Here is a 288,358-nt window from a genome sequence, read left to right as displayed (position 1 = left end):
ACTCAGAGGTGAGGAACAAGATAGAGGGAGCATGAGTTTCTGACTTCAGCTGTTTATGAGGTGCATGACATCCCTCTGTCTTGCATTCTGCTTTGAGGTCTCCGCTACAAGTGTCAAGCTGTATTCCAGCTAATACTGATAGATTATCATTAATGTCATTGCACAGATAAGGAAACTAAAGCTCAAATAAAGAGAATGACTTACAGGGAGTCGCAACTGCAGGTGGACCAGCTCTGCCTGGTTCCACATCTGCGTTCTTTCCATTAGACCATCTTCCTTCAATGTTTAAGTGAGATATATGCATATGGGCGTGTGTGCACCTGGGGGCACACACATGTATATGGGTGTACATGAATTTAGATTGTTTCACTGACTTAATCTTTCTGAAAAAAAAAATTTAAAAATTACAAATTAAATTATATTTTAATTGTACGGGGGCACTTAGGATTTGAAAATATTTGTTTAATTTTTTTTTTATTTGACAAAGACACAGTGAGAGAGGGAACACAAGCAGGGGGAGGGGGAGAGGGAGAAGCAGGCTTCCCACTCAGCAGGGAGCCTGATGTGGGGCTCCCTCCCTGGACCCTGGGATCATGACCTGAGCCAACTGGCAGACGCTTAATGCCTGAGCCACCCAGGTGCCCCTGAAAATATTTTTTGAAGATATTTTTAAAAGAATCCTTTTATAAGGTGAAGTTTACATCTCCAGTTTTGTTTTGTTTTGTTATGCAAGTCCAGGTTTTCCTATCCAGTGGGTGTAAACAGAAGTGGTCTGTACTACATTTCCTATACTACATTTAGTTTACTTAACACAAAGTATACACACACACACACACACGAATAGATAAGTATGTCTCAATTGCCTTAATAGCCTATGATATTTGTTTTCAAGCTTCATTTGTCCTATTGGAGGAGGGAGAAATCTAGAAGAGGGGAGGAACAAGATAGGCAATTCACACTCAAATTTTCAAATAAAATTTCTATGGACTTATCACATTTGCAATTTAAATTGTTTTTCCATAGCATGAGTGGTTTAAAAACTAAAAAACAGAAGGAAGACAATGGAGCAAACTGAATCATTGGTTTATAACTTACAATGACCACGAGTTTAAGTGGGAGTGTATGACTGTACTTCCTTAATTCTGCCATCTGGCAAGGTTTTCCATGTGATTAATGAGAGACCATTGCACAACATTACCAGGAGGGAAACAATTCCAATTACGCATAAAGCTAAACCATAATTACTATGCAAATGATTTCAGTAATGCAATAGAATGGGATATCTGGTCATTACAGGGCAGACAATTCACAATGCTAATTGGGGTTAGTCTGTTTTTAGAAGGTAAATAATATTAACAGTAAAATAAATCCAAACTAATATTAGGTTTGATTTTGCCTATAATCAAGGGGCATGGTTTGCTTCGGAAATTACATTTACATAAAAAAAGATAAACGATACTTGCTGTGGTCTCTATCAAATGTAAAATGATTTTGGATTGAAAACACTGGGAACGAAATGATACTGAGATGAGATTTAGGATTTGAGAGGAGGGGTCAGCAGTTGAGAGTCTTCAGGCCAGAAAATCCACGTGGAAGTAGACAAGCTGTAACTCTCAGAGTTGCCCAGATGGACCTGGGGCGGGAGGTGATGCTCAGAACCTGAAGAACAGGGGAGAACAAAGAAAAAGAAAACTCCTGTTATGTCATCCTCCTAAACCTTGCCTTTTTTTCCCCAGGCTCTCTTCCATTAACCAAGTTTAAGTCTTATACTACCACCTACTTGTTCTCTTGTGATTATTTTCAAGTCAGTTTCTTCTGACTCCCTCTTCTTCCCCATTCACGCTCACCTCTCTCCCATTCTGTGCTGTGGTAGCTCATGAGGTCCTTCCCTTCCCCTGCAAGTTCCACACTTTTTCTCTCCAGTGGAAGACCCAAAGCCTCCTTCAGCAAACCTTTCACTCCCCTTTCTGTACAGCCACTGGGAGGACACAGGACTTGAACTTGGAAAATCAGATTTATGCTCCCAAGACTCATACAGAATGGAACCTGTTATCCCAGCAACCCGTGCCTGAATTTTGAGCCATGCCAGCAGCTTCCCCATCCCTTTCCCCCAGTAGACAGGATATCTGTCTGTTGGAATCCCTCCAACGAAATCCCCTTCTAGATGATCATCACCAGCATTTGTTTCTGTGGCTTTCCGAAAAGGAACCCTAACTGATACATTTCTCCTGAGAAATGGAAGATCTACATGGCATTCAGTGGAGGCAAGGTGAAGAGAAGCTCATGGTCCTCACCTAAATTGGAGCTGTTTCTAAAGATTGCTTGTATCAGTTTGAATTTGGAACTATCCTGTGAGTACATGACATCATCAGAAGCAGTGTAAGTAGTTGGTTCAGAACCAAGCTCCCAAAACAGACCATGTGGGTTTGAACCTTACTTTCTCCACTTGGATAGCTATATGGCATTGGGCAAGTTGCTTACAAGGAAAATGGAGAGAGCAAGAATACATTCCTCCTAGGATTGCTAGGAGAATGAATGTGTTGTATGTGTGGATGTCTTAGAGCAGATCCTGATATCGGCAAGCGTTATAAGTAGGTAAAATGTGATTATTAAGATTTCTGAAAAAATAGCCTATGTGGGTAGGCTATTTTAAATAAGATTTAAAACATAATAACTTAATACACTTTCTTGGCATCTGTGTACAAGGTTTTATGTAGCATCCAAAGTAGTTCCCCTGGGTCTACAAATATCCCCATGATATTGCCATTATTCAAGTTTGGTAGGATTTTTTTGTTTATTTTTGGTTTTGTTTTATTTGTTTGTTCCAGAATTGTTCCTTTAGAACTTTATTTGAAGCCTACTGTACATAGGTTGCAGCATCCTTTTTCCAGTTGGAAAGGGATTCAGTTACAAAAATACCAAAGGTAAGTGACTATCAGAGCTGGAAGACAATGTGGGACCACTGTTCCCAAGGTCACCCAAACCTTGCCAAAAAATAAAATTGCAGAAGGGAGGTCATATGGGTCTTTGCTCCCATAGGTCCCAGTGGCACAGGAAACCCAAGCCCTATGGCAAAACTGCAGGTGCTTGTTTGTCTGACAGCAAAGTCTCCAATCCATGACCTTAAGTACCCTCAGCCCCTTACAGGGTTTCAGATGACCTCCAAGGAAGCCCAGCCCTGGGACACATTCCTGCCTTCCCCCTTCCTAGAAGGAATCTATCAGGACCTGTTTCTGCTGCTGCTGCCTCTTGGTCTTTCAGTCCCAGCCCTGACCAGAGTGCTTATTAGGCTCTCAAAAGGTGGCCAGAGTTTGATGCATATTACCTTGAACCACATTCCAAGAGCCAGATCCGTGGGATGTTTGAGAGCCCACTGGTGTCTTAGTAAATTTAATCCTCTGCACAGTCCTGGATTTGAAGATGATGGCAATTACAGTAGGAAATGAGTCCACGGGTCTCCCTTCCAGGCTCCAACACACACTGTGTTTTGCATTCAAGACTCCCCAGTGTCCTCAGATGTCTTGGGTCAGGTGTGGCAATGGTGGATATAGTCAAGGCACTGGCATATTTCAATGCATGTCTGATTAAGAGAAACAGTGGTGGTTGAAGAGAAGCTTGCCCGGTCATGTTCTGATCCCAAAAGGTGGTCCAGTCACCAAGTCCTGTGTAGGACACAAGGGGTGGTATCATCTTCTACAATAAGTCATCTTAAGTGGTGGGCAGCTCTCCTTATCTTTGGCACTACCCTCCTCTCTTGCTTTGGGTTTATTCTGCCACTCTTTTTCTAGCTTGTTGAATTAAATAGCTTTATTTGTAATTTTCCTTTCTTCCTCTGTCTAATAAATGTATTAATTACATAAATTAAAGTATTACAATCACTAAACCCTATTATCTTTTATTTGTAGCATTTTTATTGTTATTCAACCCTAAATATTTTACTATAATTTGTTCTTGAGGTATACATCATTAATTATTATTTTTTTCATTTTTAAAACTATAGAGATTATTATAGTATTGATTGCTAACATGACTGCATTTAGTGGAACAACAAAGTCTACAATGTATTTGTTTCAGGTATTTGCTGAGACCAGGTATTTGTGGCTTTGTATATATTTATTCTTTAACTGATGGTATAAGGGTTTTTTTATTGCCTACTTATTGTATTCTCCAAATCTCCTTAATCCTTAAAAAAAATCTATCTGCCTTATTTATCAGATTCTAAAAAGAGATATGTCAAACTCTTCCAAGATTAGTAAGAATATTGCCATTTTGCCCTGAAATTCTTTCAATGTTGGCTTAAATATATTGGAAATGATGCTGGTTGTTGCAAATGATTTCAGAACTATTTTAGTTTCCCAGTGAATTGCTTGATTTGTTGGTCTGTGATGACCTTCTGTGATTTTACTGCTGTGAAAAGGCTAATATCAATTATTAATCTATTTTAAGCATATATTAACTATCCATAATTACTAGTAATGATTAGGCTAATATTAAATTGCTTTTAACTACTTTTAAAAATTTTTTGATTTGTATAGAAAAGGGCTTTTCAGGAGTCCATGAGGGTAGTTTGGGCCCAACCCCATTCAAGCAAGCTGTCAGTCTGTGAGCTCAACATCCCTGCTGAGGCCAACCCCACTTGTGAGCTATAGCAGATGCATGCCCTATAATTTCAGTCATTTCTCTCTTTGTTTTGCATGCCCTGGGTGGAGATGAGGATGGGGACCCTCAAGGCTAAGTGAATAAGATGCTGCTAATACACACTTCTTCATAGGCCACAGACTATCCCAGATGCTGCAGTGCTGAGGTCTCCTCTCTGACCAGGGTCATCTCGCTCCTGCTACTACACTGCATCTCTTTCTCATCCCAGCCCAGCCTTATCAAGCTCTCTTCTCCAGAACAAGGAATACATCCTAGTGTCTAGGAGGCTCAGTGGCCATCAAGATATTTCAGCTTAGCTCAGCTCAGCTGTGAAGAAGCCTGGAGGACCAGGGGAAACCACATGGCCCATTTGGGTGTATGTTTATCCTATAAACCGAGAGAGGTACATTTTGTAAAAGTCTGAGGTCATTTCTTCTAACTGAGGGAAATGCTAGGAGTCTATGAATCTTATTGCATAGGTGACCTGCTTTTCATGTTGCGAACTTCAAATCCTAAGTACTTTGCTGAGAAATTAAACAAAAAAATCCCCAGAACTGAGCACAGGAATGATGGCAAGGGTATGAATATTAGAAAATTCTAGGGTGGAGCCTGGTGGAACTGGAACGCTTTTCTTCAAATAAATACTCAAACTAATGAAGACTTTTTTTCCAAAAACGTCCTCTTTTTTTCAGAACTTCCACATCTCTAACAAATGAAACATAACAGTTTCCAAGACAAAGCAAGCTATGTGTAAGTATAAGACTTTTAAAAATATATAACATGCTTTGAATTTTATTTTAGTCCTCCAAAAATCTAACAAAGTAACTTTCTGTCTGTTAAAAAAAAAAAGACTTTAAAATGTCTATTATATAGACTCTCTATTTATAGGAAATCTTTCCTATACCAATGTTTATAGACTGAAGTTTTCTGTAATTTGGGACAATCATAATACTTAACCGAAATTCAGATGCAAAAAGCACAAAATCTGAAATCCCCAGCACAGCCATTCTGCTCTTTCACTAGAGGGCAGCATGTAATAAGAAATAATAGTACAAGGTGATGAGTAAAAAGCTATTTTAATAACAAATGTCAACCTCACAAAGACTCTGAAACAACATAAAGAACTTAAGAGATTTTCAGCTTAACTTTAAAGAGCCGTGGATATATTAGAGGCATTATTTTACTCCACACATGCACACATTCTATTTTAAGCACAAATTCTTGAGACTGCAGGATAATTCGGGTAGAAGTGTTGGATTCTCTGAGACATCGTTTCTTCATATACATTTAAACCAAAGGAAAGGAAAACCAACTTCCCAGCCAAGAAAGTGTTCAACAGATATTAAGAACCAGTTATAATAAAGCCTCTCCCATGTCAGACCTTGAATTTTATTTGGCAATTAACAATCTAGAAAAGAAACTCGAAACTTTAGGGAAACATACCCACACACCACTGAGAAATTTACCTAGCAAACTGTCATTCTGCAAATTCAGGGCATGCATGTGTTTTGCTTGGCCTCAGTGTGTGTGGCTGTGTGTGTGTGTGTGTGTGTGTGTGTGTGTGTGTGCGCGCGCGCGCGCGCTTTCAGAACTGCCTGTATTCACATTCATGCTTTTCCCTACAAGAATCCAGATCCCTGGGTTATCTGGAGCATACAGAAAGTCTGCCAACATGGAGTCCATATTTTCACATACAACGTGGGACTGGGATCAAATGGTGGCTACTCCTTTTGGACCAAGCAAGAGCCCTTCAGTGTTTCTCCTTTCCTCTGACTCTGCTGTCTAGATTTCCTAGCTACATTTGATTTCTATTGTCATGAAACAAATCACCACAAATTTATAAGCTTAAAACAACACCCACATGTTAGCTCACAGTTCTGTGGGTCAGAAGTCCAGTCCGGGCATGACTGCATTTTCTGCTCAGGGTCTTACAAAACCAACATCAATATGTCAGCCAGGCTGCATTCCCATTTGGAACTTAGAATCCTCTTCCAAGCATATGTGGCCGAATCATTTCTTTGTGGTTTTGGGCCTGAGCTCTCCATTTTCTTCCTTGTTCTAAGCAGGGTTTCTCTCAGTTCTTACTGGCTTTCTGAACCTCTCACCACGTGATCTCCTACCTCTTCAAAGCCAGAAAAGGAGAACTTACCGCACACTAAATCCCACTCATGCCTCTGATCTCCCTCCAAAGCAGTTCAGTCCCCTTTAAGAACTCACCTCGTTAGTTCATCCCCACCCAGGTTACTTTCCCTTCCTTAAAGTCAAGTGTGCTATATGACATAACCTAATCATGAGAGTGATGCCCCATCACAATCACAGTCCCAGAGATGATCCAGATGGCGTAATACAAGGCAGAAACCAGAATCCTGTCCAGTGCACTTGGCTGAGAGTCAGTTTGTAATTTATTATCAAGCATAACACCCTACTTTTTCAGAAGAGAGTTTAAAGGAAATTGAACTATTTCTATGTAATTATTTCCATTAAAAATTGAGAAAACAATTGGAGGAAAGGCCACATAGTTGGAGAAAAACAAGAAAAATATTCCTACACATTTCAAATGAAAATAAAGATGACTATTTTTAGACACATTTATGCATTTTTGTTACCCATCTGGCTGCTTAGAGGGTTTTAGTCTGTGACCTGGGATTTAAAGCATCTCCTGACATCTACCTCCATTGAAAACCTCTGAGGGCCTTTCAAAATTCATCCCATGCTCCTCTTGGCTCTTCACTCCTACTTCTCCCTTTTCTCTTGACTTTGGTAGCTTAAATCTTAGGGATCCCCTAAGATGAAAGAGTTTTCCTACACCAGTGTTTCCCAGACTATCCTGTGGAAGAGGAAATTTCTTTCCCCAGTCTACCACAGGCTGATACTTCTGTAAATCAAAATGATACAATTGAAATAAAATGAGCTCCCTGATTATGTTGTTGGATGTTGGAGCAATATTAAATTGATAAAAAAAAGTTTCAAAATTTTATCTTGTTCAAGACTGGTGACCAACATCATGAACAGCCACCATTCCACTGACCACACAATGCTAACAATGACCTTTCATCAAACAAATTTTCAATGCAAATCTTATGTGGTATGAAATGACATCTATTACTATGGCTATAATAGCTAACTTTTTTGTGGAATTATTAAGTGCTGCTATCAATTAATTTTCTAGTACTTTATACACGTGAGCCCTTAGTCCCCCAAATCTACTCATTAAATGGATTCTGTTATCTTATAGGTATGCAAACGAGGCACAGATAATGCAAATAACTTGCCCACATTCACACAAATAGTCTGTGTTCTCAAATCCCACACTCAGCAGCCATTCCTGTGGTCACAAGGAGTGTTAGAAATCATACCCAATTTGGTGTCAGGAAGCAGGGCTCAAACTACAAGTCCTCTACCTCCCGGATACATGACATGGGTTGAATTACTGAACTTCTCTGCGGCTCATTGTCTTCAGTGAAGGGCAGCACTCCAATATACAGCTCCCTCAGATAAATAGGGAGAGATCATTACGTGCTATAATTTGTACTAGCACTTTGCAAATTGTAAAACTCTCTTCAAGCATAAATTATATACCCACATCAGGTTTTTTTTCCCCCCCAAAGGTTTTATTTATTTATTTGAAAGAGAGAGAGCTAGCACGGGTGAAGAGGGAGAGGCAAAGGAAGAGCGAGAAGCAGATTCCCCGCTGAGCAGGGAGCCGGACTTGGGGCCCAGCACCCGGAGATATGACCAGAGTTGAAGGTTTAACCAACTGAGCTACCCAGGTGCTCCACCCCCCTCAATTTTTTAAAGCAATATCAGCATAGACACTAACCAATGTCCTTCAAAAAGTTTCTTTCAAATGTGCTGTACCAATGAGGGCTCAGCAGGGGAAGAAAACCCACTCTTCCATAAGAAGGAATTGAATACAGGGAACCAATTACAGAGTTGATGGAAGAGCTGAAAATCCAGAGGGTGGAGAAATATTAGTGAGGGTTCGGCCAGAGAAAAAGAAACAGAATATATATATATGAATATATGATAAAATACCTATGATCTATATAGATTCAATACAAATAGCAAAGAATTCTCAGTCTCTCCACCTACAAAGGCTTCACATTTTAATCTTTTGTTCTCAGCTTTGTTCATCTGTTTTTCTTTCTGTCATTCTAATAGCTGCCCTAGTCCGAACATACCAATGTAGCTTTCATACATACATAGATATCAATCATCCGAATTACATAAAAGTCCTGTCAGCCATAAACTTAGCAGAGCAGACCCTGGGACCAAAAAGCCTAATTGCCATAAAATAGTAAATGCAGAAAACATCATGTATTTATTTTCACCAAATGAGCAAGGACCTGGAGAAGGTAGCAAACTTAGGATCGGGCATCTAAGCAGGGAAACTGGCCAGGGAAAAATCCAGGAAACTAATTCATAGAAAAGAGGGAAGAAAAAGGTCTGAACCTAGAGGTGTTTTGAGGGGGTGTTACAGAGTTAGTGGTCTTTTGTCTCTGCATAGCCAGGTAAGGTGGACGGGGCTGGATTGTGGCTCCAAGAAAAAGCTTACAATGGGTGCTGTGAGGAGCTGAAAGCAAGCTCACTAGAGATGCTGACCAATCAGAAGAGAGGCCAGCACTAACTCCAAAGTAGGGCTCTGAGGACCTCCACTCTACTGAAACATTATTGTGGGAAGGCCTCAGAGCAGCCCCAAGTAGGGACTAGAGAAGAGGAAGAGATGGTATGGGGTGGCAGGATTCTCATCAGGTAACAGGTGTTTTCCAGCAAGCCCAAAGCAATTTTGCTATTTTAAAATCTGGGTTGACAGGTGCCTATGATCTGAAGCAGCTCTGTCCCCAAACTAAGCCCTACATAAACTAGACTTGAAAGGAGAGAAAGAATACTGCCAACATGTACTGTTCTCCTATTCACTTCTCATCCTAACCAAGGGTTGTTTGCCTGAGAGTAATGCTGTCTGTGAACTGGGTCAAAGAGAAGACCCAGAGAGTTCCACATCAGGAGGGTGATAGTATTACATCACGGATCTAAACAAGGCAGTCTGTTTTTGGAAATACGTGGGTGACTTGCCAATTGCATCAGCCTTAGCTGTTGCTGCTCTTGATAATACATTATTAGTCATCTTTATTCCAACAGAATCCTCACCATTCTCTGCAGATTTGATGCTGAATTTCAGATCCACTTTAGTAATAATATTTATAACTGGTAGGTTAGAAAGCCTGCATTATTTGAACAAAGCAACTTATTTGAAGATCAGAGAGAAAGTTGGGGAATAAATAAGTTCCTGGTCACTAATTATTTTTTTACAGGTGCTATTAATGAATTAAGTCTTAGCATATCTTTGTGTAACTCTTTTAAGATCTGTATTGACATATCAGATATCAGGAAAATCAGTGGCTGCTGTGGGGTTTGGAGTTTGGAAATTAATGAAGAGAAGTGGAGGAGGGATCACAAATGCTTATTTCCTTTCCAGGTGTTCAAAGAAGTTTGGAAAGCATGTATGAGTTGATTGGCACAAAAGACTTTTATAATCCACCTACTGCATAGCCTATATGAAAGTGCTTTTCATAAAATATGTTAGCCAAGGCTTTCTGGAGAAATAGAACCAATAGGCCGTCTGTCTCTGTCTCAGTCTCTGTCTCTGACTCTATTATCTGTCTCTCTCTAATCATCATAATCTATCTTTAAATCTACTTATCTACTCATCCATCTATTGCTGTATTTTAAGGAGTTGACTCATATAATGGTGGAGGCTTGGTGAGCCCAAAATTTGATGGGAAGGCCAACAGTCTGGAAACCTAGGGAAGAGTTACAGCTCAAAGCCAAAGATGATCTGTTGGCAGAATCCCTTCTTGCATGGGTAAGGTCAATCTTTTTCTATTAAAGCCATCAACTGATTGGATGTGGGCTACCCACATTAAAGAAAGCAATCTGCTTTACTCAGAGTCCACTATTTCCATGTTAATCTTTTCCAAGAAAAATACCTCCTAGAAACATTGAGAATAATGTTTGACCAAATATCTGGGCACTGTGGCCCAGCCAGGTTGACACATAAAATTAACCATCACATATGGTAACATGAAGGAGTACCAGTTCTTGTTATCTATTTCCAAGGAAAACCTTCAAAGGTGGCAAAATGACTGCCAGCTGAGGAGTAACTGTAGGTTGAGATGTTAAACTAGAAAGGAGAAGACTTAGCAACAAATAGTAACACAAAGATAGTAACAACTCTGTGTTCTCACCACGTGTGGATATATAATGTGTGTGTAAAATACATATTTTCAAAACACTCAATGCCTGTCCTGGGAAAGGTAGGGGGCAGAGCCAGGACTCTCAGAGGAGACAAATTTTGCCTCAAGACTGATCTGAAACATCAGGAACAGATGACTTCTGGCCATACCTGGTTCTGAGCAAACCTGGACCCTACTGATTAGTAAATATGCTAAATATCATACCTGGTTGGTAGGAAAGTTTTGAGCATCCTTTTTATTTTTTCATACAAATATTTTATTTATTTTTGTTGAAAAATAATAAAGTAAGAATCAAAAGTATTTTTACATCAATCCACACTTTGTAGCTTTTCCAATACATTAGCTTATCCACAACTCTTGACAGACTCTTACTGTTCCAAACACCACAGTAGATATTCACACATATACACAGACAAACATTAATCACTCCTCATGACAACCTTGTGATGTCGATGGTACTGTAATTTCCCCCCAGTCATTTCAACATTAGCTAACATTATTCTGTGTGCTAGATGGCAGGCACTATGCTAAACATTTTATATGGATTAGCTAATTTACTCTACAACGTCATGAGATATACACTTTTTTTAAATCCCCAATATCTAGATGAGTCAACTGGCCCTGAAAAGGTTAAGTAACATCCACAAGGCTAATGAGTTAGTAGGAACAGAATAAGGGCACTCATCAAGGTTTTCCAACCACACTGTACTCTCCATTCTTGAATGTCCCCTCGCTTTACAAGTTGATATTGGCAGAAGTATTGCGTAACAGGGCTGTTATCATTTCTAGATGGCTATGTGTATTAAGCTCTAACATTTAGCCTTAACACTGGCAACTTAGACATTTCACGTGAGGAAAGTTAGCATCCCAACAGCTACGTGATCTCTAGCTGAAACTCTGCTCCAATTTCTCATTGTTAATTCTTATCTTTAAAGAATGGGAATTTTGCTATGCCCCAAAGACTCTTTTTATGCTTTTCTTATGCATTTTATTTAAGGTGGAAAAAAAAAAACAACAGGGCATCTTGTAGATATTTTAGAGCAGAGAGGTTACTGAAGATTTGCTCCAATCCTACCCCCACCCCAATTATCTTTACTCCTGTCCAGAGAGGAATGCTTCACCAGTTTTGGAACAGGAAATGTGCCTATTTCATTTTATCCCCAGCCAGTAACCTAGTGCCTAAAACATGAGAAAATAGAAAACATTTCTTGAATATAGGAACAAGGATGGGTACCTTTTAGGTATCTCCAAAAGTGGCAGTCCGCTTAGTTATGATAACTATCATACTTTTCACAGTATACTTTCCAAACTTCTCTGGTTAAAAAGTCACTATATCCAGGATATGACATCTGACACCTGGTTCTCTCTTTATTCTTTCATATAACAAGCATTTACTGAAATATTAATTCATTTATTTAACAAATATTTGCTGAGCACCTTTTATATACTAGGCAATGTGCTCAATTCTGGGAATACAGTGATGCACAAGAAGGTAAGTAAGGTCCCTTCCTCAGTCAACTTATGTTCTAGTTGGGGGAAGGAAGTGGAAATGAATGCATCCAAAAAACAACTCAAAAAATAATATACAAGATATTTACAATTGTTTGAAGGGCTATGAAAAAAAGGCAACAAGGGAAGAGATGAAGAAACTAAGAATAGCAATGAGAAGGTGACCTTGAGCAGAGATCTAAAGGATGAAGATGATGTCTCCATGCAAAATGGTGGGAAAGAGAATTCTAGGCAGAGAGAAAAGTAAGGGCTAGGGCTCCTGAGGAACAGAAAGGAGGCTGGCACTGCTCACGACCAGTGAGAAATGGGGGGAGACATGGGAGGGGAGGAGAAAGCAGACCTTGCAAGGCTTCATGGTATGGAGTTTGCCTTTTATTCTCAGAGAAATGTAAGACAAATGGAGGGGGATGAAAAGAATTTTATATCTACTGCAGAGAGGACTAAAGAGGGAAGAATAAAAGCAAGGAGGTAAAGGTGCCATGAACAAAGAAGTTATCAGTAGAAATTCAAAAAAGTGAGTGGGTTCAAGGCCTACATGAACTGGGTGTATGGGATAGGGACAATCTGGATTAAGTACAGGGAGGACAGAAATGGGAATAGTTTAATATCAAGAACCTTCAATTCCTATATATTAGCTTTCCATTGTCTTTTAAAGACCCAGATGTGGATATCAAGTAAGGAGCTGGATATACAAGACTTGAGTCCAAGAGAGTGTGGGGAGAGCAGAGCTGAAAGTAATAAATTTGTGTATTGCCAATAGGTACATGGTGTTGAAGCCAAAGAAGTATATACAAGGATTTGCCTCCTTAAACACTAGTTATAAACAGTGCTAATCCTATGATCTTGGGCAAATAAAAAGATTCTTCATGCCTCTATTTTCTCATCTGTAAAATGGGAATGAAAGTACCACTTTTAGGATCATTGGGAAGATGAGTAAAATAATCCATGTACCCTCCCTGGTCCTGGACAAGCACTCCATGAGTATTAATGTAATTTTTCTCCCACAAGTGCCTTCACATCCACTCTAAGTATGATTGTATTAAGACCACTCAAGTCTGAGTGCCTTCATTGGGGTCACTTGGATTTGCTTGCTCTATCAAATTCTAGAAGTCCTGGCCAGTCCCCCTATTACCCTAAGTCCTCATCTGCCATCTCAGGCAGCTTTGGCCACCCTCACATGTTCACAATTCTTTAGGTAAGAAGAAGACACCAATCTCGGGGGCGGGGGGGGAGTCAATACCCTCCTGGCAGACAGTACCCCTCACGAGGTTTGCTTTGAGGACCATCCTAACTGGGCTTCAGGGAAGAAGCCGTTCCGCCTTTCTCCAGAGTTGGGAAGAGCAGGAAAATGCCATGATGCTCTTATACCTGTGAATCCCATTTTAAGCATCTTCCTTATATAGTTGAAGGTGGTCAATGGAACTGATAGTCAGAGGACCCTTTTGTTCATCTCAAAGTAAGTCCCCCAGAAATGTGTCCAGTGTTGCTCTTTACAGTGGAAGGAATTTGTCATAAAATATAATTTGTCATTACAGCTAGCTTTCATCATCAGCCAAAATTCCAACAGCAAACTGCCCATTTCTCATCATTTATACTTTATTTTTTTAGTATCAAATTTATTACCTCATTATGACGTCCTTCAAATAAATTCTGGTCTATGAATCTGAAGTCAAAAGAGATTTAGGAAGAATAACAGTATGTGATATTGTCTTTCTTTCCATATGCTTATGGTATTGGGTAACAAATCAGAATAAGACATAAATATCTGTACTATAAAGGAGTTCATAAATACCTGTACTGAAAAGGGTCATGTGGGTGATGTTTGAATTTAAGGGAGGGTGATAATTAATTGCTTCTTCTCCTCAGAGTTCAGAGCTAATTAAGAAGTACAGTCAGATACATGGAGACCAAAACATAAGCCTTATAATTCAGAAAGGCTAGATAGGAGAATGTCATTTATCCTGTAGCAAATGTAGGCTTTCCGAGCCTCTCCTCACCCCTGCCAACTCAGAAAGGCAAGATGACAACCTGTCTTCAGAACCCTACCATATGCAACAGGAGCCATGAGCTATTGTTGGCAGGCAGATTCCCTAAGAAGGAATCATATGGCCTGTTTTTAAAGGAAGGAACAAACAGTCAGAAAAGCTTGGACAAATGGAGATCAGACCCTCCCTGCCTTCCAAATCAGGCTGGTAAAAGAGGAGAGAGATGCCACAAGTGTTCCTTACATCATTTTCCTTCCTTCCTCCTTTAAGGTAAAGTAGGAAGAAGGATAAGAATGGCCCCTTCAGAGGTAAATGAAAAAGGTAAATGCTGTGAACATGCAGATAGTGGAGAAAGATTACCCTGAAAGTGGAAAATCCCAAGGAGGGCAGCATCATGATGTTCTTTTGCTCTAGGGCTGCCACAGGTGAATTTTTCAGGGGAAGGTATGCAGGCAGCTTTCCTTTCCAATGGAAGGAGAGTGTGAGTGGAGAAGAGAGGAAAGCCAAGTCATCCGAGGAAAGGTGAGTGGTCTAGAGGGACTTGAAAACCAAAGCTTCACTGGGGACTGGAGGCAGACAGTGAAGAGGCCGTCTGGTGCCAGGTTGTGGAGGATCTTGATTACAAGCCAAAGAGTTTCTCTTTTATTTGGTCAGGAATTGGAAAGCAGTCAAAGTTTTTGAGTAAGAGAAGAACATAATTATAGCAATGCTTTAAGAAGATTAAGTGGGCAGCAGGGTTCAGAATATATTATCTAGGGAGTGTTGGGAAGAAGGAAGATCAGTCAGATGCTCCTGTACGGGTTGGAAATGGAAGTAACATTAATTAGTATCATGGCAGTGCGACTGGAAGGCAAATGGCTTGTGTCATGCTTTAGAGTTTACAACGTTCTTAGTACATTAATTACCTCATGTGATCCAGCAACTGTGAAAAATAAGTAGCTCAATGATAGGCATACTCTAAGAGAGACACTTCACATCATCAATAAATATTAATTGAATAAGTTCAAGGAAAACTCTAAAGGCCTTGGTGACTACAAACAGGAAGGAAGGCAAGTGGACAGTTAAAGATGACCTGAAGTCCTCAAGAACAACGACGATTAATTTATTCAATAAATATTTACTGAGGTTCTACTATAATGCCAGGAATTGCTCCAGATGCTGGGCTGTAGCACAGAACCTAATAAACAAATAGTTTATCCTCGGGGAGCATATATAGTAGGGAAAAGAAATCATCAATAGATATTTGAAGAAACATAAAGTTTCAGGGAGGAAAGGGAAAAAATCAGGTTAAGAGGATAGAGGGTCAAGCAGGTGTTTTTATAGATAATGCTATCAGAGAAGTCCTTTCTCTGAAAGTGACTTCTCAGCAAAGATCAGACAGGAGTGAATAGGAGACCCACACAAAGTTCTGGAAGAAGAGTATTTGAGGAAGAAAGAATGGTACAGGAAAATCCTCAAAGCAGACACCTACTTTGAGGTGTTCAAGAAGCAGCAAGGAGGCCTGTGCAGGCAAAGCAGAGACCACAAGGTAGGAGTGGTAGGAAATGAGTATAGAGAGAGAGAGCCAAAGGCCAAATCCCAAAGGATTTTGTAAGCCAGGCTAAGGGCCTCTGGTCTTTGTCGAGAATCATTTAGACAAAGGAGCAAGCATGAACTTGTAGAGGAGCAAGCATGAACTTGCAGGAGTCCAGGCACGAGATGATAGTCACTTGAACTAATGTAATATTGTTAGAAAAGATAAAAAATAGCCAGAATCTGTTTATGGTAACATAAACCTTAGAGGACTTTTCATTGGATTTGATGTGGAGTGGGAAAAAAAAATTAAGGATGCTTCCAAGGTCTGTGCCCTGAGCATTTGGGTAAATAGCGGTGTCCTTACTAAGATGGGGAATGGTAGACAAAGGAAACAAGAACTTTGCTTAGAGCTTGTTGTCTTTGATAAACCTGGAGATGTTGCAAAGGAGAGATATAATCCTGTACTTTGGGAGAGGAGTCAACATTAGAGACATAAATTTGAGAAGGCTTTACCATCATCAAAAATAGAAAAGTCAGGCAAGAGAAACTAGTTCTTCTATATATCCACTATTTAATTAGTATGCAGTATCTGTGAAACACTTTTTTAAGTCCTATGGGTGCAGAGCTCAAAGGTCTCACTGTTTAGAAGCAAGGAGAAAATGAAATAGAGTGTAGTGGGATAAGGACTATAGCAACAGATTCTGGGGTGGATTATGGGAGACAGAAATGAGGCACTGGATCCAAGAATTCAAGCAAGTCTTCCTAAAGAAGGTGACAGCTGAGAGAAGTTTGGAGGATTAAAGAAGGGTTGTTTGGGAGAAAAATTCAGGCCCAGGGAAAGGGCATTTCAGGTGGAGGAAGCATAGTTATCAGCATAGAGGCATTTGGTAGCATGACATCTGAGCAATGGCAGTTCTGTAGGTAGGACTGGGAAGGGGTGGGCTTGTGCGGGAGCGGCAGGAGATGGAACTGGAAAGGTAAGCAGGGACAGACCATGAAGGACCCTTTGAACCACACTAAGGGGGTGGGGGTGGGGTGAGAAGACGACAAGTTCCATTTTGGAGACATGAGTTTGAGATATAAATGGCACATGTCTAGAAGGTGACAGAAAACAGAAGATCAGAACTCCAAGGAAGGTCAAGACCAGATTCATATTCTTATATCTCTCTGTATCTATAATATCTCAGAGTGTGCCTCATAAGGGTGATCATTGAAGCCACGGATGCAGATTCATGATTCATGACAGAGAAATTACAGAGAAAGGAAAAGCAGGAAAATAACAGAGTTGTAGGGGGAGCCCACAGTTCAAGAACTAGAAGAGGAGGCATCAGACCTAGAAGACGAGGACGTCAGGGACATTGAAGAACTGGAAGAATACATTGTCACTGTTGCCAAGGAAAGGGGATGATTTGTGAAGGCCACTGTGGTTGGCAGTGTCAAACACTGAGCGAGGTTGAGGAGGGTGAAAGTGGAGGAAAGGTCATCAAACGTGGTGACCAAAGGATCCCTTGGCAACCTTTGGGTGAATAAATAAAAGGCAGGGGGTAAACTCAGCAGCTGGGGTGAGGGTGACGAGGAGTCCCGCAAGAGTGAAGGCTGAACAAGTGGACCTCCAAGCCTCCCTTCCAAAGCCTGTCCTATTTTCATGCCTGGCGTCTGCCTTTTGTACTCAACCTTCACGTGACCCTTTTCTCCTGGCTCTCTGTCATGTCTCCTTTATTCTCACTGACAACTGTCCCAATGTGACGGCTTCTCTTGCCAACAGCTATTCTAGCATTCAGCCCTGGAGTAAGCTAGGACCTGAATCATCAAGGACACTTATCAGAAAAGGAAATAGGTCAAGATTTACCTTGATGAAGGATGTGCTGCTGTCTTAGATTCTGTGAAATGAACAGAATCTCTCATCTCATTTTGCTTTGCCTGTTCACAGATTCTGAATGCAGAATTAGTAAGATTTTACCCATTGATTTTTTTCTGAACCCATTGAAATCACTGTGTGTGTTTTCCTTAATTTTGTCAATTTAAATGTTTGGTTTTTATTTATTTAAAATGTTTTTAAATTGAAATGTAATTGACCTATAACATTATATTAATGCCAGGTGTACAACATAATGATTCCGTATTTCTATATATTGTGAAATGAGTATAATAAGTTTAGTTAACATTCATCACTGTATATAGTTATCAAAACTTTTTTCTTGGGATGGGGTCTTTTAAGATCTATTCTTTTAGCAACTTTCAAACATGTAATACAACATTATTAACTATAGTCACCATGCTGTACATTCATCCCTAGAACTTCTTTTATAATGGTAAATCTTTAACTTTGACCATTTTCATCCTTTTTGTCCACCCCCTGCTCCCACCCTCTGGCAACCACCAATCTTTTCTCTGTATCTATGAGGTTGGGGTTTTGTTGTTGTTGTTTAATTCCACATATAAATGAGACTGTATGGTGTTTGTCTTTCTCCTTCTGACTTATTTCACTGAGGGTGAAGCCCTTAAGGTCCATTCATGCTGTTGCAAATGGCATGATTTCAATCTTTTTTATAGCTGAATAGTATTCCAGTGTGTGTGTGTGTCTGTGTGTGTGTGTGTCACACACGCATGTGCATGTGCATCACATCTTTTTTTATCCATTCATCCATTGACAGACACTTAGGTTGTTTCCATAACTTGGCTATTGTAAATAATGCTAATATGAACATGAAGTGCATATATCTTTTCAAATTAATGTTTTAATTTTCTTTGAAGAAATACTCAGAAGTAGAATTGTTGGATCATATGATAGTTCTATTTTTAGTTGTTTGAGAAACCTCCATAGTGTTTTCCATAAGTAAGTGGCTGCACCAATTTACATTCCCACTGGCAGTGCATGAGTTTCCCATCTCCATGTTCTTATCAGCTCTTATTATCTCTTATCTTCTTGATAACAATGTTCACAGGTGTGAGGTGACATCTCATTGTTTTTAATCTGTATTTCCCTGATGATGAGTGATGCTGAGCAAATTTTCATGTACCTGTTGGCCATCTATATGTCCTCTTTGGAAAAATGCCTATTCAGATCCTCTGCCCATTTTTTAATTGAATTGTTTGGGCTTTTGCTATTGAATTGTATGAGTTTTTTTAAAAAAAAATACATTTTGGATATTGACCCCTATCATATATATGATATTTGCACATATTTTCTCCCATTCAGTAGGTTACCTTTTCATTGTGTTGGTGACCTCCTTTGCTGCACAGAAGGTTTTTAGCTGGATGTTTATTTTTGCCTTTGTTTCCTTTGTCTTTGAAGTCAGACCCAAAAAATCATCGCCAAGACTAATGGTCAAGAGCTTACCCCCTGTGTGATCTTCTAAGAGTTTTATGGTTTCAGGTCTTCATTTTCATCTTTAATCCACTTTGAGATTTTATGTGTCGTATAAGGTAGTAGCCTAATTTCATTCTTTTGCATGTGGCTGTCCAGTTTTCCCAACACCATTTATTAAAGAGATAGTCCTTTCCCTGTTGTATACTCTTGGCTCCAGAATCTCTTTAAGAACACTTTCTGTTAGGAAGAATACCCACCTACCTGTTAACAGTAGTTATCCACCCAGGTCCTGGCTGGTTGTGTTGAAGGATACCTTTTAGTTTTTACAATATACATCATTTTAATGTTTTAGCTTATTGTTGTTGTTATTATTTTATAACAAAAAAAACTTGTTGGTTATCTAATTTTAAGCACTTTGTTAAAAACAAAACAACAACAACAAAAAAGATATACCCTTTCTTCTTCTAATCTGTATAGGTACCATTTGGCTAAGACCATCTATACTTTTCTTTGTGTCTCCCTTCCATCAATCTTTGGCAGCCGGGATGAACTCAATGGAAATGTTGGCAGACTCCTGAGTCAGACATTCGTTCCCTTTAATGTCATGGCCATATCTAGATAATTGTTCTCTTACATCAATTGATACCTGGCTTTTAATGTAATTGGATTTTTGCATATCCAAAGGCCACTTATGCAAATTAAAACAATGACTCCATTCAAAAAGCTGGAAATGATAACCATAGTCATTATGAAAGTAAGTGGAACTAATCAAAGCCCCATCTTCATAATTTTCTTTTTAGAGAACAACAACTGAAACAAATGATCAGGAAGGGAATAATTGGCCATTTATTCCAATCCCTGCTTTTTCTAATAGTAATAAAGAGCACAAATAGCAAACAAATTAAGCACTGCTCCCCTTGAGCCAATCAATTACCAAGTCAAGACAGCTTTACATCCTCCTACTTGAATCTTTTCCTTTTATCACTGGCTAATCCAAACCCTCTTCTTTTCCTTTGAACCATGCATGTCAACAGCCTCCCAGATTCTACTCCTGCTTTTCTTAAATACAGCCTCCACATCGATCTCTGAAATAAGCTCTCTACTGCAAAAATTAAGCCACTGTCTTGCTTAAAACTCTTCGGTGGCCTTGGCACAACATGGAATGTTTAAACTCTTTGTCATGGCATGCAAGTTCTCTGGTTTGCTGGCTCTTACCTGTGAATCTTCTGAACTCACTTTCTTAATATGCCAGATGGAGCTCTTCCCCATGACTTGGGGGTGCCATGTGGAGCTCACTTCATTGCCAGACCCCACTTTTCTTGTGGTACATTTCCCTTGGGGGTAACTCCATGCTCTTTTGTCACCACAGCTTGGTCAGGATGACCACAGTCCACTATGGCAGGTTTTCCTAATTTTAACATTTGGTCGAATGGGTGGTTGACTTCCTTTCTACACTTTTAGGATCCTAGGCACAGATATCTCTTTCTTTCCTAAACCTCTTTAAACCAAAAAGTCTTTTGCAACATATGTTTTTTAAGTTTATTGTGTATCATTTTCCAAAGTCAAGACATGCCTCAATTCTTACATTTGTGTGAAAGATGCAGCTCCAAATTGACTTTCAATGTTCACTTTTAAATAAAAAATTTCCACCACACCAGGTACCCTATCACACATATATAACTGATTTATATAAAGTTCAGCTCACTGTAGTTATAAGTGCATACATATGTATATTACATCATTATATCTGCTTTAAAAATTACTTCTCTGATGATATTTTTAAATAATACTATTCTTGTTTCATGGGTGGTCTAGAAGATCATTTCCTGGGGTCCATAACATTAAGATTAGAACCTTCTGACTTTAACCAGAACCCAAATTAACAAACCTTCTCAATTAACTGTTTATTCTTTCTTCTGTACCAGACTACTAAAAGAAGAGAAGCTAATAATTACAGATTTGTCAAAGACTATTTTAAGGAGCTGTTGAAGCTTCTGAATCTATAGACTTCAATCATACATGCACACATAAAATATAATACCTTGTTCTTAAGACCTAAAGACTCTTTAGAGTGAAAAGTGTTCAAGCTTGGCCCATGCAAGCCCTTTTACCATGTATAACGCTATTCTTGGAAGATCTTACTCAGACATTCAGGAAATGATGACCGCAGAGATAGGAATTTCCACTGATGCCCAGATAGGAGAACACTTTAGAAACATAATACTGGGCCCTCCGGTGGCAATAAATATATCTACAGGACCCATAAATATCCAGTCAACTAACAAGTCATGGTCTTTTAAAAACCCTTAAATACATAAAAATACAAAGTTGGCCATATGTACATCTTCAAGTCCTCCAACTTTCTGGGGCCATCTGTTCTTAAAAGGAACTTACTTAAGGAGCTCTAGAATCTCTGGGAGGGCCAAGGAGTCATGTTTGGAGATTTCTAATTAAGTACACCACTCAAGTTATGCAAGGAGTCCCATCCACGTAGCTTGAGATTAATGGGAGAGATTATTAAAACTTTGTGTCATTCTTCAAATTGTAGTTCTCTTTTTTCTTTTTCAAATAAGAATATGAACTTTCTAGCCCAACACTCACCCCATTTTTGTCTAGCTCACAGGGAAGACAGCACTCAATTCAGAGCTTCTTGTAGTAACTCCCCTCTTCCCTTTGGGAATAGCCTAATTTATATGTGTTAAACTTAATAAAACCAGGGTGGAAATTCTAAATAAAATAATTAAGTTAGGTAGAAAGCATAATATGCAGCCACAGCCAATTACTGCTAGATCCAGATATGAACATAGGCCTTTAAATAATCCCTACATTATCAAAAATAAGTATCTTCTGCTTCATTTCTGCTAAGTCCTTGTGTCTTCTGAGGTCACCATCCCTTAAATACCCTTATAACACTGTCTAGGCCCCAATACCATATACTTTGGGAAACTCTGTGGCCACCCTCCCCTGACACAGGCGTACTTAGACAGACACAACATGCACACACACTTTCCTCATCCTTGTGTCACTCTTTCCAGGGTACTCCAGTGAAGTCATTTCTGGTGCTCAGCACATCCTCTGAACTGTCCTCTGTCCAAGATTGTTGGCATCATGGGTGCTGTTGGTGCTCAACCAAAAGGGAACTACTTCATCCAGGAGATTAAGCTTCTACCATCCCTCCTTCAGAGAAGACAGAAGGCAATCACTCACAGACACAAGGGCTTAGAAAACCACAATCCTTGTCTCAAAAGGGGACCAGCTCTATAGGGCAATTCAGGCTCCAGATCTCCCCAGGGAATCAGTCCCAAATTAGTCCCTGGCAAGGCCATCTCCACACAGGACTTTCTTCTCTCACTCCCCTCTCCCGAGGGCACTCCTTCAATATATCACATTTCCAGCAATCGCTGTCTGAGACTCTGTTTCTGGAGAACCCAACCTGACACAGTTCAGTTTAGTAGATTTCCTCCTGAAGGCGAATGATGACCCAACATAGAACAGCAGTGATTTCGATTTGAATTCAGTGCTGTGTTGCTAAAACAAGCAGCATCAGAGTGGTCAACTGCAGGACATGTTGCCCTCTTCTCTATACAGGACAGAATAAAAATGTATCTATTTAGTGGTTTTATAATATTTCATCCTGTCCTCTCTTCACTGCTTCCCAGGGAAGGAAATAAGCACTAAAGGAAAAAGACAGCAAATCCTGGGTGCAGGAACCTCCTAGAGTTTGACAGTTGGATTATTTAAAATGTTTCTGAAAACTCTTAAAGCAAAGACAAAGCACAGGAACAAGATAATTCAACTCTTGAAAATCTGCCCTTCTCCAGACTCATTTCTTTCATTTTCTTTCTTAAGCACATTTGTTTTTAAAGATTTTAGTTTTATTTATTTGAGAGAGAGAGACAGTGAGAGAGAGAATGAGAGGGGAGAAGGTCAGAGGGAGAAGCAGACTCCCCGTGGAGCCAGGAGCCCAGTGTGGGACTCGATCACAGGACTCAGGGATCATGACCTGAGCAAAAGGCAGTGACTTAACCAACTGAGCCATCCAGGTGCCCTCCGAAGCACTTTTATCCATAAACAAAGAACTTTTCCCTCAATTCTTTTAGGGACCAGAACAAATGCTGCACACAGGAAAGTGTGATGCCATGAGGGAAGGCATGTTAAAAAACAAAATGTAACGGAGTAAATTTGAAGATCAAATTGGCATTATTCAGCAATTCATGTATCATATGGCATCCCATCCAGGGAGCAAAAGGAACTCCAATAAAGTGTCCAAAATGGAAGACTTTTACGGGCAGAACAGGGTAGAAAAAGAAGTTTTAATGGATTGGACCATTTGGGGCAAGCTTCCTTTGGGGGAAGGGCAGGGATCTATCATGTGGATCACCTCACTAAGGCTGACCAGGTAATTCCAGGTTGACTAAGGATCACATTCCTGGGAGAAGCTGAAACTGCAGTTAGGGTAGGTATTAAGCCTTGATTTGCTGACATTGGCAAATATCAAGTAACTCCATTTTGGGCCTATTGTCTCTTTTTCTCTAACAGGTTAACAGATATCCCATCATGAGGAAAATCCTGTGAAAACCAAGGTATGCGGGATGGGATGACTTCTCCTTCATGGGGCACAGGTGGCATGGGGTGCACATTCACACTGAGAGTGCAGCTGGGTTAAGTTGGAGGGATGTGCAAATTGCCATGGGACTACAGAAGGTGAAGCAACCAACATGACTTGGTGCTGAGGAGGGGGAAGTCGGGAAAGTTTTCACAGTGTATATGACATCATACCTGTGTCTGGAAGGATGGCAGATGGGTTACCAAGGAGGAAAAGAGAAAGAATGAAATCCCAGGGGAAGAGCCCCCAAGACACAGAGATGGGGACCTAGATGGCCATGCAAGGACCAGGTGAGCAGAGTGCTGCAGAGACATGGCAGAAGGTGACACTGGGCAGATAACATGGAGTCTTGAGGAGGTCCAAAGCATCATGAAGAGTGTTCTGGGGGGAAGTGCCTTGTTCGTACGTATTATAGAGAGCAATCTGCCCAGCATGTGGAGAATAGTGAAATTGAGAGAGAAAGGGAAAGAGAGAGAAATGAGAAGGTAGTGAAACCAGTTAGGAGGCTTTTGAAATTTCTCTAAGGCTTATTGTGTATTTGTGACACGCTAGGCACTGTTCCAAGCATTTTCCATGTTTGATTTCACTTAATCCTCACTATGACTAAAGGTCACAAATGCTATTGTACATCTCAAGTGGCAGGAGGAGACGGAAGCTCAGGGGGTTAAGGCACTTGCCAGGGGGTCAAAGCTAGTAAGTACAGAGTGAGGAAAAAAACCCAGGGAGTCTGACTCCAGAGTCCACAGGCCTTTCCGCCCCCCTCTGCTGAAATCTTCCAGAAGGGACACATGGAAGGACTCTCCTAGGGCGATGGTAGTTGGGATAGCTGGGGTACAAAACAAAGGATGTCTTCAGGGTCAGTACAGGTGAGGCAAAGAGATAAGGACAACTAACCATGGTTTGTAGTGTCAGTGAACCGAGGAGAAGGTGCAACAGCTTCAGGGGTGAAGGTATGCCACATTTGTTTAGAGAGCTCGGAAGACATCTGGTGAACCACTGGGAAATGTGCGACAAACTCTCAGTCTCTCTTTCCTCCCTCCCACATTAAGATACCCTCTCCATCTTCTGCAACTGGGTATCATCACTCTTGCACTGTCCTCTGTTCTATCGAAGTGTCTTCTCCAGGAAGATGTGCAACATTGTGATTCCATTAAAAAAAAAATAGAAATGTGGTCTTCATCCTGGTTCTTGGCACAGAGTTCCTAAAACTGTTGGAATTTCCTAAGTGATGAGAATATTAAACGTGTCTTTTTATATATGAATTAGGTGTCTTTTGGAAAGTGTCTAAGGATGGGGGCTGGTTAGGAGGGGGAAAAAATATGATTAGAGCGTTGGGACTTTCAGTCCTACTCCCCACCCCTGACTGCCAGGGAAGGGAGAGGGTCTAAAGGTGAGTCAGTCACCAGTGGCCAATGAATTAATCAACTACGCCTATGTAATGAAGCAGCCATAAAAACCCAAAAGGAGTCAGGTGGCTCAGTCAGTTGACTGTCAAGCATCTCTCTCTCTCTCTCTTTTCATCTCTCCCTTTTACCCTCTCTCCCTGCCCTTCTGCCTGCACTATTTGTTTTTATTAAAACAAAGTCAGCGACAGATAAAGAAGACTATTCATTGTGCCATTATTTATAACAGCAGGATAGAAACAATCCAAATGTTTATCAATAAGAGACTTATGAACTATGATATGTTCCCATGATTCTGTATATTCAGCCTTTAAGACATGAGGAAGTTTCCTATGCACCTATCTACAGATACAAAGATGAATTGTTATTTGAAAAAGCGAGGTACAAACTGCGAAGTCATATGCCACCTTTCATATATGTATTCTTATATTTACAAAAAGAAGTGCTAGAAGAGTAAACCAGAAACAAAATTAATTCCATGTAGACAGCTGAGGCGAGCAGGGTGGACACGAGAGTGCCCCGCGTATAACGCTATAATTCTGACTTTAGAATCACATAAATGTTATACATATTCAAAGCATAAAATTACATGTAAAAAAAAAAAAGCAATGAAAATATTTCATACAGAAATTAGGAGGAGCTATATTCCAGAAGCAATCCCCCAGGAGAAATCAAACCACAGTGGCCCTCTGAATAAACTCCCAAAGTCGGGGAACCTATGAGTGCCTGGTCAAGCCTCTAACTGGCTTTCCCACAGGATGGGCGTCAGATGGGAGGGAAGGACAGCAGCAGGGAAAAGATGGAGAATGCACAGAGAAGGAGACACAGTTTGACTCAGGGTGAGAATGGCCAAGAGGAAGGCCCACGAGGACAGGAAGGGAGGAACCCTGTAGACAAGACACTGCTTCCCCAAACCACCCCTCCCCCAACCTGCAAAATCTTCTCCCTCAGTCTTGCCTGAAACCTTTGTTATTCACTGATACTTTCTTCAGCTAAAAATATTTTTTCTAAATATGTGGAAGAGGCTATTTAGCAGTTTTGCTTCTGTGGCAGGATGCTGTTTTATCACACTGAACGGTGTCTTTTCCCTCTGGGTGTGGGTGTGCTCCTCCCTCTCACCCCACTCCCCGCCCCCACTGGAACAGGAGGCAGCTGTTTGTTCACTGGGGAGCAGATGTGGAGGGGTAGATGATAAGAGCCTGTCTAGCTAACGTTCACCACCCCACACCCACCCCACCCTAGGAAAGGGTGAGGAAGCAGAAGGAAATGACATCTGGGGTCCTGAGAATGAGAAGAATCCAGCTATCCTTCCAGGCAGGGACAGGAAGACTTGTGCCAGGAATGGTTAAATGGCTGGGACCCTCTGGGAAGGGGGGACAGGAGCAGCCCAGCCCGAGTCCTGTGCTCCAGACAAGATACAGAAACAGAGTGTGACCTACTATGTGTAAGCACTGTGCAGAAGGAACTTCAGGGGCAGTGAACAAAGATTAAATGAGCGCCCACACGTTCTTTGGTACAGGACAAGATCCAGGAACTACAACACACATCACAGAGAGAAAGAGAAGGGTGGCGGTGGGGCGGGGGGTGAGGGGAGTAGGCAGAGTAAGGGATTCCTCCCCTTTTCTTTTTCCAACACTCTGCCATAATGTGATGTAAACTAGTCTTATATTGCCTTACAGATCATTTTACTGTACTGTTTACTTCACACTTCAGTTTGGGAGATGAAATGTATACCCAGTACCTCTGATTCTTTCTCCACCTAATTAGACATGCTTAGACCCCCATGGGAATAGCAGCTTGGTGCACAGAAACAAAAGCAAGGTATCTCTGGCTTTCCCAGGGCTCCCCCAGACCCTGGCTGACCCACTTCAGTGTCCCATCACAACCAGGGTGCCGGTGCTGGGACCCAAAGGCAGCAAGCAGCCTGTCAGTGGGTCAGAAAACAGCAAAGCAAGCCAAGTCAGAAGCTTGGAGAACTTGTCAGGGAGGGATGCAGACCATGACCACTCAGTCCACCTTTATTTAATTCATGTACCCAGAACTAAATTCCACAGAGGTCAGACAAATACACTTTACTCAAGAACGGCCAACAAAATTGTCCTGCACTTTGTCCTGAAGGCAAACAATAAAGTAGGGGTCAGCACGGGAAGATGGGGACAGGGTGGAAGGGGATATTAGCTAAAAATAGAAAAAGATTCCAAGAGAATGCGCTTTCTTTAATGTCCTGCAAATTAAGGAGCTGGTCTTGGTTGCTATATAAGGAGACAGTTTTGTTTTATGGTAATCACAGACTTGGAACCTAACCACCTTCATAAACAAAGTTAACCTTCAGAGCTGTGTGACTTGGCAGGCAAAACAACTGCACTGGGATAAGAAGTGCACTTTTCATATGTTGAATACCTCATAAGATTGCTATAGATTCTAAAAAATAATTAATTAACTAATTAATTAATTAAGGCACTCTACCAGTCCCTGCTTACCTAGATGAACTGGTTCTTTACCTTGCCCACCTTTCACACAGTATTACAACAACAACTAACTCACCTGCTGGATTGTGAGCTCTGAGGGTGCTGGGACATTGTCTTTTCATATTGTAACCTTACTGCTTACCATAGTCCCTGGTGCTAATAAGTGCCCAACAAATTCAAAGGGAAGAGGTGGATGAATGGCTAGATGGGAGCTCAATAGATGGAAAGAGGGTGTGTGCATTGACTACTGCCCCATTATTTGGGAGGTAACCCAAGTTTTGCCATAATACGTGCTGACAAATAAAAGGAGCAGGGAATGGGTGGGGTCATTGTAGAGCGTCATTTTTTCTGTTTTATCTGCCCTTATCTACTTACAGATGTAAGTAGATGTGGTAAAAACCGCCACCTCATAACTGTAGAGCAAGGGTATCACAACATCTCTTATGTCGTGGGCCATATGCAGCAGCAGAACATTCTCAAAAGTAGTAGTATTTGCTGCAGAACATTCTCAAAAGTAGTAGTATTCAAGAGTCAGGGCAGGTGATCTTATTGTGGATTTAGAAATACTTAAGATCCTCCTGACTAAGAACTATAAGTGGTAAATAAGTATTTAAAATAGTTCATGGTAGAGCTCCGAATCCAGTCAGAAATCAGGATTAATTAGGACACCAAAGTAGAAGCCCAGTTGGATGGGCCGATTTATGATGGCTACGTCTTGTGGGGCACATGGCTGATGACTCACTGGATATCAGATCCTATCCCCAGAGGACACGACAGGTGCTAAGATGTTCTTTGGGGATCCCATTCCCATTCTCATGTATGTTCATCCTCTTCCTTCAACAATCAGTGCTTAACCATGCTTGAAGCTCTTTTCTATTAAAAGGAAGTAAATAAACCGGTCAATGAATAAGCAAACAAACTTCCCTTCCTACAGCCAATGTTGGCTGACAATTGTCTCCACTTCTTCATCTCTTCTCACTCCTCTGTGAGTACATCTAGCTGGGTATTTCTCCACTCATGAGGTGGCTATCACTGAGGACAGTGATGATGTTGTTGATGCTAAATCCAAAGAACATGTTTCAGTATGTATCCTACATGCCCTCTGCTGCATTCATCATCAACTACTCTTATTGCCTGACTTGACTTCCAGGACAATGCCTCCTGCAAGCTTCTTCCTACCTCCTACTTCTCCTTTGCGGACTCCCCCTCTGGCCATTTCTTTCCCAAATGTTGGTGTTCCGCCAAATTTTCCTGAGTGCCCTTCTCTCACCCTTCTCTCTCTCTACAACCCTCTGGTGAGATGTTATCTATTCCTTTGGCCTCAACATCCAGATGAAAATAACTCTCAAATTTATATTTGTCCCCTGATTTCTTTCCACATTAGCAAAGCTGTATGGGTATATCCCATTTCCCAGACATCTCTACTTGGCTGTTGATGGGCTGAAGTATGCCATTTTGATCCTGTCATTTTGAGGCAACTCAATCTTAAGGATCAAAATGAAACTGACAAGGGCCAAACTGATACACAGTAAAATTTGTTACAGATGAAAAGCTGACTTGAGAATCACACATTATTGGTAAACTTAAAAACGGCAAAATTTACTTCAGGAAAATTTTACCTTGATAAAAAGAAACATAAATTATAGCTGACAAGAGCAAAACCAAAAAAATTGTAGAAATTATTGCTCACAAATTAATGAAAAATTTAAAAAGAATTGATAAAAGTTTTACATGTATGTGTACAATCTGACATGGTTAAAACAGTAGAGATAAAAGAAAAACATACCATGGAAAAGCTATAATCAGTACAAATTTCACAATGATTATGAAAAAGAAGTTGAAAAATCAACACACTTCCTTGTAAATTGTACACAAGAAAGATTTTATCCTGATGAAATTAATGTTGATAACATAAACATCAGAGTGGAAACAACTGGAAACAGTTTAAATATGCTATTTAGAACATGAACCAAGGAATTAAATTGCCTTAATGGAATTCACCCTGGAATAAATGTTTGCCACAAAATTCATCCGTATTGGTATCATCCTAACAGAAATGTTTATGTTCAAGAATAAAAACCCAGCAGGGGCAAAAATATATAAGAGCCCCAAATGATGAAGTCAAAATGTCCCATACTCCCCATGGGTCCTTAAAACTCGTTTCCAAACTGGACTCACTTTTCCTTCCTCATACACCACACACCTCTCTTCTGTTTCCTCTCCCTGACTCCTCTCCCTCTTACCACCTTTGATCTAACACATCTGACCACATCCTGCCTTTTCTTGCTCCTAAGGATCTCTCAATGTATTCTATCTCCCCATTCCCACTCTTAATTCCTGCTCTGGAGGCCATCATCACTGCTAAGCAACAGCCTCTTAATGGTCATACTGATTGCCTTGACTAACTCAAACCACTCCACAGGCTGCCTAGGAAGAAGGTCTTTCAGAAAGGCAAATCTGATCCTATGTTCTTTATAGGCTCCCTCCACCCCGTGCCTGGCTAGCAAGCCTCCTTGTGGTATATAAATTTCCTGCCTCAACCCCATAGCTGCTACTATATTCAGCCTCTCTCTGTGTCTTGACTTGCCAGACTTTCTCTGGCTTAAACACAATGTATATCCCCTCCCTTCCACACCAGATCCTGCTACCTTCATCCCCAACCCCTAGAAGCCCTGTGCTAATAAATTTCTGTTCATCCCTCAAGAATTAACCTGCAATTGTCTGTTTTCTCATCTGTCTCTTCCACTAAATTATGAAGTTGTCAGGGCAGGGTCATGTCTCATTCATTATTATATTCTTAGTACCAAGTACAGTGGCTCACATGTAATAGAATCTCTCTATCTGCTAAACTGATGAATGGATCTTATTTAAGCTGCACAACAATCCTGCACAGGTATTGCTACCCTTATTTAAAGAAGCTCCAAGAAGTTAAATAACTTGTCCAAGTTCCTACAGCAAGTACAAAGCAGTCAAGATTTAACCCATGAATTTAACTCTAAAGTATGTGTTCTTTTTATTCCACAATGAGTTGCTTTTTAATTGCTTGCAACCAAAATGCAGATATGGGGAAACAGTTCCTACAAATATGGCATTGATAGCCAACAGGTGAGAATAATGTGTTAAAAAATCATTGGAACAGAGTGTTGGACTATGGGTATATAAAGAAAAAGAGAACAGCCATGGGGGAAATGGAGGAGTAGATTAGGAAAGACTGTGAGGGGGTATTAGAACTGGGGTTTAAAGGATGAGTCAGAGCTTGACTGGCAAAGCTGGGAAGTGAATTCTGGGCAGATGCAGAAAATGAGTTCAGTTTTCTTATACATCAGTTGCTGCATCGAATAAGCTTAAGAAATTAATATTCTCTTTGCGTGTAGGATAGATGGCAAAGCTGCCAATGTCAATTTTTCAACATTTCAAAACACTGAAGTGATTAAATATATAAGAGTTTAAGTGCCAGTGAGATGATTTCTCAGAAGCGGGGAGCATGATGCTGCGTCTCTCCTGGGCTCTGCCAGAGTCCTAGGGCAGGCCCTTAGGAACGTACTTCTCCATGTCTTGTACCTCACCAACCTATTCCGCCGTGTTCCAAGTGCTAATTAAAATTGTATGCTTTCTGCCAAAGCAAAAGCGCTTACATTAAAATAATAAGTGTCTAAATTAAATGGCTCAAAACACAGTCTGATTCCAAGTTGACACACAGTTCTTACCCCACCCTGTAATTGTGGGGGGAGAGGGATGAGACTCAGACATAAGATTTAATAAATAGTGCTTTCTTTCTGACATTTATAATTATTCAAACAACCTACCGTGTAAAGTTTCTGAGAAGCAGCTTCCAACTCATCATCCCAGTTTATGCCTTCAATATACTGAAATGACTTAATCTGGAATTTTGAGGTGAAATGGGATATTGTACATGGTGGAGAATACCTTGAGTATCATTACAATATATCTGTAATTCCCTGTCAAAAAAAGAAAGATTTCTTTGCCTTATAGCCAAACCAAACAAATTAAACACACACACACACACACACACACACACACACACACACACAAATGCTTGTTCTGCGAGTTGTCAGTTAAGCATCCAGGTCTTGGTTTTGGCTCAGGTTCTAATCTCAGGGTCAGCCCCATGACAGCTCCCTGCTCAGGGGGGAGTTTGCTTGAGTTTCTCTCTCTCCCTCTCTTTCTGCCCCTCCCACCCCTGCTCATGTGCGCTCGCGCGCTCTCTCTCTCTCTCAAATAAATAAATAAAATCTTTTAAAAAAATGTTCTGCAAATGTTATATTTAAGATACATTTTCAGAAAAAAACAATGTCGATAATTCTTCTTAACTAGATATTGTAATTGGACATTGGGAAAAAGACAATACATAATACATGCCCAATAGATACAGACTAACGTTCTTATTGTTCTACTCAATAATTATAAATAGTAGTGCAAGCAAATCTCACTATATATGAGGCTCAAAAAAAAATTTGGGGGGGGTTATTCTTCAACTTGTGAACATGGCCCAGAGGTACTGATATCAACTTTTTCATCCCCTAATTCCTCATTCCACTTCAACCATTCTTGCACATTCTTCCATCTATTCAATGCCCTGCCTCCCCCATTTGTTCCCTATGATACAACCCTGGAATCTGAATCCGTCTGGAAGTTCCACTCAAACACTATGGATCCTCCTCCCTCTTCACTCTATATATGCTCCTCCATCTGTCTGGGAGGCCCTTTCGTTACCTCCCTCAGCCCCATTTCTCACCCGGCAAACACATCTTCCGAGACCCATTCAATACCACTTCTTTCTAAGCTCTCCTGGTTGCCCCCAAAGCAGGATTGCCCAGTCTCTTCTTTGAAAGACTATGGCACCTCATTCATTTGTTTACTGCGGTCTTTCCCACACTGCGGTATTGTTACTTGTGTACGGGAAACACATCTCATTTATCTTCGTTGCTCTAGGGCTTTGCACGGTACCTGGCTCATAAAAAAAAAAAAAAAAAAAAAAAAATTCAACAAATATTTGTTGAATAAGCAGTAAGAAAGTATGTTGATGAAAGGTAAGCGACTTAGGGTAAACATTGCAATTTAGAACAGGATGCTGGGATTCATCCAAAGAAAAATATTACAAACTTAAAGCCAAGTCCACATTCAACTTTAGCCTAAAATAATGAAGTACCTAAAATCTCATCATCTTAGAAGTGAAAGGAAACTTCGAGACAGTCTAGCCCGCTGTCTGCTGTATGGATCAAGAAACTAAGACCTGGATCTCATCTCAGGTTTCACACTCTTGAGCAGCAGCACAGAATCCTAACTCCAGCCTCTGGGCTCCAAATTTACAGCTTTCTCCATTTTACTCTGCCGTCTTTCTACAGAAGACTTTTGCTAGTCTATTGGCATCATTTGAGACTAAATTCTAAGGTCTAGACCCAGACGAAAATTTTACCTACTTTGATGCAGACACGCAAAAACAGATTATTTTGAGAAAACCATCCGTTAGCTAGAAACAAATGTTTGCATGGGTGAATCCACCTGTGTGTTTCTATAGGTCCCTGAAGGATTAACAGACACTGCCTATCTGGATATTTGGTTTAAAAAATTACAGACTCAGAAGAAAACTCTTTGTTGATACGTTATTTAAAAAATATATACTTTTAATACAAAGAAAATTATTAGCTTTCAAGAAAGAACCCATTTATACTCTCCATAAAACAGAACACTGTCTATAAAATATCCGTGAAGAGACTGCATCACACCAATTAGGCTTTCTCTGTAAAACATGATTAGAATGTTAGAAGTAAACAAATAGCAGAAGATTCAGAATGAACATTAAGTTTCCCAAAGTCAATGACATCAATTTATTTTTGTACCTTTAATTACTTAATATGAGATTGATTTTATTGTCCATGTTGATAAACTAGAAACTGTGAAATAGCATATAAAGCTTGTAAAAATAAAATAAAATAAAATTGCATGAAACTTCGTATTGTTTAGAAAAAGGATATCTAACCATGTCAGACCATAAGTTCCAGCATAATGAACAATAAAATTGAATATTTAAAAATTGTTCATAGCACTAGAGAAGAATTTTTATACAATCGATGTGTTGACATATTTAAGTATATGGATGAAAGATCAGAGTGAAAATAAAGAGAGGATTTGGGGCACCTTGGTGGCTCAGTCGTTGGGCGTGTCTGCCTGGTCATGATCCTGGGGTCCTAGGATCGAGCCCTGCTTGGTGGGAAGACTGCTTTTCTCTCTCCTACTTCCCCTGCTTGTGTTCCCGCTGTCTGTCTGTCTCTCTCTCTCTCTGTCGAATAAATAAACAAAATCTTATTTAAAAATCTTTAAAAAAGAAAATAAAGAAATGATAAATAATGATCAGTGCCTGAATTAGTCTCACTTTTCTTAGCAATCAAATATTTCTGTATGAATTATACATGTCAGATTTTTAACTGCAGCATATATCTGTCATCAGTGGACACATGCTCAGGGGAATGTGAATTAATGTTAGTACCAGCCTCGACAAAGCATAATTAGGAGGACAGAACTGTCCCAAGAAAATAATGTTTGCTAAAGCCAAAATATATGTTTTCTTTTTATTGCTATTTTGAAAAATTAGCCATATTATTGTTCGCCTTCACAAAACTGTACACCTAAGTTATAGCAACCATATTGAAGGTAAGAGGTAAAAGTTGTTCATTATTTGAAATTGATACTAAATTAGAAAATGTCAGAAACAACAGAAGGATTTTGCATATAAACATAAACTTAGAATATTGAAAAGGTTATAGTAGATATATATAAAAGAGCAATCTGAAAACCCAAGGCTCTGAACTCAGATAAACACATTTCAAAAACCTAGAAACCAGAAACCCTTGAGGATAATTTTGAGAACCTGAAAATCTATTATGCATTTGTAATACATTTTGGTAACAAAGATGAAACAGAGAGAAATACTTAGGTTTGCATAAGAAACAATAAAATTTAAAAAAACAGATGTTTAGTGGTGCCTGGGTGGCTCAGTCAGTTAAGCATCTGCTTTCAGCTCAGGTCATGATCCCAGGATTCTGAGATTGAGTCCCTTCTGGGGCTACTTGCTCAGTGGGGGAGTCTCCTTCTCCCTCTCCTTTTGCCTCTCTCCTTGTTTGTCCTCCCTGCCCACCACCCCCCACATCAATCAACCTTAAAAAAGATATATATATGTTTATGAGACTCAGAGAGTCCATTTACTTTTAAATATCTTAGAAACAGAAAGGAGAAAGGAGTAGACAAAATATTAGGATGGAAACACTGATGAATGAGCAGAACGAAAGCACATTGCAAGAGCAGGAATGAATGATCACAGCCCAAAGGAACTTAACGGACATCCAAGTAAAGAGAAAAACTTACCCTTATCTTGATCCATGAGAATTCAACCAGAAACACTATAAAAAAGTAAAAATGTATCCTAAATATTTTGTAAAATCTTCTGATTACCAAAAACTATTTGATAAGTGGCCAAAAGAAGCAATTAATAACTCACCACTAGGGAACAATGAAAACAGGACAATAAAAATTCTGAAAGGGAAAATCCAACATGAACCCAGTGATAAAATCACCTTTACTGGGTGAATTCTAAAAATAAAGGCTTTGCCAGCCAGAATTATAAAGAAAAATTTTAACAGTTATCAAAAAAATTTCTGGAAAGTCCAAGTTCACTCTACAAATAGATTTTGTCAATTAACTAACTAATGATTTTAAAAAATTCTAAACACAGCATGTCTAGTTTTTTATGGGTATAATGAAAAATGAACAATGTGCTTTCTCTTCAAAGAGAAAAATATGGAATGGAAAGTTTGCCAAGTCATCACTATGGTCCTTTCAGCAGTATTTTGGGATTTTCCAGAAATTTAAAATCTAATCCTTTTATCTGATCATGAATAAATAAAATAAATCCCATTAGCCAATATAGTATGGATTTGTGTTCACACAATTTTATTACATAAATATAATCTACTTTTAGGTCTCCAGGACAGAATATTTTTTATAAAACATGCCTCTTACCAAAATAACACTTTTGAAGAGGGTCTATTTCAAATGGTTTCAGTCCTGTATTCTCCTGCCACATAAATGCTTTCAGAAATAAGGTTTTGCTCATGACTGTTTTAGTTATCTTCTAACAGGTACATTAGAATCAAAGGTATATTATTTAATTTGTGCTACATCTTCCAGAAACAAACCGCATTGGTGTCCTTTAGAAATGCATGGAATAAATCCCAGACAGGATAAAATTTAATGAATAGTATTCCAAAAGTGACTGCTGAAGATAGGAAATCTTAGTACTCAAACTCAGAGATTCAATAAACTGACATAAATTTGTTGCAAGCCTTGCGCTGGGCCCAGCACTCTATTTTATTTCTTTAGAATATCAGTTGTAAAGCTGCTCTGATTTAAAAAAAAAAAAAAACAACTCTTTCTTTTCTCTTTGAATAAAAAATGATGAATTAAATTCAGCAAGACATTTTGCAAATTTGACACGAGACATTTATGATTTAGAAAAAGTCATGTACTACTGAAATACATTTTTGACTGAGAAATACAAAATTAATTTAAACTGTTATCTACCCAATAGTTAAATCCATACTATCAAAATTAACTATGACAGTAATCATCTCAAATACCATTTTGGTTGCTGTTAAGTGCCACCTTAAAGCAGTGTTCTTAGACTGAGGTATGCATGGGTACAATATGGGAAACTTGTGGGTTTCTACTCTGAGGCCTGTAGTGAGGACTGGAAAGGCCAGTGAGAACTATGGGTTCTCATAAATGTATGCAGAACTAATGCATGGATCATAAAGAAGGTACATGAAAGACTTATATGTCTTTGATGTGTTATCAGTAAAATTATCGCATTTTTAATTCCCTGCATTCAGATTTTAGGCCAAAATATAAAGTCATTCTGTAAATAAGGGTTTCATACTTCCCTATAAATCTTCATAATATAGGTATATCAAGCTATTTTTAACCCAAGAGTCCAAGAGTCTGAAAAAGGGTTTGCAAGGATGTTATCCCAACATTTTGGAAGAGGCCATCAGGGTATTCTAGTTCAGTACGCTGTAGTGGGGAAAATGAAGTATAGAGAGGTCATTTGTGTTACCTTAGGTCAAAAGACTCTTTAACTGGAGAGTCAGAGAGAGTATAGGCCTTCTCTTGATTCAGGATCCTTGTAAGTCATCAAAATATGTGATGTTTTTGGTACTCAGAAAAAGTATATAGAACTAATTTCAAGCATATTCATGGGGATATATATAATGTGCTATTGAAATGAAATGCTTTATAGTTGAAAAGTAAAGCCTACTAAGTTTAAATGAAAGGAAACATTCAAAGTTAGCACTGAGGAGAAAGAAAAGGGAAAATTGCTTGTTTGTTTGATTTTCTCTTACTATAGAACAGGTAGGTATTGCCCCATTTACCAATAAAAGGCACTGAGAACCAGTTTATAGACTTCATAAGATAGTTTTCTGGAGCTGGAATCCCATGGCTCGTGAACAATGGGTTCAATTTACTTTGCTTAGTCACAAAATCAAAATTATTCTCTTTAAGTACTAAAATATGGAGTAATGCAATTTATTTTTTTAAACTGTGCATATTGGGGGGCCTGGGTGGCTCAGTGGGTTAAAGCCTCTGCTTTCGGCTCAGGTCATGATCTCAGGGTCCTGGGATCTAGCCCCACACAGAACTCACTGCTCAGCAGGGAGCCTGCTTCCTCCTTTCCCTCTGCCTTCCTCTCTGCCTACTTGTGATCTCTGTTTGTCAAATAAATAAATAAAATCTTAAAAAAAACAAAACAAAACAAAACTGTGTATACTGGGGCACCCCGGTGGCTCAGTTGCTTGAGCCTCTGACTCTTGGTCTCTGCTCAGGTCATGATCTCATGGGTTGTGGGATTGAGCTGACACCCCCCACGCCCCCTTCCACATGCACACTCAGGCACTCTGCCTGAGTTTCTGCCTTCCTCTCCCTCTGCCCCTCCCATCTCGTAAATAAATCTTTAAAAAATAGAATAAAATTGTGCATACTCCTCACCAAATTTCCATTCTTTTTAAAAAATGGTATTTTGTGCTTGGCTATCTTTAAAACACAATAGCCACATGATAGATATTACACCCAGAAAGTACAAGAATACACACTTAAATAAAAATGTGCAGCAATTTTACAAGCTCTTAATTAACTTTATATTATCAATTATGTATACATATTAAAATGTAACTTTAAATACATAAATTCCTTTCTTAAGAAAGTTATCTTAGCTTATTGAATTTTTCCCTTCTCTTTTACATGTTAAGAATCTTCCTAACTTCGTGTTCTTGCTCCTCACTTTCCTCCATTCAAAGTATTTCCCACGAGTAAAGTTATTTATTTGAGCATTAGCTGGGACACTGACATGTGAACAGCACACCAGCTGTTTGCTGAATGGTTTAAATTACTGTACCTCATTGTCATCCAAATCCTGTTTTTCCCTTGTACCTTGATTCAGAATGTAATTGGATGTCTCTTTAAGGGTGAGAGTTGTCAGGTTTAAAAATATTCCAATTGCTTTCTAAAGGTGGTATTATAAATCTAGGCCTTTTTACAACTGATGTAAAAAAACATGATAGCTCAACTCCTATTTACTTTCCCTGGAGAACTGGTTCTTCTGTGCTGTGTAACCGTCTCTTATGTGAGATTATTTTAAGTTAGTACCTTGAAGATTTAGAATACCCATATGAAAACACCCTTTCCTGAATACTGAATTAAGTTGCAGAATGTTGAATTAACCCAAAGAAAATAAATTTTTGTAGTACAGTGACTTATCTAATCATCAAAACCGATACAAGGGAAGAATAGTGTTAAGTGAAAAAAATTTTAATATTGTTTTCAAAATGCTTTGTACAATGTTGACTTCATAATGGGTTTGAAATTATGCTGAATCACAAAGTATTAGATCAAACAATACAGCTCCAGCAGAAAGATCCAACTGATCAGAGCCACAAGTCCCTCAGTCTTCCCATCTTCATTTTGCTCCTCAGTGTGTGACACCTTCACACCTAGACCTTACACAGAGGCTCCCTTCCTCTTTGCTGACTACTTTAAAAAAACGGTTTTTCCTTTGGCCTGATATAGAAAATCCATTCCTACAACTGGCTGCCTTAGGAAACAGAATTTCAGATTCCTTCCTTTCCAGCTCCTGTTGAGTTAAATGCAGGGGCAATAAGCCAATCAATACAGTGAGGCAGTAAATGACAACTGACCATAAACAAGCAATAAAAGTCTCTTTTCTTCTTGAAATCAGTAAGCAATGGAATGGAGATGGTATCATACTATAAAAAATCAGAGACTAACAGAATTTGAGCTATAAGGAATCTTAAAGGCCATAAAATTTTCAGTACCTTTTGATTTTCAAAATGATTCTGAAGATTTGTCCAGAGCATTTGTTTTTGATAGATTAAGGCTCAGTTTTTACTATAACACAACAGCATTACAGGGACGACGGTCACAGGAAATGTTTGGAATTGTATTCCTGTGAACTGCTTTTATGAAGGGAAGTAAAGATGTTCCAAAGACTGATTCCTCCTTTTCCAGGGCGGGTGAGGGGTCAGATCCCACCTCTGGGACCTTTTATTCCATCTTGGTCCCTTATCTGGGCTCTTACCCTGCTGTCAGACTGACAGGTGGCTGCTTTCCGCATGCTGCCCACAACGGCCCTACTGTTAAATTTGCTGATTCTTCAAATTTAGGTACTCAACTAGTGACAGCAGAACCCTCAAAGTTCTCTGATGAATCAACAAGGACTCAATTTTGCTGCATTCATACCTGTTTATACCTGGCTGTCAAGTCTAGGTCTAGGGGAAATTCGGAGGGTTTAATGTTAGAGGAAGAATCACAACTCCCCTTTTGCTAATCAAGAGGGTAACAGGTACAGGTTGGTTCTGAAGTTGGCAAATCGGCCTGCCAGTCACCCTAAATAAAGCATGCAGCAACCACGTGGGAAGCAGGTGGCAAAGGCCCTTGGCCCCTTCACTCAGCATCTTCACTTGCACCATTCCTGTCGCGGGTGGTCTTGACACCGCGCTTCGTGCGCAGTTAACTCCCCAGAGAGCCGCAAAGGACCGGCCAAGAAAAGCGGCCGCCCAGGTGATGGAGCAGGGACACCGGGGCGGCCAAGGGCCGTACCCCAACCCTAATTCCGAAAAACAGCCCACTACGTCCGGGGGTGCCTGAAGCGCATGAGGCACTTCCCCTCCGCGCCCCCACCTGTAGGGCGGCATCCCCAAAGCTCCTTGCCCGAGTGTTTTGGAAACTGTCAACGGAAACTCAGAGGCCAGGGAATGTGACGGGCGATCATAAATATGCAGAAGAGATGGAGCCCAAATAGCGGATGCATGGAACCAGGGCTCGCGGGGGTCGGGGATCTGGAGCCGGGCTCTCGCTGCCGCGCGGGCGGTGCCAAGACCAAGCAGGCGGCGCCGGCGCACTTCGGGCACCGAGCCTGCAAAAGAGGCCCCGGGCGTGCGGCCGGACACCTCGCAGACGGCGGGCAGCGGGTGGAGCGACCGCCGCCCCGGGGCTCCTCTGCCGACCCTCTGTCCGCCTCCGCGCCCAGCCCGCTACCTCCCGGCCCCCGACCCCAGCCCCGGAGGCGGCCGCTGTTCCCGGACGCGCGGCCTGGCTGCATGGAGCCTGGCGCGGTGTCCCGGACAGCAGAGCCCGCCGGGGCGCGGGAAGTTACCGCGCGCCACGCTGAGGGCAGGAAAAAGATGGCGGCGGCCGTGGCGACGGCGGCGGCGGCCTCCCACGCGCCGCTGACGCCAATGGTGCGCGCCGGCCGGCGAGCCGCGGATGGCGGCGGCGGCGGTAGCGGCAGCGGCCCGGGCTCCGGCGAGGGGCGGGGCGAGGCTGGGAGGGGGCCGGCCGGAGGCGGAGGCCGGGTCGGAGGCTGGAGGGAGGCGGCGGGGACAGTTTGTTGTGCTCGGAACATGGCGGGCGTCGGCGATACGGCCGCCCCGGGAGAAGGGAGCGGTGGCGGCGGCGCGGACGGCCCGGAGCGGGACGGCCGCGGTGAGGCGGAGCAGCCGGGAGGCGGCGGCGGCGGCCACGGGCCCCCGCCGGCGCCTCAGCACACGGAGACGCTGGGCTTTTATGAGAGCGACCGGCGGCGGGAGCGGCGCCGCAGTCGCGCAGGTGAGGCGAGCGGGCGGGCGGCGCTAGGCCGCGCAGAGGGCGCCGAGGGCGGTGGGGAGCGTCGTGCGATCCCGTGCCCCTGCCCCGCGGCCGCAGCTGCCTCCGGGGCCAACCCGGGCTGTGGGTGCGCGAGCCGCGGCGGCTCCTGGAGCCCCATGGCTCGGCAGCCGCTGACAGCTCGTCGGGCGGGGTCGGCGCGCGGCACCGGGGTCCCCGCGGCACACGCCGGGCCAGGTGTGTCCGAGGGACGCGCGGCGGTCCGGGAAGTTCGTCCCGGGTCGGCTGACCGCTCTTGAAAGGTCCTTCAGAAAGACCCCCGCGCTCTGCTCACGCCCGGTATCGTTGGCGAGCACCTCCTACGTCGCAGGGAGCCCCAGACTGAGAAGCTCAAGGCTGATTTCTTAATTACTTTTGTGCCAAGGTGACTTTTTCATTGTGTGTTTTAAGCGAACTTGAGCCATAGAAACCTGTTAACTTGCCCTCCAAATATGTGTTCCTCAGCCGCAGCTATCAATGTGCTAATGACCGTGAAGTTCAGTACTTTGCCCAGAACAGAAACACGTAGAAACATCACTTCAAAACATTACCTGTGAACTTTTCCTAAACGGAAACGTAAGCCTCTTAAAAAAGAAAATAAATAAATAAATAAATAAATAAAAACTGGTTGTCTAGGAAAAGATGCCTTTGTGAATCCTACTCTCAACGACCAATTTTAAGCATGTTGGTAGAATATTATTTTTTTTACATGTGGGATCCCCTTTTTAAAATTTAAGTTGCATTTGTATTCGTCCTGTAGTTGTATATAAGGCTTAAAAAGATTTTGAGATACACGTTTCATTGAGTATAGTGATCACATTTACATTTTTATGTAATTTTGTTTTAAACGGCAGCTGAGCTATAACTCCATTAAATTTCTTCCCCCAAAATTGCTTCTGGTGGGCAGTAGGGGCTCCATTAGCTGTTATTTCCTTCAGTTCCTGCAAATGAATGTTAACTCCTAAGGCTTACGGTATCATTGATTGTACTTGAATATTGAAAATGTAGGAGTACCTAAACACCAGAAGGTTGATCATGTGAGATCCTGTGACTTGCTAATTCTCAGAAATAGACACAGGTTAGATTTTGAAGAGGTCTGTATCTTTGAAAAATTAAGTACGGACTGTGCCTTGTTCAGTCTGTTTCAGTTAACCACTTAAAAATGCTCAACTCTCTTTGGTTTACTTGTCAGTTAAATACTTGCTTTCAAGAGTATTTACTTTCTTAACTGGCAGGATCTAAGTAAGACAGTATTAAATCTCTCAGCCGACTGTTTACTGACTTAGACTTCAACCTTAAAGACACTCTGATGCAAATGGAAACAAGGGTGGCCCGGTTTCATTACAATGGCTTTAAAATATTTCTGAGTTTCAGGAAAGCTGATATTATAAAAGCCTTTTTGGTTGTTGTTTGCATACACAGAAAATGAAGTAGTCAGGAGCCTTTTGATGAGCACAAATGTTAGGATTTTGGAATAACCCCAGCACCCCTTGCCCGGCCCTTCCCGAGATGGGTCTGAGTATCTGGTACCCTGGACCTCCTCAGACTTCACACCATGCATGCATTCTTCATCAGCATGAGTTTGTGAGCGTGGTTTACCTAAGCTGTTGGAAGTTGGACTTTTATTCTAGTTGCAGAAAGTTTGTATCCGGGAGACACTTCTAGCTTTAGTTGTTGGGGTGGCTCTCATTGTTTCCCTGATTCCATCAGTCTTGTGTGAGGAGAGATGACCGTGGCAGCTCTTGGGTATCAAGACTTAGGTAAGAATCCCAGGAATATTTCAGCTGGGGTTACCAGCCAGTGTTGTACCATGTGGGCCCCAGGTGTGTCTGCTCTGCTAGTCACATAGCTCTTGCCCCTGCTGGTATCCACCCTCTAACTCTGATGCCACATTGGTTGGAGATTAGAACTCTTTCAGCCATTCTTAAACACACAAGCTGCTAAGCGGCTGTGCTTCACCTTGCTGTTCTAGCATTTCCCCTTTATACTGCTCTGTAACCTTTTCCTCCTCCCTAGAGCAGAGTTTAGAAAACTGTTCCCTAGGGGCTGGCCTGGGCAGGAGGGCCTTTGAGTGGCACCACCTAGTGTCATGTGGGAAGCATTTCTCCCTGAATCAAATGTCTTCCAAGGCTCTGTGCTTATACTTAAGGTATTAATTGTCCATTAAAAAAATTCTTTGTATGTGTAGTTGACACACAGTGTTGCATTAGTTTCAGGTGTACAGCAGAGTGATTCAACATCTCTAGGTTATGCTGTGCTCACCAAAGTGTGGCTACCATCATCACCATACATACCTGTACATTTTTTTTAATTCTCGTGCCGCCTCTGATACTTTAGTCCTCCTCTCCAGTTTAGGGCAACCTTTGCTTTTCCCTTTGAAAGTCATAATCTTAGCATCTTGGTGACCTAACCAAGATGTTCAAAAGTCCTGTTATCCTTTCTCCTGAGGAATTTAGGGTCTTATAGATGTTTGTTTGCCTGTCCCGACAACCTAGGATTCCATGAATGAATATACAAACCAGGTGCTTCTCCACACCTTCCCCATCTAAGTAAAATAATTCAAAACATAGTATTTGAGGTTAATATTTTTGTTTTATACTTATTTTTGTCCATTTATATGTTTAGAAGATACATATAAATATTCATTTGTGTATGAGCCATTACGTATACCATGTACGTGTATCTACATCAAGTGTAAGCTTTCGTTTTGTTTCTCATTTCAAACTCTTTAAATCACTTGCTTCTCTAAACTCTGACTTTGACTTACATGTAGCCTGGCGGTGGGTTGAAACTGTGGTACTAGTACTTACACCTTAACATAGTGCGAACTGGATACACCACTCATCATACCTCTTTTCTTCCTCAGAGTGTTCGTTGTATATTCCACTGTTGCCTTATGTGGTCAGTGTTCTTGGACTTTGGGTAGAGTGCAGAACTACAGATCCATCTCTTCTTTTTTTGTTACTACTTTTAAATATACTACCATAAAATCTTAAAAAAAAAAAAAAAATAGGGTGCCTGAGTGGCTCAGTTGGTTAAGCAACTGCTTTTGGCTCAGGTCATGATCCCGGAGTCCCAGGATCAAGTCCCGCATCGGGCTCCCAGCTCCACGGGGAGTCTGCTTCTCCCTCTGACCTTTTCCCCTCTCATGCACTCTCTCTCACTCTTTCTTTCTCTCTCTCAAATAAATAAATAAAATCTTTAAAAAAAAATACTACCAACTTTTATTGTCCTTTTTAACGTAAGCTCAGATCACAAGTATGTATTACCATAGTTTTGTACTCGTTCCCTACTTTATTTATCTGTAAAAGTTCTAAGGGGGAGAGTTCCTCTATAACTGTGTTCCCATTTAGGAATCTACATCTAGCAGGTCAACTTTGAACTAAGAATTAGGCAATCTGTTCTTGGCTTGGTTTGGTTGTTAAATTGCTCTTAGACTCTGTGCTTGCTTAGACCACTTGCCTAATTCCTTTGGCTCTGTTGTGTCTCCACTACTAAATGGTTCAGTATCTGAGTACCTAAGTTGACTCTAGTACCCGTGAAGACTTAACAGTAGAAGAATTGGTGTAAAATAAGCATCGTACCTACCAGTGAGGATAAAACAATACCTATATGTAGGTGTTGGAATATACATAGGGATAGGTGTTGCTTGTGAAACAAAAGAGCTTAAAGTGAGGTTGTGGGTGAACAGTATTGTGTCTGATTTCATCAGTGCTGTGGGGCCTGTGCTTATCCTTTTGTTTAAATGGTGACTCTCCACTTCTAGAGCTTACACCTGTTATCCATCTCTTTTGCTGCTTTTCTCTTTCTTTACCCATTTTAGACGCCTTGCTTTACCTCTGTGAGGAAATGAGCAGAGGCAGGAGGAAAGCCTAAACCCCCAAAAGCCAACTGAGCTCCTTTTTATAGTTCCCACAAAAGACTTCGAGCAGGACAAAGGTTTTAACTGTTCATATTGTCTACACCCTATTTTTTGTGTAATTGAAATTTTAAGTTCTTAGTACAATTAATTTATTTTTATTAGAATACTTTTTCATTTAATTGGTCCTTATCCTCCATAGAATATGTTACCTGGTTAGCCCTGTGGCCCCAAACTTATCCTATGGATGATTAAAGGCTGCTATTCTGAAATTATACTTTAGTCAATTAATTTCTCACTTACAGTGGGAAGTAACAACTGTAAAACTGACTGGGAAGTTACATGGAGTAACCACAACCCTGAGATAGGTAAGGTAAAACCACCTATTCTTTGACACACTATTACTCTACACTTAAAACTCTCACTTGCTTTATTTAACTAGTACATGTAAATTAAACAAGCGGTGAATTATTCATTTTGGTCTTTGACCAGGCAGTATTCTGGCTTTTTAAAATGTTGAACTTCATCCTAGTTTACCCTCCAAAATTCATCCCTTGCTGCTCTTTTGCTGCCCAGTTTGAAGAATGCTTGGGTGAAACAGGTCTTTGGAAAGGCTATAGCAGTGACTGTCAGATTATTGACATTCTGATCCCATTTTTAATCCTTAACCCTGTAACCCTGCGACCTTGGAAAGAGTCGCTACTCCTTGTGTCCCTGTTTTCCATCTATAAATGTATAAATCCGTGAATATTATACCTACCTACATGAGACTATTTAGAAGCATTTTGAGGGTGTTAAAACCTTGAGTGGTACCTTTACCATTATTTGACTTAGGAGGATAGAATCACTATTGTATTGATTTCTAATTTGCCTTGTACAGAGATGTACCTCTGTGTTTGTGTAACAAACTTACATATTTTTACATAATGTTAGTAAAGTTTATTACCATTTTACATTATTTAAGAGTGGAGATTTACATGTTTTATAATATTTTCCTAACAGTTAACCAGTATTACTTTCCAATTTTTTAATGATCAGTGCTATCTAAAGAAAGATATATTTAGACATATTACTTAACATTTAAACATATTTATGGTTACTTATTACTTTTAATTAATACTTTTATATCCTGGCTTCTTATTTCTAAACCAAGCTGTCCCAGAAGATAATTAAACATAATCCCCTTTTAGGGTTGAGAAGGAAGCAATTTATACTGTACTTTTCTCAATTTAAGATACTGAACACAGAGCATTTCTGCAGTAAAAGATGAATATTGATTAAAAATACTCTGGAGGAGGGGCGCCTGGGTGGCTCAGTGGGTTAAAGCCTCTGCCTTCGGCTCTGGTCATGATCTCAGGGTCCTGGGATCAAGCCCCACATCGGGCTCTCTGCTCCAAGGGGAGCCTGCTTTCTCCTTTCTGTCTGCCGGCCCTCTGCCTGCTTGTGATCTCTGTCTGTCAAATAAATAAATAAAATCTTTAAAAAAAAAAAAAACAACTCTAGAGGAACTGATTTGGATGTATGATTGGTATTATTTTCCTTATGTGAAATATTCACAGGTAGCAAAACTTAGTTCTTCTAATGTAGAAGCACTTGTTTGTGTTATAAGTATTTTTAAAAAACATGCTGACATTTCTTCTTGGTAAGAACTAGATAAATGAGCTAAAATTGGTTGACATCTGAAAAGTTAAGTCAGTGTTTGGAAAATAAACATTTGGATTATTTTATTTGGAAAATAGTTTGCTTTTAAAATATAAGGACAGATGTTTGGCATAACAAACATAGAGCCACTTTTACAAAGAAGGAATAAAATGCCACCACAGTATGGAAGAAGTTGAAGTGGACTTAGCAGAATGCTTGAGGGGTGGCATCCACAGGTAAAAGAACAATATATCCTTCTTAGGTAATTAGCCAGGCAGCTATACCCAAATATCACAGGACAAGTAAGTTCAGACAAACCTGTAGAATGTTAGAGAACAATGTCTAAAACAACAAGAACAAAAACAGTGAACCACAGCTATACTTTGGAACAGAAGATTAAGTAGCATCCTACAAAGTGTATCTATGGCTAGGGAAGGTGGGAGCAGCCGACAGAACAGCAAGGCTAACTTACTAGCTCAGGTTGCAGGGCAATATAAGCCCCTTCACCTTTAGTCTGAGTCAAAGGGTTCTTTCTGGTCTGCTGAAGTCAGATTAGGGCTAGGTTATCTCCTCTTGTGTGATTGTTGGGTAGATGCATACTAATTATGGTGTAGGGGAGAAAGAACTCTGGACTTGGAGGTCAGAGATCCAGATTCTGTTCCCAATTTGCATCTTGACCTTTCAGTGACTTTGGACAAGTGTCTTAACCTCCACGATCCTCGGTTTCTTCATTTGTAAAACATGAACGCCATTATCTGCTTTCTTTAGCTCTCAGAATTGTTGTGAGAATTTTATGAGCTACTATGTGCAAGACCTTTTTAAGTTGCCTCTTGGAATAAAGTGGAAGTATCCTAATCCTTTAAGCAGGGCCAGTTTTACAGGAGCGGGGAGAAGGTAAGATAAAGTTTTCAAAATACTTTGTCCCCTGAAGCTTGGTTCTTTTGTAAATATTGCTTTAATGTATCTTTAAAAAAAACCCATTCCCTAGCCCATCAGTATGGTGTTAATTGTATGCAGGCACTTCTCTCAGATTCAGGCCTCACTGGGGGCTGGACATTGTGAAGATCAGGATTTGTGGTGCCTGCTTTCAAACAGCTCATGAGCTGGTACGGGAGCCAACCAGTTAACAATGTTAACTTCATAGAAGTAAACCCAGGGTGCTATATGTGAAACACAGAGAAAGAGGAGGATGGGGGGTGGTGATCCTAGTTTTCTAGAAAGTACATAGTGACCTGTTTACAAAAGCAGTTGAGACAATGATAGGCAAAATAATCTAGTGCCACGTATACCCCAGTGTTGATAGCAGCAGTGTCCACAGTAGCCAAAGTATGGAAGGAGCCCAGATGTCCATTGACAGGTGAATAGATAAAGAGGTGTGTGTGTGTGTGTGTGTGAATGTAAGAGAGAGAGAGATGGAATATTGCTCAGCCACCAAAAAGGGCAAAATCTCGCCATTTGCCATGATGTAGATGAAACTAAGAGGGTATTATGCTAATTGAAATAAATCAGAGATAGACAAATACCATATGATTTCACTCATATGTGGAACTTAAGAAACAAACAGGTGAACACAGGGGAAGGGAAGGAAAAATAAAACAAGATAAAAACAAGAGAGAGAGGCAAACCATAAGAGACTCTTAACTCTAGGAAACAAACAGGGTTGCTGGAGGGGAGGTGGTGGGAGGATGGGTAATTGGGTGATGGGGCTGTAAGGAGGACAAGTGATGTAATGAGCACTGGGTTTTATATGCAACTGATGAATCACTGAATTCTGGCCCTGAGACTAATAATACAATGTATGTTAACTAACTTGAATTTAATTGAAAGAATAATCCAGTGCCAGATCCAGTGCCTTGAGGATAGACTGCTTGATTTTGAATCATGGCTCTACTGCTTTCTTCCTGTGTGACCTTGGTAACCTCCTTAGCCTCTCTGTCCCTTGGTTTTTTCATCTGCAAAGTAGACCTAACAGTAGAATATGCCTCATAGTTGTGAGAGCTGTGCACAAAAAACATGTCTTTATCATTTTGATTTTTTAAGGGCATACTTCTAAATTTTCCATTGCGGGATTTAAATGGGCGTTTATAACTAAAATTCTTGCATTTCTAGAAGTGGAATCCTCACATACCACGTTCTATATTTGTATTATAGTTAAGAAACTTTTGTAGGTTTGTATTATATGACTTGTTTACAGAAAATTAGTTATTAGGTTAGTTTGTTGATTATACTTATTTGCAACATTACTGTTTATTTTTGAAAACAGAATTGCAGAAGCAACATCAGTAAACCCTAGGGAACCCCCAAAGTAGAATTAGTACCTCAGAGCCTCTGAAATTACTAGTAAGGAGTTAAGACCTTGTGTCCTGCTTTGCAGTTGTCTTGTGCTTTCATACAAATTCTCTCCTTTGGCCATCCTTCGTGGACCCTGGGCAGCTTTTTAAAACTGCTCCAAGCCTCCGTTTTCTCTCCCGTGAAACTGAGATCTATGACTTGAGCAGGATCACAGGACTCATGTATGATAGAGAGGATGCCAGAACCCCATTCTTCTGATTACTAATCCCTGCTTTTCTGATAGATTATAACAAAACTCTTATTATGGTAAAACTCAGTCAACTGCGTCATCAGGGAAGATGCCAATGTGAAGGATAATTTTCTAAATAAACAGGGTATAGCTGTCTCAATCTTTTGATTTAATTTGCTGCTTTAAGTTTAAAATTCTATAAAAATCTGTTTCTGAATTTCCTTCACACAGCTGACATACTAGCAGGCTGCCCAGCGTCCTCCCTGCCCTTCCTGTGGATCGCACCGGCATCCTTGTACCATACCCCAGGGCACTCACTGGCTGTGCCTGTCAGCATGGCACGCCTCCACCCCGTGCTTTTAGTGTGGACCTTCGGATACCTGTTGCGTGACCCTTTACCGTCACTTAGACATGCACACAGCCCAGAGGCTCCTTTTCTTAGGGAGGAGCTGCATCCGTTGAGGCGCTATAGTTTGTCACTCGTTTGCTACTCACTCCCAGTCTCAGTCGCAGGCTGTTTTCTCAAGAATCTGATGTTCTCTCTGCTTTTGCCACTTCTGATTTCTGATCCTGTTTTTGTCTCTGCCGTTCTCCTCTCTGTGACTTTTTCCTCCTTCTCTGATGCATATAGTCTTTTAGCAAGCGTTGGTTGAACACATATGACGTGCTGTACCCTGAGGATGCAAAGTAAAGGACAAAACCAGGCCCAAAAAAGTGTGGCGGGTAGAAGTGCCAGAACAGGCAGACGCTATGCCAACCGAGTTGGGGAGAGGCTGCCTTCTGTCCGGAAGACCTTGGGATGGCTTCACAGAGCAGGCATCTGTGTGTGGTCTCCTAAGGGAAACTGGAAGGAAATTCTTAGGCCAGTGAACCGTGTCAACCAACTGTCCTGTTTGCAAGAAATGTAAAGTAGTGTAACTAGAGAATTGTGACCTAAAGATTCAGCGGAGGCAGGTGTGAGGCATGACTGAAAACATAGCCAGGGGCCAAGTTGTAAGGGATCTGGTGTCACCACCAGGAAGGTGTAGGGCCTGGCCTGCAGGTGGCAGAGAGCATTGAAGGGGGCCCGCAGCTGTTCTGTGAGCATGTTGGTTCTGGCTGCCTGGCAGGGTTAGGACTGAAGGGAGGAAAGACTGGAAAAAAGGGCATGAGTCAGGAAGCTTAGGTGGGAACTAGAGGGGGATGAGAAGGACCAAACTAGGGTGACATATAGAGAGGGGGTAAGTGAATAAATGTCGCAGATGACAAGGCAGTGGGGCTTTGTGAGAGGAGGGTAGCCCCAAGCTTCTAAAATAGAGCTCTGTCACTGGTGGTGCACAAGCTAAATTCAGGGCTGCAGAGGGTAGATTGTGGGTGAAGACCCTGAGCTCCATTTGCCAATTCAGGGTAGGGGTAGGGGGCCAGGTGGAGTTGCCCAGGAGGCAGCTGGAAATATGGGTCCAGGTTCCCGGGATCAGATATGGTAACTTCAGGGTTCAGATGATGGCTTTAACCTTAGACTGTTGAAGGAGAATAGGAAAAAGAGAAGAGGACACACCAGCAGATAACAGCTTTCAAGGATGGCCAGGGTTTCACTGTAACTGGTGCTTTGTTAGGACACAGTGACTGGAACACCAAACCGGCAAACACTTACAGGTCCAGTGGAGGTGGAGGAGCTGCCAAAGACACCCAGGTCTGACAAGTCGGGCAGTTAGAGAGAGGAGCGCCTGTGCTGGAGGGTGGAACAGCAATCATGGTGAAGTGACCTTTGGGGCTCGCTGGTGTCGGTGAGAAGTAGTGTAAGTCAGTCAGTGAAAAGTAGTGTGAGCATGTAAGTAAGAAGTCTCTCCTGCCCTCAGAGGCACCTGCTACTTCTTAATTTTTACATGAAAGGATTGATATTTATTTTATATATATATATATATATATATATATATATATATATATATATATATATAAACTAATCAGAACTTCCTTTGCTTTCTGGGGTACCTATGTGGCTCAGTCAGTTAAGCTTCTGCCTTTGACTCTGGTCATGATCCCAGGGTCCTGGGATGGAGCCCCCCCATACTGGCTTCCCTGCTCAGCAGGGAGTCTGCTTCTCCCTTTGCCTCTGTGCTCATGCACTCATGCTCTGGCTTGTGTAAATAAACAAAATCTTAAACACACACACACACACACACACACCCTTTGCTTTCTAATTAGAAGACTAAACTGAGTAAGAGTGTGTGTGTGTGTGTGTGTGTGTGTGTGTGTGATATATACACACATTTTTTTAAAAAATTTTATTTATTTGCGAAAGAGAGAACACAAGCAGGGACATGGGCAGAGGGGGAGGAAGAGGGACAAGTGACTCCGTGCTGAGCAGGGAGCTCTGTGTGGAACTCCATCCCAGGACCCCGAGATCATGACCTGACCCGAGGTCAGACACAACCAACTGAGCCACCCAGGTGCCCCAAGAGTATGATTTTTGTCTTTCATTGGTTTGGCTCTTCTTGTTTGCAGCTCAGAAGGCTTTCTTTTTCTTCCCTTCATACAGCAGATCATGTTCTGGATCTAGTCAACTATAATATATTAGAAATTTCCCAATCAAAAATTGTACTCTGTATGGATTTGGTGATACTGAGGCCTTCTAATCGGAATATCTGTTAATATGTAAACAATACAGTTTACCTCTGGTGTCCATGGCTTCAACTATAAATGCACCGAGAAGGTGCCTCATTAGCGCAGTAGGTAGCGCGTCAGTCTCATATAAATGCACCGAGAGCATGATGCTTTCAGTGCATTTGATAATTCGGCCTGCCCAGCATGAGGCTGGAGTGGGTGGAAGTCTGCTTTTCTCTCCGTCTGTTTCAATCCCTAGATAACTCTCATGGTATCACTAACTCTCCAGAGAGATGACAAATCTGGAATTTAAAGAAATGTATGCACGCATGTGTGTGTTTTTTTGTGTAATATAACCTCTCTACATGAGTAGACCATTTGGCCTGATGCTCAGAGAACTAGCCATCTGTTCAGTGCTGGAGGAAGTAAGCTGTTTTAGGCCCACCAGGAGGTAGTAAGTCTCCTTCCAGGTCTCCCTGAGGGCTTTTCAAGGGTGTTTCTGACACTAGACTCTTCCCCATACCTGCAGACTTTAAATCCTGGTACTCACCTAAGATGCCCTCCATGAGTCAGTACTCATAAATGAAGTCCACTTTCCCTCTTGGTCATTTTTTGGAGGGAACACCAACACTGTATTTAGTAAAAGGACTGCAAGGGCCAGCAGAGCAGAGGACAAATTGAGACCTTTGGTATCCTGACTTCTGGAAGAGGGCTTGGCCTCCTGGGGAGTAAAAATAGGAAGGTAATGGGAATCAGGGCTCCAGAAAAGTCAGTTAGGTGATGGGCTCTCAGGGAAGTGTGACATTTTCGAAGGGGTTGGAGCTTCAGCTTCTTATCCCTAAGACTCCAGTTATAGCCAAGGGGAAAGTACTTAACCTCCTTTGGCCTTATTTTCATTTGAGACAAGATGATTCTGGGTGAATTTGTTTTGGAGAAACAGAGAAAAGAGGGGGATAAATCCAAGGAAAGGGAAGTCTTTCAGATCTTGTTGAGGTTCTACTTTGTATGATTTAGTATGATGATTATCCTGTTGGTAAGCCTTCACCTAGGGAACTGTCATTATTTAGATACTTATGCAGGATCTCTGAGGCTGAAGAAAGAAGTATATCAGTATAGTTCACCCAGGTTGGTTTTTGGACCTGAGCAATGCCTGTTCAGGTGACTTGTCTCTCTTTTAGCATATGTAGAATCATATATATAGGTACAGACATACACATTTATCCATTTTATATATACCTGATCTTTATTCCCTCATATCTACCAGTCCAGGTCCTATATCACCTATAAGACCCAAGACTGGGCTCTTGTACAGTTTTGTAACTATTCTGGCTCATGGTAATCATTCCTTTTATATTCCTGTGGCATTTTCCCTTTATACCACACAGAGTAGCTATTTTGTCAATAACATTTGCTGATCATTTGTATGTAGCTGTTTAGTGCTCGGCACAGAATTATAGATTGCTTTGTTTTATTCTCTTTTTGTTTTATATATGTGTTATCTACAGCCCCAGCTAGCATGTAAGTTTCTTGATAAATACTGTTCTTTTTGTTTTGTGTCATTTTCTTTTCCTGTAGAGCTTTCATTGTTGAGGTTCCTCAGTGCTGAACTAACAAGAGGGTACTTCCTTGAACATAATGAGGCCAAGTATACAGAAAGAAGAGAAAGAGTATACACTTGTATGCGAATACCAAGAGAATTGGAAAAGGTACTATTTTTTTTCTATTACCAGACATTATTTTGAAAGTTATGTTAACATGTTAATTATATGAAAGTAAATTGTCAACAGCTTGAGTTGAGTTTTTAAAATATTGGAAATAGGGGTGCCTGGGTAGCTCATCGGTTAAAGCCTCTGCCTTCGGCTCGGGTCTTGATCTTAGGGTCCTGGGATTGAGCCCTGCGTCGGGCTCTCTGCTCAGCAGGGAGCCTGCTTCCTCTCTCTCTCTCTGCCTGCCTCTCTGCCCACTTGTGATCTCTGTCTCTGTCAAATAAATAAATAAAATATTTTTAAAAAATTCAAAAGGGCACCTGGGTGGCTCAGTGGGTTAAGCCGCTGCCTTCGGCTCAGGTCATGATCTCAGGGTTCTGGGATCGAGTCCCGCATCTGGCTCTTTGCTCAGCAGGGAGCCTGCTTCCCTCTCTCTCTCTTTCTCTGCCTGCCTCTCTGTCTACTTGTGATCTCTCTCTGTCAAATAAATAAATCTTTAAAAAAAATTTCAAAAAAAATATTGGAAATAATATGATCATATGTAATTAAATATATTGGGAGTAGGAATTCCTATCCAGGAAGAGGCTTTAAAACTTGTATTTTAAGTGTAAGTAAGATCCAGTGTTTCTTAACTTTGCTGTGTGTTAAACTTACCATATTTCCACTTGTGTGCCAGCCAGGTCAGTTTTTCCAAGGAATTAATCTCTACCAACACCTTTAGTTCTCATCAGTTTTATTGTACTAGGAGCAGTATATTTTCCATTCAGCATGACAAATTATTTAATTTCAACCCTTTTAAAGCTTTTAATTTCTCAGAAAGCCCTCCTATTTAAAAACACAAATGACAGTCTATTCAAAGAAAAAGACAATTCATTGCATCTTTGCCACAGAAAACCTCACATCCTAGGGACAGCGTATCCACAGCGGCACTGGATCTAAGCACACTTCCCATGGTTGTCTCAGTCTGGCAAGACCAGTCAGATAGGGCAGGAGGCCACTCTTTTCCCTCTGCATTGCTGAAGTTGGTACATCACTAGAAAGGAAGAAATATTATTAAGAAATAATTCAGCTTTGGCTGAATTATCAGTATCAGAACACGGTTTTGTACTTTTATAGTAACATACAACTTTTAATAGTTTGATCAGTTCCTTAAAATCTTACTTTCTGTTGGAGTGGCTGTCAGAGGAGTTGCTGGTTATCTCAGTCAGAGTGTTCTATGGTAACAAGAGGGGCGGGAGACATTGAGGAGTGAGGACCCAGTGGGTCGGGCTCATGGTCTTTTACTTCCAACAGTCCATCTGTGTGGTACAGGGGAGGGAGGCAGCTATAGAGGGACAGTTTGAAAAGTGTTGCTTCACATGGGTTCTTGACGGCAGGTTACCTGCTGCAGTTTTAGGGCGTTCTGTGTTAAGGTAGGGAGGGATGAGAGCAAACACGGACTGGAGAGAGAGCAGTCATGGCCGTGAGACAACGGTTGCCTGTGGTCGGGATCATTACCGGTGCTTAGTTATGCTTGTGTGGCTGCTTCTCTAGGGAGGCTCTGGTTCCAGTGAAGAGTCAAGGCCTGGCTGGTGAGATGGCGGAGTGTGGGAGTGCTCTCAGCACCACTGCTCCCCCAGTGCAGCAGCACCTCAATTTTCTATGTTGGAATTTATTTGAGAATTTGGCCAGGGATGGGGGGTAATGTTTCTTTTGCTTGCCAGTAATAATAATAGTATTATTAATTCTTATGTCTTTCTTAAACACATTAACTTATTTTCTGAGCTCACTTTTTCTTTCCAGTGATAAGCCAAGTAGAGAAGTGTGAGGATACACTGCAGAAGGAATTGGAGGGAGGTTGGCTGGGGCCTGTATCTTTGTACAGGACAGTGCCAGCCACAGTCAGCTTTTACCTACCTGGTCTCTTTGAGGGAAGGTTTTTCTCTCACCTCTCTGGACAGTTGTGGATTCCCATTTTCCTCTGGAGAGTGCACAGAGATTTGCCTTCAGTCCTCAGCCAAACTGTGGACGCACCCAGGGGATTTCTTCAAAGCAAGAGGTGTGTGTCTGGCCCCTTTTATTACCCCTCATGTGGCAGAAATGATGAACAGCAGCCACAGCCCTCATGATGGTGAGCTCGTCAGAGGCTGGGTCAATACACACATCCTTCTCTTGTCTGTACCAACCACACTGACATGCCAAGCAGTTCCTTAGTAGATTTTTCAAAGAAACTTGTGAGCATTTCAAGTTTGTTACTGTGAGTGTTCTCTTCTAGGGAAGATGCCTGCAAGTCTTGATAAGACGTCAGTATAAACCAAACTGTTTTTCAAACCATGCTGTATTGGGTGCCTGGGTGGCTCAGTGGGTTGAAGCCTCTACCTTTGGCTCAGGTCATGATCCCAGGGTTCTAGGATCGAGCTCCGCATTGGGTTCTCTGCTCAGTGGGGAGCCTGCTTCCTCCTCTTTCTCTGCCTGCCTCTCTGCCTACTTGTGATTGCTGTCTGTCAAATAAAAAAAATCTTTAAAAAAAAAAAAAAACGGGGCACCTTGATGGCTTAGTGGGTTAAGCCTCTGCCTTCAGCCCAGGTCATGATCTCAGGGTCCTGGGATCGAGCCGCATCGGGCTCTCTACTTGGCAGGGAGCCTGCTTCTGCCTCTCTCTCTCTCTCTCTCTCTCTCTGCCTACTTGTGATCTCTTTTTCTGTGTCAAATAAATTAATAAAATCTTTAAAAAAAAAAATGCTGTATTAAGGGACCACTGATGGGATGAGTAACCAATGAGGTAGGTTGCTGTCAATTAGGAATTTTTTTTTTCCAAAGAAAAAAATGGAAAATTATCAGAGTGCATTGCTTGTACAAGAGGAAGCTTTTAGTCATAAAGCTTTGGTTTTATTTGTTTGTATTTAAGAGGTATAATGTCAGAAAAGTTGAATTAACAGTGCTCATGCATAATTGTAATAATTTTCTAATCCTGTTTCTTATTACAGAGGCTTTTGCTTTAGGCCTGTTTAGGGAAATTTAATTTATTCTCTTAGAACAACACTTCAGAAGCTTTATTGCTTAAAATGTACAGAAAGGTGGCGCATTTTTCAGTTTAGAGCGATTTCTTCTTACTGTCTCAGAGTAAGTGAAATGTAGAGGAAAGCAGAGTTTGATTTCAGTTTAATTACAGGTGTAAATATCTCCTAACAGGGTCAGTTCCCCCTGGTGTCTCCCAGACCTTTATGTGGTGAGTAGGGTTTCACTAGGCTTTTATTACAAGAGTTGGGGGGCTATCTAGATGTTCATGTCAGTAAATTTGCTGTCTGATTGATAATACCTAATATATTAATACCTTTCCCTGATGTAGAATATAACATACTTCTAATGTAAAATGCTGTATTCTTTTTTTTTCTTGTTTTTTGGTAAATGCTATGATATTTTCATGTAGCCTTTTCAGGAGGAGAAACTTGACGATTAAAGAGCACTTTGCTTCTACAAAGGTTGCACATGCTATAAAACACATAATTAGTGTTTATACTTTCAGGTCAAGAAAGTGGTCGTCTGAGTATCTTTTAATGTAAAAAAATTCCAGAATTTTTGTGTAATTTTCTCAGTGGTAAAACACATACTTGGCATTCAAAACAGGTAAATTGCTTATATATTCAAAATAGTATTTCCAGTACTACTAGTGCCAGAGGAAATACCATTATTTAGAGGAAATACTGTTATTTGGAGAAAATAATAGTATTTCCTCTGCCACTTTTTTCACATTTGAACTTCTCATTCTGATGTGAAGGGATAAAATTTTGGAGTGTTTTTTTGACCTTGGGGAGCATTTCTTTTTTTCCGTCACAAATCCCTTTCTGCCTGCACCCACATCCCCCTTGGGTTCTCTTCCTGGATCTGTTACTCACTGTGTGTGATCTGTGTGGGGGCTGTATTGTTTTCTTTGTACAGCAGAGGATTCTGAACTACACTTTCTCTGCAGTCTAAACAGAGACACAGGATAGTGCAGTGGTCAAGAGCATGAACTCTAAAGCCATTCTGCCCAGATTTGCACCTCCACTCCACCATTTATTAGCTGCAAGGCCTTGAGCCGTTCACTTCTTTCCATTTGCCTTAGTTTTTTCATCTGTATGTTAATTATGGGATGAGCCCTTTATAAATGTTTTAAAATATTTTAAATTTGGGGAATGCCCTGCCCTAGGAGAACAAGAGAAATTTGGAAAGGTTTCTTGTCTCCAGGTTGCACTCCAGAGGGTGTCTCCTCACAAGAGGTGTAGCTGTCATCTGAGGCATCCCTGTACAGCAAGGGATGACTGGGAGGGGTCTGGTTCCCATGGCTCCCCCATGTCCCACTTTGATCTAATGTTAGACTTGTAATTTTCCTGCTTCACTTGCTGCTAAATTTGACTTTTCCAACCTAGCAATGGATGTGCTTTTCTGACTCTCTGCCTTCTTGGGTTGTTGACCATAGGCATTTTGGGGGAGAACTCTTGTCTTCCCTCTGTCTTTGTAACCATGCTGTCTTAGAGTAAACTGTGTGTGTTTCATGAAGGATACACTGTTGGTCAAAAGAGAGCACAGCCTATCACGCTGACATTTTCTGTCAGGCCCTCTAGAGCCTGGTCTCAGCAGGCACATGACTTGGAACATATGATTAGGTCAGACAACAACAGTTTAGAAACTTTGTGAACTCAGGACAGGATCGCCAGTTTCTTAGAAAATTCCTGCTAAGTGCTCACTGGCCCCTACCCTGATTGGACTCGTCCATTTATATCCAGGCTATTTAAATATTTACATCACAGGCACTTTTAATGAGTTAGCATTCCATTTCCCTCCAAGCCTCATGCGATACCTGTTCTCGTTGAGGCCCATTTTTGCCATCTGCCCCGACATGGCAGTCATGTTGATGTTTGTGCTGCATTTTGACCCCATGGGAACAATTTATCCTGCACCCCATGGAAACAATACCCTTGTCAAGAGCTAATTTTGTCATCTGTATGAATCCCAAACTGCAGGAAATAGGAAGGAAATGCTTGCCAAAGTAGTCTTTAAAATTCCCTAATACACTCAAACACCAATTTGGAGAGCTACACATCACTTACTCGCTTATTTTTTATTTTTCTCAGTCAGTTTTGAGTACCAGTTTTGAGTACTCCAGGCACTTCGGCAGTGTGCAAGTGCAGAGCTTACCTCCAGACTTGCGAAGGTAATGCATTGCAAGGTAACGAGTAAAAGAGGTTGATTTTGCACCCGCATTTTTAAGGCTTGGGGATGTGCTAGGAAGATCCAGAGATGGGAAACTGTTAGGGACAGGAAAGGACAGGTACACTGCGAGGAGAGCCCGAGTCCAGGTAACTGTGAGTGGTCAGACTAAGCAGTGCAAACTAGCTTTGGGAGGATTTCTTAGGAATGCTTTTACCTGCATCTGTGACAGACTACCTAACAGTGGCTTAAACAGGTTTGAAAAGTTTTTTGACAAGTCTAGAGAAGGGAGATCACTTTTGTTCCAGCTGATTAATGAAGCCAGTCTGGACTCAGAGTCCTTTTTATGTTTCCATTTTGCCATCATTGATAAATTGGTTTTCAGTCCTCTTGCTTGTTGCCTTTTAATAGAAAGATGACAGCTGCGACCTCAGGCGATGCCTCTGCATTATTACCCAAAAGAAGAGGAGACAGTGCCACCACTTGAGTGTCCCTTTTATAAAGAATTAGAAGCTTTCCCAGATGTGCTCCTGCACACTTCCTTTTGTGTGTGTCTTATTGGCCAGAGTGAGTTCCACAGGCATCCCCAGCTGCCTAGGAGACTAAGAACAGTGGATGTAATACTTCTCCAATAAAGGAAGTGACAGATTGAGAATGGTGATTGGGTTAGTCACCCCTCACAGCTCTGCTTCTGAAAAATTCAAATAGCGATTATCAACATTGATTAGCAATAAGAGAAGCAAAAAAGGCTCAAGATCTTTCCATGTGCCTAATCTTTCTTTGGATTAAAATAAATTGATTTATTTATTTTACCTCTTAAGGAAAAAGTGTGTTAGATACATGTCAAGGGTAGGTTGTGATTATTAAGAAGACTTTTATAAAAATTCCTTCCTTTCCATTACTTCCATATGTTTATGTAACTGCTTGTCATAAAAGGTAGAACTAAAACATATATATATATATATATATATTTTTTTTTTTTTTAAGATTTTATTTATTTGAGAGACAGATCACAAGGGGCGGGGAACAGGCTCCCTGCTGAGCAGAGAGCCCGACAGAGGCCTTAACCCACTGAGCCACCCAAGCACCCCAAAACAAAAATATATTTTTAACTTCTCCTTACCTTGTAATTTTCTACTTTTTGGCATTTTTTTCATTTCGTTATTACCATAGTTATTTAATACTTTATTTTTTTTCAAAAATGAAACTCAACCTCTTAGTCTTCAGTGGAACTGCTTTGTTGTCTTAAGAATCTAGTAAATTTTGGGATGCCTGGGTGGTTCAGTTGGTTGGGCATCTGCCTTCAGCTCAGGTCATGATCCCAGGGTTCTGGGATCGAGTCCCACATTGGACTCCCTGCTTGGCAGGGACCTGCTTCTCCTTCTGCGTGCTGCTCCTCCTGTTTGTGTGCGCGCGCGTACATGCTTGCTCTCTCTCTCTCTGACAAATAAAATGAATAAAATCTTAAAAAATCTAGTAAATTTTCCTAAGCTTTAAATTTGTGGGTGTTAAGTATTGCTGTGGGTATAGACTGTTGTTATTTTTCCACATAGACTATTGCTGTTATTGAAATGGACAAAGTTTACCATGATACAGGAAATTGGGGGTCAAGATTCAGTAATGTTAACTTTTCTTCTCAGCTCTGCAGGTGATAGGCTAGTGGCCCAATCAAGGCATTGAACTTCCCTGGGCTTTGACTTTCTTTGTCAGAGCCTATGTGGTTGGACTGGGACATCTTGAGAGAGCTGATAGTCCGTGACTCTGAATGAGTTTGCATGTGAGGAGCAGAGGAAACAGGAGCAAATGGAAAGCTTCACAAAAAGGGAAATTGTACTTACCTAGGGGAGGAACTTAGAGTTGCTTTCTTGAGGGTTCAGGGTCGGGGGTAGGGGAGGTAGTATTTGGAAAAAATAATTCACAAGTCATTTTCAAAACAATGAATTTATTCAAAATATCACAGAAAGCCTTTTCATTGTTTCTCAGTGTGAGTGTGTGTTAACAAAAGATAGTCACAGCCATCATTTCACCTTTATTTCAGGAAAAACAGTCCTGGGATTTCATGGTGAAACTGTATTGAGAACTTACCCAGACCCACGTGTATGGCAGCAATTTCTTGGGCATCCTGCTCAGTTGCTAATTTCAAGGAAGTGAGTTTGGGGAATCATTCCCCTCAGTTCTTCTTATGATGCAACTCTTGTCTGTGACAATCCCTGACTCAAAAGTCCTACCACAAGCCTGCTCAGAAGTCAGAAAATCATGGGGATCTGCATTTCTCAGAATCTAGCATCTGGGCAGCCTAGGCTGATATTCCTCCGGTTCTGAGGCTTATTTCCCCCTGCTTGGAGTCAGAGGCCTGACTCTGCAACAGTCTTAGCCTTTCTTAACTCTCTTGGAGGACAGGGCCCGTTTAACAACAGCACCAGCAGCCCTCTCCAGAAGTGGGGCTTGGAGGTGATGGGGGAGCAGCCCGGCATCCAGGGCCTCATGGTCTGGGACCCTGCTACCTCCTGGACATATAGGACCCATGCAACAGTTCTAGGACAACCAGCCGAAGACTTTAGGCTCTACCCCATTCACTGATGTAGTTAAAACATAGCTTGTGAAGTTGGCACCATGGGCTTGTGTTTATCTTTTTGAATCAGTAACTTACTTCTCTTGTGTTAGCGTTGGAAAGAGTTTTAAATCTCTTTTCTTCCCTCTTTCCGTTGTGCTGTAGCAGACCATTATCCTTCTTCTCTGTCTCGCTGCTTACTCAGCCTGCTGTAGTGTGCTGATCACTCCCTAAAAAAGGAGGTTTGAGCTGAGAAGTGGTGTGGTGGTGTGATCATGGCCGGCAGCAGCTGCCACACCTCTGTTCCTCAGCAGGACTCTCAGATGTGCCTTAGGTCCTCAGGGCATGCCCAGCCCACTGCAGCGCTGTTTGCTTTTTGCAAATGTCAAGTAATGGTCCCTGCCTCAAGGTTTGGTGGGAGTATTCAAGAAATTAATGTTGGCCAAGTGCTTACAGTATAACGGTATTTGACATGACTGTAAAAGAAGCAAGAAAAATCCAAGGATTTCCATGTATATAGTCTTTCTACAAATTAAAATCTTTAATTTATTTCTTTATTTGCCTCTTAAGAAATTTATTCCTTATGTTAAAATACATGTCAGGTGTAGATTGTGATTATTATGAAGGCTTTCATCAATATTACTTTGTTTTCTGCGGTTACATAATTATACGCAATGTTGCTTGTTATAAAGGCCCCTGGGTCCCGGTAATCATTGTTTGCCTCTTCCTGGAGTACAGACTTCTTGAGGGTATGAATTTTTGAATTCAGGTGAATAAAACTTATTATAGGGATGACCTTGAAGCAGTAATTGCTTTCAAAGTCAGTCATTTGTAAACTTTAAATTTATAAAGTATTCTCCTAAGAATGTTAATCCTTTCTTCTAATAATGGATCTCTGCATGTGGGTTTGTTAAGAACTCCTGGAACACGGGATAAAGGTATATGTTCCTTAGTAATTACTGAAGATGGTTTTTGTCCCTCTTCTATGTAATGATCACATTCTGGCCACACAGCCTCCCGCTCACGCTGCACCTGAGCATGCTCTTCTCTTTGTTTGAATTTCTGTTCCTTCTTACTGCCTGCCAAAATCTAGTGCCCCTCTTACCTCCTCTGTGGGAGAGCCTTGCTAACTCTGTTCCTCCTCCCCTGGGTGCACGGTCCCCAGTTTCACCCCTATTCCTGCCCACCCTGCCCAGACTTCCTTTCTTCTCCAGTGTCTCTGGAGCACATCATTCACCAGCGCGTACTACATGGTCTGTCCAGCTCACTAGATTATAAATTCTTGGGGGACGATGTCCTTCCTAATGACCTTTAATCCCCAGTGTAGAATTGAGCCAGATGTGGTCTCTGCTCTTTCAGGAGACCTGAGCTTTGTAAATTGTGAGACCGGATTAAGAAAGGGAAACACTGCTTCCTCCTTTGCTCCAGGTCAGCCAGCCCCCACCAGTGGGTGCTGTGTGGTGGTCATGGTGGAGGAGATGGTATTCAGAATTGCCAGGAGATGGTTTGTGTAATTCATAGAGGCATATTCCACAATTGTGCTATTTTAATTTTAGCCATAAAATTTTATTCATTTTGAAATCTCAAAAGGAAGACAGGGTATTTTGTTAAAAAGGGACAGATTTTTAAAAGGTTAAGAAACCCTGCTTCATTCTCCAGGGAGAGAGGTTGGTGTTTTTATTTATTTCTTTTGAGGTGAGTCACTTTCAAATGATGAAGAGTCATAGTACTAGATCCAAAATGAATGTGGGAAGAGTTGGTTGTGGAAATGTTCACTAGCCTGTGATGTTTCGTGGACCAACGTAATAGAATCAGTGCCATTTTGTAGTTTTCTTAACATTGAAGTTCAGATGTTTAAACCTATGTTAAATCTTTTTTTTTCCTTTTCTTTCTTTCTTTATTTTTTATTTATTTATTTATTTATTTAAATATGTATAAGGGGCATCTGGGTGACTCAGTGGTTTAAGCCTCTGCCTTCGGCTCAGGTCATGATCCCGGATCCTGGGAACGAGCCCCACATTGGGCTCTCTGCTCAGCGGGGAGCCTGCTTCCCCCTCCTCTGTCTGCCTCTCTGCCTACTTGTGATCTCTCACTCTGTCAAATAAATAAATAAAATCTTTAAAAATATATATGTATAAGGCCAAATCCAGTAGCAGGGTTGAGGCTGGAAGGATGAGTAACAGGTGTCATAATAGAAACAGTGCTTCCATTTTCAGAGTTGTGTCTTCTGCAGGCTGAAGTCTGGCCCTGCCTCTGCTGCTCACAAACCAGGCAGGCTCTTGAATCTCACTGCAGAGCAGGGGTGAGAGGGTGCTTCTTGCCTCTCAGAGTGGAGGGGAGGATAGACTGAGGCCGTGGGCACAGTGCCCAGGTGCACTGCGCAGTACCTGTACAACTTGCGAAGTCCTTCCGGATGAGAGCTCCTGCAAGACAGAAAGGCCAGCTGACATTTCTGTCCTTTTGGTGTTTCTAATTACAGGTTTTTTATTCTAAAGAGTCACAAGAGCTATCTTATTAATTAAGCAGATTATTTTGAAATAATTATTTGCCCATGTAAATTTTAAGAAATCCCTACTCTGAGAATGAATTTTAAGAGAAATATTCTCAAATTGAATATCTGCAATTTGTGTCTCAATGTTTTTCGTTCATTTTTGTACAAAGAGCTTCCTAGTGTGCTCTTACTCTGAAATTCTCCGCAAAGCTCCCTGTAGTCATTTTGAACTGTCTTCACTGCCCATGTGGCTGCCCATGAAGGGAACTGAGTTCCAACCAGTCTGCCTCTCCAGGAACCTGTTTTTTCAGACAGTGAGTTACCACCCTACATTGGGTTGAGAATTTAGTGAGACCGGCATTGTTTTATAAAGGGGAAGTAGAAAATAATCAACCTGTATTCCACAGACTAAAAGTTAATCTTACTTTGGTGAAATCTTTCTTTTGGGTTTTTGCCTGTATATAAATGCTTTGAGCTTTTTGAAAACATAGAGTGTTTTTCTCTTGGTGAATCCTGGTTAGAGCTTGAATCCTCCTAATTGGGTAGTTTGCTTCTTTACAAGACTTTGACTTTTTTTTCTTTTCTAAGACTCTGGTTTTCTTAAAATAGTGGTCATACATTTTACTCAGCTATCATAGTCTGCCACATGAGAGCTGCACAATATTTAAGAGAAAAGGAGGAAGAACTCAAAGACGAGTGTTAGCCCTAGGAAGGTTTCCCACAGAAGGCTGTACAGCATTGTGTCTTCTTCCACCCTGCGAGAATGCACAGACTGGAGGAGCAAAAGCCATAAATTCCAGTGTTTGATTTTTCTTGAAATATTTTCATCATGCTTTGTCATGCAAAGTAACTGAAGGTGTGAAAGTACATATTATGCCCATAATATACACCCAAAGCTTTTAGTTCTTAGTAACTTATTTTCAAAGTTAGCAATAAATCTAAATATGTAAAATTTATTTGCCTTTTATAAGTTTGATTCATTAAATGTCTGTTTGCATTTTTTATGACACTAGGCAAATTAGCAAGCGTTAGCACAAAGATAATTGTGTTAACCCCCATGCCTGGTAAAAGTAGGGGTAAGATCTCTTTGCTCTGGGGAAACTGCTTTAGAGAGAGAGTGCAGGGCCTGGGGTCAGGCAGACTCGGGCTTGAACGCCAGCCAGTTCCTTTACTCTGACCCCCAGCCTTGGGCAGGCAGGCATTCAGCTTCAGAGCTGTGGTTTCCTCAGGTGTCAACTAAGGATAGTAATAACTGCCTCAAAGAGCTGTCAGGAAGGTTAAGTAGCAGGCTCTTCCACCGTGTTGGGAAGATGGAGCACAGAAGCCACTGCTGTCCGGCCCCTCCAAACTTGGGCGGTTTGGGGGTGGCGTGGGTTTCACATGAATTAACTGAGAGATGCCCATGCGGTGTCCTGCAGGCTGTCCGGCTCATCCTGCACCTGGCATGGTATCTTTACCTTTTTCAAGAATGAATGTTTTTATGGATCCATCTTGTTCACTTTATTAGAGATTTTCTTACTCTCATCTGTAACGAATTTACAGGATCTGGTGCCTTATGAGGAAGGACACCATCTGAGCAGCAGGCACTCAGTCAAGTCCACGCTTCCACATTTCCAAACCCTGAAAGACATTTCTGTTGCTTTTCTTGTGTGTTGTGTGTTCTCACTACACGAGTGCTTTCTCTCTACCCAGCTGCGGTGTCCACAGACCACAGCCACTTGCTTTCCCTCCGGTTTTATATGCCAGTCTATTACACTGATGGCTCCAGGCCATCCACGGTCAGCATCCCATGTGAGATTATTGCTTGCCCACTTAGTTTGCTGGGCTACTTTAAAGTGTGTGAAGAGGAGGGCCCTGTAGACTTCTGTTACCACTGTGCACCATGAACAATGAGAATATGAATTCTAAGCCAAAGAAAGATAGCTGTATTATTATTCTTTAAGGGAGAGATTTAGTTCTCATAATTTCTTTCCTCCTCTGTGCTCTTGCTCTGCTTCTTCCTCTGGAAGCCTCTTCCTTCTTCTGCCCAGTCTGCCCTCTCTCCATGTGGCAGTCGCCCTCATCTTCCCAGATGTCTTTATGGGTCTCCTCTGGAGCTTTTTCTAGATCTCCCCATTTTGGTTTGGCCATTCTCTCTCTAGGGCTCCCCTGTTCATTGAAAACTTAGTTCTGTCATAGCAGCAGTCTCTGTGTGGGTGGCTCTGTGCTAAAATGTGAATGAGCTTAGTGAGTGCGAAAACCCCATCCTGGTGTCCTGCCTGGCTTTTTGCCTGCTGGGCTGAGCATGTTACTTGGCCCATCTTAGCAGCTTTGTAGATGTTGGGTGAATGAGTAATGTGCTCATCCCTAGGGGAAGGTCAGGAGAAAGACAAAACCACTTACTCTCCTTCCCAGTATGCGATCTCTTATTGCATACACTCCGAGATACTTTCTGGGATGTGCAGAGTTCTATTAGTTTCTGCCTTAGTAGTGCAGCCAGCAGTCCACCAGAAACAGGGAAAGGCTTCTTGGTGACAGGGGAGTAACAAATATGGGCCACCAGCTTTCTGTGGACCATGCTGTCTTCTGCAACACTCCTTTGTATGTAGAACAAGGAATCAGATACAGGACTTTAGCTATGCTGGTGACAGACAGGATGCCTGACTGGCCAGCAGCCTTGGAGGGAAGACTAAAGTGGTTTGTAGCATATGACTTGGTACTTTTGTTGGTCTTTGTAGTGAATCCAAATTGTTTTTTAAAAAAACCTCTTAGGTTCAGGGCGCCTGGGTAGCTCAGTGGGTTAAGCCACTGCCTTCGCTTCGGGTCATGATCTCGGGGTCTTGGGATCGAGTCCCGCGTTGGGCTCTCTGCTCAGCAGGGAGCCTGCTTCCCTCTCTCTCTCTCTCTCTCTGCCTGCCTCTCTACTTGTGATCTCTCTAGGTCAAATAAATAAATCTTCTTAAAAAAAGCTCTTAGGTTCTCTATATTCTGATTGAGAAATCTGGCCCATACATGTACATACTCTTTTGAGACATTCTTGCAAAAAGTTAATAAAATGTGTACTTTCTTTTAAAGGTTTGCTGGGGCTGCTGTCACAAAGTGCTGCAGACCAGGCAGCTTAAACCACAGAAAATTTTCTCACAGTTCTGGAGGCTGGGAATCCAGATCATGATGCCAACAGTGTTGATTTCCTTCGAGGCCTCTTTCCTTGGGCTTATAGAAGGTGTCTTCTCCCTGTGTCTTTGTATCATCTTTCCTCTGTCCCTATCTGTGTCCAGATTTCCTCATCTAATAAGGACACAAGTCACATTCGGTTAGGACTCACTCTAATGACTTCATTTTAATTTAATTACCTCTTTCAAGAACCTGTATCCAAACATGGTCCACATTCTGAGGTACTGGTGGTTAGGACTTCAACATAGGAATTTTGGGTGGACATAATTCTGCCCATAACATTGTGGATTTTAACTACTTAATAAATTTGTGTAGGACACTGCATTGCCTGAGGTTACATGGAGTGTTTTGTGGGAGGGCATGTAGAACACACCATGTTTGTGTATCAGACATAGAGAAAGTCATTGCTCCTCCAGTAGCAGAGTGTGGTAGCATGGGTGTGGCAACTTGCCCAAGCCATCAAAAGACTCCACCCTCCTGTGAAATACAGTCCTGCATTTAATGGGACAAAGGTATAATTTTACAGGAAAATAGGAAGGACGGGACAAGTGCACAAAAAAGGGGAAGAGGTACAAACGCTAGCAGCTATTCCTCCAATTAATAATGCCTTCTGAGTACAGCAAATTTGAGTGCACATGAAATTATGTTAAAATTAGTAATCATTTTATACATCTGTGGCATAAAGACACTATTTTAAGCAGTCTTTCCTGTCCATGAAGCACTCTCATACATAGAGACAGCAAAGTCCTTGAGAGTCGTTAGAGTTAAAGGTTCTAGCTGAAAGATTTTCTACAGTATCTTTACAGTTTGAGGAAGTCCATATGAGGTGTTTCAGAGCTGTGGTTGAGGGCAGATTATCTCTTGAGTAATTGACTTTTCTGGGTGGTAAACCAAAGGCTCTGGGAGAAGAACTACAAACTTGCACTTTGAAGAGGACTTTTCATTAAATGTGGCACATGTACCCCGTCCAGTTACTAACTTGTTATTCACATAGCTAAGTTATGAGGAAAGAATCCCCAACATTGTTTAGAAATTCCTCTTTTGAAATCTTCATCAACAGTTATTTAGAGAATATTTATTTTACGTTTTGTTTTTTTGTTTTCTTCTCTTTTTTTAAAATCCAGCTCATGGTTTTTGGAATCTTTCTGTGCCTGGATGCATTTCTGTATGTGTTCACCCTGCTTCCTTTAAGAGTTTTCCTGGCACTATTCAGGCTCTTCACTCTGCCTTGCTATGGCTTAAGGTAAGTTTAAGATCGTGAGCATTTCAAATGTTTAAATTATTTTTGCTACTCATGAAAGTAGTATTTTACTACTTGTAGTTGTTAAAGTAAATAGTCACTTGGATAGATTTTGCAGAATAGGGGTAATTTATACAGTTTCATTCATACTTTGGCCTTAATGCATGAACTAATGCTGTTTATCTTTTTAATGAATATTATATAATGTACTTATATAATATTTGTACTTTTTCCATGCATACGTTTTTTCCAAATGGTTTTGAACTAGAACTTTGCTTTGGCCAGTACAGTAATATCAATAATGCAGGCGGCCACGTAGAAGAGTATGAAGGCATGGGGACTAAGAGCCAAGGACCCGGTAGCTACTATGCTACTCACCTAGTATATTTGTGTTCCTGAAGTCCCTTGACCTCCGAGGCATCGTCTTGGGTTCTGGGCTGGGAGTTCAGAATCTCCTAAGGAGCTCTTACTTGAGGAGCTCCTCTTACTCTCATTTAAGAATCACTGTCTTAGTGGCCTGGGGAGCCTTAGTTAAAGATTTCCGATGAGACTCCTTCTGATTTGTGAATGCAGAACACTCACGAAAACCATTGGCCTGGTGGGAAGGCTAAGACAGCCCAGCCTCGCATTGATTAGCTGGTGAGGTGTGGGCAGCTGCTTAACTTCTCTATTCTCTAAGCCTGTTTCCACATCACAGTAAAAAGGGGATGTTGAGAGCCTAGCCTAGTCTACCACAAAGATGGGAGGTGTAAAAAGAATACCCAGCGTGGTGCCTATTCACAGTAGACCAGAACAAATATTAGTTTCCTTCCTTTTTTTTATCAAAACTAGGAACAGGAAGATGAAAATGTTAAGCTTACATGAATCTTAATGCTTTATTGGTCTTGAGGTTAGAAGTTTGGGTTTTACAGTTTTCTTTTTTTGTACAGACATGTCAACATGTCTCCACTCTGTGGAGTCATTCTCTAGTATATTATTTTACAGTTCTTAGGGTAGTTGCCCAAATGACATTTCTCACATGGATCACTTTTCTAGACGCATTTCATTCTGAAAAAGTTTTAAAATGCTGAAGTGCACAATAATAAGTAACCTCATTTAACTATAAAGCAGGTGATTATTTTTTGGTATCTGAAAATATAATTAATGTAATTATCAATGACTTAACCATGGAAACTAAGGTAAAATATTGATGGTCAATATACAAAATTATGTGTTGAGTTTTTTAAATGACTAAAGTCTTGGAAGATTCTCTTTTAAAGTGGTAAATGGCATATACTTAATACTTACTAAGCAGTGAATAAGATACAGTCCCTTTAGAAGTAAACCTTAAACAGTTTCAATAGGGAAGAAATCCTTGCAATATAAATTGGAAGAATTTATGGTCGTGATGATCATATTATGAAAAGAGAAAAATTCTTTGCCGGATTACGTGGAGTAAAACAATGGTCATCAACCATGATCACATCACTGTTCTTTGTGATACTTGACATGCTGTAGCCCTGCCTACCAGAACGAGAGAATTATGTGGCATATTTTATTAATTACATGTTAGTCAAGTGGAAGACTTTTAGGGATATAATCATCAGCTTTAGGATAGTCAAGTATATATACCTTTGGGAGAATTTTTAATGCTTTATTCTTAGTAGCAAACCTTTTTTTTTTTTTTTAAGACATCTGTAGCATGATACTTTTAACATTAACAAAGCCAAATCTCATATATTTTTTTCTTTTATCACTGGGGGCTCAATAAAATTATGGTTATTTTAGTTTTGAGAAAACCAGAGAAAGTATCTAATAAGACATCACTAACTATAAATCTTCATGTGGACTGCATAGCCTAGATGGACACATAGAAATTTGGATAGAGCCATGTGAAGCTACCAGACATAAAATAACTAATGCCACATAGAGGTGTTCACGTCTGCACTGTGAGCTAAATTAACTTTTTAGTTATTCTTGGATCAACAGTGTGCTCCAGCCTATCTCTAAGTGAATGGCTTTCAAAGACAGAGGGTATTACATATGGCTGTTGGCATGATGAGATAAAACATTATAGGGAAATATATCCTAAGAACTCTCTTCTAAAGTGGGTCCTTCCCTGGGTATGTTAGTACACAGTGGCTGCTCATTGAATGAGGGACAGTGGTGATTTGTCAGTGTTTCCGAAGTTCCTTTTTAGGCTCTGTTTGAAGACCCATCTGGTTATTGTACAAGACATGTAGAACTGTGTCATTTCGAGTGTTCCTTGTCACTGGGGAGAAGCAGGGCACCCAAATCGCATGAGAGAAGTCTTTCAGTGTTTGTTCTGAAAACTAAAAGGGATGCTGCAGAGAACTGCCACACTTCAGGCCTCGCCTCCCATTTGCTTTGTTGTGAGTGTCCGATGGATCCTGGAGCCAACCTTTTCTAGATATTTTAAGATTTTTTTTTTTTTTTTTTTAGCTATAAAGTAGAGGTGGTTGCTTTTGTATATTACTTTAAAATACTTTCAGTCTAAATTGAGTAGCGTTTCAAAACAAAATTAAAATGTGTTCTATTGTCAGGGTTTTAGAGCTAAAATGACACCAGAGGGCAGTGTGTCACCCCACATGTAAGACTGTTCCCTTGTCCTATGAAAACCATTCGTGCTATTTCTGCAGTTTGGACCAACTGAACAATTACATTTTAGGCGGTCACTGATAAATATATGATGTGTATATATAATGTGGAATGCAGTTAAAATTACATAATAGAACTTTAGGAACTTTCTATATTCTGTGCAAGTGTAGGCCAGAATACACAGAATGTGAAAAGACTGCCTTACTGTCTTAGTAAGTATGCTTTATCAAAACTGAGTAATCTGTGCTTAGAGTAGTATGCATTGCAATTTATAGTTTCCTAGAGAGCAGTTTAGAAAATGGTGTCTTTTTGAGCATTATTTTTAAAACTACCAAATTTGAAGTGCTTAAAACTTGAACTATAACGAGAAATATTATAGTAATAAAGCTATTACTAATATTATGTCTGAGACCTTTTCAATATTTTAGGAATATAAAAATACATTTATTTTAACAAAATTATTATTTAGAAATAGCCAAAATCTGCCTTCTTATACCTTTTCTTTCAACATTCTCTACTTCCATTAAAGGTTGATTTGTCTCACCTATAGCTGTGCTATGTTCCATCTTTTTCAGCAAGCAAAAAGTGCTCTTTCCTTCAGTCTGACTTTTATTTTTTCAAAGGGATAGAAAGAAATTAAAAGAAAAATAAAGAAGTCGATTGTGGGTTTTTTTTTTTTTCTTCGAACTATTCCCTTATCCTTACATTCCTATATGTCTTTTTATAAGAAAGTCACTATGCTCCTACTCTCTTAGTTCTTTTTAATTATCCCCCCGAAATGGGGGGAAAGGTTTATCAGAGTAATCAAGATGCAAGATGAAAACCATGATCTTGCAGTGTCTGGTACTGTCCGTTTTCTTATGACATCAATAGTTGTGTCAGGTTGTAGCCTTCTTTCCATTATTTGTGAGTAGAGTGCTTGCCTCTTCTTGCAGAGTTGTGTCTGGTACAGCATGCGTGAGTGGCTTTGGAAAACTGACAGCCTCCCAGAATTTCTGCTTTAGAATTTATTCTTTGGACCTATTTCTAAATATCCTGTAAACTTGCCATGGTTTTTGGGTTTGGCCACTTTTGACAACTTAGTACACAAGAACTCGGCCTTTCACTAAAGCTAAGTGCCAGAGGAATCCTGCTCGCCCTTTTGAGAACCCAGCATTCATTGTGACTACCCCACTGGCTGGCACTTGGCCAGCTTTTGATCCTGTTAAAATATTGTTCATTTAAGAAGTTGGCAGGGTGATTGTTTTGACTTGGTAGGTGTGTTTGTGTTGCCTGCAAAGGGTCACTGCTTCCATAAAAAATTTAATAATCTCAGGAATACTTATTTGAAAACTTTTTACTAATGAATTAACAATCTTGAAAAGTCTTCGCTCCCAGCTATTTTGTTGGAGACTAAAGTAAAGAGAAAAATATATCCAGATTGTTTAAAAACAGATCTGTGTGTTTCTTCCCTCTTTTGCATTTAAGGTAGTATCATTTTCTTGGAAAGATATCCAAGAAACTTGAATACTTTCAATGACATGGAAATCGGAATTAAATTTTGATTCATTTGATTCATTGTATGAGGTACGAGTGTTTCTTGGAAGAATGAAAATATTTCATTGTTTAGAAGAGTAGACTGCTCTGTATTATGTTAAAGAGGTATCAGACCTCATTTTTCCAAGTTTGCTTATAGAATAAATAAAATAACTAATTGTGGAAGTATTTTTTATTTACCTGGCATTTTTATGAATCTTCTCTGCTCAAACCTGTGACTTCACTTTGTGTTTTAGAATTCTCCATAACATTTGAGTTAAAAGTTGAGGGAGATTGTAGAGAAAACAGTGCTATCTGGTGCCAAGAACTGAGTTACTTTTGAAAACTTTGCTCAGATATTTTAGATGGTAATAAGTGTAGAGTAGGCTTAGGTAATAGATTCAATGTTTTTCTTTTACTATCAGCAGATAAAATCTGTACAAACAAATTTTCTGATCGCACTTTGGTTTTAGGCTTGAGAATGCTTACTTGAGGTTTTGTGGACTTATTTGTGTTAAAGAGGCAATAGTGTCTTTTTCCTCTGAGAGTTTACCCCACAGAAAGACTTTTATCTCTCAGAAGAATAGTGAATTTCAAATGCTTGAGAGTTTCTTAACCTGTTGGACTTCCTCTGTATGCCTTACTTCCTTCAAGATTTTTCACCCAAAATTCACTTCACACACACACACACACACACACGATTTTTCTCTTCAACATAAGCCTCAATTGTGCCCTAAATGGTTTAATATCACCCTATAACACGTGAAGGGATAGCTCTTGGTGGCTTTCTTTGGGGAAACAAGTATGTTTGCAATTTCCTCTTACCAGGGTTGATCTGCGTGGGAGATATGTAGAGAGCAGTATATTTGTTTTATTAGAGAGTCTTCATAAATCAGGTTTTGTTGTCCCCTGTTTCCTCACCATGGCACTCTAAGTAGCGTAGCAACATTACAACCTTCTCTCTTTCTTTCTCTCTCGTGAATCAGACCGAAGGGAGGAGCACTTTCACTTCCTTTATAGAATGGAATGTGGTGTCACAGGGACTCCTTGTGGTGAGTAAACCCTGATTTTTCCTTCTCTACTCTTGGCCAAATTGACATCCATGCAAACAGATAATATAATGGAAACAACAAAAACAGCGTAGGCAGACATAACCATTTAAATGAGAACGGACACCTGAGGAAAACGTGGTCTCTATCCTTACTTAGTCCTAAAGCTTTGTCCACATTTTTGCAAGATTTGACCATGATCTTACCTAATACAGGAAAATCACTCAATCAAATGATCTTCAATTACTCTTGCTGCTCTAGACCTTGAGAGCAAGTACTTTTTCTCTAATGCTGTAGCAGTCAACTGAGCTTATAATAAGTTCCTTCCATGTAAGCAGTTTTTATTTTGCATTACTCCATAGCTTTATTAAACCAGTTGGGTTTTTTCCTAGTATAGTCTGAAATTATTTTAAAGCCCAAAGAAAGACTTTAATCATTCAGCCTCAGGACTTAGTAATTATTTTTCTACTATATGTTGGGGAAAATTAAGATTTAAAATACTGTTTTCTTTCTTTCTTTCTTTTTTTTAAAGATTTTATTTATTCATTTGACAGCACAAGCAAGGGGAGTGGGCAGATAGAGGAGAGGGAGAAGCAGGCTCCCCGCTGAGTAGGGAGCCAGATGCAGGGTTCAATCACAGGACCTTGGGCTCATGACCCAATCTGAAGACAGATGCTTAACCAACAGAGCTACCCAGGCACCCCAAAAATACCATTTTCTAATTAAGGAAAACATCTTAATCTCAATACTTTATTTGAATTTACTTCAAGATTATAAAAGGACTTCTTTTTTTAAAATGGGAACCATATTGAATATTTTACTTTTTCTTACTTTACATTCTTTCATGTATACAACAAATAGCTAAAAGTGTTAAAAGAGAAAGAAAAAAAGATTCAGTCTGTGTATTTTATAATGAACTATCTCATGCCGATAGCTTGACACATTTCTACACCAATTTGAAAATCAACCAGGCAGGGATTATCCCATTTTTCTTACACATCTATGTTGCCTTTTCTTTTTTCTTGATCTTTTTCTATGCTGCCAGTTTTTACTTTAATCTTAGCATGTTACCTTCTGCCACTGAGCAGGAGGAAACCTAGTAGATCATCTCTGCCCACTGCATTGTTCTGTTCCCATGAATCTCCAAGCCCTTTGAAACGAGCAGTGCTTTAATTGACAATTGCGCATATCCAGTGGAAGTATTTGAATGACTAAGAGATGAAACTTAGAAATGAGAAAATGTGGTTTCTGTCTGAGTGGCTTAACGTGAGAACTTAAAAAATAATTTAAGTTCCGCTGAATATCTTGTTTAATGTTAACTTGTCTTGCCATAACTCACAGCCAAACCTGTGAATTAGATTAGTGGGTTTTTCACTTTGTCCAGTAGTTTATTCCACTTATTTATGTGTTCATGTGAGATGTCCAGCATTTGCAAAATGAATTGCTAGTAACTACCGTTTAACAGATGTTTATAAGGAAGAACTTGAATGTGAAACTGTTGTTTGACAGCCAATTCCAAGTTCATTGGCAAGGCTGTAAATAAGCTTCTTATGGAGTTGGAAATGCTTATCAGATAGTCATCTAAAAATATCCTGACAGAGAAAACAAATACTGGGACTGGTTCAAGTTCTTTTAATCCTGCGAATTTATTTTGAGGTCAGGTCTTTTCTTACTCATAGATGCTACGAGAGATATAGATGTCTTCTAAGGTGCCACCTTGGAAATAGTTTTTTTTTTTTTTTTTTAAAGATTTTATTTATTTTATTTGACAGACAGAGATTACAAGTAGGCAGAGAGGCAGGCAGAGAAAGAGGGGAGGAAGCAGGCTCCCTGCTGAGCAGAGAGCCTGATGCGGGGCTCGATCCCAGGACCCTGGGATCATGACCTGAGCCGAAGGCAGAGGCTTTAACCCACTGAGCCACCCAGGCGCCCCGGAAATAGTTTTTATTTTTGCAACCTTTTTTTACAGGGACGTTTATAGGAAAACAAGAGTCTGTTTCTTAGGAGTTCTGCTGCTTTTATTCTTTATTTGAATAATATTCCTTAAAATCAGAGTCATCTCTGGAGCAACCACTTCGGATGTTAGCAAAGGAGATTTTTGCCAGAGCAGGAGCACACAGAGAGCCATGGATCCAGTGAAATATGGTCCTGTTTTTTTTTCTCTTTTTAGAAATGAAGAATAAAAATGAGCTGTCAGCACAGTGATGTTATATCATATTAAATTATACTGAAAGAGAAAGGGTACTGAGTTGTTTATTTAAAAGTTCTTTTAAAGAAAAGTCTCAAAAAACAAAAACAAACCAAAAAAAAAAAAAAAAAAAGGAAAGTCTCAAATGGTAGATGATAGTAATGAACATGCCTTCTAGAGCCAGACTGCCAAGGTTCAGATCCCTGCTCCTCCACCCCTTGACTTAATAACTGTCCAGCTGTGGGTACATTCCTGATTGCACCTTGCCTCATCTGTAAAACTGAGATGATCTATATAGTACCTTGCCCACAGGATTATTGTGAAAACTGAAATGAGTATATTCCAAGTGCCTAGAACCAGTGCCTGCCACATAGTAACCGAAAATTGTAGCATAAGGTGTTTGTAAAACTTTATTGTGGTTTTACAACCTAGTTTGATCCTAGGTGAGATAAAGCTAAATTAAAGTTGTTTCTGCTTGCTTGATTTAAAATTTTTATCATCTTAGTTCAAAATGTGTCATACTGTGTTATTTGGGTATATCTATTTCCAATGTTTGTTAGCTCTAATTTGCAGCGATGTCTTGTAATTGATACACCCTTCCTTCATAGACACACATTAACACATTGGCCCTTTGTTGTATATGTTTATGAAGACACACAATTGGATATGATATATATAAAAGCCCTTTGTCTCTTAAATAAAATTATTTTGGCTGAGATCACTTAACTAAATAGATGCCAGTCTGGTACCAAAAGCTCTAAGTATAGTTTTCTTTAATTAGTTATCAAAGTCACCTTAGTAATTAATGCAGATTAATTAATACTGCCCTACTTTGGGTACCTATCATTTTCTTTAATTCATAACGTGTGACCTATAGTTCCTAACTACAAAGGGCCACGCCTCTTGGTGATTTGTGGTATTTGGCATTTGCAGAGCTGCACCTGCACTTCAGAGGAAGAGTGGGCTGCTGTAGTCCATACTGATGCCAGCTTGTCCCTCTGCTGTCTCGGGACAGAGTCACACAGGCCAGCAGCCCAGAGTGTTCAGAATGCCTCCTCCTCTCATTGTTTGAATGAAAAACATGCTTCCCCCCACTCAACAAATGTACTACCTCTTCTGTTTTTAATTTTGTAGGGTGGGAGCAGAGAATTGCCTTGATGAGCGAATAACCCTAGGCAGAGATCTGTGTTCTGGGCTGGGTGTTTGGGAGACATAGGTGAAGATCCCTCTGGTTCCATGAGGAGAAACGGGCCAGCATCCACTTGGGTTGGGAGAGAGGAGCAGCACTGGAGAAGAGTCAGGGGGACAGGGAAATGGTGGAGATTGATCAGCTTTGTCCTTGATGCAATTTTCCCCAAAATTTCAGCTGCTAAGAATAATTTTACTTGGTTTATCAGTTTATATTGCTGGTGTCAAGACACAGGGTCTGACATAGACAAATTCTGACCTGTCTTCCCATATGAACTCACTGGATCAGCCCAGTGTTTTCCCATCTACTTATAACCCTTTGTGGACTTAATTCTCACAGAACTTACCTCTTCAGGATTTTTGCAGTATCCTGTATTTTTTCTGTGAACAGATCAATTTCATGTCTGACTAAAAACCATGTGTGGTGTGCACTGTGGAAAACAAGAATGAGGTTCTGTATCACCTGCTCACAGAGCTGCTATTGCAAGCCTCGTTTATAAACTAACATTTCACTGTTTTTGTAAAACAGTGTTTCAGGTAACAGTTTGGAAGACCTATCCTTGTTGAACCCTGCAAGGCTCTCTCGAAGAGAAGAGCCTTGATCTGAATGTGGACAGTGGTTAGGGAATAGAGAAGATGTGAAGACCTCAGAATGTCGAGATTCAGCTGGAAAATGAGCTCACCCCCTTAGGTAGTTGCTAGAACATTGTCACGATGGTGAGAATGAAGAGATTCTGTAACTCCTGAAGAAAGTGCTGGAGGCTTTTTATTGATTACATAAAAGTTCCCAAACAGGAGATGGAGCATTTCCTGTCTTGAGGAATTCGCCTGCAGTAGAGCAAGCTGCTTTCCATTCCAGCCACAGGAGTTTCATATCTACTGAAAGAAATCATAAATTTCTGCTCTTCTTTGTAGTTTTTCTGTGTCTTAGTCAGATGTTTCCATGCACAATTTAGGTTTTGCTCTTCACACTCTGACCTTGAAGTGTAAGGGTGGAAACTTCTCCTTTTTCCCATCTAGTTTCTTCTGCTGGTCCAATAATTAGATTGTCATAAAACAGATTCACAGGGGAAAAATACAATTTCATACATACAGGAACTCATAAAAATAGGCAACTCAAAGAAGTGAGTAGGCAGGACACTTTTATACCTTTAAAACAAAGAGATAGTAAATTTATGAAGAATTAACAAGATGGAGAAGTTTAGGGTTGGGATAGCAAATTAATAAAGAAGTGACAAGTGTTGTTTGTACAGCCTTCTCAGCCCTGAATTTCTTCTCTCTGGTGGTAAGGATGCCTTCTCTGCCCAGGGGAGGGTGCCATTCCCTAGGGAATTTAGCTCCCACTTTGAAGGGGACAGAAGAGGTCAGAGTGTCCTTCTTACACCAGCTGTTTCTTACATAGTTTTAATTCAAAATAAGATGCCATAGTAGCATATTTTGAGGTGGACTGCCTTGAACCCTATCCTGAAGTAAGCAGTGGTTCTCCTAGTAGTAATTAGGAAAAAACTAGTTTCAGCTCCTGTCAAGCAAGAAAAAGATAGGAGGGGAGAATTCACAGGAAATATAAATAACTTAAATATATAGAGAAATGTACTTTCCTAAAGGGAAGAATTAACTGAAACTATGCTAGATGCCATTTCAACAGTGGAATTGGCAGATAGCCAGCAGCCAATCAACCTGGATTGCAGCATGTCCACTGCAGCCTTCCCCAGGAGCTGCTAGTGGATGTGGACATTGGCACAGCCATTGCAGAGGGTAGTTCACTGCTTCTCTTGAGGGAACATACCCTCCGACTATAGGAATTTATTCTACGGGTACATTTTCACATACAAGGCATGACATGCACATGACATCATGGTTCATAGTTGCAGAATACTGGCCATCTGCCAGGGTGTTCCATGAATTACCACACATCCACACAGTGGACCCCGATGCCATCATAGAAATAGGTACTCCTCGTGCAGTGACATGGAGAAACCTGCTCCGCTAGTAAATAAAAAGTGCAGGGTGCTACCTGTGTGTGGAAAGGGCTGAGCCAGTGGGCTGCCGGGCTTCAAGATGAGGTTAGAAGGAACTCCATTGCTTCAAAGCACATTGTCGGCAGGTGCCCGCCCTCTGTGTTTCCTTGTTAAGAGGACCCACTTCTGCTAGTAATTCTGGTTTAACATTTTTGTTGTTGTTTTTGGGCAGAAAACTTCACATGGTTGAGTAGTCAGTATAACTTGTTAGTTCCTAGAAGAGTGACTGAATTCTCATTATTATCTCTGTATGCTTGTATATGTCCAGTAAAGATGATTTCAAGAGCATGTAAAGTAAAACTCATGCTTTTACTACATCTTATGTATTTCAGGGACAGACGTTTGCTTCAGCCTGCTCAGGTGTGTGACATTCTGAAGGGTGTCATTTTGGTGATCTGCTATTTTATGATGCACTACGTTGACTACTCCATGATGTATCACCTGATAAGGGGGCAGTCAGTCATCAAGCTCTACATCATCTACAATATGCTCGAGGTGAGTGAAGGCCCTCCTGTACCCGCACAGTCAGCCTAGCCTCCCAACCGCACAGGCTTGGTCAAGGTGCAGACTTTGAACCCAATGATACAGAATATTCACCCGACGACTCTAGTATTGGGACAGAATCTAATGCAGATTCTGATTAGGTAGTTCTGGGCTGAGACTGGACAATCTTGTTCTCACGAGATGGTACCTACTGCTGGTCCTTGGTCCCCAGGGCATGATGCATCCTCAAGTAGGAGAGAAAGGTACCTGCTGTCTAGAGACTTTTTAGTTAGTACCCCCTTGAGAATGTAAGTTATCATATGGTGGGGTAATTTGTTTGCATATTCATTGGAATATTCATTGGAAACCCATGTATACATCTTACTAAAACTTTAAAAATTATGAAAAACATGTTAGGATTGTATATACATTTGCTATAATAGATTTACATTTAAAATGCTTTGGAATTTTTACATAGAGCGAGTAAACATAAGTTTCTCAGTTTCTCCAAGTACTTAGTATTTTTTTTAAATGATTTTATTTATTTGAGAGAGAGACAGAGATAGCGAGAGAGAGCATGAGTGGGGAGGAGGAGTAGAAGAAGCAGGCTCAATCCCAGGACCCTGGGATTATGACCTGAGCCAAAGGCAGATGCTTAACCAATTGAGCCACCAGGTACCCCAGTATTTTTAATGCAGTGTATTTCACTTTAAAGCAGTCAACATGTGAGAACCTGCTGTCATGCAAAAAATAAGCAGCTACACAAAGAAAAAAAAAACATGCTTTGCTATATAGGCAGAATTTTAATCAGTTCTTAAAATAGTTACTCTAGGGGCACCTGGGTGGCTCAGTGGGTTGGGGCCTCTGCCTTCGGTTCAGGTTATGATCCCAGGGTCCTGGGATCAAGCCCCGCTCGGGCTCTCTACTCAGCAGGGAGCCTGCTTTCCCTTCCTTTCTCTCTGCCTGCCTCTCTGCCTACTTATGATCTCTATCTGTCAAATAAATAAATAAATAAATCTTTTAAAAAAAAAAAAAGTTACTCTAGGTTATATAATAAAACTTTTGAGATTCACATGCATTTTTCTCTATTACTTTTTAGGGATACAAATAAGGTCTACTTATCTTTTAATTTAGCTGGGAAAGCATTTTTCCTAATGAGTGGGCAGAAGGAGGGATGTCGGGGGCTGCTGGCCTTTCTGCTCTGAGGCTGTATTGCTATGGTAGATGAGGGCTTTCCATCTCTTCACAGAAGCCATAGAACTCTGGCCATCCCAGTTACTCCTCAGTTCATTGACCAACATGTTTTAAAACCACACCCCAGCTTCCTGATTCTACACTCATTGCTTTTGCTCCTGCTCTGCCCCTCCACCCTCCCCAAGTAGGATGCACCACATAGGATGCAGACAGTGTGGGTGAAGTGTGAAAGGCGGAGTAGTCATCCTCTCACAGAAAAGCCTGGGCTCATCTCGCTCCTTCTGTAGCCTACCAGTCTCCTTCACTGCCTTTCCTTTTAAGGTATTGCAGGTGATGCAAGCTTCTCCCTACCCCCACACGTAATGCATGTGCCCCTAGTTTACAAAACCCTCTACAGGGTGGCCTCAACACTGTTATTAGAGAATAGGCCTCAAGGAAAAGGGTCCACAAATTGCTGATCAGAATGGCTGAAATGCATATTCGCTTTGCAGACTATACTCGTTGATGTAGTTTTGGCATAGTGGAGATAAACCATCTCTGACCAAACCCCACTTCTTCCACTTACTGACTCACTGCCCTGGACATGGGTACTAGTTGCTGAGTGTCTCTAACTCTTCCTGTTTCATCTGTGAATGCAAGTGCTAGGGGAATTGTGAGTGTGTGGTGAAGCAGTGTATAGGCAGGGCTTAGCACAGTACCAGACATGTGTTGGGTGCCCCCTAAACAGTGGGTCACTATTATGCCTGCATTTGACAATTGAATTGAATTGAATTGAATCGAAATTTACTGTGTGCCAAGCACTGCCTTAGGCCCTGAAGATCCAGAGGTGAGCAAAGCCTGTTCTTAAGGAGCTTATGTTTTGCAGGTGGAAAAGAGACTATAAACCAGGAGGTATTTGGAAGTGATAAATACCATAATGCAAAAGAACAGGGTGATGGATTAGAGACTGAGGGAGCCAGAGATCGACGGCCTGGGTGTGATTGTAACATTCTAGCCAAAGCCTGTATAATATATACTCTCCTTTCTTTTTTATGTGCTGCTTTTTTTCATCATACTCTATTCATGGAGATCAATACCTAAAAATGTCTTTTGGAAGTAAATCTGCATATTATATACTCTGTGATTAATCTAAAACAAATTAGAGTTACAGCTGTCTACAAATTTTAGGTGCAAATACAGTGGGTCAAATGATGTATTTGTCTTAAAAGACTTAAGTTCGAATCCTGAATCTGAATTTAAAGAATTAAAATCAGAAAGACTATGATTTTGATGTGCTTCTCCCTTTTATTTTTGCCACTATGTAATACTCTTCTTGTTATAAATATATAGCTAATTAGACAAAGTCTAATTCAAATAATGCAAGATTTCAAGCACTCACTTTTTAAAAAGTCATAGCTCCAATATTTTTGAGTTGCATCTGAGTTTGAGTAACATATTTAGGTGGAATGTTAAAAAACACTTTTCAGAAAAAGAAAAAAATTTTTCCAATAATTTTTCTCTTTAGGTAGCAGATCGTCTGTTTTCATCATTTGGACAAGATATATTAGATGCTCTCTATTGGACAGCAACAGAACCTAAAGAAAGAAAAAGAGCCCATATCGGAGTGATTCCTCACTTTTTCATGGCTGTTCTCTATGTCTGTATCCTTTAGAATTACTGGAAATTTCAAGTCAGTACATATTCTACATTATTTTATTCGGCTAGCTATTTCTCAAATTTAAAGGTGTATGTGAACGTGTGTGTGTGCGTGTGTGTGTCCTGAAGATTAATGTGAAATGTCTGCTTTCTTTTAATAAATTGGTTATAGTAGTTATTGTGAATTAAAGAGCCTCATGTATGTTTGATCCCTTTAACTGGTAGAAAACAGTTCTAGTCTCAATGTGACTGATTATATGGAAGAACTTGAGAAGGCTAGGTTTGTATTTATACATACTCTATAGAGATCCACATAACTTTCATGCCCATACTGAAATTGTTTGGAAGTTATCTTTAAGCCTATGAATGTTTTGTTAAAATCTAGGACTTAAAATGTATGTGGTTCATCTAGAGGTAAAATTTGAAATTGTTTGGGGAGGAATTTTGGAATTTTTATCTCCTCTGCTCCCCACACCACTTCTTAAAACTTTTCTTTTGAAAAGTTAAAGGCTTTACTATATAAACTGTTTGTGTGCATGTATGTAGCCATCTGTGTATTTGTACACACACATGCATAGTTAAACTTAAGTTCCATATGGGGTCCAGATTCATTCACAGGAATGTGTACTGTCCCTGAATTTGTCATGCCTGAAAATATTGGGTTAATACTTGGAAAGTTAAGGGGCTCAGTGGGAAGATTTCTATAAGCATAAAAGTTTGTTCTAAGTATGTGGAGTAAAACAGTGTTCTCATTTAAATAAACTATTCTATGTGCAATATGAATATAATTCTGCAACTTGTGAATATCTTCAAAAATGACATCTAAAGAAGAATCTCAATTATCAGACATTTCTTGTCATCTTACATCCCCACGCCAACGCCCTGCAGAACTGTAGAAGCCAGTTGCTTCCAGACTTCTACTTTGTGTTCTTTTCTATTCTAGAATGTAAATCAGCTAAGTCTCTTTTTTCAGTATTTACCATAGTTGATTCCACTTATTAGAAACTTTTTTGAGGGCCTGTTTCCCACATCTTTTGCCAAATGCCAGAAGTCCAGAAAGAACAAGATAACCATCTTCCAGGACTCACAGTCTAAGTGAATAGATGCCCAGAGGCTCATTTCTGCTTTTGTTTCAGGTGGGTCCTGTACATCATAGCTGGCAGATTTGTATCAACTATAGCTAACAAGGTAATAAAACACTAACGCAAGACTGGATTTAGAAAGCATAATCATCCCTCCCATTGTTCACTTTCTAAATTGTATAGTTTCATATACTAATATGAAAACAGACTGGCTTTTTCCTTGACATCATTCACTGCTAGTTTTGCATGCAATTCTTATCATGGTTCAAGCAACAACTCTCAACGTGGCTTTTAACTCGCACAACAAGTCGCTGCTTACCATCATGATGTCTAATAATGTAAGTATGAGATTTTATTTTATATTTTTGAGGTTATATGGGCACCTTAATGGCAATATTGTGGATGACTAAATTATTTTTTAAATGTTATTTACTGTCCAGAAAGTTTTATATGTATCTTGTCCATTTTTAAACTGTTACAGTGATAAAGGTGATATTTTTGTTTACTATTTCAGTTTGTTGAAATTAAAGGAAGTGTTTTCAAGAAGTTTGAAAAGAACAATCTTTTTCAGATGTCGAATAGTGGTACGTACACTTAGCTTCTACATGCACCTTTATGCAGTATGATTTTGCAATTTATTTTGAATCTCTCTGTCACATTTCCTCTGGGCTACTGCTTCTTTGACTTAGCTGTGCTTTCTCTTACTCCCTTAACATCTTTACCAGGTTTTCTTATTATCATGGTTATTGTAATCTCCAAATATTTCAATGTGACAGTTGTATAGCACCATACCATTCTTCCAGAGCTTGTTATTAATCCAAAAATTTCTTCATAGCAGATGATATTCCATTTCGTAGATGTAGAAACTAACACGCAGAGAACATAATTTGACTTCCCCAAGGTCACCCACACAAATGTCAAGAACAGAGTTATGACTGTAAACCTCAGATTGCCTATCTGTGCTCAGCTTTTTCATTTATGCCTTACTGGCTCCTTACTAACCCTAAGAAGAGTGAAGGCACATCTGTCCCTGGAAACATTATCTTTTATATCATAGTTACAAAAATCAAAGCAGCATAATGTCTTTGTTTTCAAAGTATAGCCTGTGGAACCCTGGAAGGGCATCCCTGAGACCCTGCAGTGAAGTTCACAAAGTCAAGAACATTTCACGAGAATATGAAGACATAATTTATCTCTCACCATGTTGATAATGATGAGATACCAGTACCCACCCCCCAGAGTGGCTGCTCCCATAGTCTACCACTGACAAACACTAGCAGGGGTACCAACTGACTGGTGTTCTCATACTTTGATGGGAAATACTGCATTTGCCCTGGTAGGTTCTTATACAGTTAAATGTTTGCCTGTTCTGTAACTTAGCAGTGAGAACACATTTTCACAAAAGACTTGTACAAGAAATACAGGAGCTTTATTCATAGCAGCCAAAAACTGGAAATAACCCAGTGTCTTTCAGTAAGAAAGCAGATAAACGAATGGTATAGCCATGCTGTGAAACACTACTCGGCTATTTAAACAGAAAAAAACACTGATATGTCAACCATATACAAAACTGGGATTTCCATACCTGAATTGAGACATAAATGCCTTACCAATGTAACACCATCTTATATATAAAATAGTATATTTATTTTGCAGACATTTATATATAATTAGACTTTCGTCACGTTCTAAAAGTTGTACGTGAGCTATAGTATATTATTTATATATAGTACAGTATGTTTTAATTTTTTTTCAGATATTAAGGAACGATTCACGAATTACGTGCTTTTGCTAATAGTGTGTCTAAGAAACATGGAGCAGTTTTCTTGGAATCCAGGTATGTAACTGTTAGTAGATACAGTGCCTTCTAATTTCACTCTTTTTTTTTTTTTTTTAAGATTTTATTTATTTATTTGACAGACAGAGATCACAAGTAGGCAGAGAGGCAGGCAGAGAGAGAGGAGGAAGCAGGTTCCCTGCTGAGTAGAGAGCCCGATGCGGGGCTCGATCCCAGGATCCTAGGATCATGACCTGAGCCGAAGGCAGAGGCTTTAACCAACTGAGCCACCCAGGCGCCCCTAATTTTACTCTTGAACCAAAAATCATTCTTTTACATGACTAAAGTGAATATTGCAGAGAACTTCAAAAACTTGAGCTGCTCCACTCCTAGGGTGTTGGAGATATCTGTTTGGGTAGAAGGGATTGAGCATGTTCCCCGTGGTGTGGTGGGTGGTGGGTGGAATGCGTCACCATGTGAAGTAGTCTTTGGCCCATCATTTCCTGTAAACCTCACAGTGTCTCTAGAGCTGTGTACTCCATGGGTGAGTGGATGCTGCTGAGCACTGCAGCCTATTTGTTTCTTTTCTTAACTGTGGTGCCCTGGGGTTATCTAAATGCAGTTGGCTTTTTTTCATTGTCATGGTTCGCCAGAAAAACTTTTGTTCTTTCTTAACATTTGTCTTTTACTCATTCACTGCCTCTTATTTAGCATTTTGAATAAGGATAAATTGAAAAAAAAAAGATACAAGACAGTACATTTTGTTACTTACACATTTTTAAATCAAGGCTGATAGGAAGTTGTTAAGATTCTATGAATTTTCATTATCCAATCACGTACTAGGCATTTCCATAAAGCCAGGCACTATAGCACACGTACAGAGTCCTAAGATAGACATAGGACTCCCAGGCTGATAGTGGAAATCTGCAGGTAATTATAGAGTCTGGCAGTGCTGAGTGAGGTTGGTGGGAAATGGATGGCCATGTCTTGTGTAATTGAGAGTTTTTTCATGTCTGTCATTTTTATGCAGCCTCATTCTTTAGGACCGAGATTATACTTTGCATTTTATTTATTACCCTCAATGCCGTGCACATCCCAGGCTTTTAATAACTTCTTCATTTATTTTGATTCATTGCTAGTTTTCAGATACCTGTGAAAAACCAGAAGCAGATGTTAAATGAGATATGTGATCTTGGAAATATATTTCTAGAAGTTTTTTCGCAGTATCTTTAATTCATAGTGATAAAGAGGGGAGGAGATTTTTCAGTTGACTTCAGCACATGTCCCTACTAGCTATTTACTGTCACAATAGGCAGCTATCAAATTAAAGGATTTTATGACAAGCCTGGTTAATTAGCCATCCTACCAGTGTGCCGGCCCCATGAAGGAGTTTGGAGGCTCCGTTCACCTTTTTGTCCTGCCCCTCAAGGGTTTAGCACAGAGGAAATACAGAATAAAGAGCTGTTGATTGAATTATCCTTTAATTTGATAAAATATAGCTCTTGTGATAATTGAATGCTAGTTTTGTCTCTTATCGTTTATTAACAACATTATAGTTAAGCTCTGGAGATTTCAGATTTCTATGGCAGCCTGTGATATTATGGTTTAAGATGTTCTATTCATATTAAGAGATTTAATTGTCTCTTTTTCCCTGTCCTTTCTAGATCACCTCTGGGTGTTGTTTCCAGATGTCTGTATGGTGATTGCATCAGAAACTGCTGTGGATATTGTAAAACATGCCTTTATCACCAAGTTCAATGACATTACTGCAGATGTATGTATTTTAATAAGCAAGCAATTCAGTGTTTAATGTTGACTTCAGTGAAAATTGTTACAGCCACCCTAGAAAACAGTGTGGAGGTTCCTCAAAAGGTTGAAAATAGAACTACCCTATGACCCAGCAATTGCACTACTGGGTATTTATCCAGAGGATACAAAAATACTGATTTGAAGGGGCACATGCACCCCAATGTTCACAGCAGCTTTATCATTAATAGCCAGATTAGGGAAAGAGCCACAAATGTCCATCGACTGATAAATGGTTAAAGAAAGATGCGCACACACATGCACACATCAAAAAGAATGAAATCTTTCAGTGACAATGGATGGAACCTAGAGTGTGTTATGCTAAGCAAGACAAGTCAGAGGAAGACAAATACCATATGATTTCACCCATATGTGGAAATTAAGAAACAAAGCAGTTGAACATAGGGAAAGGGAAGGAAAAATAAGATAGAAACCAAGAGGAAGGTAAACTGAGGGTTGCTAGAGGGGATGTCGGTGGAGGATGGGATAAGTGAGTGATGGGTATTAAAGAGGGCACTGTTGGGATGAGCATTGGGTGTTATATGTAAGTGACGAATCACTAAATTCTGCTCCTGAAACTAATACAAGAGTATGTGTTAACTAACTTAAATTTAAATTAAAAGAAAACAAAAAATAGTAATTATGAAAAGTAATATTCATGTAAAAAGTAATATTAAGTAATGTTCTTAATATTATAAAGATATAAATATTATAAAATATTATAAAGATGTAAAATAAAGCTAGGTTTATTCCATTTATTAAGACAAGAGTACTACTTTGAAGTTAGAATTATAATTTTAAATTTTGAAAAATTGTTATTCTACAGAAAGTATGTTATTTAAATACTGAACAGTCCTGGTTCCATACAGTTTTGTGGAAGTAAAGTTTGGGTAATAGTTCAGGTCAGAGTAGAGTGTCACTAACTCAGAATCATGATAAATTGTTAATACTATCATAGTCTGTGTACTTAAAAAACTTCTAAAAATCACATTGTTTCTTTTTAAGCATAGACTATCAAACCTTTTCTCTCTGGCTAGATTTTTTTTAAGTATTTTGTATTTAAAAATTGATTTTTTTTCTGTGATTATAGATTTCTCTGTAGTTGTAGAATACAAGAGCCTTATATTTTTTGGTGAAAGCACTTAGGAGATTTGCTTTATGTTTCAACCAGCGTTCTGTGGAGTTTCCACAAATAGATGTGTGCTGTAGGCCCATTGTACACTAAGCATGGAAGTTCTCAGTGCCTTCCCTATTCCTACCTCAGCCCCAAAATGAATATTCATTTGGACAGTTTCCTAGTTTTTATTTGGGTTGTACTTTGTCTTACTGTGGTACTATTTCAAAAAGCAGAGATTTGAAATCTAATGTGGTTGCAATTGCTAGAATATGATTTGATTAAGAGTTTCTGAATGCTTTAATAAACTTAAATAAGATTTTGTACTCTTTTGTAAAGCACTGATCAAGTAATTTCACTGTTGACTTTCTTGGTTTCCTCAGTACAAAATAGTTGGCTTCCATGGGATCATTCTCTCATTATCTGAAGGCAAAATTAATAAACTTGATTCAAGTACTTAGTGCAGTTTTAGTGAAATAACAGTTTCCAGTGGCTTTGTAAATGTTACCTCTTCGAACTCAGTTTTACATCTTGCTTAGCACCCATTGTTTGAATGATATATCATTATCGTAATAATAATTTTTTAAACTGTGCATTTAAAATTTAAAAATTATTTTATATGTATTATACTACTTAAATAACCACTCTTCCCCAGATTCTATAAACTCTCAGGATCATAATCATTGACTGTTTATCCCTCTTTGAAAAAAAATCTTCAAAAAGCTTGTGAACATAATAGTTGGGACTGAGGCTGTTTTACCTTTACTGTAGGAAAACAGAGAAGCACTGTCCAGATGTCTGTTTGGCCATAAGCACTTTTTCCCTGGTTAATTATTAAATGTTTTCATCTACAAAGTCAATTAAGTCTTTGTACATTATACATTGCATTATATCACTTAATATTTCACTTTTATTTGTCTTTAGGTCTACAGTGAATATAGAGCCAGCCTTGCTTTTGACCTTGTTAGCAGTCGACAGAAAAATGTGAGCATTATATTGAATACAGAGTCCAAAATTACCTGAACAATGGTTTAATTTAGCGTGGAATATTGGTTAAGGGAAAGTTGCATAAACTGCAACTTCCTACTTATCTCTATTCTCGACACTATGTTTGTAACTTAGTAAAATAATGACAGTACTTAATATTAAATAAGGTGTGATTTCTGTAGCATATTAACTGTTATACAACTTTGGATTTAGAACTTCTTAATGAACATTTAGATTTCCACATTTTACTCAATTATATAATAGTTGTCGGGATCTCTTTTTGTGCATAGCCTCACCCATTGAGAACATCTGCCAGTGGTAAGTGGAAGTGAACTTTTTCGAAGCCATAAATCCTTCTTTCCTTTCTCTGTGCAGGCATATACTGATTACAGTGACTCTGTGGCACGGAGGATGGGGTTCATCCCTCTCCCATTGGCTGTTCTAGTAAGTTCATACTTTTTTTTGCTTTTCTACAGTGAGATAGCTGTTATGATAAAGTATTAACAAATGGATTATCGAGAAGTTTATTTCAGACAGACCTGATACAAAAACTAAAGGTAAATGACTTGGAAGGAAATTTTAAGTTATGGTATTATTCTTTTGGATTTTGAGCTGTGCAACAGATGAGTAATTTTAACAGATATTTTATGTAATGGCTTTCCTAGTAATGAGAGTACTCATTTTTGCTTATTCATTTGGCAGAGATTTTTCTTTTTGAATGGAAATGTCTAGTGTAGGCATTGGTGCGACCACTGTAGCATGTGTTAGCGGAAGTATAAGAAGTCTATCCAACATTTCTAAAAGGCAGTGTGACAGTATTATGCTTTGATGCAGTACTTGGAGTTCTAGGGATTTATTCTAAGAAAATAGTTATAAAAAGCACATGATAATTTATAGGCAAGATTATGCATCGCAGTGGCATTTATAATAATAGAAATTTGAAAGTCATGAAATAGGTTAAATAAATTTTGGTATACTCAAATGAAGACATAGTTTCTATCCCTTATAGTCACTTTTTACAATTTTTGCAGAGGTTTTACAATGAAAATTTTTCCTGTTATACTCAGAAAAAATATGTATACATATTAAATATTAGCACTGAAATGTATTAAATCAATCCAAAAAATAGTCACCAACTTTGAATATTTAAATGAATTGCTCAGAACAGCCTTGCAAAAAGTTACTAGCCACATCAGGCCATAATAATGTTTGTTAATTAAGATTTGCTGGCCATACCTGTATTTGATTATGTTCCTCATTGGCTACCTAGTCTCACATCAAAACAAATGCAATCGTCTTTTTGCCAAAGGACATCTAGAGTTCTCATGTAGATGCAGTGTCATGGAAGCCAACTAACATGTATAAAGAAGTTGTAAGTGATACCAACTGTATTTAGCCCAGCTTGCCTGACCTTTTTTAAAGGCTGGGAGATTAGTAGATTTAATGTTACGAAAATTTCATTGTGACTCTCCAGAAAACCACATCCTAAATGTTTTCAATTCTATTAATAACTTATTTGTTATATAATAATATAGCTTTCTTTTTCTGGTAAAAGGAGCTTCTAGAATTTTGGAAAAATAGAATATTTTAAAGAGTAAAATTGTTAAAACAATTGATAAAATGTTAAATCTTTCTACATTTGTTACCTACAACTGGAAACATGATACATATACTATAAGGATAAACCTAGGTTGCCTGACTGAGTTTTTATTTTTAAAGGATTGGTTAAATGATTGGATTTAAATGTGGCCCTGCTTTGCCAAGTAGTAGTAATTTATTTGCCAGAAAACTCTATTCATAATTAGTATGGATTTTCTAATTTAGTATTTTTTAAATTTTTCTCTGGCCTTTGTTTTATTCCTTAAATGAGTTTTTATGATTGATGTACCAAAAGATTTAAGTTTAGCTAATAATTGATTAGTGAAATGCTTTTGGAGAACCTCCCGCATTTTCAGAGGGGATCATGCAGTTAGGCAGTGATCCAGCAGGTCTGCTTCTGTTGCAGTTTTCTCGCAGAGCTCCAAAGTGACCCCGTAGCTTTGGCAGCCATCTGGGAACCTTGAAGAATACTCCGAGGCCTCTTTAAGGCCCACAAGTGGCAGTATTTCTCCCTTCGATGAAATCATATCCAGGAAGAGTAAAAGAAATGATATATTAAGGTCTCATGGAAATTAAGCTTTGGACTTATGTACCTTAAAATTACTTAATAACATATTAGATAAAAATGAAATCATTTAAGCCTTGAATGCAGCAGTTGGCTTGCCTTTCGTATTCATCAGTAATATCCTAGAGCCACATTAACTTCCATCACAAATACTTGTACAACAGGTCTTCTCTGCATTAGAGCCTGTGACAGAGACAAGGACTTCCATATCAGTCTTCTTGTAGTGGACCTGTAGTGAACATGTGATAGTTTCCTTGATCTCTACCCAGTTGTTCTTTTACTAAAAGCATTTGTAAAATATGGTTTAAAATGTGTCTTATGATATTTATTTAAGACATTCTAGTGGAGTTCCACTTGATAATAGCAACATTGCTGGATAAGGCCCATTATTTTTCCAGACTTTCCATTTCCATGCGGCAGCCTCCCTAGACCCTGAGATGCAGACACATTATTGAGCCAAACCTGTAATGTATAAATATTTTCCAGTGACAGACCCACAAGATTTATTCAGCACACTTCCAAGGACAATGCTGTGATATTACTCATTTTTTAACAGTACAAAGCTCCTAAGGCTCCCTTTTCTCTCTCTTTCCCATAAGTCACTGTGGGTTCCTAAAAAGAGTCAAGGAAAGACAAAGCAAGAATAAAGGAAGTGCTCACTATGTGGTTTTAGCTCTGATGGGCACATATGCAGCAAGATGGATTTATTTGTATTTTCCAGAGTGATTTTCATTTTAAAAAATCAGCTGATTTGCATCTCTGTGGGGTACAACTAAATGTGTCATTCATGAACCTAGATATAGAGCTTGACTTCAGAGAGTCAGCAAGCAGCTGAATGTGACATTCACCACAGGAATCCTAAATTTGCCTGAACAAGTCTACCTCAGATGTTTTCATAAGCAGCCAGATGTTCATACAAATTGAAAAACCTAGGACTACCTGCTTGGATTTAGACAAAGTCCACAGGAGTATAACTAAAATGTTGAAATCAGCATGGAGAAGTCTTTATTTAAATATTAACTAATAACTCTGTGGTTGTTTGTTTTGTTTTGATTTGTTTCTATCTAGCTCATCAGAGTTGTAACAAGCTCAATTAAAGTGCAAGGAATCCTGTCTTATGCCTGTGTCATACTCTTCTATTTGGGGTAAGATTAACTATTCTGGAGTATGGTTTTGGTTGTACAATAAAGTATATATGCAAGATATAATGGAAGTTAATTGCAACCAGATCACCCTCCACCTATTCTCACTGACCCAGGGCTCCCTTAACAACACATACCTCCAGATTTGTTCGTGACTTGGTGAGAGTCAAAGAAATATGCTGCTGTTTGGTAATAGTATTAATAGCACTTTAGATTTTATTTTAATTTTCAGCAAAATCAGTTAAAGCTCTTTCTGCTTAGGATTTCAGTTGTACTCCTATTTCCTTTCACAATAAAATCTGCCATTACAACCAGACATTTTCCTATGTTTAAAAACATCTTTAACTCAGTGAATCCATGGGGCTCTCCCCAACAAGGTTTTGCTCAGGTTCTAGGAGTCAGGTTGCCCCCCTTGCCATCAGGCCTCTGTCCCAGCATTGTCTCCCAAGCCACGTCATCAGTCCCTTGATTGGTGGCTGTGGTTTGACATTGAGCACTTGGGAAATTGTGTTGAGGCAGGAAGTCCAGGGCCTTGATTTCTCCTAGAGCCTGCCCCTTCTTCATACTACAGGGACTGACTCACAGATTCTAAAGCTCAAGGAACCACACACCTCTCTCAGTTCGACATTTAAAACCATGAGATCCTGCTTCTCTGGTGCAGATGCTCACATAGCGCTCCAAAGTTCTTGGCTTTGTGCCTTGCTCATCAAGGGCTGTTGCCATAATTGCTCTCATCTTTATTTAACAAAATATTCTTGTGTTTTTCTTTTGACCTAAACTAGGAAGTAAAGCATGTGTATGCAACATTGAAAAACTTTTTTTTAGTTACAGTTGTGTGTGTGTAATTCACCAAAGTGGACATGCTTTAATCTGAATGACTGAAAATTTACATCCCCTCCCCCCACACCTCATCACTGTTCCCCTTGATAGTCCACGGAGGCCCAGCTGCTCACCGACCTTTCTACTCCACTCATTTCTCCTTAATACTTTATATCAAGGTAGTGCCCAAATTATCTTCCCCTCCTTCAAAATCTTTCCCAGACTGCCTTTTCCCTGAAACCTCCTTTATTCTCTGACCTCACCATCCCAGGACTCTCTCTTGAGTGTGGGCAAGTCAGATTTCAGTTGGGCTTTCTGGCACACAGTGCTGGACTGTCTCCCCACTGCTCCGGGTTCCACTTTTTTCCCCTCAGACTTGCCATGGCCGACCTGCCCTCCTGCGGCCAACATGCCTCAGTGAGCACTTGCTAGGCACCAGGTACTGGTCCCAAGGCCATGCCTTTGTGGCACTGAAATTTTAGTGGAAAAATAGGCAACAACTAGAAAAGCAAATCTCTGTAAGGTGACAGTTTGTAGTAATTATCAGGAAGAAAAATAGGGTAGTGTAAGGAGATGAATAGCTGAAATACTTGCCTCCCAGCAACCGTTACAGAAGGGACTCGGCAGCCCTCAGAAGGGCTCAGTTCTGGCTGAGGGAAGGAGGAAACCCTGGAGGCTTCCAAGCAGAAGAGGGCTAGGTCCAGCTGGCTTCCGGCCAGGACCACTCTGGCGGCTGTGTGGAGAATGGCCTGGAGTGTGGCAAGAGAAGAAGCAGACCTCAGGCCAAGTCAAGAAGCGGTCACGGGTCTCCTGGGGACAGGGGACTATGGCAGCCACTCCAGTAGTAGCAGTTGGAGTGCTAACACTTTGTCAGCTGGTGCATATGCTGAAAGTAGAGCCAGACAGGACTTGCGGGTGAATGATGGGATGTGAGGTGTAAGGGAACCAAAGGAATCAAGTGTGATTGCAGGGTTTGGAGCCCAGGGAATGAGGGTAACGGAATTGCCATTCTGCTGTAGGGAAGCCTGTGAGAAATACAGGCAGGTGTGGTTTTGTCGGATTTTCTTTCTTGTTTTGGAAGGTTGGGTTGGAATCAAGAGTTCAGGCTTGACTTTAGTAAGTTTGAAATCCTTTTAGATATCCCCAAGGTAGGATGAGGAAAGCAAGGAAGGTATAAGAAAGGAGTTCCGAGCATAGTTGGGTCTGAGGGTAAATTGGGGAGTGTTTTGCACACGCAAATCCTTAGGGTCATGGATCCATGTGAGGTCCTCCCTGGATATTTGCTTTCTTCGCTCCTGGAGGGGAGAATCTAGGGGCAGTGAAGGACCCTCTTTGCTTCTTTCTTTGACCTCCCTGCCAGGCCCCTCCTTAGCCTCGCCCCCACTGATTCGCAGTTTCCTGTCATTGCCAGGATCTCACCTCAGCCATAGAGATAGCAGCCGCCTCTTCATTCACAGTAATACTGTTAGTGGGGTCTGGGGTGTCATTTAAGGTCCCCCATACATGGGAAGGTACCAACATGAAGGATTGAAGGATATTTTTTCAGAATTTTTTTGCCAGATTTGTATCAGATACCTTAAAATGTCATATACATTTTGGCCCCAGAAATTCCAATTCTGTCATAGCTATCTACACAGTTATCTTAAGGAAATACAGATTCAACCTAAGTTTTCCTGATTAGAAACTTTTAAATAGAAACAAAATACTGGAAATAACCCAAATATGCAGAAATTTAGGGCATTAGTGGGCTTTGTTATATGATAACTCAAACAGTGAAATATTATATTAAAATAATGTCCCTGAGGAACATTAACTGGTAGGGAAAATATTCATAATAATATATTGTTATGTAAAACAATAACATTTAATAAATTAGCAAAATTGGTTGACATTGCTGTATGCCAGGTACTATTCTGAGCACTGACTGGAATCATCTCTGGATTTGTGGCCAAGAAGTGCACCCAGGTCCACACAGGGTCTAAGCAGTGAGTCAGGATTTGAGTTCGAACACTTGGGCATCCAGAATCTGCCCTGGCCCCAAATTCCGGCCTCTACTGACTAGTAAAATAGACCCCATTCCTAAATAGTGGAAAAAGTACAGATTAGTATAAACTCATCATAAAAATGACCAAAACATAGTATATCAAATGTCACAGTGAGTAACGCTGGACTCTGGGATTAGAAGTTATTTTTTATTCATCTGCATTTACAAAATACATTTGTTTTACAGTGAAAGAATAAATGTTAAATAACTTGGTACCAGGTAAAACTTCTGAGTGGTACAATTTCTTGTTGTAATGAGAACAAAGGAATTGATCAGGCATTTTCCCTTGATGTAAAGAATCCTCACTTGAAACTGGCCCATCCCAGACTTTGGCCTCCGGCTTCCAGGCCCACGCTCCTCACCTGGCCCAGTGCCCTCTCGTTAGCAGTGGTAGGAGATGGCGTTCACGGTGATTGAGATGAATTCCAACTGTGGTTTGTTTTTTTCTGGTTTTAGGTTGATATCCCTGAAAGTACTTAACAGCATCGTGCTGTTGGGGAAATCATGCCAGTATGTGAAGGAGGCCAAGATGGAAGAAAAGTTGTTTAATCCCCCTCCAGCCAGCGCACCAGGCAAACCACCTAATAAATCACAGAACAAATGTAAACCCTCTCAAGGTACATTTGGTTCCTTCCATCACTTGTATGAATCATTTTCCAAAGAGTTAATGATCTGAATTCTCTTAGTAAATCATCATTTGGTCAGTTTCACAACGCTTTCAAGAATTGATTTCACTTTGCTGAGTTGTTTTTAACGTTTATATTTTAGATCTCCTCACAGATACACCTAATGCAGTGCTCTGAGTTTTTACATTTATTCCTTGTCTAGGAGTTGATCCTTGAGCGCCTGCTACACGGCAGGCCCAGGGGATACAGCAGCTGGAAAGAAAGGCAGCACTGATTCTGACTTGTTGGGGAGACAGGGAGGAAGTGAGGGGGCAGTCATGCTGTAGAGAAAACTAAAGCCAGGTCTGGAAAGGGAATGTGACTGGGAGTCTGGAGCTCCCCTGGCCAAGGAAAGGGCACCTTCCCAGGCAGACCACCAGCAGCATGTGCCAAGGCCCAGGGTGGAAACCAGCATGTGCTGGGCATGCCGAAGGACCACAAAGGCCAGGTGGCTGGTGTGGACCCACCCCATGGGAGAGGGACTAGAGAAGGAGTCAGAGAGGCCCCCTTACTGCCATGCAGACTGTGACTTTTACTGTGTGGGAAGGATCTGTTTCACGGGTGGGAAGTGCATTTGAGACAAGGGTCTCAATGTCCGTATAGGGTGTTTTGGAGAGCAGACCACAGTCCAGACACCATTCAGGAAGGTGTTGCAGAACGAGTAACTTGAACCAGCTGATGTTTTAAAAGGATCACTCTCCAGCTTTGTGGAAAGGAGACTCAAGGAGAGTGAGCTCAGAGACGGAGACCAGCCGGGAGGTTGCCTGGCTCAGAATGGGGCTTATGATGAGGTGTCACAACGGGAGAGACAGAGTGAGGGGTGATTCTAGGGCTGCTGGCCTGGAAGATTTGGAGGAAGAAGTGGGACACTGATGTAGTTTTTGTCATTTGGTGGCAGTTCCTTGTCTGTTCCATATCTGTTCTTGTGACTTTTCATTTAAATGGCTTATTTTTAAGTACGCGGAGCCTCTGTGTGCCAGGTAATATACACAATGCTGGAGATACAGAGATAAGAAATCATGCCTGCAGGGCCTCACAGACTGACCAGGGAGATGGCAAAAGTGAATAATGCAGAGGGGAGGGGGTTGTTGACAGGCATGGACAGGCCAGGAGAGGCTCCCTTCCTGGAGGTGGTGATGCCTGAACTAAATCTCAAGGGGTAGAAGAATTGGGTCCAGGTGAAAGGACCTCTGCTTTGGACTTCCCGTAGGTAGAATGCTCAGGGTCTGCTAAGGCTTCTACACAGAAGAGGTTGGATGTCCTAGGGTCTGCCTCACCTTGACGTCCTGATTGTAGCAGCCAGTGCTGACTTTTCGGGCTACAGTCATATTAGGACTTGGTCATGTAGGAGGGAGTTTGTTGTATGGGAGTTCTCATCTTCCCAAAATCAGGTAGTGGTGTTAGTTGTGTGATAGGATCCCCGTAATAGCCTTTCTGTAAAAGTTTAATCAAACAAATGGCGTAGCCTCACAGTTTCATTATAAACTATGACTGCTTTATATGCCCCAGGCTATTTGGTGATCACTTGCTTTACCTAAAAGTATGGATGATGGACACTTCTTTCCATTACCACTCTCTTGGTAAGTTTGTGTATAAGTTGGGGGGAAAATCCTTTTCTAATTAGTTGGATCTGTTTTTCCACAGAAGAAAACCTGTCCGCTTCAGTCACGAGCCAGCCTGTTCATCCAAAGGAAAATGTCATCCCATTACTTGTGGCAAGCAGTTCTGATCAGTTTCTGACCACTCCAGATGGCGATGAGAAGGACATAACGCAGGAAAGCTCTGAATTAAAGCACAGATCCTCAAAGAAAGATTTGTTAGAGGTAGACAGGTTCACAATCTGTGGAAACCGAATCGACTGAACTCTGCGACCTCTTGTGCCCAAGATGCAGAGTCCCGGGGCAGGAGATGCTCTGCTCCCAGGATGGACAGATGCAAAAAATGGCACTTAAATATTTATTTAAAAACTTAAATTATTAATGGAAAGCGAATCTTAATATCTTTCTTCCAGTAATGGGGTTTGGCTGCCACTCACGCCACAGAAAAGTAGCGACCTCCAGCCTGGACTCTGGAAACCTGACTGGTTGGAGGAGCCCCTCCTGCTCGGCAGGGAGCAGTCACCCCCGGGCCTCACGGGCGAAACGTCAGAATCACTCTGCTTTGTCAGTCCGCGCTTCCAGAACATCGAATTTTGCCTCAAGGCCTCTTCAGTACAAGGATATACCTGGAAAACTGTGAAGCTTTTCCCATGACATTACCTTTCTAGTCCCGTACTATTTTCACAAACAGTTTTCAAACTGTATTTCATCTGCCAAAGCATTAAAAAAAAGTAATTAAACTTAAGTCAAGATAAATGTTCTTACCACCAGAATAATCCTTGAAGATGTATCTGAATTAATCAGAATAAAAAGCTACCTAAAATAATTCATGATGAATAGTAGCATTTTATAGGAAAAAAACCCTAAGCCAGTTTATTTAAAAAATATTCATTACTGAAGGTCGCATCACGGAGAAAAATGTTTCATAATTTTTCAATTTACTCTTTAAAGCAAAATGTGAGCTGTGTATTATTCCATTGCAATGGATAAAATAGAAATACCCTTACAAAAAGGCACTTTTTTATACTGTAAAAGCAGAGCAGTGTTAACTTTAATGTATAGTTAACTGGTTTCGCTTTAAAACTAATTGCTTCATAAATTGTTTCGGTTAAAAGAATTTGGTGTTGAATGGGCTGAAGAACTGTCAGTGTACAAAATCCAAAGGTGTCAACTTTAACAGAGTTTTTTAAAGTGACAGCTTTAAAGTGAATACTCTAAATGGTTTGGGCAGCGTCTTGCTTAGACTTAATAAAACACGGGAGTCCTGCTGATTGGAGCGTCCGTGGGGGTGCCTGTGCTGGGGGCCGCGTGTTTGGGCTGCGGGCGCGGCTGTTGGGGTTGGGGGGAATGAGGTGTGTGTGTTTGGACGCTGGGAACAGCAACCAAAAGGTGCTTTTTGGTTTTGTTTGAGATCAAGATTTCCGTTTCTGCTTGATTACTAGTTTGTGGCCCACATCATGGGCCAAGTCATTTCCCACCACAGTTTTATCTTGGGAAACCTTTCTGCATTTTCATAAAAATGTTATAGCGTCTCATTTCAAAATGTGCAGATGTTACTGTTAACTGTCATTTCCTTTGATGCTTTCATGTTGAAGTTCAGCTCTTGTGCTGACACTTCAGGCATATGATATGCAGAAGGTAAATTTTAGGGGTTCCATCTCTTTCCTGGGTGAAATACAAAGCACGCTTGAATGTTTTGGCTTCTTTGGCTTCTGTATAAATACAGAAGTGAATCTTAATGTTTTGCATTAACTAACGAAATAGGAAGATTAATGTTCACGTAGGGTAAAAGAGGATATCGTACCGAAATGCTTTTGTGAAACCAGGAAGTATTTTGAGTTAAAAATGAAAAGACTCGTGTTTCGTGTGTGTTTCAACAAAGTCCCATTTTAGAATTCTTGCATCCATCTCCTCTTCACCACCAAAAGGAACAGTGTCCACATGCATGGACTAGTTTGGGGGAAACTTTGCCAAATATAGCCCTGATCAGAGCAAGAATATGATTTGGGTATATCTGTCAATTCAGCTTGAATTATCCTGTTACTATTGTGCTGTCATTTTCGGAAGATTTCATTTCCTTTGCAGAATCTGTTGGGAGTTTGGAATGATGTTCATTTCTTCTGTTAAAATGGCATTCAGTACTAATTTTATAAGTGCATCTTGTGTGAAACTCAATAAATTCAATTTTGTAATCTTTTTTAAAAAGGTCACTGAATTTATTTTAATAATGTTATATTTGCTAAAGTAAATTTCCCACTCTGTAATAAGAATTTACTTCTAATTTACACCTGACAAGTCTGTCTAATTTGAATTCTTCTCTCAGTCTTAATGATGGCAAAATGTTGGATTTTTGTCCTGGTGAGGGGAAGGCTGGTACTTGATCAAAGACCATTTCCTATCTCTCAGCCAATGGAGGCACTTGGATTTGACAAGTGTTTTGAGTGTCACACAATGTGTTTTTGACATCTGAGAGTCAAGTTCAAGACAGAGCTTTGCTTTTAAAAAAAAAAAAATTTAAGCACAACATTGGTCAGACTCTAATTAGCTTTTCCTTTGGAACAGAACCATAAACCTCAAGGATCATTCAGGATCTTGTCCAAATTTTTTAGTACTTTGTAATTCTGTACTTCGGCTGCTGTTGAAACTGTACTCATTATATGTATACATGGAAGAAACGTGTTGTAATTAGATCCCCAAAACATTTCTGCCACTGCTGCTAACTCAGCCGAGGAGAGTATTAGTTCACAAAGTCATTTAAAATCACTGCATTTCGATATTTTTCATTTATCTGTTCTTCCAGCAGGGATTTATGAATCACCTTATATGTGTCAGGAGGCTTTTCTAAGATGCTGGGATTAGCAGTGAACCCAGCTCCAGCTCTTCCGGGGAAGACCAGTAGTAAACAAGTCAGTAAGACAACATCTCCTGGAGATACATTGCCTAATGACCAGAAGACCTTTTAGGTTTATGTCAGACCTAAAATAAGTATGGTTCTTTAACATTTTATAGAAGTCTGGTTTTTTTCCTATTGTATTTTTGTAAAATAAAATATTATGTAGCAGTTTCACAGTACTTCTATAAGATAGAAATTATATATATATGTGTGTATATATACATATATATATATATATATTTTTTTTTTTTTTCTTTTAAACTAAAGACTGCCAATCGTCCATCAGAATCTGTTCTGTTCCATAGATAGAGTTTCAGTGCAGCAATTGGGGATCACATCCCTGAGTCCTTGCTGTTGCTCGCGGCCTAGAGACATTCCCACCAAGGGAAAGAAGTCAAAGGGCTCTATGCCATCATGGACACCCTTCCACCTTCTCTCCCCTTCCCACCAACTGGAACCCAGAGAAGGTGTGGCTTTGCCCCAACCATGCTCTGTGTCCTTAGGATGGCAGAGCTGCAAGGGGATGGATCCTGGGTCCCTGAATGCCTCTGTGGGACAGAGTACCCTGTCCACTAGGAGCACTCAGCTTTGACTATACATGAGAGAGGAATAAACGCCCTTGTTTCTAAACTACTGAATCCAGAAGGTCTGTATCATAGTCTAAATTAATACACTAAGGAATCTGGAAGGGTCTATTTAAAGATCTTCACACAAATGGAATGAGGTGTTTGACCTCGAAAACACGTTCTCCTGAAAACACTCTGGATTCTCATTCGTACTCTGTAGGGGAAAGCTAAAGGTGGCTGTGTCCCACTCATTCAGAGGTCAGACTCCCAGCACCCTTGGCCATCTTGAACTGAACCTTGAAATTTGCTCATAAATGGTAAACTCCTATTTGTTCATATACTCTACTGGTCAGATAATGCCTTGCTCCTCATCACTCGGAAGATTGTACAGGAAGGGTGAACAATGGATCTAGTGTAACAGCACAGAGAAGTGAAAGCAAAGGAGTGAATATATCAAAAGAGCAGCAAAAATAGGGTCATCTGGGACCAGTTTGAGGCAAATGGTTCTAAGAGATTGCTCGAAATATTCCTGTGTTAGGTTCAGTGTGATATGTGGCATTCGTGAGTGCCTGAGACGTTGAGGATGGTTTGGGTCATGTTGAATCTGCTTGAGACCTGTCTACAATTGAGGAGGAAGTTGTTAAGAAAATTGGCATTTCAGGGCACCTGGGTGGCTCAGTGGGTTAAGCCTCTGCCTTCAGCTCAGGTCATGATCCCAGGGTCTTGGGATCGAGCCCCACATCGGGCTCTCTGCTCGGCAGGGAGCCTGCTTCCTCCTCTCTCTCTGCCTGCCTCTCTGCCTACTTGTGATCTCTCTCCTTCTGTCAAATAAATAAATAAAATCTTAAAAAAAAAAAAAAAAGAAAGAAAATTGGCATTTCAAGAGAGTTTTAGTGATCTGCAAAGTTGGCTTACAGGAAGTAGCTCAGTTCATGTTCAGCAGTGTTTGCTTGTTCTAAATTTCATTAAGAAAAGATAACACATACTGGCAGCTTAGTTAAAGGGCCGTTTTGGCCTGGTGCAGTAAAGGTGTATTGGAAGTTGTTTGATACTTAATGAAAAAGAAGGGTAAGTATCTGCACAGTGTGTTTTGCTCTCAACTTGGCAATTTTCTTTTTGGCAGGTGAGGAAGTTAAGGGCAGTGGGGGGAGGGGAGTCTTGGGGTACAGGGGGCACCTTTTAAAAAAGACTGGATCAGGAATTGTAGAATGTACAAGCTCCTGAAGGGTGAATTGCCTGTAATTATTTTTAGTAAGCATATTCTACTTCATTTTAGATATGTCTGCATAAGAATGCAAACACTGGGAAATTGCTATAATATCAAGGTTAAGCAGATAGAGTGAAAAATGCATAAATATCTTATAGGGCTTGATTTAACACATATTAATTGCACAGTCACTTTGGAAAGCACAGACGTAAATAAACTCTGCTCTGCTCTAAGGTCCAGTGGGCAGACTGATGGTTGAACTGGCTTGGCAATTCTAGTCCCGTGAGCTACGTGCTACAAAAACATGGGTACTGGTTGCAGGAGAACATCTAACTCAGACTGGTTCCCAGCATCTGTCTTGTATGGTTCCTAGCATGTGCAGGTGACCAGTAAATATTTATTGGATGATTAAACATGGGAACCATTGTGGTGAACGTGCCCTTGGACTGCCTGCAAACGAATAAAAATGTGATGGGGTAAGAGGTAAAGGAAGGGCGAGCCAGGCAGGGATGAAGGAGGAAAGCACAGCATGGCCTGACATGCCTGAGAGTGTGAGTGCCAGCCATCATGCTGAGAATACAGCAGGAGCTTCAATCCACGGTGGGGGACAGTGGAGAAGGAGGGAGGGGCTAGATCTGGAGAGTTTTGAATGCCTTACCAAGAATCTTGGGCTTGATCCTCCAGGCAATGGGGAGAACTTACATGCACTCTTCAGTTGGATCATTGGCGCTCAAATGAGCGGATAAATGGGGGAAAAAAAGGGAAAAGGCTACTTGTAAACTATAAAGGGTTAGGTAACTTGTCTGAGGTCGCACAGGTAGCTCATATCAGAACAGAAAGTTAAACCCCTTCCCTAACTGAGTAGCCTGAGGTCATTGCTGCTTTTGGGAGGAGATAGAAACAGATCAGGAGACCCTGCGACCATGGCCATTCCCGCTATAGGAACAGGACATACCGGATGTAGGGCCTGGTGACCTTTCGGATGTTGGGTGTCTTAAGATGTTTGCCCCTCTGGGAAGCTGGGGGAGGGGCCAGCTAGCTGTGTGTGGTTGGAAGCAAAGACTTGTGCCCTGCAAACTTGCTTATCTGTAGATCAGGTTTGATGATACCCACTTCCTGGGATTATTGGGACAAGTAAGAGTGTGTCTGACATGGTGTCAGGGTGGCTCAGTTGGTCAAGCATCCAACTCTTGATCTCAGCTCAGGTCATGCTCTCAGGGTGGTGAGATCGAGCCCCTCATCAGGTCTGGACCTGCTGGAGATTCTCTCTCCCTCTGCCCCTCCCCCACAAAAGAGTGCATCTGACTCTCCAGTTGTAAATGATACAGCACTGTGCAAATCTTAATTGTTGACCCCCATCGCCCGAGGCCTCACAGCCTAGATAAGTGGTCCTCAAAGTGTGGTCCCGACCAGCAGCATCCTATCTCCTGCAGACATATTAGAAATGCCCCCACCCAGGCCTGCCGAACAGAAACTCTGGGACTGGGGCCTGACAATCTGTTTTTACAGCTCTGCTAGTGATTCACAAGCTTGTTAAAGCTTGAAAACCCAGTCCTAGAGCCATCACTTTCTAAGATCTAGATCTCAGAATTAGGGGGCCCAGAACAACCCTATCTGCACTTTCCAAGGTAAAGATTGAAGAGACTAAAACAGAATTTTGGTCTTAAGCAGATACCTCCAATTTATTGAAAATGTGTATTTTACTGCTATTGCCCAATCAAGGCCAAGTGGTCTGATAAGACCGAGTGGGGTAGAAGCAGGGGCTTCTAGATCTTCCTCAAACCTTGCTTGGCATTCTTCTGCCGACTACACCCTCAAGGTTCAGCCCCCACCCCCTGGCACTAGAATCTTCCAGATGAGTCATGCAGAAATCACAAAGCACTGGACTAACATATCACAGGAGACTCCAAAAGTTGAATCACCAAAGCTGAGGAAGAGAGAACACATAGTCCACTAAGCGGTGCCCCTGAGCTCCAAACTCTTCGTGGCAGACTCACTTGACGGAGCACCCCCGCTTTCCGAGGAGCTGGCCACACGGTGGACAGTGTACACAGGGTCCCTCCTTTGGAAGCTTCCATTCCAATATTCCAGTGAAGAAACCAGACAATAAACACGAGGACAGCTGAGGATTTGCAGAAAAGAACGGGGATCATAAAGAAAAAAGGTAATGAGCAAGGGGCAGGATGCCGTCTTGAAATCTGATGGCCCACACGAGAAGGTCCCTCTGTGTCAGCTGCAGTCAAAGCTAGAAGGAACCTCCTTTAGGCAGAGAGCAGCAAGTTCAAAGCTGCTGCCACGAGAGTGAGCAGGCTGAACTCTATCAACAGGAGGGACTTCGGCAGAGTTGGAGGACACGAGGCTGGGGTCCAGGTCATCCAAGTCCGGGGACAGGAGCTAGGGTAGTGCTGGTCCAAGGAACAGATGAGCAGTTAGGATATTGCTTTTTTTTCTGATTTGGGTTGCAGCATGGCCAACATGGAATCAGGGAGACCGGAGAGGGGACTGTATTGAATGGAGTACCCTGGGCTCGGGCAGGCCTAGCGTTATCCCAGGGCTGGGCCAGGAGCCCCTCAGACTGACCTCTCTTGGTCTTCCCCCTGGGAAGGGCAAAGCAGCAGCAAGTCTGCAGGAACCTCTAAACCTCCCCTGGCGATACAGGCACAGAACAGAGGATTCAGCCTAGACGCAAGCCCCTCATTTTTTCCATGCTGACACTGCCAAGCAGAGCAAGCCCTTCTTCATCTGATTCTGCTTCTCTTTGGGTATTGCTGTGATGAGCGGCCTTCAGACACGCTTCCCTGCAGAACTGACTCCCTGGGGCAGCCTGGATAGCTCACTGGCCTGTGATAGAAACCATATTTCCTTTAGGGGACATAGAAGGGAGCACGGAGGGCCTCATGCTAAGGAGGAGGAAACTGGGCTCAGCTCTCCTGCGTTGGACCTGGGAAGGGAAGGAGCTGTTGGCAGGTGAAGGAAAGCCACGCGCTTTCAGATTCTGTCCGCCTTTAATTGTAAATACAGCAGGAAAGAGCATGACTTACCCTTGTGAATATAATGGAGGTACGTGCACTGTTCATTTTCCCTCAAACATAGCATGTTAAGAGGTGGCCTAGGTCCCAGACTGATGGCAGTTTTGCCTGGAAGGGGTATCACGGGGCACCCAAACTCTCCCCCAGGGGCAAGCTGCCTTCTCCTGCACCCCTGATAGGTTGTCATCTCACTGGGACATGAAAGAACAATGATAAGAATAGTAGTAATAGTATAGTAACAGTAGTAATTTTAAAAGCAGTACCTATTAGACATCTACAGTAAACCATCAAACAAAGCCTATTAATCCATATCTCCTTTAATTTGCACAATGTCCCTGAAAATTCCCCATTTTACAGATATGGAAACCAAGGCTAGGAGGCTCTTTTTTCAAGTCGCCCGGCTAGAGAGGAACAGAGCCAAGATTTACCAGATCCCGTGGTGGCAGAATCGTTGGCCCTTCCCCAGTCCGTGGAGCACAGACCTCAGCACAGCCCTACATGACAGCTCTTAGCAACACACACAAGATTTATTTCTTACAGCAAAGAGTTTTCTTTGGGGTTTTCCACATAGAGTATCATGTTACCTGCAAAAAGTGAGAGTTTAACTTCTTCTTTGCCAATTTGAATGCATTTTATTTCTTTTTGTTGTCTGATTGTTGAGGCCAGGACTTCTAGTACTATGTTGAATAGCAGTGGTGAGTGGACATCCCTGTCGTGTTTCTGACCTCAGGGGTAAAGCTCTCAGTTTTCCCTCATTAAGAATAATATTCGCTGTGGGTTTTTCGTATATGGCTCTTATGATATTGAGATATGTCGAGAGTTTTGTGGGGTTTTTTTTAAGATTTTATTTATTTATTTGACAGAGAGACAGTGAAAGAGGAAACACAAGCAGGGGGAATGAGAGAGGGAGAAGCAGGTCTCCCGCTGAGCAAGAAGCCCAGTGTGGGGCTTGATCCCAGGACCCCAGGATCATGACCTGAGCCAAAGGCAGACACTTAGACGACAGAGCCACATCAGCGCTCCTATGCTATGGAGAGTTATAATCAGGAAAGGATGCTGTACTTTGTCAAATGCTTTTTTTTTTTTTCCTTCTTTGAAAGGATCATATGCCTCTTGTCCTTTCTTTTATTAATGTAGTGCATCACAGTGATTGATTTGCAGATGTTAAACCACCCTTGCAGCCCAGGAATAAATTCCACTTGGTTGTGGTGAATAATCCTTTTAATGTGCTGTTGCATTCTATTGGCTAGTATTTTGGTGAGAATTTTTGCATTCCTGTTCATCAGGGATATTGGTCTGTAATTCTCCTTTCTGGTGGGGTCTTTGCCTGGTTTTAATGCACAGAAAGGGGAACCCTCTTATACTATTAAGAATGCAAGTGGTACAGCCACTCTGGAAAACAGAATGGAGATTTCTCAAAAATTTGAAAATAGAGCTACCCTACAACCCAGCAACTGCACTACTGGGTATTTACCCCAAAGATACAAACATACTGATCTGAAGGGGCATGTTTAGAGCAGCAATGTCCACAATAGCCAGACTGTGGAAAGAGCCCAGATGTCCATCGACAGAGGAATGGATAAAGAAGATGTGGTATATATACACAATGGAATACTATGCAGCCATCAAAAACTGAAACATGCCATTTGCAACGACGTGAATAGAACTAGAAAGTATTATGCTAAGCTAAATAAGTCGATCAGAGAAAAACAATTGTCATATGATCTCACGTGTGGAATTTAAGAAACATAAGAGAGGATTATAGGGGAAGGGAAGGAAAAATAAGACAAGATGAAATCAGAGAGGGAGATAAACCATAAGAGACTCTAAATCATAGGAAACAAACAGAGTTTCTGGAGGGGAGGGGAGTAGGGGGATGGTGTAACTGGGTGACGGGCATTAAGGAGGGCACGTGATGTAATGAGCACTGGGTGTTACTTAAGACTGATGAATTGGGGCCCCCAGTGGCTTAGTTGGTTAAGTATCTGCCTTCTGCTCAGACTATGATCCCAGAGTCCTGGATAGAACCCCGAATCAGGGTCCCTGCCCAGCGGAGAGTCTGCTTCTCCCTCTACCCGTCACCCCACTCTTGTGCTCTCTCTCTCAAATAAATAAATAAAATTTTTCTAAAAAAATTTTTAATAAGACTGATGAATCACTGAACTCTACCTCTGAGACTAATAATACACTATATGTTAATTAATTGAATTTAAATGTTAAAAAAGGAGTTTCCGAACAAAAGTATGCGAAACCGATTTTCTATTCCTTCTGACCTCCTTTGGTTCACATTTTCCAGACTCTCAAATGATTCTAATCCTCCCTAGATTGGTGTTGCTGAGTTCTATTTTTAGAATTTGGATTATGAATGGGTTGTTCTGGTTCCGCTTATTGCTACATCACCTTTTTTTCCTCCCTACTGAATCATGACAAAGCATAACAATGAGAACTTCTGTGAGGACTGACACTTTTCAAATGGTCTTTCCTTGGCTTCCCATTCGCCCCTGCAACGTGTGTACAATAGGGATTGAGATGTCCATGTGCCAACCAGGAAACCAGATAACCCTGATTTTCCAGGCGCTTGGAGGCCATCTATGCCTGGACCAAAGGAAAGAGCTCCCCACCACGTACCAGGCACGTGCTTGCAAAACATATGGTCATAGGTGCCCAGGACGGTGGGACCCCTGCTAAGAAGGGAGGGTGGAGAAAGGATCTCCTTCCTGGGTCCAGCAATGGCAAATACCACTCACTTTGGAAGTTTTTTTATTTTTGATCCTCAAGTAATATGCGTTCCTTACTGGAAAGTCAGAAGACTATTAAGAAAAAGACAGGGAGAGAGAGGAATACCTGTAATTTTACCATTTAACTTGGTGCACGTTCTTTCAAACTGTTTCTGCAAAGAGACACACAGAGATAGGTTTCCACGTGTAAATATATTTCAAATACACTCCACAAGCTGATTTGAAACATGCTTCATTTCCTTCACATGTAGTGGGAATTCTTCCATAAAACAATTTAAAATATTTTCAATGCATGCATAGAATTCCATATATAGCCATATCATCGTTCCTTTAATCAACTCCTTTTTGTTACACACTTGTCTGACTACTTCTTTAGGATAAATTCCTAGAGCTGGAATTACTTGGGCAAAGGCTGCAAATCACTTATGATGTGTTGTCACAAAATTACCTTCCAGAGGCATACATTGTATGAATATTTTCACCAGCCCTGGAGTGGATGATTGTCCTAATCCTTGCCAACTTTATAAGTGTTTTTAAAAGGGTACCTAGTTTTAAGCACGTGATTAAATATTTTTAATATATTTATTAGAAATTTTTCATTTTGGTGACATGCATATCCATTTCCTTAGTTTTTCTTTCTGGTGTTAGCTAGAAACAGGGCAGGGGTATGGGGACCTGCAAGGCTCCTGATTGCCCTACACCAGTGTTTTACAACATTTTGAATAGTAAACTTTAACCAAACAATGCCTAGGACCCTGGGATCATGACCTGAGCCAAAGGCAGAGGTTTAACCCACTGAGCCACCGAGGTGCCCCGAAAACTTATATTTTTTAAATGTTAGTCATACCATACTAAATTGATTCCATCTTATGATGGATGGTGTCCCAAAGATTGGAAAACACTGGCTTAGACTCAACGTCACCTGAATCATCATCATCAGCTGCCTGAATATACTGGCCCTGAACAGAGTCAGGGTTTTATTAGCAAAGAGTACAAGGGAGGTAGACATCAGGCAGACACCTAACAGTCACCATCAGACCTTACAGGGTGGGCCAGGTATAGACAGGTGAAGACCAGGAGAGCCCTGGTGAGAGTGAAGGTAAGGGCAGGATAAGCGTGCCTGCACCCAGCACCATGTCGGCTGGGCCTAGGGATGTGTGGAAGGAAGTCGACTGGAAAAGCTGGCTGAGCCCGGCCTATCACGGAGGGCCTTGGCGGTCAGGCTCCAGAAGAACCTCTTCAGGGAGTGTCTTAGTATCTTAGTGTGGGCTACTATAACAAAATGAGTGCAGACTGGAGTTCAGGAGGCTGGAAGTCCCAAGTCAGTGTGTTGGCACCTCTGGTATCTGATGAGTGCCCCTTTCCTGGCTTGCAGATGATGGGGTTCAGGTATCCTGGCCTGGTGGAGAGCAGAGGGAGAGTAAGCAACCTCGCTGCGGCCTCTGCCCTTACGGGAACCGTGATGGTTCATTTCACGTGCACCTGGACTGGGCTCTGGGACCTAGGCAGCTGGAAAAGCATTGCTTCTGAGTGTGTCTGTGAGAGTGTTCCTGGAAGACATTAGTGTCGATTCGGGAGGCTGAGTAGACTTGTGGACAGACATCACCAAATCCCTGCATCAACCACACACAGCAAAAAGGTAAAGGAAGGGGGAGTTCCCTCCGTTCTAGAGCTTCTGTGTCATACCCCGGACCTCCATGTCACATTTTGGTAATCCTCACAATATTTCAGAAGTTTTCTTTTCTTTTTTTAAAGATTTTATTTATTTATTTGACAGAGAGAGAGAGAGACAGAGAACACAAGCAGGAGAGAGGAAAGCAGACCTCCCACTGAGCAGAAAGCCTGATGAGGGGCTTGATCCCAGGACCCTGGGATCATGACCTGAGCTGAAGGCACACGCTTCAACTGACATCTGAGGAGAGCCACCTAGGCCCTCCTCAGATGTCTTCATTATATTTGTTATAGTTATGTAATTATGACTTACTGAAAGCTCAGATGATGGTTAACACTTTTTGACAATAAAATGTTTTTAATTAAGGTGTACACATTTTTTAGACATAATGCTGTTGCACACTTAATAGACTACAACATAATATAAATATCACTTTTATATGCACTGGGAAACAAACAAAAATCATTTGACTTGCTTTATTGTGATACTCCCTTTACTGCAGTGGTCTGGAATGAATCCCTACAAAGGAATCTTCCTGAAAGCTAATCTCAACTCTTTAACCTCCATTCACTCACTCATTCATTCATTCAACAAGTCAAGTGGGAAGAAGAGTCCCAAAGAATCACTTTCACCGCCTTGCATTGCCTGTATGAAAAGGTCTCCTGAGGAACCAGAAAAGACTTCAAATAGTCAAAGGAATATTGAAAAAGAAAGCCAAAGTTGGTGGCATCACAATTCCGGACTTCAAGCTCTATTACAAAGCTGTCATTATCAAGACAGCATGGTACTGGCACAAAAACAGACACATAGATCAATGGAACAGAATAGAGAGCCCAGAAATAGACCCTCAACTCTATGGTCAACTAATCTTCCACAAAGCAGGAAAGAATGTCCAATGGAAAAAAGACAGCCTCTTCAACAAATGGTGTTGGGATAATTGGACGGCCACATGCAGAAAAATGAAATTGGACCATTTCCTTACACCACACACAAAAATAGACTCAAAATGGGTGAAGGACCTCAATGTGAGAAAGGAATCCATCCAAATCCTTGAGGAGAACACAGGCAGCAACCTCTTCGACCTCAGCCGCAGCAACTTCTTCCTAGGAACATCGCCAAAGGCAAGGGAAGCAAGGGCAAAAACGAACTATTGGGATTTTATCAAGATCAGAAGCTTTTGCACAGCAAAGGAAACAGTTAACAAAACCAAAAGACAAGTGGCAGAATGGGAGAAGATATTTGCAAACGACATATCAGATAAAGGGCTGGTGTCCAAAATCTATAAAGAATTTAGCAAACTCAACACACAAAGAACAAATAATCCAATCAAGAAATGGGCAGAAGACATGAACAGACATTTCTGCAAAGAAGACATCCAGATGGCCAACAGACACATGAAAAAGTGCTCCATATCACTCGGCATCAGGGAAATACAAATCAAAATCACAATGAGATATCACCTCACATCAGTCAGAATGGCTAAAATTAACAAGTCAGGAAATGACAGATGCTGGCAAGGTTGCAGAGAAAGGGGAACCCTCCTACACTGTTGGTGGGAATGCAAGCTGGTGCAGCCACTCTGGAAAACAGCATGGAGGTTCCTCAAAACATTGAAAGTAGAACTACCCTATGACCCAACAATTGCACTACTGGGTATTTACCCTAAAGATACAAACACAGTGATCCGAAGGGGCACGTGCACCTGAATGTTTATAGCAGCAATGTCCACAATAGCCAAACTATGGAAAGAAGATGTCCATCAACAGATGAATGGATAAAGAAGATGTGTTATATATAAACAATAGAATACTATGCAGCCATCAAAAGAAATGAAATCTTGCCATTTGCGATGACGTGGATAGAAGTAGAGCGTATCATGCTTAGCGAAATAAGTGAGGTGGAGAAAGACAACTATCATATGATCTCCCTGATATGAGGAAGTGGAGATGCAACATGGGGGGTTAAGGGGGTAGGAGAAGAATAAAGGAAACAAGATGGGACTGGGAGGGAGACAAACCATAAATGACTCTTAATCTCACAAAACAAACTGAGGGTTGCTGGGGGGAGGGGGGTTGGGAGAAGGGGGGTGGGGTTATGGACATTGGGGAGGGTATGTGCTATGGTGAGTGCTGTGAAGTGTGTAAACCTGGTGATTCACAAACCTGTACCCCTGGGGATAAAAATATATGTTTATTTAAAAAAATGTGCAAAACAAAAAAAAAGCTATCAAAGTGTAGGCAAGCAAAAAAAGAGAAAAAATATAGAAGCTTGACAGGGAGTTATTTAATAAAAACATTATGACATTTTTCTGAATTTTGTAATGTTTGTATTATTTGGCAGCTTTCTTTAATTTGTAATTTGTTACAATTTTTGTTATTCTAAGTAAATGTTGATTTTATATCAAAAAAAGAAAAAAGAAAAGGCCTCCCGAAACTCACTGAGGCATTTATTGGAATGACGCTGTCTTCTCTCTGCTTCTATGTGCTACTTTGAGTCCTGGTTGGAAAACGATGGTCTGTAAAGGGTTAAGGAACACAGAGACAAAAATCTCCCTTCTCTGATAAAGCTGGGCTCCCCAGGCCTGGTACCCAAGAGAAATGATCGTGCTGTGTTGGACTTAATATTTTCTAGACTGTGTTCTCATCAATTACCGTGTTTAATGGTTGAAGTAGGTTTAATAATACTCATCTCTCAGCAAAGGAAAACATGGCCTGGGAAGGTTAGATAATGTGCCCTGGGTGACACCTGTGGCAGGTGATGGAGACGGGAGGCACCCAAGTGCAGGTCTCTGACCTGCAGCTTTGGGGGTGTCCTACCACACCCCCAAGGAGAGCACCCTGCTGTCTCTGCAAATTAAATCGCTGTCATGTCCTAATTAAAATGACATTAATTAGCTGTCACTTTAACACAGATGACCCGATAGTGCTGTCATCTTTCCTCCACTTCGCAGAAGCCCTTTTACTTCCCACTATTTAATTAGGCATCAGATAATCCCCCCTAGCAAGCTGCTGACCTGATTTGAAAAGCCGAGGCTGTATCTTGGTGTGGAAATAGGGTCCCAACTGGGAGTTAGAATCTTCTCTCCACGAATTCCATCTAGACTCGCAAAGGCAGCCTCCTGAGCCCTGGGTTTCATCCTGGAGTAGGGCCATTTTCCCTCTCCGCTGTTTTGATCAAATGACAAGCTTCTAGGTTTAAGGAGCCATTTACAACTCTCGAGAGTGCTCATGCCCTGCTCCGGTGAGCAGTTCCCATGGGCCCCAGGGGCTATGATTTGTGTTTACAGGTGTTTCTGACCTTCCCAGACTCTACTGAAGTCCTGTAGGTCCTAGAGGTCAGTCACGCCGCAAAGATCGTTTTTGAGCTAGGTCCTGCGGCCTCCTCTCCTCTTGGCAGATAAGACGCAGACTCACAGAAAAGCAGTGAGTGCCGAGGAACGCAGTAAGGGCAGAAGCAGGATTCAAACCTGGGCAGTCTGACCTTCAGTGCTGCTGGGAGCCACAAGGCTGCCTCAATCCATCTGTAGCCTTCCTGGCCTGAGGATCATGTGTGCTGGCTGGTGTGGTCCCTAGTGCAGACAGGGCCAGCGAGCCATTCAGGGGCTGAGCATTGTACTCTTCGGTGGGCCCTTCCAGAGGGCATGGACATCAGCTGCTTGGGCACAGGGAGCCTGCTGGGCACAGAATACAACCCACTTCTGTTGCTGGCTTGCTGGATGCCCGCGAGAGGACGGGAAACTTGCCACACACTGTCTTGACCCTCCCAGCAAAGAGGACTGTCTTCTCGTGGGCTCATAATCGACGAACCTGTGATCCACAGAGGCCAATGCCTGAGATCACTCAGCAGCCATGGAAACAAGAATCCAACCCCGTTTGCTGCTACCAAAGACCGTGCCCTTGAAGCCGAATGAAGAACAGCGGCAGGCAACAATCCCAGCAGGACGGGTGCCAATCATGAAAGACCAGTCCAGAAGCCTGTTGCCAGCTGATGAGACTCCCAGTAGAAACTGGGCTCAGACAGGAGTCAGAGGTTCCTGAGCGAAAACCCCAATAATGCCAAGGCCTTTGTTTCTCAAGTCTCAGGGTCCAAGACACACAACAGGTGAATATGCCTTCTTTATGGGAGATACGACGTGCTTGTTTCCAAGAAAAATCAATACTCAACCTTTGACTGGGGCGCTTCCTTCTAGGGCAGGAGCATGGAAGTCGGCTAGTTCCATCCAGCAGGGAGACTGAACCTGATTCAGAGGGACCCACCTAGGAGACAGGGACGCCCAGCAAAGCCAGACTACACATCAGGCTGGGGGAGGGGGAAGAAAGCATGTCATCCATTAGGAGGATAGAATTGTTCGTGGGGCTGGAGCACTGGAAAAAGTGATGAGAAGAGAGCCTGGGGACAGATGGGAGCCCTCCAGGAAGCCCTTCTGCATGAGGCATGGTAGTGGTAGGGTTACAGGAATGAAGACAGAAGTCCCATTGCAGCCCCAGCAGTCCCCCACCCCCCAGTGGACCCCATCACCTTCCCGGGGGAGCAATGGGAGTAGCACCCCTGTGGATCCCTGGGAAGGGATGGCCACCCATGTGGAGAACAGAGGGATCCCAGAGAGTCCCCACCTCTGTGCCAGAGTCGAGTCCACATGCCCCAGGCCACCCTAGTACTCCCCTTCCCACCCTCCCCGGGGTGAGAGGCACCCACACAAAAGATCAAACCAAGGGAGGCCCAGGATCTGGCCACAGTTCTTTAAACTCCTCTCCAGAGCTCTGGTGCCCTCAAGGTAGGAGGCAGGGGTGGTGCAGGACGCTCAGGCATGAGGGAGGGAGACAGCCGGGGGTCCAGGCATAGGGGGGTGGGGTCACAGGGAGTTTGGGGCACAAGGGAGGCTTGGGGGGTCGGGAGGTGCAGAGGATGGTCAGGGGAGTCCAGGGCCCAGAGCATCAGGCTGGAGGGTCTGGGGCCCAGCAGGTCTCACCAGCCAGGTTCTCCTCTCCCAGCACCACTTAAAAAGAGTAGTTCCGGGGCGCCTGGGTGGCTCAGTGGGTTAAAGCTTCTGCCTTCTGCTCAGGTCATGGTCCCAGAGTCCTGGGATCGAGCCCCGCATCGGGCTCTCTGCTTAGCGGGGAGCCTGCTTCCTCCTCTCTCTCTCTCTCTGCCTGCCTCTCTGCCTACTTGTAATCTCTGCCTGTCAAATAAATAAATAAAATCTTTAAAAAAAAAAAAAAAAAAGAGTAGTTCCACTTCTGTGACTGTCCAGCACCTCTGCCCCGGGGGACTGCTCCCAGAGGGACCCCCTCCTGGCTAACCCAGAGTCTCCCCACAACTCAGCCCCTCTCAGAGGAGCACCCAGAACAGCTAAGGCCCAAGTCTATTCTGAAGGGCAGGAGCCCCTGCCTTTGGATGGTGAAATAGTTTACGTCCCATCCTTGGTAGGGAGTGGAACTCTCTCTGACAAAAAGGTTCTCCTGCTTTAAAACAATTGAAAATCATACTAACCACTTCTTTCTATGCCCAAGGTTCTAACTGGGGCTCACAGATGATTTTGACTCAAAAGTAGTTTCAGTGGGGGCCATCAAAAGGTGTTTTAAAAATCTGAAAATTTTCAATAAAAATATCATTTCTGATTTTTTACTTACTCTAGTCCCATCCTCCATGCTCCTGCTCAGCAATCCTCTTAAAAAATTAACCCACATTCCCAGTACTGGATGGAGCAGAAGGAAGCTGGAATTCTCCCAAAACATCATTTGCAAAGACTTGCCATTCTTTGACCTGACTGTGGGCTCCCTAGAAGACCCACCCACTCAAAAGGCTTTTTTTTTTTTTTTTTTTTTGGAAGTGGGCTCCATGTTGGGTGTGGAAAATCCAACATAGGGCTTAAACTCATAACCCTGAGATCAAGATCTGAGAGGCAATCAAGAGTCACTCAGCCAACTGAGCCACCCAGGCACCCCAAAAGGCTTGTCCTTATGTAAATGGACTCAGAGTCCACCCAGTATAAAAGTCTGTCCCACTAGGCTGGCCATAATAAAAATAAGTAAGTGTTGGCAGAGATGTGGAGAAAATCAGACCTGTCATACGTTGCTCATGGGAATGAAAAAATAGCATGGGCGCTAGGCGGAAACAGTCTAGCACATCCCCCAAACATTAAACACAGAGCTCCCAAATGATGCGGCCATTCTCCGGGCCTTCCACCCAAGAGAAACATAAACACGTCTGCCTAAAAACCTGGACATGGATCTTCACAGCAGCATTTTCATAATAGCCAAAATTTGGAAACCACCCAACGTCCATCCACATGAAATGGACAAGCAAAGTCTCATTCAATGGAAGTTATTCAGCTACAGAAAGGAATGAAGCCCATGGCCTAGATGGTGAGCCTTAAAAATACAATGCTAAGGGAAAGAAGTCAGACCCAAGGACCACATTATGTAGGATTCCATTTCTAGGAAGTGTCCAGAATGGGCTAACCAGAGAGACAGAAAATCAATGACTGGTTGCCAGGGTTGGACTGAGGGGGAACAGGGAGTGGCTGCTAATGGGTATGGAGTTTCTTTCTGGAGTGATGAAACATTTCTGGAATTAGATAGTGGGGAGGGTTGTACTACTTTGGAACTGGAATAAAAAAACCACTGAACTTTACACTTCTAAATAGTGACTCCTATGATATGTGAAAAAACTTAATAAAAGAAAATGTAACCAATTTGCAAATGTCCAAGGAGGACACTGCTATGATTTGTGCTGTATTTTACACCAAATTTCAGCTCCACATTGCATTTTGGATACTGGCCTTCTGTATCTGACATGTCTTCTGACCTTTCGTGACAGAGAGCCAAGACTGTGGAATATTTACTCTGGGTTTGATCAGAGAGAAAGTAAGAGCAGAAGCCAATTTTAAAGCATTTCAGGAGGGGGCTCGCTGGCTGGCTGGCCATGTCAGCTTTCTGGTCTACATACCTACTGACTCTGTACTTGTGCCTAGAGGAGTTAGGAAGGGAACACTTTTACAGTCTAAGCCTAAAAGTCAATGAGGAAATAATGGAAATTGTCGAGTTACAAGAAAAAAGCATGAAGTGTGAAAAATATTCGAAAAGTGTATGACAGCTAGGATATTGCTAAGCAAATCAATAAGAAAAAAGATAAATGGCCTATTGAAAGAAAAAGAAAAGACACATGAAAAATTGATTCTTGAGCAAATAAATACATATAGCCAATAAATATAAAAATATGCAATCTCTCAAGTAACTTAAAAATTACAAATTGAAGCAATAATATGAGGCCATTTTTAGCTCACAGACTACAAAGAACTGTTAATACAGTATGGATGAGGTCATGAGCACTTTCCCGCATTTTTGGTGAGGACTGTTAGCATGAACTTTCTTGAGGGCTATTTAACAAAAGGCATCAAAAAATTAAAAGATACAAAAACTAATTTGGTATGTTTAGGCATCAGAAATGACTAACTATTCAAGTTCTAGAATCAGATAAACCTATGTGTGTTGCCTCGACCATTTACTAGCTGTTTATCCATAAGCAAGTCATTTACTATCTCCAAACATCAGTTACTTTATCTGTAAAATGAGGTTAATTAAAATACCTGCTTCTTAAGGTTCTCTGAGAGTTCATTAATCCAGACATTGGTGAAACACTCAGCTCAGTCACTGGCTTTTACTAAGCATTCAACAAATACTCACTATTTTATTGTCATTAAGAATTTAGTCTAAGAACATGTAATACTTATCACAGTGTTATTTATACTAACACAAATTAAAATGATGTCTGAGAGTGTTTAAATAAATTGTAGTTCATCCACATGATGGATCTCCATGCAGATATCATAAAATGCAATAAAACCTTCATCAACATAGAAAAACGTTTATAGCATATTGGTGAGGAAAAACATTAGGTAAAGAAAAACAGGCTCAACACTGTAACATGAAACTGTTTATATAAAAAGTGTTTACAGAGACTGCAAATACATGAGTCAAACTGTTGAGTGATCATGTATGTGAGATAATACGCAATTTTTAAAGAATAGGCCTTATTTTTTTCTATTCATATACCTGTCTTTTACTTACTTTTGTTTTTTTCAAGTATTACTAACATACACTGTTATCATTTCAGGTGTAGATATAATGGTTCTTCTATGCATTACTCAGTACTCATGATGATAAATGTACTCTTTAATCACCTATATCCCCCACCCACCTCCCCTCTGGTAACCACCAATTTGTTCTCAGTATTTAAGAGTCCGGTGTTTTTTCTTTTTCCTTGTTCATTTGTTTTGTTTCTTAAACTCCACCTATGAGTGAAATCATATGGTATTTGTCTTTCTCTGACTTACTTATTTCATAAGCATGATATCCTTTAGGTCCATCCATGCCACTGCAGATGGCAAGATTTCATTGTTTTTATGCCTGAGTAATACATATATACCTACATATATTATCTGTTCATCGGTGGATAGACACTTGGGCTGCTTCCATATCTTAGCTATTACAAATAATGCTGCAACAAACATGGGAGTGCATATATCTTTTTGAATTACCAAAAATTCTTTGGGTAATACCAAGTGGTGAAATTATTGGATCATACAGTAGTTCTAGTTTTAGTTTTTTGAGGAATCTCCATACTGTTTTCCACAGTGACTGCACCAGCTTGCATTTCCACGAAATAGGCCTTAAAAAAAAAAAATCATCTATTTATTTGAGAGAGAGTGAGTGTAAATGAGTGGGGGCAGGGGGAAGCAGAGGGAGAAGGATAAGCAGACTCTGAGCAAAGCACAGAGTCTGACTCAGGGCTGGCTCCCAGCACCCTGAGGTCATGATCTGAGCCAAAATCAAGTCAGACGCTTAACCAACGGGGCCACCCAGGTGCCCCAAGTCTAATTTTTTTTTAAGACAAGTTTTAAGTTCACATCAAAATTGTGTGGAAAGTACAGAGTTCCCATATATCCTCTGGCCCCCAAGACCTCCTCCCCTAATATCAACATTTTCCATAGGGTGGCACATTTGTTATAATCAATGATCGTGCACTGACACCCAGTGTCACCCAGAGTCCATAATTTACATGAGGACACACGCTTGGGGTTGTACACTCTATGGGTTTGAAAAGATATATAATAACATGTATCCACCATTATAGTATCATATGGAATAACTTCAGTGTCCTAAAAATCTGCACTCATTCTGTTCATCTCACCCTCTCCCTCCCTCTAACCCCTGGTAACCACTGATCTTTTTACTACCTTTGTAATTTTGTATTTCCCAGAATGTCATCTAGTTAGAGTCATACCATGTGTGGCCTTTTCAATTGGCTTCTTTTACTTAGTAATATGCATTCAAGATTCCCCCATGTCTTTTCAAGGCCTGATAGCTCTCCTCCTGTTAGCATAGAAGAATATTCCATGGTCTGGACGCACTGCTGGTTTATCCATTCACCTCCTGAAGGACGTCTTGGTTGCTTCCATGTTCTGGCAATTATAAATAAAGCTGCTATAAACATCCGGGGTCAGGATTTTGTGTGGACATAAGTTTACATGATTTTTTTGTTAACAGCTTTATTTAGATATAATTCAGTATTTTCAAGCTCCATCCATGCGGTGACATGCCTCAGTATTTCATTTCTTACTATTGCTGGATAATGTCCACTGTATGGATAGGTCACATTTTCTTTTTCTCTTCATCATTCAATGGACATTTGGGGTAATTCCTCCTTTTCGACATTATGACTATTCCTGTTAAGGACACTCATGTACGGGCTCTTGTGTAGACACACTTGGGCCAGCACTTCTGTCCCAGAGTCTACTGAAGTTGTGCCCACTAGCTGATCCCAAGCCTGCTAGCAGCACATTCATTTCCTGGAAACTTGGAGAAAGACTGTTGTCCAGATTTCCCCTTACTCCCTCTACCTTCCTACCAACCCGGTACTTCCCTGTGCTGAGCCTCCTGTTTCTAGGGCTTCATGAGGACAACACACTTCATGACAGGCTCTTTCAGGCCTGGATATCTTGGCATCCCCGACTGAAACAAATTGCAGTTACTCTTTAAACACTCTTGGTGACTTGGTCTAGAGCTCCTCACTCCTCAACAGGCTTCAGGTGATTTTGTAAGCACCTAATTCTCTGTACTAAGTGTCTTTTTTGCCTAGAAACTGCCAGAGGGTTCTTGTTTCCTAAGTTAATCCCAATAGTAAAACCACTGATTCCAGGCTGCACAGCTGGCCAGGAACAAAGAGTTCAAATGCCGAGCCCTCAGTCAGGAAGGCTGGCTCTATTTACCCCGGAGTTTGTGTCACTATCTACAGTCTCAAAGTTGCCCCCCACTGAAAGCACTTCCCCACCACAGAACATTGCCCTGGCTAGCCTCCAAGGGAAATTGTTGCTGGAACAAGGGTTTGGCAAATCCCTTGAAGTCTGGACCATTTCCCCATAGAGACCTGGGCTTCAGATTAGCTTTCAGTCCTTGGAGAAGAGGAATCTGAGACTTCCATGAAGCTAAACCAAGAGTTCCTTCCTTTTACAGAAAAGCCCAGGGGATTGTGGGGAATTCCAGGTGACTTCCTGCTGCCTATCCCCCACCTCCCGCACCCCCCCCCCCACCCCCGTCCTGGTCTCCTGGAGAGGCAATTTGGCTCCTGCTGAGGCTGAAGCCAGTTAGATATTTCCACCTGTGTGTTTCCTGTGTATTCTCTCCCCGTCTGGACTCCTTGAGGCAACTTCCCACATTCAAAGTGGATCTTGAAGCTTGTTCTGGTCATATTCAGATAGTAAAAAGATTCCAGTCCAACCTAAGCCAGAAATTTTTTTTTTTTCATCTCCCTTCCCATTCAAAGCAGTGCCTCTTCCCCCAGTTTAGGCAGGAGAGCATCGAGAATGGTGTATGAGGTGTCCTTCAGTTCATCTTTTTCCTTTCCTCTCCCCCATATGTCTTGCTGTTCAGCTTCTCAGGAATTGGGGGGAAAAGTGTAGGCAGGGGGAGCAGAAGATGTGAAGACAAACCAGTCCTGTTGGACTCCTATTGAAATATCTGACCACTGGTACCTGCTGAGGCAGATGTCCAGGGGTTGGTCCCTATGTTAATTTCCTAGGGCTTCCATGACAAATTACCACAACCTGGATGGCTAAATCAATGGAAATGTATTCTCTCACAGTTCTGGAGGCTAGAGATCCAAAATCAAGCTTTGGGCAAAGCCACGTTCTCTCTGTAATCTTTAGGGGAGGATCCTTCCTTGGCTCTTCCAGCTTCTGGTGGCTCCAGCAACCCTTGGCTTGTGGCCACATCACTCTAGTCCCTGCCTCTGTCTTCATATGCCCTGTTCCTCTCTGTGTCTGTGTCTAAGTTTCCCTCTTCCTATAAAGACACTGATCATGGTGGATGAAGGGCCCATCCTATTCCAGTATGACCACACCTTAATTAAATACATCAGCCACAGTCTCATTTCCATGTAAGGTAATGTTCACAGGTCCTGAGAGTTAGGACTTCATTGTATCTATTGGAGGGACACAGTTCAGCCCATAATGGCCCTCTTTCTCCTCTCTCTTTTAGGGAGCACTTTTGTCAGTTGAAAGCTATCCCAATTGCTCACTCCCTCCCCTGTCACCACCTGGGCCCCCTGGCATGTGAGATACTTTCCCTGTCTGACTTCTCATAGCTCCTTTCCATTTCTTTACCTCCTGCCCTATGGTTCCCCATGGAGGTTCCCTGGCTCCGTAACAGCCCTCTAGGGCAAGGTTTTCACCAGGGTGTTTCTGCACTGATTCCTTCCTTGTCATTCCCTTGGCCACAAGAAGACTCCCATAATTCTGGCCCCATGGGCCTCTGGGAGAGCAGGATACTTCCTTTGCTGTCCTTGATCCTCCTTATGCCTCCAGGACAGCTCCAGGAAAGGGCACGCCACTTGTCACCATGCTCACTGTGCTCTGGTCTTGCGATGGCCCCCTGGCCTGACCACTGGCAGCTCAAGAGACTTTCAGCGCCCAGTCCAAGGCCACCAGCCTGGCCTTCCTGAGCCCTTCACCTTGGGCAAAATTTCTCTTCTGGCCCCCTCCCCCTTTGGAAATGAGGAGCTCCCCTGTTTCCCTTTCCCCTTGGGAGAAGGCAAGAAACACCACAACATTCCCCAAATCTGTGAATTGGCTTTAAAAGATCACCTTTGATGAACCTCTGAACTGCTCCAGCATGTGGAGTGAGGAGCACCAGAGTCATAGATTCGGGCAGATCTGGGCATTCCTGAGGGGCTGTGTCTACCACCGCCTTTCAGAACACATGAGAGCCTGCTGCTTTCAACTGGGCAGACTCAGGAACTCTATGTGGACAAGAGAAGTCTTAGCTAGCATGCTGGAAGATGATGCAGTGCCTCTTTCCCAGTACTCAGTCCCTGACAGTCTTAAAAGTCTGCAAATTCCCGCATCTATGGTCCTAACCCTCTACCATTTCTTTTCTTATTACTGTAGCGACATTTGCAGCCACAGAGGCTTTCAAAACAGCTGGACTCCTCCAACGCATGCTCTGTAAAAGACAAGCTACCACGTTTTCACTCTGTTTAAGTTACCTTATTACCTCTCAGGCCCCTGGACAGGATGGGGGGGATCTGTGCATGTGCGAGTGACATGTGCTGACCACGCCCCCTCTCGTGTCCAGGCATCCTGCAAGGGGGCAACTCCAACCACTTTATTTTGAAGAGAACGCTTCCCAACCCGGACAATCTCTGCCCCTTTGCCCTTCCAGGGTGCGCTTCAGAGCACTTCTCTCTACTGGAATTAATAAGAAATCATGGTTTGTTTCCCTCTTCCCCACTAGAATATAAACTTTGTGAAGCTGGACCTATCTGTCACACTTCCTGCTGCGCCCAGGGTTTAGAACAGAGTCCATCACGTGGTAGACATAGTGAGTTGAATAGTGCAGATCTGCCACCCCCAAAACATATGTCCAACAGAATCTATGCACGTGACCTTATTTGGGGAAAGGGCCTTTGCACATATAGTTAAGGATTTGGGGATGAGATAATCCTGGATTAAGATGAGCCGTAAACCCAGGGCAAAGTGTCTTAGGAGAGGATGGGAGGAGACACGGGCAAGAAGGCCACATCAAGACAGTGGCAGAGCTTAGAGCCCGGCAACCACAAGCCAAGGATGCCTGGAGCCAGCAGAACCTGGAAGAGGCAGGGAAGGTTCTCCCCAGGATTCTTCAGAGGGACCACATCCTTGTTACCACCTTGATTTTGGACTTCTTGCCTCCAGAACTGTACAAGAATAGATTTCCATTACTTTAAGACACCAAGTTTGTGGTAATTTGTTACGGGAAACTACCTGGGAGGCATTCAGGAAATGTTTGCTGAATGCATGCATGGACACACCTTCCCCTGCAGCAGGATCTAGCCCCTTTCTGTCTTGGAGACCCCGGAGTGCCCCCTGCATTGAAAGGTCACCCCTAGAGGAGGAGGAGGTGTTGGGAATATAGACTGTAACTCCCAGCTCTTCCGCTAAATGTCGTTTCCCTGTCATGGCCTCGGTCTCCCCATTTGGAAGAGATGGTCTCCCAGGTCCGTGGTATTTTTAGGATCCAACAGGAGCACAACAGAGACCAAGAAGATTCTCTGCAAGCAGCTCTCTCCAGGCAGCCCTGCTTGCCCTGAGTCTGAGGCCTCAGCTGGCAGAGGGCCCCCAGGAATCCCTCCAGAGCAGGGCACAGTCTGTGTGCCCAGTAGTAGCAGCTGCTCCGTGCCTGCGTCCAACCACCCTCAGGGCCTTGTGGTTACCTTAGTGATCATCACTCTCCCAGGGCTCCCCACTGCAGATGGGACCAGCTGGCTGTAGGGCCGGGGACGCACTGTCCCCTAGCTAGGAGATAAATCTTGTGCTTCGCAGAGAACTTTTACCTCTAGGTCAGGGTGGGGAACAAGTGATTTAGAGAAGCCACCTCAGTGCTCCAGGCTTGTTTCCATTCAGTGGACACAGGCTACCCCCCACCCCGCCATTGCCACGTCTCCTAGGAAGACTGGCCAGCTTTCCCAACATAGAAAAAGGAGACTATTTTTGGAAACTTGTAAAGATCTACTGAAATGTTTCCACAAACTGCCTCTGTGCTCTCCTGAGAACGTTGATGGCTGGCCAAGCCTCATTTCAGCAGGCTTATCTGGGTTCTAAAAAATTCACAACCTCAAATATTTGTGCTGAATTTCAGCTGACCTCCATCTCCTAGGCTTTCCAGGGACTGATTCTTCCTGGCAGCTGCCGTCCATTGCAGTGATTCCTGCTCCTTACCGCTGGGTGAAGCCAAAAGGACACGGGGTTAGGTCACGGGATGTAGTGCCTTGGAATGATCTCTGTGACTTTGGGCAAGTTCCTCAACCTGTCTGGGCCTTGGCTGACTCATGTGGGAAACAGAGATCACAGCATCGTCTCTCCGTACCTCAGAAGACATCAAGAGGATCTGGGCAGCTGGGGACTTGAGAAGGGCTTCCCAAGAAAGGGCTTGGGGCACACAGAGAATGGGAAATCTGGGTGGGGAGCCTTTCACCTTGCCCAGAGAGAGAGTTGCTGTCTTTGCCTCTAGCTTCTGGGAGGTAACCACTGAGCCCTTGGAGTGTTCTGCATGATAGGAGAGTCTCTTTCCCTGGGGCCTCTTGAGCCAAACCAGAGAGTCTACCCTAACCTTGTGAACTCTGGTGGGGCCTTGGGCCACACAGTAGGGCCCATCCTCCGGAGGGGCTGGAAATGAAGGTCAGTCTCATGGGCAGGGCAGTCAGCTGTGTCTACATGGCTAACCCCCATACAAACTCTGGACGCCAAGGCTTAGGTGAGCGCCCCTGGTTGTCAAGACTCAGCACAGTATTGTCACACACGGTTGCTGGAAGAAGTAAGGGTTGCCCATATCTCCACTGGGAGATGACAACAGAACACGTGCTCCTTCCTGGAACTCCCCAAGACCCTCCTGTCTGCACCTCTTTGTGCTGATTTTTATGTGTGAGCTTTCATGGTGGAAAAGCACAAATGGGGGTATGACAGCCTTGCTGAGCCTCTGAGTGGTCTCGGGGATCCCCCCAGAACTTGCACATTGGAGAAAGAGCAACATGAAGTTGTGGGGGGGGCAGGGAGAGGGCGCGGATCTGTGGCAGAGAATGCAGGAGCAGCTCCCAAGGAAAGGGGGGATGGGACACTAGCCCTGGCTCCCACTGGACACTCCCCACAGTTCTTACTGGACCCTCACCTCTTCCCTGGCTTCCGGAATCTGACCTCCCCAGAGAAGTGTTTCTAAGGATCTTGAATGCTTATTGATGAAGTTCTTGAACCTAGGTGAGGTTCAATGGAGTGAGGTTCGGAGCCGACGGCTAAGAAAGAATTCTTGACGTCTTTGGTGCAAAAAGGTGGTTTATTAGAGCATGGGGACAGGACCCGTGGGCAGACGGAGATGCTGCTGCGCCATTATCCTGAGGAGTGGCTGATTATATACACAGGAGTTGGGTAGGTGAGGACAAAGAGGGTGATGTTAGTCTCTAAGGAATTTTGGAAGCAAGGTCTACAGGACCTTGAGGGCCTAGCTATTGTTGGGAGAAAGGTTATTCATTACTAGTAGTAAAAATCTTCTTGTGAGACCCTTTAGATGTCTATCAGTGGGCCATCTGCTTGGGAATGATTCTCGACACTATCTTGGAGATTTAGAGATAAAGTTTCACATTTCTCCTATCAAGTGTCCTTGTTAGTGAGATTTAGGTTTAGAAGAAATTTAACTTTATTTACTTTTCCTTCTACCTCAGCCTCCTTCTGTTTTTATGGAGGGGAGGGTGACATTAGGGCTTGAGGAATTGAGTTATGTGCCTTTGGAAATTGGGCTATTGATAAGGTAACTTCTTTGTTGTAAAGCTCAAAGACATTTGTAAACCAAGGGAGACTCCTGCCTTGCAGGATTGTGATCTCTGCAAGTTAACTATTTGTTTTTCTTTTAGGGCAGCCAGAGGTGCCTGAGGAATGTCACACACATTAGCAAGGGGAGTGGGTGGAGAGGGGGTGCAAGGTGCCAGCTTTTGCTTTGTCCTCAGCCAGCCTCCTGCTCCCTCATCACTTGTGAGTGATGCAAAAAACCTTGAAATCCTGGGAGAAAGCCTCTGATTAGCTAGGCCTGGGTCACATGCCTATTTCCTGGTGTCCTGGGGGCTGGGAGTGGGTTTTCTTGGTGGAGGGCCCATGCCTCCCACCTGGACTGATACAGTGGGAAATCCCTCCATCCCTCAAATCGGAAGAGTGATCTAATGCTGAGCAGCCAGAAAAGCTATCCATTCCAAATGACTTGGATGGGTCAGAGCATCTCAAAAAGTCTCTCTGAAATTGGAGAAGGAAAGTGCTTGAGAGCAGGTTGGCCTTTTGGGTGCGCAGTCTGTTCAGTCCCACAGCACCTCACACCTGTTTCAGTGCTCTTCTATCCCCATTTTGGAATTCTTCATCGTTTTCAAGCAGGGATCCACATTTTGATATTGCACCAGGCCCTGCAAATTATGTAGCCTGTCCTGCCCAGAAGGCACGGAGCATCATGCAAATGAAGGGCTGGTTATAACCTTTGTTTTACTAGCAAATGGCCCAATCCATCAGAGTTATTTTCACAGCTGCCTCTTATGTTTTTAGGATTTGTTTTGACTCGACTTAGTGAAACCACCATCTGTCCCGCTTAGAATAGTCCCTGAGCAACACCCCCGTAGGTACTGAAAGCTTTTTGAACAGCAGAGCTACTCACTTGCCCTGCTACCGCCAACCCCACTTGCCTGAGTCCTTGCCTGAGGCTTCCAAGATGGCTGCTCTGCTGGCTGATGGGCATCACCGCAGGATATCATCAGCTCAGGCCATACCCACCTCCCCCATCTTGTCCTCCTACTTCTGCCCATATCAACATCAGCCTTCCAGCATAGCTTGTCCCAAGTCTTTCCTGCATCCTCATTGTTATCATATTAAGACATGTCCATCAGCGGCATCGTTCCTTTAAGTATTTCCAATAGGGTGGGAGGGTGTACAGAATCTCTGGGTAGGGGACTGGGCTGCAAAGGTATGCTAAGTTAGCTGAAGCTCCGTAGAGCTAGGGCATGGCTCTCCCATTCCAACCCCCAATCTTCCAGTTTACATGCACCATCCAGGACTTGATAGCCATCTGTGTATAGTGTGATATTTGTTCAGTTGCTGTAACAATAGTCCAAATAATGATGACTAAATCAGGGTAGAAATTTATGGCTCTCTCAGAAGAAAACAGTCTGCATGGATGCAAAGCGAATCTGGTGGAGCCATTCCATGATAGTCAAGGACCTGGGCCCCTTTTGTCTTGTAGTTCCACATCCGAAATATTACTGATTCCACCCTATATCCAAAATATCTTCTGCGCTCCAACAAACATGTCTGTATTCTAGCCAGCAGGAGAGGGTGAGAGCAAGAAGGGCATCCTGGCACCCCGCCCTCCGTCTTTAAGGACAATTTCTAGATATTAGACGCGACATCCTTCTTTCCATTGGCTAGCTATCTGAACTGCAAAAGACAGTTTTATTTCACACAGTTATAAACCCACCTAAAGAGGGGATGTTCTATTTCTAAGAAAGTTAGTGTTCATAGACATCAAGCATCTCTACAGCAGTAACACAAAAAAAAGTCTTAACGTGGAACTTTCCAGAAAGCTCATTGCAAGGAAGAGAGTGTATCCTTTTGTTTCCTTTAATTTGATTTAATTTTTTATTAACATACAATGTATTATTTGTTTCAGGGGTGCAGGTCTGTGGATTACCAGTCTTACACAATTCACAGCACTCACCATAGCACACACCCTCCCCAGTACCCATCACCAGCCCCCCAGCCCTCTCCACCTGCCCAGCAACTCTCAGTTTGTTTCCTGAACCCTTTTGTTTCTTCTATTGTACTTGTTCTGGCTCTGAGCAATCCACCTCTAGATTTCATTTACATAAGAAAGAGATAAACATCTGTCTCTTTTAAAGCGCTCTTAATTAATGGTTTAGTCATCTGTGGGAAAGCTACTCCTAAGGTCTGAATGAGACAGATGAGAAATGAGTCCCTGATAGGGCAGGTGAACTCCGGGACTGTGATTTCCCCGCCTTTCTGTGGTTGAGCTTACACAGTCACCAAAAGTGCAGGGGATCCTTGTAAGAGACTTTAAAAAAAGAAGCAGGATTTTTGGCAAAAAAATAAAAGATTCAAGACTTAGGTTACAGAGGGGAGAGTACTGGGGACCTGAAAATAGCTTGGAAGCTAATATATGAGATTCAGTCTGACCCAGTTAATATGTGCTTTGAGAAGACAAAGAGGTAGACACTTGGCTATATAACCTCCCAAATGGCAAGACCACATCTGATCATATACGTGAACAAACATGGAGACCAAAGTCAAACTTTCATGAACCAGTAGTTTCTACCCAGGTATTCCAAGTTGCTCAACCAATGAGAAACCCTTCCCTTAAATAGCCAAGGTTAGGGCCATGCCCCAAGCCATCCACTTAGCCGGAAATACAGGGTTTTAATAGGCTCCCTTCCCAGAGGTCCCAGAGGGAGACACACATGCTTCAAAATCTGTCCTACGTGTAACTTGTCACTTGAACAACAACCTTTCCACATCTTACTCGTTCCCTGGAGATAGCCTCTTACTATTTTATACCTGCTGTTTTCCTGAGCCTGGCTCCTTCTTCCCCTCATCTCCCTCAGACAACAGCTAAGACCAGGTTCAGATAGTTGATAAATTATTCTTGTAGGTAACATTCTGAGAAAGTGATAAAATAGAAAAGAAGACACTTAGCCAGAATACAACGTATTCTGGCTCCCTAGATCCAGAGGCTAAGTCCCCTGAGGGATCCTACCTCTTACCAACTTGGTTTGCCTTTTCTCCCTGCTAGATCCTGGCATCTTCAGTCTTAAACTAAAAGGCAAGGATCAAATGTAATCTTCAAAAGATTACAACTCTGCCTGTAAGGGAGACATCTGCCTATGGCACTTGGCAGCCAGTGGTCTGCAACAGCATGCTTGGAATTTTTTCAGAGGTTCTGGCCTTTTCTGTTGGATGACAGAAGACTTATTACAGGGTCTTTGCAAAATCAGTGTGCAGTCTTTGTCAAAAGATTTAAGTTTTCGGGGCACCTGGGTGGCTCAGTGGGTTAAGCCTCTGCCTTCGGCCCAGGTCATGATCTCAGGGTCCTGGATTGAGCCCCGAGTTGGGCTCTCTGCTCAACGGGGAGCCTGCTTCCCCCCGCCCCCACCCCTGTCTGTCTGTCTCTCTGCCTACTTGTCATCTCTCTCTGTCAAATAAATAAAATCTTTAAAAAAAAAAAAGATAAAGTTTTCCCTAGAACAATAAGAACACCAGCTTTCAGGTAAAAATAGTGGCTTGTCTCCACTTCTCTGTGTTGAAGTTTCAGAACTACTAGGACCAATCTCAGAGCCTCCCATTACAAATATAGAGCGTGGTAGACACTGCTGGTTGTCTCTCAGCATCCTTTCTCCCCTCCTTCCTTCCTTCTCACAGTCTGTTTAAGCTCTATGTTGGGTGTTCTGGTATATGTAATCAAACTCATTCTAAACTGGTGTGTGTGTGTGTGTAGCAAAATTGTGATCAAATTTCTGTTTCTGGAGAGTGTGATGAAATGGATCTTTCCGCCATAAGGCTACCCCTCCCCGGATGCCCCGTGCACTGGGAGCCAAGCTGACCAGAGGCCATCTCCTAACTAGAACAGACTCAACATTATCAGTGACATTCTCTGAGCCACACAGCAGAGCCAACAAATGTTTGTGGAGGAAATACATGAATAAAGCGTTTCTTGCCATCAGGGTCCATATAATCTAGTGGAGGAGGTCATAATTAGCACTTATGAGCTGTAGGGTCAGATATGAGCTATAATTAATTACAGGGACCACATTTTCAGGATCCAACCCTGCAACAGGAATCCTAAGAAAGCAGGCTTTTCTGATTTTTAAATACGTTTAAATGGAAATTGTACCATGGTATCCAAATCAAAGCTTATTGGACTGCTTTTCACAACCTCGACGCCTCCCACCAACGACAGCCACATCACCCTAAGCCTGGCTGTGACTGCCTCTCCCGTGGTTCTTGTGGTTTCTCTTCTCACCCTCCCCGATGGGTGCAGGGGGTTAGATGTGGCCACTGGGTGAGAGAAACACCGTCCTCTGGAGTCCCAATCCAGTGTCCTGGATGGGAGCCTTGGGTAGCGAGTGGTCAGGTTGTCTGCTGCTTGAAGGAAGACACCAGCGACACAACTTGAGCCACTGGAGCCAGCTGTGCCTGGGCTGGCCTCTATTCTGTCTGCATCCTTTTTGTCAACAACCTTCCCTTTGTGCTGAAAACGCCTTTGGAGCCAGGTTTCTGTCCCTCACAAACACAAAGGTTCTGGCAAACGTTAATTTTCTAAGTTCAGTTTCCCCTTCTGCAAATTCAGCTGCCTCTCAGCCTGTTGCGAGGGGCAGATGAACAACTGTTGTGCGTGGCTTTGAAGAATCAAGCACGATAGCCACGGTCAGGGAACCCTCCAAAAGCACTTATCAGCTAGGATGCTTTTGGTTGCTAGAGGTCGAGCATGCAATTAAAATTTACTTACACCATGAAGACTTCAAGTGTCAGCGTCACTGGGGGGAGTTAGAAGTGCAAATTCATGAGCCTCCGTCCAGCCCCACTGAGCCGGAATTCCTGGGTTATAATAGACGCAATGGCTTCAGCCACAAAGGGCTCATTATCTCCTATAACAAGTAGTAGAAAGGTAGCTGGGAGCAGGTTGTCTAAGTTTGCTTGGTCAAGGGCCTGGGTGCCCCCTGCCCTACAGCTGGGTTCACTGGCATCCACCTCGCAGCCACAAGATGGTGGACTGGGCCTCCATTAGCATATCTCTCTCTCTCTCTCTCTCTCTCTTTTTTTTTTTTTTTTTTTATGTTGTTGGCCACTATATAGTACATCGTTAGTTTTTGATGTAGTGGTCAACAAGTCATTAGTTGCCTACAACAACCAGCGCTCAGCACCACACGTGCTCTCCTTCATGCTCATCACCCAGTTACCCCCTCCCGCCACCTCCCTCCCCTCTGCAACCCTCAGTTTGGTTCCCAGAGTTCAAAGTCTCCCGTGGTTTGTCTCCCTCTCTGGCTTTTCCCATTCCATTTTCCATCCCTTCCCCTGGGGTCCTGTGTGCTCCAATAGTGTGTCTTTATAGAATCCTATCCAGGAACAGGGAGGGTGATTTCTCCTCACACAGCCTTTTTGTCAGGGTGGAAAGGCTTTCCCCACACCCCGGTGTCTCTGGGACAAGTGCAGGGGGGTCAAGAGCTGCAAAAGCAAGTGTGCTCTGCAGGGATTCGAGCAGCAGTGTGAACCTTGGTCCCTGGGCTCCTCCAAGTTGAATTATTTACGATGCCGTATTGGTCGGCTTGTGTTTTTAATTAGCATCCTGGGAAAAGGCTGCAGCCTTGCAGTCCTCCTGTGGACTCTCAGGGAAAGCTCCACGGCCCATCTGATCACTTTGGTAACGGGATCAAACACCCACCATTGGGAGCTGGTGCTGTCGCTGGACCAGAAGCCAGACCTGAGACGGCTTCCTTGCTCTGCCAAGCCGGAGGCTTTTGCTCTTTCTCCAGAGGGCTTCCCCTTCTTCAGGTGGAGTCAGGAAACTTTCATGAGATGGTGCATGTAAGGGCAGGCCAGGCCCCCGGCACCTGGCAAGGCATCACCCGGGGCCCCCGGACAGTCTCTGAGCAGGACCTGAGCAGCTCCGGTGGCAGAAACCTGGGCCCTCGAAAGCCTGCTTCCCCAGCTCTGCCTTTTGGCAGCACCGCCTGGGTGTCTTCGCTCACGGCCAGATCACCAGGGCCACAAGTCAGGTGGGAAGCCAACAGCAGCCCTGGGAAGAGAGGAAGGTGGAACTAGAAGCTTGGAACCGCCCAAAGGTAGGGACACTGACCACATGATTCTAAACCCCAGAATACAAGCCTCAGATATGAGGGAGGAGGCGCTGGTGGGGGCTGGAGCAACACACAAGGCCTTCTGAAAAACCAGCTCTGCCCCTCACTAGGCAGCTGTGTGACCTTGTGCGACCTTAACCCCATGAGGCCTCAGTTATCTTCTCTGTGAAATGGAGCAATCAGCACCTATCGGCATTCTATGTATATTTGCTTTCTCTGCCCTTTAAGCAAGTAACTTGGGCTCCCTGACCCTCGGTTTCTTCCTCTGCAGATACGACAACCCCCACATCACTAAGTTGGGAAAAACCCAGTAGTAGCTGATGTGTCTGTGTTGATGGAGCATTCATTCTGTGGTTCACCCCATTTTCAGCACTTCACAGGTATTATTCCCCCATTTCTCCTCTCAGTAAACCCGTGAAGCAGGTACTATTACATGGGCATTTTGCAGGTGAAGGAATGATACAGGTTAAGAATCCAGCACACAACTGGGGAAGTGGCTCATATGCTCGTCCACATTGGCAGAGGGGTGAAATCAGAGGTTTTTCCCTGAGATGTTAGCAGAGATTGGGAGGCATGGGACTAGGAGAGATTTCAGTTTCCGCACTGGGCTTTTGTCCATTTCCAGATTTTCCACCAAAACATTGCAACTTTATCACACACAGACAAGTCTCAACAAAGGTGAAAATATATCAAAACGAAAACCACAGCCCCACCCTTCTCAAGCTGATGCTTGGTGGGTCTTTGTAGGACACCAAGTAGGGGGAGTATCCAGGATAGGTAAGTGCAGGGAGACAGAGGCAGCCTAGGGGTTGCCAGGATCTGGGGGAGTTCGAGAGAGTGGTGCAGGGGGTGGGAATGGGGAGCTACTGCTTACAGAGAACCGTGCTTTGAGGGTGCTAAATACCCTTCAGGTAATTGTACACTTTAAAATGGTTAGTTTTATGTTCTATGAACTTAACCTCAATTTTTAAAAAAAGGAGGGGGGGGCGCCTGGGTGGCTCAGTGGGTTAAGCCTCTGCCTTTGGCTCAGGTCATAATCTCAGGGTCCTGGGATCGAGTCCCGCATCAGGCTCTCTGCTCAGCAGAGCTTGCTGAGGCTCTGAGGGAGCCTGCTTCTCCCTCTCTCTCTCTCTGTCTGCCTCTCTGCCTACTTGTGATCTCTGTCAAAAAAAAAAAAAAGGAGCGTGGGATCATACCTGTAGCTCATTCGTGTGTAGTAGCCGGATCTGCTAGAGTGACCATCCCTCCTGCCCCTCTCAGGGCAGGAGCTTCCATTAAGAATCCCTCCTCCTGAGGGTTTTTGGACCCCTTGGGGAGAGGCCAGCACCTTGTTGTGGGCCCCACTGTTCCCTGCAGAGAAAGAGGTATTTATCAGGCCCCTTAGAGCCTGGAGAGTCTTTTCTAGATGACAACCTTGTCCTTCCTACTTTGTTCTTCTCCACAGTGTCCTCTGCACTGGTCCTGTTATGGTCCCTCAGGGCCCAGCAGTGTGGGGAAGTGTGGGGGCTGATTGAATGTTGGCCCCTGTTCTGGAACTAATCATTGTTCTTTACCCGTGATGTCATCATTCGAGGTAAATCCCCCCCACCCATAAGCACCCTCTGTCCTTTGAATCTGACCCCCTGAATCTCTCTAAGCACAAAACTAGGAAGTCGATTTCACAGGGTTAACAAGATAGAAATGGGGTAGTAGGATTTTGGTGACCCCCAAGCAATCTTACAGCCTGGACTTTTCTCCTTCCTCTGCTGCCTCTTGGAAGATGGTTCCACAAAAGCCAGCCAGGTATGGTGGTCACTCTGGACTTGCTTTGTAGTCTGGGAGCCTCGGTGACCAGACCATCTGATTCCTGATTTGGGCAACAACTGGGCAACCAAGTTGGTGAGGCAGCCCTGAAGGAGAGAGGGCTCAGAGGGGCCAACTCCAGACAGTTTACAAGGTCTGACTGTGTTTACATTTGTCCCTTCTTCCCTCGTACTAATAGCAAGTGCTCAGTAATGATCTCCTGATTAATTCTATGGAGAGACGACACAAGCTTGACTCTGGGCTCTATCACTAACTAGCTGGGTGACTTTGGGCTATGGCCTTGCTTTCCATCAGAGCAGCCTGTGTTTTCCACCCCCACCCCCACCCCCCGGTGTGGACAGGCTGAGATGGGTGAATGGCTGGCAGACCCCTTGGAAGACTTCAGTTAACTCAGAGACTCAATGGGACAATGCCAGTGTGGGAAAGGGGACAGCCACCCAGAGCCACACATTTTCTCTTTCAAAAACTTCCTGCAACCACCTTATTTACTTTCCCAAAGGTAAACTCCCCGGTTTAAGATAAGGAAATGTACTGTTGGGCCTTTCTTCCTTCTGGCTGCTGGGAATCAGAATGCTTCAGAGAGAGAGGAGAGAATGAGAAACACTGTCCCTCCCTCCCTGGCATCCAGGGAGATGACTGTCACCATTGCTACCTAACCACAGAAGGGCAGCGAAGTAGTCATAATTACAGACAGAACCCTCTGTGCTTACAGCATGAGGGTGCTGCCTGTTCCGGGTGTGGGGAAACCCCAGAGCTCCTAAAGGCCCCACTGCCCCAAGAAGAGGAACTCAGTGCCATGGGAGAGGCTTGTGCAGATGTCCTCGAAAGATCTGTGAGAGCACAAGTCATGCTGGATTAGGACTCATGCTAAAGATCTCATCTTAACTAATTACCTCTGCAAAGATCTTACCTCCTTATAAGGTCACAGTGTGAGGTCCTAAGGTAAGGGCTCCAACATGGATTTTGGGGGGACACAGTTTAACCCATAACAGGGGGGCTATAGTAATGACCAGAGATCAGGGATAAGGAGTGCTCATAAATGTGTTCCCTTTATGGAAAGAGGGAGCCTTGCTCTCAGGGTCACATCTAATGTCCTCATCTTGCTTGGGCAGTAGAAGAGTCTTACAGGACTCTTACTGGGTGGTTTCCTACCATATTCCAGATGATTCCATGTACACTCTCAGATGGACCTGTGCCACCAGCTCAGCATAAAATACCATAATGGTCCAGAAACCAGGTTCCGTGGGTCCTTCCAGACCTGGTTTCCTCTTCCTTGAGCTTCAGGCCTCTTGGCTTACCAAGCTGTCCAGTGTGGTAGCCAAAACCCCCGGCCCAGAAGCAGAGTGCTCTGCCTTCCAGTGGCCCCCTCTATTCCTCAGCCATGGCATTTTGCCAAGTCTCTTCCCCAAGGGAATCAAGAAAATGAATCTTTGCATCTGGAGTATAGTACAATCTTGAATTCAGTCTGTCAAGGTCATGTATGCAATATCGCTCTACACACCTGTGCTACCAGGCAAGATTTTTTCTTCTCTTCTTCCGGACAGCTTATCCAGGCCCCATTCCTTTTGTGTTCGAATTTGGACCACTTCTCTGTACCATTTATTTTAGTACATATCCTGCAAACAGAGTAAAAGTTCCTCAGCCCAAAGCACAATGGGTAAAAGGAGGCATGTCCTCACCCTGAGAGCAGCAGGTCGTGAGGACCTCCCCAGTAAACCCACCACAACCGCTGGGCCAAAGATCTAGCTTCTGCCCAGGGAGGGTTGAGTCTCACAGGCAGAGTGTGGGGCAAGAAGGCATCCCTCCAGGCTTCCTGGTTCCCCCTGTGGTGGGCTGGTGGGCAGAGATGACCAGGGGGGAGTTCCTGCTGCAAGCAGCTCAGGGGCAGACTGAGTCCAGGGGCACCAGGTAGGGCTGTGAGGAACCCTCCCATGGGAATATATGAGACCTCTGAATGACACTGAAGGGACAGTGTTCTGATGTGTCTAAGCTGGGGTTGCAAGCCCCTGCGGAGTGGACACTCTCAGTGTCAATCAGGTGGGAAGAGAAGGGCGCTGGGACAGGAAGTAGCTTGGAAGGTGGGCCTTAAACGGTGAGGTGTTGCCATCTTCTTCTCTGTGGGCCCCCCTGTGGGAACTTGGACCCTGGGGGTAGGAAGGAGGGGTGCCAAGTGCTGGAGGGTGGCCACGGCTGCCTGGGAACACATTGAGCCCAGCAGGGGATAGTGTGGGTGGCCTTGAGGGTTCTGGAAGCAGTCTTGTTGGTGACAGTTGTCAGTTATTCTGTTTATGTCCCTTCGATGCTCCCAAGATTCCCTATAAAGTCTTGCTAAACAGTCCAGCAAAGTTTCAGCTGGGCTGGGACAAATTGAGGGAAAGTTCTATGTCCAGGGTTGGGTCGGAGAGAGTAAAGAATGGGCAGGGTCTTGGATGTCAGGGGTGTGATGACACCAGGGAGACCCTGGAAGGAAAGGGGAGTCTCAGGGGTGAGACTGTCATGGCCCTCCCATGGTGGACCACCTCCCCCCTGCTACCAACCCTGGAGAACAAAAGTGAGGATTTGATGAGAACACTGGTGGGGAAGGCACCCTTCTCCATGGGCTTCCTTTCCCAAGACTGGTCTCCAGGACTGTGTGCTATGGCCACATCTGGGTCGGGGTCCTGTTCAGGGCAGAGGGAATCAGCAGGGGCCAAGAGAATCTGTCTAGGAGGACCAAGTTCAGAGCAGGATCAGGGACAAGTTCGAGTCTGAGTTTAGAAACCTTCCTCTGTATCTTCAAACCTCTTTGGCCCCATTTCTAGTACTGCATAGAAATCATCCAGGCTCTTTACTGTTCCATTAGCACCTGAAGCAACTCCATATCTGGGCCTTTGCACCTGCTATATTTCTGCCAGAAACCCTCTTCTCACAGATACGCACTTCAGTCTTGACTCACATATCACCTCAGAGAGATGTCTCTGAGCACTCCATGGAAAACAGTATCTTTTGTCTCTCTCTACCCCTTGTCTTACTTCACAGCACTACTTGCCTAAAATTAAATTCTATGATACATATATTTATCTGACTGCTGTCCCTTTGATCTGGTACAATGTAAACCCCAGCAAGGCAAGAAATGTGTGTTTGCTCACAACTGACTCTCAAGGGCCTCAGACAGGCCCTGGCACTAGTCAATACTCAATAAATACTCGCTTAGTCAATGATTAATGGTGATTAATGTCTGTTGAGCTTTGACTAGAGTTCCAAGACTTGCTTTTAGGGAGTGTCAGGCCCCTTCAAGGGATGGGAACATGGCAGAGACAATTCTGACAACACAGTTCTTTCCACTGAGCTATTAGACATGGCGTCCACACCTGTCTATCCACTGCCCCTTCTCCCCTGAGGAGACCCAGAACTCTGCAGGACTCTCCCCCACGCCACACATGCTTCTCCAGCCATGACTTTGCTTCTGCTATGATGCCTCACAGTGTTCTTTCTCTGTTCCCTCCTTCCAAAACCTGGCTTCTCCTTCAGATCAGAACTATCCATCCTTCAAGGACTAGCTTGAGGCTCTTGAAGCTTGTTGTAAAATCACACCAGGTAACACGAATATTCCTTTCCCTTAGAACCCAGAGCTCTTTCTTTACACTGCAGTCAAAGCAGTTTTCACAGTCTGGAGTAATTGAAATAAAATTGAATAAAGTTGACATTATTCTCTGAGAATTGTCTGGGGGGAAAGAAGTATATTTAAATACGCACTGTGCTAATAAATGCCATCACATACTTTATTTTCCAAAGTATTTATTTCCAAAACACAGCAGTCTTACTGCATAGAGGTATTACCATTTCTGTTTTATAAATGAGGGTCAGAGACATTGTGTGAGCTGCCCTGGGTCACACAGCTAGTAAGATACAGAACCAGGGTTTAAAGTCAAGAAAATAAATAAAATAAAATAAAATAAAAAATAAATAAAGTCAAGAAGATAAGCAAAATCTCTACTTATATAAAGACAAAATGGCTTATAGTCAGTTAAATTATTTTAATCCTTATACATTCATAGAATTCCAGGAGATGACCTCACTAGACATAAATAGGCATGGATTTGTAAACCTGATTATAATATGCCAAAAGTAAATAAAAACAGTATAGCCTTTTTTCACAAGGATGAAAATAACTTTATATTGTATTCTTTTTGTGCAGGGGACTCTGAACTACATAGGCACCTGCCTGAGACAAATCAAAACAATTGGCTACAATGAGGTCCCATAAATTTAATTCACATTTTTCCAGAGGCCAGAACAACTCCTGTAGCTCAGCTAGGGCTTAAAAAGGCAAGAGAGGTATTTATAGCAACAATAACAGCTGATTGTAAGAATTTGTTTGCCAATTAAATTTATTCTAGGAAATCTTATAATTACCGAGTTCTGTAGCTAGCACATTGGGCTCATCAGCTGAAACCACCGTTTAAAATGGGTATTTTTAAAACCCCCATTGAAGCTAAGAATAGAAAAATTCGAGAATTGCCCTGGAGTGTTATCTCGGGGCAAATTTAGCTCACTGAATTTAGCTCAGTCCCTGAAGAAATAAGACTTTACAGTTGATTACATGAAATTAAAAAAAAAAAAACTATCCATAAAAATCATGTTTCCAAATAATGCACTCTGCTGTTTATTGGAACTTACCAGAACGTGACAATTGTCCTTTAAAGCATTTCTATGAACTTTTTATTTTTTTTTATTTTTTTTTTTAAAGATTTATTTATTTATTTATTTGACAGAGAGACATCACAAGTAGGCAGAGAGGCAGGCAGAGAGAGAGAGAGGAGGAAGCAGGCTCCCTGCTGAGCAGAGAGCCCGATGCGGGACTCGATCCCAGGACCCTGAGATCATGACCTGAGCCGAAGGCAGCGGCTTAACCCACTGAGCCACCCAGGCGCCCTCTATGAACTTTTTAAATGAAATACTTCCAGAGTGAACGGTAATGCTTTTCTAAACTTTCACTTTTTTTTTCCAGAAAAGTTGGTTACCAAAATATACCCCCTGCAAACTTGAACAACAACAAAAATAACTTTAAGAACCTAAGAAAATGGGACGCCTGCGTGGCTCAATTGGTTAAGCCACTGCCTTCCGCTCAGGTCATGATCCCAGGGTCCTAGGATCGAGTCCTGAGTCCTTGCTTGGCAGGGAACCTGCTTCTCTCTCTGCCTGCCACTCTTTCTGCTTGTGTGCACTCTTTCTCTCTCTCTCTGACAAATAAATATGTAAAATCTTTAAAAAAAAAAAAAACCTTAAAAAATGTGAAAAGAAGTGTTGAAGATAGATAGTCTTACACAATTACAGTGATTTTTTTTTTTCCCTTCAAAGAAAGCTTTCTTCTTCTAATGATAAAGGTCCACATGTTTCTTTAATAGAAAGTCTGGAAAAATGAAAAAAAAGAACAGGAAAGGAAAAGATTTTTGCCCCACTGCTCCTGGGATAATTGTGGCTAACATGTTGGTGTATTTCTTTTTGCTCTGCTTTGTTTTTTTAAGCTTGGTTTGTATTCTTTCTGTGCTTGCTGTTTTTTAATCTGCCCCTTGTTTTGTCCGGAACAGTATTGGTGACCTGGCAGGAGGTCCTGGGGCAATCGGAGGCTGAGCTGTCATCCCCGCAATGATCATACGTGAGTTCGTTCTCATCTCCAGGACGTTTATACAGGTGGGTTCTGAGAATTGAAAAAAGCAACAAACTCTCTTTCCACCATGGAAACACACAGACATCCACAACACCTTGCAACCAAGTTCAGTGCTCGTGTCCAAACTCCCTAGCCAACCCAGAGGGCGCCTCAACCCTCCTGAAGCAGGTGGATTTAAAGGCCGCCTGGCAGCTTACAGCTCTGCTTTCTTGAAGAGGATTCCACAATTCCATTTATTCGTTTACACCTCTGTGAGGTCTGAGCAAGAAGCAAGGAGGGGAGAGCCTCCCGGGAACATTGCCTGGGCCCTCCCTGCAGAGGGCTTTGCCATCTCTGTGAACCTTGCCATTAGGTTAGGGTGGGGAGATTTCTGCACATGATCCCAAGTCCACAGTGCTGGGGGTCACAGTTCATTTGTGTCAGGTTCAGAGAAAAGAAGCCATCCGTCAAGGCTTGAGGGAAGGGTTTGGTTTTTTTCTGCACCTGCAAAATAGTCCCAATTCATTGTGTGCCCTGGCGTACACCTGACACCAGTTGGGCGTGATGGCCACACCAGGCTCTGACCACACAGGGTCCGGGGGCAGCAGAACAATGAGTAGTTTTGAGTTGCCAAACTCCAGACTCCCTCAGCAGCATGAGTAGTAACTGTGGCACACTGTCTATCCCCCTCTAGGGACACAGCCAAGCCAGCACCTGGCAGCACGGATCAGGTGGGACAGTCAGGGACAGAGCCTGGTGCAGACGGGCAGGGCAAAGGGCCTAGGGGCAACTGGTGGCCCAGAGGTTGTAGGCCTCCCTGGGAAGGACTTCTAATTGGGACTCCGGAAGCTTCCACTTGCTAAGTACTTAAAGCTTCCGGTACTACGTATACAGTAATTCTGCTATTTAAGCATCTCATTAACCATGCAGTATTATGGTATTATCCCATCATTTACCCACAAATACCATGGGCTGGTAGCTCTGTACCGGATAGACCCTGGGGAGATGGCAGCAAACAGACACTGAACTCCCCACCCCATGGTGCTGACCCTCTAATAGGGGGAGAACACAAGAGAGAATTGCATACACAAATGTATGAGATAGCAGGTTCGAGTTGTCCGGAGAGGGGCGTGGTCAGGGAAGGCCTGGGAAATGCAGGGGTTTTGAGGGCCGAGCCTCCTGGAGGGCCAAGAGGCCTGGGTCAGGGCACAGCCTGAAGGGAAGCAGCAGGGAGGCCTGGGGATGGGGGCCAGAGGATCATAGGCCATGCTGGCTACTTTGGACAGCGTTCTGACCTCTGGTCAAGATGGGAACCACCAGCGATTTTGGAGCAAAAGAGTGACAGGATCTGGCTTCCATTCTGAGAGCTTTGGTCTGCCTCTGGGGTGAAGAATTAGTGGGCAAGAGGGAGAGCAGGAGGCAAGTTATGACCCTGCATTTATAGACAAAGATTCGGAGGCTCAGGAACATGCCTCCAAAACCTGATGGCATAGGACCGTCCGGAATCTTTGAATGACCTCCCTCTGCCTTTAGAATAGAGTACATGTGCACAGATGAGATCTTGCATGGTCTGCACCAGCCTCCCTCCCCCGTTCCCTGGGGGACCACCGCCTTTAGACTGGTCTCTCTCTGACTCCTCAAGAGGCCTTGGTTCAGGTCCTTACCTGTCTTTTTACTTCTTCCTCAGTACCTGCAGTGCCCTCCTCCACTTGCTCCCCTGGCAAAGTCCTAGTCATCCTCTGAGCCTTTAACCAGCTTTTCTCAGGGAAGCCTATCTTGTCCCTGCAGACCAAGCCAGGTGGGCTGGGTGCCTCTGCAGGGCCCCCTCCACTCTGACTGCCGTCCTTACCTTTGAGAGCTCTTTGTTGATCTCTGCTCCGCGCTCTGGATTACCCAAGGGCAGGTTGATTCTCTCTCATTCACCCATCAGCATAAGCATGTAAGTCAGGGACATGATTGGGCACTAGTACAGATGCCTGAGTTGAATAGAAAACTTGCTCAAGATCACACAGATAGTAAGCAGGAAGATCAGGGTTCAAATTTCTCTCTGACTTCTTCATCGCCTCAGAACTTGAACTCAAGTCTTGGTTTACATAGGCCCAGCTCCTGCAAGCTCATGAACGAGCCATTTCATTTTTCCAGACCTTGAGTTTTCCAACATTAAAAGGAGAGCATCAGACATTGAGCCAGACTTTCCACACTACGTGCCCAGCGGGTACTCCCCAAATCCCTCTGACCACTAGAAACTCCTAGGCCCTGGACACTTCTTACGAGTACTGAATCCTGGTCCCACACCCACCCTTTAGAATAGCAACTCTAAGATTGATTTGGGATCCTGGTTCTGTGTGTTTGTACTTTAATCAAGAACCCCAAGAGATTCTTGTCACCAAATAAGTTTTGGAAACACATTTCAATGAGACTGCTTCTCAAAAAGGTTCCCAAAAGTAAAAGGTCGAAGAGGACATAAAAACATGATGACAATGACTGTTTCAACTATAATGACAGTTCCTTCTCAAATGTCTCCTCTCTTTTATAAAAAGAAACTGCAACTGAAGCTGCGTATTTATTTACCTGAATTATTTTGGGGGCCTAACGGAAGGTTCCTGAATTTCCACCAAGAGTGTAATTTCCTGGATAACCCTAAATAGCACTTCTTTGAGGAGCGTCAGGCAACTCTGAATGAAGGAATCCTCCCAGGGAGCATGCGCCAAGGCGGGAGCGGGGGGTGAGGGGAGGCACTCTCACCGGCCTTGAAGGAAGCAGCAGAAGCCCAGAGCAGTTAACCTACCTACCTGCAAGCACACAGTGGGCAGGCAGCAAAGATGGAGCCCAACCCAGCTCTCTGAGCCTCTGACCGGGGAGCTTGACACAGAAAACTGGGCTATTCACCCTTCAGAGCAACGGGTGCCCCAGAAACCTCACCTTGGTGATGATGAACTGTGAGGGAACAGGGTGCATAGTAGGCACTCAATGGCCAGGGGTTCACTGATGGCCCAACCCCACCCTCTTACCATCCTGAGCTAGAAACAGGGCACTCTTCAGATGATTACATTCTCTGCCATGTTGGAGTCAATCTGTGTAATACCCTGGACGAGCTCCCACTGATCAAACAGATGTATGCTCAATGACTAAAAAAGTAATCAGTGCGGGTTACAGGGAAGCAGACTGATTCTCACTCTGCCATTTCCTTACCTCTCAAAACCTGCTTCCAATCCTGTGGAAAATGGGGATGATGCCTCCATCAGTGGGTCATTAGTGAGTATTCGTGAGACCCCGCATAGCACCTGGCACAGAATCAGTCAGCATTGGCTACAGGAAAGGACAAATGAAGGAAGGGACGTGGTTCCTTCTGCTCTGGATTTGGAATTTGTCCCCCTTCATCCCAGCCTCTGGCCCTCTGTCACAAGTGTGCGACAACTGTAGCTGGACCTTTCCTGAATGAAACCTGTGGCTGGAGGGGAGAACGGAAGTCCAAACACGCTAGGTGAATGAAGGCAGACATGAGTGGCAAATAAAGAAGCCCCCAAAGAACCCACCATCTGCCACTGAGTGTGGCATGTTTGCGTTTTATTAGTTATGAGAAAGTTTGGCTACAAGGAATAGAGGAAACTAAAATAACAGTGACTTAATCCTTAGAGAGATTTATTTGTCAGCCATGATCCCAATGGCAGAGGGAAGCCAGTGCAGGGCTGGAGTGGTGCTCCACTGTTCCTTCTATGTTGTTGCTGGGCTATGTGTGGCTTCTTTATTTTCAAGGTCAACTCACGGCCCAAGATGGCTGCTGGATTCCAGCCATCAGTGCAAATTCTGGTCAGCCGGTATAAGGAAGAAATGAAAGAGGTAACTTCTCTTTCTGTGATGGTTAATTATAGGTGTCAACCTGACTAGCCACCAGTGCCCAGATTAAATATTTTTTCTGGGTGTGTCTATGAGAGTGTTTCCAGATGAGATTAGCATTTGAATCAGTGGACTCACTAAAGGAACATGCCCTCAGCAATGTGGTTAAGCATTGGCCAATCTGTCAAGAGCCAGAATAGAACAAAAGGCCCAGGAAGACGGAATTCTCTTCTTTTTTCCCCGCCCCCGCTTGAGCTGGGGTATTTTATTTCATCTTCTTCTGCTCTTGGACTGGGATTTGCATCATTAGTCCCTCTGGTTCTCAGGCCTGCAGATACCAGCCTGAACTACACCACTGGCTTTCCTGGGACTGCAGCTTGCAGGCTGCAGATCGTGGGACTCCTTGGTCTACACAACCACGTGAGTCAATTCCTGCTAATACCTCTCCATATAGATACCCTATTGGTTCTGTTTCTCTGGAAACATCCTCTGAGGACCTTTTCCTGAGAATACACACATCATTCCTACATAATTCTGCTTGGTCAGAATTAGTCATATGAGCATGCTGGCTCCAAGGATGGCTGGGAAATGTATTCTTACTTGGAGAGGCCATGCGTGCAGCTCAGTTCAACATCTCTGGGTGCAAGAAGAGGACAATGGATCAGTCTGGGCTACATCTTTATGATTTGCAGGCTTCCTGAATACTCATCAAGACCAGGGCTATTCTTAGGCCCTCCTTTTTAAAATGTTGTGTTGGGGGGATGCCTGGGTGGCTCAGTTGGTTAAGCAGCTGCCTTCAGCTCAGGTCATGATCCCAGCGTCCTGGGATCGAGTCCCACATCGGGCTCCTTGCTCAGCAGGGAGCCTGCTTCTTCCTCTGCCTCTGCCTGCCACTCTGTCTGCCTGTGCTCACTCTCTCTCCCTCTGATAAATAAATAAAATCTTTAAAAAAAAAAATAAATAAAATGTTGTGTTGGGGTAGAGAATAGGATGCTTTTTCTTAAGTGGGACTCATATTCAATAATCTACCCCGTGTAACTGACATCAGGCATTGTCTGTCCTTGAAACTGGTCTTGGGAGCCTGGGCAGCAAACTCAAGGGTCCCCGTGCATCACAGGCAGAAAACCATTTTCCCAGACAGGAAGTCCTTCCAGAGAGGGCTTCTGGTAACAAAGCTGTGAACAGGCTTTTATGGGGGACGGGGGGGGGGGGGGCGACTAGCTTTGTAAGATGTACAGCCCTGTCTTGCTCTGTGTTATGGATGAGAAATTAGGGCTCAGAGAAAGCAAATCACTTGTGCTGAGCCATGGAGCCAGTGGGCCCAAGCCCCACACCTTTCCATCGCCATGCTGCCCCCTATTCCACAATGAAGGGGCCCACGGAGGTCTTTCCCCAATATCATCTTGTCCCCTACTGTGAGAGTGAAAGAAAGACCCTGAACTGAGGAATCCAGGACCCTCGGTACCCATCTTCTATTAATTCTCTAGTTCTCGTCTCCTGATTCCTGCTGCTTCAGCATCAGCCCCGGGACACGTGAGGGGCGTCCAAGGAAAGCAGAGTTGGAGGGAGATCTGAGGGGCGCTGTGCAGGAAGGGAGGGCAAGGCGCCACACGGAAGTCTGCAGGCCCCTGCTGGGCAGTGTTCCAGCATCTCTCAGGAGAATGGCCGCAATCACCGTTTGGGGCATTTTGGAGGCAGATATAAATGGGTATTGTGCCTGGAACTCCAGGGCATGTTAAGGCAAACCTCAAGGGGCTGGAAGGCCCGGGTTTATTCAGTGGGTTTAGTGAGAGAACCCAGGCCCAACTCTCAGCGATGTGTGGGCCAGAGTTGGAGGATCAGTGGGCCAGGAGCTCTCTGGGAGTCCTGTCTTTACTTCCTCTATCCTGAGCAAAGCGGGTGCCCAGGAGCTTGGAGACCCTGGAGTGAAGCATCTCCCTCGGTCTCCTGATTGACAGGAATGGTTCTGCCGCAATGTTGGTCTCCACAGTTTCAGACGAATCTAAAGTCAGAGGCCCAGGGATTCTTTCAAGCACATCTGGGAAACAGGAGTAGTGGAACCCAAGCACGGTGTAGGTCATGAGAGGAGGGAGGGCATGCTTGGTGTGTTTCAAGTCTTCCTTTCTTCCTCCTGCCTGAAAAGACGGAGACATCTGTGTCCCGGGCAAAGCAGTGGTTCTGAGTCAGCCATGACATTGAATCACTCACTCCCACCCCCCCACCGACCGACACCATGACATCAGGGTAGACCCCAGCCAGCACACAGCAGGTGCTCAGCACACAGGTGCTGAGGAATAATATACGTCAGCCCGTGCAAGCTCTTGGTACGTATTAACTCTGTGAGCCCTCACAGTCTGACGCCGTGTGAAGTGCTGGTATTAGCCATGACTCAGACCTGGAAGCTCCAGCCCAGAGGGATCCAGGGCATCCAGGGGATGTGGGCAGTAAATACACAGTGGTCTGCTTCCAAAACCCCGGCATTGAACCCTTGTGATTTAAAAGGCCTGACGCGTAATCTCAGAGACTCCGGTGTCCTCCTCTGCGGTGGCTGCTGTGGCTGGAGGCATTGGCAGGACTGGGAAGGGATGCGTGCAGGCTGGCCGGGGAAGTGGTAGACACGTCCTTGGAGGCAACGGCTGGAGGTTCGAGACCTCATGCTCCCAGGAGGGAACTCAAACTTGCGGCAGGAATTGATGAGAGATGAGCCAGACAGAGCAGCAGTCCCAGACAGGGATTGGAGTGCTGGTTCTGCAATCCTCCTTGTCATTTGGTCCTAGCCAGTGTCTTGAGGCCTCACGTCTGTCATCTCTGGAGAGGGGCGGTGATGGGCAAAAACAAAAGGAGCATTTCCCCAATTGTCCTCAGGAGAAAGATGGGCAGTGCTAGCTTGGGGTCCCTTCCACAGAAGGTCGCATCAAGAACAGAGGTGCCCCCAAGTCCCTGGATACCTTAAAAGGTATAGACAATCCTCCTGGAAACCAGGAAATGGCAGTGATGGAGGTGAGGCAGGCAGCTCCCAGCCCGCCCAGCCTCCCTGAGAGCAGAAGGGCAGGGACTGCGACCCCCAGGTGCTGCCCAGACTTGGGCTCCCGGCTCTCTGACCACAGCGTGGGCCTCACGGGGAACCAGAGACATACAGCAGGGTATCACGAGCACCTAGTGAGACCCCTAGGTGCCCCCCTTTTGAAGATTTATTTATTTATTTATTTATTTGTCAGAAAGAGTGCAAGCACACACAGGGAGAGCAGGAGGCAGAGAGACAAGCTGACCTCCCACTGAGCAAGAAGCCCGATGCAGGGCTCTATCTCAGAGACCTGGAATCGTGACCTGTGCCGGAGGCAGGTGTTAAAACCAACTGAGCCGCCCAGGCGTCCTGTGGTCCAGCCCTTTAACAGAGGCTATCACCAGGATGAAAGGGATGCTCCCCAAATGTCTCAATGACTCAGGGGTCGGGGGAGGGCATGCTGGACAAAAGGAGAAAGAGGAAGAGGCAGAGATCACAAACCTGGGGTGTCAGGTGGAGACAGAGGAGGGCAGAGCACCCCAAGAATAACACGGAGATGCAGCCTCCAAGAGGAAGCCCGGAGGAAGTATTTGTGAGCACCAACCGTGTCCTTTCACAAAACCCTTGTAATAACCGTAAAACAGGCATCATTATTCCCATGTTGTCCGAGGCAAAACGAATTCTGAGAGATCAGAGGACAGGCCAAAACCACCCGATAAGCCATACATGTAGTCTGTTTGGTTCCAAAGCCAGTTTTCCTCCCATACCGACTTCCCGTTTTCACCCAGAGCTGACCCTGCAGGGAACACGCTTGTCCCATCAAACACGCGGCTAGAGCCTGCGCCGCAGAGCAGCGGCTCCCAGGGTGCATGCTTACTCTAAATGTCTTTGAAACACCACGATCAAAGTCATCTCTGGCATGGGGCGCTCGGAGGGGTGTCGAGAAAGCCGGACCCAAGTGCAAGCCGACTCAAGAAGCAGCGAAGCCGGGAAGCGCAGGATAAGCTCTTAGAAACCTCTTAATGATATCCAGACACTCACACTGAGGCCCACCACGGGTCTCCTGGCTTCAGTTTAAAATTCAGGATGGGTTGACTGAAGGGAGCTGCAGAGTAGCAGGACAGTGTGTGTACTAACAAGCCATTTAATGGCCGTCTCCCAAGTGAAAATATGAAACTCCCTACAAATCACAACGTGGCTTGGACATGGTGCTGAGCTTGCGGAGAAGCATGAATCAGAGTGTCAGACCCTGGGAAGAATCTTAGAGTTTGCTTTCTTGAAGGAGGAAGTGGGAGCCCAGAGGCAGGAGGTAAATCCCTAAGTCCATGCTCTGGCCCGAGGAAGGGTCAGGTCCAGCACTCTCAGCTCCCGACCCCAGGTAGCATGGAGCATTGGCCCGCAGGCCCCAGGGTTGAAGAGATTTCCACCTAAGTTAAAATCTGGACAGGACTTCGGAAAAACTCCCCCCTCGTGTCCTTGGCCCATTACTTCACTCAGTTTGGTTTTCTCCATAGGTCTTAACACTGTCTGAAACGATCCCTTGGCACGGCATCCACGCTTCTTCACAGCCTAACCTCATCTACTCTTCTGGTCTAGACTCATCTCTTTATTCCTTTTCTCTAAGACCATGTTCCAGGCACATTACAATCCAGCACCACCGTATCATGAACTGAATCTGAACATACCTGGCTATGCTTGTTCCTCTGCTCAGAATGTGCTTCTTGTTCTCTAGCTGGTGAACATCTCATTCCAAAGGATTGGCACCAACAGCCCCATGGGAGCCTTTTCCTGGTCCCCTCAGGGCTGGACTCATATTTATTGTTGCTATTTTCGTAGCCATACCTATCTTGACCTCTCCCTCTGTTGGTGTACCTAGAATTCAAAATGCCCCTTATTTGTTTCCCCCATGAGATGGTGACATTTGTGAGGGCTGGACTTGGTGTTAATCATCTCTGTGTGCTTAAAGCCTAGTATAATCAGGTGCAGAGCAGAGCCCTGAAAAACTTGTTTAATGAATGAAGGGAAATGTGTGGGTGGGCTCTGGTCCTGACCAGTATTGCACAGAGCCATGCAAGGGCCAGCACAAAATACTAGTAGGTGCCCAAAAGTTCATTAATTAAGATAAATCATACTGTAATGCAGTATTTTAAAAATTCATAGCTATGCCCCAACTCCATGGAGGAACAAAATCAACATGTTAAGTAAAGTTGGGATCTGATCCTGAACCTTAGGACTCATTTGATTACCTTCCCCAAGTCCTCGCCTAAGCAATTTGCTCAAAGGCAGAGACTGCCAGCATGCATGCAGAGTGGCTGAGTTAGCACCGTCTCCATGGGACTGGCAAGAAAGACATGGACTGGAGAGGAAAGGGAAGGCAAAGGAGATGGTAGAGGGAGCATTTTCATCAATCAGGCATTAACAGGAAGCAACTCTGGCCAATCTTAGCCAGAGAAGGAATAAACTGGAAGTGTGTCAGATGGTTCCTGGTCTGGTCAGGAGGTTGGAGAGCAGAAGCAGATCCAAGGGCAGTGCACACAGTTTGGCTAGGACGTGGCTGTTGGCACCTGTCGCCCTCCACAACGCCATCACTGCTACCCTCCCTTGGTCTGATTGGCCCTATTTGCCGCATCACATACACTCCAGAATCTAAGTCAGGGGCAGGAGTGGCCAACTGGCCAGGCCTGGGGAGGACAATCCCTTGAGTGCATGACAGGTCAACAGAAGATAATGTTTGACTTTTGTGGTGGAAGATGTTGGATTGACCCACTAGTACTCCCCACAAAAGGGTGTCTGTGTCACCCAGAAAAGGGCTTTTGAGTTGGACAACTCTACAAATAACAAATAATAAATACAGGTAAGGTCGAATTTCTCGGGAGACTGTGTAGGACTATTGAGATAGAAAACTCTGGCAAAAGGAAGAATACTAAATAGGTTTTGCTTTCAAACAAGTGTTCTGGTTGTAGTGATGCATGTGGAGACCGGTAGGACACATTTGGATTGTTTTCCATGGTGGTGATGGCTATGGAGATAGTGTGACCCTCTTATACCTTCTAGTACAGATTAAGTGAAGAGCTGCCTTCTTGGGGTAGGGGTTGGGGGTTGGGATGTCAGAGCCATCCTATAACCTGTAGCCCCAATGTCTTTCTGATATCCCTTTCTCTGATTAATGCAACCAGCCTCAGACCTGTGAGATGCTAGAAAGCAAGGTAGAGCCTAAAGAAGGATCACTGTCCTGCCATAAATAATCAGAGGTGCAGTGATCAGGGGGAGAGAACCAGCTTTCCCTGGAACCCTCCAGTATATAGCGTATCTCATTTAATGTTCTCAAAACCCAGAGGCACTACCAGTGTTAACTCTACAGGTGAGGGGGACTGAGGCCCACAGGTGTTAGGTAATCCGGCCAAGGTGGCACATGGAGTTAGGGCACCAGAGCCAGACTCCAACCTAGGCGATCTGTTCCACAGTGTGTGATCCCAGAATCCGTGTTACTCTCCGGGCCACAACCAAGAGGGAGCTGGCCCTTGTTTATTAAACTTCCCAGGCATTTGCCATTGTCCTTCCGTAAGAACTAACAGAACTAACGTGATGAATGTAGCCAAGACGAGACAGATCACTCTCCTTGCCTGTTGACTGGTCTTCCACCCCGCGTTCAACTCAGCCCTTCGGCCTCACCCGCGGCAACCATGCTGACCTCACCACAGCTCAAGGACAGACCCCAGTTCCACTTCCTATTTCTCCAGCCATTGATTGACTTGGTTGTTTCTTTCTTTTTTTTTCTTTTTTTTCTTTTTTTTCAACCTTTTTTATAGTGGAAAATTTCAAACTGGTGTGAAATAGAACCCCTGATACCTATTACTCGGCTTCAGTAATTTTACTGACTTAAATTTTACTTCGGTGCATGCTTATAATGTTCATTAGCATTCCTTGTGTCTATAGGCTCTTTACCAGGGGATTTTTTTTTTCCTTAGGATTCAACTTTAATTTTTCCTCCTTTTGGTTGTATGCATTTTAGCACTTTTACCGTTAGGTGGCTTCTGAAACATTCTGCAGAATGACGTGCATACGAATGTTTGTTTTTTTCTGCAAGTTGGTAATTCTTTTGTCCCAGTTCAGCTCTAGAAACCCCTAACCTCGGCTCAGTTTTTCCACGGCCCTGCTTTTCCAGGTTTATCAACGTTGCTTTTTTGGAATCCAACAGATCCAGGATTGTGTTGTTCATTCCTTTTACAGTTTCTTGTAAAATTATTTCTCTACCCGCACTGTTACTTTGCCATTTAATAGAGCGGAACAGCGCAACGACCATATACAGCCAGCCAGGTCCACGCCAAGAGTTTCTCACTGGGCTAGGGCTGAAGTCACCTCTGTGTCCCCAAGTTCCAAGGACAGATCTTGACTGACACAGATTAGTGCTCATTAAAAGTTTGCTTACTTCCAGTCCTAGGTCTGAAGGCTGCCCTCTGAATTCTTGCGTTGGAGCTCACTGCACGGAGGCAGAAGTCGGGACTGTGAAAGGAATCATCCCACCCGTAAGCATTTGTCAGCGTCTGTTTTCCCTCCTATACTGTACACTTGGTGGGGGCAGGGCCCGTCTGCCACTACATGCCTACCACCTAGAGCCATCCTGACACGTAACAAATGGGCAACAGACTTTTGTTTGATTTGCTTGGATAATACCTACTTCCTACAATTACCTTAAATAGTAAATGAGATATTTAGAGTAACGGTTACCCTGGTAAATGGTAATTTTTATTCTTATTATGAAACCAACAAAATACTGCCCCGGGTGTTGAGCCTGTTTCCTTCTCTGGAAAATGGGAGTAACAATGCTCCTTTAGGAGGGTTAATCAAATAAGAGAATGTATGGAAAGTACGTTGCTCTGTGCTTGACAGATAGCAGATAGCTAATAAACGCCAGCCACAAGGATACAGACCAGACCTACTTTTCCTACCTTGCAGCACCGTCTTACTCCTGCTTACATTTATTTGCCTCCTTATGAGGTTCGAGCTTCACCTTATTCCCCTGTTTTTCTCTGGGATCTGTTGAGGTCCTGGAATATGCCAGGCCCTTTCTCATTAGGTCTTGGGAAATATTAACAATCCTATTCTTTTTTTTTTTTTTTTTTTTTCTTGAATGCTTCTCTGCTCAAAAGTTCTAAGAAAACTGTCGAGTTTCTTCAGGGGCTATAGGTTATACTCAGAACAAGCACCAAGCACCCAACACCCAGCACCCAGCACAGGACATTGTGAATATCTCCAGGAGGCATAAAAATAGGCAATTTACTTTCCTGATATAACTCAGTTTGCAGTTCTCTCATTGGGGGTGATGCGGAGTCGATGTGAGGGCTGGCTCCCCAGGGCCAGGTACCCAACATGATAGGTCAAGTGGTTTGGGTGATGGATATGTTTCAGTTTATATCCAAAATTCTTAGCATTTGCCAGATCTGATACCAGGAAGTCCCTCTTTAAATATATCTGATAAAATCTTCCCAAACTCAATAGTTTTTCCCCTGCTTTAAAAACAAACAAACAAACAAACAAACTCCAGGTTTTGAATCTTTTTGGTGGTCACAACTGGGAGGTGGACTGTTACGTCTATCCAGTGGGTAGAAGTCAGAGGTACTGTTGAGCACCCTGCATGCCCAGGACCACCCGAGACAAAGAATTATCCAGCTCAAAATGTCAAGAGTGTCCAATTTAAAAAAACAAAAATAAAAACAAAACAAAACAAAACAACACACCATGATCTAGAATAATTTTTTCACTTCTTTTGTAAGTTTTTCCTCCTTCCATAATGAAAACGACTCTGGAACTCTCTCCCAGGTTTCACCCAGGTTATTGGAAGGGATTAGCCCGTCTCTGAGCACAGTTCCTGCACACATACTCCACCAAACTCTTCCTTCCTCCCCACACCCCCATCTTTCATGGGGGAGGTGTCCACTTGAATGCGGAGAATGGAGCCGAGAACCACATTTATACATATGGTCTAAAAGACCACGTTCCCTGTCTTTAAGAACCTTAAACTCATTATTTAAAAAACAAATCATTTTGGATTCACAGCCTTTTTTTCTCAAAGATTTTATTTATTTATTTGACAGAGCTCACAAGTAGACAGAGAAAGAGGAGGGAAGCAGGTTCCCTGCTGAGCAGAGAGCCCGATGCAGGACTCAATCCCAGGACCCTGGGATCATGACCTGAGCTGAAAACAGAGGCTTCAACCCACTGAGCCACCCAGGCACCCCTGGGTTTGCAGCATTTAAAAAGAGTTTATTGTGATCTAACTTTTTGAAAGCTTTCCCTTTGTCCTTAGCAGTGGCACTTGGGTCAAAGATTGCTCTAAATGGGGCTGTTGCAGGGAGGCTTTGGGGGAGTAGTTGGCAGGAACTTTGGGGTGCCGCTTACAGCATCTTTGTCCCAGTGAATGGGCTGTTGTTATACTATTAGAATCTATACAAAGGTTTAGAATTTCACCTTTCCAGCATTTATTGAAGTTTTCATTAACAAAATTAACTCATGTTAAAATTTGCTATTTGTCTCCCTAAAGGTCATAAGCTCCATTAGGGTTTCCAAATTATAATGTTCAAGGAATGAAAAACATTGCATGTAAATATATAGGGGACACAGGTGAAAGGTTTTACTCAGCTCAGTAATTAATGAGAGAACCAGTAAGATGTTGGGACCTGTTCAGAGGACACTTTGAAAAGCAGACATTTATATACACAATTGGGAATGCCAAAATGATTATTTGCCAGCAGTTGCAAAGCCTGTCACCAGCCTATAGGGTACTAAAATGTTGTGTTTGGGGTCATCTTTTCTACAGGGTAGAAATGAAATTATCTTTCATGGAGAACATTCATTTGCATTGTCATCGGTGTTCTACAATTTCATTTCTATCCTCACAGACTTGTGATACAGCCTAGTTGATAGAAACACAATGACAGGTACATGCCTCTATAGAATCCAGTAATTCCCTGAGGGTCCCTTAGACATGCCCCTCCCTCTGAAAAAAAAATGCCAGTCTTCTCCTTTGCTCATTTCCAAGTGTTGGACACTTTTTTTACAGGGCAGAGATCAGAATATGTGCCGAATCTGTTTTTTCTGACTTGGATCCTTGCAAATCCCTGGGGCATAATTTGTCAGTATCTGTGGAAAGCGGATTTAACTCGCGGTTCCAACAGCCCCACACTCCTAATCTATGAGATTGGAAATAAAAAGAGGGGTGGGGGCTGAGGGTGAGAGAGAGTTTGGCAAAGAAATAGAAAAAGCAGATATAAGAGTTGACATTTGTCGCTAACTCTGTGCCAGGCATGTTGCATACGCTGGCTCATTTACGCTTTGCACAACCTCTATTTTGTGGGTGAGGACACTGAAGTTACAGAGGTTAAGTAGCTTATTCAAGGGTATATAGCGAATATGAGTATGGATTTGATGGCTTTCACGCTTTGTGTTCCCTATAAGGGAGTGAGCTCTGGGAGGGCGAGGGCTTACCCCTTTGTTTTATTCTCTGCTGTTTCGCTGCTCAGTCTGGCCCACAGAAGGTGCTCAGTCAATACCTGTGGACTGTGCGGCTAAGCAATGTAAGAAAGAATGAATGAGTGAGTGAGTGAGTGAGTGAATGAATGAATGAATGAGCAGAGCAAGGACTGTCTTCCCATCTGCTCAAGTTCCACATCCCATGCCTCCCCCACCATATAACACCAGATCACTGTCCCTTCTTCATCCTGTGGAATAAGTAGCTAAATGGAACTAGAATTCTTTATATCGTATTTCATAGTTTTTATTTTATTTCATGTTTTCCGGTTTTACTGAGAAATTTTTTTTTTTTTTCCCCTCTGATGAGAACTTTTAAGGTCTATTTGCTTGGTGACTTTCAGATACACAATAGAGTATTGTTAACTAGAGCCACCATTCTGCACATCACATCCTCTGGACTTATTTATCTTACAAGTGAAAGATTGTGCCTTTTGACCACCTTCACCCTCTTCCCCCCACACGCAGCCCCCGCCCCTGGCCACCGCAAATCTGACCTCTGTTTCTATGAATTGGTTTTACTAGATTCCACATGTAAGTGAGATCATACAGAATTTGTTTTTCTCTTCTCTGACTTATTTCGCTTGGCATAATGCCCTCAACGTTGGAGGGGGCTATAATTTAACATTTTAGTTGCTCTGGACAAAGTGAGTGTTTTAATTAGCAGATAGTTTATTGTGCCTAAAATACATATCTGATTATAGCTTAAGTAGCAGATAGAGTATGAAGCAAAGGAGAATTCTTAAAAAAAGAAAAAAAAGTCTTATGATGAGGAAAATAGGCAAGGGGTAAATAAGAGGAAAGACAGTGTTGGAGGAAAGTTTTCTTGTTTTCCCCTAAGTATATTCTGGGTCAGAGTAACTGGACTCTTTAGCTCCTGACCTCTGTAGTAGGGGCTGCATCAATATTACTGAATGGATGACTAACAGATGGCTAATACATGCTTTCAGATACTGAGAAGAGGATAAGTGCAAATTCTTAGAAGGAAGTAATAATGGCAATCATTCCCAGAGGGGTAAAACACTTCTTAGTGGAATCGTAAGTTTCAATATCGTATATATTGCAAGTTCCTGGGTGAGCCTTTTAGGAGATACAATTTAAAAACCGATGACTATAGAACTAGAAATTGTGGAACTTTTCTGCCTCCCTCCCTCCCCAATCTCAGCCCAAACATTTAGAGGAAAGAACCTCACCCTCCTTGAGAAAATGAGATCAAGTATCCTAATGCTTTATAACTCCCTTTCCTTCTGCTGCTCTCATTTTTCCCCACGCAGTCACCAAAGGCAAATTAGGAAGCCCCGTTTGAGTTCGTGCATATTAAAAATGATGTCAGAAGGAAAGGCGCAGATGAAAGCCAGCCCTAGAGATGAAGCATTTATTTGAAACTGTTACTAGAAGGCAGATCCAGCACATAAAATATAAAACCACCCTGCGCCAGCCTCCAGTAAGTGTGATGGGGTTTTCCAACTTCCCAGGTTCGGAATCCAGGCGCGGAGGTACTGGCCTTGGCCCTGGTCTGGCCCCTGCTCTGTCTTTCTTCCTCTTTGCCCAAACTGGTTTGAAATTTTTTTCCTCCACCTTTGAATTACTACACAGTGGGCTTGATGAATGAGTTACAAGATGAATGAACTACAAGAAACATGTTTTTTTGGCTTCTGGTTAGTAAACATCAGCAAAGCGATGTGTGGTTTCTAAGCCCAGAGGCAAGGGGAGAAAGAGCAAGAAGAACAGGAAAGCATGAGGTGAAACATTTATAGGCGAACCCTGGCTTGCATGAAGCCTTTTCCTTGAAAACTAGTGGAATTTCGGTTTGGAACAAACCCTCTCTCTCCCCCCGCCCCTTGCTTAACTTCTCCCTCTCTCCTGAGCTGTCTCTTACACAAATTTCAGACTTAAGAAGGCAGGGCAGCCCATGCTGAGATGATACAAATGTGATTTCCTAAAGGGTCACATGTTGCCATGATTGTTGGTCATACAAGCACATATTTTGGTGGGGAGTTGGGGGGGGCTAGTTATTCATGGTAGAAAATGTCAGGTTAATTAGAATAATATATTCACTCACCTATTTTGTTTTAGTCTTAGTGATTCAGAAAAGACTATCCAAAGTCCTTCATAAGGAACGGCTTGTCAAAGATTGAGGATTGTTGAATGATCCAGTGTTGTATACTCTGACAATGATTAATCTCCACACTTCATTTCTAATGCTCCATCACCCTGATAATTTCTGTGGAAACTTCAGTTACTTACCCCAGTCCTACTGTCATTTCCCCCTTATTATGGTTCACTATTTAAACCAGCACTATCTAATAGACCTTCCTGTGTTGATGACAATATCCCATATCTGCAGGATCCAAAATGGTAGCCTCTAGCCATATCCAGTCCCTGAGCCAGGCTATTGGACCTATGGACATGTGAAGCCCATGGGGGTTACAGGACTTACCAGGGACCACACTGGCAGTTAGTGACAGCATTTGAATGAATCTCCCTGCTCTCCCTAGGATGTCGGGCTGCCTTGTATTTAGATTTCATTTGGGCAGGAAAAATGAGGAGCGATTTCAGAAAGGAGACCTAAGTTTTGCACCTGATGACTAAATGGATATATAGGAATAATATTACATCCTCCAGTCGCATGTAACAGATGACAGAGGAATTCAGTTGTGCTAGATAGCAGGACTGTAGCATTAGAACTCCAAGCTGAATTGAACAAAATAAATTAAGTCCTATGTTGCTGTCTGCCTAAGGCTGCTTAGAACAGATCTTAATATTGTGTTCTGTTTATTATTCATTCATTCACTTATTGAACACCTCCAATGGTCCACATAGAGTTGGTGATGGAGGGAGGGAGGCATATGAAAATGGATAAAAACAGTTGAAGCATTCGGTGCCTACAGGAAGACAGATGGCCAATCATTTCAATGTGATGCTGGAGTGCCACACGACATTGTCAATCAGGGCGTGCAGGACAGAGGGTTTTATGTTATCTCTCGGTACTCTGGTGTGCTTGGGCAATAATGGGCTCTGGAGCCAGATCTGGGTTCAAATTCAGCACTTTGCTTACTACCTCTGGGACCTCAGGCAAAAGACTGAACACGTTTTTAGCCTTATCTTTAAGATGGAGATCATATGCTGTCTTTGTTGCTAAGATAACACAAAATCATGCACTTAAAGCTCTGGGCATAGTGCCTCATTCAGAGGAAGCATTCACTGAGTGTTAGTGCTCACTCCAACTACTGTTGTCATTGTTATTTTTATTATTATTACGAACAGTAAACAGGAGCCCTGGGAGGTATAACTGTCTTTACTTTGCAGACAAAAAAACGGGCTCAAGGAAGCTAAGGAGCCAAAGTCACAGTGATAAAAAGGGACAGGGTCAACATCTGATGCAAGTTGACTTGACTGCTATCAGGAGGGAAGGAGTACCCTCTCCAGAGTCCTCAGACGGCTGCCTTGGAGAAGTGCTGGGGACCTCTGCCAGTGCAGAAGCAGAGGCCCCTGACCAGCAGGGGCTTCAGGGTGGAAACATCAGGCCTGATTATACGACCACCTAAATTTGCCGTGCCTCTAGTGCCCTTTTCAGAAGTTTCCTGACCTGGCATTTATTGTCCTAGAAGTAGGCACATACAAGATCAATTTAAACTTTAAACAATGCTCCTTCCAGCACAGGCTTTATGCTAGATTCTGGGGTTAGTGAAGAACCTTGGTGGAAATTGTCCTGTCCAACAGTCCAACCCATCCACCTGTCCATCCATCCCTCCGCATCACAAACGTGAAACGCCAACCGAGTGCTAGACACCATCCTGGCAGTGCTCTTCTTCTGTAAGTCTCACGTTTTCCACAGACAGTATTCTCCGTTCAAGACTGGAAGTGGTGAGCCAGGCGCAAGGGGCACATTGGTGAATGCAGTTAGGTTAGGAGACGGAGTGAGTACTTATGGATGGTTTCCACCGTCTCAGCTTGGCAGCTTGGCAGAAAGGCGAAGATGGGATGACAGGGGACTCTCGGCCCACATCTGAACCAAATAATTAAAGCGCGTTGTGCTTCGGTCTACAGTGGATGCCTGTACCTATACGTGGGGGCAAGGACTGATTTCTGTAAGTTTTACAGCTCCGGCCACGAGCATCGTGATTGGTACATAATATACAAAGGAACCAAATTATTTGGGTTTGGTTTGTTTTGGGTGAATTAGAAAAGAATAAGTCTTTTGGGACCCAGCAATAGAAGCTCTAAAGCAGCTGGGGCGGGGGGGGGGGGGTGTCACGAAAGCCTGTCTGGGTTGGAACCAGCGAGAGGAGGAGTTTTTAGAAGGGGAACGGCATTCCAAGTAGAGAGCTCTCCTAGGTGAGGGAGACGCGGGTGCTGTAAGAAGGGCGTGCTGGGTGAGCCGGACTCCCGCCTCAGGAAATACATGCAGCCCAGGCCGGGTGGGTACCTCCGGGCTGGGAAGCTGCTCGCGGGTCCAGTCGGGAGCGCATCCAGAACCCCCGGCTTAGCTTTCTTTAAAATACAGACCGGGTCCCGGGCAGGCACCTGGCCGCGCGCTCAGCTCTCCCGCTGGGGGTGAGTTGACTTAAGTAGCATTGCCATTCCGGAGGCTCCATTTGCAAGTCCCCGCCCGGGAGCAGGGGAGGCCGCAACAGGTCCCCGCGGGCACCCCGGGCGGGCCTCGCTCGCGCCTCCAGGGCCGGCGCCTTTCCCGGCCCGGCGCGCCCCGCGGGGCTGGACCGCCCGCGGGGCTGCAGGGCCGCCTCTCCGGAAGCCGTCCCGGTGGTCCCCGAAGCGGCTCATAAATCATTCATGAGCCGGACGAGTTGGGCGAACGCCGTTGCAACGGGAGGGCGGGCGGCAGCGGGGCCCGAAACTGGAGCTGGACCCGGCGCGCGGTGAGTAGAGGCGTCCTCATCCCGGAGCCTGGGGGCGTCAGCGGAGGCTGCGGGGGCCTGAGCAGAAGGCTGGGGGCGACAAATCGGGAACGGAGGGGCTCGCTCAGTGCCGCTCTCCTCCCAGCCCTCCGCGCCCCGTCCCCTGGCCCCGGGGCAGGTAGTACGAGCCCTGAGAGCTGCCTGGGAGCCGGGGGACTGCAAAGTGGGCGAGGTGGTCCGGGCGCCCCGCCAGCGGGAGTTCCAGGCAGAGCGCGGACGCGCGCAAACTTTGCCGGCTGCCTGGTGTCTGCGCGGTGGGTCTTTTTTCCAGCCACAAGAGGGGAATCGGTGGCTGTGGCTCTCCAGGTACCAGGACACAAGCAAGCGGGACCGGGACCCCTGAAGCCGCGGGCTCACTCTCTGAGAGGGGGAGACTCGTCAGGGGCTTGAGAACTGTTCTGCGAGGAGGGGAATGCTGGGGGTGCCCTGGGGGCACGAGGCACTGAGGGATGTAAAGGGGTCACCTCTCCCTGGTTTTCCAAACGGAGTACGCGATGCAATAGACCATAGCAGGAGGGGGGTCCGGGGGGAGCCTCTGGAGGCAGTGTCCCCACGTCTATGGGAGAGCGCACGCATCCCTGGTTTGACGCAGCCCCCACCCCCTTGTGTGCACAGTTAGGGGACCTACGGTAATTGCCGGGTGGAGAGCTGAGTGCCCTGGACGCACCTCGCCAGTTCGGCGCCGGCTGGGACAACAAAGGGAAGCGTGGACAGAGGAAGAAGCTTCGAGGTGCGGGAGAGGCGGGGGCCCAAGGTCAGTTTCCCTGAAAGCCCGTTCCGAGACGGGGAGGGGATTCGAGGGGGTGGCACACCGCTCCGGTTCCCCCTCTCCCTGGCGACCCCGATGCAGCCTCCGGGGGCTGTGGCGGGGATCCCGCGCGGCCGTACGGGGCAGCCAAGTTACTCCGGCAACCCCCTCTCCCAGGCGGCGGCGGATTCCTCGAGTCTCCTCGCTTCCCGCGCCCGCCCAGCCGCCCATTCTTTTGTGTCCCGCAGCCCGGGAGAGCCTCCTGCCGAGGAGGGGGAGAGGGCAGGAAGGAGCCCGGCCTGGCGGTGGGTGGGAGCGAAAGGCTGAGGAAAGCCGGCGCCCCAAGCTTCCTGCAGCAACAGGTTGAGCCTTAACCCCAGGCGGCTGCTGACCTCTCTCCCGCCCAAGCTCTGATCCAGAAAGGTTTTCCACGGTGCCTGTGGGCAGCGGCTGACCTTCGTTAAGACACACAGGTGAATGATGGGAGGGGGTGGGGGGGCGTTCTTGAACGCCCCACTGGAGACTCAAACATCTGCCATTGTATGCTGGGTTGAACCTTAACCGGCTGCTGGTTTTTTTGTGTGTGTGTGTGTGGCTCAAAAACGAGTATGGGAATCGCCGTGGATTCACACTGTGTGTGAAGTTACTACTTTTTCTTTCTTCCTTTTTTTGTGAGAATCCTCTGGAGCTGTTCTGTCGAGGTGAGCCCAGGGCCATGGTGGAGCGTGGAGGACTGATGCTGGCAATGGCGGGCGGTTCAGGCCCTTTATGGACGGCCAGCTGGCTGCCTGGTGCTGTATCTACTCCTGTCTAACCCTCCAGCGCTATTCAAAACCCCACTTCACAGACAAGCACAGGAAAGCAGGGAGAATATAAGCCACTGCTCAAGTCACTGGACAAATGAGTGGAACAGGAGACTCCTGCCGTGTCTCAAACATGTGGCCTCTTGTCACTTCAGCAACGTTCTTTAGTTTCGTTTTGCTTCCTTGATATGTCCCCATAATTTTTTTTAATGAACTTCCTTATGATTTCCATATGGGACCATTCTGTGCATTCCAGCACAGTAAACAAGTGCATCAAAGGACAGGTCAAAGGAATAAGACTTTAAACCAAGTATTATTTTATTGGCATTGTTTAAAATATGAAGGATAAAGGTTTTGCAGGGGACCAAGAGCTATCTCAGATTTGTTAAGGGTCAGGATGGTTTGTTACAAATGATAGAAGCCAACTCTGGGTAATTTTAGCAGAAAAAGGCCTGGGTATTAGGTAGTGACAGGAAGACTGGCCAGCTAGGCTCAGGAGCTCATGCAGGACATACAACAGGACCCTCAACTGGTGTGTGGCCACGGCTGCCACCGCAAGACTCTGGCTATGGCTGCTGACACTGTGCCATCACTGCTAGACTGAGTTAGAGACTGCCTCTGATTGAGTGTGCCCCTCATTGACAAGCTGAGGAATAGGCATCCGCTTGGTGGGTTTGAGGCACCCCCCAGACCACAGTTTGGGCAGCTTGGCCGTCCTCACAATAAAAACAGGAGTTGTGCCTACAAGACTCACAAAGGTAGGCTCAGAAGTTGAGCAGTCCATTCCCCCACCCCCGAAATCACAGCTGACAAACATTCAATACAAAGATCCTTCTGAAAGAAGGAGAAATGAAGCTAGATGGTCACCATATTTGCTTTCAAACTGTGGAAGTGCCATTTTCTGGACTCAAGCTCAGAATCATGTGAAGTATTTGCTCAAAATTCACATTCTCGGGCCACCTTCCCAGCTTGAATTCAACGCATTTGGAATGGAAACCAGGAACCGGTACCCCATAAATCAGAAAAATGGTGAGATCGCCTTTATTGATTAGTCTGGTGCCTGTGTGAGGAGGTAGCCCCTGAGGAAGCAGTTCCCAAAGCCCTGCAAAGTTGGGGGTCCCAGCAGAAGGCATGGCCCCAGAATGGTAGACCAGTTGCTCTGCCATGGGCAAAGCCAGTAAAGACACAGTCTGCTGCCTTTATCGTGGGAATAGCTACAAACACTCCAACACCTCCCTTCCAGAGGCTTGGAATAAATGTTCCAAGCTAATAAATGTTCCATACAATTTTGAAATGGGTAGGAAGGATTATTTCAGGTCAGTTCTCTCTCTACCCCTCACTGTTTGATTTCAGCAACCCTTTATCAAGTGCCTACTGTGTGCCTGGCTCTGGCGGGCACAGAGATGAGCAAGTCAGAGACCATTCCACAGCAGCTGGGATCGATCAGTTTAATGCACTATAAGAAGGGCATTTGGGGCAGTCTTCCTTGCATCTGTTGTCTTGCAGTTGCATTTGAGAAACCAAAGATGTCTTTGCAAAGTGGCCTGAATAAGCTAGGTGAGTGAGTACTCAGGACCAGTGCTGGTTCTCAAACTTCAGTTGTCTTGAGAATCAATCACCCGGGAAGAGTGTTAAAAATGCAGATTAATGGGCCTGGTCCCCAGAAATTAGGTCTGATAACCAGCATTTTAAATAAATACGCATTTTATGCCAATGCAGCTCCTGGTCCTAGAGAACTGGCTTGGGTTTTATGTTGGCAGTCCCAGGAGCTGCCCCAGCTGCTCTTGCTACCCAGTGAGGTTAACAGGTGAGGTCCCACAACCTCTCTTCTGCCTTGACTTGTATTATCTAGTGTTTCCTAAGTAGTGAGATTTTAGTATTAACATTTACTTCTAAATGTGAGAGGGACCGACACTTTGGAGCAAGAAGTGAAGAAATCTGGACACGTAGCTCTAGGTGCTGCCTAGCTTAATTGGCACTTCCAGTTTCGCAGCAGTGAGTGGGGCTGCATTTCACTTGGGATTTGCCTTCCCCTGCTTTTTCCCAGAGAGAGTTTGAAACTGTTTATTCATAGCTCTTCACAGGCCTCTTGCCATCTCTCTCCTGCTGTGCTTCTCCTCATCCCTGGCTGAGGTGTGGTGGCATTACCAGGAAGTCAGCCTTTCTTAGCAGCTGAGCCTTTAATCCTTCCAGCTGCTGTGCTCCCTGCCTGTGCTTTAGCAGGAAACAAGATGGGAGGATGTAATGTGTGTGTATGTGTTGTATTTTATATGATATTTATATGAGTGTGTGTGTTGTACGTATATATGTTTTGCATATGTGTGGAGTGTGTCAGTGTGTGTGGTATGTATATGTGTGGTGTGTATACATGCAGTGTATCAGTGTGTAGTGTATATGTCTGATAGTGTGTGTTATATGTATGTTTGTTGTGTTTTGTGTGGTGTATGTATGTGTAGTGTGTATGGTGTATCTTAATGTGTTGGTTTGTATGTGGTGTGTGCTAGTGTGTGTGGTGTGTGCTTGGTGAGTGCTAGTATGTGTGGTGTGTGCTAGGGTGTTTAGCGTGTGTGGCATGTGCCAGTGTGTGTATGTGTGATATGTGTATGTGTGGTGTGTGTCAGTGTGTGGTGTATGTGTTAATGTGGGTGGTGTGTGTATGTGTGGTGTGAATACGTATGGAGTGTGTTAGTGTGTGTGATGTGTATATGTGTGGTGTATGCTAGTGTGTGTGGTGTATGTATGTATAGTGTGTGTGGTGTGTGTGGTGTGTGTGGTGTGTGTACATGTGGTGTACGATTGTGTGTTGTGTGTTTGTGTGTTGTGTGTGTTGTGTGTACATGTGGTGTATGATAGTGTGTGTGGTGTGTGTATTTATGGGGTGCGTGTGGTGTGTATTAGTGTGTGTGGTGTGGTGTGTGGTATGTGCTAGTGTGTGTGGTGTGTGTAGTGTGCATGTGCTTGCCTGCCTGCCTGTCTAATGCCAGTAGTCCTAGTCCTGAATAACACAGCCACCCTCACCTTTCATCTCCCTCTCCTGCCCTGTGCAGCCCCGGAGACTCCCAGACAGTGGCTTTGTAAAGGCTAGCTGGCTTTGTTTCTTTCTCATTTGTCCTCTCTGGAAACTATTTGAAGATGGAGCAGAGCAGGCCTCTGTTTGACTGCACACAGGGGTGACTTCTGACCAGAACCAGTGAAAGGTTAGAGCACTCTAGAGCCCAAGCAGGGGGTGCTGCAGCAGCCAAGCCTGGAAGGGAGAATGCCCTTTGGAAACAGTTACCAGGGTCCTGGTGTATCCATGGTGTGATGGAGAGCTGACAGGAAGCTGATTCAGGGTTAACAAGGTTGGCACTGAGAGCTGTAAATGCTCTGAGAAGCCCACAATTAGATGTGGAGAGTTTAGGGTCATTCTTTTGGGAGTTCTGTGCAGAAGTAACCAGGGTAGGACAAGACTTAGAAGATGAGGCAATATCCAGGGGATTAAATATGAATTAACATCTTCACTCAGACAGCTCATGCATTTGCACCTTTCGTCCGAAACTTTCTACAGCTTGGTAGAATACAAGTTGTAGGCCCTCTGGCCCCTTGTGCAATGTGTCACTTTCTTGAAGACCCTCTTTCCCCCATTGCACAGTGGGTTTTAGGAGCACCCTGCCCTTATTTTGAAAGTTACTAAGTGTGTAACTCATGTACAAAATAGAATATAATCAGGGTGCTCCTGACCCCAGAATAGAATAGGTGCAGAGCATCCCAGTTCCTCTCCGATGTTGCATTCTGATGCACCTAGTTCTACGCAGTAGCATAAGCAAATCAGTCATTTTGGCTTTTTCAGTTTTACACTGAGGGGTACTTACTGAACCCCAACTCTGCCCTGTCTTGTGTTCAGTTCTGGGGCTAGAAACACAGTAGGACAGGGTCTACTTTGGAGGTCCTCTGGGTCTCTTGCCTTAGCTATACACTGGCTTGGTAGCTGCTTCTCACATTCCTGTTTCTCCCTCCCAGGAAGGGTGGTGGGGAATCTCCCACTGCCCTGTCTCTCATCCCTGGGACCTGTAATTCCCAGGTAGTTACTTGGGGGCAAAGGTTCCTTTCAGGATTACCTGGTGGACATGTTAGAAAGGTAAATTCCAGTGTAACCTAGCCTTAGACAGCTTGGTTCTGCCCCTGAGGTCTTAGTTTGGGTTGGGGATGAGGTGGAGAGGCAGATGTCTGAAATAAGGTCAGTGAGCAAATGAGTAGAAGAAAAAGCAGATAAGATGTATCTCCAGAAAGCAGGGACACCTGCACCAATCTGGAGAAAAAATAAGCCTCTGGTCTATGGCTGGGGCCTCTGAAGGCCTGCGTGGAGCCCCAGAGAGACGACTCTGTAGAAACGGTGTGCTGGTGTCTTGCAGGGGCTCTGAAGGAAAACTCCGGGGTTTGAATTGTAACACGCCCCCTCCCCGCCGTTAATCATCCCTGACCCTGGGGCAAGTCCCCGAAGTCCTCTGTGGAGAGGTTTCCTCATCTGTAAATGGTATAATGCCTTCAACAGGGTCCCGCTGGCCCAGCACGTACAGCAGTGTTGGGTACATAGTAAGTGCTCAGTAAGTCTCTCTTCCTAAGGCCGAACAGCCTTCTCTGCAGCATAGAGTGTTTCTGGAACCCATCAAGGTCTGCGTTATGCATCTGGACCCTGCGGTGGGGCCTTCTGGCTTTTGTGCCCCTGCAGCTCTAAGCAGTCTCTGTTTTTGCCTCCCACGCAGTGGATTAGGCAGATGCACTACCTCTAAGCTGTGCCGCCTCCTCTCTGGAGGTTCCTGGGGCAGACAGGCTGCGTGTGAACTGAGTGCTGCCTTTCTCTCCCACCAGGGATGGTACCTTGAGCCCACGGACCCGGACCCGGATCCACAAAAAGATTCTCAGACGGCCTTTGCTGCATGCCAGCCCGGCCAGGGAAGAGAGTGGACTCCGCACACCCAGCACTTGCTGCCGAGCCTCTTTGGAGCAGGAACACACACTCCTGTCTCATCCTAGGCTTCCAGAGCCTCTGAGACCGGAGGCCCCCATCTCTACCTCATGCGTGCAGGATCTGGCTAGCCATGGCTCTCCTCCTCAGCTTCCTGCTGCTGCTGGAGCTGTTCTGGGATACCTCTGCCCTGGAGCCATTGTCATCCACAAAGGGTTCTGATGGTTTGGAATTTGAATTGCCGACCACGAACTATGAGACCAAAGACTCTTACAAAGCTGGGCCCATTGGTGTTCTCTTTAAAATGGTGCATGTCTTCCTCCACGTGGTGCAGCCCAATGCTTTCCCTGAAGGTAAGTGCCCATGGAGGGGGGTGGGCAGTTTGTCTCCAGACACACTCACATGGGCACGCAGAATATTGTTTGTCAATCATGATACAGTAAATATGTATTATATTCAGTATTTTATTTATATATGCAGTATTTTAAAACATAACATTCAAAGTGATTGGATTGCACAGGAGCAGAAAGTATTGAGACAGAAGTTAGGAACACTTGTGCCAGGTTAAATAGGTTGTTAATGAATATGATTATAAGAAATGAATTCAAACAATGTTGCTATGCTGGTTTTCCAATTCTTGATCTTTTTTCCCCTCCCTCTTTTTCTTTCTTTCTTTCTTTCTTTCTTTCTTTCTTTCTTTCTTTCTTTCTTTCTTTCTTTCTTTCTTTCTTTCTTCCTTTCTTTTCCCTGGTGAGAGCAATGAATTACTCTCAAGTGAAACCAAAGGTAAAAATTAGGGTTAAAAATAAATTTCCTCAGGTGAGTTAATAATTATCTCTGGTGGCTAGGCCAGCACTCACAGACTGACCCCTCCTTGACCTACCACAAAGTACAATTTCACATTGCTGAGGACAATGACTGTCCTGACCTGCCATGTTTACCTGGCTAACTCTTCGCTTCAGTTCTAAGACTGGAAGTGTAAGGAAAGGAGGCATGGTCTCTTGTCAGAACTTTAATGGCATGGTGCCTTACCCTTCACCTTCATGAGTATTGTTGTTGTTTGTCCTACTCCCTGTACTGGGAAGTCTGCGGGCGTGGGTTTTCAGGAACGAGATTATGAAAATTTAAATGGTCTGTGGGAAGTATCTGCTATTAGGGTTTGGCAGTCTAAATTTTTATTGACTTCATGTTAGACTTATTCTAGGATTGTTCTTTAAACTATGAAAATTTGAATGCTATTATTGATTACGACAATATACAAATGATAAAATTTGTAGTAATCCTTCTCATCTTCTTTAGCTGGTCAGCTGTTGTTCATAAGAGGATTATATGTCAGTGTGTGTGTATGTGTGTGTGTGAGAGAGAGAGAGACAGGGAGACAGAAAGAGAGAGAGAGAGAAGGTATTTAGTGAGCTTTAACACTTGTTTATATTTTAGGCAGTTTATAGATTTTCATTATGATACATTTATATTAAAATTTTCTTACATTTTTATTTCAGATTAAGACATTGAAACAGTTTGAAGTGTAGTTCTCCATTTTTTTATTAGTTTAAGTTTCAGTGTAATGAAACAAATCACTCTGAGCCCTGTTGCCATTGACGAGAACCTGAACAAATACTACGTACTGTTTATGTCCCTGCTTGAAAGACTAAATTTGGAAATCCAAAAGACAGAAGTAGAAAATAGTTCATTTATTAATGTGGGATACAAGCTCACTATTCTCGATAGGTACCTCTTCCTTTATTTGTAGACTTGGTGTAAATATTATTGGATAATCAAATACCTCATGTTTTTAGTTTTAGTTTCTTTAGAGTTTTTTAATGCAAAAGGAATAGAATTCAGTTGTTTTATATGAATTTGTAACAGCGTCTTCAAAAAGACTGTGAAGCATCCATGTGTCATTAAGGCACATCATGTAATTAGTTACCCTATAATCTCTTTCCATATGTTGCTTTATTTTGCTTCCTCTAGGTTTCAGAGAAAGGTTTCCTCACCCTTGTTTTACAAAGGAAAGCCGTATTTTTAGAAGTTTGCATTCAAATTATAAGGTCAGAGGTATCCTATATCCAACACATTCTCAGGTTTTGAACTCTGGCGTCATTATTAGTCTAGAAGGAGCCGTCTGAAGAATTTAAATCCTGCTGTAATCTGAGGGTGTTAGCCCTGCTTGTCCCTTGACCTTCATCAATACTTACTTCTTTGGAAAAAGAAATTCCCAAAAGTCTCAATAGTATACCAGAGCAGAGCTGCATTACCTCTTGGAGGAGGGGGTCGGGGATTAGGTTTCCTAAAGAATATAATATTGAATTATTCTTTAAGATCTTGGAGTGTTGGATTTTTTTTTTTCCCCCACCATCCCATTTTTTTTTTTAATTTTTTTTTTTTTAAAGATTTTATTTATTTTTCAGAGACAGAGGGAGAGAGCGCGAGCGAGCACAGGCAGACAGAGAGGCAGGCAGAGGCAGAGGGAGAAGCAGGCTCCCTGCCGAGCAAGGAGCCCGATGTGGGACTCGATCCCAGGACCCTGGGATCATGACCTGAGCCGAAGGCAGCTGCTTAACCAACTGAGCCACCCAGGCGTCCCCCCACCATCCCATTTTTTAAATTGTTTCATCCAGTTGCTAGATATCATAATGGTCTCAGATTCCCTTATAGGTACTTTACCCCATAAAGGGCATGTAGCAGACATGGTTTTTCCTACTGGGCCAGTGCGTTTCATGAATGCCAGATCATAAGCAGACATCTTCATAACCGAAGATGTAAAAACAACAACAATGAGAGAGTACAGGAGTGAGAGAGAGAGAGAGAGAGAGAGAGAAATGGAATCCTACTCATTAGCTTAACTAACTTAATACATTAACCTTGAAGTCATTCAGATGACTTCATGGCAAGTCCTCTACAAAGTAACATATTCACAGAGAGAATGATCCCCTAGGTATATACTTCCATTTGAAAGGGTAGAGAGTTTTGAATCGAGGGTCCCGGTGCAGTGCAGGAGTGAAAGAGAAAGGGAGGACCCTCGATCCTGACCTCCCTTTTCTCATGCTACTGGACTGGGAAGTTTTCCACTTTGCATCCCGTGTCTGAGCCAAAAATATAAAGGATTTTGCATTTGTAACTCTCTAAAGTGAAGCCCGTCGTGTATCCTTATAAATCCAAGATGGAATGGTCTTGTTTAGCTGGGAGTTTACACAAAAGTCTATTTACCTTCCTGCGCAGAGGAAAAGATCCGGTTAGATCAGACCAGAAAGACAGGTAACTATACAGCACAGTAGAACATGCTCGAGAACCTGGTGTGGGTATTTCATAAACACCTGCCCCTGGTCTGAAGCTGCAAGAGTCCCCTGCTTAGTCTCTCTGAGGAGAGAACGATGGCTTACATTCAGGAGGAGCTGCTTGTCCATTCATTCAACTTAAAACCGGTGATGATGACAGATGACTGGAGGAGTTGAGAGAGGGGTGTTCCTGGCGCAGGGAACCGGATGCCCTAGGGAGTGGATGAGAGAGTGATTCAGGGTGGTCCCATGAGGGGGGTATTTATGGAATAAATCTGTTAAGGGTCAGACCCTGACTGATAAGCTGGCAAATTTTGTAGAGGGAAGGAAGCTAAGGCAGCATAAGCAAAAATGTCATTCATTTGGCCATCATTTATTGAGAGTGCCTGATTTTCTGTGGTTTACCTGGTCGGGGCTGGGAGCCAAGGCAGAAGGGGAATTGGGTTTTGGAAAAAGAATCTGATAGCAGCTGGTGGGAGGGGTCTTAGGCAGGTAGAGTGTTCTGCAGTGGTCCAGAGGGAGATAATAACGGGCTAACTCAGCACAAGGCAAAGGTAATGGGGGAAACAGAGGCAGGATCAATTTCATGGCTTTCATTTCAAAGGACTTTGATTCAAATCCCAACTCTTGTCTATTACCTGCTGGGTGATCTTGGCCAAGTTAATTTTCAGAGCCTCTGCTCTCATAGATGTAATATGACTATAATTATAACTCATTTTGTAGCTTTTATCTGTGAGGCTTAAATGAGATGATGTATGTAAAACCTGTGTTTAAAACCATGTCTGAAAAGCACAGATAAAAATCCTCAATAAGTGTAGCTGCTAGTAATATTATTATTTGAGAGGAAGATTTGACCAAATATGACACCAAGACTGGTGCCAAAAAGGGACATGAGAAAAAGATGTCTCTAAGAGGGAGGGATCACTGAAATACCCTTGCTGCTGCTCCATCAGGAATACTCCAGGAGTTACCATGGAAGAAGCCATTCCATTACTTTTGAAGTTCAGTGGGCTGTGTCTTCCCACAAGCCCCGCAGTCCCAGAACTGGTTCTAGAAGGCAGGGCTTGGGGGCAGTGCTAGTCTACCGTATGGTCTTTACTCCTCATCTGACAGACTCTCCTTCTTCTTCTTCTGTGTTCTTTCCCACTCTCCCTGGTATCTGCCGTAAGGCATTCTTTGCTATTAGCTCACTCGAATCCCCCAACAACTTTGGCAGGTAGATGATGGTGGTAAATGAAGTTCTTATTTCTATTTATTATACCCCCCCCCCCTTCACAGACAGGAAACCTAAGTCAGAACAAGAGAACATGTTCAAGGCACACAGCTAGGCAGGTGGAGTTTGAGAAACCTCTGTCTCCAGGATGAGTTATTTCTCAGCATACCTTGTGGCTCATTTCTTTCCCTTTTACTTTACCACAGTGCTTTCAAAATATCTACGGGTGGCTATAAAAAATGATAATTTTGCCCACTGATTGTGTGTGTGATAGAAGATTATCTGGCGTGGATGGTCCACAGTGCCTTTTCAATTTCACGTGTCTTATGATGAATTTGGCATAAATCATGACCCAGATCAGAGTTAGTCTACTGGAGCCCCGCTTTTATTTTATTTTTATAGAAAGTCTCTAAAATTACTCTCTGCTCTGTTTTGGGCGTATTTTTAAATGAGATTTTTTTTTTTAGGCTGATTGACCTGTTTCTGACAGCGTTCTGGGTTAATCTGATTTGGGTGGTGCCAGAGCTGGGTGAGCAAGGCAGTGGGGAGGAGGGAAGAGTGAAGCTTGTCCTCTGCTGAGTCTGAGATCTGGGCGGGATGTTGTAGTAAGTGGGCGTTCCCTCCCTGGCAGGTAACATAAACCTGTTAACTGAGAGAGTCAAAAAGGAGTTTATCATCATGACTCCCAGTTACCTCGTGGTGCCCAGCCACCAGGGACTGGTGAGACTGGGTCTCACTCCGGGGCCTCCTTGTCTTCCACCTTGGCTCCTTTCTGCACACAGTCCCTTTGCACCTCTGCCTTCCCGTCCCCCCTCCCTCTGGGCTCATCCACTCCTGCAGACCTCCTGGCAGAGAACCAGGATATCCAGTGTTGCCGAACTCAAGCCTACTTCCCGGAGAGTAGTTGGAGGGATCTTCTCTTTTAAGTCCCAAACCCAAGTTCCAGTTCTGCCTCGGCCAGTCACCTACCACAGACCCACTGAGTAATGGTGGCCATGGTCACGTCTCGTGGGCCTGACCCTGGGAGCCATCACTGTCCCCACAGCACAGGTAGGGAGGTGCCTCCCAGGAAAGGGAATGATAGGGCGGACAGCCCAATAGATGTGTCTTTGCCAATGTCCACTGGGAATCAGGATGTTATATCCAACACCTGTGTGTTCTTACTTAGTTCAAACAAAGCCAGCATTGTCTCCTTTGGATCCCAACACTCATATTGGCAGTGGGCCTGGCCACAGATAAGGTCATTGAAGGAAAGTACTAATATCTAGTCATCCTTCCTCCCTGGTGTCACTCACTGTGCTGGGCAGCCTTCTCATCCTAATTTATGTACGAGCAAACAACTATCACGTAGCTGCTTTCGGGATTTGAACAGCTCAATAACTCTACAAGCTAGGTACCATTATTCTCATTTTATGGAAGAGGAACTTGAGGTCCACAACTAGTTGGGGGTCATGCAAGGAGTCCATGGCAGAGGCAGACTTTATTGTCTAAGCTCATAGTTGCTGCTTGTATTTGCTGATCTAGAACTCAGGAGACTCAGGGACTGTCCCAAGGTCACATACACTGATGGCTAAGCGGTCAACCCAGGGTTTGACCCAGGGCCCATGACTCTGTCTCCCCTCCCCCAGTGCTGCACTATGTTGCCTCTGTGGGTATCTGCTGTGCAGATTGCATTCATATGTCCCCAGGGACCTGTGAGTGTGGAGTGGGCTTGGCAGGGAAGTGACACATCCGCAGACTGTAACGGGCACTGTTCAGTTCATCTCATGTGTCTTCTGCTTCATAGAACAACTTTTGTAGCTAAACAGAAAACCCTGTCCTATTGACTATATTCCTGTAACGTTGTCTACAAGGTCCTGCTGGACTGTGGTCCTGACTTTCTGTGTGTCATCAACAGATGCAGGCTATGCTTTTCTGGGACATGTATGCCAGGCCCACAAAAAGACACAAGAAAAGCTCCCTACTCCTCTAGTCTCCGGTGGTGATGTTCTTTGAGGAAGCCTTTAAGTACATGCAGGAAATGAGAGATTAAGTACGAATGTAAAGAAAGAGGCCACCGGAACAGCTGCTGGATGGAACCAATGTGGAATGAAATGCCACTTTTCTATTGGCATTGAGCAGAAGTCCTCCAATTTACTCTTGCAGAGTAAGCTGTGAAGTGTGGTCTGTACAGGGAAGGCAGTGCTGGGTCTGAACTGCACAGCAGGATGGACAGTAGCAGGAGAGAAGGTAGGCCTAGCAGGCCTGCCATGTATCCTCTGCTGGACAGGGATCTAGATTCTGGAACAAGTCCAGTACTTGAGCTGGGGTGAGGAACTCACTTTCTGGAGCCACTGCCTGGGTTTGAATCCTGGCTCCATAGTTTATTAGCTCTGTAACCTTGGGCAAGTTTCTTAAGCTCTCTGTTTCTTAGTTTTTCCTCTGCAAAATGATGAAAAGAGTCATTGTACTTTTGGAGCACCTGATTTCTGCTCAGGTCATGATCTCAGGGTCATGAGATCAAGCTCCATGTTGGGCTTCATGCTGGACATGGATTCTGCTTGAGATTCCATCTCTTTCTGCCCCCTCCCCGTTCTCTCTCTGTCTCTCTCTCAAGAAAAAAATAATCATGGGACCTTTTGAGTCTTCGTAATATTTAAAGAAATAATGTTTGCAAAGCAAACATTTGCAAAACATTATCTAACATACAGTAAGTGCTGTGTGTTTGTCAAATAAAATTTGAATGTATAAAATTCATATTCATTAAAAGCCTTTGAACTCATGTCAGACTTTGATGATCGCACAGACAAAAGAACAAGTATTTATTGGATCCCCACTGTGCTGGTTTCCTAGAGCTGCCATAACAAATGATCTCAAATTGGGTGGTTGAAAACAGAGAATTATTCTCTCTGAGTTCTGAAGGCCAGATGTCCAAAGTCAAGGTACTGGTGGGACCATGCTCTCTCTGAAGGCTCTAGGGGAGAATCCTTGCTTCTTTCAGCTTCTAGTGGCTCTAGGTGTTCTAATCTTGCCTGTCTTCACACAGCCCCCTTCTGTATCACTGGCCTTCTCTTATTAGGACACCTGTCATTGGATTTAGGGCTCACCTTACGTCTAGGATAATATTGTCTCAAGATCCTTAACTTAATTATGTCAGCAAAGACCCTTTTTCCTAATAAGGTAACTTTCACAGGCTCCTGGGGGCAGGAATTAGATGCCTTTCTGAAGGCTACCTTCACACCTTCAACACACACACCCATTACATTCTTCTATAGTTCTCCCCAACAGCCCAGTGATACCAAGTAATGTGACCAAGGTCATATTTATGAAAAATGGAATCAGATTCAAAGCCATTTGATTCTAAGAGCTCATATTTTAATCCTGCAAATATGTAGTGAGCTCCTACTAGGTGCCAAGCCTGGTGTTGTTTGGCAGAGATGGCATCAACGGAGTTTCTCTATTCTCGGAAGACTGACATTGAGGGAGGAGATCTCCACCTCCGTAGGGGGCTGAGGTGCAGGGTAGGGTTGTCTTTGCTCATAGTCCAGTGTAAATAGTGGGCTCATGGCTATCCCAAGAAAGGATTAGTCATGATGGGGCCAAGAGAAGGCTTCATGGAGGAAGTGGCATCTGAACTGAGCTGAAGGGTGTGGAAGGTTTCAGGAAGCAGAGGAGAGCATTCCAGGTGCATAAGTAGAGGCCTGATTGATGCAAGTTGAGATAGTGGCTCATAGGATATGGCCTGGAGAATGCCAAAGCTAGAGCTCTTCATGGCTGGGAGATTGTCAGGCCATGAGCCTGCGGAGATGCCAGCACATCTACATGGGGCTCTGTAGACAATGAAGGGAGGTCTCGCTCAGCAATCTTGTCACCCTCACCTGAGCTACAGGAAGGAGGCCATAGGAGTATGCTTTGTCTACTGAGCCTGTTCCTGGAAATTCTCAGGTATATTTGGACACTAGTGGCCTAGCTTAGTGCTGCCCAATGTGGTATTTGGAACAACAGCATCAGCATCACCTGGAAGGTTATTAGAAATGCAAATCCTTAGGTCTCACTCTGTATCTACTAAATCAATGTATTTCTTTTAATTTAAAAAATATTTAAAATATTTTTGTGTTGAAGCACAATACGCATGTCAAGAAGTGCACCTATATCGACAACTTGATGACTTTTCACAAACTGCACACATCTGTGTGACCAGCTCCAAGACAAAGAACAAGCTCCCAGAAGAACCCTATCTTGTTTCCTGCTCACTTGTTTCCTGTTACCCAAGGGTAACACCCCTTCCTGCTTTTCAGTGGCATAGATGAACTACACCTGCTGGAACACAGTACATACACTTTCGTTTCTGCCCTCTTTTGTACAATATCTTAATTGTAAGATTCACCCAGATTGTTGCATATGGTTGTAAATATTCATTTTGCTGTTGCATACTCTCCTATCATATGAATATACTATAATTTATATATCTATCCTACTGGCTTGGCACTTGGGAGGTTTCCAGTTGGGGCCTGTTTAGTCAGTTTGGGCAGATGTCACAAAATACTACAGCTTGGGGGGGGGGTGGCGTAAACAGCATTTTATTTCTTGCTGTTGTAGAAGCCGAAAGTCCAAGATCAAGGTGCAGGAGATTTAGTGTCTGGCGAAAGTCATTTTCTTTGTTTGAGAATAGCTGTCTTCTCACTTCTCATCTTCAGATGGAGGAGAGAGAGAGCATGAGCCTGCATGTGCACAGGTCTCTCTCTTCCTAGGAAGCATTAACCCCATCATGAGGGCTCCACCTCCATACCTCATCTAAACCTAAATTCCTCCCAAAGGCCTTCTGATGAGCCTTCATTTCCCCATCACCCAAGCTTCAATAACTTTCAACTCATGATCAATTTTGTTTGGTTTCTACCTCTACCTATTCCTCCTACTCATCCCCTTCATTTTGAAGCAAATTCTAATCTTTCTATCATATCATCTATAAATATTTCTGTACCTATCCCTAAAAATAAAGATGCTGGACTATTACACTGTAGAAAGCCAACAGCAGTTCTTTAATATAATTAAGTATTGAAGTGTTCAGATTTCTTGATTGTCTTGTAAGTACAATTTTTTAATACAGTTTGACTGAATTGGAATCCAAATAATGCTCATATATTACAATAGGTTGATATGTCTCCTTCTGTCTCTGTTTAATTTCTAGGATGAGCCTCTAGGTCTTTTTCCTCCTTGCAATTTTTTTGCTGAAGAACCTAGTTATTTTTCCTGCAGTATTTCTTATAGGCTGAACTTGGTTGATTCCATTTTCATGGCATTCTTAACATATTTCTCTGCCTTTCTTACAAAGATCAGATACAAGTTCATTCTACAAAGGCACTTTATAGGTGGTATTGTACATTTGCACCAGGATACGGATACTGTCTGGTTGTCTCCCTTTTTGTGATGTTAGCAGCGCTGATGATCACTGTCTACTTGCATTGATTCACAACGTGTCCAGTCCTTTCAATGTTGTTTGCAAACATGCTCTCAGGTTTGTTAAAAATCTTAGGGAACAAAATGAAATACTTTACATGTTCTGTAACAGCAAGTGTTCACTTAGTAGTATTTCATGGATATGTCCCTGTTAGGGTGTTGCCCAAGCTGGAAAGGTTTTAAAACAAGGAACTTGAAACACTCATTCACCAACCTTTTGATGTAGAGCCAAGTCTGAAAACATTTTTTTAACATGAGTTAATTGTTTGAAGTTTCATGATTAGCGTTTCTGATATAAATAGCAGCCAAAATGTATCCTTTGTAATTTTTGGCTTCTTTGTTTTGATTTCTTTGAATTCAAAGAAAACACGTAGAGTTCAGAATTGTGTGTTTTCAGTTTGCTTTTTCTTCCCAGAATTTTACAGTTGACTCACACGTGATTTCATCTAATTACTGGTCTTTATTGTCTTTATAGAACATTTTGTTTTCTGTGCTCATTCTTTTTATATGCATATTTCCTTAGCTTGTGTAATATTTAATTACACATTGAACTTATTATACATAAAGAGGCAGAAAGAAGGTTGGGAGCAAATTGAGTGTTTGGGGTTGAAGTGTTCCTCCCACCAATTGATATGTTGATGTCCTAATCCCTGGTACCTCAGAATGTGACCTCATTTGGAGACAGGGTTGTTGCAGATGCCAGTAGTTAAACTGAGGTCATACTGGAGTAGGGTGGGCCCCTAACCCTATAGGAGTAGTGTCCTTATGAGGTGAAATTGGTAGAAAGATATAGACATGGGGAAGATGTGAGGTGAGGACTGGAGTGATGGTTCTACAAGCCAAGGAACTGCCAGAAGCTAGGAGAGACCTAGAACACCTCCTTCCCTAGAACTTTCAGAGGGAGCAGGGTCCTGTCCACTCTTGGTCTTGGATTTCCAGCCCCTAGAACTGTGAGACAATACATTCCTGTGCTTTGAGCCACTCCATTTGTGATTTTTAGTTATCACGGGCCTAGCAAACACTTGCACCCAGTAAGTAGATGCATGGACTGGTGTTGCAGAGGGTCACGTGTACCTGGCAGAGGTGGTCACTTCATGGTGCATGAGGGAAGGACCTGATGGCTGGGTGATCTGGGCAGCTGGAAAGTGGGATTTAGCTCCCCAGGTCTCCACTGTCATTCATACATTTATGATCCGAGTCACAACATCCATGCATTTCATTCATGAGGATTCAACAATACCTGCTGAAAAGGAAGGAAAGGAGAAATTAGTTGTATAAGCGGGTCTTACTGCTGATGTACAACCATATCATGTAGTATTTGTCTGAAGGAGTTACCACCTCTATCAGCGCTTAAAAGAAAGACTGGCATTGCATGCTGGAGGTCAGAGATTTAAAGGATTTTCATGGGTAATTCCTCTCTACCTGCTTTTTATTCACTATAGTCCCTGCCTGACATGAGGCCCCAAATCCCCTCAAGATCAGATACCTTGTTCCTTGCCTCCTGTCCTCCAGGTGCCTCTTGGCCAAAGTCCTGTTGTTTCTTTAAAACCTTCCCTATGTGATCCCTATTCTGGAAATCTGGAACCTCTCATCTCATTATTTTGTCCTATTTCTGTATTCCTTGTACACTTTCACTATCACACGTTTAACACTGCCTTTTGATAGTTTGTAGTTGTGGATTATAAACTTACTGATGCTGGCAAAGCCTGGTACTTCGGAGGATCCTTTGTAATCTCTTGCTTTTGTTTTGATACTTCCGAGCTTGAAAAACACACTTTTCCCTCCCTACCAAATTTTTAATTTACTCGGCAAAAGTTGAGCATTTGCTGTGTGTACTTTTTTGAAATACTGGTGTCAGGATGATACCACTGAGCTCTTATACAGTAAAACCCTCAGGGCCATGTGTCTTTCTGGAGTGTGTTCCTCTGCTTTACAGTTTTTTTCTATAACTTCCCTTTCTGTCAGCTTTGCAAATTTTTTCTTTTGTTCTTGCATTGTCAGTTGTTAATGCAGCTCTGCTTTCTTGGAATCCTAATGCTTCACTTCATATGTGTACATTGCAGTGGGTGGCTCCATTTTTCCTTTAGAATTCAAAGTGCGTAAACTTTATGATAGCTCTATGTATTTCAGACACTTATTACTTTATATTCAAGGTTACTGCTTTTTTACATTCATGAAAAAACTCAAGTTTATAATTTTTAGCAAACAGTATTCCCAAACTTAACAGTAATTAAATATCCGTGGAGAGCTTAAGAACAAGGAATAGCTAGTGTGAGGAACATCATGTGTGGTCCAGACTAAAGGTGATGAGAAGTCCTGGAGATACCTGAACTAAGAAGGAATAAATATTTAATTAAATTTAAATCACCACATGAGTCCAATTATGTACATTGCTCTCATGCCCAGTATTTATTAAAATAACTTAAAGCTAATTTTATTTTTAATATAAAAGCAATATATACACATTAAAAGCAAATTAAAAAAAAAAAAAGTGTGCCTGGGTGGCTCAGTCAGTCAAGCATCTGCCTTGGCTTGGATCATGATCCTGGAGTTCTGGGATCGAGCCCCTCATTGGGCTCCCTGCTCAGGAGGGAGTCTGCTTCTCCCTCTGACCCTCACCCCCCTCATGTGCTCACTCGCTCTGTCTCTCTCTCTCTGTCAAATAAATAAATAAATAAAATCTTTAGAAAAAAAGAAAATAACATTAAAATGTCATGATTACTAACAAGTTTTGTATGTAGCTATTCTTTCACTCCTTCGTTCATTCATTCAGTAGGTATTTGGTGAGTCCCTACCAAGTACCAGGCTATGTTCTAGGCTCTGGAAATAAACATAAAAAATGTTTTACACACACACATACATTCTTTTAAAGGAATTATTCAATGTGCTCTTTGCCCCTTGCTGTTCAAACTTACAATATCTGATAGATTATTCTAGACATCCATTTCATTTCTCTTTAACTTCACAAAATGCAGGGAAGTACAGAGAAGAAAATTCATAAAACATTGGTAGTTTTCTTATGCTCCCAGAATGAATAAGTAGTCAGGTTATTTTGAATAAAAGATAGAAAACATAATTGACAAAATTGGAATCCCCTTTACATACCATCCCTGATCTCATTCCTCTCCTGCCTTCCCTCCTATGCTTCTCCACAGACACCGTTTCCTCTCCGTGCATGTTTTTATGTATTCACTATACGTATTCAAAGAGTATTGTTTTGTGTGTGAGTCCTGTTTTATGCCTGCTTGTTGTTTTTTTAACTCGCTGTTAAGTTTTGGGTTTCTTTCTTTCTTTCTTTCTTTCTTTCTTTCTTTCTTTCTTTCTTTCTTTCTTTCTTTTTAAGATTTCATTTATTTTTTTGCTAGAGTGAGTGAGAGAGAGCAAGAGAGAGAGAGGGAAAGGGGCAGAGAGAGAAGGAGAAGCAAGCTCCCTACTGGGCAGGGAGCTGGACATGGGGCTGACCCCATTCTATTACCTGAGCCAAGGGCAGGCGCTTAACCGACTGAGCCACCTAGGTGCTCCAAGTTTTGGGTTTCTATTCATGCTGAAACCCATTGATTCTAATCCATTCATTTGAGCTGTAACAATGTCCCATTGTATGAGTAAGCCACGTTGTGTTTATTCTGTTCCATAGTGATGGCATTTAGGTCTTTTTCCTCATTTGCTATATAGTGTTCCATTGATTAGACAATCAATGGAACTATTTTCACTATTTTTGATGGATATTTCGGTTAGCAGTTCTTTTTGCTATTCAAATATTGCTACTTGTGAATGTCTAGCTTGGCATACTTGGGCAAGTAAATTCAATAGGAGGAAACTCTAGATAAGGAATTACTGTTACAAATGTGTGTATATAAAATTTTGATTGATATTACCAAGTGGTTCCTGAGTTTGTGTACCAATTTGCATACCCAGTATTATTAATGCATGAAAATACATGCATACCCACACATTTTTCCAACTCTGGTTATTGAGATTTTTCATCATTGCAAGTCTGACACATTATAGGAAAAAAAAATCATAGTTTAATTTGTATATCTTTAATCACTGGTGAGTCATACATATCCTTTTATACATTTACATTTCATTTTGCAAAGAACTTCCTCTTTTTGCCTTTGCTTATTTTCCAGCTGAATTATTGGTATTTTCCACTTTGATTTGTTCCAATTTCTCACTGAATTTTAAAAATACTGAATTTTTGGAATAGGTAACATATTTGCATGGCCCCAAATTTAAACATAAAAAAAGATATGCAGTGTGAAGCTTCTGTCCCAGCTAGCTTCTTTACAGACAATCACTATTATCAGTTTTATGCATACATTCGTGTGTCTGTGTCTTGTCAGATGTCTTTTCTACACACATGAGCAAAAATGTGCATGTGGTCTTTTCTTCACAAATGATAATATATTGTATATTGATAATATATTATTTGGCACCTCGCTTTCTTGTTAAACATACAACTTGGTCATTACTTTATATCAATACATAAAGAGGGAATTCCTCATACCCTTTATTATTACTGTAGAAGGAGTCCATTACTGATTAACTCATTTCCACCATTTTACTGCTACAAACAGTGTTAAAAATCACTTTAATTATTTCATAAATGTGCAAGTACATATGGAGGATATGTTTCTAGAAATAGAATTGCCAGGCCAACTTAGAATTTAATGAATTTGTACCTATAATAGACATTGCCCAGTTGCACTCCATAAAGGTTGATCCAGTTTAAACCTACATTAGAAATGCAAAAACATCTTAATAATGTTGTCTAGTCGCTTGTAAGGTAGACATCATCTCTATATTACATATGTGCAAATAGATGCTCAGAGAGAGGACTGCCCTTAGTCGGGATCACACAGCTTGTGGGTGGGCAGAGCAGGAGTTGGACTCAGGTCTGCCTGATTTCAGGATCTTACTCTTTTTATCATGCTTTTAGACTAGGCTATTGCATGATACCGTTTAGTGGGATCAAGCAGTGCCTCTCGCCTTGTGAGCTCTACTTCCAAGAAGTCTAGGAAGGAAAATAAGTAGCTTGATTTTAACTTTTGATATGTAGGTTTAAGTCCAGTTATGACTCATGGATTTTAGAACATTTCCATATGTCTTTCAGACATTGCATTGCTTGCTTTCCACCTCCGTCTTCCCCGCCACAACAGGAATAAACTTTACAATGAAGGACTGGTCTTTACTGGCTTTCCGTGTGCCTTTGAAATGAAAAATTATGTTCATTTGGTCGATCTGTTTTTAGGAATTTTTCCCTTCTGCATTCACACATCTATTTAATTTTCTTCCTTAACTTTTTGGGTTAAACATTCAATTGTTTCATTTTTTGTTCTCATTTCCTAATAGATTTGTCTATAAAATATCCCCTAAGAATAGTTGTGGCTTTCTCCTGTAAATTTAGAAATATCCTGTAGATTTGACATACAGATTTTCATTTGTAATTTCTAATAATCTATCATTTCAGTTTTGAGTTCCTCTTCTACCCAGTTTGACTCATGTCGAGTGAGTAATTTTATCTTGTATAAAAGAAATGAATGTGAAAGGCTAAGTGTGAGTTGTTATGGTCCCTTTATTTATAAATGTTCATCTCCTCCAGCCTGGAGTAAGCTGCTCAGCGGAGGGGCTCCTGGTGAGCGCTCCTCTCATGCATCTCTCCTCAGTGCCTTCTGGAATTTTCCGGCCTTTCTTCAGTTGCATCAGGACATTAAGCCAACTGTTGACTGTGTCTCAGAGTTTCCTTTTAGTGAGAGTACATGAGGGAAAAAGCCTTCCTTCTTGTCTTGAACGTTTTCTGAACAACTGGCCTAAGCAATTGTAGGTGGCTTCTGGGCATTCTAGAACAGTGGCTCTGCCTCTAGCCACCATTACAGGACCCTCCCGTGCGCCCCTTCGAAGCTTCACGTCTTCCTTTTCCACAAATGCCAAAAGCACGTGGGGGGCTGAACCAGAGATCAGAACATCTCTGTCTGCCAGGAGCTAAGGAGTTGCATCTTATGTCCCAGGGCTGGCTTGTCTTTCTTCTTTCGTCTTATTTATGTTCTCTTACGAAGTAGGAATAAAAATAAGAAATCCCCAAAGGCCAAATTTTTATTGAGTGGGATTAAGAAAAAAAAGAACTACGTAATTTCAAACTAGAGGAGGAGGGTTGGAGAAGACCTCCCAGGGCAGCAGCCAAGGTGAAAGAAGTCTCTGGAGCCTGGTGAGGAGAGTGGTGATTAGCTTACAGATGACTGCTTGAGAGACATGACTTCTAGTTAGTCATTCTGTGTTGGGGTGCGGTGAGGGGGAGGCTTCTTAGTCCACCCTGGGAGCCAAAAGGTGGTGACAGAACTGTGTATTTTTGTCTGGCATTTCTTTAGCATTTATGACATTATGCAGGAATCTCTAAGTTCCTGAATTTTAATTTTAAAATATTTTAATTTGATGGGGTTGCTGATTCCATGGCCCATGTTTGCTAATTGAGATGAAGGCTCTCTTTAGACCTGATTGGAAGTAAATAGCTTTGTATATCCTGGGGAAGAGGGGGTTGTATGTTGTAATATCCTCTTGGAAATTGGCTGACCCAGAAACTCAGCCTAATGAGATTTGGACAGCAGGCCGCGAGGAGGGGAATTACTGTGACATGCTGCGTTCAATGCAGCCGCTCTTCAATAGGACTGTCTACCCTGGAGGCCTGTGTTGCAGGGAATTGCGTTTCTTTAAAAGAGTCATTCCAGATTTAACTTGTGCCGTAGAAGGAAGGCTGAGCAGAAATGAGTATCTGTGCTGAAATTCAAGTTCATAGCTGACTTCAGAAACGGAGAATTGCATTACAATAACAGGAACAGGCCAGGCTTCCTAGAGACTAGTCTGTTCGCCGGGAAAGCCAGATGTTCTGCTGTGAACATGTATGTCAGATCTGGCCACTTCTCTGTGTCGGGACAGTCATCCCCCTCGTGAGGCTGCCTATCACCTGGACCATGGCAGTGGCCGCCTGACTCACACAGACAGTGCGGAGGGTTATACATAGTAGCTTCCTGATGACTGTAATAGTTAACCCAGCTAGCCTCCCTGCTCTTCCTGGAACACACCACCCCACATCCTGCCTTAGACCTTTACCATCTGACTGCTCCCTTTGTTTGGACCATTCTTCTGCTTGACTTGTCACTCTTGCCACTCAGGTCTTTGCTCACACGTCATCTCCTCAAAGAGATTGTCTCCAGCCATACCAATGTATACCAATGTAGGACCCCCTTCCCTGCTCCCTTCCCTTGGAGCACATATCTTGGTGTAATAGTAAATATTTGTTTATCTTGTTTATTAAACTCTAAACTTCTTGATGAGGGGGTTATGTTATCTTGTTTGCCTCTTCAACAACTGCAATCCTCAGAACCTGGCATGGTGCCTGGGACAAAGCAGGTGCTCAGTACGTCTCGATTATATGCGTAAGTGGATGCGTTCTTGCACAGCCCACTTGTTCACTGTGCTGCAGGCACACTGGCCTAGAACTTTCTTAGACTCTAAGCTACTTCCTGACACTGGTGCCTTGTACCTGCTGTGCCTTCTACCTGAGGGCTCTGCAACCTCACAGCAGGTGGCTTCTTCCTTGGCATCTTCACAATCTCTGCCCGGGCTTCCTCCTCAGTGGTGGTCTTCCCTGATCTGTTGTGCTGACAGCAGGCCGCCTCCTCCCTTATTTTTCGCCGACTCAGCACCCCCACTTTCACTCTGAGAGCCTCTCACCTTCACTTTTTGGGCACCCACAACCTGCATTATAGACATCCCCTTGCCCACCCCTCCTACCTCAATCATCTTCCCAAAGAATTCCAAATCTGGTTGCACCATTTTCTCAGGTTGCTTTCAGAGTGGCTAACTGTGTCTACTGGCCCCACTTTAAATGTGTATCCGAGCACGTTCCCATTTCCTACTTACCTACTCTTTCTTCTCTCCTCTAGTTTCTACGCTATGCCCTCCTCCGTCAGCCAAGACCTTAGACCGCATGGAGAAAATGAATGGAACCACATAGAAAACGACCCCTCCCTCTCTACTTTGATTTCCACTTGTTCACTCAGGGTTATTCAGGCATTTAAACTTCTTTGCGCCAAGGAGAATTATTATTAGTGGAAAGATCTGATCATTTTCAAAGTTTCAGAAAGAGTTATCAATTTACCAGGAGGTCCTGTGATGTTTTATGCCACCACCAGAAATGCATTGACATTTTAAAGACTGAATTAGTTGCCAGAGACATAACATGTTAGTACTTTAATATAGATTCCTGACTACTCGTGAGATTGATTGTGTTTCCATCTGCTTGTTTCCTCTTTTGGGGAGCTTGCCTTTGAAATGCCTTGAACCTAGTTATGTAGCAGAGTCAGTCCTTTTAGTATTGATTCCATGAGATCAGGAACCCTTCGCCTAATTTGTTTACTGTGAATTGTCACTGGACCATTTAGATTTAGAAAAGATGTCATTTGGGGAAGATCATTGGGTCAGAAATCATCATCCAATGTATTCCATCATACAGATGAGACCACTAAGGCCCAGAAATAATAATCTTGCTTGTTTAAGATAGTACAGCCAAATGAGAGCTGGTAGGATAAGCAAGCAGGAAAGGGGCCCAGGGAGGATTTTCTGAGCATGGGAGGCAGTGCCTCCTTTCTTGTTCCAAATGGATTCCTGATCCTTGGAGCATAGCAGGAGCTTTTGTTGAATGAATGTGTCTCTGTTGACTAAGTGAATTGTTTAATCATTTGTAATATCATTCATTACCAACACAATAGACATACCTTTATTTATTTCCATTTTAAATATTTGTTTATTAATCTTGGGGTGGGGGAGGTTTGAGGAGCAGAGGGAAAGGGAGAGAATCCCAAGCAGAGTCTACACTGAGTGCAGAGTCTGATACAGGGCTTGATCTCACAACCCTGAGAACATGACCTGAGCCAAAACCAAGAGTCGGATGCTTAACCGACTAAGCCACCCAGGTGCCCCTTATTTCCATTTTACAAGTAGAATATATTTATACAGAATACACAGAAACATAAATAAAAGATGTATCCATTCTCCCACCCAAAGATCACCTCTGTTTACATTTTGGTCTCCTGTCTTTAGACTTTTTTTTTCCCTAAGCAAAGATCTTTTTTGTCAGTGTTTTTATATAGCTAAAATCATACTCTACCCCCATATAAGATGGAGGCATAAAGTTATGTCCTAGAAGAAAAACAGAAAGATGTTTAGATCATCTGGTTTTGAACCATTTTTACCCACAGGTCTCTTGTGTATGCAGATTACCTAACCAGACTATGCTTGAGGGTTTATTTCTTTTATTATGATAAATGAGATTAAAAAAAAAAAATAGGTTGCACATTTGAAAACCAGACTGACTTAAGGACTTAGAGCTACAGGGAAATTGTATTTTGTCTGATATTTAATATACCATTGGAAAGACTGGGGTCTTAAAGTTCAACAATAATAATGGTTTGGAATTGTGTTTCAGTTTGTAGGAAGTGTCTGATTTCCCAACAGCACCCCCTTTGGGACTTAATCAAGAAGGAATTTCTTAAAACAAGGCAAAACTTCTTATGACTAGACCATGATTGTATCTCTAGGTTCTTTTTTTCAAGGAAACTATTCTTCTTAGAAGAATGGTAGTTTCCTGAATCTCATTTAGGGCATACAAGTGTTGAGGGCATACAAGTGCTTACCACAGGTGCATAGGATTTATGTGGGAGAGAGAACTTCCCTGCTTTAAAGGAAAGAAGAGTTTGTGGTTGAGGAGACAAATGTACTTGCAGAAATAAATCGTCCAGAGAACACATAAGCCAGTGGGTCATTAAATGTCACAAGTGAGTGATGACTTGTAGGTATTTAGCAATGAGGGAAGTTGGCTGAGGACCTCAAGTTTGAACTTCAAAGGATAGAAGGAGGGTTTTGATGGGTGGAGGAATAATATCAGCAAGATTCAGGGGGTCACAAGCAAGGCACGTTTGGTTTTAGGGACTAGGGAAGAAACCTGGCTAGATTAGAAGGATCTTGTTTGGAGGAAGATAGAATTATATCAACTGCCTATTGATTGCTTAATATGTGGTGGCATCTTATCTTGTTCAGGGTTTTTCACATATTGGTTTTCAACAATGGGTATTATTACCTCCATCTTACAGATGAGAAAACTGAGGACCAAGGATATTCAGTAAGTCACACAACATTATGTATCAGATCTGGAGTTTCAACTCAGGATCACCTGATTTGGGTGACCATCTAGTCCATCATTTAAACCAGGGCATTTAAAGAGTAAAAGGGAACTCTACTAATGATTAGGTCAAGGCAACAGATGTGAAGTGGGACCGTCTGGGCAAATCAAGAAATATACTGACTGCTCTTCTCCAAAGTCAGTGCTCATTTTTATTTTAATCGGAAGGATAGGGTGACATGGTGGATAGCTCTAAAGATAATTAGTGGAGGCCATATAAAGGAGGTTATAGACAGATTCATCCGACAGCACTGTGTAGAAAGCAGTGGAAGAGAAAAGAGATGAGAGGCCAAAGGAGTGTTAGTCGACTGCTTCACTAAAAGTAGATTAGGTGTGTGATGAAGATCTGGATTGGATAACAGAGTGCGAGGTGAATAAGATTTCCTATCAGTTGTTTATAATGAAAAATTTCAAACCTACCCAAGACTGGAAAGATTGATACAAGGAATCCCCAAACCAGTTGCCTGGCTGAAAAATTATCTGATTTTATCATATTTGCTTCATCTATCCTTTTTCTCTCTCTATTTTTCTTTGCTGGAACATATAAAGCAAACCTAGACATAGTTATCATCTCACCTTGCATTTCATTGTGCTTTTCTCAAAGATATGGACATTTCTTACTATCCACAGTGTCATTACCAACCTACAATAATGAATAAGAATTGCTAATTTTTTTCTATTAACTGCCATTGGGTTTAATACTCATATTTTCGAATTAGCTATTTCCCAATTCCTCTTGTCCCTTGAATCAGAATCCCAATAAGGAATAAAACATGGTGACTCTTTGAACCCATCAAAGAGCTTTGAGCTTAGTAAACAAGAAAGTAGGTTAACTGGCTCACTGGTTGTTGGAAATAGAGTTTGGTGAGTTTGATAAAGGGAAGGTGATTCCAGAGAATGATGGAATGAGACCTAGGTATGTTTTTCCTTCCAAATTTTTATTTTGAATAATTTCAAACCTGTGGAGCTGTTACAAGAATCATACAAATGAGCACCTGCAGAGCCTTTACCTAGATTCACCAAGTGTTTTTTTTCTGCCATACCACTAAGTACTTCTGCACATCCCATAAGAATAGGCTTTTTCTCCTATATAACCACATGCAAGCACAATACTCAGGACACCGAACACTATAGACACCTTTTTTTCTAATGTACAATCCATACTTAGATTTCTCAGAATTTCCTATTAATGTTCTTTATAGTTTTTATTCCCTACATCTAGTGTTCAGTCAAGAATCCTGCTTCCTGGGGCACCTGGGTGGCTCAGTGGGTTAAGCTGCTGCCTTCAGCTCAGGTCATGATCCCAGGGTCCTGGGATCGAGCCCCACATCGGGCTCTCTGCTCAGCAGGGAGCCTGCTTCCCTTCTTCTCTCTGCCTGCCTCTCTGCCTACTTGTGATCTCTGTCTGTCAAATAAATAAATAAGATCTTAAAAAAAAAAAATCCTGTTTCCTCTGTGGAGAGTTAGGCTTTTCTAATCTGGAACAGGCCCCTAGCCTTTTTATTTATTTATTTTTTATGACATGTACATTTTTTGAAGAACCTAAGCTGTTTTCGCCCCCAAAATTTCCCTCAACTTTAAGTTTCTCTTGATTTCTCACAGTTAGATTCAAATTAAATATTTTGCAGGGCTACCACACAAATGCTGTATCCTCTTGGGACATCCATTCCATCAGGTTACTGGTGTCACTCTGTCCCAATACTGGTGAAATTTAGTTTGATGGTTTTGCAAAGGTGGTGCCTTCCAAACTTTTCCATATCCAACCCTGGCCCCAGCCATCATTTGCCTAGTGTTTTTAGCATTTGCAGATTATTCTTGCCTTACTAAAGCATCACTGTGGTAGTTGTAAGATGGTCACGTCCTGTCACCTCTTTTCATTCGCTGTGGCTCTTCTGCTGTGTTGGGAACATTCTGGTGCCATGTTACAGGGATGGACAAACTGACAGGGTCCAGGATTTCCCAGGGACTCAGTGGTAATTTTGTGAGTGGTCAGGGATGGAGCTCAGAAATTTGGATTCCACGGGAGCGCAGCGAATGTGTGTTTCTCCACACAGACATGGGAATGATAAGGAGAAAGGGCCATGTGTTTCTTCACTTGCCAAGGAGCCTTTATTTAGCAGCACTTTCTCAGTGGGGGTTCGCGACTGCTCACGGCTCAGGATCAACTCATAAAGCATTCCTTTTCATCTCCACACGGGCTGCAGCATTCCTAGCCCTGTGGCTAATAAATAGGCATAGGTATAGATCCAAGAGAAGTTGGTTTGTTTTTCAGCAGAAAGAAGGTAGCTTTGGGGCATGTCACTACCTTCCTCTTCATTTAGGACTTTGTTTTCTCACACTTAGGAAGTTTATGCAGTAGAGATTCGAAACAAATAAGCAAATTGTGCTTATATCGGGGTTTGGGGAGTTGTTTTGGGGGCCCACCAGGTTCTTGCTAACCCCAGTCTAATTCTGAGTTTGTGACTTCCCTCGTGCCTTCCATGAGGAGAAACTCACTGGAAGGGTGTTTGAGTGCCAGACTCACTAAGCCAGGGTCAGGACTTGGGTCCCAGCTTCGTTTCCTCTCCCTGAAGTTCTTTCCTTCCTCTTAATACATTTCTACTTCTTTTTTAAGATACAGTTTAAATATTATCTGTTATGGTGCGTCTTTGCTCAGTCCCCACAGCTCCCCACCCCTCCCAGCCTGCTGACTTTGAACCTCATATGACTGCACCCAAGCACACCCACTTCATTGCAGTGACTTACCTGTGTGTGAGCAGACTGTGAGCCCACTAACAGTACGGACTGCATCTTTTCAGCTCTGTAACCTTCACACCCAGTAGAGGGTCTGGGGGACATATTCATACTGGTTAAATATCTTTGTGAGTGTAGTGTAACCATGTCACTACATTGGAGAAAATTTAGACCCCGCGGGTGTAAGGAACTTGCCAAATATAATGGAGTCAGTAAATGGAGAATGAAGGCTAAGACCAAAGTCTCCCATGCCCAAGTCTTATCATTAATAGATGTTTGGCCAATATTTTTCTTGGGTTGGAAAGCCCAGAGGTCTATCTTTTCCTAAGCTACCACTGCGGCTATCTCTCCCTCCCCCTCTTCTAGCATTTTCACCTTCTTTACCAGCACAATGGGGACGACATTTATTTTGTGTCAGGTACTGTTTCCAAGGGCTTTACACATAGTATTTACATTGCTTAGTATAGATGTGCAAGGTGGGTATGAATATCCCATTTCATAGATGAGGAGATAGAGAGAACAGAAATCAGTGGCCTGAGTCTCCCTATTTGCCCCCAGGCAGCAAGGCTGGCCCTGGACTCTGAAGCCTCACAGGGTTGCCAGAGAACGTGAATCTGAGTTCGAATTCCTGCCCCATCACTCGTTAACTGAATGACGTAGTTCAGCCTACTGAAGCTGCAGTCAGTCTGAGAATGGGAATGATGCTGCTTCTCCCATGAGATTGCCTGGAGGGGAGACAGCCACCTGGAGTCACTGATGATCTTTTTAATAAGCCCACAGAGAGCGATTGTTGTCTTTCCATTTTACAGATGAAGAAACTGAGGCACAGATAGTTTTTGTAATTTGGCCCATATTCAGACCAGTCCCAGAGCTTCTAAGTGTTGGGAACAGACGCACAGACTCCCAGTGGCTGCTCCTCCTGCTCTGCCACATGGTCCCGAGCACTTAGCTCAGTGGGTGATTCATGTTGACAATTAATATTCTCTTCTCATCCCCCTCCCTTCCTTCTAAGGCACGCTGAGAAAGTTACAGTGTAGGGTAGGGGAATAAAATCCACAGGCTGGAGACTTGGGCAGAGCAGGACAGGTTATTATAATTCCTGAAGAATTGCCACTGCACTAATTTATGGATTAATTTAGGATTACTTTAGGGAGAATACAGCCGTCTGATTCAACCTGATTATGAGTGATAGTAGGTAGTTAGTTAAAGCTGGTAAATATTGGGAATCCTAAAAACTTTACATGCTTTTCTGAAGCATTTTATCTTACCCTGAAATACAAATGTAACTCCCCCCACAACAACATTTTTGTTTAAGTCTGTCTCTGAAAGTTCTTTAAAATCTGAATGATCTCTGGGTCTGATTTTCTCTTGACAATGGGTCATTTCTTTTTCTTTCTTTTTTTTCCTGTGTCTTGTAATTTTTTACTGAATGCTGGACACCCTGTGTAGAACTGTTGAAAGTGAGGCATATTGTCTTTACCCCTGGATGTGGACATGCTTTCTCTCCCATCAGGTTCTTGTGTAGTGGGTTGGGTCCCTCAGGTTAACAGTTGAGCTGGGTTGGGATAATTTGTGGCTGTCATCCCATTCAGTGGGCCACAGGCTTTAAATTCCTCCAGCAGTAGATGGTGCTCCCCTGGTATGTGGTGTGGGGTCTGACGTGCTGGAGGGTTTCATGTGGAGCTCCTGCTCCTCCCTTGGCTTTTAGGAATCCCTGCTCACTTGTGGCACAGAGGGTTCCACCCATGCTCTTGTTCCTTCTCCTAAGGTGGTATGCCTGTCACTTGATGCCAAGCTCATAGCGGGAGGCAGGGGTTTTCTGTTGTCCTGGTGCAGTCTCAGGCATAGACAGGCCCTGTCCCACTGAGCCTGGGCAGTGGAGTGGGGTTCATTCTGTGCTCCCATACTTTCTCCCATGACAGCCAAACTCTTGCATTGGAATCTGTACTGGTCTTGGGAAGGAACATGTTTTTTGCCCTCATCCCAATGGTAACATGCCTGACAGTGGTTTCATTCCCAAACATGGAGGGGCCTTGCTTCTACCCTGCCCCCCATCAGCACTAAGTCTTTACCTGTGACCTATAGGTAGGAGAGTTTCCAGCTTCTTCCCCCACAGGCAGATGACTTTTGCTTTTACCCCCATCCTAGGAACAATGGAGTTTTGCCATGGACAGAGGACTGAGAGGGCTTTGTGCCCCCCTTGCTTAGCAGGTCTAAGACTTTTGCTTTATTGGAGAGAGGCCTAGGGAAGTATGCAGATTCTGGCCCCATTCCCCGCTGCAGCCCTTAATCTATACCTATCCCACCAGGGGGATTTTCCTCCAATCACCTGTCTTGCTTCAGTCACTCTCATGAGCACCCACAAGAGGCTTGCAAGCAACTGCAAACGCCTCCCTGTTTCTGAGCCTTCTGCATCCACAGTAGACATGCTAGCCCACACTTGGCATTAAGAGCTTGTCAGCATTTTCAGTGATTTCTTTTTACCTGACCATCAAAGGGGAAACAGTTTGTGTGCTCCTTGTCTCTCCTCAGAGGGGCTTGGTGCTCTGTGGAATTGATTGCTTTGCAGGCTGAGCTCTCTGGTGGGCCAAGAGAAGCCATAACACTGTCTATTATCTAATGAGTTCTTCTTGCTGGTGGGAGGGAGACTGCTTTGCATTCATACACTCACATTCATCTGACATTAAGGATGTAGGAATAGGAGTCTTCCAATAGGAATTTCCCCAGCAGCACAACCTTTATGATTTTCAATCTGGGTTTTATTCAAGTAACAAGAATTTACAGTATGAATTCAGTGCTGATTTTTTTTTCTTGGTTTTTGCTGGTTTTCTCTTTGAGACTTTATTTTTTTTATTTTTTTAAGATTTTGTTTATTTATTTGACACAGAGAGAGAGAGAGGGAGCACACAAGCAGAGGGAGTGGCAGGCAGAGGGAGAGGGAAGAGCAGCCTGCTGAGCAGGGAGCCTGATGCAGGACTCAATCCCAGGACCCTAGGATCATGACCTGAGCTGAAAGCAGAGACTTAATCAGCTGAGCCACCCAGGCATCCCTTCTCTCTGAGATTTTAGAGTTGTGTCCCCTACCTTGAACTCAACAGCTCTTTTATAAGACAACTCTTCTTTACTGAGTTTCTAAAAACATTTGACTTAGAATTTATGTAAACAGCAGCTTTTGCTTTTTATAGTCATTTTATCTGTTTACATAATATTCAATTAAATGATATCATTGCATCAAGGACAACTGGCAGAAAGTGGTTTGGGGACAAACACAAGAGAGTCTTGGAGAGCTTACAGCTTAGCTGGCACAAGCAGAAGGGGTAGACATACCACCACAAAACGTGACTTTCAGTACATTATTAACAAAACACTAGAAGATTGTATTTGGCCTGAACCAAATACTTATTAGGATCTTGAATATTTAGTGATTTCTTTTCCAAAGATTATTTTTTAGGCAGCATGTGAATTTTGCAGATTTCAGCGTCATCTCTTTTTAAGATCTCTAGCTGGGTAAAGGGTCCCAGATCACATATCCTACACAACATACGGTAAAATTGGATTTACATTCATAGGAAGTAGAATGTTTAATTCGATAGTGTTAAGAAATGTGGGGTTTTTTTTTTATGTCATTTTTTTGGGAAGAAAGGGGTAGAACAGTATGTCAATAAAAGTACTTGGTTTAAAATTTTTTTTTCAATTTTCTTTTAAAAATCCAAATGAGCTCGGGGTGCCTGGGTGGCTCAGTGGGTTAAGCTGCTGCCTTTGGCTCAGGTCATGATCTCAGGGTCCTGGGATCGAGCCCCGCATCGGGCTCTTTTCTCAGCGGGGAGCCTGCTTCCTCCTCTCTCTGCCTGCTTGTGATCTCTCTCTGTCAAATAAATAAATAAAATCTTAAAAAATAAAATCCAAATGAACTCAAAAAACCTACAGGAAAAAAGAAGGCCCCGCTTTGCTCTGCCCCTCGGTCCCCTGTTTGGGGACAGGCCATTGTCGACAGCCGAGCCTTCTGGCACATGGTAGTAGAAAATGGGGTTTAGCTGTTTCACATTCTCCCAAGAGTGCATGGGAGATTATGAGGACCCCGGCACAGACCAAAACATGTGATGCACATTATATTCCTTTCAAAGATTCTCAGGGCAAACTTTCCCCAACAAAGACCAGAGACAAAGGCTGGAAATGGAATTACGCTTTCCAGGGAAGAAAATGAACCGAATAGCTCGGGAATCGACAGATACTTTGGCTGTGGTCCCTGTTCCCTTCCCTGGATTCATCCTTGTGGCAAGACAGCTGCCAATCCTGCCCAGGTCCAGCGGTCCCTTCCCAGACCCCTGCCAGCATTAGAGAAACCAGGAAGCCCTGAGCCTTTATCCACATGCAGCTTTGTCAAGGACCTCGGGCTGCAGGAGACCCCAGAAGTTTCCCTTCTCCTGTACAGCCCGAACTCTTGCTTCCTCTAAAGGAATTTGAGGCAAGGTTGCCCAATAACAGGCTCGAGCACACCCCACTGCACAATCAGTGTGGACACATGGCAGGGAAAAAGCTGTAAGGGCCACACTGGTCCCAGATGTTTTTGCAAGGATAGCTTCCTAGGCAGCATCTTTCCCGTGCTCCTCTCTCCAAGTGAGTCAGTGCCATCATTAATTCAAGTACAAGCCGATGTGTGTCAGTCCTTTGGGGAGAAGCTGCTCCAGCCAATTAGAGGAGAACGGTGCAGAGTCCTGTGTTGACAGCTGTAATGAAGGAAGAAGCACGGCTAGAGGGCTCACACTGTATGTTAAGTAAAGGAGGGGAGGTTCGCCCTCCAGAATACTTGATTACATACTTGGAGGCAGAGGGAATGCATCTGATGTGTTCTGCTAAACCCGGCTTGGCCTCTCAATTTCTGAAGCACAATCCCCATTTTAAAAACCAAGCCAGAGTTTAGTCATGTTGCTGGAGGATTTGAACGGTATTGTGAAGTGCTCCATGCAGTCGAAAAGCACGGGATGGTTGGGGTATGAAGTGGTTGTGAACAGGCATAAATTCAGTCAGGCTCCTAGCAGACATGCCAGGAAGAAATGTGCTCAGCCGAGAGAATCTGATGAACTCCCAAGACCGGAGACACTTGCCTTGTTTGGGTCCCCAAAACCACTTCTTTGGGCTCAGCCTTACCCCCATCAGCCACAGGAAAATGTGACCAAGCACTGGACAAACTGTGTTCATCTCAGTGTCAAAAGACAGCAGACACATCTAACCAAACAGGGCTTCTGGAAGATGGGCTTGCTAAGTACTCTCTTCAGAGAAGCAACATTTAACCTTGCAAGTGAGAAACAAATTTGGTTCTGCTACTTTTTTTCTTTTCCTTTTTTCTTTTGAGAGGGAGAGAACATGCGGGAGTGTTTGGGGTGGGGGTGCGGCAGAGGGTGAGGGAAAGAGAGAATCTTAAACAGGTTCCACACCCAGCACAAAGCCCCAGGTGGGACTCTATCTCACGACCCTGAGGTCATGACCAGAGCAAAATCAAGAGTCGGAGGCTCAACAGACTGAGCCACCCAGGTGCCCTGGTTCTGCTATTTTGGGTGGAAATCCTTTCAAATGGGATTTATTTGCCTGTCTTGTAGTTTAGCACGCACCAAACGTAAATCAGTTTGGGAGGGTGGTTCAGGAGCATTATTCAAGATCAGTTGTCCTCAGAGACTACATGGAATTCCCTGCCCTTGCACTAACTGGGCCCCAACTGCAGCCCTCTCGTTTTGGGGGACTTGGCTGTCAGCGGTCGCCATTAATGATGGTGAGTCTACCTGCTCTGTAACAGGGCTGCTCAATCACTCTGTGCTCAGACACCTGCAGGGCGTAATCATTCTATGGTTGGGCAGGGCTGTGGTTAGCTTCTGGATCCACTCGGCTGGGCTGTAGTACCCAGTGATTTAATGAAACGCTAATCTACGTGTCGCCATAAAAGTTTTTTACAGGTGTGGTTAACACCTACAACAGGTTGACTAATTGTAAGTGAGAGAGATCACCCTCGATAACACGGGTGGGCCTCCCACAATCAGCTGAAAGGTCTTAAGAGCAAAAACTGAGATTTCCACAAGAGGACGGTATTCTGCTTTCAAGACTCTAACGTCATCTATTGCCTGAGTTTCTAGCCTGCTCTAAGGATTTCAGAATGCCTAGTCTGGGGGCCTGGATGGCTCAGTTGGTTAAGCTTCTGTGTTCCGTCAGGTCGTGATCCCAGAGTCCCATGATCAAGTCCCCCATTGGGCTCCTTGCTCAGTGGGGAGTCTGCTTCTCCCTCTGACTCTCCCCCTCATGTGCCTTCTCTCTGTCTCTCTTAAATAAATAAAATCTTCAAAATGCCTAGCCTTTACAGTTCCTAAATCAATCCCCCTTTCTATCCATATCTGTCTCCTCTCTCAACAGTGCTGTTTCTTTGGAGAGCCCTGACTGACATAGGCAAGCATTTGCAATGTTTGGGGATTGGGAGTGGGGAGTTGGGGGGTGGGAGTGTGTAGTTGGAGAAAAGCCAGCTCCTCCTCTCCCCATTTCAATCACTGAAGATTCAAATCAGCCAGGTACCCCCATATCTTGAGTCAGAGCTCACCAAGTGTTTTCTCTGGGGGACGCACATTATGTGTAGGTGGTGTAATTTTGTGAAGCATTGATCCCTTCTCATATACCCTAAGTGTGCAGTTTTGAGGTGGGCTTGTTGGCATGAGTCTACCTTGAAATAAGTGAGGAGCTTTTTTTTTTTCCTAAGATATTATTTATTTATTTGACAGAGATCACAAGTAGGCAGAGAGGCAGGCAGAGAGACAGGAAGGAAAGCAGGCTTCCTGCTGAGCAGAAAGCCCAATGTGGGGCTCGATCCCAGGACCCTGGGATCATGACCTGAGCTGAAGGCAGAGGCTTTAACCCACTGAGCCACCGAGGTGCCCCAGTGAGGAGCTTTCTTCTACCATAGGCTGTCCTAACTCACCTCCATTCTAGCCAGAGAACTCATACTCAAAAATGGACCTTGACTCCACATCAAACAAAGGGCAAAAGATGTGTATCTATATGCCTTAAGTTAAATAGTGAAGGCATGATTATCATGCGTTTTCTCTTTCAACTAACCTATTAGCTATCAGAACTGATCACATCTACTGTGCTGATTTAATGTAGATTTCAACATTTTTCATGCAATAAGTTGGCACCTTAAATGTTGTTCTTGATAAAAAGTAAACAGAGTCAAATTATTCAAATAACCAGAACTTACTCAACCAGAAATATTCAAATAACCAGAGTGTGCACTCTGAAATATTTTTCTTTGAAGAGAAGAAATAAATGGTCGTTCATCGAAAATGTGAATCAGGAAGTTCTAAAGCACAAAAACAGAACCCAGCAAGCCTAGCCCGATACGGGAAGAGAAAATTCGACCACAGTGAGTTTCTTCTCTGGAATCTAAGACCTATTCATGTGGGAGTTCTGGAGAAAGTGCAAGTGACATAAAAACCACGAAATGTTTACATTTTCACCAACTAACTTTGCATTTAATGAAAATCTGTGTTCTGCTCCCGAAAGAGCAGCTACCCTGGGGAGCTGGTGCTCTCAACCCATCTAAACAGCCATTTTGTGCCCATAACTCTTGGCGATGGTCCCAAGATCCTAAGCCAGCTTAGTCTTAACTCCTTTTTGATGTGAACTTCCCTGGATAACACTGTAACCTGAGAGCATTTTCCTTAAATATTTTGGCAGTAGAGATGCCTGAATCAGCGTGTTTTGAACATGTGTTTTGTAGATTAGGAAAATTCAGTTGTTGGAGAGGCTGTTGAAAGGCTTATGGAGATTTAAGGCAGGAGTGTAGATGTTTTCCAGAGCTTCATAGACCCACAAATGAGAAGCAGGAGGTAGGTGTTCTACCTGAGCTACACTGTACCACATTTTATAGTGACATTTCTGAGCATGAATGCCTTTTCATGCATTCTCTTTTATGAATACAGAAATTTCAACCCTTTAATGAAGATGATTTTTAAAATCTCTGTTTACGTTAGTGCCAACCTAATGGCTTCACCAAACCTCAGTCTGCTGTGTTATATGCGTGTGTACCTGCTTCTGAGGAAAATGAGTTAACCTTTTTTTTTTATTATGTTCAGTTAGTCAACATATAATAAATATCATTAGTTTTTGATATGTTTAACAATTCATTAGTCACACATATAACAGTCAGTGCTCATCACATCACGTGCCCTCCTCAATACCCATCACTCTGTCACCTCCTCCCCCTACTCCCCTCCACTCGGAAACCCTCAGTTTGATTCCTGGATTCCATAGTCTCTCATGGTTTGTCTCCTCTGATTTCTTCCCATTCTGTTTTTCCATCCTTCCCCTGTGGTCCTCCATGCTATTGCTTATGTCCCACATAGGGGTGAAACCACTGCTTGACTTACTTCACTTAGCATAATCCCCTCCAGTTCCATCCATGCTGATGCAAATGGTGGCTATTCGTCCTCTCTCATGGCTGAGTAGTAGTCCATTGTATATATGAACCATATCTTCTACCACCTTATACCAGTCAGAATGGCAAAAATTAACAAGACAGGAAACAGCAAGTGTTGATGAGGATGTGGAGAAAGGCGAACCCTCTTACACTGTTGGTGGGAATGCAAGCTGGTGCAGCCACTCTGCAAAAATGGAGATTCCTCAAAACGTTAAAAATAGAAACTTTCTATGACCCAGCAAGTGCACCACTAGGTATTTATCCCAAAGATACAGGTGTAGTGAAAAGAAGGGGCACCCCAGTGTTCTTAGCAGCAAGGTCCACAATTCCCGAACTGTGGAAGGAGCCGAGATGTCCTTCAACAGATGAATAGACAAGTTAACCTTTGGTCAAAGCTAGCAAGACATTGGGACGCCTGGGTGGCTCAGTCCGTTGAGAGTCAGCCTTTGGCTCAGGTCATGATCCCAGTATCCTGGGATTGAGTCCTGCATCGGGCTCCTTGCTCCACGGGGAGCATGCTTCTCCCTCTGCCTCTGCCTGCCACTCTGACTGACTGTGCACGCTCTCTCTCTCTCACTCTGAATTTAAAAAAAAAAAAAAAAAAAAAAGGCTGGCAGGATAGGCTACAGGTAGAAGATGCTCCAGCACAAAAACATAGGGAGTCTTAATTGGCTAAGGCTCTTTTTTTAGTTAGAGTGAGAGACACCATATGCTATAGCAAACAGGCCCAAGTGTCAGTGAAAAATGTTTTCTGTCTTGGCTCAGTCTAATGTAGAAATGATGGAGCGGAGAGGTCCTGCGACCCCGGTCTTTCCATCCCTGCAGCCTTCAGGATTTTCCACTGGATGCTCCGTATTTGGCCGGGAGATGGATAAAGAGGCAAGCATGCAGGGTCTCGTGATTTTAGAGGCCAGGCCTGGAACTGTTGTGTACGCACGCCTGCCCACTTTCCATTGGCCAGAACTCAAGTCCCATGTCCCATCTAAGTGTGTAGGGTCCAGGGAATGCAGTCAAGCAGTGGACCAGAGGAAATGAGGTGACACATGGGTTCTTCCAGGCACTCACCTTCTGTGCCACAAACCGAAGGACCAGAAAAGGCAGAGCAGGAAGAGTGTGTGGTAGGAGCATGGAAGTGGAAGGTGCTAATGTTTTCGCGTTAGTGGATCGCATACCAAGCACTGCACTGAACAGTTCTGTTAGGGCAGAGTGCCTCTCGCTCTTCCTTCCCTTGTGGAAATGCCAGCACATCCAGGAAGTCAACCCTTTGACCTGTCCAGTTTTGTGTTTTATCTGCACTTGTCAGGCATTCTGCTTGGTTTACCTACCTGCCCCTTGTGCCCTCCGGAATTCGGTCTAGCGTGGGGGAGGGAGCGAGTTGTCAAACAGATGTTTAAGATCCTGTGCCCAGAGAGAAGCAATTAAAATTTCAATTAATATTTAATTCTTGAAAGTTATGCATTCGCCAACCTAGCTTTTGTAAGTTTCTAAGTTGAACTTGGATATTATTTCATACTACTTATAAAACTAATCCTTTTAGTAGAGACCTGAATAAAATCTTTTACTTTATTGTGTTGATTTAGTGCATAAATTAACAGATTAAGTCATTCTTAGTAAAGAGACCCCCACACCATGTGAATTTAAGACAGTGCCACTGGAGGTCAAAGAGGAACACTATGGTGTCTCCACAGGGGAACACTTAACACTGTTTATGCTCTTAGCTAATCACATTTCCAAGCAAACACTGTAAGTGTCTGAGAGAGCTTACTTTGTTGTGTGCACGTGTGTGTGTTTAATTTTTATTAATAAGAGTTCTAAGTACAAACATATTTAACTTGACATTAGGAAAAAAAATGCTTAAAAAAAAGATTCACCCTCCAAGGTGTGTTCATAAAGAAAAATCAATTCTATATATTTTAGTCTCTAATTTTTTTAAATTAATTTATTTTTTTCAGCATAACAGTATTCATTATTTTTGCACCACACCCAGTGCTCCATGCAATCTGTGCCCTCTCTAATACCCACCACCTGGTTCCCCCAACCTCCCACCCCCCCCCCCCGCCCCTTCAAAACCCTCAGATTGTTTTTCAGACCAATTTTGATGCTTAACACCATAATGCCTCTAAGGTAATCACTCATTTTGGTTTAATTTTAATAATTCTTTCTTGTTACATCTAGTTAGAGAGAGTAGGAAACATCAGGTAGAAAAAAAGCAAAAAAGACTAATTAAAATGACCTGAATATAAAACTTAACTAAACTTTAAAAAAAAAAAAAAACTTTAAAATAAAACAAGCTAAAATTAGAATAGTTTTGGCAAAAAAACATTACCAGCTATGAACAAAATAACATTCCATAGCAATATTTACTCAAGAACTGCATTACAAATAATACTGTTTCACATAGACTAAGGATTGGGGCGCCTGTGTGGCTCAGTCCGTGAGCATCCAACTCCTGGTTTGACTCAGGTCACAATCTCAAGGTCGGGTGGGTCATGAGATTGGTTGGGCTTTGCACTCAGTGGGGAGTCTGCTTGTCCCTCTCCCTCCCCTTTCCCCCCAACCGCTCTCTCTTTCTCTTTCTCAAATAAATTTTAAAAATCTTTAAAAAAAAGAATGAATTGCAACATATTAATGTTTATTTATATCAGATATAAAAATCTCTTCCTTAAAAACAATTTTAAATATAATTTAGCATTTTGGGGGAGATTCTGTTCTTTAGAAGATATAAGGTAGCACCTCTTTTGATTAGAGACCTAGCCAGGTAAGTCTTGTCAACAGATATCAGCAAAATCTTTGCAAGATCACTTAAGTTCTTCACAAATCTGATCAATCAACTACCAACAGCAGAGTGTGTGTGTGTGTGTGTGTGTGTGCGCGCACGTGTGCGTGTTTTGTTTTGTTTTGGGCTTTTGTTTTGTTTTGTTTTTTTTGAGCCGTCTACCCATTTTCCAAGAGAACATTCCAAGAGTGGAATCTCGTTTCGCCTAGCTTGGGCCAGAACCTGCATACTTATTAAGAGAAGCCAGTTAGGGAACAGAAATATCTTCATCAAAATTGAGTTTTGGCTAGGATAAGGAAGATGGAATTTTTTTTCTATACAGATCCTGCTTTCCTGATTTTATCTTGCTGTGTGGCTTTAGACATCAAAAAATCCATAGAGAAATTATTCACACACACATATACATGCACACAGCAAAAAACCCACAACCAAACAACCAAACAAAAACAACCTACTTTGTAAGTTGGTAGTATAACTTAAGAGATCAGAATTAGCCCTTGCTGCTGCATTCCTTAATTTCCATCAGCACATGAAACTTAAAAGTAAGTCCCAGGTAAGAAAACCTTGTTCCATCTAAGCACTGAATGAAGAGAGACTGACAGCCACCAACCTTGTGGAAAGACTCACAGAGCTCCTTCATGAGACCAGAAAATGAGAGACAGTGTTTTACCATGAAAAGAACTTCTTTGTCTATTGGCTCCCATATTTCCCGGGAGGGAAAATACTGCTGTATCTTAAAAGGCAACTGTTACTTTGTGTAAAGAGCTTGAGATTGGTGTGATGGAAAGTAAATTGCCACATGGGAAAGGTGGCCAGGTATCTCCCCAACTTCAGGGCAGGGAGAATCTTTCCCTGGACTCTGGGAGTTGTCTGTCCCATGCTAAGTGCCTATCATGTTCCGTCAGAGCAGACCTTCCTTCAGTTCAAGAAGAATAAGATGGCCACTGTTGTCCACACTGAGGTCTCACGGAAGGCAGGATAACACTGTGGTAGCCCAAATGCTAATGGCTACCTCGCTCACCAGGCAATACCAGGAACTAATCACAGCCTTCGGGGATCTCATCTGATTTATGGAAAGGAAGCAACACTCTTTATGATGAAATTACATTTATGCAGTGTCAATACCACAGACAGTTCTGAAGCCCTGGAACAGAGATCAAGATAGTCTCCACTGGAAACCTTTAACGAGTTGGCCAGGAAGACACAGGCAAACACAAAGGATTGCAGAACAGCAGAATCACCAAGCAAGGATGGTGGGGGCTCAGGAAGCATAAGCGGGACCCCAGGTCTTCCCGGGGTTATGCTTTCTGAGATGGACCACAATCAATCCAAGGTTCTCACCAGCAACATGGGGCTTCATGAGTTCCCACATGAGGTGTGAGCAGCAACATTAATGCCAGGGCCCTACCCCCAAAGACGCTGGGCTGTATACTCGAGGCCTTTCCCAAGTTCATTTACCTGGGTTAAGAGCCACTTAGAGATACACAGGGAAGGCAAAGGGAACGTGGATACTGTGGATGCTCATTTTGTGTTCTCGTGACAGGGTACACTGGGAGGGAGGGGGGTTAAGGTGCTTTGAGTAAAATGGAATCGCTCCAAGGTGGATGACTAGCTTCTGACCCAGTGCCATCCAGTAGGGAGGCCACAGCCACATGTGGCCACTGAGCCCTTGAACGGTAGCTAACCTGACCTAAGATGTACTGATGAACACCTGCCCTGAACACTTAGTGTGAAAAGAAGACTGTAGAGTAGCTCATTAATATTTGTATATTGATTGCATATAGGAATGACAAAATATTGCATGTATCTGGATTAAGTACAACAGATTATTAAAATTAATTTAAAATAATCACCCTTTTTTTTTCCTCAATTTTTAAATGTGGCTAATAGGAAATTTGAAATGACTTGTATGGCTTGCAGTAGATTTCTCTTAGGCAGGGCTGTTCTAAAGCAGGGGGAGTGAGAACATCCCTGCTCCAAAGCCTCGGATGGATTTTTGGCCCTCGCAGCAAGGATCTGTTTTAGCAGAGAGACAGAGCCAGCTGGCCGACAAAGGACTGGGGTGAGCTGTCAGTAAGGAGTGCCGTTGGTGTAGCTGGGACCATTCCCCAACACCTGGGACCACTAGGATCCCAGGAACCTGGGAGAGTCAGTCCTCCAGAGAGCTGATGGCATCATCTGTTGGACAGTAGAAGACTGTCACTCTCTCACTGAGGCTGTGGCCAACACCTGGTCTATGTATGTCACATTTGCCTGCCTCCACGGAGCTCTTTAGGGAAGCACCTGCTACACCTGTTATTGATAGAACCTGTTAAGGTGGAGTGAGAATGATGTGGCAAAATCCCGCGTCTGTCAACCGCAAAGATACAAATTTTGCAAAATTCTAATTTCTGCTTCAGTGCTCTAATTTTATCACTGGCAGCAAGTCCTGTCAGCCGCTTTCTTGAAGTTGCGGGCTCCACTTCCTCCATGTTAGAGAAAATGTCTACGAGATACTTAAACCTGGATAACCAGGGTTTGTCTTTCTTTGGAGCAAAAACAATGTTCCATGAGGGGTTTAGCTCCCAACTCAAAACGAGGACCCTGTGCTCTCTCTGAAGACAGCTGGGTACCGGGGTGTGCAGGAGGAGCACCTTATGTGTACTTCTGTTCCTTGACACAGAACACTAGAAAGGTTGAGATCTGATGAAATCACGATTTGGTAATGCTTCACCAAGATTCTTCTGATGTGTAACTGGGCTTTCTATCTTCCTCGAGTTCATGGCAGCATAGAACACAATGAACACTGGGGGACTCGTGCCGAATCACACAGCCTTCTCCACCATCGCTTCTGTACCCTGAGTACAAATGCCAACACAGTGAAATGGCAAATAACATCTGCTTCCGCCTCATGGGAACCCTGAGCAGACCGTGAGGATTCCAGGATTCCAGGGGATTTACGGGCCATACGTGCAGATCTGCCACGTAAGCCAGTGAGGATCCGTCTCTCAGGGGTCACTTCCCTGGTCAGTGTGACCTGAGAGGGACGGAGGGACCAGCTCCCCAGAAGATATCGTGTTTTCATTTGGGTTGGTTGATTTGGGTTTATAAAGATGAAAGAAGTGGATGGGTACTGTGTGGCCAGACTAATGTAATCTCATTTATCTCACTTGGCCCCGAAGGAATCCTTTGAGGGTGGGGACTGACATCATCCTGATTTGCTGATGAGAATGCTCCTGGCTTTTAATTCTTTACCCAAGATTAGATACCCAGAAGGTAATGGAGCTTGGTCTCCATCCCAACTCTTACTTAGATCAGGATCCCCAAAGGCAACACATGAACATCACCTGTGTCATTAAATATATTTTAATAAATGGATGATTTCCAATCAAAAAAAAAACCATCGGTGGACCCTTATGTTCAATGAAATCCAGAACAGAAGCCTAGTCTATAAAATAAACAGTCTATCGGTTGAGTGGCTGACTCTTGATTTCTGCTCAGGTCATGATCTCAGGGTCCTGGGATGGAGCCCTGAGTGTGGGGTTTCATGCCCAACAGGGAATCTGTTCTCCCTGATTCTCCCTCTTCCTCTGCTCCCCTCCCCCTGAGCTCTCTCCTTCTCTCTCAAATAAATATATCTTAAAAACAAACAAATCAAAGTGAAGTGACTAGTTCAAAGTGCGAGGAGATCTGTGGGGGTGGGGAGCCCTGATGTCCCTTGGAGCAATAACTGGGGTTCCCAATATCCTAGGCTTAGTGTAGGCATCCCAAAACTTCCGGTTTGATCCCTGCTCCTCTAGCTCATCCTTTGAAGACCTGCTGCATTTAGTCTGCTCTGTGCGAGTTGAAGTTGTTTTCCAGAAAGCCCTGTGGGGACATGGCTTGCTTTGTTTCCTGGTGTGTAAACCTGAACTTCTTGTTTTATAAAAGGATTCATAGCAGGGATTCCTTTTCTCCCTTGCCATACACTTTTGAAGTGGTCAGCATGGCACAGCCAGAGCATTGCAGAAGTTCCTTGGTGGGGTCAGTTATAGTGTGGAGTGTGGGAAGTACCGCAGGGCAGAGAAGGGAAGACCCACCTGGGCTTGGTCTTACACATCACAGATTTTAGACAAGTTACTCTCTCTGGCCAATCCCCAGTTGCAGCATGACTGGATTTGTGGTCAGAGTAAGAGGTGAGTCTTCACCTATGTAAGAATTTGAAATTGTCCCAAATGCACATGTAGGGGGAAAAAATCCCATTTTGCGGATTATTTCAGGTTTTCATGTGCTGTTTGGGGATGGGAAGGGAGGGATGTTTCATGTGAAGAACTCTGGATTAAGTCAATTGTAAGATTCCTTTTATTTGTAAAATATTACATAAATATGGAATGATTAAAGAATAAGTTGCATTTGTGGTTCCAAAAATTAACAGTGAGCAGTCTTTGTCACATGTTATCAGGGATTATTAATGACATGTATGTTGGCGAATATTAAGGTGTCTTGTGAGAAATTGAAAACTCTTAAAAATGGCAACCCTCTAATTCTGCCACTGACAAAATAGTGAGTCAAAAATACTTGTCTTCCATTCTTTGCTTCTGGTTAGAGCCTCATTAGCTCAGTTATTTACCTACATTAAGAAATAGAAATAAAATTGGGGTGCCCAGGTGGCTCAGTTGGTTGAGCATCTGACTCTTGATTTTGGCCCAGGTCATAATCTCAGGGTCCTGGGATGGAGCTCCCCATCACACTGGGCTGCCCACTCAGCAGGGAGTCTGCTAGGAGAGTCTGTCCCTCCTCCTGCTTATGCATTCTCTCTCTCTAAAATAAATAGGAATAAAATTATAATACTACTACATAGAGAGAGGTACAATACTTTGTGAGTATATATAGACTTTATTTCCTAAATATGCATTTTGTGTTTTTACTGAAAAAGTAAACTTGCTCTTCTTTTGTGGCTTTTTCCCACAGATATTTTAAGAAAAGTTCTACAAAAGAAGTTCGACTTCTCAACTGAGTATGAGAAGGTAATTTTTATTGATATATTTGTTAGGAAAATAAGTATGCACAAAATTTTGGCTGACTTGGAAGTAAATCTTTAAACAATCAGTTAACCTGTGAAATTTGTAGAGTTTTTGTTTTTAATTTTTATTTTCAGCATAATAGTATTCCTTGTTTTTGCACCACACCCAGTGCTCCATGCAATCCGTGCCATCTCTAATACCCACCACCTGGTTCCCCCAACTTCCCACCCCGCGAGTTTTTTTTTTTTAACTAAGAAATTTTATGAAATATTAAAGCACTTTATAAATCCCATTTGAAGCAGCAGAAACTCCAAAATTAGGATTTGAAGAAACATTCACCTTTCAAGGTGTATGTTATTTAAAAACCCAAATTTCCTTAAGGGAAGTATTATGGTACTTTTTTAGCTAAGGGAGAGGAACTCCCTAACTAAGTAGAATTGTTTGAGCATTTCTAGAAACAGGGATGTATACTTTGTTTTAAAAATACAGTTTGTTGAAAAGCAACTTCACATTTGAGCAGGTTCATTGAGAGCTTTGTGTGTGCACTTGCCCCGGCTAGAGATAAGGAAAACAGCCCTTGGTCTCAGGAGATAAAGAGCCAGATGGCAGAGACAGTACCTCATTGTTAAAGGAAGAAGAAGGAAAAGAAGGAAATAAGTAGATTTATATGTAATATGCAGAGGAACGTAGATGAAAGTAATTAAATCTGACTGGAAGCTCTTCCACAAGGAGGTGATTGGGGGGCTCATGGTAAAAAGGATACTGAGCAGGGTTGCCGCAGATGGAGAGGGACCTTTGCTGGCATCTCAGGCTTTGGGGACCAGGTGAGCCACCAGGACAAGGCGTGAAAGAGTGGAGAGAAAGGAGAGGTGAGTGGGACCCGGAATGCTCACAAGTGGACCATATTAACGACCTGTGTGTCTCTACTTAATACCGAGGTGCTGCTCTGCCCATTCACTCCGCTTGTGTCTGCAATCAACTACCTAAATAGAAGAGTGTATTCTTTTGATTTTAGTTTACTGTGAGTGTGGGGTTGCCAGTGAAATAGACAACTGTCTGTTGCATTGAATGTTAGGGTAATTAAAAAAAAAAAAAAAAGAAAAGAAAATAGTTGAATCCATTTGTTAGGCTCTTTGTCCCGTTGCTCTCTCCTTCCCGGGCACGAAGGTGTTTTTCAAGAGAACAATAAAAGCAGACATATGGCGGACGTTCTTGAAGCGCCAGCCACAGCAAACGTGGATGACGGTGTTCCCGGTGGGTGTGGGGGGCGGTGTATGGGGCGGGCAGTGAACTCCTGCCCCGTGAATGGACCGCAGGTGCTGTGGTTACCATGCCTCCTAGTCTCAATTTGCAATAAAGCGATACTCAAGAGAAAGCAAACACAGAAGCCAAAGAGGAAAGCCTTATCTAAAAACCATTTACACGTATAAAAGCGGATGAGCCAGTTTCTCTGCAGTGCTCACGGCCTTCCCTAGGACCATGGAGAACATTTTCATTATTAAATGCCGTGGGCCTCATGTGTGTCCCAAACAGGATTGCCTGGGTCGGCCTGCATTCCTGGGCAGAACAAAGTGAGTGTGGACAGCTCTCGTGCCAGCAGCAGCCTGGCCTGAATGCCAACTGGTTCTGCCAGGGCATGGACGGGGGTAGCGTGCTTCACCTGTTCCAGGCCTTGGAGGATGGGGTCCTGAGACCCTGAGGTGACTCTGAGAAGCCCTACTTGCCAGTGTTGCGCTGCCGCTCTCCATGGCAGGATTCTTAGCTGGGCAGGACCTTTATGGCGGGCTTGGTATTGGATTGGATGTCCTATAAAACTGGTATCTCCCTACTGGCTGATTTCCTCTCCACCTCAGGTGTCTTTGTAGATGAACAAAAACCGTTGGCATCTGGGTGAAGTGGAGAGAGGAGACAGAACTGAGCCCTCATGAATGACCTGAATCCGGGTCATGTTTTCTATGGTTGTCCGAGGAAGAGGGATCTGGTGAGGTGAAGACCCCAGGGAAGCCAGGCACCTTGTAGGGGGAGCTCTCTGAGTGTGGTTTAGTCTGATGTATGCTGGGCATGTTGGGTTAGAGTCCTCTAACCCAACAGGAGTCAAGGACAAGCCAATTGTTTGGGAGGTGCAGGGAACACTGGCTGGGAATTGGAGAATAATACAAGGGAGAGAGGGCAGCCTGTAAAGGGTGTGGCCTGACGCCACCTGCCCCAAGGGGTGACTGAAGCATCATCCTATAGAATTGCTGGGGAAACGGTGCAAACCACCAGTGTCCGAATTAGTCTACTGGAAGGATGAGGGAGCTGAGGCGTCCAGACGCCGAGACTGAAGGGTCACAGGTTACGGGAGGAGAGGGTTCATCCGCAAGCACTTCTGACCTGCCCTGGTTCCATAAAAGGCCTTCAGGCACAGAGTTAAAGATGGCAGTAGCTAGAAGTTTGAGGAGGCCCAGGGGGATGACTGAGGGCTGGGGGAGGTGGGGGGCACCAACAGCATCTTCTGCCCTGACTGGTGCCCACGGGGTCTCTGATTCACGCAGTCACACAGGTAAGGTCTGGCCAGGTGAGTGGCTCTGAGGAGTCTTCTCAGCTTTCTTAGTGCTTAGCCTTCAGATGACGGTGGAGCCAATGTGGCAGTGACCTTCGGGCTGGGTGCTCTTTTAGTGAACTCTCTTCACAGCCCTTTTGTTCCAAGGGCTGGGCCTGACTTTGAAAGGGAACTAGGGCTTTCATGGAACTGCCTCCTTTTTACACTTCAGCTGAAAGCTAAAGGTAGAGCTTTAAGACCCTCGGCTCCTCTCCTCCTTCACATTTTTAAAAAATACCTCTCTCTTTTGTTTTATGTATTCGTTTTATCTCTGTTGACATAGTTCTGACTAGGAACGAGGCATGGTAGGGGGACAAACATGAAAGTACGGCCTTCACTCCTGCAACTCAACAGTTGATACGGGACAAGAAATAAACACGGATGTTATGGGCTGATTGTGCCTCCGATTCATAAGCTGAGATCCTAATCCCCAGCGCCTCAGAGTGGGATTGTATTTAGAGATAACGTTGTTAAATAGGTAATTAAGTTAAAATGGGGTCGTTCGTGGGTCCTAGTCCAGTCTGACTGGTATCCTTGAAAGAAGAGGAGACTAGGACATACACACATATACACACAGAAAAGACCACGTAAAGACACAGGGAGAAGACAGCCATTTGCAAGCCAAGGAGAGAGGCCTCAGAAGACACCGACCCTGCCCACACCTTGATCACAGACTCCCAGCTCCCGGGCCTGTGAGGAAATACCCTTCTGTTGTTCAAGACCTCTGGCCTGTGGCACTATGTCATGGCGGCCCCAGCCGACTAATGCCGTCACAGCTGGACTGGGAGATGGAGGGAGACTCGCATCACGTGAGAAGTTCTGATAAAGGACGTGAACTTTCAGAGGAGGGGCATTGTTGTTGTCCCTGGGAAATCAGGAAAAGATGCCATGGGAGAGTTGGCATTTGAACCGAGACGTCAAGGCAGGTGGAGTAGATGAGAAATACAGCCTTACTTCCGGTTACGAGCACTCGGCTCAAAGCACAAAGCTGCGTCGTTGGTTCTGAAGTGTAGACTAGGTCATCGCCCTCTCTGTAAGACTAATTCTTGTCCACCTGGGCCGACACTGGTTTAGAAGGCTGACATTGTCTCTAATCCTCACAACAACACCGATCCGAGGCAGAGGTGTGTGTGCACGGCGCATGCAAGAAAATCCTGCACTCAGGCTGGGGGACTTGACCAAGGTCACCCAGGGACTAAATGCTGAAACTGGGGTTTGTACCCAGATGGAGTCTAACTCCGAACTGACAAGCACACCACTAACAAAAAGTAGGCTCAATCCGGCCACTGTAGTAGTGGCCTGTAGTCCTAAAGTGGCAAGTCTGGAAGACACAGCTCATGTGAGTATTCTGGGCTGTATGGAGAGACTGACAGCCTTCAAGCGGTGCCTTCTACCTATTAAGCCACAGACTGTGATGGTGGGTAATCATCCCTGGGAAAAAGTGGTTGGACAGAAATGGAAATCTGGGAGGGGAATAAAATTTGGAATTATGGAACCAAGAGGGATGCTGAGAATCAGGCAGATGGAGCTATGGGAATCCAAGCAATGACTGCAATAACCCCAGGTTCCTAGCACATCTATAGCATGTGCTCAGAGGTGGACGCCCTTGTTCATGACTTACAAGTATCACTCAATTTGGTCTTCCCAAGAATAGTCTGTCCTCACCACAGGGGTTTAGGTAGAGATTACATGGGCAACTAGCTCCTGAGTGCGTTCCCTCGGGGACCAGCGTGTGGGTGAGCCCCTTCCCAGAGTCTCTGGCTGACTGAAAACCAAGGGAAGCAGCATACCGTCACCTTCCTCCCAGCTCACATGGGCTTTCTGAAGAAAGAGCCTCTCAGCCGAGCTTGTCAAGCAATGGCTCCTCAACTGAAGGAAAGGACACAGTTCCCATCTTCAAAGAATGCATCGTTTGGGGCAATTTAGGTAGATGATTACATTGGTTCCCCCCAACAAGCCATAAGTGCCACCTACCCTCTAGAAACCTTTCCAGGAGACAGCTCTCCCAGTATTTTCCCCACCTCCCCCCCCCACCCCTGCCACCACCTCTGACTTTCCATTCTGTGCATCCCTGTCCATAGGAGTGGCCAGCTTCTTTGGGATGACCTCCTGGGTTCGATTCCTCGTGGTCATGGTCCCTCTCTATTCCAGCTTCTTGGTCGGCTGCCCTTCCTCATTCATGTCATTCTTCAGTTATTACCTTTCCCTTTCTAGAAGCTTCCTCTGGGGACAGGTGCTGGGCCTGGGTCCCATCCCTGCTGACTTCCATGACCTCAATAGTGTTAACAGTCATGGGATATCAATTTGGCACTTAGGATATGGCAGGTCTATCATTCCAGTGGTTGTGTGGTAATCCACACTACCACTCTACGTGTCTGGGAAAGCTAAGTGAATGAGTTCCTTGTTTCCCGCCCCCCAGGCGACGTGGTTCAGAACACAGTCTCCTTTCCAAGTAAGGGGCGTACTTTCTGGGGATCTCAGTAGCGTTTAAGAGAGCAGGCAGTGTGAGATAGTCCATGACTTGGATCATGGTCTGAGGCTTGCTGGAGGTGAGAGATGAGAATAGTGTTAACACACATTATTTCTACTTCTTCTTCTGTTGATGGTGATAATGATGACTGATTGAGCATTACTCGGGGAAACCTGGTCCTAAGCACTTCAAGGTATTACCTCATTTAACATACATTACACAGTATATGTAAAGCGCTTAGAACAGAATAATGCACAAAATGTGTTACTGCTCACTGTTTTCTCTTGTTCTCTTTGCAAAACTGCATAAAATAATATCTCTGCTTATCCCTGTTCTGTCAGTAAGGTAACGAACGCTCAGAGTAGCATTGGCAACAAGGTCTAGGCCCGTCCCCCAGAGATTCTGATGTAGCTGGTCAGGGCTGGCTGGTTCTTGATATTTTTGAAAAGGGCCCTGGTGATGGTATGGGTAATTAACTGGAGTGGGAAACCACAGACATAATGTGGCGCAGAGGGATTCAGACTGCTGCATTGCATGAAAATAACTTTATACCTGAGTGACAGCCAGCATGGATGGGGAAGAGGTAGTGACGAACCCAGCTCCACTGTGGGGTTTGCTGGTAGCCCATCAGATATATCGGACCAGACCTACCCCTCAGTGGGAAAATTAAATGCAAAAGAATCAGCTGATTGTTGTAACTTACAGGTGGTTCTGCCCAGGGGCCTCAGCTCAGCATGACCAACCTTAGAAGCGAGAGCAGGTTTCTGAAACCCACCTGATCGTAGCCATGATGCAGGGCTTGCTTTATAGACTGATGGCTGGGTTTACCCAAATCTCCTGATACCCGTTCAAGGGGAAGAACAGGAAGCCAGTGTTTTGAACATGTGCTGTGAAGTACTTATGGTAGGTTTGGGAGACAATGAGCCTGTGGGGGCCATGCCCGGGGTCATTCAGGATGCCCCCCGTTACCCTGGGGGCATGTGCCTCCGAGCTGCCCACCCCAACATGCTGGATGTCTCATTTAAAAGTTACTAATAGGGGCGCCTGGGTGGCTCAGTGGGTTGAGCCGCTGCCTTCGGCTCGGGTCATGATCTCAGGGTCCTGGGATCGAGTCCCACATTGGGCTCTCTGCTCGGCGGGGAGCCTGCTTCCTTTCCTCTCTCTCTGCCTGCCTCTCTGCCTACTTGTTGATCTCTCTCTGTCAAATAAATAAATTAAAAAAAATCTTTAAAATAAAAAAAATAAAAGTTACTAATATCACAGTCATCGTTCCTTCACATCTGTGAAAATCTGCCATCCAAAGCTATAGTTCCTAACCCTCTAGATTTCCCAGAGCACACAGTTTCCAAAAAAGTGACATAGAGCCACCCAATTTTATTTTGCCACACAGGGATATTTAAATGCTAGCAACGGTGTTAACTTCGTCCCCTTTCATATGCTATCACCTCCCTCTTCCCACCAAAAAGATCCACTGAGCAAATCCCATTTATGGGAAACTCACTATATCTTCATTGTCGTATTTCACTGTGGGGCCGTCCAGCCCTATCTCTGGACCACCATTTAGAGAACACCCTCGCTCCGTTCATCAGGTTACCTCATGTGGGGCACCGTTTGCATGCCAAGTCCCTGGGTGGGCACTTGAGAGACAATGGTGAGAGTGATATCATGGATCTTGCTCTCTCCGGGCGAACAGTACGACTTAGGCTTCCGTGGGAGAGTCCTTCCACGTGGGGCACCTGCTAGCAAAGGGCAAGTGTGGGCTCCAAGGCAGCAGGAAGCAGGGAAGAAAGCAAACCCAGACTTGGTTCTCAAGACAGATTTCCAGGAGGACGCCGCATCCAGGCAGACTTGAGTTTCCTGAGCAGAGAGGTGAAGGGAATAACATTCTGGGTGAGGAGGCAGCACCGGGGAGCTGGAGGGAGGAAGGGGAGAGCGTGAGGCTTCTGCCTAGGAACAGGATGGTTACGAAGAACAGGACATGAAGTCGGGGTTAAGTTACAGGATCACATTAAGAGGTTTGAATGAAACATGGTAGGAATCCTTGGAATGCTGTTGAGCAAGAGGATGACGCCATCAGATTTTCAGTTCAGAAAGGACACTTTGGAAGCCGTTGCTTTAGCTGGGGTTCTAAACAACTGCTGATCCCCTATTGTGCGAAGACCAGGCAGTTAGTGTGTGAAGCCTGTGTAGCTTTCCCTCCAATTCTCCACCTCCACTGTCCACAGCTGATTAGCATATTGTTAAGAACCTTTCAAGAAATCCAAATATAAATTTCAGATGTAAATTTCAGACCTAAGTCAACCTCAAGGCTGTTTCTCTAATAAACACTCAAGTTGTATGTTCCTGTCTTTTGGGGATCCTCCTCTCACTTGATTTTCTCTGTATGGAGTATTGACATTCCCCGTTGTGGTTAATCACTCATGTAACTTTTTCTGTTTTCTTGACGCATGCTGCCTCTGCCTTACTCTCCTCAACTCCTCAACTGCTTTGACTTCCACAGCCAGAAAATGTAGTCTTGACTCTGAAGGTAAAGTTCTTGTTTGCTGTTTCTCGTTGCTCTGTCTAAAGCCAGCCGGTAATGAGATGTTTCCTCCAGAACTCTCTGTTCTTCACTGTCTCTCCACTGTGATGGTTTTTAAAGTGGCTTGTTTCTGTTTTTGCTAATGCAGTCATTGTTAACCTAATCTTTCAGTTCGAGTACTTCACCAAAGAATGGCGACCCATCTCGGTACATTTCAACCTTGAGCTCCTACTCCACACAATCCACAGAGCGTTCTGGAGATCCTGTGTATCAGGAAGTCACTTAGGTCCTTGTCAGACCTTAGCCAGACTTCAGCCCAGAAGGGAACTCTGGAAATGACATATCTTGTTCCTGATACTTTTGGACATAATATTGAGCCAGTAGCATTGCAAAGGTAGTATATAAAGTGTGAAATTTGTACTTGGAGCTAAACATAGTGCATTTAGAACATTTCAAAACACCTTCTCTCCTGGGTTTGGGTTCAGTGTCTCCTGGGATTTAGAAAGGATTTTAAATCTCTTTGAAAAATAGTAAATGATTTGGAACATTTGCTGGGAAATGATAGGGAAATTGAGAAGAGTTTGGGGTGTCTGAGGCTAGGTTCTCAATTGGCCAATGATGTGCATTCCCAAGGGCCATTATAGGACTCTCTGTGGCTGTGGAGTGCGGCTTAGTTTAAGCAGAATGAATGCAGCAAAATTCAACCACCTTTTTTTAAAGTATTATATCCTTAATATAAAGGGATATTCAATTAATATTCAAGAGCCACATGTACCTCAGTACTCTGAGGCATTTGCCCACAGATTTAACTAATATTGATTGACTATTCACTGTGTGCCATCACTTGGCTGTTGTTTTCACTTTGAATCGTTTAATTATCTGACCCTCACAATTCTGTTCATGATGTTAATGCTAATTCTGGACTAGGGAACTAGAAGCGCCCTGCTGGAATTTAAAGCAGGTCTTCTGACTCCCAGTTCAGTGCTAAGACCTCATGTTCGCTTCTAGGAGCAATACCGTGTTTTGTTTACTTTGTTCAGAGTGGCTTCAGAATCCGTTGCTAGCTAGCTGGTCCATTAGTCACCAACAGCCAATCTGTAATTGTCATTTGTTAAAAATGTCTTGCTTTGTGGAAATTTGAGTAACTATATACAGGCATTGGAATAAACTCAAGTTTTGTGTCATCCGGTTGCATTAATTTTTTTTTTTTTTTTCATCCCAGAATACAGCCCCAGCAGTGACTATGAAAATACATTTAGGTCACATTATTCTATTTCAAAGTTGCTCTAGTTCCTAGGAATATAAGACTATCTGAGACACGCGTTACTGAGGCCAGCTGTACCTGCATGGCAGGAGAGGTACCACTTTACGAAGGCCCTATTCTTCACTTCGCCCATTGTCACTGATCATACGTTATCTATAATGTACCCAATAACCTTTGGGGTTTAAATTCAGCCGTTTGCAATTTGACCCTGCATTTGGACATTTTACTGTGAGTTGGAAGAAGATAGTAACTACTTGATTCCATATTCTGATAACTCAAATCTGTCTTCCTCTGTTTCAAGAGAGGGCATCAAGGGACTATAGGGTGGCTCAGTCAGTTAAGCATCCAACTCTTGATTTCAGCTCAGGTCATGATCTCAGGGTTGTGAGATCGAGCCCTGCATCAGGCTCCATGCCTAGCGTATGGAGCCTGCTTTAGATTCTCTCCCTCTCCCCATGCCCGTCCCTTTTAAAAAAAGAAAAAGAAAGAAAGGAGGATCAAGATGGAAATACGCACATGCACACTTGAAGATTCAGCCTATCAAATAGGTTAAACAAATGTAACCTGCACACTATGGAATGTTCTACGTGTTATTTTTGTCATGGTATATGCTGTTTCTTTTGTTTGGTCTGCAGATTATCTACTATGAAATCGGGATTATTATTTGTGCTGTCCTGGGACTGCTTTTTGTCTTTCTGATGCCTCTGGTGGGGTTTTGCTTTGGTCTGTGCCGTTGCTGTAACAAGTGTGGTGGAGAAATGCATCAGCGGCAGAAGAAAAACGGGACCTTCCTGAGAAAATACTTTACAGTCTCCCTCCTGGTGATTTGTATATTCATAAGGCAAGTAGCATCTTGGAGGACAGCGGATTTATGTTTTGGGTGGGTGAGGAATATCCCATGTCTCAACTGGTAAGCCCACGAGTTTAAAGCAAAACAATAAGGACAACAACAACACACCCATACAACAGAAGAGAACAAAAATGCGTGTGCAGGATGGTTTGAAACAGTGTCACCATAACCCGAGTTAGTGTTACAATCAGGCTGCCTTCATTTACATGCTAAGCCAACCCTTTGGTATTTTTTCCTCCCGAAAACAAGCTGATGAATCTTGGCCTGCAAGAAGTATTTCCCTCCCAGAGAGCAGCAGCTCCTGCCTGAAATAGCTGTTGGGAGACAGGCGGCCTGCAGAAGGCAGAGCATTTCCTAGTTGGTTTGCACATTCAAAGGGATCTTGAAGGATAGGTACAGTCCCCGAACTGGGGAATGTGTGAATGTTGCAGAATAGAATTAACTTTCTAATAATAAAACCCAGTTTTCTTGAATTTGCAGTTAAGCTGCTGCCCTCTCCCGAAGCATAGAACACGCTTCATGATTTAGAATGTTTCTTCTGCAGGTCCTTCTGTGGCCACAAGTTTTCCAATTGGCTGACAGATCAGAAGTACACTGCTTTTAAGACACCAGCCTTCTGGGGGCGCCCGTGTAGCACAGTCAGTTAAGCGTCCGACTCTAGGTTTCTTTTGTTTGTTTTTTTTTTTTAATTTTACTATTTATTACAATATAACATACAACTTTTTTTAAAAATTTCTTTTCAGTGTAACAGTATTCATTGTTTATGCACCACACCCAGTGCTCCATGCAATCCGTGCCCTCTCCAATACCCACCACCTGGTACCCCGACCTCCCACCCCCCCGCCCCTTCAAAACCCTCAGATTGTTTTTCAGAGTCCATAGTCTCTCATGGTTCACCTCCCCTTCCAATTTCCCTCAACTCCCTTCTCCTCTCCATCTCTCCTTGTCCTGCTCGGGTCATGATCTCAGGGTCAGTGGTGAGATTGAGTCCTGCGTCAGGCTCCACACTCAGGACAGTGCCTGCTTAGGACCCTCTCTCCCTCTCCCCCTCCACCTCACTCTCTCAATCTGAGACAAATAAATAAATTTAAAAAAAAAAAAAGAGAGGAAAGGAAAGGAAAAAGACAGTAACATTTCATCAAGTGCAAATCAGGATCCTCGGCTGAGTGAGTTTCACGTTCCTGGCCCTCTGGTTGTGATATTTGGTCACAGGAGATATGCTTCCACATCTTCTCATTCATTCAGCCCATGAATGTCCCGACATCTAGCGACAGCAATAAAAGTGCCCACGATGTGAATAATGGTAGGTCCCAAGGAGACGCAGAGACAGGAGGACCAGAAGTCCGCCTCCTCATCGCTGTTTTCTCCAAGCACTGCTTTTGCACCGTAGGTGTAGGATTTTTCAGATTTTGCTAAATAACTGATACAAGGGAATTTAAGCAGAATTCAGAATTAAACAGAAATTGAACAAAATTAGGCAGAAAAATTTCAGCTGGCCTACCAGCTCAAGTTTTAGCTGGAAATCCAAGAAGAAAAGTTCTGTAAGTGTGGTCATTAGCAGGGTCCTGGTAGGACGCATGTTGTGGGGTGATCATTCATCGGATGTGCTATACCTATTGGAAGGGATGGGAAGCACTCCAGACCTGCTGATATGAAACAGTCCCCAGAATAGATGAACTGAGAGAAGCAGCTCACAGACTCTGTATGGAACATGGCCCCTAGGACCAAAACAAAAAAAGAGAGAGACCCAGACATTTGGTTATATTTGCCTAGAGCATAAGTAGTAGGCAGCAGGGGTGGGCTCTGGAAAGGCAATTTGTTGGTGGAGGAGGGTAGAAAGGAAATCACTTCTTACTGCAGATGGACATTTTGTCTCTTTGGAATTATCTACCATGCTCAGATATTACCCACTGAATTCAGTGCATCAAAAATCAAACTTAACCAACCAAAAAAATCTCCCCCCAAAACAAAAGCCTGTGCATTACCACCGATTCCAAGACAACCTTTCTTACTTTCTTTCTTCTTTCTTTCTTTCTTTCTTTCTTTCTTTCTTTCTTTCTTTCTTTCTTTCCTTCCTTCCTTCCTTCTTTCTTTCTTTTCTTTTTTAAGACATGCTTCTTCTGGAAATAGTTAAATAATAGAACTTAACAGTCTAGGTGCAAACTGGACCCTCGTGCATGGGTTGCTAATTTCATGCACCCTTGTTTGACCATCAGGGAAGGTTTTTCTCTTTTCTCTTCTCTGTCTCTCCAACGCTTCTTTGTGAATAATTTGAATCTGTTCCTGCCCAGTAAATTCTGAAAAGCAGCTTGAGATCATGTCAGTGGTAATTTCAGACGTCCCTGTCTCTCTGCTTTGTGTTTGAAAGACTTTCAGGAATGCCCAGACCCCACTCCAGCTGTGGGAGTGGTTACCTCCTCTCCCCGTACCTCAAAAGTGTCAGTTGCAGCCCAAAGACCTGTCAGACCCAGCAGAGATGTCTGCGCATTTCTTTTAAACCTAAAACTTCCATCTTTCATTCATCCAGAGACTTGGAGTGCCATGCCTCTCCCTCTCTAGAGATACAGTCTGGACAACAAAGATGAGGCTCAGGCGACAAAATGTCATCGGAAAATACTTGACCTTAAGGCTTTTTGTTAATGTGATTACTTATTCAGTAAGTTAGTAGTTTTTGCTTGATATAAATACATTTATTATAATTTCAGGAAAATTCTTTGTTGTATGTAGTTACATATTTACCCAAATATATGTTTACATATGTAATAATAGACTTTCCATTTTTTTTTTTAAATCAAGCATATATTGTATATTGGGTTCCTATTTTGGGGGGTTCCTGTTTTTAAATTGGAACTGAAAATACTTACATTTTGTCTAACTATGTGCCATGTGTGTTATATTTCACCCTGAACTGTTTGAATTATTCACATTATGCTTAAAATGCCACTGGAATGCCTGGGTGGCTCAGTTGGGTAACCATTTGACTTTAATTCAGGTCATCTCGGGGTCCTGTGATTGAGCCTGGGTGGGGCTTGGTGCAGGGCTCCCTGCTTAATGGGGCATCTGCTTCTCCCTCTCCCTTTACCCCTCCTCCTGCTCATGCTCTCTCTCTCTCTCAAATAAATAAATAGAACCTTTTAAAAAAGTTTTTAAAGTACCAAAATATGTGTCAGAAATAAACTTGGCTTTCATTGATATGTAAAATGAATGCTACTGGGTTTTTTTTTTTATTCTTTAGAACTCAGATCCATCAAATAAATTTAGATAAGTTCTTTTTTTTTTTTTCTCCCAGGGATATTTCAGTTTAGAAAATTCTTTAAAAAAAGACAGGCTGTGATTCTCTATAGCCTTCTCTACATTCAGTTTGGGTATGTTTCCCCAGGGCAGGCCACCTGGATGGTTCAGTTGGTTAAGCGTTGGCCTTCAGCTCAAGTCTTGATCTCAGAGGCCTGGGATCAAGCCCCACGTCAGGCTCCCTGCTCAGCACGAGGCCTGCTTCTCCCTCTCCCACTGCCTGCTGCTCCCCCTGCTTGTGCTTACTTTCTCTCTCCGTCTCTGTTTGTCAAACAAATAAATATATAAAAATCTTAAAATTATATTAAAAAATGTTTCCCCACTCAAGTAAAATTTATTAATTTAAAAACCACATCTTCAAATTTCAATGTCACCTATTTGAGGCTAAGTGACAATTTAAAACAAATTTTACAATAATATATTGAATTCCTATATAAATCATAAATAGCTTTAAGTAAGAGTAGTATTTGACATTGTTTAGTTTATCTTAAACTCACACTAGACGTTTAAACTTCTTGGCTTGCATTTGTAAATTTGGAATAGCTATTATGATGTCTTAATTTTGAAACCTCTCTTGGTTTGCAAGTATTTTCGACATGATGAATTAAATTGGCAGACTAATCAAAACTAGCTAAAAAGAGGGGCACCAGAGTGGGTCAGTCAGTCAAGCATCTACCTTCAGCTTAGGTCATGATCTCAGTGGTCCTGGGATAGAGTCCAGCACTGGGCTGCAAGCTCAGCAGGATGTCTGCCCTTTCCCTCTGCCCCAGCTCACTCATGCTCACCCTCTCTCTCTCTCAAATAGATAAAAATCTTAAAAAAAACCAAAAAAACAAAAAATAACAACAACAAAAAACTAGGCAAAAAGATTACAGTCCTGGGGAAAGCAAAGATTTCTATGTGACGATTAGATAGAAGAGAGAAGAAAGTATGTCCACAAAGTCATATTAGATAAAATAAGAGGAAAGGGGGACACCTGGGTGGCTTAGTCAGCTAAGCAGCTGAGCATCAGACTCTTGATTTCGGCTCAGGTCATGATCTCAAGAGGTCGAGCAGCACCCTGCGTCAGGCTCTGTGCTGTGTGTAAAGTCTACAGAAGATTGTCTCTCTTCCCCCTGCCCATCCCCCCTGCTCCTGCGCACTCAAGGGCCTGCTCTCTCTTGCTCTCTCTCTTAAAAACAAATAAACAAACATAAAAGCAAAAACGAGGGTGGCTGAATTATGGCCATTGGGGAGGGTATGTGCTATAGTGAGTGCTCTGAAATGTGTAAGCCTGATGATTCACAGACCTGTACCCCTGGGGAAATAATACATTATATGTTAATTAAAACAAAAATTTAGGGGCGCCTGGGTGGCTCAGAGGGTTAAGCCTTTGCCTTCGGCTCGGGTCATGATCTCAGAGTCCTGGGATCGAGCCCCACATCGGGCTCTCTGCTGCCTCTCTGCCTACTTGTAATCTGTCTGTCAAATAAATAAATAAAATCTTTAAAATAAAATAAAATAAAAATCTAAAAAGGATAAGAAGCAAAAGAATGTCAACAAAGCTAGAAGGCAGACAGAGAAAGAAAAAGAGGTATAGCTTCTGTCTTCAACTGACCTCAGCAGAGACTGGATACAATTGATGAAAAATCTTTGGATAAAATTTTTTTAAAAACACTTTGATAAACCTAGAGCAGTCTACTTGCCTTTTACCAGGCTCAATTTCATTTTGCGACTTTACGCTACATTACAATTAATCCGGAAGTTGGTTTTTAAATTCATCTTGAGTACTCTTATTTTCCATCCATCCTTCTTTTAATTTGAAACAAATTAAATGTATGTTTGTTTGTTTTTGATTAGGAAAGGCATAGGTGTTAAGGAGAAAGGTCCCCTTATATACATGGAATCTATGTGGTCATGTTCCTTTCTGAGCTTTTCCAAAGGCAGCTATGGAATGTTCGAATTCACAGACGTTGACATATGTTTATGTAAGTCTGTTTGACCATCAGCAGAAGATTGAATTTCCACTTCTTGCTGTAGACTGTTCCAGCAGATGTGTCTGACTCCAGAAAAAGCCAAATTTCCTCTCCTTTCTTTCCTTTGTGCTTTGTCATCACCGCGTTTTTCAGAATTCCAGAAAAGTGATGGACAACAACAAAACAGGATCAAACAGCCATACCTTTATTTTTCCAGTGTATTTCTAAGTTTCTGAGTACAGTAAGTCAGCTTTTGCCAATTGCCATGGTGAAAATTGAATCCCAGTCTCTGTCAGGAAGATGACTATTTTCAAAATTCATTTTTTGTATTAGGATTGTGATAGTCAATTCCTGGCTTTGAGACCACAAGGTTCTAGAATAGAAACTGAGCTAGCATGCCTGAAAATCGTGAGACTTTCTTAATGTGAATGAGGGGGAATAGTTATTTAATATTAAGATTAAAAAATTATCTTTAAAAAATAAGAGATCAGTTACAGACAAAGCATTTATTTGGCTTTTATGGGCTAATTTCATTAAGTCAGTGGAAATTGGTAGGGAAAAAATTGGTATAAATTTTAAAGGTTTATCCTTAGGTTTTCAAAAGCTTTATGTATTTATTTTTAAGTATATATGAGAGAAAATTGGTCTCTCCATAATAAAATATAGAAAATGTAAAACTAATATGTCATAAAAATTAAAATTCCTGTCTTTGGCTAAAAGTTTCAAGAGATTTTGTTGTACTACATAAAAACACACGTCAAATGTCAGATTGCTAATAGTCCTTGAAATGTTATTCCCTTTTTGTGTGAGGCAAATTTCCTTCAGTACTTGTTTATTCTAATAGTTGACTGATGGTTGTTAAAAAACAAACAAACAAAAAAACCCCATAACATTAATTCATGTGATTTTTTATTTTTTTGCTTCAAAATTGTATTGAGTAATGTAAATCAAGGTCAACAAAAGTATAACTTCTTTATTCTCTGTGTTTAAATAGGAGTTTTAAAGGGCACCTGAGTGGCTCAAGTCAGTTAAGCATCTAACTCTTGATTTCAGCTTGGGTCATGATCTCAGAGGGAAGTCAGCTTGGGATTCTTTCCCTCTCCCTCTACCCCTTCCCCAACCTGTGCACATCCTCTCTCTCTCTCTCTCTCTCTCTCTAAAAGATAAATAAAATAAATCCTAAATAAACAAATAGGATTTTTAAATTTTTAAATTAGAGATCACAAATGGAGTTTGCATAGTACTTGGGTTTTTTTTTTAATTAGTTGACAACATTTAAAAAGGGAAAATTTTACATAAAAATCCATATTTCCAGGGGTGCCTGGGTGGCTCAGTGGGTTAAAGCCTCTGTCTTCAGCTCGAGTCATGATCCCAGGGTTCTGGGATCGAGCCTGCATCGGGCTCTCTGCTCAGCGGGGAGCCTGGTTCCCTTCCTCTCTCTCTGCCTGCCTCTCTGCCTGCTTGTGATCTCTGTCTGTCAAATAAATAAATAAAATCTTAAAAGAAGAAGAAGAAGAAGAAGAAGAAGAAGAAGAAGAAGAAGAAGAAGAAGAAGAAGAAGGAGAAGAAGAAGAAAATAAGCACTTCATTTTAAAAAAATCCAGACTTCCAGATTTTTGTGAATAATTGGAAGATCTGGCAATACTGGTCTCGCATCATGGTGGGACTTGCTGGACAGAGCATCTGCCCCAACTCCCACCTGTGACCTCCAGCTCCCAGAGGTTCATACCATATGCTTGCCCTTTCTGGTTTCTGCCTGCCCATGTAGGTGTTTGAATTAGCCATCCTTAATTTCAGTAAAAGACTTACAATATATTATAGTTCTGAAAATGAGCTTTGAAAGTTTTTGAGCTTTATTCCAGAATTCTGTTTAGGGCAGTGTGTTTTTTTAAAAAAGACCCATGCTTTCATTTTAATTGGATCCATAATTGATTGGCAGAAATGTAGATCTTTTTAAATACATTGCATTGAAATTCAGTGTTTTATTACAAAGTTGTATTGCAATTCATTTTAGAGATTGATGATCTTTTGAGTAAAGACATTTATTCAGTAAAGGAACAAAGACTGTTATGAACTAGACACTTCAAACATATGGCTAATCTTCTAAATGGATCAAATGAAACAAAGCCCAGTCCATAAACTCACTTTCATTGAGCACCCACCATGGACAAGAGACCCATCATTTACCCAAAGTTGACAAAGAAGCAGTTTCCCCCTCTTTCTAGGGAAATCAAGCATAGGTAGAAATAAAGCAACCTTGAGTAGCCCACCAGAATTTCAGGGAGAGTCCTCTGAGAGTTCAAGGCAAGGAGGTTCTTCTCCCCTTCAGTGAAAGCCAAGTAAACTTAGACCTGTTTGTTTTCCAAGTTCATTTTGACTACTTCTGTGACAAAATGGATCTGGAGCATGATGAATGATAATATGGGCTTGCAGGACAGAGAGTGGAAGGGAGCCCCTGCTTGAAATGCTGTGGTGGGACAGGTGTCTCTAGGTGGTGGCCCTGACTCCTCATGAGGTGGAATGTTTGAAACCGGGCAATGCAAATAAAGCTTCAGGTGCATTGCTGCAAGCCAACTTTTTCTCTTCTTCTGTTAACACTACTCCAAAGTCATTTGACCTTATTCTTCATGAGCCCATCATTGAGTAACTATTATTTTTATGGTATATTGACTGTCTGGTAAATACCAAAGCCGACTTAAGAATGGCAAAGATGGATTGTAAGGTGGTGGTTCCAAATGGCACAGACTATTGTTAATGTCCATATTTTTTTTTTTAATTACTATCAATGTGAACCCAAATTTTAACAAATTCTTCGAGGGGCTCGAGTTGTGGCTCAGTGGGTTAAGCATCTGCCTCCAGCTCAGGTCCTGGGATCATGTCCTGCATCGGGCTCCCTACTCAGTGGAGAGCCTGCTTCTCCCTCTACCCCTCACTCCTGCTTTTGCTCTCTCTCCCTGTCATGTTCTCTGTCTCTCCCAAATAAATAAATAAAATCTTTAAAAATAAATAAAGTAAAAAAGTTCCTGGAGACCTTGTGGACATCCAGGAACCCCTCTCCTTTACAGTTCGAGAAGTACTTATCAAATTTAATTTTCAGTTGTGCAATACCAGCCAAAGCTCACAGAAGGAAAATGACTTTCTCAAGCTCCCATCTTGTGAGTTAGGGGCAGCAGTGGGGTTAGAACCCACGTCTTATGTTCCTACCTTAAGTCACATTCCATTCCATGACAACTTGTTAACCATAAGAACTGTTATTCAAGAGTGTGTGTTACAGACTTTTTTTTTTTTGATTAGTTTTGGAAAACCTAATGTACTCATGTAATACTGCAATGGGAAAATAGGTTTTGAGACCAGCAATGAACCAATGCAGCTTGGAATGAACCATAACTGTAAATAGGGCAAATGACTATCCCCATTTCCCGACTGAGGAGTTGCCTGGGAGTAAGTTTGTCTAAATTGCAAAACTTTGTTATAGAGCCTATTCACACTTTCCATTGGATGGTTACAAACGAACAATTTTGTCATTAATTTCTGTAGGTTAAATACCGTTGTCCGAAGTTTAGGTGATTCCTTGCTGCCATCTAGTGGCTAAATCCAGAAGGGCTTTGGTATTTAACAATTTTCTTTTTTCTTTTCTTTTCTTTCTTTCTTTTTTTTTTTTTTAAAGATTTTGTTTATTTTATTTATTTATTTGACAGACAGAGATCACAAGTAGGCAGAGAGGCAGGGAGAGAGAGAGAGAGGAGGAAGCAGACTCTCCGCGGAGCAGACAGCCCGATGTGGGGCTCGATCCCAGGACGCTGGGAACATGACCCGAGCCGAAGGCAGAGGCTTTAACCCACTGAGCCACCCAGGCGCCCCGGTATTTAGCAATTTTCAACGTAACATTTTAACGTTGGAAGGCTTTGACACAAAAACAAACCAACTGGTCAAATTAATTTAGTAACTAGTTAACAGTAAGAGAGCCCTTAAAATAATCAAATGCAGACATTTTAGATGGTTTGGAAACTGTGTTTTTATTTTTCACGTAGAATAACTTGTCATACAAGATGCCTTTCACGGTGTTTTTGAAAATCTTTATTGAAATATATTTTATGTAGAGAAGAGTTTCCATATCATAAGTACGTAGGCATCAATTTGAATAATGTGAGCACACCGATGATGTCATTAGCCACTCCTCCTCAAGTACAACACTGACTTTTAGCACCATTGGTTTCTTGATTTTGTACATTATACAAAATAGATCGATACAGTGTGTGTGCTACTGTTTGCAGCGTCTCATTTGTCAGTTTAACACTGAAGTAACTCACCTGGACGATAAAAAAAGTAATAAGGACAATTAGAGGGAGCAAAAAATGTTAGGAAGCCCAAACCATCCTCATCATATTGGTATTTTTCCTGATAGTCTTCTTTGAAGGGAGCAGAGGTATGCACACAGGCTGTGTTTGTGTGCATACTGAGCAAGACGGTGTGCACCCACATTCCCAAGTGTGCAGGAATGACGCCCTGTTGCACACACAGCCTTATGAGCCTTGCTCCTTTTGTTCCCTCCACCCATTTAGTGGGAACATTGTTCCATTTGTAAGATTCATATTCAACAGAACGATATATATTAAATGAATGTGTGTCTCCTGTGAGAGGGCTGAGTCCCATGCTATGGTCCACATGTTGGGTTATGGGATCTTGGCAGAAAGGCTGCAGCCGTGGGAGGAGGCCAGGTGTGGGGGAAGGTCCGGCCGTCCTGGGGGGTCCCACGCAGGACACAGCTCCCCTTGTATCTGCAGAGCTCCTCTGTGCCTGGCCAGAAGACCACACGTCATGTAATAAATGTCCTTCCTTCTCTTTTCCATTTCTGGCAGTGTGGGTATCATCTATGGCTTTGTGGCGAACCACCACCTGAGGACCCAGATTGAAAAGACTCGGAAGTTGGCAGACAGCAACTTGAAAGACTTGAGAACCTTCCTGAATGGAACGCCAGCGGTAAAAAACACAATGACACCTGGTGTTTGGGGACTTTCTGAGTCCCTGTATATATCTGGCATCTCATTTGGACTTCTAGAAGCCCAGTAAATCAGTGCAGACAGGTGCTACATTTTAATTTTGTAGATGAAGCAATAAAGGCCCAGTGAGTGATGTTTAAAATGACATTTTAAAAAATTTTAGAAAATGACAAACATGTCATTTCAGAACAGGTGTCATTATTTTATTACTTTATTTTAAGGTATAACAAAATTATAGTATTTATTACATAACTGCTCAACTACTTTATGGGTCTTGTGATTTTTTTTTTAAAGAAAAATCTTTAGGTGCCATTGTCCTTTCTTCTTGGCAATATAGTTAACTATGCGTGGTTTACATGAAGTTACTCTTGTCATGAGACAAGAGTTTCAAGAGTTTCCTGCTTTATAAACACCCATTTGCTCCTATTTGCATAGATGCGTAGAAATCCTTGGGAAGGGGCTACACACACTCGTGCCCACATACACGCATACAAAAAACACAGAAGTTGTTTTTGGGAGAAGGGGAGCAGTATGGCTGGATGGCACATTTTTCTGTATCCCAGAAGCATGTGATGTCTTGCCTGTAGAAAATATTGTTTTTTAAAATAGCTAAGTAGAAACCAGCCCAAATAATTGATGCTGAGCTCATAGGTACCAGTATGAGGAGAAAAATGCCTTCTTGTTCAATTCCCTAATCAGATTTCACCAGAATCCATGGGCTTTTCCACACAGAGATGTACTCTTCTAGGTTTGTTATATTCTAAACAATGCTAACATATTAGGTATTGTACCAGTTTTTAAAAGCGGGTTTGGAACTAAAAGAGCAAAAACTGCAAGCATTTTTTTTTTTTTAATATTGAGGTTAGAGAAGCTAATTTTATTCATAGCTTTATAAGAGGGAAATGTTTCTTTTTCCCCATTTGTGAATAAATTTTCCTATTTTTTTAGCCACCATTCTAAACATTTCAAAGTAAAACTTTTTTCCTAAAAAGGTGGCAACATTAAATATATAGCAGTCATGGCTGGTGAACTTTGGGATTGCTTTCAGAATCTTGGAAGAATTGTAAATTGTCATAACTTTGGGAGAAACTTATCTAGCTCAAAATAAATGAAGAGGTCTAATAAATGTATAAAAAATGGGCAGAATGTGAATAAATTTAATGAGGACATATAATTGGCCCAAACATAATAACTATTTAACCTTACTCAAGTAGTTGGAAAAATGAAAATTTAAATACTAATGTACATTTTCACTGAGGGGATTGGCAATGGTTATTCAGCCAACGGTAACACCCAGTGTCGTGGAGGGTGTGGGGAAGCAGGTCCGCTAGGGCCCAGAAGACTGGAGGGTAAGCAGCATCTTCGGAGGCCAGCTCAGTAGTGACCACTGAGTAAAATGGTTGGTCTTAATGCAGTAGATTACAAATGGCCTCGAGTTCTTTTTAGTCCCTTGCTTGAAGAGATGAAATCTCTTTCCAACCCCTTGAATCTGGTCCATGCCTGTGATTTGCTTTGATAAGAAGAATGCAGTGGGTGTGACCTTGAGCTAGCTCTGACCTCACGCTTCAAGAGACCTCACAGTACTCATTCTTGCTCTCTTGCTACTGAGAGCATGGTGTGAAGACACTCAGGCTGGCCACTTAGAAGATGAGAGGACACAGCCTGCGGCCAGACCACCCTGAATGTGCCTCATCTCCTCTGATTTCAGAAGCTAAGCAGGGTTGGGCCTGGTTAGTACTTGGGTGGGAAAAGATGAGAGGCCATGTCAGGGGAGGGGCCTGTTTGTTCCCAGCCCCGCCGGCCCCGCCCCGACTCTCCACAGGACCAATGCACAGAATCAGGAGAAATTAGAAATCCTATTTCCCAAGCCAAGAAGTTTTGGAGTATTAAGAAGTCTGGGTATCAGAAAATACAAATATCTCTAGGAACCTGCTTTCTTTTTAAAATGTTCTGATTCAAGATGGTTTTTGTTAGATCTCTTTATTGTGGCTTTGGACTTTAGAAGAGTTTCATGCTTTTTTTTTTTTTTTTTTTTTTTAAGCAAATCAACTATGTGCTGAGCCAGTATGCAACCACAAAGAAAAAGGCATTCTCGGATCTAGATAGTGAGTAAAACTTAAAGTTGCCCCAACTTCATTTGTCGGTTTGTTGGTTTATTGGTTGGTTGGTTGGTTTTGGCTAAAAGAGACTCTGGCCATCTCCCATCAAACATGGGCTAAGTGATCAATATGCCATTTCTACAACTTCTGCATCAAAGCTGGGGCAAAGTAGAACAATTCCCTAGAGTTATGGACAATTTGCAGTTTGTTACCCAATGAGTAAAATCCAACCTTTATGGTAAGAATGCCTTTGCTTTCCTGTGGCCCTGTGCTTGTTCTGCCTTCCCCAGGTGATGAGGGAAATGGGTCTCTGTCAGATTCAGGGTCACGGATGGAGCTGGGCTCCCCAGAGAAGCCAATGAGCTTCGGAAATTGGGGTCGGTCAGTGCTGTCCCTGCAGGCCCCCGAGGAGGTTCCACACAGCCTCCCTCAGTGGTTCTCCCCCAGGGGCTGTTTTGCCTTCCAAGCAACATCTGGCAACACCTGGAGATATTGTGGTTGTCCCAACAGGTGAGGGTGGGGGCAGTGCTGCCTGCCTGTTTGGATAGATGCCAGCGAGGCTTCCAAACACCCTACAACACATAGGACAGCCCCCACCATGAACAATTATCCAGCTCGAAACATCCATAAATGTCATTGTTGGGAAGCCCTGGCCTCACTGAAGAGATCAGAGACACACGGCTCGACTTTATAAACCCTGAGTTTCTAAGGTTTCCCACTACCCAAGAACTGAGCGTTCCTGTGAATACTCTTGTATTCTGAAATGGCATAAAGCAAAGAACCATTACTATCAATCTATGTGGAAACACAGACCCCAAACTCACCTGTCTTAGGCTTTCCTGAAACCACAGGACAAATCCTGTGAATGGATGCACAGAGTAGCTGGAGACAAGCCCAGAGGCTCTGGGACACAGCAAGGAGCTCATGCCCTCCACCCTGAGATGCTGGGTGTGACTCCTGGGGAAGGCGCTGGGGGGCGCCACTCTCGCTGTCTCTGTATGGGCTCATCTCCCTGCAAAATCATCAGAGGCCACCTGTAGGATTAAAAACCCAGCCTGTGTTGATTGCTTTTTTCTTGGGGGACTGACTGCTGGTGTGGAAACTTTGAACAGCGTGGAGAAATCTCCCCCAAGAATCAACAGCTAAACGGGGTCGAGGATGAAAAGGGTGTTTTCAGGGCAAGAGAGACCCCACATGACTTTCCAAGGGGGGCATCCTGCAGAGGAAGGAAAACATGGGTTAAGAGATGAGGACTTCCTTGGAGCCTACTCTCACAGCCCTTTCTGCTTCCTTGCATTTAGATATTAAGCCATTGCTAGGAGGTGGGATTCACGAACAGCTAAGACCCAAAGTCACGCCCGTGCTTGATGATATCAAGGCCATGGCGGAAGGTAAGCATCACTCCAGAAATGGGCGAGAGTGGGATCCCACTGGAAGTCTCCTGCTTCCCAGGATCACGCTCCCTTTGTTTTCCCCAGATGTGGGCATGCCAACAGGCCAGGTAAAGACACACAGTATCACAATGGTTTTGTTTTGTTTTTAAGTTTGTGTAAAAGAGGTTGTACTAATGGTCTCCAAATCCTTTGAAATAATAACAGCAGCATTTGCTAGGAGCCTGCCACCTGTTTTTGTAAAGACCGTTATTGGAGGGCAGCTGTGTTCTTCGGTGAGGGGGCATCTCACAGCAGAGCTCAATATTTGCAGCAGGGACCCTGTGGCCCACAAACCCTGAAGTATTTACCATCTGTCCCCTTACAGAAAAAGCTTATTGACTCTTGCTACAGAAGATGAGTAGCCTCGAGAATTTTAGGTCTTTGGGGGTCTATTGGTTATGCTTTCCTTTTTCCTGGAAAGAACAACTTTGGGAAAAGAGGAATCTGTAGAGATACCTTAAGATACCACAGTCTGTGATCTAAGGGAGCAGATGTACTGATTTTAAGAAACTACATGTTCAATTGCAGTGAAAAAATAAGACTGTGAGCCCCGTCCAAATGTGGAGGAGATGTCTATGCTAAGTGTTTGGTAGAGAGGACCGTTCATCTGTGTCTTACATTTGTCATCCTTCCACTGTGAATTCTTCCATGAGCCAGGATTCCCAAGAAGACAGACCACAAAGGAAGGGCATGTGTTGAAGTTGGAAAGTTACGCTCATTCCTTTTGACATTCCTCCCTGCCATTCACCACCCCCCCTTAGAGTTCAAAGACATGAAAACAGGATGACATGCAGAACAGGCCAGGAGTTGGTAAGATTCATTTTAACCAACTGATTAGTCTTTCCTTGCTCTTCTCCTTGACCCTCCAACTGAAGGCATGTGCTCCGCTGTGGGTGCCGCTTAGATGCCTCCCTGACACCTGCTTCCCTGGTCATGAGCCATGTCCTTCCAGTGCAAGGAAACTGAGGCCCAGGGAAGGGATGTGATTGTAAACACCCATGTCCCCTTCCTTCCTTCCTTGCATACCTGGCCCCTGCCCATGCTTCCAGTCACGTCCCATGTCAACCCTCCAACCCCCAAACCTTCCTTTCCAAGTTATGAATCTCAGCCTTTATTCTACCAAAGGTCTCTGCAGGCATAATTCTCTCTCAGACCACTGTCCTGCACATGCTTCCTTGACCTGCTGATTTGTTCATTTCTTAATTCCTCTAGCTTATGTTTGGAGACACCCAACACAGTATCTGGCTCAGAGAAAATTATCATTTCTTGAGTGAATAAAAGCCCGCAGACCTTATCTTCATTTTCTAAGTGTAGAATACTGTAACTTTGCTGGTGATAGAGGAGAAAACAGATTACATTCTTTCATAGTCCTGCTTCAGTCGCTAGGCAACTCCTTTTGACTACAAGCATCCTGATCTTTTAATGTGTTGTAGTCATCTGATTTTTTTTTTTAGTTACGCTTAATGTGCTCTGTGTATATACCTACCTATTTAAATCAGATTATAGTTGTTTTTATTTGCTTTGGGAATTTTGCTGATGATTCTTAGAGGTCTTTTGGAGGTGCCATTGATGTGATATCAATACCAAAGACCCTTTAAGTGGCTTAAACAACAGGAAATGTATCATACATGACAAGATATTGGAGGTATGGCAGTTCCAAAGTTAGCTGCTTTGGAGATTTGACAACATTGTCGAGGAGCCCTTCGCCCCCTGCCCCACCCTATGGTTAGCAGGAGGTATTACTTAACCAACCACCAGGAACAGACAATGCGAGGAGATGGGTTCCTGGTTGCTGCTCATCCCCTCACTGGGAGAATTGTCACTCCTGTAAAATGCTGAACCTTCACTTCCCACATCTTTGGCATCGCTTTTGATGATTATCCTCTGTGTCCCCTCATCATAGCTTCGTGTGTTTGCATTTACCAGTGGGTTCCTGATTTGGGCTGGCTCTGTGACCTTTACAATCAAATATCTCCCATCATCTCTCTTCTCTTTGAAACATCTCTTGAGTAATTATGTGTCATTTCCCCAACACATATAGAAAATCTGTTTCTATCTGGTTTTCAACTAAGTGGATTGTTTGCTCATATAACTGACACTGGTGGCTTCAGGTAAGGCTTGATCTAGTGGTGAGATTTTTTTTTTCCCACCCAGTAGAGATGTAGATATTCTCTACAATGTCTGTATCATTCTCCTTATAATTGCAAGAGGGCTGACACTAGTCACATTGCTCCTCTTCCTCAACCAGATTTCCCTCCATTTGGGGCATTCGGGTTTCCATAGCCATCTTTGGACCAGTGGTACACAGGGGAAATGGATAAGTGGGAAGTGGGACCCATGTTATCTAAACACAGTTTTGCTGCATCTCAATAGACGATGACATGACTTCTGAGATGTCAACCAACAAAGTCCACAGCAAGTGTTTGTAGAAATCATCAGCCATAAAGTAATATTTAGAGTGTTGAGGGCCTAGGAGTATTGAAGGTATGCCACGTACATTTCCTAAACCCTATTCAGACTCATAAGAGTTCTGTGTGATTGGTATAGTCACTTCCATTTTACCAACTCAAGACAGTAAGGCTCAGAGATCATGTAACTTGTCCAAGACCAGGTAGCTGGGGAGTGGTGGAATTAGGATATAGATGCAGGTCTAACTATAAAGCCTGTGGGGCCTGGTCCACACTAGATGGAACTTAGGTACCAACACCACTGGAGAGTGTTAAGATGTAGGGTGCTTTTGGTGCCATGCATGGCAAGACAGCAGAGAGTAACTTTGGAGGAGGAGTTAGAAATCTAGAGTTCAGGTGCTGGTGTGGCCATGGAAGGATGTTCAGCATTTGGAAAATTGGTCTTTGGAGTTCTCCAGCTCCAAAATTATGTAATGGCAAATTCTGCCCAAAAATATATGAATAATGCAATGTGATTGTTGTGTACCTTTATTTTTGGCCATTTTTACTGTTTGGATTATAGTTTCCTTTGAATTAAAGGCCATTAAAACAGATTTTATTGCTCCCTCAGTGCTTCCTGCATTAGTGTTAAAGTTTTATTGTTTTTTTTTAAGCAGGCTAAACACGTTATAGTTTAGCCTCTGGTGTTGCCAAAGTGTCTTATACTATGCTTAATAAACTGACCTGACTTTTTTTTTTTTTTTTTTTTTTTTTCTGTCCTTGACGGGACCACCATTCCTGGAGGTACTTCAATGCCAGGTCGATGTGTGGAGTGGATGGAGTAAACTCATTCCATCCCCCTGCTCCAAAAATCCATTTAATATATTGTCCTTAGATAGAGGACATATCAGATATTAAATTGATAAGAACAGATACTGCACTGGATCTTAGCCAAAAGGCTGAGAATCAATGCTTTGACAACTTTTTTTGCTAAAAATTCTTTGCAGCCTTACATGTTTAGTGGCTTTGGAGATAGCAGAAACATGCAAATTCATCTGTGTTAATCTTTTTTGAGCTGCAGATCAGGAACTACAAAGGAAATGTGCTATGAGCTGGTAAAAATGTTAATTAACTAAAATTCAGAATCTAAAATATTTTTCCACTGACTTCAGATACATAATATATGTGATCTTGCTAAGTCTGGAATGACTCCCAGAGTTGTAACCCAGTAGGTATTTTATAGACATAAAATACTTTGAAGGCTTTGGAAAAAATGTATATTTATTACCTCTGAGTCTTTCTTAGGACATGATGGAATAGTACACATAACCCAGAATGTCTGCAGACTGTACTTAAATGGACACACGTATTCTGGGCCATCAGTTTATTTTATCACCCATCATTCTAGGTTGTTGTTGTTTGTCTCTTGCCTTAAAATACCTTCTCTTAAAATGGAAAGGACTCTGAGAGGTAAACCACATTAAAATGTGAGGTGTGTGTTGTGTGATGAGAGGCATATTTTGGCACACTCTTTTGCATCCTGTCTGTGTTTTTAGTTGCAACCCTGTTCTTTGTTTCTTGTTTTTGCTATGGTAGATGTTCATTGACCCTCTAATATGAGCCCATGCTTTGCTGATAATCCTGGGAGGTAAGTGCAAGAGATGCAACACTGACTCCCAGAGTGGCTCTTTGACAAAGTCTTAAATACTGCTGTATCTCCAATGCTGTTAAGACATGACTGGACCAAAATTCAAGAGAAAAGATCGAAGCAGATGTGAAGATTTTATATCTAAGCCAGGTGACAAAATTTGGGGCCAATGGCCATACGGTCTACTCCTAGAAGCCTCCCCAGGTCTCAGGGTAAATCATCAGAGCTGGGTTATGGTGCCATCTTGGGTGAGCAGACCTGTTAAGACACAGCCGAGAATTATAGACTCTCCTAAGAACCAAGAGATGACCCAACCAGCTTCCTAATTTACAGATGAGAAAACCGAGATCCGCAGAGGTGAAACAGTTTGCGAAAGATGCTATCACAAGGTGTTTGCGGAATTGGGATAAGACCTCTGGCGAGATCCCACAACACAATGCATTAAAGTGTGTGTGCGCATGTGTGTGTGTGTGCACATGGTTTTCTCACTCAAGTTGTATGTGGTTGCCAGGGAAGGTTGGGGAAAGCAGTTTTTAAGGGCATTCACACTTTCGCTTGCAACACTCAAGTGTGGCTTGATGCTCTGCCATCTGTTCTGTGAGCCTGGAAGGCTTGCTGGCTTAGGAGAAGAGCAGTGCCCTCTGATTTAAATTTCACATTTTTTACTCCTGTGGCTTTAAGTCATTGTAGAAAAGGGTTGTAATTCACAACCTCCCTGGTCATGAATACATAGTTCTACACCTCAGAAAAATTGGGAAGATAGCAAACAATTATCAAGGATCTCCTAGTATAAGAATGTGTCCTGGGCTGGGAGTCTCTCCAAATAGAACAGATGGACTCGATGACATCGCGGAATCTGTCTGAGCATTCTGATGCCCACAAGCAAGGATGAATGTGGTGGTGGTTTCACCATGCTCAGATGAGGAAATCACTAAAGAACTTTCAGGAATCGGTTTCTGGTGACCAGCAAGTGGCAAGGAAGGGATCTGTACCTAGACCCGCCTGAACCCCAAATCATACTCTTCACCTGCTACTCTGTTTAATTCCAGCTCTCTGAATATCCGTCGCTGAGATGTGTCTGGGTGTGATCAGTTTTGATGTGGTTAAAACTGCTCAGGGTTGAAGATGCTAGCTTTTTAGGGCTGGCCTCTTCAAGACTGGGCGATGCTAGGGAGTGACATCTTTTCCTACCATGACTGTTCCAGTGGCGGCCAGTGAATGCAGCAACTCAGTGTCCCCGTTGCATTCCTGGGCTTGTTCTTACTCCTTTTTCTTGTCCGAAGAGCCCTGAGGTGGGAAAGCTGAGCTGGCTGGAGTAGCTGGGCAAGGAGGCCAACAGGGTCCCTGTATTCCCCTAGAGGGCTCCTCCCCTGGTTGCCTCCCAATGTCTGTTATAAGTCCATCTCCAGTTCCCTGAAGGTTCCTTGTAGATGAAAACGAGTTTCCACTGCCTGCCTGGTGGGTGCTTCTGTTCTGAAACTAGGTGTGTCCCCACAGCAATCAAGGAGACCAGAGAAGCCTTGTTGAATGTCAACAACACTTTAAAGGAGCTGAAGAGGTCAACTGCACAACTTAACACCAGCCTCAGTGATGTGAAAAGGAACGTGGAGCAGTCACTCAGTGACCCCATGTGCTCTGTCCCGCCAGTGGCTACCACTTGCAACAACATCAGAATGTCTCTCGACCAGCTGGAGGACAATACCAACCTGGGTCAGGTGAGGAGGTGACCTTGATACAGGGCAGTGCCATTGGGATCCCTGTCAGATGAACGGCGGCCTGGGTCTCTGTTGGCGTTCTGATCACCACATTGGCACAGCTGTGGCCAGGCAGAAGGAAAAATGGGAAACCCCTCCTTTCTTAAGTGTTCTCTGCAGTTCATTTGGTGGAAACTACCAGAATGAATTCAGCTTTAAAAAGAAAAAAGGAAGCAAGATGTGTTTTTGTAGACCTTTAAAAATTAAAATATAGTTTGAAATGACATGCCTAGTATATTAACCACATATGCCTAAATATTAGGTAATTCCCTATATTCCAAAGAGAAAATTAGGTGGAAAAAAGAAGGAATTTGGAGCAACTTGAATATACAAAGTCCTGAGATACAGATAAAATAAGGTCTCCTAATGAATTTTAATGTATGAAGATAGTGGTATATACACACCACTCTTTTTAATAAAGTATTTTAATATGACTGTACTCTTCACACCTTTCTATCTCATGGGCCAACGTTATGCACATTCTTCATCTTCAGTCTCCACGTGTACGTATGAGTTATGCATATCACTGTGGTCACCAGTGCACAGTCTTTCAGAGACTGGGATCTTCCCTTGCATTTAAATTGTATAGGATTGAGTCTTCTGGGGGTGACTTTTTATTTTGATGTCCTTTCAAACATGCAGAAAATTTGCAAGAACGGTGCAGGGAACTCTTGTCTACACCCTTTACCCAGACACACCAGTTGCCAACCTTTTGCTCCGTTTGCTTCATCATCTGTTTATCCATCTGTGTATCTACCAACTACTCATATTGTCATTTTTGTATAAAATACTGTCATTTGTATACTGTCATTTTATAAAATACTGTGCATTTTGTGTTTTTCTCAATCACTTGTCAGTAAGTTGCAGATTATGTGTCCTCTTATCCCTAAATATTTCAGTGCCTTTCCTAACTGTACCCAAACTTTATTATATGGTTCTCAAAATTGGGACATGTAATGCTGACCCAAACTCCATCTAGTCCATGGTTTATATTCCAATTTTCCTAATTTTCCTAAAAAATCTGACTATACAGCTGTTTTTCTTTCTCCGGTCTAAGGGCCAGTCCAGGGTCATACATGGTCTTTAGTTGTCATGTCTTTTTAGTTCCTTCAATCTGGGACAGTCTTCCACTGTTGTCTTTTTTGTTTGTTTGTTTTTTAATTAATTTATTTATTTATTTATTTATTTATTGAAATACTTAGGGACCATGCCAGACAGGGAGCTTGAACTCATGACCTGAGGTTGAGAGTCACATGCTCTACTGACTGAGCCAACAAGGCACCCCTCCACCTGTTTTCTTCTTTTTTGACATTGACATTTTTGAAGACTATAGGCCATTTATTTTATAGAAGGACCTTCACTTTAAGTTTATTCAGTGTGCCCTCACGATTAGATTTGAGTCATGCATACTTGCTGGGGATATCGCAGGAGTGATACTGTGTTCTTCTTGGTACATCGTGTCAGGAGATCCGTGATGATTGTCTTGGTGAGAGACAGAACACTTTAAGTCCATGTACAATGCTGTCAAGGAGAAATGTATTCCAGACCACTCACCAACATAACCTTTGGTTTTATTGTTTTTAAACATGTCTTTAAAGAGGTTGTTCATGCTTTATTGAAAAATATCCAGTACCTGAAATTGTGAGATCACACATATTTGATCTGTGTTAAATTTCTTTCCCTAATTTTTGCTAACTGCAATAGGAGTCCTCCAAATATCTAAAACTTAATGCCTGTAGAGGTGACTCTGAACTAAATGTCTTTCTCCCCAGACAATATTCTATTGTTCAAAAGAAACTTAAATCATACCCTATAATATAGAGACTTTGGGACTTGGATATAAGATGACTTCCTTTTTTATGACAAATAATGTTGGCAGTATCCACCTAGCCTTATATTTTGTTTTATGAATTTTCAGCTCCCATCTTTGGATCAGCAAATTGATAATATTAATGATGTTCTTCGAACAGATTTGTCCAGCCTGGTCCAACAGGTATGTTTTTTTTGGAAAAAGAAAAAATACAGTGGTTTGTTTATATCATGTTAAAGGGTAAACTAGTACATAAGAAAAGAGGTAACTGGGAAGAAAAAGTCCTAAAATTTTGGAAACAGGGCTGCCAAGAAGGGTGTTAACTATTATCCACCGGGTAATTTTTCTCATTGCACTTCAAGAAATGTGTGTTAAGCATCTGCTGTGTACAAAGCACCATGCTGGAGATAAAAAGCAAAAGACGATCTCACCTTCCTGGGACTCAGAATTTGATGGGTGTAGTGCCGAGCCCCATACTGACTCTGACGCGAGGTGCCCTCCCACTCTGCGAGTCAGCCCTGTCACTTCGTCTCCTCCCCCTTGTGCACATTCACACATGCTGTGGGCTGCGCCTGCCACTCTCTCCTTCGCCCAGCCACTTAGGCTACAAAGTACTAGTTACTTAAATCATTCGATATCACTTTCTTAAAGATTTATATATTTATATTAGAGACGATGAGAGAGAGAGAGATTGCATGCAAGTGGGGGAGGGGCAGAGGGAGAGGGAGAGAGAGAGAACCTCAAACAGACTCCCCGCTGAGCACAGAGCCCAACATGGGGCTCGATCTCATGACTCTGAGATCATGACCTGAGCAAAAATCAAGAGTTGGAGGCTTAACCAACAGAATCACACACACGCCTCCCAGTGTCACATTCTTAATGAGGTCTTTCCTGGATATCTTGACCAAGTCAAACGCTTTTCAATGCATTGTTACAGTGCAACAGATATTCTTTGTTAAGGTCCTCATAACTATAATTATTGCTTTAATGTGTCTGGTTCCACTTGAGTGTAAGCCCTAAAATTGGCAAGGGCTACATTGGTCTAGAACATCGTCATTTCCCTGAGAACCTACCAATTATTGCTGTTTATTCAACCGATATGTTGAGTGCACCGTAAATATTTCTTTGTAGGTTATGATTCAATAAGTGTGCCCTGGACCTGCAGGAAAAGGAAGGAATAGTGGTACTCTTGACTCTGTCTTTTAGCACGGGCATAAAAAGTCATCAGATAATCTGTTAAACACTCATCTAATGACAAAGTCAAGTGTCACCTTAAACAGTTCATTAGAAACTCTTGGTCTTGGGGCACCCGGGTGGCTCAGTGGGTTAAAGCCTCTGCCTTCGCCTCAGGTCATGATCCTGGGGTCCTGGGATCCAGCCCTGAGTCGGCCTTTCTGCTCAGTGGGGAACCTGCTTCTTCCTCTCTCTCTCTGCCTGCCTCTCTGCCTACTTGTGATCTGTCTGTCAAATAAATAAATAAAATCTTCAAAAAAAAAAAAAAAAAAGAAAGAAAGAAAGAAAGAAATTCCTGGTTTTTGTGTCCTGGTGTCACCTTATTTGTTAATTGAGGGAGTTGATCCAGGAGATCTGTAAGGGCCCCTCTCCCATAGAACCTCTTTCAAAGGGTGACCTCCTCAAGTCCAAAGGCAGATAAGTGCGGTGGGGTCAGGTGTACGTACGCTCATCCAAACACCTGTGTGCTGGTGGCTTAGTCACTGTTGAGGAGACAGGAGTGGTAGCTGTTCTTGTTCCAGCATCAATGTTACCAGGCTAAACTGGAAACTTGCTGGCACCATCAGTCTTACAAAGTCTGTAACTTAGAATAGACTGCCATAAGAGCCTGTCATAGGCCGGGTGGCTTCTCAATGAAAGAAATTTATTTCTTACAGTTCTGGCAACGGGACGTCCAAGGTCAGGGGGTTAGCATAACCAAGTTGTAGTGAGAGACCCCTCCAGGTTGCAGATGGCCATTTTCTCATTGTATCTTCATGTAGTGGAGAGAGCTATCTGGGGTCCCCTTTCTAAAGTCCCTAATCCCATTCTTGAGGTTTCATTCTCATGACCTCATCACCTCTGGAAGGTCCCACCTCCTCATACCATCCATCACTCAAAGTAGGGGGTTAGGATTTCAGGGTGTGATGCCAGGGACGGGGAGCAGGGGTGCCCAGACATTGAGTCCATAACAAGTTGTGATCCCCAGTGATCCCCAGCAGATGACTAAAGACAGCAGCAGACAACTAAGAAACACAATGAAACCCTTCTGGAGAAAACACTCTTGTTCAGTTGAGTTATTTGGATATAATGACCTCTTCTTGTCCCAGATTTATCCCCTAAAGGACATAGCTTGGCATGGCTGTTTTGGTTTTCACTTCAGACTCACTAAAAGCTGTGTGTTGGGTGAGACTAGATCCCAAGTCTAATTTTCTAATTGCTCTGGAAAGTACGGCTCTGGTTTGGAAACTCACTTTCTGCCTGCTCATGGAACATTGCACAGATCAGGGCCTCCTCAGCTGCAGGGCTGTCTACACTGTTGATGATTCTCTCTGGTGGGGGATGACCCATGCATTGAGCCCTGGGTCCCTGGGTCCCTGCTACATAGTGCCATACTTTTGATAACCAAAATGTCTCCAGACATTTGCCAGATGTCCCCTGGAGGGGACACCGAATCACCCGCGACTGAGAAACGCTAGTATAGATAACATGAGTTAACAGTTTAAAAGCAAAAAACTTTTAGCAAGGTCTTTGAGGGATTCAATTTAAAGACAAAGTCCTCTCTAAGAAGGGATTTTTTGTTCGTCTTTTAATGACCATATAGTGACGATGTCAGCTGGAAGATGACTGCTAGCATTTTTATTTTACTTTCCTCGATGCTAAGCTGCAAAGTGAATCCTCGTTAATTGCCCTTCTACTCACTATGTGTATCAATTTACTTTGAACTATTTTCTAGGGCTATACATCCTTTAATGATATTCCTGAGATGGTGCAAAATCAAACCACAGACATCATATCAGGTGAGAGTCAGAGTTTGAAGTCATTTTGTTTCTCTCTTTGTTAAGCATTAAATGATTAGCACACACACAAAAAATATATTGTTAAGAACCGTTATTTTTTTTCTCTCTTAAAAAAATTCTCTCACTGATCTGGAAGATTAAATGAGCTTCAGACCTTTTTAATTGTGCCACCTTCACACAGGGATTTAGATTTTAAGAAATGATAATCCTATTGAATTCTGATTAACATTGTCCTGCTGGCGAGAGAGGCAAGGTCAAAGCCACACTCTGGTGACCAGGCCTCAACCTGAGCTATCAGAACTAGAGACAACTGTGGTTAAACTAGGAAGGTCAGGTTTTGATTGGTTTCCCTGGGGAAAAACTGTGGATTATTATATTTTCTTTAAAAAAAAAAAAAAACCTTAAAATACATTTTTTTTTCCAGGAATACTATGCATAAGGCTTTATTTTGTCTTTTTAAGAAGATGTTCATCTGCTTTTTGATGTTGCCGTAATGGTATCTTAGGCTCTTGAGGTTGCTTAGGATTTTTGGAGGAGCAGAGCTGATATTGAGAGAATTCCCTTAGTCTTAAATGATTGAGTCACGTTGTATTCAGGGTATGGTATTCGGGGTGAACTCACAGAAAATGAGTGCAGTACACACAGTTCTATGCACAGCAGTGGAAATAGACAGGGGTTATTTGCTTAAAGAAGAAATCTCTGAAGCTATGTGAGATCTTCTTCTTCTTTTAAAGCATCTCTGTGCTTCCTTTTTTCTGTTGACCAAGTGGTTTTAAAATGTTGTGTTAGAGGTCTTTGATTATTTTTGTCTCCCTAATAGTGTTCTTTCAACCCTCTAAGATTTTGGGTTAAAAAAGGTATTTTATCCTATCATCACAGGTCTTAGATATTTTATGGTTTTCTTTTTGTTTCACCTAAGATTCTACTTTAAAATATTAGGAGATAAAAGACAAAGTTCACGCTTTCCTATGCTAGCATCTGAAGGCTAACACGCGTTGTACATCTGAGAGCCACCTGCTTACTAATTTCTGTGTTTACTTTTTTTTTTTTTGTTCCCCCTTTCTGGACCTCTTCTGCCAATACGTGCAGCCCTCCCTTGTAAGTCTGGCAAAGCAAGGTGTGCAGTATGCGTGAGCGAGGCCCATTGCACACTGTCATTGCCTCAACACAAGCCAGAGTTTTCCCAGGTCTGGGCGAGTATCAATCACTCCATTCAGCTGAATATCAACTGCTTATTTTCATGTCCTTCCAAAACAAATAAGAACCCTTAGCTCCCATGTTTTGATCATTTGGTCCTACCCCACACACATAGTTTGAGTGCCTACTGTGTGCCAGGCTCTGCTGGGCTCTGGGGATGGGAGAAGGATAAAGCATGATCCCCGCCTTGCCCTTCAACTGGGCATGTACACCAATGTCATTTACCACACTCTGGTAACATGACAAGGTATAAGCAAGTGGTTCAAAAAGTGGGAAAGAGTAGTGGAAGGCTTCCTGGAGGAAGCAACATCCAAACTGGGGCCTGAGGGAAGTATCGGAGGAGAGAGGATACCAGCCAGGTACAGTCACCCGAGCTGTCAAGACCGGAGAGTTGTGGGGTGTGGGAGAGCAGGACAGCCTGAGAAGCAGAAGGAACCTGATTCTGAGTTGAGGGAACTGTTCATAGGGGAGGAAAGGTCTGCATCCCACATCTCTCAAACTCTCAGAAATCCAAGAGTTAAAGAAGAGACCCATTGAGTCAGCTTGTTGAAGATCCTGGGGTCTTCAGGTACATTTAGAAGAGACTAGAGCCACTGTGGATAGTAGTCTTCTCCTAGGAGCTCTGTGTGAACAACCTTTGAAAAAGATTCCCACCATTTTATGTCATTCCATTTTGATTTATGCTACCATTTACCCAAAATTCACCAGGAGCCCTGGGATCACATTGTGAGAACAGTTAGTCTTGTTTCTCCTTCTACAAAGAAATTGATCTTCCTTTTCAGGATCAGTGGACATTTAAATGATTAGCATGTTGTTAGTACACCCATGTCAAGAATCACTGTGGTAGCGCCAACTTCAGACCCGTGTGAACATTAAATTAGATGACATCTGTGTCCTGGGTAGCTTTGATACCAGGACCCATCACAATGGTCAAACACTTTCCAGAAAATTAGAACCTATCTTCTCTCTGAAAGGTTAGGATGGATGTTAATAGAAACTCTGACCATTGGGAATGCATCGCTGTCTGCATAGGAGAAACACAGATGAACTTTAACACATCTCAATTTGTAGGAGTCAAATCAAATTTTAACAAAAATGTTGCCTGGGGTCATTTGTTCAAAAAATTGTTCCTGATGAAATACCGTGTTGTTGCATGCTATTTATTATTAAATTATTTTCTCAAAATCATTTAATGGAAGCTTTGGAGTTAGACAAACCTGACATTCAATCCCATCTCTAGTGCTTTCTTGGAAAAAATAAAAGAAAAGATCTTTGGAGAAATGATTAAACTTCGATGGGCCTCAGGTCGCTTAGTAAAATAGGAAGAAGATCTATCTCAGTGAAATAAATGAGTTAATATTTATAAAAGTGCCTGGTCCATGGTAGGCATGCCATAGGCTTTAATCACCAGATTCATTTTATTTTTTAGTGAAATAAGCAGCAGAAGAAAACTCTGGCTTGACTTAAGCACCATGTCATTAAAGTCAGCTCCCATAGCTTGCTGTTCTGTTAAGTAATTGCTCTTTGATGGTCTTGGCTGCATTCGTGCTGTTGTAGAACCTTTCCATGTTTGAAACACATGCATAACATGGGGAAAACTTAAAGGGGTTGAAGCTTTTCATTTTGGTTCCAAAACAAGAGTTTCTGTTTCCCTTAGGTTTGAAAATGCATAACCTGGGTGTCTTTGCTTTCAGATATCAAAAGTTCCTTGAATTCCCTTGGTTCAAATATTGAAAATATAGGCAAGCAGATTCCAATACAGGATAAGCTGTCCAATTTCATGGGTTACATTAATGACACCGAAACTTACATCCACCAACATTTATTCACGTTGGAGGAGTATGATTCGTACAGGTGAGTGCCCCCTGCCCTCTCCCCACCCAGAGCTGGCAAGCTAGGGGGTGAAACTTGTTCTAGAACAGGGGAGAAATCAGACCTGATAACTGGGATCATGTTGTGAGAGAAGATTGTACAAAGAACACGTAACTTGGTATGTGTTAACCCTAGTTTATGTTTATTTAATAAGTTGGAGCGCTGGCTTTGGTAAAGTTGGAATGATACAAGATAGCATGACCCCTGTCCAAGGATGGCATGCAAATTCATGTATATTTTTAAAAACTGAAGACTGGAAGTTCTTGAGCCAAACAGTCAATAATTTGCAATTCTGATGTCATTAATGGCTTCTAGAATCCTAGTTGTAACTATCTAACATATGTAAAAAGATTTGAAAGCCTATAAAGGAATTATGGAGGGCATTTGGATAATATTCTAATTTTCGTTGCTTATAAAATCAACATATCAAGGTCGGTTCTTAGAGAAAGAACATCCTTGAAATGAGTAAATTACTGGAGAGCTCATGTAAGCAGCTGTGGTCCTCAGCTGTGGATTGGCCCATTAGAAAACGTTAGCCAGTGGGGTTTGGCCTTGGAGATGACTATGGACATCTCAGGCAGGAGTGCTAAGGAGTGGTGGACCTACAGACTGGACGTACTTCAAGGACCATGTGTATGAGAGGTAAGGTGTGCTCTCTTCTCTAAAAGGCCCAGCCCCACCACCTATCAGTTTCAGAATCATTCTTTTTGGCCAGACTCATGGAAATTTCAGAGACTTCCATTCCTGTTCAGATATTTATTAAGCAAGAACCCAAGATAAATAATAAAATAATAACAATAATTGCTTGCAATTCAGGAACAGTTACGGCCTGCCATCCAAAGAGCTGTACGCATGACATCTCATTTAATACTCCAAAACAAACAAGCAACCCAACAAAAAAAACTGCAGGGTTCTGTTCTATTTGTAACCTTGTTTCATAGATGAGGAACTTGAGGCTCAGGGGAGTGGAATAACCTTCACAAGGTCAGTGGTGACGTTTGGGAGGAGGGTTTTCAACCCCCATCTGAGAATGCTCTCAGTTATTGTCCTGTAATCAACCATTTTCTTACCGTGTGGCTAGGTCACCCCAGCAGGTGTCAGGACAAACATAAGACTGACCCTTTCTCAATGAATTTACAATCTCATTAGAGGTTAGAGTTTCACAAATGGAAAGAACCATGCAATTATCTGTCTACACATTGGGTCTCCCTGCCCTGAGAACTAGAAGCTTATTTTTAAAAGAAATTTAACCAAGCAGGTGAAGCACACATTAACTGCAAATGATTTCCGAGGCCAGGATCCGTGATTTGTTTGATTTGGCGTCTCCAGTATCTGGAACAAAATAGCCACAGTGTGGGTGCAGGTGGCTTTTACAGTTATTGAGACTGTTCTTAATTGAATGAAAAGTTTCAGTGGCAGCTTTTGTTGCAGAAGTAAATTCTTTATTTTTTAGTGTTTTGACGGTTGGGAAGCATTTCTACCCTTGAATGCTCCTCAGCTTCTGGAAAAGGTTGCAGTACATTCCGGGAATGCCAGTAAGACTTAATTGAGGGCCCATTATCCTAAAATGTCTCACAGGACCATTACAAAATTAAGATTTGCGTTCTGCAAGTACTTGATTTAGGATGCTCTCATAAGTTCTGAAATATTCAGTGCACTCCCCGTGTAGAGTTTCTGGTTCAGCAAAGAATACAGTGCTCCCCTCCCCAATTATTCCTGCAACCCCAAAGCACTTTAGAGAAAGACCAGGGAAAAGAACCTGATATTTCTTTATCTGTTGTCTCATCCTGATCTGTCCACATCTCATTATCATTATAATAAGTGCTTGCTTGCCGCCTCAGGAACCTTGACAGAACTTGCAGGTCTAAAGGGGTACAGTTATCCGTAGCTTTGGAGTACTTGAGTAAACTCCGCTTACAAACCCCACGGAAATGAAGCAAAGGAAGGAAGCAATAGTCTCATGACCAATGAGCGAGACAGAGCTCTTCAAAACCAAGATAAAAATTAAGGTTTCTTGCCAGTTGGGTTGGAGGACTGGGGTGGGAAGGGTTCTTGTAGCTACAAGGTCACTCTCTGAGCCCTTCACAGGGGAATCCGGTATCTGATTGCAAAGTGTTAACTCGACTGCTCCAGCCCTAGCCCAAGAGCTTTTGTGTTATCAGGACATCAACCTCTTTTATGTATAATAACCCTGTGCTTGCTTCACCAGGTGGCTGGGTGGCCTGGTTGTCTGCTGTTTGCTGACACTCATGGTGGTTTTTTATTACCTGGGCTTGATGTGTGGCACGTGTGGCTATGACCGCCATTCCACCCCAACTGAACGAGGCTGCATCTCGAACACCGGGGGCATCTTCCTCATGGTGTGAGTGTTTGCTCTTCCTTGCCCCGTCAGGGGGCTGGGGGGAGGGGTGGTGGAAATGCAGGGAAGAAAAGAGATGACACGAAGCCAGTGGCCTCTGGGCTAAGTGTTCTGGGTTCCAGTGGAGTGGGCGTCCTGTTGTGTCTGAGCTTCTGTCACTGTGGGAAATCCCACCACACATTAAAAAATAGAAGAAAACTCGAAATTGTTAGACTTTTGATAGACAGGCTTAAACACTGTGTTTCTATATGGTGGGCTCCTCTGTAGTGAAATTATTTCTAAGCTTGCCATCTTGATTCCTATTGTATTTTCTCTCTCTCTTCTTCCCTCCCTCCCTCCATCCATCCATTTATTCACCAGAAACTTGCTGAGGATTGTTCTGATCTTAGACACTGTTCTCTGTGGTCAACAGTATCATTAGCTTGTTTACTCTGAAACTCTGGAAACTTGATTTAGCAAAGAGATTGCCGACCCAGCACCCTTAGGATTTAGACACGAAGCCTTAATCAGTGATAAGAGAAGGTGTGGGGTACCAGCGACCGAGCCTTTGTGCCTGCTTCCAAGATATTCATATCCAAGTTCATTGTTCTGAAACAAACAAGCAAGCAAAAAATCCTTACCCTACCAGGGTAGGACAAAGCACATGGGACATGAGCTGGCTGTGACCGCAGTTGGGCCAGAAATGTCAAGCAGGAAGCAGAGATAGAAGCTTTGAATGTGCCCCTGAGAGGAAGCTGTGTGGCTTCCCAGTTGACATATCCTTTTCCAGTCTGAACCTCAAGAATCAGCGGCAGGGAGCGTGATGGGGCTCAAAGAGGAAGGTAAAGGTTTGGAACAGGTCCCTCGAGCAATGGAGACTCAAAACCTCAGCCACACTCTCTCATCTCAGCCTACATTACTAGTACCAGGCTGAGAGAATCAGGCAAGCAAGTATCCTGCATTAATGTGCTTTTCCAAACATTGGGTCTCTACAAGAATTAATCAGATTGATGAGCCATGATGGTATGGCCTTTCCATCAAACATGGAATCTCCTGTATAGTACAAGTCTTTCTTAGCATTAATGTAGCACAAGAGCCTTTTGTGGGTTTTTTTGTTGTTGTTTTTGGTGGTGGTGGTGGTGATGCAAAAACCATTTTTTTTTAAGATCTTATTTATTCATTAGAGTGCGAGAGCACACAAGCAGGGGGAGAGGCAGAGGGGTAGAGGGAGAAGCAGACTCCCCGCTGAGCTGGGAGCCCAATGTGGGGCTCAATTCCAGGACCCAGTGATCATGACCTGAGCTGTAGATAGATGCTTAACCATCTGAACCACACAGGCACCCCCCAAAAAAGTGGTTTTATTAAAGCATGGAGACAGGACCCATGAGCAGAAAGAGCTGCCTGAGAACACAATGGTCTTACAAACAACCTTAAAGCTAACAACACGGGAGTCTGCCAAAATTGCACAAAACTGAACAGAGCCCCATGCATGGAAAAGCCTATTTGCTCACATGCCTACATTTAAATTAATGCAGCAAGGAACAGTTTATTACCCTGACTTTTTGTTCCAGTGTACACAGTTACAGATAGAAAATGAGTTTAATGTTCAGATTTTACTAATCCTGGTACTTGGCTGTTTTGTCAGTGTTTTGATGATAAGTTGATAGATCCCACCTTTTTTGATGGAAGAGAGTACATTGCTCTGAACAGGTGCATTTACTGTAAAATTCTATTTGAACATTTTGAAGGGACAAAACCAACATATGTGCTACTTGCTTCAAAGAAGAAAGAAACAGGGGAGTCATGAGCCATTGGAGGGAGACTAAAATTATTTCAGTTTGGGTGTAATTCTCACCTCTGCAGAGTAAGGAATCTCTAAAGAGACAAACTCACACAGAAGCCCGGGGCTTGGGAATAATGGGCTTTATCACACTATAGGGGAAAGGCTGATCAGATGCATTTCAGGTGGCTTGCAGCCTGAGGATGGTTGTGGGCTCCGTGGTCGCCCACCCCTCAGGATGGAATTTGCGTTTGGCAGGCCCTTCCATCTCCTGAGATAGCCGGCAAACAACTGGATACTTGTGAAGGGGGAAAGTGATACAAGTATAGCTGGTCTAGTCAAACCAATTAGAAAAATGTAATTTCTTCTTAAAAACCGTTTATTTGCCTGTAGGAACCAGAAAGAGTATATTTTGTTCAGCTGTAACCACAAGACCACCTGTCCTTAAAAACAGAAACACCGTATGCTGAAGAACATGGTCTCTTGAAAAACCAACCAAGAGTCCTTATCCCCCTTGGGGCTCCTAGTGAAAGATCGGGGGGAGGAGAGGCAGAGAGCCCTGACTCTGCTCTGATCCTTGTGTCTTCTAAGAGTCCGGGGAGCATATTGGGGACCGGATGGGATACAGCGGGGAGTGTACGTCTGTCTCCAAGGCCCATGGAAGGTCTCCCCCGAGGGAAGGAAAACTCACCTAGACAACAAGAAAACTCTCTCTTATACTAACATGCACTGTGAAACTTCCAGTTTTAACTGTTGGAAACCATGCTCAGATTATCCGGAGCTTTGAAGAGAAGCTAATACCCGGCGTAGCCACAGGTGTCACAAGATGGTCACACTGGTGGCAAGTTGAGAAAGCAGTTTGTCAGGCCGGAGCAAGGACCCTAAAAACACAGTAACTGCCTCGACCAAGTCGTTCCCATTCTAGGGAATGACTCTAAGTAGGACCCAACTGCAGACAAAACATCACAAGCCGTATTTTTGCACATTTAGTTATAATTGTGAGGCACTAGGGATGACACAAACGTCAGCCACCAAGGAATAGGAGATCCTGAGGTCACCGAAATGGAGCGAGGTTGGCTACCCTCAGTGGTTGAACAAAGTCCTGAAGATCTTTGACTAGGGCTTCTGAGGTTACGTGCATGTCACTAACCGTGTGGGTCAGGAGTCAGCACACATTTCTATAAAGGTCCAGATAATAAATATTTTCACTTCTGCTGGCCACAGATGGTCTTTGTTGCCTGTTATTTTTCTTGTACTTGTTTTACTTCTCCTTCTCTCCTCCTTTACAACACTTTAAGCCATTCTTCTCAGCCATTCTTCTCTGAGTGACAGGCCTTGGGTGATGGTGTGTCCCTTTTCTAGATAGAGAAGCATATTTGGTAAACCAAGTCTGGGAATGCTAACAGTAAGCTCTTGAGAGTAGCTGTGTTTGTCCGAAGTGTCCTATCAAAGACTTAGATGATTTTTATAACTCTGATGCCCGCACATGCTCGGGTACACGGTTAAAACCATGGTGACTGGCTTTCGCTTCACACATGTTCCCCTTCTCTATGCGCTTCCTGACTCCAAAGCCTTTCAGAACAGAGAAACTCAGGCTGACAGGGGCCCCTGCAGTGAACATACCTTGCTATCTATTCCAGCAACACCGGGCAAATATTCGTAATTACACCTTAAGTATGTCCACTGGGCAGAATCCCGCCCTCAAGAAGGGAGGCTATGTTTTTAAGTCCATCAGCCTCCACACTTCTGAGGGTCCTTCCGTTTGTACTGGTGATGGTACAATCATCTGTTATGATCTGGCTTGTTCTACCTAGGCTCAGTCAAGAGTCTGCTCTGTCTGTGTCTACGTCCAAGTAACTGAGCACCCTAGAGAAAGGTCACACAATGGGGCACATTGGCATCCCTACAGAATTATGACCCCCACCTCAAATGGATCCTTCAGAGCTCTACAGGCTTCCCTGTCTCACCTCCCCAGTTCCTCCTTTCTTCCTCCCTTCCTCGCTCCCCCTCCCCCTCCCTCCCTTCTCCAGTGGCTTTTTCCACTCATATATCCGTCCTCCTCGTTTTCCCCTTCTCTTAGCAGAAGGCTGGACTTCCTTCTTCACAGAGAAAATAAAAGCCATCACACGCCTTCTCATAACTCCAGCGCCCCCGCATCCACGACACACGCCGTTCCTTGAGCCGAAGGACGTCTGCCTTCTGGCCCCTCCCACCTGCTGTTCCCTCCCACCCCTGCGCACCGCTCGGGAGGTGCCCTGGATCCGCCCTCCCTCTCCCTTGGCCTCATCCTCTTCCCCTCTCCTAGCCTGTCTTCTCAACACTTAAGCACAGTCTGCTTTCTCCCCTCTTGAAACTGGACAACAGAAAACTTCCTAACACCCCTTCTTCCCTCTCACACCTCCCCCTGCGCAGATGTCTAGAAATAATGAGATTTGCTGTTTAATTCCTCCCTGCCCTGCCCTGCCCAGGCCACTCCCCTTCCCTCTGGTCAGCAGTGGCCTCCAGGCTTCCAGCCAGGGGACTTCCAGTAGTTCCCTGGAATGTGCCCTCCCTGCAGTGATTGGGTCCCCTGTGCTCCCTACCCACGGCAGACTCCCCTTAGTTTTCCCTTCCGTGACCCCGTGCCCTAGTGCTTTCGTTCCCACACTGCAGCTCTCCCTGGCTGCCTTATTCACTAGCTGCCCTCCCACCACCTGCTCCTCAAGCAGCACCGTCTCCCAGGCCGGGGCCCAGGCTGCCTCTCCCTCCAGTCCCAGCCCCAAGGTCCAGTGGTCACTTCTAAGCAGCTGGTTGCCTCGTGCCAGCCTGTAACCCAGACGTGTGCGCTCTGCACACAGCCGACTCCCCTCCAGCATCACACCTCCTCCCGCGGGGAGCAGGACCGGATCCCTCCCTCTCTTCCCTTTCTCAGCACCAGTGTCTCCTTTCCCTGCTGACAAGCCCTGGCATGACCCGGGGCCCTTCCTCGCCTTCTCTTGCCTAGAATCTCCTGCACATCCTGTTGTGTCCATCTCTTGTGTCCCATCTCTTCTGTCCCCTGCCTCCAGCCACATCAGCCCACCACCCCAGGATGGACGGCAGCCTCCTCAGTGGTAGACCCATCCACGCGGGCCTCTGTCCCTCCTGTCCTGCATGCTCTGACAAGAATGTTCTTCCTCAGAGAGAAACGGCGTTATGCTCTTTCTATGCTTCTGGGCCCTCAGCAGCCACCCCTTCCTGGACCAGACAGGTCCTGTCCCCTGTCCCCTGTACCCCTGCACCCGTGCACTCCTGCCTGCCTCCTGAGCTGTGTTCATGCCGCGCTCAGCCCTCCCTCTGCACGCAGAACCACGTTGGCCCCTCTCAAACTCCCCATGGTACATTTCCTACCTCGGAACCTCCCCACCCAATGCATCAACTGCAGAAGGCCAGATCACTCACCTGACTCCAGAGGCAATGTCTGAATCATGGTGCTGGGCTGCAAAGAGACCAGAGACTAAGTCAGAGCATTCCCTAAATATATGACTGGGACTGGAAGGTCACAGTGCTTACCGTTTCCCGGCTCCATTCCGGAGCAGGTGGGCTCACTTAACCTGCACAAAGCAAAGACTCTAGGTCCTTTTCCTACACCACGTAGGTAGGATTAGTAAGTACTGGTAGGTAATATTGGACCTATAGTTTTTGTTTGTTTGTTTGTTTGTTAAGTAATTTTTGCATCCAACTTGGGGCTTGAACTCATGACCCCGAGATCTAGAGTCACATGCTTTACCAAAAGAGTCAGTCAGGCGCCCCTGAATGTTGAATAATTTACTGTAGAATTCCAGACTTCATTTCTGTTTTACTTTGGTTTTGGTTTCCAGCGGGGTTGGAGTCAGTTTCTTCTTTTGTTGGATACTGATGACCATTGTCGTTCTCACGTTTGTCATTGGAGGAAACATGGAAAAACTGGTTTGTGAGCCGTATCAAAACGGGAAGTTATTCCAGGTGAGGATGCCTTCCGGGCCTGCTGTGGAAAGGGCTTGAGTGGAAACTGATTTCCCCATATCTTGTGGGGGCAAAGAGATGGGGGGCAAAAAGATGAGCATTTTGGGTTTTATTCAGTAAATTAAGATTCCTTCTATTTGTCAGAGCAAAAAAAAAAAAAAAAAAAAAAAAAGGTGAAGTTTTCGAATGTCAAGTAAAATAAGCACAAGGAGTTAAGGCCTGCTCATTGATGTGGACTATAATGGGTTTGGGGGGGGATTCCCAAGGTGGGGTAACCCAGAAGGCTTCTGACATTTTAAAGGGTTTCTCAAATGACAGTTGCCCATGCCAATGCTTTGAGACCTTCAATTTAAGTGAAAGACATTGAAAAATTCTACATCTCATGGCTGAGTGTTGTCCCTGGAGGCCATCTGACGAGGCTGTTGGGAAGTGAATTCAGGCTCTGCCTTCTCCCTCTGAAACTCTGTCCTATGGACTCTATGGGACCACCTCTCAGTTCAGTATCATTAATTAACAAGGAAATCTGGGTCTGTGTGGCACTCTTGTCACTCTGGCTTTCTGATGCTTTTCTCCAGATTCTGGTTCTCAAAAGATTATTTCTGTTTTGCTGTTTTATTATATATGCTCTTTCACCTCAGATCTGTTATGAAACTTGGTGAGTGACTATGAAGGTAACCAGCTGTCATGGTATTTTAATTATTCAGTTGATTGAGGAAAATTAAATTGGGAGTGTCAATGTGTTAAATTATGTCCATTTGGGCTCATCATAAAAAATAATAGTGATACATCAAGCCAGACTTCATTATCTTCCATGCTGTGTTAAATTGCTAAAAAGGGGAACCTTCTTACACTGTTGGTGGGAATGCAAGTTGGTGCAGCCACTTTAGAGAACAGTGTGGAGATTCCTCAAGAAATTAAAAATAGAGCTTCCCTATGACCCTGCAATTGCACTACTGGGTATTTACCCCAAAGATACAGATGTCGTGAAAAGAAGGGCCATCTGTACCCCAATGTTTATAGCAACAATGGCCACAGTTGCCAAACTATGGAAAGAACCAAGATGCCCTTCAACGGATGAATGGATAAGGAAGATGTGGTCCATATACACTATGGAGTATTATGCCTCCATCAGAAAGGATGAATACCCAACTTTTGTAGCAACATGGACAGGACTGGAAGAGATTATGCTGAGTGAAATACGTCAAGCAGAAAGAGTTAGTTATCATACGGTTTCACTTATTTGTGGAGCATCACAAATAACATGGAGGACATGGGGAGATGGAGAGGAGAAGGGAGTTGAGGGAAATTGGAGGGGGAGATGAACCATGAGAGACTATGGACTCTGAAAAAAAACCTGAGGGTTTTGAAGGGGTGGGGGGGTGGGAGGTTAGGGTAACCAGGTGGTGGGGATTAGGGAGGGCACATATTGCATGGAACACTGGGTGTGGTGCAAAAACAATGAATACTGTTACACCGAAAAGAAATAAAAAATTAAAATTAAAATTAAAAAAATAGGGATTTCCTTTTGAAAGATTTATTTATTTATTTGAGAGAGAGAGCATGAGCACTAGCAGGAGGGCAGAGGGAGAGGGAAAGAGAATCCTAAGCCAACTCTACACTTGATCTCATGACCCTGAGATCATGACCTGAGCCGAAACCAAAAGTCAACTGCTTAACTGACTGTGCCACCCAGATGCCATAAAATAGGGGATATTTTGAAGCTTACATTCCTCAAGCATATATGTTGCCATGCACTTATGAGCTCATCTTAACATAGATGATATTACATATGACCTATTAGCCATCTTCGATATATGATGTTAAGTGATAAAGTATGCAAGTTTTAATTAATTTTGTCTACAGAAAAGTAGCAAAAAGGTGGACCTACTGCTTTATGGCTCTCTATTGGCTATTCTGAATCAAGTTTTCAACTCTCCCATTTCTAATGTACTTGTCTTACTAAGTGAAGTGTTCTCCAAAAAAAATAGCTCACTAATTCTCATTGATGCTACCTGTCGTCAGTTTATTCCGATCACAGTATTATTTTCCCATTTTAAATTGGAGACCAATAAAGAAAACCATGATCTTCAAAATCCCCAAAATACATTTAACAGAATATTTTATTATATGTATGTGTATTTGAGTAAAAGTATCTCTTTTAAAAAAGCTTTTTTCAATTTGTTCTAGATTTTGGACACACCATATTTACTAAATGAGAATTGGAAATACTATCTCTCTGGCATGGTGTTTAACAACCCGGATATTAATCTCACTTTTGAACAAGTTTACAGGTAGAATTAATAACATTATGCATTTTTTTGGCTACTGAAAATGTTGTTCCAGAATGAGAATTTTGCTTTCAAAGTGTCTTTAAGCTTGATAAGACCAGCTATTCTATTGTCTTCACAAAGAGATAGTGGAAATAAGACCAAAGAGAAAATCCTTCCCCTGAAAGCCTTCTAGACTCTGGCATGGTGATATCTCAAGGTCCCCCATCCAGTATGCACTAGACCTTGCTGGTTAGACCCTAAGATGTATTAATGAGACCCTTTGAAAACTCTTTACACAGGAATCATGCTGCCCCAAGAAACGCCATATATAAGAAGAAGTTAGCAGATGGGTCCAAATCTCAGACATGCTAACAGTGAAGCAGCTAATGGATGGGCTCCAGTCTTGACTCTATGATCAGGGAGCAGGCAGTGGGGACCTTGGGCAATTTTACTTCCTCTTTGTTCAATAAGGTTCAGAGGCTCCCCTAGCAGAGACAGCAGATGAGTGGCCTTCATGGTAGAACTTGGTAGTCAACTGTGGTCTTGTTCATAGTTAGAAGAGTCTCAGGATCTTCTCCACAGCATGTTGTAGGCAGATGTTATCAATCAATTGGAGTCGCTGTGCGCGATTAAACTACGCTTGGCCTGAAAGGACAAAGCCGATCTTCTTGGCCTTGGCCCAGCCTGCCAGCTCTTTGTGACTGTGGCTCCTAGAGAATTCTGCAGCCTTACCCCTCGTGGTTAGTGTTTCAAGCTCTCCATTTCAACAACACCAGCCAACTGGGGATTTCCTGGAGAGGAGTCTCACACCTCCTAGGGCTGTGGGAAAATGGCTTCTCCGAGGCATCCCTCAGGTCTAGAAGGCTTTGGTGACTGGACAAGGAAGAGGCACCTCCAGGAAGTGGCTGTCTCAGTGACAGGGACATGCATCAGATGAGCTTACCCTTCTTAGCTCAGTCAAGGAGACATTTTGCACATTTTAGAGAAGCACGGAGAGGTGAAGTACACTTAGGTGTACTGACCATCTGGATATAGGTGTGGCCCCTTCTCATCTCCATCCTGCCCTGAAAATATACATCTAACCATATGCTTAGTGAGTGAAGCTCAACCTTGGAAAGAGGGAGACAAGTGGTCTGGCAGGGCTTTGATAGAATCTTTTAATAAAGCCTTAGAATCTTTTAATAAAGCCCATGATACTCTCTGTAACACACAGGTGGTATTATTTTTTATTTGTTTTTTTTTATGAGAATTTATTTCTTCCCTGTTTGTGAACTTGTTATCCCTCATAGCAGTAGAAAAAACACAAAGGAGATAGACAGAAGGATGATTTACCAGTCTTACTGTATCTGTTCCAAAGTCGGGACATTAAGCAAAGCAGGGAACAAAGTCTGGAACAGTAGGCACAGGGAGAGACTTCCTCCTGCATCAGCACTCAGAAGCCACTTCTCTGCATGCAGATTTAGACAAAACAAAAGATAAACAGTGAATCTCCCTCCTTCCATCTGTAGCAGGGGAGAGAGGTAGGTATGGCCACCTTTCTAGATCATAATTTCTCTGTTTATTCCCACAGTGATTGCAAAGAAAATAAGGGCATCTATACCACGCTTAAGCTTGAGAACAGCTACAATATCAGTGAGCATCTCAACATTCAGGAGGTAAGGAATTAGAGCCAGCCAGGAAATGGACATGTCTTTAGTCAATCCAGTTACCTTCTTCTTCTTTTTTTTTTCATTGAGGTGAAATTCACATAAGATAAAACTCACCATCTAAAAGTGGCATTTAGTACACTCACAAGGTTGTGCAACACTCGCTTCTGTCTAATTCCACATCATTTTCCTCACCCCCTCAACCTGTTGTCTTTCTTGAGGCCTGAGTTTCTCTAGTTGACTACTCGAATGCTCTGATGTGGGAAGATCTTATCTTGCTGTGTGTCAGTGTCCTTAGAGGAACAAAGCCCCAGGGATATTGGCTCTCCAACACTGGCCACCTTTTTTGGCCCAGTCCCTGAGGGGGGGGGACTAGGCACCCAGGACTCCATCCCACACATTCATTGCCCCTTGGGCATCATGGCTGTGGCCCCAGGACTCCAAGGGGCCTCTGCGGAGCTCCCCTGGCCCTCAGCAAGACAGCATGTCAACAGCCTTGGACGCTGATAGAAGGGAATGACTTCCTCCTGCTCCTTCACCTGAGCCCATCCGCCCAAGTCATGAGCCTGAAGACTCTGAGGAGAGCCCACTCAAGAGCATACTGGACAGGAGGAGGAGCAAGAGAATTTCAGCTGGTCAGGCCTAGGGTGCCATGAACCTAGGCTGACCCCCTTCCCATACCTGGAGGCCTTTTAGGTCTTCTCATAGGAAAACACGTAAGGAGCCTTCTTTCTTCTGGGCTTCCCAATGGAAGAAGATACTAAGGGATACCAAGGAAAGAGGCTAAACCTCACAGCTTGCCCACTGAGACATCACAGAAGGCTTTCAGAGGCACCAGGAGACCATGATGGCCTGACAGTTTTTGGATAGGAAGGGGTTTATTTAAAAGCTGAATACAAATTCTGCATTGTATTGTATTTTGTCTTGTGTTGATTATCCTCCCTAAATATTCCTTGCATGTCCATATAAATATAATTCAAGCCCTCACCAGATGCCCTCTGCTGATTTGGCATCATGCTGTGTGTCGTGTTCTCTGTGCACAAGAAACGGAGTGCTCGGGATACTCAGGCACTACATGCTGATTGCTCCCTAGGACAACCCCAAATCACCAGCCATGTCCCCGTGATCGCAAGTGTCCTCACTATGCAATTCCAGGGCATGCTACCTCCTTCCCCTGGGATACAGCCTGCCTGACCGCTTTCAAAATCTCTATTTGTCCAGACCCATTCAGAAGCCACCTCCTCTCCATTGCCCTGTCTAGGACACTGACCTGGGCAGACTCTTCCCTGCCCCTGAGGTCCTGATGCAGTTCGTGTGCCTTTATTATGACACTGCCTCTTCCTTTGAGGACTCTGAGGGCTGAGATGGAGTATTATTTTGCTCTGCATCCCAGTTCCTCACACAGTGCCTGGCGTGGGGCATAAGGAAGGAGGCAGGGATACAGGGAAGGAGCGGGAGGGGAGAGAAGAGTACCAGGAAGAAATGCCAGTCAAATGTTCATCTGTGGTTTTGCTGTCTTGTGTCATTGCTCTTTTAATGTGTGAAAGTATGAGGCATTCTTGAAGAATGGGCTTCCTTGTAACTTTTCTTTTTATCATGCAGCATGCTGGAAACATAAGCAAAGATTTAAAAAATCTGAATGTAAATATTGACAATATTGTGCTGTTGGACGCCGCAGGGAGAGAAAACCTGATGAACTTCAGCTCTTCGGGCATAGACACCATAGACTATAACGTCTACTTGGCTGAGGTGCGGCCGTGCGTTCATGCTTGATCTTTGAGGGAAAAAAAATAACAGCATATACCTCTGGTTTTTTGTTTTGTTTTTCTTTCCTTTTTTAAATTATTGAGATGAAATTTACATAACATAAATTAACTATGTTAAAGTGAGCAATTCTGGGGTTCCTGGCTGGCTCCGTCAGTAGAGCATGCGACTCTTGATCTCAGGGTCGTGAGTTCGAGCTCCACGAAGGGTGGAAAGATTACTTAAAAATAAAATCTTTAAGATAAATTTTTAAATTTAAAAAAAATTAAAGAGAGCAATTCATTAGCTTGTAGTATAATGACAGTGTTGCTCAACTACTGCTTCTATCCAGTTCTAAAATATCTTTATCTCCCAAAAAAGAAGCCTCATTCCCCTTACATAGTTGTTCCCTTCCCCCACCTCCCAGGCCTGGCAAATACTAATCTATGTTCTGCTCCTATGAATTTACCGATCCTGGATATGTCATGTGAGCGGAGTCATACAACATGTGGCCTTCTGTGTTTAATGGTCTTTACTGCTTCCCTTTTATGTAACCTAAAAGTTTTTGAGAGTCATCTCCATTATAGCATAGATCAGTACTTAATTTCTTTTTATGGTTGGATCATGTAGTTGAATAAAAATAATATGGTTTTACATGTATAAATAAGAGTGCAGCTATTGTCACCTCTGTAAGAGTTTCCGGCCTTATTTTATGGAGCATAATTCACTCTGTTGTCTATTAGATATTGTTAAGACTTAAAAAATCCCACAGCCATGATGCGGTTTTCTTTCTCCCTCTTTTGTAGATGGGTAAAGCTCCCACCAAAGTGAATCTTTTAGCCTTTGCAAGTGATCTAGAAGCAAAAGCTGACCATTTGGTGAGTTCAAGTAGTCCCGTTCTAAGTGTTGTAATCGTTAGAGATGTCATATGTCCATACTAGTCTTCCTATACCACAAGTAACCTTTGGTTAAAAATGCCTCTCTCCTGGGCATGTCAAGACTTCCCACCAGCTGCCATTGCCGTGTGGCCCAGAAGTCTGGGAGCACATGAGTGGTTCCAGGGAGGTGTCAGGGTGCCTGGAGCTGCCCCCGACCTCTGCTCATGGTAGTGGAGCTCTCCCTGCTTTAGAACTGTCTCTGCTTTCACACCCATCAACCCCTCTACCACTAAACACGTGTGCACGCAGGTGCACGCGCACACACATTTTTCTCGAAGTGTAGGGAACGGGAGAAGATTCCATTTGGTGCTTTGCGTACCAGTAACAAGAGGATAAGGGAAGGTAAAGACATCAGCCAAGCCGGGCAAACTTCTGCTCTTTACTTCCCCTGGCGGATGATGACTAAATGGCTCAAATGCACCCCTTTCAGGAAGCAACAGATCATGGGGATGAGGAGCCTGGGCTCTGGGCAAAGACTGGGATTAAATCCTGACTCAGACACTTCCTAATGATAAGAACTTGGACGAGATGTTTCACCCCTCTTTGCCTTAGTTTCCTCGTCTGTAAAATGGGAGCAATAAAATTGTTACACATTTATATATTAAACACTATTTAAGTGTGGTTTAAGTTGAGCTTGGGTTTTTCATCAGTAAAATGGGGATACAGCTGCTGGAAATTGGACTTTACAGCAGCTTTGTGATGGTGAGGTGAGAAAGAGAGCACAGCCTCCAGCACTAAGGAAAGCCTCATGGCATTGAGTGGCCTCTGAGAGTTCATAATTCTAACATTCAAGATAGGGTGTCTTGGTGATGCCCTTCCTGGCAGTCCCCACACCCACAAGCGTGCAAGGAGGGCTGCAAGCTTGTCACAACCCTGCCCTGAGTTCATGCTGTTAGAGAGAGTGCTCCAGAGTCCGGAAGGATGGTGTTGATCTTTGTTTATTTTGTTCTCCTTGTAGCCCCAAGGAAGTTTGAAACAGTCCCTGAAAAATAATGCACAAACTATTAGAACAGTTCACCGTGGCCAAGTCATTCCTTTGGAACAGTCAATGGTAACAACCCACAACCTTTGGGGTTTCCCCGGGACCAGAGCAAAAGCCCATCTCACTGGCTGGCTTTCATTTAGACTAATGAAGCATCTGCATCGCACACGTGGGTCAAATCCAGCTGGCCTCAGGCTAAGAAACTGAGCTATGATACAAATAAGTGATAGCAGGGGCACCTGAGTGGCTCAGTGGGTTGAGCATCTGACTCTCGATTTCAGCTCAGGTCTTGATCTCAGAGTCGTGAGATGGAGCCCCGATTCGGGCTCTGAGCTCTGCAGGGAGTCTGCTTGTCCCTCTCCCTCTGCCCCTCCCCTCCACACTTGCGCGCGCTCTCTCTCTCTCTCTCTCTCTCTCTCTCTCTCTGAAATAAATAAAATAAATCTTAAAAAAAAATAAAATAAATGGTAAAAGCTGGGTTTCAAAAAAGACATTTTCAATTGTCACCACTCCTTTCGTGCTTTATCTCCTTGCCTTTTCCGCTTGCCTGTGACCAGGTCGATAAACTCTGGGGTTGACCCACACACCATGCTCTGGTTCCCTTGGCCTTCAATAGGGCCCCCGGAAGCCAGGCACCTCACTGGAGAGCTGCTGGCTGTGCCCTGGACTCACTCACACTTATTTATTCTCAAATTCTTTTTCTCCAAACCCTGCCAAGAAATATGGAAAGGCAAGGGTAAGTCCTTTTCTCTCTGCCTCGTTTAGCTCTGTTCACTGATCTGATGGGCGATGGTTCCTTTCTCCTCTCGTAGCCTCTGTTCTGACTTCCCCTATGTTTTTCTTCTTGCTGCCTTCTGGCTTCTTTCCCCAAATTCAAGAAAGGTAGTTTGTAGCAGGGAAAGGACATGGGCTCTGGAGTCAGGGAGAACTGATTTCAGGTCCTGCTTTTGCCTCCACAAAGTCTTAGGGCTATCCATCTCTCATTAGAAAAGGGTGGGAATGGATCTTGCCCTGTGGTCACCTGGTTCCTGGAGATATAGAGGCTGGTGTCCCAGAGAGACTCTGTAAACATCAGGAATTATTATTACACGTGTGTGGGAAACCTGTTACAGAGTGGCTTGCTCAGATTTGGAGAAGCAAATCAGTCCACTTGACTTCGATTGTGGAACCTTCTAGAATGAGTTTTACCATGTCTCTCTCTTTCTGTATCTCTTTTTCCCTTCTGACTTTCTAACTCATTAGCATATGCACAAAGAAAATTGAATTTTCTGCTTGTTGTATGCTAGGCACATGCCAATTTTCTGCTCTTCTTGTATATGCCTAGCATAGATTTGTTAAAATTTTAAGCTGAGTTTTCCCCGTTTCTTAAATGCTTTCCTTCAAGGAGACACAAGACTCATCAGCCTTGCCCCAGAGCTGGGGGGCAACCTGTCTGCAAACAGGCAAATAGCTCTGTACATGTGACCTAAAATCTAAACCAGGGGTTAGGAAACTATGGCCCCCAAAACTACAATTTGTGGGCCAAATCCAGCCTTTTGTTTGTTTTTATAAAGTTTTATTGGAACACAGCCATGCCATCTTATTTACCGATGATTTATGGCTGCTTTCAGCTAAAAGGGCAAAGTTTAAAATTAAATTAAATTAAAATGACCAAGTTGAGTGCTTTGAACAGGGTATGGTGCACAAAGCCTAAAATATTTACTATCTGATTTTTGTTTTTACCACTCCCCGATCTAAACCATTCAGATTAAACTACTCTGGGCAGTTTGGGTGGAATTTCTTTTGAGTAGTTCCTGCCAGTTTGAGCAAATCCGACTCAATGAGGTTTTTCCGGCACCTTGCATGGGGCATGATGCTGTAGAAGACATATCCCGATTTCCTTCTTCAGCTTTCCTGACACCAGAGCTATCGTTACTTGCATCTGCTGTTTTTTTCTAGAATGAAACCGTTACAGAGTAAAGTCAGCTCTGATGGCTGGCTGACAGTGGGGGGGTTGGGGGTGAGGAGACACAGGCATGTGATCTTGCTGGTTCAGGTCTTAAGTTGGAAAATATCATGTGTGTTTGTTCACCAGAGCACCATCTACCAAAGCATCAAGGAACTTCAACTCAAAAGCAGTGGATTGAGGGTAAGGACTTATTTTCCTTTCCTGTCCTGGTGGGGTGGGGTGGGGGGAGGAGTCTTATCGTAAAAGCACACACAGACTCTCAGAGATATTGGTTTTACAAGTATTTATGTTTATTAAAAAAAAAACCATAAAAACAAAAGTCTTGGCTATCTACTTACTTTGAATGCCAAACTGGGTTTTTCCTACCACTTGCTTTCTACAAGTATGTCTCACCTTGGTGCCCTGTTGGACACACAATCAAAAGCTGTGTCTTGATGTGTGATGCACGGTCACTGTTACTGAGATAACGCTGCCTGCAGAATCCAGTGGCTTCTGACCACAACGGCATTCCCACTGTTGGGTCCAGAGCAGGCTTCTGCACCCTTCTGCCTACCCAGAGACCCACCCTGAAGGAGCAGCTCCTGTCTGGGCCACCCCATCTCCTCCAGGTAGAGGACAGGCAATCAGAGGGTGAATGGAAACAGGTTGCCCTTTCAGTGACTGCTTAGAACCAGCACACTGCCATTCTGCCTATGTTCTATTGGCCCAGAGCAAGTGACCTGACGTGGCCAGACCTGTCATCATGGGGTGGGGACGTAGCCCCACACCCCGAGAATAAGTCCCTATCCTATGAGAAGCTAGGCCTAGGAAGGTATCAGCGCTCGGGAACACAGGGGTCTCCCTTGGACCACAGACACCCCTACAGCAGAAACTGAGCTCTGTGGCTGTGCTGTGTGCATCTTGTATCCTCAATGCCAATAGGCAACTCAGAATATATTTCCTTACTGAGCAGAATAAGCTGCCCATGAGAGGTTTGGGATGTCAGCCACAACGGAAAACTCCATGGTCTTCCTTGCGCTTTCCTCACAGCTGCCTTTGCAGACCTTTGTCACAGGGCTTCTTGCCACATGGGTCTCCCCTGTGAACTGTGAGCTCCTTCATTTGTAGCTGGTATGCTCACTGAGCAACACTGAACCTGCTACTTGATTGATATACCAAGACCCTGAGTACCTCAAAGACTATTCCTGTAGGTTTACTCTGCTTGGGGACCATTGCTATACCTCTAATCACCTTTGTCCTATGCCAAGGGGAGCTGGAGAGAGACTGGGGACTGCACCCTGGTCCCTTGCTGTCCTATGCCTCCTTTGTTCAGGGTGACGGTGTGCAGCTATGCCTTGCCCTTCACAAGGGGCCACTGTGGGGGCGAAATGGGGTGGAAATCAGCTTTTGACCCAAGTTGCCTTGTGGGGATTCTTATCTCTGTGAAATACGTAGATACAATCCCAGGTTTTATGTCTTCAGCCTGGTGACATCAAGCAGGGTCAGCTACATCCTCTGTGAAGGTAGCCTAACACAATGCCTTCCGACAGCCCGTGTATACCAGAGGGCCCCCTCCCCCATCCTTGGGGAATGTATTCAGAGGAGGCTTGAAACCACAGAGGGTACTGAACCCTATTGTACTATGTTTTTCCCCATTCATACACAGCTCTGATAAAGTTGAAGTGATAAATTAGGCACAACAAGAGGGTAGCAATGATAATCAATAATAAAATAGAACAATTAAAACAATATATTGTAATGGAAGTTATGTGATTGTGCTTTCTTGCTCAAAATACCTTACCGTGCTGAACTCCCCCTTCTTCCCATGATGATGTGAGATGATAAAACGCCTGAGTGATGGGACGAAGTGAGGGGAATGGTGTAGGTATGTGACGGAGCATTAGCTACTATTGACCTTCTGACCATACGTCTGAAGGAGGATCATCTGCGCCTGGACCCCTAGTGAAGGAAATTGTGGATAAGGGGGAATCTTGGACTCAATGAGGTGACTTGGATTAAGAGCTTGGCCCAGTGTCTGGAACAAAGTGAGTGCTTGTCACATACTCCTCTCATTCCCCTGCCTTCAGAGGGCTGGTTCTGTGGTCTTCTTAACTAACAAGTCTGTGGTGTGGGGCCCAGGTAACAGCACTTGTATCCCCATGCCGTTTCGTTAAATCCCTTCATCACTTGATACCCTGTCCATTGCTGTGTTTTCCAGGTGAAAGTGGCCAATATCCTTTCCTCTCTGGATTCTGCTCAGGACTTCCTCAAAACTCGCATCTCCTCAGTTATTGTTGAAGTAAGTGAGTGTGAGCCCATCACCACAGGGCCGCAGAGAGTATGGGATAGTCCTCTTAATGATTTTACGACTCTCTGATTTCTTTCCAGGAAAGTACAAAGTACGGGAACACGATAATAGGATACTTTGAACACTATCTGCAGTGGGTCAAGATCTCAGTAAGTAGTTTATCTTTAAGGAACATAAGAGGGCCATGTGTTAGGACAATCATGTTCTAGGATAAAATCAGGAGGAAATAAAGTTAAATTCCTAGTAATTGAGTAAGAGATAAGCAAAGGACCTTGAACATGGGGACCATGAGGAGTGGGGGTCCTAAGACACAGCACGTGTCATCCACACTGGACCCCTTCTCAGACCTGCCCACCGACTTGGAGAACATACCCCTCACTTTTTCCCCCAGCTGCTTTGCTCACCATTATGGGGGTTCCTGCCACACTTGACTCTGTCTCCCCAGTGAACTGTGAGTTCTCTTTGTAGTGATGGTGTGTTCCTAACCTGGGCCCCTCCAAGCCTGTCAGGTAGTTGTTATGTGAGTCTACTCGGGGTGGCTTGAGGTACAGAAGTTTGTATTTTCACAATTCTGGAGGCTGAAAGTCTAGGATGAAGGTGTCAGCAGGGTGGGTTTCTTCAGAGGCCTCTCTCCTTGGCTTGTAGGTGGCCGTCTTCTCCCTGCATCTTCACATGGTCCTCCCTCTATGCATGTCTGTGCCCAAATTTTCTCTTCTTTTACAAAAGCACTAGTTATATTGGATTAGGACTCACCCTAATGACTTCATTTGAACTGAACTGCCTCTTTAAAGACCCTACCTCCACATTCCAGTCACATTCCAAGAATCCAAGGGGTAGGACTTTAACACATGAACTTTTGGGGGACCTGATTCAGTCCATAACGGTTGGGTCTCTGTGAATACATTAGAAGAGGAAGTTAGGGGTAGTGTGGTTTTAAGGCAGCATATTCTCCCAGCAACCGACCCACGGAGTTTAGTGGCTTGGAAAATGCCTTTTGTCATCTTGGGCTTTGGGTCCACTTGCCTCTGAGGGTTATTCCACTGGCGCAGGGGCTGGGAGGGGGATGCTTACCACGGAGTTACTTCAGGCATGACTACTTGCTGCCAGCCAAGACAGACTTTGAGAAGCCTAGGGACTCAGGAAAATTTAGACTACCCCGTGCAGCGTCGAGTGTCTCATATCTATTCCTGGCTCTCGGCTGCATGAATCAAGACTACCGGCCATTTCTTCACGCTTTGCTGCCCCACCCCCATATTACAGCCACACCCAACCGCTTGACTCTCTGAAATGTTCACCTTTCTCCATGTGATTCCCACTGTGTCATCTCCCCCTCCCCCGTACCTGCCTCCAGTCCCCACCATCTGGGCCCTGAGCCTGGTTCTCCTTCAAGGCTCAGCTTTCTGATGTCTATGCTGATACCTCCTCCCGCCTCCCAGATGTGAAGACCTGAGGGTCTTCTCAGGGCTGGGGCAAAGGGCATGCACACACAGGTGAGTAGGGGCAGAAGAAATGCATTATCATCATCGCCACCGTGGCCACTCGACGCTGTGCATTTCCTCCACCAGACAAAGGAACCACAGTTTGGTCACATTCATACAGAGAATATGAAGCAAATGCCCGAAAACCCAAGTGCATCTGGACAAGAATGGTTAAGTCATACAAGAGCCACACCGTGGGTATATTAGTTGGCCTTTGGTACAAAGTAGATCAGAGTTATGCCAGGGGACTAAGAGAGATTTTCACAGGGTAGAAATAAGTGAGAAAAATAAGATGCAGAAAAAATACCGAATATGGCTCCTACCCCACTTTTTGTAAAACCAACCATTAAAAAGCCTAGAAAAAGAGTGTACAGGATTGTCTGAGTTTGGTAAAAATGAGGTCGTTAAGGGCACCTGGGTGACTCAGTGGGTTAAAGCCTCTGCCTTCGGCTCAGGTCATGAACCCAGGGTCCTGAGATGGAGCCCCACGTCAGGCTCTCTGCTCCTCGGGGAGCCTATTTCCTCCTCTCTCTATCTCTGCCTGCCTCTCTGCCTACTTGTGATCTCTGTCAAGTTAATAAATAAAATCTTCAAAAAACAAAATGAGGTCGTTAACATGGGTTGCCTTGTAAGGTATAAGTGGAAGAAAAGGTGAAGGTGAACCCCTACCCATAAAGGAAAAGAAATAGAACACACCCCTGCGCCAAAGAGCTAACATCTAGCTCATTGTACGCACTCAGAAGTTCTTTTTAAATGAATGAATATAATTATCTTAAGTCAACAGGATTGGAGCATCTGTTTGTGATTAATTAAACTTGTATGAGCACTGGATGGTATGTATACACAGTTGAAGAATTGTTGAACGCTACATCTGAAACTAGAGATGTACTATAGTTTGGCTGGTTAAATTAAAAAAAGAAATAAAATTAATTTAATTGGTTATTAAAAAAATCATTGTCACTTCATTAAGGAGTTCATAGTTTTCAGTCTTCTGAAATGGAGTCAGCAGGTGGCACTGTTTCTGGGCACACAAGTTTATTGGTGCACAGTTGCATCCTCATTTCTTCATCATCTGTGACTGCTATCCCCATACGGGGGGCAGAGACCAGCAAGTGCTGGAAGGTTGAAAATATTGACTCTCTGGTCCTTTATAGAAAAAGTTTGCCAAGCACTCGTCTAAACAATATAAGTATTGTTTAATTAGACTTCCATTTTTTTCCCCCATATCCTTTGTCAGATTTCAAAGGGGTCAGGCGAGAAATTCAGACTGAGACCCTGAGCTAGACACCTGGACTTCTGCACTCTCTCGGGAGCCTGGCAGGGTGGGTCTTACTGTTCCGGGTAACAAGTGCAGAAATCAGAGACCCAGGCTCAGATAGAATCACCATCTCGCTTTTGAGCACCTACTTGTATACATCGTTGAGGTCATCTATGGCCAAGAGTTCACAGCTCCGTATCTGAGACAGTGTAAAGATCCCTTTTGTGAGAACAGGTCAAGGATAAATGGCACATCTAATTCTTATGGATATTTGTGGGCATGGTTCAAAGTTCTCCTGTGTTTCTTACCCCACAGATTACTGAGCAAATTGCAGCCTGCAAACCCGTGGCCACCGCTTTAGACTCTGCTGTGAATGTCTTTCTGTGTAGCTACATTATCGACCCCATGGTAAGAATTTCATCTTTCAAAATAAGGAAACACAAAAAACTCGTCGCTCTTCAGGGTTTGTTGGCAGATTGTAGTACACCCTCAGATTTAAACTAGTTTTGCACTTGGGTCTGTTACAGTTGTTGAATCCAAGACCTAAAATCTAAAATTTACATGAATGTGTTATGATACCTAACACACTAGAAAAAGTCAAAGACCTAGCTGCATACTTTTGTTCCTTCCTAGAATTACATGTATAGAAGTCAGGAGACCCTCAAGAAGAAAACTATTTGTCTAGAATAGTTGAGAAGGAGCACTCACTAGTAGGCAGATTGCCGATGTTCAAAATAATTCTTAGTGCAACGATATAGATATAGATGATATAGATAGTGCAACTATATACAGAGATATAGATACAGATATATAACCCCAAAGCTATAGCAAACTAAATTTAATTTTTTATTTAAAAGCCCCTTGAGATATTACCACTGGGATGATAAGTTCCAATTAGTCAAGTGTATTCTTTAGCTCTATTCACTACTCAATATACACTGATGGTCTCTGCGAGCCAACACTCTCTGGGAGCACCTTCCTTCCTCTGCTGGAAGCACTTGAGTGGCTTCCTGTGGTTATCCCCCGTGAAGATCAGGGTCCTTAACTGAATACACCAGGCCCTGCATGCTTGGGTCCCTTCCCATTGAGGCCACATTTCTGTACTCTTTGATCACCTTTCTCGCCATTCTCCAGACACATGTTTTCTTTCACATTTTAACTCTATCATAATGTCCCCACCTCAGGGCCTTTGCATGTGCTTTTTCTGCTACCTGGACTGGAGGCTCCATGCTCTCTCTCTCTCTCTCTCTCTCTCTCATTCTTCCCCTCCACACCCACATCCAACCTGGCTAACTCTAGCTCTAAGTCCATCAGGGAATGAGAACACAGGCTGTGGATTCAGATTCTACTTCTACATTTTGTGAACTCCATGACTTTGAAAAATTATTGAACTTATCACCTAAGTTGGCTATTTCAATGGCTCATTGAGAGATTATATGTCAAACCCTTAACATCATAACTGATAGGTTGACACTCAATACATGCTATTACTAGTGAATAATGTTCTGGTCTTAGATCAAACATGTCCTTTTCATTCAGCATCAGGGAAATAAAAATAAAAACCACAATGAGATACCACCTCACACCAGTCAGAATGGCTAAAATTAACAAGTCAGGAAATGATAGATGTTGGCAAGGATGCAGAGAAAGGGGAACCCTCCTACACTGTTGGTGGGAATGCAAGCTGGTACAGCCACTCTGGAAAACAGTATGGAGGTTCCTCAAAAGAGTTGGAAATAGAGCTACCTTATGACCCAAAAATTACACTACTGGGTATTTACCCTAAAGATACGAATGTAGTGATTTGAAAGGGCACGTGCACCCGAATGTTTATAGCAGCAATGTCCACAATAGCCAAACTATGGAAAGAAACTAGATGTCCATCAGCAGATGAATGGTTAAAGAAGATGTGGTATATGTACAATGGAATACTATGCAGCCATCAAGAGAAATGAAATCTTCCCATTTGCCATGATGTGGATGAATCTAGAGGGGATTATGCTGAGTGAAATAAGTCAATCAGAGAAAGACAATTATCATATGATCTTTCTGATATGAGGAATTTGAGAGGCAGAGTGGGGGGTTTGGAGGGTAGGGAAGGAAAAATGAAACAAGATGAGATTGGAAGGGAGACAAACCATAAGAGACTCTTAATCTCCCAAAACAAACTGAGGGTTGTTGGGTATGGAGAAGGTGGTTGGGTTATGGGCATTGGGGAGGGTATGCGCTATTATGAGTGCTGTGAAGTGTGTAAGCCTGATGATTCACAGACCTGTACCCACTGGGGCAAATAATACATTATATGACAATAAAAATAATTAATTAAAAAAAACACATGGCGGGGAAAAAACCATGTATTTTTTTCCAGGAAGCCTTTTCTGATCATCCCACCTAGACTGGGCTCCCTTTTCTACACTCTGACAGAGCACCCTGCTTTTCCTTTAGAGGTGTGATTGCTGTTTGAATTGAACATTTGTATGGTTCTTTGATTAAGACGTGTCCTCTGCGGTGCACTCTAGACTCTTGACTCCCTGAGCAGAGGGCCCGTGTGTTGCTGAGTCCCTGTCATCTGGCATATTGCTTGGTGTAGGCAATTAAATAAATGGTGATCAGACAGCTGTTTGTTGAAGTACATCTGTATCGCTCCATCTGTCCAATGCCCTGTCCCACACTCACATGACCATCTGTCTGCAGGACGGACTTTTACACCTGGATGGAAGCACTCCTGCACTCTCTGTGCAGGACCCAAGGCGTGGCTTCCTTGCCACCTTCCCTCCTTCCCAGCCTCTAACTCCTTTGTCCTGCTGCTCAGACCCTCCCTGATGGCTTCATTTGAACCCTCCTTAGGGGTTCTGAGCTAACCTCGTGGATTCTGAACTGATCTCCTCGCGTCCAGCGTTCACCACCTTCCCCAGCTACTCCAATCACCCAACCATCAGATGCCTTTCCACAAATAATGGGGGCCCAGGGCAGGGGAGGTCTGGAGGCTGCTCAGGAAGATGTAGGTTGGAGTTCTAGAGCTGGGTGGTTTAAATAGTAAGAGCGAGCTCTGGGCATTGATTTGGCAAAGAAAAAAGACTCCAGACTGACTAACATGTTTCTTTTATATCTTGATTGTTCCCGGAAGAATTATGGCAGCTTCCAATAAAAGGATACGGTTGTCATCAAGCTTCAAAACCTCTCAAAACAAGTGTAACATAGAAACCTGCCAATAAAAGGATGTTGGGGGATGGGGAAGAAGAACAAATTTACGGGAAATTCTGGGCCAAGAGGGGCCACTGCCATTTGACAGTTCATCCCATCAGGAGAAGAGTAGAACTGCAGTGGCTGAGCCATGGCCCGTGGGCGGGGGACAGCATTATGACATTGAAGCTGCCTTCATCTCGTGGTGGGCTGGGGAGGTGGCCCTAGTGTTACTGACTACACCATCCTAAGACAGCGGCAGACTGTGTATCTCCGAAGTCGGCCAAGTGTAAGACGCTGGCCAGGGCACGATGCCCCCAGGGTCATGCTGGTTGTTCCCAGCTGCGTCCGTTGTGATTGGTGAGGGAGGTTAGACAGTGTTGGGTGTCACCCCTACAAAAGCTAGCAGGGTGCTATGGGCAAGCTGAGGACTGATGCCCCTCTCGATGGAAGAACCACCACTCACCTACCGCTTTATAGCCAGGTGGTCTAAATCGTAAGAACGACTCTGGGCATTGATTTTGTCAGGAAACTAGACTCCAGACTGACCAGCATGTTCGCCTTGTAGGGAGGGGGCCTCCGTGTTATGAGATTGAACTTCAGCTTCTTCAAGAAAGGACATAAACCCTAGTTCCTATGTGAATCCGATGTACGAATGTTGGCAACTATTTCTGAAAATACTTTAAGCGGATTTTTAGACAAAGTAGGGTTGAACACAGCCTATGATCTGCCCTAAAATTAGTTAAATTAAATATGGAATGTTTATTGAAAGCCCCGTAAGAATGCCTTTTCCACAATGTGCTGTCTTGGGATGAGGATACAGTGGTCCTGCTGTTCTGATGGGCCAGAAAGGTGAATTAGCACATCACACAACTCATGAAAAGGATTAAGCTCAGGCTGGCTGGAGGGCCCTGCTCTTCTCCTTGGCAGCAAAGAAATGCCATCTTGTGGGATTCTAGATTCAAACCCTTGCTTCTCCACCTCCTGCCGCTGTTCCTCGTTTGTAAAATAAATATAATAATAAGACCGAGTCAAGGTTTTCAGGAAGATTTAAAGACTTACATCAATACACCGTGCCTCACATAGTGACTAACTCGTATTTAGTTCACAAATGGTCTCCATGAACAACATTCGAACTCCTTAAAAAAAATTGCACAAGGAAGTGATTTCCACCCCCAGCAACTGCTGTTTCCCATTCCCCATCTCCAGACACGTAATCCTCCTGATTCTCTTTTCTTCCCTAGAATTTGTTCTGGTTTGGCATAGGGAAAGCGACCGTCTTTTTACTCCCAGCCATCATTTTCGCTGTGAAGCTGGCCAAGTACTATCGTCGAATGGACTCTGAGGACGTGTACGATGAGTAAGTAGACAAATTTCTGCAGAGTTCAGGGGCGTGGGAGGGTCATTTTCTAAGTGGTACTGACCTCAGAGAGCTTGCAGAAGATGAGCTCTGATGAAATTATGCTTGGTCTTTTTTTAAGTAGGGGGTCACTTCTGTTCAGGAGTCTTCTCTGTATCGACTTTCTTGTGCTTGTTTTAACAATGTTCTTCCTCTCGCTTACTCTTCTCAGCGTCCTTAACCAACCTTCTTGTTTCTTGTTTGCAGTTCCTCTGTCTTGGGGACTTGGCACTTTACTTTATAACTGTTTTTACTACTTTTCATTTTGACTCTGTAGCCTGCGCTTCACTCTGTGGTGACCCTGTATGCTTCATTTTTACTACTCTCTCTTCCCTCTTGACCTGTGTCTCTCCTGAATTTACTCTGCCCACGTCCATATCAGGGTAAAAAATGTGGGGGATGCAGCTATTGAGCTGTAATCATAATTAAAAAAAATAATTGTATCTCCCTTTCTAGTATTTTATAGTGCTGAAACTGTATTGCCAAAAAGTAAGACTTTTCTTTTTTAAAACTGTATTCATCAGATGGGACTGGGGAGGTCATCATAATTAATATATGATGGGCTTATAAAACAGAATTAATAACATCTTAAAATTACATAATGACATTAGATATGTCCAGATAAAAATCAGTGCTGATGTCTTTTAAAATGAGGGCTAGCACACACAAGGTATTGAAGAAATGCTGGTTGAATTAATGACATTTATACATTCAGTTTATTTATCTCTAAAATGGTTGTTTCAGTACTTGGTTTTAAAGGGAGCAGAATGTGAGTATACCTTTTGACCTTCTTTGTAGACTTCACAAATTGTCATGTACTTTTCCTGACCATTACATTGCCTTTGTAACCCATGATGTAAATCCTTCATCTTAGAGGTAACGTGGTGTTTTTGGTATATTTATTTTTGTTGCAGTATGGAAAATGGTAATATTGGTTTTCATAGACATCATTCCACTCAGACTGTATGAACAAAGTTTTTAAACAGACCCAACGGCACGAGTTCTTGACCTACAGCACCTACAAATTCTGGAAAAGAAACCCTTCTCTCCCGGAGTTTACAGAGTTCAGTGATTTTATATGTAACATGCGCTCACGCGCCAAAGAGTGAAAAACCGTGTACACCTGTTTTTTATTAATCTCTAGAAGCTTTGCTTTAATCATCTGAGCCTTTGATGAAAATTTCAATATGTAATACCTTCATTGGATTTCCAGGTTAGCTTTGGGAGCAAGATGTGAAGTGTGTCCCACTTCCTTCCTTGGGAACTTAGACTTGTAGTTAGAGAATGTTCAGCAAGTCACAGATGTGTGTGTGTGTGTGTGTGTGTGTGTGAACAATAAAGAAATGATTTTGGAAATCTGACTCTGATCTTCTTATTGACAAATATTCTGATATGATAGGTACCAGTTACATCACTGTGTCCTTTTCTTAGAGGTACTGTAACAAGCAGAGTGGGTGGCTTCATGCAGCAGGAGCGTCTTCTCTCCCAGTTCTAGAAGCTGGGGCTCTGAAATCCCCTTCCGAAGAGAAAGTGTGTTGGAGAGTCTGTTCCTCGCCCTTCTGATTGACTCTGATGATTGTGACAATGCACGGCGTTCCTCCAACATATCACTCCAGTCTCTGCCTCTGTCTTCACGTGGAGTCTGCCCTTGGGTGCCTGTGTCCAAATTTCCTTCTGCTTCTAAGGAGTCATTAGATCAGGACCCGTCCTCATCAAGAATGACCTCATATCTATTTCATCACATTTGCAGACAACCTCTTTCCAAAGATTCACGATTCCAGGTGGATGCAAATTTGGGGGTGGGTGGGGGGAACACCGTGCAAGCCAGCACCATCACAAAGCAGCAATAGCAAACAGCCAGACAGGAAGTGAATTTGAAGGAGAGCACCTATACACACAGAAACTAACTTAAATAACCCAAATCACAGAAGACAGAAAAATGACAAATTTTATTAGACACGTACAAAATAGTGACTCATCTCCCTCTTCATTTTATGTTGGTCTTTATTTAAGAACACGTGAATACTCTACTGCTTATGAGCATAAACTGTCTCTTTATCTCACGCAATGATGCCCCGCCCCTCCCACACAATAGATTCACGTGGGTGATACTTAGGTCCCGTCCTTAGAGATGCTGATATAATTGGCTAGGGGTGCGGCCCAAACATGTGAAGGTTTACATTTTCTCAGGTGAGCGGTGCCTGGATGGCTCAAGTCTGCTGGGCTTCTGGCTTTTGGTTTTGGCTCAGGTCATGGTGTCTGTGGTCGTGGGATCGAGCCCTGCATCAGGCTCTGTGCTCAGTGAGGAGCCTGCTTCAGATTCTTTCTTCCTCTCCCTTTGCCCCTCTCTGCTCACACTCACTCTGTCTCTCAAAAAGATGGGTAAATCTTAAAAAAAAAAAAAAAAATTCCTCAGGGGATTCTAATAGATGACCAAGATTGAGAAACACTGCCCTAGATTAACAGAATCATTTTCTGGGATATATCACATGTAATCTCATGTACAACCTGGCTGAGGACTATGAATACAGCTCTACATGCATTTCATCCAAAAGGACCCTGTCCTTGAGGAAAGATAGCAGAGATCTGTGTTCCGATCACTGGTGACGGCTCCTAGTCAAAGAGGTGCAGACGCAGAAGGGGGAAGCCATTGTTGCATTGGTCCTTTTGAGGACGAGCTGCATTGCGTTCGCACTGTCTTCTCTGTGGCAAGTCTACAGTGCTGGTAACATGGTCTATCCAGCAGTCATGCCTAGTCAAGTATTTTTAAAGTCCATTCTACTACTTGATGACATCATCAGCTGAGAATGAGAAGGAATCCGTAATGTCTACTGAATGTCATGTCCATTAGCCCACTGTCAGGACCCCTTGGGCAGCATATGACTGGAAATGTCTCAGACATCCAAAATTCGGCAGAGCTTGGTCTTGAGAGCTTCTGTAGTGTGCCCAGAATCTGCCACTCCCACAAAATTTGGCTTCTTGGGTTGTCGCAAAAGCCACAAGAAGCCAGAAGTTGCCACAAGATGGCGGCAGAGGACGTTTGTAATCTATTTGCAAGGCATCTCTTTAGAGGTATTAGGATTCTTGCTTCATCTTAGAAAATCAAGAGGAACATCACAAACATTCAACAAATGGCCAATAAACATTTAAAAAAAAAAAAGAATAAAAGGAAAGAAAATCAGTTCAACTGCCAACAGGTACCATAGTCCTGATAAGCCATTTCGATCTCCTTGGCTTGCCAATGAGGCTGATCCTTGGCGCCCATCCAGTTAGTAGCGGGATTCCTCTGCCCAGGTAACAGCACAGGCCACCATTCAGGCCCCAAAGAGCCCCATTGTTAGTTGGGCTTATCTCAGCCTGCACCTCCCCGTGGGCACCCTCATCAGGTACGGGAAATGTTTCATCAGAAAGCTCCATGGCTGTCTTTAATTCACATGTCTTTGTTCGCCACCAGTTAGGTTGCTGGCCAGGGCCGAGGACAGATGATAAAGGCACGCCTGACCCTTAAGAGTATTATCTAAAATAAGGCAAGTGCCTTTGAATTTAGCCCCTCATGTTTTACCAGAGTTGTCACTAGCACTGCAGGGCTGCTGCCCCCGGGGGACTCCATCAGCCTCTACCGAGATGGGCCTTCAGGAAACCAAACCCAGGCATCCTCAGACTTTCCTGGGAGCCATCTCCATGGAGCCAAATGCACCCAGGTGAGTCATCAAGGGAGATAGGATGGGTCCCTAAACATGGGGCACCACCTTCTTGAGTGATAAGCACCTGTCTCTGGGACCTGACTTGCTATTCCTAGATGTTCCATTTCTAGTTTTTATGAGAAATAAAAAATGTTCGCTTTCTCAGGATCTGAGGGGCCCAATGCAGGAAGGGGACACCTGGACACAGTGATGTCTGGCAGTCGTCCCTCAGCCACTCGCTCTCTGTAAGGGTCCAGCAGTAGGCCAGCAGCAGCATCTCAAGTGCTGCACAGCAGGGAGCCATGTGTGCGGGAAGGAGGAGCCCACAGGTTGACTCTGCGCACAGGTGCCTCTCAACTCCCAGAGGTTCCACTCAGCACACTTCCCTCCGTCAGATCACTGGATTCCACCATGTCCTTGGGGCTTACAGGCCCCGGGTAGGTGGCTCATGGGGCTGCCTCTTGCACACCTGCTACCCAGGTCCCCAGGAAGATTGGGCTGATTTTCTGGTCAGTTTGAACACCAGGCTCAACAAATTATGAGATGAGGTCCATATTGTCTCCTGTCCCCAAAGAGCCCAACTAAGTCCAGGCTTCCCACTAGGTTTGTGAGGTCTATAGGGGGTGTGACTTTTCCTTTACTGTCTCGGGAATCCATCTCTGAGCCTCAGTCCACAGTCCTTCTGAGAACTGACTGGAGGTTGTCCCCCTAGGACTCCACTCCTAAGCTGTTGCCCTCTGCTCTCCATGGGAGCCCATCAGCTTGATGTCATCACTGCAGGCCCCCTCAGGGGGCAAGAGTGGGAGCCTTCAGGTGCCTGTGGGTCAGGACAGTAAACATGTTTGCAGGGCCAGGCGAGCTTGCCAACAAATGATCTCCGACACTTTGTGACAAAGAGATTGAGCAAAAGGCACTAGCCATGTCCAAGAAGAATCCTTCCAAAATGCGTAATCAGTACAGCTGCAGTCGGAAGTCTGACAAGGCTGGGCTTCCAGAGGCAACAACTGAATCTTGTTCAGGATAATCCACGATAGAAACACCCATTTTGGATTCACGGGAAGAAAGGAGTTTCCAGTGTGTAAAGCTCACAGGGTTGGGTGCCCTTGTGACAGCAACTGGCATTACCCAGCTGATGCACTCGGGTCCTCCACAGGCTGTAGAACCTCATGAGTGGGACGCAATCTGTTTGTTTCATACAGGAAATCTATCTGTCAGGTTAATTGAACTAATGAATTTAAACTGGTGGTCTTGACCTTCTCATCTCTAATACACACTCCTCCGCTCATACTTGGTGATTCAAAGTTTATATGAAGATGGGGCAGATTAAGCACAGACAAGTTACTCACCTTTTAACAACCATCCCACCATCTGCAGGAAGGATTTCGGACCTGCCAGGGAGGTGCATATATTATGGCTGGGGACTAATGGCTTTGAATATAGTGGCTTAGAAAAAATGTGAGAATGAAAAATACTTGCTGCCCATCCACTTGCAGATCTATCTGGGTCTGTGAGCTCCTGAAAGATTGCAGCTTATAATCAGCACAGGGGAATCCGCGGAAGGACTTCTTTCTGCCTGAAGAGCTCAAGTCGGATGCTGTCTGGGAGGCAACCGGCAGGTCTTCTCTCTGGTCGTTTAATACATATTTGGGGGGGCACCTGTGTGGCTCAGTGGGTTAAAGCCTTCAACTCAGGTCATGATCCCAAGGTCCTGGGATTGAGCCTTGCATTGGGCTCTCTGCTCAGCTCCCTGCCTACTTGTGATCTCAGTCTGTCAAATAAATAAATAAAAATCTTAAAAAATAATAATAATACATATTTTTCAGGATGCCCGGGTGTCTCAGTTCGTTAAGTGTCTGCCTTCAGCTCAGGTCATGTTCCTGGGGTCCTGGTTCCGAGTAGGTCTTCTTGCTCAGCGAGGAGTCTGCTTCTCCCTCTGTCTCTGCCCCTCCCCCTACTCTTGCATACTCATGCTCATGCTCTCTTTCTCTCAAATAAAGAAATATAATATTTCATTGTTGTCCTGAAGTCCTATGTGTCCGTGCTCTAGAAGTCAGAGCTGGAAAAACTTCGGACCTATTAAACATAGTGACCAAGTTTGTGTAGAGACACTCCTCTCCAACTATCTCTAGTACTCACCCCCACCCCCACCCCACACCTCCCAGGGATCCTTGTTCCCTTTCTACCTCTCCTTCTCCTTCCGGTCTGTCCCCGGAGCCACGCCAGGCCAGGACGCAAACTGAAGTCTCACCAGGTTCATCTCCTGCATTCTTCTAGAATCCTTTACTCAGGTGGTATCAAGCTTGGTTTGGAATTACGGTGTCACTTTTCATCTTTTTCTCTCCAAACAGAAAGCCAGCTGTCCCTAGAGCAGGAGATCCAGTGCAACTGAGAGAAATGACTTTTTGGTCAGTTTGCTCATTGTTCATTCAGTTTAAAATAACGACCACTCCTGACACTATTGTGATAAAGACCTCTTGTAAATAGATGCACAGCTCATTCTCAAATGACAGCAGGTAGCATTGTGGTAAATCAGATGCTAATAGATTACCAAATCTCCATGGGCTTTGTGGCACCTTTAACAGCAGCCTGGGGTAAATGCACCGTTTTTGGTTTGTTTTTTTTTTTTTTTTTTTAGTGTTTCTGTGACCCTTTTGGAGCCCTGAATTCACCAGTCACTAGCTGTCTGTGGTCTTTCATTTCCTCCTCACTTCACATGGATAAGACTAGCACCTATCTGCTGAGCAGGCCTCGGGTGAGCTCATCATGCAAACTGTGTGCAGTAATAGCTCATATCACAGCTGCTGTCACCCTCACCACAAGGTTGCTCGAGCACTTTTAGTAAATGTGTGAGTGCTGTGGTGGGTCTGTCCAGGCTGTGGGTGTCATAAACAGTCCTCTTGCCTGGGAAAATGGGGAGCCATTGCTCTGGAATGAATCTAGAATGCTCTCCTGCCCACTTCCTCATCTACCTTACCCATGACTTTCTTCCAGGGCAGACATGAAACTTACAGAGTCCCTCCATGCTGAGAACAGCTCTCCCTTCCTGGAGAATAGTTGTTCCTTTGTAAATCCAACCACGTGTTTAGGTGCTGGGCTGTTCACCCCAGAATCCTGCTCTTTGTCAGGGTGGAGGAGTCCAATGGCAGGAAGGTGACTCAAGCCCAACTTATCAAAGTCTTCCCCAGAGACTTCCACAAGGCAGCTCAACTCAGAGCTGCTGACATCCATGTTTCCAACCATGTAGAGAAAAGCAGGGAGAGAAAACAAAGCACACATGTAGAGAAAACTGAGATGCAATGTGAGAACAGAGCTTCAGGTCCCAACTCTGTGGGACTGGTCTCCCAACCCATGGATCCATGATTTATACGAAATTTCCCCCCAATTCTCAATTTTCTTTAACAGTTTACATTTAATTAATTAATTACCTAATAAATTAGTTCCTATTACTGAAAGCAGATGGTTCTCAAAAAACACAAAATCCAATTCAATCCAAAGACTATATGCTAAGTTTTTTCTAAGGTTCAAGCTTGAGATCTAGACTGGGGATGTCAATTCCCAGGATGATGACAGTGGCAAGAACATAAGTGGACCAAATATAATGACAAGTCAACTGTTATAACAGCAAAATCTGTAAAAATTTAGGGGAGCCCAGATAAAGAACCATAGATTTTTATTTATTTTTTGTGTGTGTGGGCACAGGAAATCAGAATGACTATTTGCCAAGAAGACAATGATAGAATGGAATTTTAAGACAAAAGGAGCCTTTTAGCAGAGTTTGAGTCTCTTAAAATTGCCTGAAATTTGGGCAGAAGAATGAACACTCAGATATAACTGCAGCCCTAGGACAAGACTATAGGGTGTGATGGATACTGGACCGAATCTGGCTGAGATTCAAAAGAGTAAGTTTCTGTATGTTGCCTTCAGAAATTAAGACTTTATTCTGTGGAAAAATGAAAACCACTGGTGATTCATATTTGGAAGTGACAGGTGTCACCACTCCAGCCCTCAGCCCTCATCAGATAGTGAGCCACAGACTAAACCAGCCCACCTTGAACACAAAGGCCAAATCCTATTCACTTTGATTCCCTAAACTGATATTAACAACTGGCATAGAGCAGTAATGAGTCAGGATTGAATAAAAGACATTCCTTTTCCTCTAGCTGTTGAGTGTCCTTTAACCAGTTGTAGGATCATAAGAAATTCTCCCGCCTCTGGCTAGGTTAGATGTCCCCACCCAGATCACCCCAGGTTCCCTCCTACACAGCAATTACCCCTCAATTGTCATGATTGAGATCCTTGTCTTTCCCTATACTGTCTGCATCTCCTTGAGGACAAGGATCATGTCACCTTGACTACATTCTGGGCAATAACAGAGAGAGCTTGGGTCCTTAGGTGTTTCATGAATACTCTCTAGACATATGGGGGGAAAACAAGTGAATGACAGGATGAATGGATGACTGAGTAGCAGAATGAATGTCAACCGGTTAGAGGGCAATCCTGTTCTTCCTAGAGCCAACCATTGTCTTTTTCCCCTGCTCATCCCTGACTTTCCCCTCAACAGCCCAGCAAGGGTACTTTGCTGTCTGGGTGTGAGTGCCATCCACTTGTCCTGGGTGTGCTTTTCATTGTAACATCTTCACCTCCTACTGTGACAGAAGTGCAATGCATATATGCCCACATGCCTGGTGGCTCACAGGGGTAACACTAAGAAAGATCAACTTGCCTTCTCCCTTTGCCAGCTTTCCAGGGTGGCAACTGGCTCTCTTTGTGACATACGAAAATTCAAAAGGGCTACTAGCTTTTTTTCTGAGTGCTTCATAAATGTTATTTAAATAAAAGCAGATGTATTTAAAGCATATTCAGCCTGTTTTATAATGTTTTCCTTAAAAACAAAGATATGGAAAATGAAAACCTAGAGGTGATCAGTGAACTTGCTTTCTGGAGAGTTTGCTATAAAATGCTAAAAAACAAAAAAGCTTCTGCACAGCAAAGGAAACAGTCACCAAAACTAAGAGGCAACCCATGGAATGGGAGAAGATATTTGCAAAGGACATTTCAGGTAAGGGCGGGTATCCAAGATGTATAAAGAACTTATCAAACCCAACCACCAAAAACAAGTAACCCAGTCAAGAAATGGGCAGAAAACGTGAACAGACACTCCACTAAAGAAGACATACAAATGGCTAACAGGCACATGAAAAAATGTTTAACCTCATTAGGCATCAGGGAACTACAAATCAAGACCACAATAAGGTCCCACCTTACACCATTTAGAATGCCAAAAAGCAACAAGACAGGAAACAACAAATGTTGATGAGGATGTGGAGAAAGGGGAACCCTCTTACACTATTAGTGGGAATGCAAGCTGGTACAGCCACTCTGGGAAACAGTATGGAGATTCGTCAAGATGTTAAAATAGAGCTACCCTATAACCCAGGAATTACACTACTATGAATTTATCCCAAAGATACAGATGTAGTGAAAAGAAGGGCCATATGCACCCCACTGTTCATAGCAGCAATGCCCACAATAGCCAAACTGGGGAAGGAGACGAGATGTCTTTCAACTGATGAATGGATAAAGAAGATGTGGTCCATATATACAATAGAATATTACTCAGCCATCAGAAAGGATGAATACCCACCATTTTCACTGACGTGGATGGAACTGAAGGGGATTATGCTAAGTGAAATAAGTCAACCTGAGAAAAACAATTATTATATGGTTTCATTCATATGTAAAATATAAGGAATAACGTTGAGGACCACAGGGAAGGGAGGGAAAACTTAAGGGGAAGAAATTAGAGAGGGAGATAAACCATGAGAGACTCTGGACTCCAGGAACCAAACTGAATAAAAAATAAATAAATAAAAAGTCATGGAACATTAAAAAAATAAAATGAAATGTTAAAAAATTTATAATAACATAAAAGACTTTGAAACAGCCCTATTACTTGAAGAAAAAAAAGCATTATTAGATTCATTTGAAATTGCTGATATTCTACCACTTTTGATCTACTATTAACAGTAATTTCATATGGTTTAAACTGCAGCAAAAAAGGTGCATTTCTTTTCAGATGGATTTAGAATAAAAGCCAAACATAACACATAACTTCTTATAAAATGGGTTCAAAATTGTGGTGTGTGAATCTGAATGTCTTATTAAGTAAATAAACTTTACAGGCTTTCAATTTTCATTCATACCAAATACTCTACTATCAACTTTTCACTGTCTCTTACTTTTCTGAAGGAAAACTTCAGCACGAAGTATTAATTGATTTGCTGAACAAGAATTCTGAAATCTTATGACTAATGAGGATTTTAAATTTGGAATGCAAATATGATTCAGTGGAGCAAAGATGAACACTTTTTTCCAGACTGGTTAGATTTTAGTTAACGTTTTCCAGACAATTTATTTTCTGACAGTAAGTTTTTAATGCACATGACCTGATCCTATAAATTAATATCACTGATGCAATGACTCAGCATTTTCTGAATCTATTCTGAATCTTCACTTTTGAAGGAGGGACTGGTTTATTACCAAGTCTGACCTGGTATTACTGCAGTTAAAGCTCACCTCGCAACCAAATTGCACCCACTGAGGAATCTCTGACACCTGCACCACAAGTACCAGCTTCCTAAGTCAAGGAATGATATTTCAGTAACAAACACATGAGAGTAAAATTAGTCTTTGAACTTGATCACCTACATTCAAACACCAGCCTCAACGTGTAGGTGGTCACCAATTACGTTCAGACTCCATAGAACCTCTGAGGAAACCTGACATCCATCATTTAAATCTTTGATGAAGAGAAGAATGACATTACCCCAATCTGATCATGAGAAAAACACCAGACAAACTCCAAAAAGGGACACAGTCTCAAAATGCCTGCCCACTTACTTTTCCTTTTCTCAAGGGCTATTTAGTTTGAATTAAAATGTTGAAGGAAAGGGAAGTCTTCAATGTAAGTCCCATTCCTGATACAGGTTCATTTTCTTGTGTGAGGCTTGTGGATTCTCTAAAGTGTGAGCTTGCTCATATTTCTGTGGAAAAACACTGGAAATATTCAAAAGCCCCATTGATGGCAGGATGGCAGGTAGGTTTTGTCCTTCGTGCCAACACGGGTAGATGACTAGCGGCTTTCTGGAGAAATAGGTTGCAATGACCTCTGAGGCAGCTTCCAGACTCAGCACAAGTGCTCTGCACACCCTACTAGTAATGTCTGCCAAGGACACTGGAAAGATAGTGATAGCTCCTGGGTTGCATATTGGTCATCCTCAGCCTGTGGAATAAAGCCCTCAGCTTTGCATTCAAGACCTCTCTCTGACTTTGAGATCTTCCACCTTCTCCTGTCACAAACCTTCTCCTTAGGCAACTAGTTTACTTATTGATCCTCAAACAGATGAGAAAGAGTTCTGTTCCATGGATCTGATATGGCCTCCTTAATGAGCTAAGTCCTACCTAGCCTGAAGGGAGACTTTCTCAATAGGCTAGTCAACAGCTGTGAAATTCCAATATAACTTATTATCTGCATTTGTTGTCATTAAATGAGAACCTGTTGAAATGTAGATGGGTTGTTTTTGTCCGCCTTTCCGCCTTCTTGGATAACAGAAGCCCTCTTTCTTGTTGATACCCATTTTCTACTCCCTGTGCTTCTGCTGGGCTGTCTGCCTCACATCTCTGCTCCCTACAACAGGCTCAGGGAATGTACCAAGGATGGGCTGTCAGAGTTCTCCTGGGCACTCATATGGTGCTAGGGATAAAAGGTCATGTTCTTTTCTATGACAAATGGAAGGACCCTGCCTGAGAAGACAGAGAGAAAAAGAATGTAAGAAATACAGTAAGAGATTCAGAGGGAAATAGAGACAGAGAAGAGACTTAAATCTTTGAATCTATGTGTATGTGAACTAACTTGACTCCTTCCACTGCCCAGTAAGTGCTTTTGTCTTTTAAGCTAGTTGATGTTGAAATCTTCAACAATTCTGATAAAAACACATACACTATGCCAAGAACTGCTATGGATAATGGGGACATGGATGTACATGGAATAACAGGGCTGGGTCTTCCCCTCACAATGTAGATTGAGACAGACTCATGTCTCAGAACCTAAGGCAACATCCAGAATACTCTGCTTGGAGGTTAACCAACAACAGACCCACCACCAGTTCAGGCTCTGCCCTCCAGAGCTCGGGGCATTTGCTGAGGAACTTGGCTCACCTAAGCCTCGTGCTCATATTTGTACCATGAGAATCCAGGGTGGCCTCACATTTCTCTTGGCACTCTTGTGGAAAAAAAGGGAGATGAATCTTTACAGAGTCGGTCTGCTGAAGGCCAGTTTCCCATTGGTCCTGGAAGCATGAAGAGACAGTGGGAACCTGCTGAGGCCAGACTTGCTGGGGTTCCAAACCTCTCTAGTTTTCCCAGGGCACTGTAGTATAAGTACATCATTTTCTCAGAATATCGAGATGTGAAATAATAATACAGCCTCAGCACAATGCTGACACATACATATACTACCTGGGAGTGGTGATCTATTTTCTCCATGAACATCCATGAAAGGGTGGGGAACATGGACAATGATGAGAGGACCAATGACACCAACAAGGAGAAGATGACCTATGAGCGGAATCTTAAAGGATGAGCAGATGTGTGCCTGGCACACTAGGACTGGAAGAGCATTCCAAATAAGGGGAACAGCAGGATCAAAAGCAGGAAGGGAGTGAGCAAGTACACCAAGTATTCAGGAAATGTTGGGCCCATGGTTTGGTGTGGCCTGATTGGTTAGATGGGGTGTGTGTGTGTGTGTGTGTGTGTGTGTGTGTGTGTAAAGACAGGTTGAACCAATCGGGCAAGTTACAGAGCCTAGTCTCATAATGTGCCAATTGCTTGGAGTACAAAGACCAAGGCAGAATTTGGGCTGGGATCACAGGAAGGCTGTATGAAGGTCCATGAGAAGCCAGTGGTAGAAGTTCCATATTCCCCTCCAAAGTTCAGAAACAATTCCAGAAAAGATTCTGGAGTCCATGTGTTTCCTTTCAAATTCTCTTTGTGTTCTGACTTACAGTCTTCCTCCAGAAAGAATCTGGTTGCCTTCTGAGATCAAGGCAAATTTTGTATTTTTTTAGGTTGTCACCTTGAACTGTATCTTTCTTTGGAACAATGCTGCTTTGTTTTGCCCTTGTCCAAATAACCCTGCAAATCCACATGCTTATGGAGGTCAGGGTTTTAAACAGTGGTGGCAGGATAATGGAGATGGTCTCTAAGTGAACAATTTTACAAAAGGCTTAGAGTTTGGAGAAATAGCCACCTCCAGTGGAATTCATGAAGGGACTCTGAAAAAAATGAGTGAACCAGTCAATATCCATATCTCTGTGACCTTGGAATTCTCAAACAAGTGAATCTTGAATGAAATACAACCATAGTTATGATTTTTAGTCTGTATATCATTGGAACATATTACTATGTTAGAAAATATGAGTTAAATTACAACCCAATTTCATATCAACACATCCGGATTTCAGGCATCTTAGAAATTCAGAAAATCTCACAATGCTGAGCCCCACACCCCAAAGTATACAGAGCTGATGGAACTGAGAGTTGACATTTAGTTTATTTTTTTTTTAAGATTTTATTTATTTATTTGACAGAGAGAGATCATAAGTAGGCAGAGAGGCAGGCAGAGAGAGAGGAAGGGAAGCAGGCCCCCTGCTGAGCAGAGAGCCCAATGCGGGGCTGGATCCCAGGTCCCTGAGATCATGACCTGAGCTGAAGGCAGCGGCTTAACCCACTGAGCCACCCAGGCGCCTGAGAGTTGACATTTAGAGAAGCAGACATTCTAGTTCACCAGAGTCCACACAATTCTTGCTGGTGCTATGTCAAAGCAAAAGGTAAGATGTCATTTATCATCAATTCAGCGAGAGCTTTAAGTAAAATGGGCAGCACAGGGGTTGGCAGCTAAGATAGTTTTGTTATTGTTTATAACTCTCCGACAGATATTGCTGCTGGGGTTCTCATCCCATCAAGGAGGGTCTTTGCAAGGCTGAGCTGTCCTCCTACCCTGGCTTCTGGGGGAAAGGGGAGAGCTTGAAGGAAGCAGATCTAATGCCCTGAATATCCCCCACCCCTACCCCAACCCCCTCACACCCCCCCACCACACACAGAGGATTACACCAATTACTTTCCCTGCAGGAACTCACTCCCTGCCGTGAGATGTGGCTGGGAGGACCATCATAAAGATAGATAGATATGTATATTGTAAAGTCATCTCCCTGAGCTTCTATAAGAAGGGCCTTCCCTGCCCGGCACAGCAGGTGAGACAGCTGTAAACCTACAAACTCATTCTCACATCTGGGATTACACTGGATCTGCATACTCTGAATAAGGTAAGCACCTAGTTCTTTTAAGAGTTTCATTACCTGGGGCACCTGGGTGGCTCAGTGGGTTAAAGCCTCTGCCTTCAGCTCAGGTCATGATCGCAGGGTCCTGGGATGGAGTCCCGCATCGGGCTCTCTACTCAGCAGGGAGCGTGCTTCCTTCTCTCTCTCTGCCTGCTTCTTGCCTACTTGTGATCTCTGTCTGTCAAATAAATAAAATCTTTAAAAAAAAAAAAAAGTTTCATTACCTTTCCCCGTCCTAGCTCTTCAAGATCTCAGGATCGGGGTGCCTGGTGGCTCAGTGGATTAAGCCTCTGCCTTCAACTCAGGTAATGGTCTCAGAGTCCTTGGATAGAGCCCCACATCCGTCTCTCTGCTCAGCAGGGAGCCTGCTCCCCCGACCCACCCCGCCTGCCTCTCTGCCTACTTGTGATCTCTCTCTCACTCTCTCTCTGTCAAATAAGTAAATTAAGTCTTAGAAAAAAAAATCCCTCAGAACCTTAGGTCTGGATGCCTTCAGGGACACTAGGGACTGAGTCCCAATGCCCCGATGAATTAGGGGTTATCCATCTAGTATACGTAGTTCTCTCCATTCTCCTTCATTCAGGAGCCATTATGCCTGAGACTGTCACCCTTTCTCAAACCTAAGGAGAGCCCAAAAGCCCCAATGCAAACAAAATTCTGAATTTATTTTTATAGTGGAGTACGGTAGAATGATGTATTTTTAAGTGGATTCATAATAATACGAATCATTTTATCATCAACTAAACCAAAGCAAATTGTAAGTGATTCATCGTTTTCTTATTTGTTACCAATATTATCTGAAAAATACAGTAAGTTTAAGGCAACCATCAATCAATAAGGAATGGTATTCAGGACTAGAAAGACAGGGTCTGGCTGCCTGTCCCATCTTTGTCACTTGCCCATTTGTATAATTTGTTTACCAGTATGAGCTTTAACTGTCATTTCTGTTATACCAGGGGATGATTTTTTTATTATCTATCAGGCATAGCTCTTGAGTGTATTAAGGTGAGAATCAAATGTTCGCGGAGGACATAGCACATAGTAAGCGTCAAAATAAAAATGCTATTTCTCTTCACCTTTCAAGTGTGTGTGTGTGTGTGTCTGTTTTGTTTTGTTTATTTTGTTATTTACCGACTACCTGATAAAATCCATGTAATTTAGTGTACTATTTAAGGTCATAATTTTTTTCTTTTTTTAAATTTAAAAAAATTTTAATGTTATATTTCACTTTTTCACCTATCCACCTCCTATATGTCAACCATCAGTTTATTTAAGAGTCTGTTTTTTGTTTGTCTCTTTCCCCTTTGTTTGTTCATTTGTTTTGTTTTTTAAATTTCACATAAAAGTGAAGTTATGGTATTTCTCTTTAGGTCAGATTTATTTCAGCTAGCATTATACCCTCTAAATCAATCCAAGTTGTTGTAAATGGCAAGATCACATCCTTTTCTATGACTATGTAATATTTCATTGCATATGTGTGTGTGTGCATATATATATTGTATATATATAATATACATATAGTATTTTCTTTATTCATTTATCATTGGATGGACTCTTGGGTTGCTTCCATATCTTAGCTATTGCAAATAATGCTGCAACAAACATATATTTTCAAATTAGTGTTTTCAGGGGGCCTGGGTGGCTCAGTGGGTTAAGCCTCTGCCTTCGGCTCAGGTCATGATCTCAGAGTCCTGAGATTGAGGCCCGCATCAGGCTCTCTGCTCAGCAGGGAGCCTGCTTCCCCTCTCTGTCTCTGCCTGCCTCTGCCTATTTGTGACCTCTCTTTCTGTCAAATAAATAAATGCAATCTTTAAGAAAAAAATTATTGTTTTCATTGGGGGGTAAATACCCAGTAGTGCAATTACTGAATCATATGGTAATATTAATATTACTTATGTTAATAGTATCAATATAAGTATTATTAACATTAATCTATCTTTTAATTTTTTAGAAACTTCTGCACTGTTTTTGATAGTGTCTGCCCCAATTTGCATTCCCACCAACAGTGCATGAGGGTTTCTTTTTTTTTTTTTTTTTTTTAAAGATTTTATTTATTTGACAGAGAGAGAGAAATCACAAGTAGGCAGAGAGGCAGGCAGAGAGAGGGGAGAAAGCAGGTTCCCCGCGGAGCAGAGAGCCCGACGTGGGGCTCGATCCCAGGACCCTGGGATCATGACCTGAGCTGAAGGCAGAGGCTTTAACCCACTGAGCCACCCAGGTGCCCCGCATGAGGGTTTCTTGTTCTCTACTTTCTTGCCAGTACTTCTTATATCTTTTTTTTATTATTATTATTCTAGCCTTCTGACAGGTGTAAAGAGATATCGCATTATGGTTTTGATTTGCATTTCCCTGATGATGGGTGATGTTGAGCATCTTTTCATTGTCTGTTAACCATTTGTATTCTTCTTTGGAAAAATGATTATTTGGGTCCTCTGCCCATTTTTTAAACTGGACTATCTGGGTGTGGAGAGTTGTTGAGTTGTATAAGTTCTTCAGGTCATCCTTTCCAGTCAATCATTTGTTTTTAAAAGCATTGGTTGAGGGCTTTCTACATGTCCAGCACTTTGTCACAATAGGGCTCCAGAAATCAATTAATCATCATCCTTCCCCTCTATTTCCTAGTCTAAATGCTCTGGTAGAAATTCATCCTTATCCACCCTGACTCACTTTGCCCAGTCAAATTAAATGATCTCTGCTGCTTCATGCCTTTTCTTAGGTTCTTACTGCACCCCAAGTGCCCAGTCTTACAAACTTGCCTGTCTTAGAGCGTCCAAGTTCAATGCATTTTGAGCCCTGTATCAATTGTGACCTTTAATGTCACTTGCCATATCTGTTATCATGACATGGTCTCATGACCCCATGTAAAAATATAAGCTATAAGAGAGTTTCAGTCATTGCATCCAACACCTCAATATCCAGTTGATATAACTGAGACCCAGAGGGGGAGAATGATTTGCCCAAGACCATGTCACAGACAGAGTTGGGACTGACTTCCAATTAATGCTATTCAAATTTCCCAAAGAACTATCTCTAAGAGTTTAAGATACGAGATTTCTAATTCAACCTAGTTAATTCAATATCTGATTTAGTGCATGACATACAGTAGATGCTTCTTAAATGAATGAATAAATGAAGTGAGTGAGCAAATGCAGGTGTAAAGGAGTAGTGAATGAGGGATGAGAATTTATTTAGCTCAGAGAGTGGTGAAGGAATGAAGGAAGGGTAGGACATTTTTGACATTCAGGACTCATATAAAGCAGAAATGTGAATAGACGGACTGCTGGTCTAGTAATTCCAGGAGTTAGAAGGATTTTTTTTATTTTTTAAATTTTTAAATAAATATATAATGTATTATTAACCCCAGGGGTACAGGTCTGTGAATCACCAGGTTTACACACTTCACAGCACTCACCATAGCACATACCCTTCCCAATGTCCATAAGCCCACTACCCTCTCCCGACCCCATCTCCCCCCAGCAACCCTCAGTTTGTTTTGTGAGATAAAGAGTCTCTTATGGGGGTGCCCAGGTGGCTCAGTTGGTTAAGCAACTGCCTTCAGCTCAGGTCATGATTCCAGGGTCCTGGGATCGAGCCCCACATCAGGCTCCCTGCTCAGCAGAGAGCCTGCTTCTCTCTCTCCCTCTCTCCCTGACGCTCTGCTTACTTGTGCTCTCTCTCTAACTCTCTGTCAAATAAATAAAATATTTTTTAAAAAAGAGTCTCTTATGGTTTAACTCCCTCCCAATCCCATCTTGTTTCATTTATTCTTTTCCTTCCCCCCCCAAACCCCCCACGTTGCATCTCCACTTCCTCATATGATATGGTATGATATGATAGGGAGATCGTATGATAGTTGTCTTTTTCCGATTGACTTATTTCAGTAAGCATAATACCCTCTAGTTCCATCCACATCATCACAAATGGCAAGATTTCATGTCTTTTGATGGCTGTATATTCCATTGTGTATGTATATATATACATATATATTACATATGTATATATATATATAGTATTACATTGTATATATATACCACATCTTCTTTATCCATTCATCTGCTGATGGACATCTAGGTTCTTTCCATAGTTTGGCTACTGTGGACATTGCTGCTATAAACATTCGGGCACATATGCCCCTTCGGACCACTACGTTTGTATCTTTAGGGCAAAGACCCAGTAGTGCAATTTCTGGGTCATAGGGTAGCTCTATTTTCAACATTTTGAGGAACCTCCATGCTGTTTTCCAGAGTGGTTGTACCAGCTTGCATTCCCACCAACAGTGTAGGAGGGTTCCCCTTTCTCTGCATCCTCGCCAGCATCTGTCATTTCCTGACTTGTTAATTTTAGTCATTCTGACTGGTGTGAGGTGATACCTCATTGTGGTTTTGATTTGTATTTCCCTGATGCCGAGTGATATGGAGCACTTTTTCATGTGTCTGTTGGCCATCTGGATGTCTTTTTGCAGAAATGTCTGTTCATGTCCTCTGCCCATTTCTTGATTGGATTATTTGTTCTTTGGCTGTTGAGATTGATTAGCTCTTTATAGATTTTGGATACTAGCCCTTTATCTGATATGTCGTTTACAAATATCTTCTCCCATTCTGTCAGTTGTCTTTTTAAACTTTTACAAATATCTTCTCCCATTCTGTCAGTTGTCTTTTGGTTTTGTTAACTGTTTCCTTTGCTGTGCAAAGGCTTTTGATCTTGATGAAATCCCAATAGTTCATTTTTGTCTTGCTTCCCTTGCCTTTCGTGGTGTTCCTAGGAAGAAGTTGCTGCATCTGAGGTCAAAAAGGTTGCTGCCTGTGTTCTTCTCAAGGATTTTGATGGATTCCTTTCTCACATTGAGATCCTTCATCCATTTTGAGTCTATTTTCATGTGGGGTATAAGGAAATGGTCCAATTTCATTTTTCTGCATGTGGCTGTCCAATTTTCCAAGCACCATTTGTAGAAGAGGCTGTCTTTTTTCCATTGGACATTCTTTCCTGCTTTGTCGAAGATTAGTTGACCATAGAGTTGAGGTCTATTTCTGGGCTTTCTCTTCTGTTCCAATGATCTATGTGTCTGTTTTTGTGCCAGTACCATACTGTCTTGATGATGACAGCTTTGTAATAGAGCTTGAAGTCCGGAATTGTGATGCCACCAACTTTGGCTATCTTTTTCAATATTCCTTTGGCTATTCGAGGTCTTTTCTGGTTCCATATAAATTTTAGGATTATTTGTTCCATTTCTTGGAAAAAATGGCTGGGATTTTGATAGGTATTGCATTAAATGTGTAGATTGCTTTAGGTAGCATAGACCTTTTCACAATATTTGTTCTTCCAATCCAGGAGCATGGAACATTTTTCCATTTCTTTGTGTCTTCCTCAATTTCTTTCATGAGTGCTTTATAGTTTTCTGAGTATAGATTCTTTACCTCTTTGGTTAGGTTTATTCCTATGTATCTTATGGTTTTGGGTGCAATTGTAAATGGAACTGACTCCTTAATTTCTCCTTCTTCTGTCTTGTTGTTGGTGTAAAGAAATGCAACTGATGGGGCGCCTGGGTGGCTCAGTGGGTTAAGCCGCTGCCTTCAGCTCAGGTCATGATCAGGGTCCTGGGATCGAGCCCTGCATCAGGCTCCTTGCTCGGCGGGGAGCCTGCTTCTCTCTCTGCCTCTGCCTGCCTCTCTGCCTGCTTGTGATCTCTGTCTCTCTCTCTCTCTCTCTCTCTGTCAAATAAATAAATAAAACCTTTAAAAAAGTTTTAAAAAAAAGAAATGCAATTGATTTCTGTGCATTGACTTTTTATCTTGACACTTTACTGAATTCCTGCACAAGTTCTAGTAGTTTTGGAGTGGAGTCTTTTGGGTTTTCCACATATAGTATCATATCATCTGCAAAGAGTGATAGTTTGACTTCTTCTCTGCCAATTTGGATGCCTTTAATTTGTTGTTGTTGTTGTTGTCTGATTGCTGAGGCTAGGACTTCTAGTACTATGTTGAATAGTAGTGGTGATAATGGACATCCCTGCCATGTTCCTGACCTTAGTGAAAAAGCTTTTAGTTTTCCCAGGAGCCAGAAGGATTCTTGATCTCACTTCTCATCAGACAGACATGTGTCAGGGTAGAGAGGAGGTTATCCTGTCTCCCGGCATCACTGAACTACAACAAGGCACTGACTTACCTGCTTTTGTTAACAGGTCCCCACCAAGCTGAAGCCATGAGGATCCATAACCTCACCCAGCTTTCCTTCCTCCTTCTGGCTGCTCAGGTGTTCTTGGTGGAGGGCCAAAAGGAATTAGTGAAATGGCAGAGCAGCACTGCAACCAAGGATCAATGGATCCCTCTGGGCAAGCCCCAAGTTGTGCAGAGAAGGCAGCAAGAAAAACACGTGGTCAGTGGCATAATTGTTACCCGAGACCAGGCCACATGCTATTTGACTGTGACTGATCATAAGGACGGCACCACCCTAAAGGTGGAGTGCACTCGATTTGACCACAAGTTTTCCTGTGTCTTTGCTGGCAATCCAAAGTCCTGCATATCATGTTTTAGAAGTGATATAATCTACTGGAGGCAAATTGCCCAGAACTTGCATTGGCAAAACAACATCTGTGAGGACTCCAAGACGGTCCTGAGGACCAGAGTGTGTGGTTGGAGGTTTCCAGAATCCAATCTGAAGCTGGTGTACTCCTCTCTGA

At 43.2% G+C, this 288,358-nt stretch overlaps 2 protein-coding genes and 1 non-coding gene across 24 annotated transcripts; 2 read left to right on the top strand and 1 right to left on the bottom strand.

The window, feature by feature from the left end:
• The first annotated feature begins 40,056 nt into the window (after window positions 1-40,056).
• On the top strand, window positions 40,057-99,103 carry TAPT1 (transmembrane anterior posterior transformation 1). Its single transcript, XM_032333921.1, has 14 exons — window positions 40,057-40,882; window positions 53,098-53,228; window positions 67,717-67,835; window positions 78,721-78,883; window positions 81,570-81,705; window positions 83,023-83,120; window positions 83,297-83,366; window positions 84,539-84,619; window positions 86,224-86,333; window positions 88,404-88,463; window positions 88,842-88,910; window positions 91,699-91,775; window positions 95,092-95,252; window positions 96,945-99,103. The coding sequence occupies exons 1-14, from the start codon at window positions 40,084-40,086 to the stop codon at window positions 97,160-97,162; spliced, it is 2,292 nt and encodes a 763-aa protein (XP_032189812.1). The 5' UTR covers window positions 40,057-40,083; the 3' UTR covers window positions 97,163-99,103.
• A 33,438-nt stretch (window positions 99,104-132,541) lies between these two features.
• PROM1 (prominin 1) lies at window positions 132,542-268,963 on the top strand. Of its 22 annotated transcripts, XM_032333900.1 has the most exons (31): window positions 132,542-132,709; window positions 133,443-133,672; window positions 138,301-138,403; window positions 142,523-142,616; window positions 149,636-149,726; window positions 152,261-152,332; window positions 158,262-158,400; window positions 164,046-164,495; window positions 203,194-203,249; window positions 210,798-210,824; window positions 212,718-212,923; window positions 223,038-223,158; window positions 225,220-225,283; window positions 226,579-226,668; window positions 232,243-232,460; window positions 234,418-234,492; window positions 237,257-237,320; window positions 240,212-240,371; window positions 242,599-242,751; window positions 248,347-248,470; window positions 250,658-250,761; window positions 252,311-252,395; window positions 253,989-254,135; window positions 254,936-255,007; window positions 256,026-256,118; window positions 258,124-258,177; window positions 260,195-260,275; window positions 260,365-260,433; window positions 263,336-263,428; window positions 267,448-267,563; window positions 268,517-268,963. In XM_032333900.1, the coding sequence occupies exons 8-31, from the start codon at window positions 164,276-164,278 to the stop codon at window positions 268,569-268,571; spliced, it is 2,547 nt and encodes an 848-aa protein (XP_032189791.1). In that variant the 5' UTR covers window positions 132,542-132,709; window positions 133,443-133,672; window positions 138,301-138,403; window positions 142,523-142,616; window positions 149,636-149,726; window positions 152,261-152,332; window positions 158,262-158,400; window positions 164,046-164,275; the 3' UTR covers window positions 268,572-268,963. The 22 variants fall into 22 exon arrangements, with proteins under 22 accessions (XP_032189791.1, XP_032189793.1, XP_032189792.1 ...); XM_032333902.1 differs by lacking the exon at window positions 133,443-133,672; XM_032333901.1 differs by lacking the exon at window positions 142,523-142,616.
• Window positions 229,880-230,068, bottom strand: LOC116585472. The gene has a single exon (XR_004283656.1). It is a non-coding gene; the product is annotated as a U2 spliceosomal RNA (small nuclear RNA).
• Window positions 268,964-288,358: the final 19,395 nt, after the last annotated feature.

The sequence above is a fragment of the Mustela erminea genome, chromosome 2 (assembly GCF_009829155.1).
Source record: "Mustela erminea isolate mMusErm1 chromosome 2, mMusErm1.Pri, whole genome shotgun sequence".
NCBI classification, from domain to species: Eukaryota; Metazoa; Chordata; class Mammalia; order Carnivora; family Mustelidae; genus Mustela; species Mustela erminea.
This window is presented reverse-complemented; position numbering and strand designations above follow the sequence as displayed.

What these genes read in the sequence shown, in the direction of transcription:
- PROM1 (XM_032333902.1), top strand. Translation starts at nt 164,276, where the DNA reads ATGGCTCTCCTCCTCAGCTTCCTGCTGCTGCTGGAGCTGTTCTGGGAT. An exon ending in GCCCAATGCTTTCCCTGAAG is followed by an intron (nt 164,496 to 203,193) that starts GTAAGTGCCCAT and finishes TTTTTCCCACAG; the next exon opens with ATATTTTAAGAAAAGTTCTA. An exon ending in GTGATTTGTATATTCATAAG is followed by an intron (nt 212,924 to 223,037) that starts GCAAGTAGCATC and finishes CATTTCTGGCAG; the next exon opens with TGTGGGTATCATCTATGGCT.
- TAPT1 (XM_032333921.1), top strand. Translation starts at nt 40,084, where the DNA reads ATGGAACCAGGGCTCGCGGGGGTCGGGGATCTGGAGCCGGGCTCTCGC. An exon ending in CTGCCTTGCTATGGCTTAAG is followed by an intron (nt 67,836 to 78,720) that starts GTAAGTTTAAGA and finishes TATGTATTTCAG; the next exon opens with GGACAGACGTTTGCTTCAGC. An exon ending in CCATCATGATGTCTAATAAT is followed by an intron (nt 83,121 to 83,296) that starts GTAAGTATGAGA and finishes TTACTATTTCAG; the next exon opens with TTTGTTGAAATTAAAGGAAG.